This window comes from Triturus cristatus, chromosome 4_1, assembly GCF_964204655.1.
Source record: "Triturus cristatus chromosome 4_1, aTriCri1.1, whole genome shotgun sequence".
Taxonomy (NCBI): Eukaryota; Metazoa; Chordata; class Amphibia; order Caudata; family Salamandridae; genus Triturus; species Triturus cristatus.
Window position 1 is genome coordinate 132,468,785 of NC_140585.1, and position 288,358 is coordinate 132,757,142.

Sequence of the window (288,358 nt, forward strand, 5' to 3'; positions counted from 1 at the left end):
CGAATACAAATATGCATTACAACGAGTCCAGTACTGTATTATTTGCAGTAGAGGTAGAACATACCCACGAGCATTTGGCCGATCTTGTTCTGCCTGCTCCAGATAATGATAGGGTTATTACCCAGGAATCATCGGGTAACCTATTTTCATGGAATATTGCTGGGTTGACCTCCAAAATGGAATCAACAGAGTGGATGAGCTTTGTCAATAAATTTGACCTATGCATATTCCAGGAAACTTGGGCCTGTGAAGCATGTTTTATGCAGGGTTATTTGAATTATTTTGTCCCTGCGGTAAAAGGCCCTAGGGGCAGACCTATGGGGGGCCTAGTAGTATGGGTTCGTCAATCCTTAAAACTGGGCATTAAAGCTCTTGACACAAAAAACAAGGATATCCAACTAATTAGATTAGACTTAGATAAGCTGGGTAGTGTAGACATCTATAATGTATACGTCCGGAGGAAGAAGAAAGGGAGGTCCGAGGTACTAGAAGATCTTGATAGCCTCATTGACACACACTCGTCGACCAACAACATTATCATTGCGGGTGATTTTAATAGCACATTTGAACCCTTGATAAGCAATGATGATCTGTTTGGAGAGGAGGAAGATCGACTATGGGGCGTGCCTAAATTGGAGTTGCCTCCCATAGTGCGGTGGTCTGCTGATACCATTGGTTTAAATGCTTTATGTTATGGAAAAGGGTTAAGAGCACTGAATGGCAGGACTAGTGGAGATAGGAAAGGTGCAAGCACATTTGATAATGGCAGGCACAATAGCAGAATCGACTATGTGCTATGCAGCCTAAAGTTATGGCCATCAATTTGTGACATGTCTGTGGTTGGAAGGCTCGAGAGCGACCATAATCCCTTGTGCCTGTCACATAAGTGGTGGCCACACACTGGCTTGCCTGTGGGACTTCCTGTGCTCGTCCCACCCCGGACTGTTCCTACCAATAACATGAGGAGGCTACGATGGGAAAAGGTAGCAATCAATCAACAGGCTATTGTTAGTATTAATAGCCATGTTGATCAAGCCATATCGGACCTAGAGGACTGTAATATACTGAGCAATGGTCTAGATAGGGTTGAAGGAATTCATAATTCCCTTTTTGACATAATTAAGGGATATTTCCTTAAGCCTGTCAAGGTCAAAGGTGATAGGGTGCCAAAGCCAGCTAAATGGTACAATGATGAATGTAGGGAGTGTAGACTTGCACTGGGTAATGCTATCAAGGGAGGGCAAACAGCTTTAATCCAAGCTGCCAGGAAAAACTACAAAATTAGTATTGTCAAGGCTAAACAAGCTTGGGATGAGCAACACTGGATTGAGCTAAAGGCAGCTAGCGATAGTAGGGATTCTCGACAGTTCTGGCACATTGTTAGGTGGGGAAAATCAGGCGGTCCTGAATCCCCTCAAAACAATGTCCCTGAAACTGAATGGGTAAAGTTTTTTAAAAACCAATATGCTGTTTTTAGCACCAATGAACGGCATGAGACAACCCGTGTAGACCTCCCAAAAGAAAACCTTTTTTGTCCTAGTGAAATCATGATGGCCCTGGATGCAGTTGCCTGCGGACGTGCACCCGGCCTTGATGGTGTGCCAGCGGATCTATTTGTTAACGACAAAGAGCGCTGGTGTTCATATATCCACCATCTTATTAATGCCATTGCCTTGGGTGCATCAATACCAAAATCCTGGCAGGGTGCAGTAATTATTCCCATTTTCAAAAAAGGAGATCGATCATTGCCAGGAAATTACCGCCCTATAAGCCTTATAGATACCATCCAAAAGGTAGTGGGGCGTGTGATCGTCAATAGGCTCCTGGACTGGGCGGAAGAGACTAATGCCCTTTCAATCTTCCAGGCTGGCTTTCGACGATCTACAAGTACGGTGGATCAGGTCTTCCGTTTTACCATGATTCAATGGAGGACGGTGGTGCTCGGCAAAGGAAGCTTGTATGCGGCCTTTGTCGATCTACGGGCTGCTTTTGATCTGGTCCCTCGACTAAAGTTATGGTCGGTTCTACAGAAGCAGGGCATCCCAAACGATTTGTTATCCATGATAATGAGACTCCACGAATCAAATTATGCAAGAATCCAGTGGGGTGGCTTAGGCTCGGTTACCTCAGACTTCCCAGTAGAGAGGGGCGTTAGACAGGGATGTTCGATGGCCCCAGTCCTTTTTACACTCTATATCAATGATGTTGTAGCACGTATGACTTCCGCTCAAGTGGATGCTCCTTTTTTAGATGGTATTAAAATTCCTATTTTAATGTTTGCGGATGACACACTCATCCTAGCTAAAACGCCAAGTGGACTGCAGTGTGCTCTGTCAATCTTTGACCAATTTTGCAAAGAGTATGGCCTTGAAGTAAACATTACTAAGACTAAGCTGATGACTTTCAACCCCCATCGTAGTTTTAAGACAAAATTCACCTTAAACAATCGTCCGCTGGAGGTTGTGAACAATTTCACTTACTTGGGTATGCATATCTCCAATGCGAAGGCCTGGCGGCATCATATCGAAATTGCAACAATCAAACATAGGCAATTGGCAGGCGCAATCAGCTCAGAGCATAGAAAATCCTTCACTAAACCTGTGAAACCCGTTTTACAGGTTTATGAAGCTAAAGCTCTGGGTTCTGTACTCTATGGTGCTGAGCTGTGGGGGTTTGAAAAAATGCCGGCTCTTCAACTCTCAGAGAATACATTTTTAAGGGCCATTACAGGCGTTCCTAAAAGTACCCCGCTGCTGCCCCTTAAGTATGACTTGGGCAGAAGAGCCATTTTAGATATGGCGCGGCTCCGCCCAATATTGTACTGGCGCAGGTTATGGACAACGCCTGCGCTTTCTCACTATGCAGGGGGCTTTCTAGACATCATAAGAACTGACCTTCACCATAAAATAGGTTGGCTAAAAGCGCTTAGGGCATCCTTGCTTGAGCTTGGTTTGAGCACACTTTGGGAAGATCCTGTAGGTACAACCTTCCCTTCTAAAAGTATGCTCAAGAGCATTTATTGGGAGAGGGTTGCCCAGCGGAATTGGTGTAGCTCCAGCGCTGGTAATATGACTAGAGAGTTCCTAGAGGCCAAGATGTACCCCCATCTTGAACCTTACTGGGATATCATAACCAAGCCCAGAGATAGGAAGCTTCTCTTTCAACTAAGAGCTGGAGCACTTCCCCTTAGATCTTTAACAGCAAAATGGGAAGTGGGAACTAGTGCTGTCTGCCCTGCCTGTGGTACAAACAATGAAACTATTGGTCACTTTTTGTTTTCTTGTCAAATCTATGCTGCTCCACGGCGTATATGGCTTACTCCAATGTGCAAAAATTTAGGAACTACTAGTGGCACTGTTGCTCTACGCATTATATGCACCAGCACATTGCCTTGGATTTCAACTGCCACTGCAAAGTATCTAGGATGGGTGTGGATGATTAGATTGAGACTGCTAGTCATTTGACTATTCTCTTGAACAGGGTGAGACTGCTAGTCTTTTTACTATTCTCCCCCTTGCTAACGTTTAGCATTTTATCATATGTAACCTGTTTTAAAAAATTTTAATTAATTAAATGTCTTTGTTTTTAATAATTAGTATCCACTGTCATTATCGCGGAATGTTCAACCCAGGGCTTTAATTATGTCTACCCACATGTGATACGACCAACACTGTTGCTAAATGAAATAATGTCTCCCTTATGGATGTAATTTAATTAGAATTTGTTTAAAGTATGTAGTATCGAATCACATTGAATTTAATAGTTTTTTAACTTATTTAATGAATTGTTATTGTAAATTGTATCTTGCTTTTATGAATATTATTCGAATAAAGCATACTTTGACTGACTTGAATATCTAACTGCGATTATTCATGTCCTAACCACTGTTCCACTGTCCCAGTAAAAAGCAGCAGCAGATGGAAAGATGACTTTCCATGTAAATACCTCTTCAAAGTGGAGCAAAGTAAAAAGTAGTGCAGAGTAGAAATGTTGCCTTCTGTTTGCACTCCTTACAGTGTGTGTGTAAAACGCAGCAGAATGTGCACAGATTCTCATTTAATGAAGACCCGATGACTCGCTCACAGTGTAATTGGTGCAGTTCATAAACGTTTCCACAGTAAAATCCCCTGGTAGTGCGAATAAATAGCAGTGCATAGATATTCTCTACTCTAAACACTTCTCTTAGTGTGAGTAAACATCCGTGAACCTTTACAGATCGTGAAGTACCCCTTCTAATGTAGTAAAAAGCAGGGCTTTGTACACAGAAAGCCTGTTTTGTAAACACCCTTTAATGTGCAGTAAAAATGGCAGTGCAGTTTGCACCGTGTTCCTCTGTGAATGCCCCTCTTAGTGTAATAAAGAGCAGTACACTGTACATACATGTTTTCCTGTTCCTGCCCCTCATAGTATAGGTAAAAGCACTGCTTGTAAAGGCACCCGCATAGTGTCAGTAAACAGCAGTTGAGAGTGTGCAGCTTCTCTTTTTGCATACGCCCTTTATTCTGTTGTAAAATGTATTTCCTCCTGCAGCTGTAAACACCACTTTCAGTGCAGTTAGAAAATAGTGCGTGCACAGTTTTCCTCTTCTGCAAACGCCCCTCGGACTGTAGTAAAGAACAGTGCAATGCGCACAGATCATCTCTTCTGAAAATACCACACACAGTGCAGTAAAAGGCAGTGCAGTATGGACGGATGTTTCACAGTAAAGAGCAGTGCCCCCAGATGTTCCCTTTTTTTATACGCCCTCTCCTAGTGTTTGCAGACTACATATGTGCTCTTAGCTCCCTTGGCAGAATAGTCAAAGGCAAAGCAGCGTACACAGATTTCCCCTCACAGTGCAGTAAAGAGCAGTGCCCCCAGATTTTCTCACGCCCCCTCAAGTGTAGTAGAAAGTGATTCAGTTTGCAGATTACAGATATTCTCTAAACACCATTCGCAGAATAGTCAAAGAGAGGAGTTTACACAGATTTCCTCTTTTATTTTAAACCCCCCTCATAGTGTAGCAGAAAGCAGTGCAGTGTGCACACATATCCTTTCCTGTCAACAACCATCATAGAGAAGGAATAAGCAATGCAAAACACAGATTTTCTCTGAAAAACGGCCCACAAAGAGTAGTAAAAAGCCGTGCACAAATGTATCACAGTTCACATAAAATTAGTGACATTTTCACAGACATCCTCTTCTGTCAATGTCTCACAAAGTGCTCTTAAAAGAAGTGCCGTGCATTCAGATTCCTCATAGTGCAATGAGATGCAGTGAAATGCACACAGATTCCTCATAGTGCAGTAAGATGGAGTGCAGTTTGCAGAAATTCCTTATAGTGCAGTAAGATGCAGTGCAGCGTGCACAGATTCCTCATACTTCAGTAAGATGTACAGATTTCCAACACTGCAGTAAGATGCAGTACAGTGTGTGCAGATTCCTCAGTCCAGTAAGATGCAGTACAGTGTGTACAGATTCCTCAGTGCAGTAAAATGCAGTGCAGTGGGACAGATTCCTCTCAGTGCAGTAAGATGTAGTGCAGTGTGTACAGATTCCTCATAGTGCAGTAAGATGCAGTGCAGTGCATACGCATCACCTCTTTAACACAAATGATGATTACATACACCCTCAGGGCCAAAAGACTTCACCCCCACTCACCCCCCACCACCACTCCCCTTGCCCATCCATATCCCCCTCCCTGGGTGGAAAAGCCCAGCAGAGAGTTCCTCCAGGATTATTTAGTCTATTCAGGGCTTTAAGTGGGCCGGGTCTCACAGGGTCTGAGCACTGGCAGCTTTCTTAAGGAGGCCTCGAAACGGGCTCTGCTTTGCAAGGCTGTCCGGGGGGGTTGCGCAGCAACCCCCCAAAAGGGCGGCCGCCTTAGTGCCGCATGATGGCACTGGGGGTAGCCGGTCTAGTCCCTGGGGTTTGCCAGGGAAGACGTCCGGCAAAAGACCATTTCCGGTGGAGGGGGGAGGAGGCAGGGGTATTTAGGCTGGCCCCGCCCCTTCCTCGCCCTCTTGTCCCTCTCGTCTCGCCTTGGCGCCGGCACGTTGTCTGGTCAGTCGCCTCCGGGTTCGTGGGTTCGCTTGCGGTGAGTGCGACTGTATGCAGCAATATTTCTGCACCTACATATGTGTCGTGTGGTTAATTTATGTATTTATTTGTTATGTCCAACAGTTGCCGATATTGGCACTATGTGCACTGGCACAGGCGGCCCGTTTTTTTTCGAGCGTTATAGGGTAAGGGAAATCCTTTAAAGAGAGTCATTTTCTTTCTGGATTTCCCTTCTCTTTTTGAAACTCAGGAGCAGCAACATTGTCGTGGTATTACCAGAGCTTTAAGTGGAAGCTTTTTCAATATTTATACAAGTCATAGTTGCTGCTCATTTATCTTATGTAACTAACAACCATTGACAAAGCCAATAGTCCTGACTTGATGTAGGTATGTCGTTACTTGTTGTATCATATATCTGGATGCAGTAACAGAAACAGCAAATTACAAGTCGGGCGGCACACTATGCGAAACACCAATTTTTAGCTTACATGTTTTTAAGCCACGCCCTTATGTAAAGTGGCCACGCCCCCTTGAGAGACCCCCACAGTTTTTTCATCCCACTTAAAGCCATGAGTCTATTTCTACAAATACAGCAGAAGGTGGTGACCATCTCCTACCTGAGCAGAAACCTCTCCAGGCTCTCTCTCCTCCTGGGGCTGGGGCAGGTGCATATTTGGGGTCTGAGGGTTTCTGGAGATGAAGATAACTGAACAGACAGATACGGGGTCCTTCCTCCTCTGCAGCAAGCTGGGCACACAAAGAGAGACCGGAAATTATGTCAGGATCCGCTACCGCTGCTGCCCCTGCCACCACTGACTCGGAAGAGGAAACCCTCCACCCTTTCATACAATGTGCTTAGTAGATTTCAAGAGTAGGCGAGGTGCGCCCTCTGATGGCCACTGACATAACCGCCTCCTCCTGTCTCTTAGAGTGAACTGGAACTGACTGACGACTTGTGTTTCATTAAAAATATGACGATGTAGACAGCTGCTGTAAGTAAACTAAACTGGCCAGCAGTTTTCTAATTTTCCTGTTTCTGTGGCTAATTCTTTAATATAGCTGTGTTTCTTTAAACACCATTCCGAAGCTTTACCAAAAATTACGTTTTGCATTGCATTACCCGAAGGTGTCAGAGCACTGTACAATAGAGCCGGTTACGTTACAATAGAAAAGTGGTACAAAATAGAATATTACAAAGAAAAACAGAATAATAAAAATTAAGGTTACACAAACACAAAGTCCAACACAGCACGCAGGAGTGAGGAATGTACAGGAAAAAAGTACAAATTTACAATGAAGAGCGAACTTCCAGGAGGGGCCTGAGAATGAAAGTATTAGTTCTGAAAGTGTCTTTGGAAGAGAAGAGATTTGAGATCAGCTTTGAAGATCCGGGTAGAGGAGGTGGCACGGAATAATAGGGGGAAGAGAGTTCCAGATTCTCACCGCATTGCCTAAGAAGGATTGTGCCATCGATCTTTCCCTTTTGAAGACGGGGGCTCAAACAGAAGCTTTTCCGCATTTCGAGAGGGTCGAGAGCCTCCGGTCAATTTCAGTTTATTTGCCAGGTAAAGAGGGGAGGACGTGTGCAAGGCTTTGTGCCTGATGCAGGCAGTTTTGTAAATAGATTTTGTCTCGATCGGAAGAGAGGACAGGATAGGAGTGACGTGGTCGCTTCGTTTAGACCCTGAAATGAAGCGAGCTGCTGAATGGAGGATGGATTTGAGAGGTGGGATTTGGGTAGGCCCGTCAGAAGAGAATTGCAATAATCCAGTCTTGCGAGAACCAGTGATTGTACCAAGGTTTTTAAGTCTTTCTCCGGGAAGAACCGACAAATCCCCCACAGAAGGCGCAATTGGTATCGTGCGTTCTTGGCAATAGAGTTGATGTGGGAGATTAGGTTGAGTCTTTTGTCAAGAATGACACCAAGGGATTTAGCGCTGTCGACAATGATGGGTTTGTTGTTGAGTAAGTTCAGCTGATCCATCCACGATTGAACGGGAGGAGGTGAAAGAGAGGTAGAAAGGAGGAGGAATTCAGTTTTGGCGGGATTTAGAATGAGTTGGTAAGCTAACATCCAGTTGTGAATGGAGTTGAGAGTAGAGTTAAGTAGTGAGAGATCGTGTGCGGAAGACACCTTGAGGTAGATTTGAGTGTCATCTGCATAAAGATGGTAATGGATCCCAGATTTGCTAAGGAGGTTCCCTAATGGTTCCAGGTAGAGATTAAACAAAGTGGGTGCCAGGATAGAACCTTGAGCGACGCCTTGACCTACAGCCAATGGAGATGAAAGACTTATAAAACAAAGAAAGAAGTAGATTGTAGTTGCAATAAATTCATACGACAGAACAATCAGGTTTGACCCACACAGAGATTTCTGACTCGGAAGAAGATATCATGAAAATTAGTGAACTGTGCTGGGTCTGAAGAACGGAAGAGTTATTTCCCCACTAGGAAGTGTTGGACTCCTATCTACAGGTTCTTATCTGGGTTACTGCCTTTTGGTCCTCTTTTTAGGGCATGAAGGTTTAGAGGCCTAGCAGTTTTTAGGCACTTAAGTGTGCACGGCTCAGCCCTGCCAAGTACCACACATCAGGGGTTAGTTAGACTAATGCATTTTAGTGCTGGTATCCGCAGCACCGCACTATAATGCATTAGTCATGCATTATAGTGCCCCTCGGCTACCTCAAGGTGCGCGAGGAGGAGCTGCAGCTAGCGTACAGCTGGTAAAATGGATATGGAGATAGGGTTTCGGTGTTCAAGTTAGCAAAAATACACAATAAATTAACTCTGGCACCTCGGGAAAATTATTAAATCACCCACATCAGGCGAGTCCAGCTACCAACTACATGCTGTCATTTCGGCGCGCGTGGTGGTCATAAACAATAAAAGACAGGCTGCCCGAAGCCACTTTTGGATAAGTGTGGGCGTGCCGCCTTGCTCATTGGTCCAATAAACTCAGGCACTGTACAGGCAAACCAGTTCCCAACGTGGATCTAAGGGATGTTGCCTGTTGTTATTTTCTGACAAGGCACATGCCCCATTGCACTGACCATGCATACCCAGAGGCAGACAATGAGGTGGCAGCAGTATTACTTTTACTTGTCCGTGTCCCACGCCGCCTGAGTGGTGGCTTTTTGTTCATTCGCGATGAGGAGGTAACACTCACTGACTGGTAGGGTTGGTCCTGGCAATTGGTCAGAGTGGGCCATGCCGGAGGGCGCATATGCTATTTACCAGTGCCATGTGATTGCTTTCTACAGTCCCTGCCAGCATGCATTGAATCCATACATCTGCCGCAGAATGTATTATTTTATTATTCACATACTAGTGAAACTCACCTGAGTGATGAGACGAGAATAGAGCTGAAGCCTGTGACACGCTGTCGGGTAGGACACACGCTTATACTGCCGCCTGCTGCTGCAGGCTGTAGGCCCCTGAAGAACTTGAGCCCCTAGGTGTGTCTCAGCTGAAGATAAAGCTAGCAGGTGAAGGGCTCAAGCCGGAAGACGCAGCAGTCTGGTGAGTCACGTACCCTCGGTCTAATGACTGCTCTGTCTTCATCTGGTGTTTGCAGCATCTGCTTAAGCCTGCTAGGCCAAAATTCCTGTTAGCTTACACTGCACAGAGGCATGTTTTTCCAGTGACGGCTGAGAAAAGTGGTGGGGAGGAAGAAGGCATGGGGATAGCATGGGAGGGGGAACACAGGGAAGGGAGTTTAATAATTAGAATTTTTTTAAAAAAAAAGGAAAACTTACCTGCAGCTGCCAGCCGCCTGCCGCGTCGCGCCTCTGTCTTCCTGGTCCCAGCAGACACTGGGACTACATCACAGACGGATTGTGCAATCCCCGCGCTGCTCTGCTCCATGAGAGCAGTGCGGGGATTGGCCTCAGCGGGCTGGAAAGATGCTCCACTCAGGTCAGGGAGTCTGTGGAGTTTCTCCAGCCTGGCTGTTCATTGCAGCCGGGTTGGAGAAACCTAAGTGCGCATGTGTGTTTGGCCAGCCTGAGATGGCCGGCCAAACACACATGTGCGCTTAGAAGTGCGCATAGCACTGCTCCCAAGGCCCAGGCCCAACCCCTCCCTAATGCACCCTGGCTCAGCCAGGAACTGAAAAATAAATCGCCATTGTGGAGGAGCCGCCCCTGTGTTTTTCTTTATTTATATTTCAAGCTGGGAGCAGAGAAATGCCCAGGGATGAATGCGGGTGGGGGGGTATTTTTGTGTGGCACACAGAGAATGATTAGTATTTATGTATTAATTGCCAGAGCAATGTTTGGCAATTTCTAGCTCCTTTCAGCTGTAAAAGCGAAGCTGTCAGTATCATATGAAATATGCTGCTCGGATGCCATGCTCTGAAGCCAGGTTTAATCATCTGCTGAAATGTGATACTGAAACGGGGATAATGCATAAATGGGTCTGTCCTCTGACTGCTCCACCAACAATGTGGTCTAGGTCTCACAGCAAAACAGAATCTGGGGGAAAATATTCTTTAACTATTTTGTTCATCTTTCATTTTAGTGTACCTACATGCACAGTCACCACACATCTAAATGAAGGATGATAAGCCATACAAGTTAAAGAAATTATTGAGAAATGCATTCCTTTACATTAACTTTATGAAACCCCGATTGGTTAATGCAATCACTGAAGATGTTTTGCGTGTAACCAGAGAAAAACCTATTTTTTCCCCATGTTGGCACAGTGAGGGATAGTGACTTCTACATACACTATAAGATAGGCTGCCACAAAATATGCAGAGATTTAGTGTCAATTATAAAGCAGGTGTTAACCTTCCATTTCAGAGGTCTTGCAGCAGTTTCAAGAGGTTTTTAAATCTTCTCATTTCTCGACTTGCCACTCTTGAAGTTTTCATAACTGAGCGCGCGGTTGGACCCGCACAAGTTGGCCGGCTCATAACGCAGCTCCTGCTCTCCGGGCCGGTTTTCTTTCTCCGAATAGAGTTGCTGTCAGTCTCATGCTATTAAGGCATGGTATTAATAATGATGAGAGGGATCGGATGGGGAGTGACATTTCATGAGATGAGCGCCCATTCAACTATAAATTACATTCTACAGTCGGCTGAGCATATCTCGGCTTTCCTGCCGAACTCGCGCGGACTAGAAGTTCAGCGTTTCATTTCCTCATCATTCATATTGGAGCCTCAGCTCTTTTGGGCCTTTCTTTTAATGCTTTTTCTTTCTCTGCTTGGCATTAGTAGAGAATATTGTTACGTTTTTTTTTTTAACTCAGAGCCATTTCCATTTGTAAATATATACTTTGGACTGGTTTTTTCTTTCCTTAATTTTTGCCTCACGAATTTTACCTCAGGAGCACTCGGTCTCTCAGATTTATTGTTTTGTCTACGTTGTCCCTTGCCCTTTATCACCTCATTACCATGGCTGAGGGTGGTACTTCTTCCAAGAATGGTTCTCACAACAATGACTCTTCAGTCACTCGTAAGGAGACCATGGAGAGTGAAGAAAGACACTTAAGAAGGACCCTGCTTCTCCCAGGAAATCACCCCTTCCCATTTCAATGGAAGACTTAATGGAAAGAGAGGCAAGATGGCGGCCACGTAGAAGCGGCCGGTAGTAGCAGGTCGCAAGGAGGATGTGGACGAAGACGCAACTGGCAGAACACAGGGATCAAGGCTACCCACGTCCATTCATGGACTCACCTAAGATTTAAGTACCGATAATGACGCCATGATCCTCTCGTTTACCGGCCGTGGCTCAGGTGGCTCCTTCCTACGAGCTTTGGTTGCTGCGGCGGCTCGCGCTTCCCGCTGCTGGCGTTCAGCTGCTGTTTGTGGGCGGAGGCTGCGGAACGGAGCGGAGCTCCGTGTGGAACTGACGTGCAGAATCGGGGAGAGGAGTCGTATTCAGGTTCTGGATATTGGCAGTCTGTGCCCCCCTATGACCAGAAGAAGAGCCCGCTTGTCTAGATCAGCTGTTATGGCCCCAAAATCCATCAACTCCAAACCTGCCGCATTTAAAAAGAAAGGAGGAGTGGAAGGAGGAATGGTGGTGCAGGGGGATTCAGATCAGTCGGCGAGAACCCATTCACCCTCTGTCAGGAAACAGCAGTTGGCCGGTAAGACTCGCCAGGCTTCCGCCATAATTGCTGATATGTTTACGAAATATGGCAAGGAGAAAGGGGCAAAGGGGAGCTCACCGCTGGTGGTTTCTGGGGAAGCACAGGGGCCTGCCATTACTGAAGAGAGCAGGGAAGGTCAGGCGAACAGCAAGCTTCTGTTGTCCCCCAAGCTGATGGCGGGAGTGCGCAAGGGGGTATTCACGGAGGTTCTGGTGCTGGCCCTGCAGCAGGAAGAATATCTGAGGGCGGAGAAGCCGCGGATAATAAAGCAGGTGCCACCCCTAAAGCAGGTCAACACGCCAGCAGCATTCACCCCCCCGGATCTGGAGATAAGCAACGTGGAAAGAATGTATCCCAGGGCACAGACAACCGTGAGAACCAGGAGTCAGCTCCCAGCGAGATTATCCCAGAAGATGTGTTGCGGGGCCCGGCGGAAAAGGTTCCGAGCGAATGTTTCTTCTCGGTGTCTGAGGATGCAGAGTGGTCAGACGAGGACGATCATAGTTCCTTACAGGATGGCAGTATGCAGGTCACAGGAAGCGATCTGGAACAAGAGCTTCCTATTACAGTGGTATGGCCTGCGGCTGGCTCCAAGGGCCAGGTTAACCATGAGCTTAGATGGGATCACTCATCAGCCATGCCATTGCAAGGAAGCCCTAGCTCAGAGGCATCTCAGGTATCGCTACTGGAATCAATACATCAAGAAATCATCGCTCACCGGGAGGAGACTCGCCAAGATAGCAGGAAGTCACAAGCTGCCCTGAGGAAAATGCAAGGGGCCGTGAGGAAGCTGTCTAAGGCATGTACGACATTAGGTGACAGAGTTTCGAACCTGGAGGAGAGGGTCTTGTCAACAGAGGCCCAGGCTACCGAAGCAGTAATCAAAGTAGATGCCCACTGCTCGCAAATGTCAGATATTCAATGGAAACTTGAGGACATGGAGAATAGACTGAGACGGAACAATCTCATGGTCCTGGGGATCCCGGAGGGGGCCGAAGGTTTAGATATTAGAGCGTTCATTATCAAACTATTCGGCCAAGCGTTCCCTGAGCTCTCCAGTTGGAACTGGCCCTGCGAAATTCAGAGGGTACATCGCACTCCTTTCAAAGTTCGGAGCAATGCGAAAGAAGGGGACAAGCCAAGGGCTATTTTGATATTTTTTGGCAACTTTGTATTAAGGCAGTTAATTGCGGAGAAGGCGAGACCGGAGGCAAAGAGGACTAGTGAGGGGCTGTCTTTCTTTGTTCGCCCAGATTTCTGCCACGCCACGGTAGAAAGGAGATGGAGACTTCGCCAGCTTATCAAACCTTTCTAGGAAAAGAAACTGCAAGCCTATTTGATAAACCCTGCTCAGTTAAAGGTTATTAATGATGGGAAGACTAATTATTTTTCCTCTGAGATAAAGGCAAAGGAGTTCCTTGACTCTTTGGGCTAATTGATGTTGGGTTTTTTTTGTGACAAAGAGAAACAGTCTGACTTTCATGTTTGTTAGGGTTCACCTTGAAGGCTATAGCGCTTTACTCCATGTCTCTTCCTTTCATGGTTTATAGGTTTTCTTAGGTTTTCAGGCTGTTTCGTGTTATTTACTCCTCACTGGCGACCGGGCTTTCATCACATGCACAGACTAGGTCTGAGCGCCTCGTTTATGGGAATGCAGGGGAGGGGGTGGGGGGGGTTGGGGGGTAGGCGGAGGGTGGGGGGAGTGGGGCGGGAGTATCGGGAGTGGGTGGAAAAAAGTAAAAAAGAGATAATCTGGTGTTGCAGGGAGATAGGATGTTTTGAATGGTCTCGATTTGGTGTAGTTTTCTTGTCTAGGTGGTTTATGTCTCAGTTTTTGCTACAAAATATGATGATTTTAGGCGGGCTTCGAATGGTAAGAAAGGTTAGGAACTTAAATCATGTTGAACATTAATATCTGTACTGTTAACGTTAGCGGACTGAATGATTGGAAGAAGCGCCAAAAGTTGTCTCACTTTGCTAGATACAATAAGTTAGACATAATCTGTTTGCAAGAGACACATCTGCCATGGGCTAAACGTAATTTACTTTGTATAAGAGGGTTTGATTTGATAGCCTGTACAACACAGACCTCTACGATAAGGGGGGTCGCAATCTTGGGTAGAACTTCATTGGGGGGGCGAAGAGGGTTAAATGCGATAGTTTGGGTAGGTGGGTTATCGCAGAAATGAATATTGGATATACAATCTGTTCGATTTATGGGTCAAATTATGACGATCCAGATATATTTGATTTCCTTGAGGAAGAGTTCGCGGATTGGCCAACCCCAATGATAGTATGCGGCGACCTAAATATTTCAACTGACTGGCATAGTCCACTGAATTACACTGGACGAAAACCAAGGGTGTATCGGGCTTTTTCCTCTCTTATTAGTTCTCATGGGTTAAAAGATGTATGGGGTATAAAGGAACCACTGAACCCGGGTTATACATATTTTTCGAACCCGTTTCAAAAGTATTCTAAATTAGATTACTTCTTTATTTCAATGTCAGAATTGAATAAGGTCTGTATTAAGAAGATCCCAAGAATAATATCTGACCACAATCCTCTGATCCTATCCTGTAGTTTAGATATTGTAGGGAAAAGTCGCACTAACTGGACCTTTGAAAGAAGGCTATTATCGGATCAAAGATTTTTAGAACACATTAAAAAATGGACAGGGGAGTTTTTTGACGCAAATCGCTACAGCACATCTAGGAACGGTGTCTGGGAAGCTTTTAAGGCAGCTTTTAGGGGGGAAACCATCAGTTGCTCAGCGAGTTTAAGGAAGGCGGATATGTTAGAGCTAGATAGGCTTATGGTAGATCTAGCGAAGGCAGAGGAGTTCCATATCAGGGATATTGGTAGCGGTATGGATGGGTTGGAGAGTCTAAGAAGTCTCGCGATTATTAAAGCCGATCTACAAAAATTAGTCTCACAGAAGGCGGTAGGTGATTATCAGGCCTCAAGGGCTAAGCGGAATGAGACAGGGGAGCAAGCAGGTAGGGTTTTGGCACTTCGTATTAGACAGGATAGAACGAGGAATATTATTACAAGTATACAAGAGGATGGCAAGAACTATTCGGAGTCTAAAGATATTCTAAACGTTTTTAAAAATTTCTATAAAAAATTGTATGATTACGAGAATCATCAAGTTGATCAGCAAGACCAACAAATGGGGGAGAATGGTAATGGTGGCCAAGTCCTCGATGAATTACTTAGAGAAGAGCTAGACAGAGACTTCACTGGAAGTGAGATCAAGGATGCCTTACGTGAACTTGCTGCTGGGAAGGCTGCAGGCCCTGACGGAATCCCCTTAGAAGCTTACAAAAGTATTGAATCCGAGATTGTTCCTATTATGCTAGATCTTTTTAATGGTATTTTGTGAACAGGCGATATTCCAGACTCGTGGAAAGAGACCAATATAATCATCTTCCACAAGAAGGGCAAACCCAAGGAGAACCCAGGCTCTTATAGGCCTATATCACTTATTAACGCGGACACTAAATTATATTCAAAAATCTGGGCCAAAAGGCTGGGGAGGGTCATTGGCGGTCTTGTCTCCCCTTGGCAGCATGGGTTTGTGCCCGGGCGGGGCACTACGGATCATACTTGTCGAGCTATTGCTTTGTTTGATGCCCATGCCGCTAGGGGGGCAGAGATGGCCATGATTCTCCTCGATGCAGAGAAAGCGTTTGACCACGTAGTCTGGGAATATCTCTGGGGTATCCTTGTAGGAAGGGGTTTTGGCCCAAAGGTTATTAAAGCTCTTAGAGCCATGTATAAAGATCCGGTGGCTAGGGTGTTGGTAATGGGAGAGAGCTCGGACAAAATTATGATCAAGAGAGGAACGCGTCAGGGCTGCCCCTGTTCCCCGATACTCTTCTCGTTATATATAGATCCCCTGATTCATAGAATTATGGATTGTCCAAGGATTAGCCCAGTGATAGTTAATGGGTATATTAATAAACTGTTAGCGTATGCTGATGATCTGGCGATTCTTACGACCGATCCACAGCAGGCGATGTCTGCACTCGTAGAGTTGGCAAAGGACTTTGGTAGCAGGTCTGGGTATCTGCTAAATGAGGGGAAGACCCAGATTATTTGTACCAAGAATATTATCAAGTCAGATAGCAGATATGTGGACTCAGCAGTTTATTTAGGGGTAAGGATCAATGCAGCAGTGGATAAGATCAATACTGAAAATTATTGCCCCCTTATGGGATCGATTGAAGCAGAATTAAAAAGACTTGACGTTTTACATCTCTCTCTGGTAGGGAGGGTAAACGTCCTTAAAATGTCAATCTTTCCGAAGGTCCTTTATCTGTATCGTGCCATCCCCCTTTTGTTGGATGACAAAATTTAAAAAATCTGGAAGCAATCTTTAACAGGTTTATTTGGCAATTTGGGAAAACCAGGCATTCTATGAAGCTCATGTCACTCCCGTATGAAAGAGGGGGTATGGCCCTTCCAAACCTGCGTTTATATCATCTCTCATGGCTTCTGGCTCATATGTCAATACTTTTTCAACAGGACGCTAGTCTAACAGTGGCCCAGGGAGACAGTTGGGATCCCCCAACTATTTTTGAGCTCTTATTGGGGAAGAAGGCAGTAGGGTTACTTCTGAGGGAGGTAGATCGTAGATATTATAAGAAGGTTAGGTTTAAGATCATGGGCGGGGTTTGGGGGACGTGGAAAGCTATTCAAAAGCAGCTGGAGATTCCCAAGTTTAATGTGCATCTTCTTTTATGGAACTCTAACCTGTTCCCGTACTTGGGTATGGACATGAACAGCCCGCTCTGGAATGAACAAGGAATCAGGACTATAGGGGATATACTGGAGGGGGGGGGCGGTTATTGGGTTTGAAGCGATTCAGCTTAAATATGGGATTCCGTCTAACCACTGGCTTTTGTATGGTCAGTTAGTCCAAACGCTGATGGCTATTAGACCGAGAATCTCGGCATCAACTCGCTTCCCCTTGCTGGACTACTTAGGGAATGGGGGAAATAAAATAAAATATATTTATAATCACCTAATGGCGGGTACGCAAGACGACTTGGAGAAAACAGAATCCGCATTGGCAGCTAAATTAGGCGATCCCGACGTGGATTTAGATTTAGCTCTTACATTAAATAAGAAACTACTGCGCTCATCTAACCTACGGGCTCAGCATTACAAAACGTTGTTCAACTTGTATTTTACTCCGGCGAAGTTGTATGCGTGGGGAGTGGTGGAGAATGATAAGTGCCCTAGGTGTCAGACTGGCCCTGCGGATTTAATTCACATGTTTTATCAGTGCGATAAGTTATCCACGACACTAAGGGAAATTTCAAATTTTTTGACGGGGCTGTTAAAATGTAGAATTGTTCTATCCCCTACACTGTTGTTATTAGGTGTAGATAGGAAAATTGAACTGTGCAGCACTGCGGAAGCTTTGGTCTTTATTTCTGCTGCTGTGTTGCGTATCCTTATCTCTGCAGGATGGAAAGATCCTTCCCCCCCACCTTCCAAATGTGGATGGCAAGGCTGCTTGGGATACACAATATTGAATCTTGTTTATACGAATTATAAAACAATAAAGTAAGGGAAATGGGCAGAAATATATGGGCACCAATCGCTAGCTGGAGAAGCTCAAGTACATAATCCTCGCAGCTTTTATTTCCTGATCATGAATGATGTAATTCCACTGCTTTTGTTTATATTCAACCTGGTTTTGTATCATAGGTATGTGCTATGGCTTATCTTATTTTGTGCTTTCTTCATGATCTATAGGACTGATAAGACAATGTATTCGTATAAATCTATGTATGACACCAGTAAATTCTCAATAAAAAAAATAAAAAAAAGGAAGACTTAATGGACCATTCATTTTGGAAACCACCACTTCTCTTCAACACCTTGACGAGAAGTGGTCCTCTCTTGAAGCTAGAGTTTTTGATCTCGAGCACACTTCTATTGAATTTTACTGGGCTTGAGGCCACCCTTAAATCTTCCCAACCTCAAGCTTGACAGTGTTGTGTCATGTACACGAACAACCCACTAATTAGCTTGGGTACAGGAGATAGCAGATCCACCCGGTGTCACACAGCCATACGCCCATGAGGAAGGGAACTGCAAAGACCGCCAGCAGCAAACATGGTCCCGTGCCATCCCCTGAGACTTCGCTCTACCAGCTCCGGGAACCCACATGGGCAATGGTGCCCCATCAGCCCTCTCCACGGGCCACAGAACCACTGGAGTTGTGGCAACAGCAACCATGTTGTTATGATCAACCTCTGGCCGGAAGGAGATTCATCTTCAGGAGTCTTGTTGCGGTATTAGGGGGTGTCCGGGCCAATGCCAATTGCACTCACAAGTGCAGGAACATCTACCGTGGGCCGTTGGTCTTAAAGGCTCACGTTAGGAGCCTGACTGGCCAACAGTGTTACAAAAGGCTATTCATTCCGAAGATGAAGATCCTACACATTCATTTCAAGTATTCTCCATTGACACAAATAAGAAAATCACAGAACAGTTGACAGAATGCAAGTTAATTAATCAATCAAGATTTATTTGAGAATTTATTGTACATTAATGCAGATTTCATGAAAGTGTTACAAAAATAGTACAGATGAATACATCAATGACAAAAATGCAAATTAACATTAGTTAATCAATTCATAGTTCATTCATAGTAGTAGGAAAACAAGGAACTGCTGTACCAAAAGTATAACTTACATCTAATGTCTAAAAACTAACTTAAAGGATACATAGTTTAAAAGACCAATGGTTAAATTAAACTTGCAGAAAAATGTACCAGCAGTTCCCCCCAAACTATGGATGACATGATTTTTTAGGCTAATGACGTCAATTTATAACTTAAAACTTGCATACTTAAACAATTCCTCTCTAGTTTCAGTAGGTTTCATACTTTTAGCCAGTTATTACAGAACACTCAGGTCATGTGATATTAGGAGGAAAGTTATTACATATTTACAGCTTCTCACATTAGCTTTTTAAAAATTATTATTTTCACTTTAAGGGCAACAATACATTGATAAAAGCAGCTTGGCTAATTGAAATTCTGTTTTCCTTTTTTTGTTTCCTTGAAGTCACACAACTGGGTGCCATAGTGACTATGTGCACCTCCTTATTCTGCACGTCCGCACTGAAAGCTAGGGACAGATTTCTCAATCAACTAACCATTTAAATTAGTCAAACATCCCCAGTGCCCTCAGCTCAGGTGGAGAAGACAATTCTCAGTGAACACCGCCATGTCACACAGAGAAGTAGCCATGTGACTAGGAAGAAAAAAGCTAATTACCCATGGTAACTATCTTATCTGCCTGCAGATTACTCACCAGTAGAATAATCTCAGGTGCCAATCTGGATCCGGAAACTTCAAGGTTCTCACATAGTCTGTAGGAGGCGCTGGTTCGCATCAGCGCTGGAAGTGGCATCCAATGACTTCCCTAAAGCCATAAAGCGCCGATCCCAGCACAAGGACTTTAGGCTTCACCCATTTTTTCCCAGCCTTCAAGACCAGCTACTGATTGACATTGATAGAGTGGTGAAGTACCAACATGAATTTGGGATCTTATTAACTCTCCCTATAACACATCCATTAAACAAGGAGGAGGGCGGGTCAATGAGGAATCTACAGGTAGATAGAGTGTACACAGAAATTGTGTTACTGCAGGTAAGTAACTCTTTCTTTTGACGGACTTTGTGGAGGGTCAGGATGATGTCTAACACCTGCATTTTTGAAGAGGCAAAAAAAATCCACCTGAGGAGTATCCCACTGGTGAAGATGTCCTGGATTACATCCAGTGGTATACGCCACACATGATTGGCAGGATAAAGTTACCTGACGCTGTTGGCATTTTGAGATCCTCGTACGTGGCTGGTGGTGAGCCAAATCCCTTGTCAGTGTGTCCATGATAAGTCTCAATGCTTGCAGGCAAAGGAGATGAGACCCTGCTCTACCTTTCTTATTGACATACCACATCGCTGTTGAGTTGACCATCAAGATCTGGATTGACCGACCTTGGATGGAGGGAAGGAAAGCCTTGAGCACCAGCCAAAGTGCCTGCCGTTCCAACAAGTTGATATGTGGAACCTGTTCTTCCAGAGACCAGAGGCCTCTGATCCCCAGTTCTTCTTGGGGAGCTCTCCACCCTGAAATGGAAGAATCTATTACTACCATAACCACAGCTCAACGGGGAGCAAAAGCCATCCTGTAACTCAGGTTCACCTTGTTTCCCCACCAAACCACTTCTGCTGCAGAGCTGGGGGAGATTATGATGGGGAGTGACTGGTTTTCCACATCCTATAGCCACTGCCTGCAGAGGAACCACTGCAGGGCCCTCATGTGCCAAAGTGCATGTGGGACTAGGAGAAAGCAGAACCCAACAGACCAGGATTCATAGGCCCTTCAGAACTTGGACTCATGTGCTGAGTTGGAGAGAAGGAACACATTTCTGAATGTCGCATCCTACAGTCATATGACACCATCCAATCTCCATCTTCCAACACAGTAACACTTCAGCTAGGGTCTGCCTATTGAACTTTTTGAGGCAGAAGTTCAATTCTCTGAGGTCCAGGATCAGATGCAGAAAGCCATCCTTCCATCTCTTCCAACTCTGACACTAGCACCATAGCTCCTTTCTGTACGAGTACTGCATCCTCTTGCTGAGAATGGAAAAATACATCCAGATGGGGTGGGGAGGACAGACAGGTGACTAGGTGGTGTAGCCTGGAGGAATGGAAGGGCATAGCCTTGTTCTATGAGTTGGAGGACTTACTGATCCAAAGTAACAGCCTTCCGGGCCAGGCGAATGGAGGACACCCCCATTCCCTCATGCTGTGAGCGTTAGGATAAGTGAACTAGATCTGCTATCCTGCTGGTGTAGCAGAGGAGGAGGACTCTGACTCTGCCCCTATACTATTTGACCAGAGGATTTTGCTACTGCTGGGATTGGAGCTGGTTAGGGTTGACATGGAGAAAAGAGAAATTCCCTCAACAAGCCATGAAAATACTAAAATTGGTAATAATCTCTTGTAGGAGGTGGCAGTTGAAGTCCCAAGAAGTGGGCTGTAGCTTTGCTGGCTTTGAATGTCTCTAATGTCAAATCCGAACAGGCATACCCTGTCAAACGGGAGGTTCATGAGCTTGTCATAGACATAGGGTTCCAGCAACAGACTTCATCTTAAGATGCCGCAGAATGCTGCATCAGTGGCATTTGTGGTCTGAGGAAGTCTCATCTTCATCACAGACTTCCACTCTTTGTTCACGAGGCAGCACATACTTTATAAATCCATGAATTTACCAGCGGCGTTTATATAAAAGAGGGTTCCTTTATGCTCAGAAACAAACCTGAAATCATTCATGTTCCTTTTGTTATGTATCCAGATTTCTTTTCCATAACCAAGGTTCCAGAATGTGAAGCTGTGAGTCGATGAGTCTTAATTCTAGCTCCTAACAGCAGCAATTCTTAACTGCTCAAGATTCAATCTTTACTTAACCGTCAAGGCTTCAGAAACCTATTAAGAGCAAAACTTTTCAACATCTCTTTCTCATAGCAAGAATTTTGCCATCATGCACTAATTCTGTCCTTTCAACAGTTAGGATTTAATTGAATAATGCTCTGCAAATAAGAAATTCACGAAATATATTTACATATAATTAATCTAACTGTGACTCATACATAATTATTGATGAGCTACCAAATCTCCCAAAGATCCAGCTCGATGTCGGACACGCAGAGAAGTGCCACTATTGTGGCTTCATTTACAGAAACATGTGATGATGGAAAAGAGTATCACTTCTTCTGCATCAGGGCTTGTGTGGAAGGGAGAGGTGGGTGCCATGCACTGCAAACATTAACTCAGAGAGCGACAGCTCACCTTTTCCAACTTTCAATTCTACTTTCGGACACCGTTCTCTGGCTGATGTCACTGAGCCAGCAATGTTGCAGAAAACTACCAAACACCACAGTCAGCTGTGACTATTCACCAGTGTGAGATTGTTTAACTGTCTGGAGTGCATAGGGATTATAGGTTTTATCACTAATCCCTAAAGTTAGATAAAAACTCCTTACTGGTTCAAGCATTGTTCATAGAGTTGTTTTTACAGGTAGCAAGGTCAGATGTGCTTGGGTGTCTTTCTTTAGCAGTCTATTTCAGCAAATAAAAACCAACACTGTGTCTATTATTTTAGTCCGCACTGTCCTAAAAAGAAATGAGTAATCGCTGACAACAAATACTTTTATAATTCAAGAAATAGTTTTTTCTTCTTTTTTTGGAAGTTGGGTCTTAGATAATCAACTTTTCATCCTCCGGCATTAGAAAGTCCCACATAATTGTAATTTTATCATCTTCTGTAATTTGCTGATGGCTTTGTAGGCATGATAATCGACTACAGCTCTTCACATATTCACTGCTCCTGAATTGCATTTCCTCTGTGTGTGTTTGCTTATGTCTTTGGAGATCTGATAACTGACAAAAGCTTTTCACACATTCATTGCAATGGTATGGCTTTTCCCCTGTATGTGTTCGCTGATGTCTTTGGAGATGTGATAGCCTACTAAAGCTCTTTACACAGTCATTGCAATGGTATGGTTTTTCCCCTGTGTGTGTTCGCTGATGTACTTGGAGGTGAGATAACCGACTAAAGCTCTTCACACATTCATTGCAATGGTATGGTTTTTCCCCTGTGTGTGCTCGCTGATGTACTTGGAGGTGGGATAACCTACTAAAGCTCTTCACACATTCATTGCAATGGTATGGCTTTTCCCCTGTGTGTGCTCGCTGATGTCTTTGGAGGTGTGAGAATCGACTAAATTGCTTTGAACATTCACTACAATTGTATGGTTTTTCCCCTGTGTGTGTTTGATAATGTCTTTCAAGGTGTGTTAACCGACTAAAGCTCTTCCCACATTCACTACAATGATATGGTTTTTCCCCTGTGTGTGTTCGCTGATGACATTCTAGGTTTGATAACTGGCTAAAGCTCTTCATACATTCACTGCACTTAAATGGTTTTTCCCCTGTGTGTGTTAGCTGATGTCTTTGTAGGATAGATAACTGACAAAAACTCTTCACACATTCATTGCACTTGAATGGTTTTTCCCCTGTGTGAGTTCGTTGATGATTCCTTAATGTTGAAGACTGACTAAAACTATTTCCACAATCACTACAATGATATGGTTTTTCCCCTGTGTGGGTTCGCTGATGACTCCTTAAAGTTGAAGATTTGCGAAAACTACTTCCACATTCACTGCAAAGGTATAGTTTTTCTTCTGTATGCATTTGCTGATGTCTTTGGAGGTGTGATAACTGACTATAACTCTTTTCACATTCATTGCAGTGGTATGGTTTTTCACCTGTGTGTGTTCGCTGATGTCTTTGGAGGTGTGATAACAGACTAAAGCTCTTCACACATTCATTACAATGGTATGGTTTTTCCCCAGTGTGTGTTTGCTGATGTCTTTGGAGGTGCGATAACCGACTAAAGCTCTTCATACATTCAGTGCAATGGTATGGTTTTTCTCCAGTGTGTGTTCGCTGATGTAGCTGTAGGTGTGATAACCGACTAAAGCTCTTAACACATTCATTGCAAAAGTATGGTTTTTCCCCAGTGTGTGTTAGATGATGTCTTTGGAGGTGTGATAAACAGCTAAAGCTCTTCACACATTCATTGCAATGGTATGGTTTTTCCCCAGTATGTGTCCGCTGATGTAGCTGTAGGTTTGATAACCGACTAAAGCTCTTCACACATTCATTGCAATGGTATGGTTTTTCCCCAGTGTGTGTTTGCTGATGTCTTCGGAGGTGTGATAAAGAACTAAAGCTCTTCATACATTCAGTGCAATGGTATGGTTTTTCCCCTGTGTGTGTTTGCTGATGTCTTTGGAGGTGTGATAACAGATTAAAACTCTTTACACAGTCGCTGCATCTGAATGGCTTTTCCACTGTGTGTGTTTGCTGATGCTCTTTTAGGAGTGCTAAATGACTAAAACTTAGCACACATTCAGTGCAATAGAAAAATTCTTCTCTTGTATGAGTTGGCTGATGGTGCTTTAATACTGATGACAAACTAAAAATCTCACTGCATGTGTATGATTCTTCTTTCTTGGTTAGTACCTCTGGATTGGGGATATATGTGTTCACTTCCCATGAATGTGCTTCCTGAAGAGCCAACATGGTTGATAAAGCACTTGTGTTATTCTCACATTTCCTGTATGTGTTGGTATTTAGGATATTTGATTTCCAATTTAAAAGTAAAGTGCTTACTGGTAAGTAAAGTGGTTACTAATTATTTGGCACACTCATAAAAAGTGTCAGGCTTCTTCGCAAGAGATTGTGTCTTTAGATTGGATAACGGGTTTCTTAATGCTTAAACGTAAAGATTGATCTTCCTTCTGGTTGTTACAAATTAAGACTGTACTATATATTTTCGCTAGCAGAAATCCCCTTTCCTTTACCCTTCAAATGGTCGTCTCCACTCCATTGTGCTGTTCTCTGGTTGCTGTGGTATAGCCAGGAAGAGTATACAATACACTAAGAGCACTGAATGATGGTCTGTTATTATTTAGGTAAAAGAGCACTGCGGTAACCACATCATACTGATTCCATGATCAAAGCTGGTGTTTGATACCCGTTTATTCAGAAGGTGATTGGTCAGTGTTGTTGCCTTAATATTCTACAGGTCATTTCTTAGTCTTGTAGTGTGGAGGTGCACAGCTCAGATTCTTACATTCATTGAATTGCTCTTAACTGCTTCTTCGAGGTCTGTCAGCTCATGTTCAAATTCCTCTGTCGGTGACCGTACTTATCTTTTCCTGAATACTGGTGCTTGTTATTTTTGACAGTTGTTTTGCAGAGTTAAAGTATTAGCTTCATTATTGATGATCTTTGCGTGCATTCAAGTCTTTTTTCCTGTTGAATGTAAAGAGATTTAAAATTACTAAATACAATTGTAATGGAATATGAATACAGAATATTTATTTGGTTGTAAAATACATCTCTTCTTTATCATCTTTGAAACTGAGCAAGGTATATTTCACCACACACAAATATTTAACTAAGAGTTATGTTGAACTCATCACATCTTAATTCAGAAAAGGAGGCGATTTACCAGTGTTCACAGAGTAACTTAGTAAAGAAAGGGCGATCACAGAGCACCCAGGTGCTACAGGTACAGCTTTAGGAAAATGCATATGATCAAGATTTCGTTCAAGACCAGATTGTTGAAAAGAGCGATCAGGATGTACTACTGATTCCTCAGTTTCAAGAAGTATATAACAACGGTAACTCTTCAGGAAGAATATAACAAAGGTAATTACATTCACATGCATCAGTGCTTTCCCGTTTACTTTGTATAAGCTAAAGTGGCAACTCGGGTCTTTACCTTGCTGTTTGTTAAGTAATCTTTGCCACTTTCTCAGCCCCACTGGGGGTTGGTCCAAGCATTTCTGGTTCCTGCTAACCTAAAAGATAGCAGCATTATTGTGCGTTGAGGTCGATTTTTATTGTCGGGAATACTGTCCATCTCCTTAACTATATTGCAACTTGCAGGGCCTGGTTCTGGTAAGCACACATTATGCAGAAAAGAGATTCTTTAAACTCTCCCTTAGGATAAAGTTCAGACCTTGGTGCATTTCAAGATGCAGCTTTTTCCAGTGCAGGGGTTCTTTGTAAAACAGAGAGAGAGGTTTATGGTAATGTCCAGCTTTTACATTATGCGTAGAGATAGAGCAAACAAGCTTTGACTTGTAAAGTAATATTCAACGATATCAGTAATTTAGTCCTTATTTTAGAGAATCTATGACAACCAAGAATTTACTTGACAAATACAGACAGCCAACAGATGTATTCATATTAATCATTCGTTTTCCTTTTTCTAACTTTCCAGGTTATCTGACTTAATGTTGTTCATTTGGTGCCCAAGAAGCTGCTTTGTGACTGGATGGGGCTTTGCCAGAGTGGGAGGAGATGAACAGGTAGGTGCTTATGAGGTACAAACCGAGGAGGTGCACAGGTAGGTGCTTGTGAGGTACAAAGAGAGGAGGAGCACAAGCAGGTGCTTATGAGGTACAAACAGAGGAGGTGCACAGGTAGGTGCTTATGAGGAACAAACAGGTGAGGTGAACAGGCAGGTGCTTATGAGGTATAAACAAAGCCAGTACATATGTAGCTGCTTATGAGTTATAAACAGAAGAGGTGCACAGGTAGGTCCTTATGTGGTATAAACAAAGGAGGTGCACAGGTAGGTGGTTGTGAGTTATAAACAGAGAAGGGACAAAGGCAGGAGCTTGTGAGGCAAAAAGAGAGGAGGAGCACAAATAGGTGCTTGTGAGGCAAAAACAGAGGAGGTGCACAGGTAGGTGCTTATAAGATATTAAAAAAGGAGGAGTTTAGAAAGCAGGTGGATATGAAGTACAGAGGAGTGCACAGGAAGATGCCTGTGAGGAATAAACAGAGGAGATGTACATGTAGGTGTGTATGAGGTACCAACAAAGGAGGTGCACTGGTAGGTACAAACTGAGGAGATGCACAGGTAGGTGCTTATGGGGTACAAACAGGAGGTGCGCAGGTAGATGCATATGGGGTACAGACACAAGAGATGCACAGGTAGGTGCTTATGGGGTACAAACAGGAGGTGCGCAGGTAGATGCATATGGGGTACAGACAGGAGGTGCACAGGTAGGTGATTGTGAGGTACAAATAGAGGAAGTGCACAGGTAGGTGCTTATGAGGTACAAACAGTGGAGGTGCACAGGCAGGTGCTTATGAGGTACAAACAGAGAAGGTGTGGAAATGTGCTTTTTAGTGAGCACAACGGTGCAGGGTCACCCTTCTCTGTCCACGGGTCCGTAGACCAACAAAACGGAGATTAGCACTGAAGCTGGAATTCCAATAACAAGTTTATTAATCACCCATGAGTGGGACTACGTCCACACCGCACTCTCAAGTGCTGCCTGAGGTAGTACATTGAAGTCACAGACCATGGTGCTATATACAGAGTTTGTTGCAGAGTAAGCATGTAGTTACAAATAGAAGGTACAAGCATACACAGGAATAACTACCGACAAACATGGGCAGATGGGAGATCACTTAGTGAGCAAAGTGGGAGGGGGAACAGAACTGCTTACAATAGCAAAGCATAGTTGTCAGTTACATCTTTAACCAGGTGCATTTTAGCAGCTGCAGGCCTTTTCTCAGCACATATATTGCTTTACCTTAGAATAGAAAGAGTTAACTAAAGTAGATGATTCAAGCAGAATAGAAAGGCAAGCAACAGTGAAAACAGAAGAATTACATAGCTAACAAAATGGATGCCACAAACAAGATGGCTTCAGCTTATGCTAACGGAAATTATTTCAGATTTCCACAGACAACCCTTTTTGCATATGCTGAAGACATCTTCCTATGCTTTTGAGGGAGTACGGAAAACATCGTGCACATCTATCTGCATTAATTCAGTAGTTTCTTGGTCCATTGCCAAGTGAGCATTTACATTTCTGACATTTTGTTTAGTCGGTATACATGAGGTACAAGTAGAAATACAAAGGGAACAGAGCATTGGGCCACACTGAATACATATGCAACAAGTAAAAAGAATTGGCAAAATTATACATCGGGCTCACAATAATTTCCAGCCCCATACAGTAAACATGTTCCATAGCCATCCAGTCAAAGTCCAAGTTCCTGGATCCTGATGGATTTCAGTGGCTATTTTATGCATCTTAGAAATTGCATCAAAAACAGAATGGGCGTGATCAGGGATGTATACACAGCAACTGCTCCCGATGATGCGACATGCACCACCATGGTCGGCAAGGATGACGTTGAGTACCATCCTATTTTGAAGGGCCACAATTCTTGCAATTTGAAGTTCCTCTGTGATATTACCAAGAGCCATTGCTCTCTGATTGGTTACAGCCTCTACAACACGTGTCAAGCGCCTGATCTTTCTACTATTTAAGGCTGCACCAACAAAGAAGAAGAGCCCCAAATTAAAGTCAATATACTGCTGTAGTGCAGTATCAGTTTGATCCACCTCATCATTATTTATTGTCTCTTGAATCTATTTTTGGAAATAGACAACAGAATGTGAGAGCACACCGTTGACAGGCAAGGTTAGCCCCGGGCATTCTGGTAATGCAGTCTCTTGTAAATCGCTCCGATATTTTCGAGTGTTTCGCCAAGGTTGGCGCAGATAGTGCTGATCTCTAGACACGTGTTTCTGGTTTATTAACCGTCATCAGTAGAGAATACAGTCTTGTATTTTGGGGTTTGCTGAGCAAGCTGCCAAACATTATATCAGGTATGGTACCTTTCACTGACGCGCAGGTGCTTCATCCACGAGCTCGTCAGCTCAATGACTCACCCCTGTTCCTGTTTAAAAGTACTCCCGTGAGTCATTGAGCTGACGAGCTCGTGGAAGAAGCACCCGCGCGCCAGTGAGAGGTACCTGACCTGATGTGATGTTTGGCAGCCTACTCAGCAAACCCCAAATTTGAAGTCTGTAATCTCTACTGATGACAGTTAAAGAACCAGAAACACGTGTCTAGAGATCAGCACTATCTGCGTCAACTCTGGCGAAACACTCGGAAATATTTTAGCAAAGCAAGCAAAATGAGACTGCATTTACCATAATGCCAGGGGCGAACCTTGCTGGGAGGTGAAGCAGTGTGCTCCCACCCCTGTTCCTATTTTTGGAAATGTCATTATACAGTTTATAGTCTTCATGGTAAGATGCAGGTGCCAAAAACTCAGGTGGAAGTAAAAAGGACACATAGCAGCTAACTGACCACCCAATAGGTAGGTGGTAATAACCTTAACTTCCGCAAATGAAATAGGTGTTGTGTGAGGACACAAAGCTGCTATTGCTCATTCCAGTAATGTTCAACACTAAAGTACAGTCACTTTTTCCCACAGGGATATTGCCAATACTGCTCACGCAGAGATCCCCTCAAGCTCTAGTAACAGCGATAACAGGAGGCCTATTTCCCTTGGTTGTTCGAGTGTTGTGGAAAACATAGCGTGTGGAGGAATTTCCTCGGCGATACACCTCCATTTCCCATACAGTCCCTTTAGCTTGCAGATCTCCTTCCTCATCAGGATAGCAGGCTTTATTTAACTGGGCATTAAGTCCTTCTACATCAAACTCAGTGATGTTGGCAACATGAGTGGCCCACAACAGTGCAAACCAGGTTCTACAGGAGCCATTGTGCGAATATGGCAAGGGAATGAAAGGTGTTCCTTCCTTCTTTTGATGAGCTGGCATCATTCCACATACCCAACAGTTGGTAGTGTTCGTAGCATTATGTGTGTGATGCAACATTTGGATGAAAGTGTGATTGAGGTAGAATTTTCTATGCTTTTGCTCATGATAAGGAAGAGTGAACTAATGGTGTTCAATGGGGACAGGAGTAGTAGCAGTCAACAAAGTTCGAACAGGAGTTACTTCTTCTACAATCCAGGTTACTATAGCGGCAATAATAACAGTTGAAGTAAGTCCAATAATGAACATATTCTTTCGGTCACACACTAAATGTTTGTTTCTTTTCCTTAGGCATGTTCATGTCTGGAAGAGTTTCTCGAACCGGTTGATAAATAGAAGAGAAACTGTCAGTCAACTGAGACAAATACTCATTCATCAATACATAAGGTACATCATGTATAGGGCGTGGCTTAGGAATCCCCCAAATATTCATTGGCCTTCCAAAAACCACCTCATACGGTGTGAGGCCAGATCGTGTATGTGGTATCGATCTAATGAATAGCAATGCCAAAGGCAGTGCATCAGGCCATTTCAAAGATGTGGAAGCCTGTATCTTAGCCAATTTTAATTTAAGAGTGGAATTGTAACATTCCACTAGTACTGCTGATTGTGGGTGAAAAGCAAGATGAAACTTCTGCTCAATTCCCAACCCTTTCATGAGATACTCAACAACTTGCCCAATAAAATGGGGTCCGTTGTCACTCCACAAAACTCGGCAAATGACAAATCGGGGAAAGTACTCCTTTAGGAGCACCTTTCCTGTAGTTAGAGCTGTATTATCTTTCGTAGCGTATGCTTCCACCCATTTACTGAAGGCGCAAACCACTGCTAGGACATATTTCAGATTATTACAGCGCTCAAACTGGATATAATCCATTTGCAGGACTTCAAAGGGTGCAGTTGTTATAAAAAAACGCTCCTGCTGGAGTTCGTGTTCCCTTTCCAGGATTATACTGTAATCAGAGTCAGACTATTTTCTTAGCCGTACCGACAATCTCTGGATGATCCCAAACTTGCATAAGTTGCTTTGCTATTGAGGATGCTCCAACATGTGCTGGCCCATGTGCCATGTGAATCATAGGATGTAAGTAGGCTGCGGGTAACTTCCATTTCAGGGGTGGGGAATTTCTATCGCCCGACGCCCGGAACATATGGATTTTTGTCATAGACAAGAAGTTTTAAACTCTATTTTGTCCGAGGGACAAGCAGATATTCTTTCTACCCTCCTACACCTACTGTAACCTGACTGTCAATTACTTTTAGCGAGCCGCATAAAAATCCGTGTATGTAACTGTTTCCACCCGTAAATACGGTAAACAGAACCTGCATTGTGGCGACTGATCAAAATCGAGGAGAAACATGGATGCAAATCTCGCCAGTGGAAGGAAATGTTTTACAGGCTCTGATTGGCTGGAAGCCCGTCTGTTCTCTAGGCTGAGATCGGCTGTTGAGTTTAGTAAGCTTTTGGACATTTAGCCCCTCTTTTCGATGGTGAACTCAGTTAGGAAATTATTATGTTTTTTTCTTTGGTGTGCAGTTGTCCCATTTTGTTTAAAAATATTGCTCAATGTTAGCAAAAAGTGTCTGCGAGCCCAGGGCGCCACCGGCACACAAGATCAATGGAGAAACGCAAGGACGTTACACAGGAAACAGTCGACTCTTCTCAGATTCAAAGAACCAAATGCATCTGACAATTTTGTATTCCCATTGAGCCAGCGTAAAGCAGTTCTTTATTGCACACCTTCACCTCTGGTGGGTGGTCTGCGGTGTTGGAAGGCTGGAAGGCTTCTGAAGGCCGTGAAGTGCTTTGGCGCAAGAAATAACAATTGAAAAAATACAACATTGGTGCAGAAAAAAAATTACATTATTTGAGACCGCATAAAAGATTTGTTTATAGAATGACGAGAAAAACGGGATTGTTCTAGGGCTGAAAGGAACGGACTGTGTCAGTCATCAAGTGCCATTGTCACGGCTCAGTCACTAGCTAACCAAGTCTGCCATGGTAAACCCACATATCTGCTTTGCGATTGTTTGCTGCATTGCTGAGTGAGTTTCCATATGGACTACAGTCTCCCGACCCCCATATTGCCTTACACTGTAAACACATAGGGTATGCAAGAAGCAATGACTCGCAAAAGTATATGTGACACATCTTCACATGCAGGGTGAATTTCAGGTCGACCTGTGGAATCGCATCAAAAAAGGAAGTACCTTTTTTTACAGATCCATTTAAAAGAGTATGCCAATTTGTGTTACAATTAAATGTGCACGAAAAAAAATATAATGCACAGTTTCCAATTTCTAATCTGGCACATAGTGGAGTGTTCTTTCTCAGTGGTTAATCTAAATTAATGTATCATGACTGATGGCAGGGGTTGTGACTATCAGAAAATGTTATAGTCACATTACCTGAATGCCCTTTCCATTTCAAACTGCAGTCAGGATAACATGACCTTTATTTCGTTAGGAAAAGAAAATCCTGCACCTACAGCTTCATCCAAATTTTCGTTTGAACTGCATCAGCAACTACCATGGACCAATTTTCTCAACCCCATGTCGGAAAAAAATGAAGTACAGTCTGGTATATGATTATTAAATCCCAGACACCAAAGCACAGTCCCCTCAATTCCCACTTACTCTAGTGACAAAAAACAGAGCAACTTATATTTTTTAGCATTATCATGGTGGCTATTGCCACTTCAAATGACTGTTAAACTATTACTTTTTGTCGGACTTTCCAGTGCAATAATAGGTGGTTGGGTGCAAGTGTTTTCTCTTCTGACTGCATTTCCACTTTGTGAAGAAATCTCACCAGTGGGAAGCACATATCAATTTACATGTTGAAAAAGGAGTTGTAAGCACCTATAGTCTGCGAGTAGGTGACAAGGGAGTAGGAGCAGTTGTCACGAAACAAAAGGGGATTTCGAGCCAGTATGCTGGAAAATGAATAGGAACGGGCCTCTGCTGTGATGTGGAAATGAAATGGAGTCTGCAGTGACAGGGAGGAGGTGAAGTGGAATGGAGCATTTTGTTAAAAGAGTAGATGAAAGTGGAACACGTAGACTTGTAGAGTATGGTAAGAGAGTAGCTGTGCAGATAGAACAGCCTGCTTATGGTTAGAAATTTGAGGTAATATAGGTATGTAGCTAAAGGTGGGTGACTAATATAGCAAGAGTTCTGGAGCTGGCCTGTGTTGAAAGATTGGAGGGAATGGCATTGCTGGTGACAGAGTGGATACCATAAGGCAACATTGGACTTGAGATGAGAAAATGGCAATGAAAGGAATTGGGAAAATAGTGAAACAAAATGGAAGACTGCATTGTGAGAGAATATATGAAAGGTAACATGTAGGCTGTGAAGGGAGAGCAGGGGGGAAGCATGGAGAGTTGAAGAAATAGAGGATAAAGTAAATTTATGCTATACTGTAAGAGTTATAACTCATAGTAAGAGTTGGAACTCATAACTGTGTAATGTGTATGGGGATTATGCAAGCCTATGGTGTGTGAGAATAAAGGAACCAATAGGTTTAGCACCCATAGGCCAGCACATCCATTTAGGCAACAGCTGGGACAAGTTGATCTCTTTACAGGACAAGTAGATATCTTTTGCTTTTAGTCCTCGGACAAGTAGACTATTTAAAAAATTCCACACCCCTGCATTTTGTCATTTCTTTATTCCTCCAACAGCCCTCATCCTCCAATGCTCCCTCCTTGGACCATTGGTCTAATTCATCAAAGGAAGCAGATTGTTGCATGTCTAGCACCTCTTGCCTGGCATCATACTAACGTTCAGCCTGTGATTTAACTATATACATAGATGTGGTACTTTGCTGCATTACGGTCTCTCGAGCTGTGTAATCTGCAAAGACATTGCCTGCTCCTATTTTATCAGTCACTTTCTTGTGTGCGCTACATTTAACAATTGCTACTTTCTTAGGATACGTCAAAGCAGTAAGGAGATTATGTACAAATTCCCCATGCATTATCTGTGTCCCATGTGAAGTAAGAAAGCCTCTTTCCTTCGAGAGTTGGCCGAAGCTATTAGCCACGCCAAAGGCATACTGACTGTCGGTGTAAATGTTAACGAGCAAATCTGTACTAAGCTCACATGTTTTTGTCAGTGCCATCAACTCAGCTGCTTGAGCTGACTTCTGTGGGATGCGAGCTGTCTCAACTACTGTCTGAAGTGTTGTAATCGCATAAGCAGCAGATGTAGTGCCATCAGGCAACTTCAAGCAAGACCCATCAACCCATAGCTCACCATCAACATTAGAGAGAGGCGTATCTTGTAGGTCAAAACCACCCTTTGTTTATTCTTCAGTAAGGGATATACAATCATGTAACTCTTGTGACTTAAACTGAGTATCTGGAAATGGCAACAGTGTAGCATGATTCAGAGTCAAACATCTTTTCAACATGATATGAGGAGCTAAAAGTGTCAATTCATATCCTGTCAAGCGGGCACTAGTCAAATGCTGTGTTTTTGTCTGATTTAGCAAGGCATCAACATAATGGGGCACTAACACAAGCAATCTATGTGACAAGACTATTCCCTCACTCTGACGTATAGACACAGCAGTAGCTGCCACTGCTCAAAACAACCAGGCAGCGCGCGAGCTGCTGGATCAAGGACAGCTGAAAAATATGCACAAGGACGTTGCTTATCACCGTGTGTCTGTGTTAATACTGAGAGAGCACAACCTTCCCTCTAATGTACGTAGAGTGTGAAGGTCTTAGTGTAATCTGGAGTTCCTAATACAGGTGCAGAACAAAGAGTTTGACGTAACTGTTGGAAGGCATTCTGACATTCAGTATTCCTTGGGAGAGGCATTGGTGTGTCTTTAGTCAAAAGGGCCAACAAAGGTTTAATAATGTGTGAAAAACTAGGGAACCACTGTCTACAAAAAGAAGTGAGACCAATCAGTGAACGGACATCTTTCTGAGCACGTCGCACAGGAGTATCTAAAATGGTTTGAATGCGGTCTGGTGCGAGTGCACGTCCCTCCTTAGACAGGAGGTGACCTAAATAGGTACCCTGTCTACAATATTGCAATTTCTTCTGAGAGACTTGGGATGATGAGAGGCAAGAAAGGACAACAAGGACAATGTTCCTTCTTCACACTGGTCAGGGGTATCAGCAGCCAACAAGATGTCATCAACCTATTGAATTAGAGCCACCCCTTTTGGTACAGGAAAAGAATCAAGCTGCCTTTTCAATGCCTGACTATAAATGCTAGGACTCTCCGTATACCCTTGTGGAGCTCTACGGAACCGATATGATCTATTTTTGAGGGTGAAACCAAATAGATAGCGGCTGTCAGGGTGAATAGGTATGGAAAAGAAGGCATTTTTCAAATCTAATACACTAAATGTTGTGGCAGTAGGAGGGACCATAGTGAGGAGAGTCGTGATGTCAGATTCCACCGGATATTGGGGCACCACAATTTTGTTAACTTCCTGCAAATCAATGATGAACCTGTAAATTTTAGAGTCAGTGTCCTTCTTCAAAATAGGCAAAACAGGACTATTACAAGTGTTGTAAGGGACTTCTTCTACTACCCCCACCGTAATGAAATCTTGAACAATATGTGTTAATGCACTTCACCTTCCTGAGATATTTTATATTGGGGTAGTCGAGGCAACAAAGCACCTTCCTTTACTTGAATGTGTGCTGGTGGGATAACCATTTGACCCACATTGGTATCTGATTTTGCACACAAAGTACTAGGTAAAGATGCCAAAGCGGCATCCTCTCTAATGGGACAAGACCTCTCAATCAATGGATAGTTGTCATTTAAAATAACAACACGCACACCTTCTGGGGAACAACGTCTTGTAGTACGAAAATTTTTAAGCACATCGATACGCAAAATGTTATCCGGCGTGTTAGGGAAAAGCAAAAATGGACATAATGCAGGGAATTTATTGAGGCCAAATTCAAGCGGTTGTGACAGTGGGCTAGGTGTAGGTGTCCCATCGAATCCTATCACTGTTATCATTGTGCCAGACAGGGGAGCCCTAGGAACCAAGTTCTTAGATAGAGCACTACGAGTACCTCCTGTATCAACCAGAAACCGATCAGTAGAGCCCAAGATATTTGCATCAACATAATGACCTTTCTAATCAACTGGGACCTCAACCGGTTCCTTACCCCAACCTAGGCATTCCTATGAATAATCAGAATCTGCAAGACCAGCGGCCGAATAATCAGACATTTGATATTGATTTAGTCTATCAAAGGTATTAGAATAATTTGGTCTGTGTTCAATTGCCTCAAATCTGGTACGATTTCCTATTCCTCCCCAATTTCCTGAATTCCCTGGGCGTCCTTTCATACTTCCTCAACCCCGTTGATACTGCTGACCTCACAAAAGGAGGCACTCAGAAAGCCAATGTCCAATTTCCTTACAATGAGCGCATTGATCAGAGGACAAATTCGAGCGAAGAAGAGGGGGCACTCCAGGTATATATACTGCACGTCCGCATCTTCCACCTTCCCTATAGGGTGGACCATATACTTGAGCCAGCATAACTTTCGTTTTTAAATACTTAACCTTTTTATCCTCCGTGCCTTTTGCTTCTAATTCCTGACACTCGTAATACTGGCAACAAGAAGGGGAGGGGGGCAAAACGGGCTTTTTGTTAAGGTCCAGCTCAGTGTGCCCAATATATGCAAACAACAAGTAACAAAGCTGTTCCTAAGAGGGTAGGGGGAAGGGGTATCATGTATGAAGATATCTGTTATGGATATTGGAGCCCTCACACAGCCATCGGGATATTGTGAATCACATAACCCTCCGGATGTAATGTAACATCATCGGGCTGCTCCTACGTCGAGTCGGCTGGTGCAATACCCGACGGGCTCTTGTTTAGAGAGCACTCTTATGGAGATCTTCTATATCCACGATAGCCGATTGTTCAACTGTAACGAGTGTGGGGCTTGGTGAAAGTGTAGATGAATGTTAAAAAGGGGAGAGAGTACTATCTGAATAATTTTATTACGATGTCTCCTCGCCTGATTAAAAATATGAGGTAAAGTAATAGTAGCTCAGATCTATGTTCTGGGTTAACTATACTACCTCGTCTTGGTCAACATGTTTCTCACTATTGTAGAGCTGTACTCCAGTGATTCGTCAGGACCATGAGATTCTATCTACAAGTCTATCCAGGAGAATCAAGTGATAGACAACTGGCGTTAGTATAAAACTGGTGTTATTACCTGCTCCTCGGTCTACCCTATCTACTCCATAGAATAAACCTCAGCAGTTCCTGGTAGGCTTGCGCAAGGAGTTCCTTGCGTTTGACACGCCGAGTCCGTGTCGCTCATAGACCTACCCCGCTCTACCAGGACTGGGGGGTGTCCTGGTAGAGCGGGGTAGGTCTATGAGCGACACGGACTCGGCGTGTCAAACGCAAGGAACTCCTTGCGCAAGCCTACCAGGAACTGCTGAGGTTTATTCTATGGAGTAGATAGGGTAGACCGAGGAGCAGGTAATAACACCAGTTTTATACTAACGCCAGTTGTCTATCACTTGATTCTCCTGGATAGACTTGTAGATAGAATCTCATGGTCCTGACGAATCACTGGAGTACAGCTCTACAATAGTGAGAAACATGTTGACCAAGACGAGGTAGTATAGTTAACCCAGAACATAGATCTGAGCTACTATTACTTTACCTCATATTTTTAATCAGGCGAGGAGACATCGTAATAAAATTATTCAGATAGTACTCTCTCCCCTTTTTAACATTCATCTACACTTTCACCAAGCCCCACACTCGTTACAGTTGAACAATCGGCTATCGTGGATATAGAAGATCTCCATAAGAGTGCTCTCTAAACAAGAGCCCGTCGGGTATTGCACCAGCCGACTCGACGTAGGAGCAGCCCGATGATGTTACATTACATCCGGAGGGTTATGTGATTCACAATATCCCGATGGCTGTGTGAGGGCTCCAATATCCATAACAGATATCTTCATACATGATACCCCTTCCCCCTACCCTCTTAGGAACAGCTTTGTTACTTGTTGTTTACTCGTAATACTGGGCCATAGTCAAAAGGGAGACTGGGGAGGACGTAGTCCATGAACTCTCGCTGGCCTTTAGGCGACTAGCTATTCCTGGCAACATGTTAGCGACAAATTTGTCAACGAAAAGATGCTTACCCGTGTCCTCTGTCAAGGACTGGCCACTAAAAATCATGGAATGTCTCTTCAAATTGTGTAAAGAAATCTGAAACTAACTCATCCGGCTTCTGTTTACAAGACGCTAACATAGTACAATCTATGTTTTTAGGGGGTATGAGAGTTTTCAATTTTGTCACAATAGCCTTGAGAAGATCTAAAATCTCCTGCGGTGGTTTCTGCGCAGGCTCCCTGGCCGCATCTATTTCTTCTAAACGCACTTAAGTATCGCCGTATGTGACATTATCATCTACTTTCCGAATCGTTGTCCCCATATCAGGTGGCAAAATAAGTCTGAAAAAAATGTCGATATCTGGCAGAGTCATAGTACAGGAGCTAATGGATCCTTTTACTTCTTCATAGAGAGCGGCAGGATTTTTCTGTGGATCGGGCAAAGCAGCTTTAAGAGTCATGACATCCACTCTACTCCAACGAGTATAACCCCAATTATAAATAAAATACCCTTTTGCATCATCTGAAGTCTTGTCTTCATCTATTCCCGTACCCTTTGGAGGAACATACAAAGGCGCAGCTTCGCGCATTGGTCGTGTGCTAACCTCAGCACTACTAGATCCATTATCTATCTCTGGAGCTTCTACCATTTGTGCTGAAGTTTGGGCCACTGGTACAGTTTTAGTTTTACTAGCTTCTTTTTTCTCCGCTTTTAAACGAAATGTATAATCTCATAATTTAACCACTCGCCTAATTAAATCAGGTATTTTCGAACAAAGGAAAGTTCCATCACTCAATTGTTTATAATCAGAATTTATACCAGTGGGCTCTAAGCTTTTAGAAAGGTCTCTAAAATAAAGTATTACTTCCCAAGCAAATTTCTTTACAAAATATAACTGTTCTAATTCTTTCCACTGCTGGACCATTGCTACAAGATCTGAAGCAAGAGTTTTCCTACGGGCTTCTGAACGAACAGTGGATCCAATGGTGGCTTTTTCATCAGTAGTTAAAGTAGAGCGAGTCAGTCGCCCATCTTGCTTATCTGTATCTTTATCGTCTGAAGAATGATGTTCTTCATCGGAAGGATCCTCCTCAGGGGCAGAGGGATATTTATACAGGGGCGGAGGTCAATCTAATAAAATGGAATCATCTTGAAGTTTATTACGCATGAGATAAAGGGGGCGCCCAACAGGGTACTGGCCAGTTACCTCTAAACAACGCTCCCTCTCTTCTTTTTCTTTTATTTCCGTCATTTCCTTATTTTTTAATTCTAGCGCTTTTTGATATATGGTTTTTCGTTGTTCTTTCTGTGCTATTGCTTCTTCTTTCCTCACTCTCTCTTGCACTTGTTTCTCCTACATTCGTACACAATCAAACATATCTTGTCGACTTTTTTTCTTGAATAAACACCGCTCTAAATATTGAATCTTTTTAAAGTCAAATGACCCATTCACAGGCCATCGTAAATCAAGATCCTTTTTCGTATATTTGTTCCACAGTGTACTATACATTATGGAAGAAATACCATATTTAATGTACATATGCCCATTAGGTGTTCCCTCTAAGGGAGCCGGCGGACTTCTTTCTAAATCCATTTTTGTACCACCAAGACAGCAACAGAGCCTAGAGTGTGCTAGGAGCAGGCATGCTACCAAGTTTTTGTAAAATATTACTCCTCCAAAATATTCAAAAGTATAGAAAAATCTCCCCATGACCTGCCTTTATTTTTTTGCAAAAATAAATCAAACAAACAAAACCAGAATCTTGACCAAGCAAACAAGAGTGCCGCGTCAGCGACCTTACAGAATAAGAGTATCCAACCTCCAACTGCCAATCTCTTGGTCGACCTAATGGTCATTGCAAAAATAATGCCAAAGGATACCTCAGTCTGGACTGGCCAACACCTGGAGGGTCAAATCGAGAAAACCGGAAAAATCACTTCAGCTGCAAAGACAAGGGTCTCCTCAAGCAGGACGTCTCCTTAGCAAAATTCCAAGACCACTCCTTTGGATGGTCGCGTCTCCGATGAGGCCCCACTTATGGGCGCCAAACTGTGGAAATGTGCAGGGTCACCCTTCTCTGTCCACGGGTCTGTAGACCAACAAAATAGAGATTGGCACTGAAGCTGGAATTCGAATAACAAATTTATTAATCACTCATGGGTGGGACTACGTCCACACAGCGCACTTAAGTGCTGCCTTTGGTAGTACATGGAAGTAACAGACCATGGTGCTTATATACAGAGTTTGCTGCAGAGTAACCATGTAGTTACAAATAGAAGGTACAAGCATACACAGGAATAACTACCGACAAACATGGGCAGATGGGAGATCACTTAGTGAGCAAAGTGGGAGGGGGAACAGAACTGCTTACAATAGCAAAGCATAGTTGTCAGTTACATCTTTAACCAGGTGCATTTTAGCAGCTGCAGGCCTTTTCTCAGCACATACATTGCTTTAGCTTAGAATGGAAGGAGTTAACTAAAGTAGATGACTCAAGCAGAATAGAAAGGCAAGCAACAGTGAAGACAGAAGAATTACATAGCTAACAAAATGGATGCCACAAACAAGATGGCTTCAGCTTATGCCAACGGAAATTATTTCAGATTTCTACAAAGGTGCTCATGTAGGTGTTTATGAGGTATAATAGAGGAGGCGTATAGATAGGCACTTGTGAGGTATAAACAGATAAGTTGCACAGGTAGGTGTGTGTTCCTCTCTGCCTGCTCCCCCCACACACACCCTTTCCCTCCTTTAATGCTGGTTCTCTCTCCTACTACAATACTTGTTGTAGACTTTGGTCCAGCAGACATGCTGTTGCATCACAACTGTGGAAGATATCCTGCCCGCTTTATTACAATTACCACAAAATATAATGCACTTTTAATAAATTGGACAGGATAACCATTATGTTTGTGATGGAATAACACACGCGCGCTGAAATTTAAATCAGGTCCTTGGTGTACATTGTAGACAATGTCTTTTCTGTGTCAGAAAGTCTCAGTTTTATTAACTGCACAGTACTATGCCACCACTGCTGCTACTCGGAGTCATATTGCCACCCTTGCTGTTTTTCTTTTCTTTTCCCAGAACCCGTCACCGATAGTCATGAATTGACCCAAGTTGATTTTCTTTCCAATTCTCTTTACTGATTTTTCTCCAATTTGTTTTACAATGTGCATCGTCAGGAGAAGGGGTCTGGCTGCCTACATGGGAGGCTAAAATGAGATCTAAAACAACCATGATACTATACCCAGATTAGTCGTCTGCAGTCACATATTTTTGTTACTGCATTTTCATCGCTTCTGTATAGACAAAGCAAGCCAAGTAATGCATACTGCGTGCCTCTGTGTTTTAATTCAAATGAGAGTTTACAACAGTATTCATGCAAACTGTGCATGCTGGGACGAGAATATAATCAGATGGCAGAAAAAAAGAAGACGGTGGAGAAGAGAAAAGACGGGATGAAAAGCGGGAAAAACCCTGGCTCTCCAAGGGGGCCAGCCTTAAAAAACAGAACTTAGCTAAGAGACACTTTTTGGGTTTCATGGAGGGAGTGAAACTAATATGAACTGGTAGGGGTCCCAAATCCTCCAGGCTTTGGCAGTGGAGGGCTTTTTGAGGGTGGACCTCTTCGTCAAACGAGGGGACTTGAGGAAGTGATTCACTTCCAAGAGCTCTGTTCTTGCTGGATAGCTCAAGCTTTCATGAAGAGATGACGGTCAGATAAATTCTGATAGCCAGTGGGAGAAGCAATGAGCTGACGGCTCACTTTGAACAAGACATCTATGACCTGTGCAAGGATCTGGTTGGAGAAGGTTACCTGTGAGATTCCAAGAACGAAACCTGCAGTGAGTAGGCAAATGAAAAACATTCTAACCTGGAAAGCATGTTACAGGATGTATGTCGTGCTTTGTTTTTCCAATTTTTGTGGTCTGTATTTAACTTATTTATACATAATTCATAGATTAATTTTTTTATGAAGACGTTTTTATTTTTCATTCACAAGTATATTATGTATTATTGTGATACTACAACAAATAGTTCACATAATATATAATAGTGCTTTGATTTAAATATGTTAAGTTTAAGCAGGAAAGCAACATAATTCATATGCTAATTTTTGCATTTTACTTGACAAATCAAAATGTCTGCCTCCTAACGACATAATGAACAAAGTGTATTTAATCTCAAAAGTATAAGTATTTCACCAAAGAGGACTGTTGCAAAGTCATCCTGTGCCCTGGGCACCCCCGTTTTTGCTGACCAGTACAGTTGGTAACTGACTGACTGGTCCTGGGCTCTGCCTAACCAGACCCAAGGCCAGTGCTATGCTGAAAACACACTTTGAATACAGTGAAAGCACCTACATACACTAGGGTACACTATTGGATAGGGTACTCCCATGATTGGCATGACCTCCCCTATAAGGCCCTAGTACATAATAGGGCAGGGGGATAAAAACAATCTTTAAGTCCGTAGTATAGAATAGGACATGGCAGTTTAGAGGCCAGCAGCCCTTTCTACACTTACATGAGTGCACAGCTGAAGGTCAGCTGAAAAGCAGTCCTGTGTTGCAGGACTACTTTTAAAATGTACATCGTGCCCAAACTCGGCGTTTGGGGAACTTAAACATTCTTTAACTACAATATTGTGGCAAAATACATGCCACCAGGGTCTCCCCTAGGTGTCCCAGGGGTAGGGGTTCTGGTACTATTTAGTAGGAGGACCCTTATTAAAGCGGTTTTATATGCCTTGGTTATAGTGAAATTTCCAGTTTCACTTCCCACATTGTAGTAAAGTGCTTCTCAAAACCAACTTGTGCTAGGAGCACTGCGGAGTGAGAATTTGCATAGTTTTTGTATATTCAGAACCCCTAAAGTCTCCCCTAGGTGTTCCAGGGATGGGTTGGGGGGGGGGGGTCCTGTAGATATAAACAGGGCCCTTATAAAAGATGTTTTATAAGCCCTGATGTTGGAGAAATTGCCCAGTTTATTTTCCCCTTTCCAGATCGGCTTTTGTCTAAATTATCATGAAATGTACAGAAAATAAGTTATAGAACTTTCTTGTCTGTAAGCCAAAATTCACCCTTCGAGTGATCTATGCTGATTGGTCAGAGTTAAGTGGATTAGTCAGGCTGCTGTAATGAAGTGATAATTGGCACCTGGGGTGAAAAGCCATTCTGGGAGGAGAGGGTTCTGCTCCAAAGGAATGCCAGAGCAAAGGTGAGGGGTCGTAAACCATGCGCTTCAAAGGCCCAGTGGGACAGGCAGAGAAAGAATTTTGGAGAAATAATGCTTTCTGGGAGACCTTAGTGCTATACATTTGGAGAAAATTGTCATACACTGGGGTGTTGGCCTGCACCTCATTGGACAGGGGTGCCCTTCTGTTTGACCTCAGAGAACACTGAATAAGTATCTGAGAGGGGCAGTGCCTCCAGAGGATTTGTAAGGGTTTTGTCCAAGTGGATTGTGGGAATTGAAGTTCTCAACTTTCAAGGACAATGATGAAGATTCCAGTCACTCGGAGTAAGTTTTGGGCACTTTGGGAGCTTCAGGAAGAAGTTCCAGAAGTTTGGAAAACATTTGAGCAACTCTGAAAAAAAGCTCCATAAGTGGACCGACTTGACCTGGACAGCCAAGCCGGTGACCCTCAACTGCAAGCCGGCCTGACCTCCAGGTTCCGACTTTGAGTTTGACCGGGAGCTGGTCAAAATCCAAGCTGGCGAACCCTCACCAAATCCGGACTGGTGGAGAGCTTCGAGGGACCCAGGGAGAAAAAGCTCCAGAAAAGTTTCTAAGTCAGAAGGTAAAAACGTTGACCGAGACCTACTGCGAGGGCTCTATCGCCGTCTGCCTGTAACTTTGACTTTGTAATGGTCTAGCGCGACCAGATGTCCCAGTCGGCGCTATCCGTTTTTGTGTGTTATATAGTGCAAAAACGTTAAAAATGCGTATCTCCAGTTCCCTACAATGGATTATTTTTGGTTTGGTGTCATTTTAAAGATACAAATATTTCCTATTTGTATAAATTGGTGTAGAACTTTTATTGTGTGTTGTGTCTTAATTATTTACTAAAATTAGTGTTTTTAAATGGTTTACATACCTGTCTCTGTAGTTAAGCCTGCCTGCTCGCAGCCAAGCTACCAAGGGTTGAGATTGGGAATACCTTTCTGATACCTAGTCTGAGCCCTATATTGTGTCAGTGGTCTTATTGCCAATGGTAGATATATATTTACCACTACTAATAATCCACTGTCCAACAAGGACATCTTGTGATTTCCAGAAAGAATAAGGCTTATGATGCAGACATCTCGGCCCTGATGACCATGGACTTGTAGCTCAGCTCGATCACTGTTGTCTCAGAGTATGGAATACCAAAAACAGCCACAAAGCTCCATTGTCTATGAAGCCACGCACAGTAGCAGATTGAGAAAACATCTTGTAAAGTATGAGTGCCAGGGCCTTTTGAAAATCTCATGTAGACACTTTCCTTTCTGAATATGTTTAATTGAGCTACGACCTTGAAAGGGAGGGGTTCCATCATATAATGATTAAATAAAAAAAACATTAAACATGTTCCCCTTTTTTTTATTTACTATTTTTTTGCTCATATCTACATGCTTGTTCGGTTTATACTGATTACATGTATTCATAATATCTGGACTTGGAAAGGGCATTAAGTTTTATTAAGCCTTCTAAAATATACAGTGTGTATTTCTTCTATGTGGTCACTCATGTGGGTAAGAGACTCTGGAACTCACTTATAAATAACCCTGTGAGTCTTAAAGCACTGATCATTGTGCTGTCCAATAAACACTATCTTGGAGTATGAGTTGGGAGATGCGTGGGCTGCAATCCACTGGATTTCCTTCCTGATAACTTTAGTGTTGGCGAAACCTAGGATTTCTAAATCTGTGACATATTTGCTCTTAGATGTGCAAAAGCACACCACTGAGCCCACTGTGTCCCTAGGGGACACTCACTAGGCCCTACCCATTATTACTAATAGGGAGGTGTCCATTGTAAAACTGATTACATCCCTCTCAGATTAGGAGCTCCTTATTAGCTGTAGGAATTGTTAAACGTGTACTTATTAAAAGACGCGGCGTTTTGCGGCGGCCACACACCAAGCACTTGGGGTCAGGACTCGAAGCCCCAGGAGCCAGCGGGGGCCGTGGCAGGACCAGCAGCCCCTCCCCTCTCACTACCGGGGGCTATTTCAACTCCTTGCGCCTCCGGCTTCACAGGAGACGTGGCGTTTTGCGGCGGCCACACACCAAGCAGTTGGGGGCAGGACTCGAAGCCCCAGGAGCCAGCGGGGGCCGTGACAGGACCGGCAGCCCCTCCCCTCTCATCACCAGAGGTATTCAACCATCTGTCGATTCCCGCGTCGCGGGACGCGCACGGGCGGGCGCCGGTCGAAGCCCGGGCCCGTCCAATACCATCACAGCCAGGAAGAGCCAGGGCAGGGCCACCCCCTTTACGTCTTGTCCGCCATTAGCTATCGGGGGATCGAATCGAGGACTGCAACAAACAAACTGTGATTGTGTTTGAAGGATCTGCTACATTGTCTCTCTGAATGTATCTCTATGGGTAAATGGAAAGCCATGGAGGGGGCAGGGGGGGCCCAGGAACGAATATAATGCAGGGACCTAGGAAAGCAAAGAAAGTAAAGAAAAGTAGCAAGAAGATGCCTAAAACTGATGTGATGGACCGTATAGAAACTCTTGTTGAGGATTGTGAAAGTATACTGCTAGGAGATTCAGCTGCAGATTTGGAAACAAATATATCACAGAAGGATGAACAGTGTAAATCGTCCAAGTTAGCCCGTATACATATACCGGAGATGTTCCGCAAACTCCCTGGTCCAAGCAGTAAACAGAATATTCCTCCTCCAGAAATTACTTCACCCCCCCAGACACCAGCTCAGTCTTTGGTACAGCATAGGCCGAGCCACTTGGAGCCTACTGTTTTAGTGTGCTCCAATAGGTTTGCGGCCTTGGCCGATGAATCAGCTCCCCTAGACAATTTGACAACTTATGGCCCAGTGGAAGCCTCTAATGGTGTCCCAATAGAGGGTGGATTGGATATAAGTAGCGGGACTTCGGCTTTGATATCGACCATTAACTCATTAACAGCAGAGGTGAGGGATCTAAAAGCCTTAGTCATAGATTTAAAAGCCTCTCTGGAAATATCAGCATCGCACCATACTTCACAAAAACATTTAGCCGCCCTTCAGTCCCCAAATTTATTACCAAAAAACCCCAAACAAATTGGCAGGACACGCTCCGCATCTAATCAACCAGCGTGTATTATCCCAAACCATAAGGTAGGGCCGCCCAGCGAGTATGTGGTGATAACACAGTGTAGGAAGCAAGCTAGCGCTCTACCTGCTTTAGTTCTTCCTACACCCCAGGTAAACACATATAACAGATTAGCGCCAGGTGCACCCTCTGCTGGACGCTTTCCCTGCCCTATACCTTCAAAGCAGACAGTTTTTATGGTTAAGGTTCCTAAGGCGGTGGGTTGTGAACACGGGGATTCGTTAATTAACAAGGTTACACACTGGATTAGATATGTTATGGGCTGCTACTCATTGATAAGAGAGCATATTGTGAAGGCTAGTAGTCATTCACATCCAGCTCAACGATTAGACACATTTGAGCTTACCCTAATATCCCCCTCACTTAGCAGAGGGACTCTTGGCTTTAGAGTATAGGACCTGCCCTCCCGCTACCTCGGATATTCAACTTAGATGTTCTCCACTGGCAGGCAATGCAATTATGAGGGATGAAGCCATTGAGCTTTCTAGAGGGTCGCATCTTAATAACGATGGACTGACAGGAATCTCTCAACCATCAATCTCCTACATATGCGACCCTGCACCACCGCTCATGTATTGTGTCCCTATCACCACTACTGTTCCACAGAGCATACATAACCAGGTTAGATTACCTCAATCCGAACCATCCTAGACCCCCAAAAAAATCTGATCCCGGGCAGGTAGCAATAAGCCCCAGCATCATAACTTCCTCTCTGGAATTTAATTGTGCCCATACCCAACTACCTAGTGAGCAGGGTCCCCTAAAAGTGGATAGCGCAAGCTTGAAGATCCTCTCCTGGAATATAGCCGGCCTTTCGAGGAAATTACCTTTCCCAGATTGGAACAGGTTTATTGAAGGCTATAACATTTGCATATTCCAAGAGACGTGGAGCCAGATTGCTCATCATAAAGTAGGCTTTGTGTCTTACTATGTCCCAGCGGTACCGGCGCAAACAGGGAAGCGGCGTCCATCGGGTGGGCTACTGGTATGGATCAGCATATCCCTGGATTGCTCAATTAAACAGATCCAATGTATCTCTCCTGATCTCTTAAGATTAACTATCCGGGAGAACCAAGGAGGTAGAACTCTGAAAATTTTTAATATCTATGTCCGGGGAACAAAGGGAGGAGCAGAATCTCCCATAATCACATCCTTGGAAGCTGAGCTCTCCAATTGCCCCCATGACTCGCACATCCTGGTAGCGGGAGACTTCAATTGCACTTTTGAGCCTCTCGCTGCCGAGGATGTGCTAGGCATTGAAGAGGATGATGCAAAGCGGGGAATTCCCTTGCTGAGTATCCCGCCGATAAAAAGATGGACCGAGTTGGTTGTCCAGCTGAATTCTTTAGCCGTAGAACATGGGCTAAGGGCAACCAATGGCAGGTCACTATCTGATGTAAAAGGGGCACATACCTATAACAGGGTAGGTTCCTCCTCGCGAATCGATTACATCTTACTGAATTATAAATTGTGGCAGCACCTAATAGATATGGTGATAACATCGACAGTTGACAGCGACCACAATCCACTATCTCTAATTTTAAAATCTTCATGGTTGCCTAATTCTGGGTATTTTGGTCTAGAATATCCAATGCCAACAAGGGAAGTAACTCCCTCTAACTGTAATAGGTATTTGAAATGGCATAGAGTTCTTCTGGACAACAAGAAATTATGTGGTATTAGAGAAACTGTGGCAGAGGCTCTAGACGAACTGAGAGGGGTTTCTACGGACCCTGATGTTACTGAGAAAATCCCTAAAATGTATGAAAAAACAATTAGTACTCTTCGGAATTTCTTTTGTTCAACTACTAGAGCAGGTCACCGTCCAATGTGCGAGAAGCCCAATAGCAATAACACGTGGTACACGAAAACTTGTAGACGGAAAAAAAACGTCCTGGTTTTGGCAATTAAAAGTAAATCGCTCCCTACGATCCAGCTAGCAAGAAGGGATTATAAGGAGGCAGTGTCCAGTGCCAAAAGAGAGTGGGAAGAGCAGCACTGGCAAGATTTAAAAACAGCCAGTCTGGAGAAGGATGCTAGCCGGTTTTGGAATCTCATTACAATCAAGACACAGCCTGATAGCGAATCAATCACTTGTAACATCTCAAGTTGTATCTGGTACGACCACTTTCTGAAACTTTATTCTAATTCTGAGGATCTCTCATCGGAAGACACATCAACAGATCCCAGAATAGGCTTGGGGGATTTAAACAGCTATCCTTTTTCCGAACTGGAAGTGGAAACTGTCATTCGGCGTATATTCCCAGCTAAGGCAGCAGGCCCAGATGCCATTCCCGGAGATCTTCTTCGGGCAGATCCCGTTAAATGGGCGAAATTCATTACCATTCTTATTAATGCCATTGATACCGGCTCTCCGATACCAGATTCCTGGAAAGGAGCAGAGGTGGTCTCTATTTAAAAAAAGGGTGCTAGGGACGACCCTGCTAATTATCGCCCAATAAGCCTAATTGATTCAGTGCAAAAGGTTATTGGGAGGGTGGTGCTGGAGAGAATCTTGGAATGGGCAGATGAAAATAGGATCCTCTCCGACTACCAAGCAGGCTTTAGGGCAGGCACAGGGACAATTGAGCATGTGTTTAGGTTAATTCTTCTCTACTGGAAGGTGGTCAAGATAGGCAAAGGCAGTCTTTACCTTGCATTTATAGATCTAAAGACTGCCTTTGACCTAGTTCCTCGAGGGCGCCTGTGGAAGGTCCTAGCTGACCAGGGGGTTCCCAAGTATATTTTAAATCTCTTGGTGCGTCTCCACGAAGGTAACTACGCCCAGGTCAGATGGGGCTCCCAGGGGCAGAAGACGGACAGAATACCGGTGAACAGGGGTGTCCGCCAGGGCTGTGTTTTAGCTCCCACCCTATTCTCCTTGTACGTGAATGGGGTGGTGGAGCACCTGCAGCGAATACCATCTGACGTACCAGCCCTGGCGGACGAAAAAATCCCCACCCTCCTGTTGGCCGATGACACCCTTCTTATCTCCAAGACCCCGAGGGGCTTGCAGAGTTTGTTGGACAGCTTCCAGTCATTCTGCACCAATAGAGGGTTGATCATTAACTCTGAGAAAACCAAGTACTTGGTGCTGAATCCCACTAAGAATCTTACAACTTCACCTGTATTAAATTCGGTGCCGTTAGAGAGGGTCACCACGTTTGACTACCTGGGTATCCGCATCTCTGACTCCATGCTCTGGAGTACCCATATACAAAAAATGCTTTTGAACCACAAAAGTGTAGTGGGGGCAATACTCAAAGAGCATCGCACTTCAACAAGCAAACCTATTGCTCCCGCAATTGATATAATAAGGCCAGAGGAGTGAGTTCAGCCCTTTATGGTGCTGAACTTTGTGGTTTTGCTAACTTAGATCAATTTGTGAGGTCAGAAAATAAATTTGTAAAAGATCTTATGATGCTGCCCCTGAGGACCCCCACTAGGCCCCTACTGTAAGATCTAGGGTGCCACTCATTTAGAGATCTGGCCAGACTTCGCCCCCTTCTGTTGTGGGCCAGCTTGTGGCAGACCCCAGAATTAGTAAAGTATGCAGCGGGGTTAAGTGAAATAATGAAAATGGATGGCTGGCATAAAATCAAATGGCTTAAGGACCTGAAAAACATTGCTGTATGACCTTGACCTTAAAGAGGCGTGGATAAATAGAACTGCTCCACCAAAGGCAGAACTTAAGAAAGCTTATTGGTCCTGGGTCGGCAATAAGGGTTTTCTTGATCCTAAACTAGGCAGGTTATCAGAGGAGTTCATGCAACATAAACATATCACCTACTATGAACCATACCTAGATGTCATACAAAAACCTTATGACAGAGCTCGTTTTTTTTAGTTCAGGGTTGGTTCGCCCCTCATCCGTGAAATGACCGCTCGATGGAAGGCTCCCCATCAGACATCAGCCTCCTGCCCGAATTGCGAAGCCAATCTTGAGTCAATAGCTCATGTCATGTTCATGTGCCCAGCCTATAAAGCGCCAAGGGAACGATGGCTTAAACCACTCTGCAGGGAGTTGGGTACTCGTAGCCACTTAGTGGCGTTGCGCATCCTAAGATCTGATGCACGAGCCCTACATGCGTGTGGTTTGGCTAAATTCCTGAGTTGGGCATGGAACATCAGATCGAGAACCCTGAAAGTCAATCTCCACGTATTGTCGCTGCTATGAGCTACCTGCACCCTGTGAATTGTATTTTTTATATATTTTATCTTGTAAATACTATTTTTAATGTTACTGTCAATTATTCCATCACAAGGATTTTTTGATGAATTATGTTATTTAGTCACTTAGGGTACATTTATTACTTGATAAAATGTTTTGTACTTTTTATAATATAGCTTTTTAACTTGTGTCCCACAGCTTTTAAGATATGTTTTTATCGAAATAAAGCTAATATGACTGACTGACTTATTAAAAGATTTCTCCATTTTGATTTTTTCAGTTTAAATCACATTTTGAGAAATGGCTGTACAAAAAAAGGCAGATTTAAAGGGTTTGTTGATACAATACCTCAACGGGACAAGGGTACCCTGAGGCAGAGGGCATAGTAATCTGTGTAGTCTCAGCAAATGCAGCATATCCCTTTCAAATATTTCATTAATGGGTGGTTTGTGAACCTGTAGATCCTGGAACTAGACATTTCACAAGCATGTGCTATTTCTGCAAATTTTGAACAATATGTAACATTAGAAATCCCTATACTTTTCCAAGAATATGGCAACTCTCCTTTAAACCATGCTTAATGTTCGTGGAAGGCAATGGAAGACTGTCAGTGCTCGAGCAGTCACAAAAGACTTGAAGAGCCTAGTAGCAATAGAAGCAGTTCAAACTTTTCAAGCCCTGCTTCCACCGCTAAGGCTATTATTGATGCTATGTGTGCTCTGGAACTACGTCTACTGTTCCTGCACCTGTTTCTTCTGGAATGTGGTTGAGTGAGCATATAGTACGCCAGAAGCGAGCCTTAATTGTTAGGGTTTTGGATTAATTATTGGTGTGGTTTCACAGATTTTATGGGATACAGTGAGCACTAACTAATTTACCCAGAGGAGTATTTGATGATTACACTCTTATAAAGCTTCAGCTGGCCCAGCAGATGGGTCTCTCCTCTTTTGAGGGGTGAGATGTGGCACAGATTGCTGGGAGAGTGATGGCTTGACCGACATAAAAAGGACTCACAACATTTGTCAAAAAAGCCACCCAGGTCCTCAGCACCAGAGTGTCCAGGTAAAGGTTTGTATAGAGCTGTTGTACTTAAAGAGGCTAGAGTTCCTTCATGTAACAAGCTGAAGCGAATACAACGAGGAAAACTGTCTTAACAGTTAGACGACGCAATGAGTAGCTGTGCACTGGTTCAAAAGAGTTCACATAAAGAACATCAGGGTCAAGTTAAGGTCTCACTGTGGTTTAATCCAGGCCTGCCAGAGATATTTCATGATGCTGTGGGCAAATGCTGGGCTAGCTGCGGTGTCGTATGCTTAGGCTATCTCTATGACTATAGCGGCTTTGTTTTATTTTGAGAAATTGCAGATACAGCATAAACTACCAGATTATATGCTATTTAAATATTATCAGATCCGCAACTATTTTTTACAGCACTTAAATTTGACGAACATATCCTGCTCTAACATCTGGGATTGTTTACATGCTATAAATGAAAAATCATTGTACGAGACTAGCTGATCGCTGGAGCAAGGTTATGGGGACGTCGGTTTTGGCTTTCACTATATCACAAGCTTTTGGTACTACAGATAAGTTTGTGCATTCTACTAGTTTGCGATTGCAGCAGTATCGCACAATATGTCTATTATATTATATGCCAGAAAGAATAGCTAAGTGGTCATCTACTAACTAAGTCAGTGATCGGACAAAATGCCCAAGGTGTGATCTATATGCAGCTGACATAAAACATATGTTCGTAACATGCCCAGAATTGTCAACATTCTGGCAGAAGGTTGGCCAAGTATTGTCTCAGAAGTTGGGGATGAAAACACCTTTCACGACTATGGAAATTATGATGGGTGGCAGTAATTTGAGCTCTAAATTTAAAGGCTTGTTAACTATTTTACTGGTCACTGCAAGACTAACAATTGCCAGGTTTGGATCTCATCAAAACCTCCTTTGGTTACGGACTGGTGGTTGTTAGTAAGACAGACGTACCATATGGAACAAGCGCTGGCTAAATCTAGGGGCATTCGCTCTGTAGTCAAATGTAATGCAATCTGGGGATCATTGTTTTAATTTTTAATCAGTTTCACATGAGTAGTCAAATTTAATGCAATGTGGGGATCATTGTTTTAATTTTTAATCAGTTTCACATGAAGTTTATCTTGGTTTTACCATGCTCTCTGTTTCATGAATACATTTTCTTTTGTGTTTGGTGCTTTTCCTCCCCCTTTTTTTCATGTATGTAATCATTTTCTCTGATATCTATATGTAATGAATATGGTGTTCTTTTTATTATTACCGTCTTGTTGACAAATAATTTTTTTTTTCTTTTTTTAATTTAAAAAAGGAAAGTGCAGGGATAGACACCTGACACTTAATGAAAACGATGCTACATCCTATGACCTCATGACGGGTACCCTGATTGAGGGCTTTAGATTCAGCACGGAGGACTATAGGATCAGATTCAGGGAGGCTAAGAACACCCAAGGCCAACCCTGGGTAGATGTGGTAGATTGCTCAGTGAAAACACAAGGAGGTTGGTTAAATAGTAACAACTTACATGAGTATAATTTAATTATGAAGGAACACTTTTTAAGTAATTGCCACCAAAAGAAACTACATCAAGTCCTGGTAGACCTATGTCCACTTTCTACTCAAGAATTGGGGAAGAAGACAGACTACTGTGTGGTACTGAAAATTCTGGACCCGTATTATAAACATCGTCGTATCATGACGATTTTGGTATCAGCGAACCGCAAATGATGAGTGCGGTATGCATGAGTGTTTTCGTCATGTTACACCGATGGATTCACTGTGTATTTGGAGATTTCGTTCTGAACCATGGGTTCCATTTTGTGCATAGCAGCCATTTTGTGGTTGCCCTCACATAGGCTGATGACTTTAGCTGACTTTTGAATGACCTGAGTGAACTGACCCTGTTGCCTGAAGCTGACCTCGTTGAGCCAGTTCCTTGTTAGGCAGCTGGTCAGATAGAGATCAAAGAACAGGAGATTGTAAAGTTTGGTATGCACATACACACCCCTTATCCTGCCTCTCATCTGTTTCTGTTCCTGCTTTTATGGTCTATTTACGATGGGGAGGTGACCATTTTGATTATGGGTTTATCCAGCTTGTCTAAAGAAGAATGTTGGTTTTGTCCGGCTTTTTACCTTTGTCAACTGTAACCTTTCTGAAACCCTGTAATTATAATGTTGCCTCTCTAGCTTTTTCATTTGTTTAGGAATGTGACTGGTACAACTCCCTTGTATGCCTAGGGCATAATAAATGGTATAAAAGGTCTGAGCTAAGACCATTCTGGAGGCTGCCTCATTCAGTTGCTTTAGGTGCTCCTGGGCGACGTAGCCTCACTCATTTGAGTTTAATAAAGATGTCTTTTCATATTTCAGCTTCTTTGCCAAGTTCTTTGTTATATTACCCTGAGAATGACATTTTTAAATACCACAACTGGGTCAAGACAAGGGTCACCAAAACGAACACTGGTGGGGAAGACCAAAAGAAAGAGGCTAAAAAGCATCCCAAGGGAAAGAGAGTAACCCTAAAAATAATCAAGTGTCTTTTACAGGCCCCTCAAAACATGCTCAGGAAGGTGGGCCCAATGTCTCTACACAGTCTATGGGTGACTGCCAGGGAAGAACTGGGATCCCAACAAGGCTTGGTGTCATGATTGTCCTGCACTAGGACACCGAACTGGAGACCTAGCTGTGAAAATAAGGAAAATGCCTCTAATCCACCTGCAGTACCTGCAGTTGCTAACATCCAGATGGGATGTCAGGAGTGGCCTGACCATGTCACTAGCCCCACTTAGAGAAGGGTTTGGGAGATCCCCGAATCCCGAGGTGACTAGTAAGATTAGGACTATTATCTCGGACTACCAGGAAACAGCTGAACAAGAAAGCCTGTACCACGGAAAATACAGTAAAGCAAGGGAGTATGTTGAGGGAGAGAGACCGGGATGTGCATAGGCGGCCATTACATACCAGCTTTGAGACAATAATGCCATCCTTGAAAAACAAGACGAGGGATGTATGACGTTACAACGCACACTATTACAACGCATGCACTTACAACGCATTTTTTACAACGCATAATCCATTACAACGCATGACATTACAACGCATGACATTACAACGCATTTTTAAAAAATACCTTTACAACGCATTGCCATTACAACGCATACTACCTTTACAACGCATACCATTACAACACATTATATTAAATTACATTTAAGGTAAGTATTAGATAGTATAGGGGTAAAAATTACTATTCTAACTCCAGGGGGTGCAACAGTAGGGTAAGTGTTGGATAGTGTAGGGGTAAAAATTACTATTCTAACTCCAGGGGGTGCATCAGTAGGGTAAGTGTTGGATAGTGTAGGGGTAAAAATTACTATTCTAACTCCAGGGGGTGCATCAGTAGGGTAAGTGTTGGATAGTATAGGGGTAAAAATTACTATTCTAACTCCAGGGGGTGCATCAGTAGGGTAAGTGTTGGATAGTATAGGGGTAAAAATTACTATTCTAACTCCAGGGGGTGCATCAGTAGGGTAAGTGTTGGATAGTATAGGGGTAAAAATTACTATTCAAACTCCAGGGGGTGCATCAGTAGGGTAAGTGTTGGATAGTATAGGGGTAAAAATTACTATTCTAACTCCAGGGGGTGCAACAGTAGGGTAAGTGTTGGATAGTATAGGGGTAAAAATTACTATTCTAACTCCAGGGGGTGCATCAGTAGGGTAAGTGTTGGATAGTATAGGGGTAAAAATTACTATTCTAACTCCAGGGGGTGCATCAGTAGGGTAAGTGTTGGATAGTATAGGGGTAAAAATTACTATTCTAACTCCAGGGGGTGCATCAGTAGGGTAAGTGTTGGATAGTATAGGGGTAAAAATTACTATTCTAACTCCAGGGGGTGCATCAGTAGGGTAAGTGTTGGATAGTATAGGGGTAAAAATTACTATTCTAACTCCAGGGGGTGCAACAGTAGGGTAAGTGTTGGATAGTATAGGGGTAAAAATTACTATTCTAACTCCAGGGGGTGCAACAGTAGGGTAAGTGTTGGATAGTATAGGGGTAAAAATTACTATTCTAACTCCAGGGGGTGCAACAGTAGGGTAAGTGTTGGATACTGTAGTGTAATATAATGCGTTGTAATGGTATGCGTTGTAATGGTAGTATGCGTTGTAATGGAATGCGTTGTAAAGGTAGTTTTTAAAAATGCGTTGTAGTGTCATGCGTTGTAATGGATTATGCGTTGTAAAAAATGCGTTGTAAAGGTAGTGCGTTGTAAAAGTTGCGTTGTAAAGGTTGTTCCCCCAAGACGAGCTATTGAACATATAGCCTGCAACACTTCAGAAATTCTACAAGTATTCTCCAGGATCTATCAGCAACTATATGCTACTTGAAGGACCCGAACTGCGAACAGACAGCTATCTGGAAGATATCTCACAGGCATGACTGAGCAATGTGCACAGGGAATACCTTTCCGTTGATATTAAGGAAGATGAAATTAGGGCGGCCATCATGTAGTTACATTTGGGTATAGCTCCTGGCGGGCTGGCAGTAGATTTTTATAAAACGTACATTGCTACACTGGTACCAATTTTAAAATCGGTATATCGTGAAGCAAAGGAGACTGGTCTGCTATTACCCCCTATGAGGAAGGAGATGGTTATCACTTTACACAAGGCTGGTAAACCTGCGGAGCTTAGTGATTCTTACAGACCCCTTCTTCCTTATCAATTGTGATGTTACATTTTGTGCAAAGATTACATACTCACCCAGGGTTACATGGCCACCATCCCATCTACAGCATACCTGGGTACTAGCAGAAATTTACCCGGGATAGTGGACTCTGCGGTTGCGTGCACAATGGAAACATGGCTCCAATTGGCTAAACGACAAACCTATACTATATTCACCACTAATCCCATTACCGTATCACTATGCATTCCCTGTGATGCATGAAGCAGCTTGCAGAGCCAATTTGTGGGGAGACTTAAACTCTTATGGTATATTTAAAGACAGGACGTTTTTTCCTCTGGTGACATGCCGAGACCACTAGATATCTTTCATTATATAGGATTCCAACATAACGTTAAGGCAACCACTCCTGACTTTCCACGGGAAGCCTCCCACATTTAACACTACATACACTGCTCAACTCCACAGGTTCTAGGCATTTGGTATTAATACTTTCCCACTCGGCTCAGATTGAATCGCCCGAAAGTGCTAGTCACGCTCGGGATGGATGGGATATGGAGCTCGGAACCCCATCACAGATAAACAGTGGTTATACTGCTGTCAACAGACGAAGCATATCTCCTCCAGCAGTAGGTTACGAATCATACAATTTAAGTTCTTACACCGTGTGTACTACTCGCCAGCTAGACTACATCGTTGTAGCTGACAATCTGAGGATAGGTGCACCCGGTGTGGTGCAGAGGGGGCAGATGTTCTCCATTTGGCCTGGTCCTGTGGACTGATACAGGGGTATTGGAACAGAATTGAAGAAGCACAAGCCCCAATAATAGGTCATTCTCTTAACCTCACACCATTACTGGTACTACTGGGGCACACAGGGGAGATAGAATCAGGTTTCATAAAATATGTTGCAATTACGTCTAGCCAAACGCACGCTTGCGTCATTAAGTGGGGTAGATGGCATGCACCGAAATTTAAGGAGTGGCTACAAAATCGAACACATTGTGAAGACCAGCTAACCACGCATGCTGAGCTACTACCCCGTAGTTCTCGACCCTGAAAAATCTGGGACCCTCTACAAGCACATCTGATAACACAGACGCCTGTTGCTGTAGAGACACACACAACCCGACCTGCAGTGAATATTCCCCCGGAGGACGTTACTTAGCATCTTACCAACAACGGAAGCCTGCATATGTCACAGGGGTAGGCGATGTCTTGTTTACCTGAAGGGATACTGGAATGCAGGAAATGGAAATTTTAGTTGTGGTTACCCTGTATCAGCACTCAAGGTGCATTTAGAACATCGCCTAAGTAACTTTACATGTACAACACTGCTTCAGCCTGTTATTGTGTTACGATCGGAGTTACTTTGCCTAGACCGGATTGTTTCAGTCTGGAACTAATAAAAAAGGTGGAAGTGATTATTGTGAAGGTGCAAGATATTGGTTTTGATTCCTGTTTGACAGATATTGCATTTGCAATGTATAGCGTGTGTGAAAACCAATAAAGAAAGTTACAAAAATAATTATTTGTGCGACTATGGTCCATGATAGCGTGGTGAGTTATAGATTATGCAGTCTGGCTAGTGAAAGCATACAGGTTCAATGAAGGGGCAGGGGATGAGGATGGGTTATAGTTGGGAAATGTGATTTATTATTTCTACGTACTTGGAGTAGTGGTTTCCGCCCTGAACACAACTTTATATAATTTACGCACCTTAGGAGAACGTTATTTATTGTTTCTGTGCCAAGGGAGCATGAACTGCACAGACCTTGGGAGTAAAAGCCATATAGTTAATAATATTATATATATATATATATATATATATATATATCCACACTTGAAAAATCCTCAAGGAAGACGCACTCTCGAATTTCAACCCAAAATAGATTTATTTAGCAACCGTTACGCGTTTCGACAGACTAGCTGTCTTGTTCACACAGTGCATGAAAGTGCAACCAGGTCTTACATGGGAAAAGAAAGTGAAAACGGACTGTGTTTGGTAATGCAACAGCGGCGGCCATTACTTAATGGCTAAGAAACTTATGTGTATACGCTATAATAGTAGCATAAAATTATAATTCCTGGTTCATATGTCGCTGTATGCAAACAAAAGGATACAAGTGATCAACCACATACTTATTCAGCATTAATATGCACAGAGTAGTCAGAAAAATTCTAACATGTGTGAGACCAACAAGATAATCATACCATAATGGTGTCCAATTAATACAAAGTGCTGTTGCACGAAACCATAATAGCAGTGCAAAATAATGAACAGCATACATAATCATAAAAGTTCATATCAGCCTGTATAGTGGCTTAAAACATGGTTATACGATGAGCACATTCATATGTATAGTAGAAATCTAATACTGTGTAGTTTTTTTATGTTAGGTTGTTTTTCATACATAACCTAGAAATTATCGTGTCAAACGTATAGTACATAGGATGTATCAATTATACATGCATTTTTTGGTCAAAAAACCTTATTGTATCCAAATACAGCACCATGGTGGTGTCGAAATTCAGTCCGTTATTACCCAAACTAGACATAGTTTACTCAATAGTGTCCAAAGTGAAAAGAAAATCAAAAGAGTAAGAAAAGCACAGACTTAGCTGAAGTGGACCCACAGGCCAAGGAAGAAAAGGGTAGGGAGGCCGGAACGGATAAGACAGTCCGCAAACGGTACGACCCTTCCTTTCCTCCTGTGAATAAAGAAAAGAATGGAAAAAATCAAGTGATGATTAAAAGGATATGAAACTCACTCTTCACAGCACAGTGCTTTCATATGGTTAAAAAGACTTATCATATTATAACCTGTTACACAATACGGACATGGAATAGTCAATTATTCATTACGTAAATGTATACTTAATTCTTCGTCAAGATTGTGGCCCCTGGGATATTTTGTTTCTAGTTCAATTATCCATTTAGATTCACGTTTGCGAAGTTGCAATACCCGGTTACCCCCTCTGGGTCCCGAGTGAACTTGCTCAATCACAAAATAACCCAATAGAGAGCTGTTTGAAAGATGAAAAGATTCAAAATGTCTGGCAATGGGATAGTGGGTGTCTTTTTTGTTTATAGCCCGCATGTGCTCCAATACTCTTTTTTTGGCCATAAATGTGGTGCTGCCCACATACCACATGTTGCATGGACAGGTCAAGACATACACACAAAACGGAGTGCTGCAAGTTAGAAACTGAGAAATATTTTAAGGTAAGGTTTGTCCAGGAATCTTGAAATGTTTAGTCATATTACTATTGCGACACGCCTTGCAGTGTCCGCAAGGATAAAAACCTTTTAGATTATGTTCGCTGTTGGATTGTTTAGGAGTTATGTCATTTTGAGTAAGTATATCTCTCAAACTCCTGCCTTTTTTGTATGTGATTCTGGGTCTCTGGGAAAAGGTTTTCCCGATAATAGGATCACTGGTGAGTATGTCCCATTTGTCAGTCAGTATTTTTTGTATCTGAGATGAGTTGCCATTAAATGTGAGGATAATTCTACTTTCCTCTTCTTTATTGGTGATAGTAGTTTCTGTTTTTTCACTTAGCGTCTGTTTTCGATCAACTTGATTTACTCTATTCAAAGCTTTTTGCAAAACCCATGTAGGGTAACCTCTCTCTTTAAATCTTTTGATCATGACATCTGTTTCAAGGTCGAATGCTGCTGTAGTACTGCAGTTTCTCCTCGCTCTCAACAGCTCCCCATACGGGATACTCCACTTGAGTGTATCTGGGTGACTGCTGAGAGCGTGGAGAAGGGTGTTACCTGCTGTTGTTTTTCTGAAGAGGCTTGTATGTAAATCTCTGCCTTGAGGTGTTATTAATAGATCGAGAAATTCTATTTTTTCTTTACTCATACTACTAGTAAGAGAAATATTGAGATGGTTGCTATTGAGTTTTTCAATGAATTTTCTAGCTTCTTCCTCAGTGTCAGACCAAATGAGGAAAAGGTCATCAATATAGCGTAGCCAAAGTTTGACTTTGCTAAATGATGAAATTAAGGAGATGTCATTTCTTAAATCTTCTTCCCATTTGCCTAGAAAAAGATTCGCGAAATTTGGAGCAAAGCAAGTCCCCATAGAAGTACCGAGGACTTGCTTGTAAATAGTGCCATCAAACATAAAAATGTTATTTGTAAGACACAGATGTATCATCTCCAAAAGCATGTTGGTGTGTTCGAGAAATTCGATAGGTCTCTTTTTCAAGAAATGGTGACATGCTTGAATACCCTGACTATGATCAATGATCGTGTAAAGAGAACTAACATCTAAAGTGATCATAAGGTCGGTGTTTTCCCATCGTACACTTTCCAATTTTGTTAAAAAGTCTTTAGTGTCTCTTACATAGGATGGAAGTAATGTAACATAGTCTTGGAGAAAATGGTCCACATATTTAGAGACATTCTCTAGAACACTGCCAATAGAAGATACTATGGGTCTCCCGGGTGGTATAACGGGGTTTTTGTGGACTTTAGGTAAAAGATACAATATGGATAGCTTGGGGTAATCTCGTTTTAAGAAACAATACTCTTCCCAAGATATGTAGCATTTTTGTTCCCATTCCTTAAGTTTATCCCAAATTACAAGAATGCTTGCATTATACATATCAACATTGGCTTTCATATAGAATTTACGATCATTTAGTTGTTTAGATGCCTCAGTAATATACATCTGTTTGTCCCAAAGAACAATGTTTCCTCCTTTGTCAGCAGGACGGATAATGATGTCAGTGTCATCTGCTAGTGATTTCAACAATTTCTTTTGATCAAAAGTTAAATTAAAAATGACTCTTTTGTTTTTTTGATGTTTCATTTTGATCAATGCTTGTGTGACCACCTCATGGAATGTGTCTATATTGTCGTGGGGGAGATTAGGGTAGAAAACTGAGCGAGGTTTGAAGTTGGTAGCTGCGCTCGAATCCGTGGGAATATCAAGATCATATACTTCACTAGATGTTGTATTGTCAAAAACAAAAGAGTCATTTTTAATTTAACTTTTGATCAAAAGAAATTGTTGAAATCACTAGCAGATGACACTGACATCATTATCCGTCCTGCTGACAAAGGAGGAAACATTGTTCTTTGGGACAAACAGATGTATATTACTGAGGCATCTAAACAACTAAATGATCGTAAATTCTATATGAAAGCCAATGTTGATATGTATAATGCAAGCATTCTTGTAATTTGGGATAAACTTAAGGAATGGGAACAAAAATGCTACATATCTTGGGAAGAGTATTGTTTCTTAAAACGAGATTACCCCAAGCTATCCATATTGTATCTTTTACCTAAAGTCCACAAAAACCCCGTTATACCACCCGGGAGACCCATAGTATCTTCTATTGGCAGTGTTCTAGAGAATGTCTCTAAATATGTGGACCATTTTCTCCAAGACTATGTTACATTACTTCCATCCTATGTAAGAGACACTAAAGACTTTTTAACAAAATTGGAAAGTGTACGATGGGAAAACACCGACCTTATGATCACTTTAGATGTTAGTTCTCTTTACACGATCATTGATCATAGTCAGGGTATTCAAGCATGTCACCATTTCTTGAAAAAGAGACCTATCGAATTTCTCGAACACACCAACATGCTTTTGGAGATGATACATCTGTGTCTTACAAATAACATTTTTATGTTTGATGGCACTATTTACAAGCAAGTCCTCGGTACTTCTATGGGGACTTGCTTTGCTCCAAATTTCGCGAATCTTTTTCTAGGCAAATGGGAAGAAGATTTAAGAAATGACATCTCCTTAATTTCATCATTTAGCAAAGTCAAACTTTGGCTACGCTATATTGATGACCTTTTCCTCATTTGGTCTGACACTGAGGAAGAAGCTAGAAAATTCATTGAAAAACTCAATAGCAACCATCTCAATATTTCTCTTACTAGTAGTATGAGTAAAGAAAAAATAGAATTTCTCGATCTATTAATAACACCTCAAGGCAGAGATTTACATACAAGCCTCTTCAGAAAAACAACAGCAGGTAACACCCTTCTCCACGCTCTCAGCAGTCACCCAGATACACTCAAGTGGAGTATCCCGTATGGGGAGCTGTTGAGAGCGAGGAGAAACTGCAGTACTACAGCAGCATTCGACCTTGAAACAGATGTCATGATCAAAAGATTTAAAGAGAGAGGTTACCCTACATGGGTTTTGCAAAAAGCTTTGAATAGAGTAAATCAAGTTGATCGAAAACAGACGCTAAGTGAAAAAACAGAAACTACTATCACCAATAAAGAAGAGGAAAGTAGAATTATCCTCACATTTAATGGCAACTCATCTCAGATACAAAAAATACTGACTGACAAATGGGACATACTCACCAGTGATCCTATTATCGGGAAAACCTTTTCCCAGAGACCCAGAATCACATACACAAAAGGCAGGAGTTTGAGAGATATACTTACTCAAAATGACATAACTCCTAAACAATCCAACAGCGAACATAATCTAAAAGGTTTTTATCCTTGCGGACACTGCAAGGCGTGTCGCAATAGTAATATGACTAAACATTTCAAGATTCCTGGACAAACCTTACCTAAAAATATTTCTCAGTTTCTAACTTGCAGCACTCCGTTTTGTGTGTATGTCTTGACCTGTCCATGCAACATGTGGTATGTGGGCAGCACCACATTTATGGCCAAAAAAAGAGTATTGGAGCACATGCGGGCTATAAACAAAAAAGACACCCACTATCCCATTGCCAGACATTTTGAATCTTTTCATCTTTCAAACAGCTCTCTATTGGGTTATTTTGTGATTGAGCAAGTTCACTCGGGACCCAGAGGGGGTAACCGGGTATTACAACTTCGCAAACGTGAATCTAAATGGATAATTGAACTAGAAACAAAATATCCCAGGGGCCACAATCTTGACGAAGAATTAAGTATACATTTACGTAATGAATAATTGACTATTCCATGTCCGTATTGTGTAACAGGTTATAATATGATAAGTCTTTTTAACCATATGAAAGCACTGTGCTGTGAAGAGTGAGTTTCATATCCTTTTAATCATCACTTGATTTTTTCCATTCTTTTCTTTATTCACAGGAGGAAAGGAAGGGTCGTACCGTTTGCGGACTGTCTTATCCGTTCCGGCCTCCCTACCCTTTTCTTCCTTGGCCTGTGGGTCCACTTCAGCTAAGTCTGTGCTTTTCTTACTCTTTTGATTTTCTTTTCACTTTGGACACTATTGAGTAAACTATGTCTAGTTTGGGTAATAACGGACTGAATTTCGACACCACCATGGTGCTTTATTTGGATACAATAAGGTTTTTTGACCAAAAAATGCATGTATAATTGATACATCCTATGTACTATACGTTTGACACGATAATTTCTAGGTTATGTATGAAAAACAACCTAACATAAAAAAACTACACAGTATTAGATTTCTACTATACATATGAATGTGCTCATCGTATAACCATGTTTTAAGCCACTATACAGGCTGATATGAACTTTTATGATTATGTATGCTGTTCATTATTTTGCACTGCTATTATGGTTTCGTGCAACAGCACTTTGTATTAATTGCACACCATTATGGTATGATTATCTTGTTGGTCTCACACATGTTAGAATTTTTCTGACTACTCTGTGCATATTAATGCTGAATAAGTATGTGGTTGATCACTTGTATCCTTTTGTTTGCATACAGCGACATATGAACCAGGAATTATAATTTTATGCTACTATTATAGCGTATACACATAAGTTTCTTAGCCATTAAGTAATAGCCGCCGCTGTTGCATTACCAAACACAGTCCGTTTTCACTTTCTTTTCCCATGTAAGACCTGGTTGCACTTTCATGCACTGTGTGAACAAGACAGCTAGTCTGTCGAAACGCGTAACGGTTGCTAAATAAATCTATTTTGGGTTGAAATTCGAGAGTGCGTCTTCCTTGAGGATTTTTCAAGTGTGGATTATAATTCCGGGAGGCCTGCCCGGCGCGATGCACCACCTGTCTACGGGACAACAAACTCCAGCAAAAAGGTCGTTCTGGTGTGAATATATATATATATATATATATATATATATATATATATATATATATATTCACAGAAAAAACCATAGGTTTCAGGCACGTTATAGTTAGGAATTAGCATTTAAAAAACCTCAGAAATTCAGTGAAAAAACCATAGGTTTCAGGGGTGTTATAGTTAGCTGGACTTTTCGCTTGTACAAAACAATTGAAATTCCCCCGTTATAGTTAGTTCAGCTAACTATAACTCGCGCGCCCGCAATGCACTGCTGATGACGTCACATATTACATCACTCATGACATGGTCAGTGACATCACTCATGACATCACTGATGACATCTCAAATGACATCACTGATTACATCATCCAGTGAATGTCTGTTTTTCTGAAAATTAAATATGTTTTATATATGTATATCTCAAGGTCGATGGAAGAATAAATGGGTATATAAGTGTCTAAATGGATGATTTGTTTTTGAAAAATTGATTCTGTAACTGACTGATTAAGTGTATCATAGTGAATACATGGCTTAGTGAGTAATGTTTAAATATGTAAATATCTGTATTAGTCTCTCACTTTGTGTATAAGTGGCTGCATGGGTTGGTGAGTAGCTACATGGGTGTCTATATAGGTTATTAGTTGGTTTTTTGAGTATCAGTCTGAGTGTCTGCATGGTTCGGTGGGGGGTATTACGTAGTGCATAGGTGCATGAATGAGTGACTCACTGTTTGTATGTGTTGAAGACAGCATGTGTGCAGGACTGTATGGGTGGATGAGTGTGTGTATGGGTGTGTTAGTGAGTGAATGACTGTCTCAATAGTGTCTTTATGAGTAACTACATATGTTTTAAACTAGTATATGTGACTATTGGTGTATATAAGTGAGTATATGTGAGAGTGAGAGATTGAAAGAGTTCCTGTATGAATAAGTATGTGTTTCTATAAGTGATTGTTTAAAAGACTAAGTATGTGTAAGTTTCCGTAGAAGTAAGTGTGGTGGTGTGTGTATAACTGTGTATGCAAGTAAATGTATGTTTGATTCCTTATTAGCATGAGTGACTATGTGTGTGAGTAACTCTATGGATGAGTGGCATTGTGTAACAGGATGTATAGGTGTATGAGTACATATGATGAGTGAGTACATGTATGAGTGACTGTATAGGACTGTTAGTGAATGAGTGGATGTGTATGTGGATCTTAGAATTACTGAAGAGGTTGTTGTAACTGGTATTGGTATGTCCATTGTTTTGAAAATTTTAGTCTCTATTTTTGAATGTGTGTATCAAAGGTTATATTAGGGTGAGAGGAGGTCTGCCACTCTATCACAAGGATGATGTCATCAGTGATGTCATGAGTGATGTCACTGACCATGTCATGAGTGATGTAATATGTGACGTCATCAGCAGTGCATTGCGGGCGCGCGAGTTATAGTTAGCTGAACTAACTATAACGGGGGAATTTCAATGGTTTTGTACAAGTGAAAAGTCCAGCTAACTATAACACCCCTGAAACCTATGGTTTTTTCACTGAATTTCAGAGGTTTTTTAAATGCTAATTCCTAACTATAACGTGCCTGACACCTATGGTTTTTTCTGTGAATTTCAAAAGGTTTTTTAAATGCTAATTTCTAACTATGCCTACAGAGATAGGACATGTGAAGAAAGAAGGAAAAATGCACAGAAAGAAAAAAAAGAAGTGCAGAAAGAAGCAACAGAAGTCCTCAAAGACTAAGAAAAGTGCAGGAAGAAGGATAACGTGCAGAAAGAACAAAAAGAAGAGCAGAAAGAATCCTTGTTGCAAAATCATCCTGTACCCTCAACTTTTTCAGACAGATACTGGTGGTAACTGAGTCTGACTAACCAGTCCTAGAGCCAGTGCTATGATAAAAGACACTTAGAATACAGTGAAAACACCTACATACACTAGGGAACATTATGCGTTGGGGTCCCCCTGTGATTAGCATGACCTCCTCTGTAAGCTCCTAGTATATAATAGGGCAGGGGGATTAAAACTACCTCTTAAAACAGGCCACAGGGCGTTTTTGCACACGTTAACTCAGGCCCCGTCCCCTCCCTTCACCGCTGTGTAAACACGCCCTGTGTCCGTTTTTAGTTGGGAAATTAAGTTCATTTGAATCCTGAGGGTCCCTAGGGTCCAACTAGCCCACTAGGTACCTCCAGTAAGTGCCACAGAGCTGCGTTGCAGAGAGGTGTAAAAAGTGGCACAGCCTGGACCACCTCTCTGCAATGCAGCTCAGTGGTGCTTACTGGAAGCACTTGGTGGGCTAGTTAGCCCCCAGGGGCCCTCAGTATTGAAGGGAAATTATATCCCCAATTTAAAACGTGCCATAGTGCGTGTTTGCACACGTCACCTAAGGCCCCGTCCCCTCCCTTCACCACTGTATAAACGCGCCCTGTGGCTGTTCTAAGTTGAGAGATTAAGTCCCCTTGAATCCTAAGGGTCCCTAGGGTCAAACTAGACCACTAGGTACCTCCAGTAAGCGCCACAGAGCTGCGTTGCAGAAAGGTGTAAAAAGGGGCTTGGCCTCAGAACACCTGTCTGCAGCGCAGCTCCCTGGCGCATACTGGAGATGCCTGTTGGGCTAGTTGGCCCTCAGGGACCCTAAGTATTGAAGAGGAATTAATTCCCCAACTTACAACTCGCCAGGGGGCGCGTTTGCAGAGTGCTGCAAGGAGGGGGCGTGGCCTTCGGCACGGTGCCAGTCTTTTATTTATTTTAATTTTTTAAGAAGGGGGGCTGTGTGGTTCCCCTTCTTATTCTAATTTATTGGCCCTGATGACCCCATCCCCCAGGGCCTGTCTCCTAATTATATTTTTCTACCCCAATCCCCAGGGCCGGCCACTGTTTTTTATTATTTAAAAAAAATATATATTTATAGACACACCTAGGACATGCTGGACAAACCGTACGTACCTATCACCATGACAATTTGAGTGATATTCATTAAAAGGCGACTATGCATACAATGAATCCACGTGGAATGTATTTACACCACTAGTGAAGCTCTGACATGTCTGATGCCCTACCGTGCCTAATCCCGGTAGACACCCTTGTCGTTTATTTATACAAACATGGGTAGCTATTGACGGGCACATTTAATACACATGCACACCAAGCCATTCAAAGGGGATTCGACAAAAATTCAACCAAAACTATGTAAGAAACCCCCCTCACGGTTAATAAAACACACATCCACTGCCGGATGTGTAATACTTTTTATTTTACTCTCTGGAAAGGGGACGAACATCACTTGAGAGTTACAGCGCGCTCCTGGCAGAGCCCAATGCTGTGTTACACCCACCATTGCCTGCCGAGTGCCACACACCTCTGTGTTGTATTCCACCAGCTAGTGCATATGCTATGACACTCTCTAGTCCATGTGCACTGTAACACCACCCCGTGAATATGTCATGCCACACTTGTCTTCGCACGGGTTATATTGCCCCAGCTAACGTGCCTTCCTCGATGCCTGTTATAACGCACAGTGCTATGCCATACATATTACAATCTGGGATCCAAATCTTTGTCACAGTGCATATGCAACGTTACACTCCCCAGCACATATTTTATATTACAACTTTAGAGACTAGTTAGGTTACACAACACTGCCCTGTGCATATTACACTCCAAGGCGCACATCGCATAGCACGCGCTAGTGCCTGTGCTATCTCACGCTATCCAATGAATCTGTCATTGCGCACAATGTATTGCATATTATATTTCACGCCCGGTTCATCTTATATCACACTTTTTGGTGCATAGTTTATACCATACACTATATCTAGTTTTCATTTTCAATCGTGCTCTCAGGACTATGTTCTATATAACACTGTGTTCACCTACCCTTTTCACGGGCATTACATTTTGCGATAGGGGGTGGAGGGTCAGGGGGTGTTTCTGCCAAGTGAGCCCGGAGTCACAGTCACAAACGTCCTCTTCTTCCTGAATAAAAGTGAGATTATGCTGCATACTTGTTCATATTTTAAGTAGTTCGCACAGACACACGTTTTAAAAACAATAAAGTTCCTAATACCCGCCTTCTCTGAACAGTTAGCTTGCTGCCCCATCCCCCTCCTCCCTATCCTCTGTTGTGTGAATCCATGGACTAGCCTCCTCCCTCCTGCCATGCATGGTCTGATGTGCTGCCACTGCCCTCAATTTAGTATGATGTACCAGTCCCCTCCTCCTGCCCTCCATTGCCTAATTCTATGCCCCATCATTGACCTCCTGCTTAAACTCTGTGCTTAGCTTACTGCCCCTATTCTCCTTCCCCCTGCCCTCCGATGTCCTTGTGCATGCCCCTGCTCCATCCTTTTTGCCCACAATGTTCCATGGACCTGCCACTCCCTATCTACTCTGAGTGTTCTGTTGAGCTGCCACTCCCCTCCCACCTGCCTAGCATTGTCAGATGACTGTAACCTGTCCCTGCCACCTCCACCCTGCCTGTCCACATGCCATGCCCCTATCCTCTTCCTCCTGTCCTACATGGTCCATTGTACTGCCACACCCTTCTGCCCTCCCTGGTCTGTTGTGTGGCAACTGCTCCTCCTGCCTGCCCCATGCGGTCTGTTGTGAGGCCCCTTCCCCTGAACTTTCTTGTCTGTGCACAGGTCCTGACCCTCCCTTCTATCCTCCATCGTCCTTTGTGCATGCACCTGCACCCTCCTTCTTGCCCATCATAGCCATTGTGCTGCCACTAACCCTCCCACTGCCATGCATGGTCTTCTGTGCTGCCATGGCCCCTCCCACCTTCCCTGTGTGGTCAGTTAGCAGCCCCTGACCCCCTCCCACCTTCCCTCCATGGTCTGTGTGTATGCCATCACAGTCTCACTGTTGCTCTTCATGGTGTGTCTTGCTTCTAGTGCCCATCCTGCCTGACCTCCATGGCTATCTTGCTGCTCCTGCCCTGCCCCCTTGCCCCCAGCCCTCTGTTTACATGTGCAGACCCCTACTCTCTCCCTCCAGGCTTGTCTGTTCCATTGTAATGCCCCTGATCTGTCCCTCCTGCCCTTTACGGTCTGTTATGCTGCAGCTTTCTCTCCTGTCTGTCCATTATGGTCAGCTAGCTACCATTGCCTCTTGCCCCTCTGTTCTCTGTTGTCCATGTGCATGGTCCTGTCCCCTCCCTCTTGCTTTCTATGGATTGGTGTGCTGCACTCCCATCCCGCATGCCCTGTGTGGTGTATTGTGCTGCTGCAAACCCTGATGCCTGCCCTGCAGGGTCAGTTTGGTGCACCTCTCCATGTCCCTCCTGTCCTCTGTTATCCAAGTCCATGTCCCTACCCCATTTCCTTCCATGATCCAATGTACCATACTTGCGAACATTTTGAACTTGGTAAGAGGGAGATTTTGAAAAAAAACTGGGGTATTGATTTTCCCCTTTGAGTTACATTGAAAAAGAGGAGATTGTAGACAGGAGACAGATCAAATAAAGCCCATTTGAGCTTAAAAACATTGGGCGTTTCCTGGCTGAATCGGGTCTGTTGGCATGTATGGTTGTACTACCATTGCCTCTTCCTTCTACCCACAATGGTCTATTACATTGCCACAGCCTCTCTTGCAAGTCCTGTATTGTTGGTTTGTTGCCCCTGCCCCCCTTTCCACTGCCCTCCATAGTCTGTTGTGCTGCCACGGCCCTTCCTGCCTGCTCAGTGTGGTTAAATTGTTGCCTTTGCACCCTCCTACTTGCCTTCAATTTTCAGAGTCCGTGCCCCTGGCCTCTGCCTCTCAACAGTATCCTAATGAACAACTAGATTGCTAACATTCTATATTTATTACAAAAGTGTGGAACGCCTGACGTCATCTTGATGTAATCAAAACTGTAATACCTAGAGCATTTCCTTTAGAAATTACATATATGAGAGGGTCTTATTGGCATCAAAATTATGGTTAGTGCTCTAAAAGACTAAAATAAGGACATATTTTCTGAGTTTTCAAATAGCGACAAAGTACTTTTAAATTATTTGTTATCTTTATGTTTTTTTATCCAGTTGACCACTTGATTAAATGTTGCACTTAGGGGAGAGGATGTGGTGTTACTTCCAGAACTGCAGACTTTGCAACTGGGGAACCAGGTTGGAGTTTCTGCTTCAGCTCGACATTCTGTGATTCTGGTCAAATCACTTAGTCTCCCCATGTCTACAACCAAAATGAATTTGTTCTTGTGTGATGTAACCAATGCTCATGTAAAGCACTCCAATACCTGACAAGTCTGCACTATATAACACTGCAAAAACACAAAATAATAAGTGTTTTGCACACTTCTGTCATTGGGCTATATTTGGGCTACATCTGGGTGATTTTGGGCTACATTTGGGCTCTTTTGTCTCCGGTGGCCATCTTGGGAGATTTATTTGTTATGAAGTTTCCTAATTTCCTCATGTACTGCAGTCTCCTCAGTAGGAAATGCTTTCAGTTTTTTACTTTGATTCCATCATGAAGGTATTCAGATGTGTCACACATTTGCCATAAATTCAGAATGTTAGCACTCTTTTTGCTCATTAGATCACTGTAGTAATGCTACTGCTCAACAGGGAAAACTGCTGCTGGTATTGAAAGTGCATGTTTCAGTCTGCATGTCAGAATTTTTTAATGAAATAAAAGAGGATTTCAGAAGTCAAAATGTGCCCTAGTTTTTCTTTCTGCAGCACTAATCATACTTGTTATGGAAAAATGAACCCCCTCATTTTGTTCCTTTTTAAATTAAATGTTTTAAGAGTTACCACTTTAATCCAAGCAAGATGGCTTCAGGTGTGCCATACGTTTATCATAAGTAGGACTGTTAGCGCTCTAGTTGTTCTTTGGAACACTCTGGGAAGCTGCAGTAGAACACAAAGGAATCAACTGACAGTCTCTGCCCTTGTTGGATGTACATGTTTTATTGAGCATGTCAGACTTCATTCTCACATGACTGAGAAAGATAATGTGAATTTACAGAAAATAAGCTCTCAGTTTAGCTTATAGATCACCTTCCAAACCTCTGTGGGAAAAGCATGAGAAAATATTTTTCTCTCAATCATGATATCCCAGCAGAAGGCTTTTTCACATGGTGAAATCACCTTCGAACATACCACAATTCCTAAAATGAGTATGGTATCATCAACAAATGATTTATAATGTAACTAAAGTCTTAAAACCTTCTATTAACTGCAATGCTTTTTAATGAGGTGCTATCATGTATATTGGTCCCAAGATGGCTGCCAACACTTCTTGGATGAAGTGCTGACAGCCAATCAGATCTCAGGATGAGATGTGTGGTTAGGCTCCGCCCATATATATATATGATTTTACTTTTGATTTTCTCAGGAACTACTGAACAGATTGACACCAGACCTGCAAAAGGCACTTCCCTGAGCTGAGGACTACCTCTCTGCCAAATTTCGAGTAATTCTGTTCAGCCGTTCGGGCTGTACCTTGGACTAAAGGTCCCTATGGAAAATTGCATGGGGAAAATGCGTTTTGGGACCCCCCTTTTTTCTCAGCCCCCGCTTGACGAATCCCCCCGAGACTTTCAGGGTAGGAGCGGAGCGCCCCACCTATTTTGAAAATTTCGCGAGGATTCGTCAACCTGCGCCAAAGTTATTCCAAATAGAATGTTGCGGATTTCCTATGGAAACACGGTCGCCAGTAGAATATATATATATATATATATATATATATATATATATATATATATATATATATATATATATATATATATATCTATCTATATTTTTTTTTTAGATTTGGTGGTCTCTAGTTGGCAGAGGTAGGTACCTTTGTCCAAGTAGGGGCCCTTGCGTCTAGTCAGGGTAAAGGGGTACACTCCTAAAATAACCCCTGCTTACCCCCTTGGTAGCTTGGCACGAGCAGACAGGCTTATCTCAGAGGCAGTGTGTAAAGCATTTGTGAACACATACAGTAATCAAGTAACAACACTACAGATGGACACCACACAAGTTGTATATCAAAAATAAGTATTCTTTATATAGACTTATCACAAGACCACAAACGACAAAATTCCACAATACTATATTTGTTCAATGTACCTTAAGATGCGCGACACAATACAACGAAAGTGTTGCAGGGGAGGTGATGCATAGGGGATGCGTCTGTTCTTCTCTGCGAGGGGAGGTGATGCGTTGGTTCCTTACTGCGCTTCCGTGGCGATGCAGCAGGCAACGCCGTGATGCGATGAAGATCCGGTGCAATTAAACAATGATGGCGCCTTTTCCTTGATGCGACACGATGCGGACCGCGACAGGCCCTGCAACACGTTTCTCGGTGATGCGGCGGCGTCTGCTGCGACGTCGATCCTCTTCCCCGATGATGCGAGAGGCTGCGTCAACGATGCGAGCCGCAACAGGCCCTGCGACACGCTTCCCGGTGATGCGGCAGCGTCTGATGCGACGTCGATCCTCTTCCCCGATGATGCGAGACGCTTCGGCAATGATGCGAGCCACGACAGGCCCTGCAACACACTTCCGGTGATGCGGCGGCATCTGCTGCAACGTCGATCCTCTTCTCCGGCGATGCAAGGTGCTTCGGGGACACTGCGATGACTCAACGGTTCTTCTAGGCTGCGACAGGCCCTGCAACACCCTTCCCGGTGATGCGGTGGCATCTGATGCGACGTCGATCCTCTTCTCTGGCGATGCGAGGCGCTTTCTCGTTGTAAAGCGACAGCGGCAGTTCGGCGACATGCTTCTTGCTCAAGAGACGTGCTTCCAGCTCCTTGCAACACGCAGTCCCTCAGAAAGCCTCGCAAAAAAGCAGGCACTTCCAAAGAACTCTTGGTGAGCTGGTGGGTGAAGTCTGTTGTCCCTGAGACTTCAGCAGGAGGCAAGCTCTTCTCTCAAGCCCTTGGAGATCCTTCACAAGTTGAATAAAGTACACAAAGTTCCTTTTCTCCTCGCTTTGGCAATCAGGCAACCACTGCAGGCAAATCCCTCAAGCTTAGGGATAGTCTCTCTGGTCTCTCTCCTCAGCAAAGGTTTCTTCTTGTGATCTAAAGTTCTTGGGTTTGGGTCCCAATATTTATAATCAGTTTCTCTTTGTTCTCTGAAGGCAGAGAGGCCTTTGCCTAGTCCAAACCAGTTCTGGTCAGTCCTGGAGCACTCTGTTTACATGACTCCTTCTTTCCTTTGACAGTGTAGGCCAGGGCCATCAGACGCACCACAGGTGGTGGAGCCAGCATTGTGAAGGGAAGGCACAGCCCTATTCAGGTCCCAGGTGCAACTCCTCCCACCTATCTACATGCAGATCTCTCTTTTCAGCTCTGTGCTGACTCACCCTGTCTCCTGGAATCCCCCAGCCCCTGTCACTCAAACTCCAGACAAGGAATACACAACCTAGCAGAGGCAGGCTTGGATGGTTAGACAAGAAAATACCTACTTTCTAAAAGTGGTATTTTCAAAGACAGAAAGTTAAAACCAACTTCACTAAAAGATGTATTTTATCATTCTGAGTTCAGGCATACTAAACTCGAATTTCTACCTAGTTCCCTGAGTCAGTTAGGATTATAAGATGTAATAATCAAACTGCCCATTCTGGCCTATGGGGAACAGGTAGCCTTGCAATAGTAAAAAAACGAAAATGGCTGTAATTCACTATTAGGACAAGCCACCCACACCAGGGCATGTCCTACCTTTTGCCTACAATGCACCCTGCCCTTGGGCCTACCAAAGGGGTGACTAATATGCAGAAAAAGGGAAGGTTTAAGGACTGGCAAGTGGGTGCACTGGCCCAGTCAACATGGCAGTACTAGACTGCCCACAGGCTCTGCAATGGCAGACCTGAGACACTTTTACAGGCTGCTTCTGTGGGTGGCACAACCAGTGCTGCAAGCCCACTAGCAGCATTTGGATTACCAGCCCTGGGCACTCCTGGTGCACTGTACTAGGGTCTGACAAGTAAACCAAATCAGCCAATCATGGAATCACTAATCCATACATCAATTTACAATAGGGAGAGCATATGCACTTTAGCACTGATCAGCAGTGGTAAAGTGCCCAGAGTCATAAAACAGCCAACAGGTCAGAAAAAATACAGGAGGAAGGCAAAAAGGGCCAAGTCCAACATATCTTTATTGTTTTTTTGTAAATAATCATCACATATAAAGGAGCACTACAAATGCGGACTTACAATCCTTCAGTTTTCTTATGACTTTGCTAACCTCTTTAGTCATACAATTTTCGTCACAAGTTTGAGATGGGTGGTCTGCCAACCTCGGCCCGCACTCAAATATAACTCTCATAAGCAGTAGCCCAGTAACGTAAATTTCTCAGCACAACCCAAGAAAAATATAAACAGTAACAAGAACCAACGAAAAAAAATAAAATAAGATCTAGTGCAGTAGAGTGGTGTGGGTGGACTTTCGCAATATAACATTAAGCGAGCTTCAACCTAGCTGGTCTACTATTGCGGTTATGGTTGGGGTGGAGTCTCCTCCACAGAGACCACGCCCATTCTCCCACTCAACTCTCGACTACCTATGCCGACCCATTCCATTCAGTATTCGTGTTCACATCTCCAGGCTTTTCCCATGACGCCATCACCTCCCTCTATTGTCCGGCTTTTGGGCGTTGCCTCGCTCCTTTGGCCTCTTCCCAGTGTAACACTCTACCTTCTGCCCCAGCCCACAAAATTACATCTTTATTCCAATTTTCTAACGGAGGTCCTCTTACTGACTTCCATTCGATCACTATTCTACGTTAGCGAGGCCCAGAGCGTACGTTTATGTGGTCTAGGGAAGAGGCCCATCAAGCACACCTGTACCGTGAATGGCAAAACCCTGTCCCGCCCACTTTGAATTTTGTCCAAAACAGCCCCCCAGAATAGCCGTATAGTGTGACAATCCCAGACCATGTGCCCGAAGTCCGCATCAGGGTGATTACATCTGGGACAATGCCTAACCTCTCCTCCATATGTCACATCGAGACGGTGTGGCATTAAGTAAGACATTTGTATGTAGTTAAACTGGATATATTTTAAGCATGTGTTCCTAGAAATCTTTTTGGGGGACAGCAAGGTCTTATGCCACTCCACATCTGTGAGTTCTTTTCCGATAAGTCTTTCCCATTTCTCCTGAAGCCCACACAGGGGGTCAACAATGGACACTGCTATTCGCATAGCATAAAACCACTTTATGAGATGCCTTGCCATGCCTAGGGTAAATAAGGCATGTATCACCGGGTGTGTCTCCGAGTCCTCCCTCCGGTTGTCCCAAAGCAGTGCAAAAGTAGAGACAAGGCCTCATGTTGCAGGAACTGACCTGGGGTGAGCCCACAATCGTCCACCAGATCCTGAAACGGGACCAATGCCTTATCCGAGTAACTGTCCCCCACATTTTCCAGCCCTGCGGCCGCCCAATGTGCCAATTGTTCGCTTGTGATACAGATTGGGATCACCATGCAGCAATCCCACTAATTGTAGCACAGGCGTGTATTTAGCAGCGCAAGGATTCTTATTCTGACACCTTTTCCAGGTCTGTTAGGCGGTCCATTGTAATAATGAGCAGTATGGCGTGTTCGTTGTCGATATGAGCAGTTTGGCCATCAATACATTGGGGTGGGAGTCTGGGTCGGATAACCATGTGCCCTCCTCATTTACTCCCTCCACCCACAGTGACAACCACTGTAGTTGGCCCGCCAGCATATAGTACTCCAAATTCGGGACTCCCAGTCCCCCTTCCGCCATAGGATGCTGCTGTGTCTTCAGGGACACTTTCTGCCAATTATTTAACCCTGCATTCCCCAAAGTCTTCTGATAAAAATGGTACCTCACTGATGTGGGTAGGCCTAGTGCCCGCAATAGGAAATGGGCAAAAACCCAATGTGGACACACCACATTTTTACAGTGAAAAATGACCTTTTTTTCCAAAGTGCCTAGCTGTAGATTTTAAACCCTAGCTCTGTCGGCACCTAGGGAAACCTAGCAAACCTATACATTTTTGAAACCCCAGGGGAATCCAGGAGGGGGTGACTTGTGTGGCTCTCACCAGTTTCTGTTACCCAGAATCCCTTGTAAACCTCAAACTTTGTAAAAAAGAAAACACATTTTACCCAAATTTCTGTGATGGAAAGTTCTGGAATCTGAGTGGGTCCACAAACTTCCACCCACCCCGCATTCTCCAAAGTCTCCCGATAAAAAAAGTACCTCACTTTTGTGGGTGGGCCAAGTGCCCGCAGCAGGAAAGGGCCCAAAACGGATAGTGGAGACATCAAAATTACTTATCACAAAACAACCTGGTTTTGCAAAGGGGCTTACCTAGGTTTTTGGTCCTGGGGTCAGTGGCCATTTAGGGAAACCTACCAAACCAAGACATTTCTGAAAAAGAGACACCCTGGGGAGTCCAGGAGGTATGGCTTGTGTGGATCCCACAACGTTTTTGGCACTTTCATATCACTATTACCATAAACAGGGATGGTTAAAGCATCACAAGACCCTGGCATAACAAGGGCAGTACAATTGCCCAAGGGGACAGCTCCTATTCTGCTTCAGATCTCTATATAGTTATTGAGTCCCAAAAAGATTCTTCTCACTATAAACGCAATGCTACAATTAACAATGACACAGTCACATTCATCTGCTTAGGACTATTGCCAATCTGTGCAACCCTTAGTACCATGTTGATATCCCTGTGTAGGGTAGAGCTGTCTTTCAGACGGGGGTTAACCAACGAGGAACCTTGTTGAGTAATTGATCATGCCTTTCTGCTTCCTCAGGGCCCAGAGGAGAAACTACTTTCAAAATAATAGTATAGGGTGTGGCTGCAGGTGAAAAGTCCAAAACAAGCTGATTCTCTGCTCTCGGGGAGTAACTCTTCATATATTGCTGCTTTGTACAGGGACAGAGGGACAGTGCTGGATGAAAGTTCCTGCTTGGGGGGGGGGGGGGGGGGGGGCAAGCCTTTCTCTCTATGTTGATACTCAAAGGGGCAGACCAAGACGGAGCAGGCTCACATCCCATGTTGAAGTAGATAAATCCTTTCTAGGCAAGTAAAATCTGTGCCCCGCATGAGTGAAGTTTCATCAACAGATTTTCCATTACATAGACTTGACCCTTTTTTGGCACCTCCATTACTTTTCAATGCCATACCCTTTTTTTCTTGAAATGAACGATAAATCTGGACTTTTCTTAGGGCGGAGGACAGATTAAGTTCTGCTAGAAGTAATACCAGAAAGGGAGAGAGAAAATGTAGGTAATAGAGTGCCACTAAAAACTCAAAATAACACACAAAAACTCTATGCCTACTATGTAATAATCAACATGATTGTTGTTTATGTTCCATATTAGTAAATTTATATTGCACGATATGTAAATAATCAACACAACTCTGGTTACCTATGCAAGTACAATTATTTTTTTCTTTAATCAATGTCAAAACAATACACACCCATTGTAACGGGGAACGTCCAGGAAAGGCAATGCCCTGCACTCAGAGTGACAGATGAAAGACTTAAAAAGGCCAAGCTCTGCACCCAGTGTGATGGTAGAGAGATTTAAAGAGGACAGGCTCTGCACCCAGTGTGGTGGAGAGGAGACACAGATAGCGCGAATAAAAATCAGCGCGAACAAAAATCGGCGACTTGATCACGGGCACGTTCCAAATAACTAGAGGAACACGACAGGGGTGCCCTCTTTCCCCGATCCTTTAGGCGCTGGTAGCAGAAAAGTTGGCCTGCGCCATGCGCGACTACCATAGTTTCAGGGGAATACAATTTCCGGGATACGAATTGGTTATATTGACATATGCGGACGATACGTTATTATATATTAGAGACCCGGAAAGACACTTGTCTCACGTTCTCCGCGAAGTTGTGAAATTCAGAGCGATGTCAGGCCTCCAGGTTAACTGGACAAAGTCGACCATTTTCCCGCTTACACCGATCACAACCCCCTTTGTCTTGGACTTCCCGCTGCAATGGACCGATATGTTGCTCACTTTGCCACTGGATTCAAGCAAGCCTGGCTGAAGACGGCTGAAATGCCAGAAACCGGTCCTAGGAAGCTTGTTTCCGGTCCAGGGAAGACATGGCTTGGCAGTTCGGGCTGGACTGTTCCCATGAGGCACAGGGTCAGACTGATTTGCATATGGACATGTCTGAACTGGGGTGGCAAGGTGGGCTAAAGAACAGTGATGGATTAAACCCAGATCAGTTGACTGGGGGTGAGTGCTTGCAATGTTCAACACTCCGTCCATCATTTTCTTTGGTTTTAGCAATCTCATTATATAAGAGCTCCGGAATAGCCTCTCTGAATATGCCAGGGCTCCTTCCATAGTAGGGTTTGAATACTAGCAATTCCCTTATGTTGCCACGTTTCAGCAGATCTACATACTTGTGCCGCTCGTAGGCTTGGAACTTTGTTCGTGGCTGTTACTCGGACCTTTGAGGAGTCGCCAGGGGTATTTTGACATCGCGCAACCTGCTCTTGAAGCTGCTATCCTCGCCGGGACTGCGAGGCCCAGGGTGCCTTGCAACGCCCTGATACATCGCACCTGCTGCCTCTTCCCGGCTCCTCCCCCTCTTACGTCCCTGCTATAAGTACAACGCCTGCTATCGCGGTAGCGGGACGTGTGCGGGGCGCATTCCGGGGCGAAGACCGGGCCCTCTAAGGCCCTCCGAGGCCGATCGAGGCTGGGCTGGGCCTGGAGACTGTGATTTAGGATCTTGTAGTATTTCATTATTGTAATGGCTTCAAGTGAGAATGATATGCTAGGGGATAAACTGAGGGCCGTGGTAAATGGCCCCTTAGATAGTTATTTTAAGAAGAAACTTGTAACGGATGAGGATCAGGGTATTACAATGGCCGAGCGCAGATCTGAACGTCGTCGCTCTATTGAGAACATGAAACGTAGAGCCCCAGAGGCGTCTTCCTCTCAGGTTCCTGTTGTTGATTGTGGTAGTTGTGGTATTAGTGACGCCCCCTTTTCACAAGAGGGTGTCCCGCTATTATTACGTGATTGTTCCCCCACAAACTGTGTTCCCAGTGTTCATGTTATTAGCGACTCTCTCCCTTCAAATGTCAAAAAATATCCTAAAATCTCCAACACACGACTTTCAGGCCGGGGGACATATAAAGGAAAAAGGGCTAAGAACTTGACCAGGGGGATAATTCGTGGCCCTCCTCCCAGGAAAATAAGACGTAAGGAGGGGGTGGTCCCTATTCCTAGGATCCATCATTCAGAGTTTGGCCAACATACAAAGACTCTAAATGGAACTGCTCCTGGGCTGGCAACTGGGCCAGATTGCAGGCCGATCCCGGCCATTTGCACCCTTCCAGTGGCCCCGGACCCAGTTGTGACCACCCCAGAGCCCGTTTTGCCTGCTGTTATCTCTCCGCAGGCGTCTGTTATCCCTACTGCTCTTCTAGCTAAACTGGGGGACATGTTTAGTACTCTCATATTGCCCATTACTGATAACTTGAGGAGGCTGAAGCATAGGCTAGAGAACATTGAATCTACATTGAGAAATATGACTGCCGTAGGAAAAGCGCCAGCGAATGGCATTAGTATTCAAGCTGCAGTTCCCACCATCAATTTTCCTAAGGAAATTCCTGATTTCAGTAGGAATGTAACACAGGCCTTGGACCACTTAGTTCTTGACCATGTTAGAAAGGGACCTCTGACGCCCATGGAACATCTAGTTAGTAAGCCTGTTACTGACCCGGTGGAGGAGGTCAGCATTGCACCAGTGGGGATTACATGTCAGGCGCAGGGTAACTCCAGGCGGGTGGGGGGCTCTGGGATTCATGGTCCACATGTTGATTTACCCCCAGAAGCTGTGCCTTTGGTGGTGGTGTTGACAGGGGTCCCTGTATTGGCTGATAATAAGAGAGAAGATTTTTCTCAGCTGAAAAACAAAATTATACACTGGTTAAGAATATATAGACCTATAAATGAGAATGTAAATGGTGAGATACTGCATGTTAGACGTCTCCCTTGGCTTGGTGGTAGAAGCAAGGACGTCGATGGAGATATAGTTTTGATTAATTTTAGAGATCCAGAAGCGGTAGATTTTATATTGAATTGGCCTTTGGGTAATGGCAATAGCCAAATTAGCCCTCGAGCCCTGACCTATTTTTATCCTAGGTCCCTGGTGTTCCCCACAACCCATGCTAGGAAAAACCACATAGTTCATCCAATCGTTCCTACAGCATTACATGCTACGAATTTGCGATTCGACAATCAAGGTTGGAACATGATACCGTCTAGAGGCCCTAGGTACAACAACCGGAGATTGGAGCACCTGATGCCTTTTACACCTTTAGAGTTAGGGAATAGGTTTGATGTTTTTTCTGGCATGGATGATTGTGATTGAAGATTACAGTCCAGGCAGGGTAAGAGGGAGAGCAAAAGTGCAGGTAGAACAGAGGGAAACGCTATTGTGATATCTAATGAGGCTGATGATCCCCAAATTAGTGATGGGTTTCTTCTGGATCTGGAAACCAGGGCTGCTATTTGTTCCTTTCCCTCTACCCACTCTCCGTCTGCGGGAGTCAGTAGTAATGACAACCAGCTATTAAACCAGGTAGAGCATTTTGAAATACCCACTTCAGGGGTAGTGGATATGGAAATTGGAGTTATTCCAGCTCCGCTCACTAGTGGGAAAGACGTTATTCGTCTGTTATCCTGGAACATAGCAGGGTTAGAAAGAAAACTGACTATCCCGGATTGGAACAACTTTCTTGAAAAATTTGACATATGTATGTTCCAAGAAACTTGGAGTATATTACCAATTTATAAAACTGGATATGCTACTTTTTGTGTACCCGCCTACAGCAGTGGTAAGGGCAGACCCTCTGGGGGCTTACATATTTGGATAAAAGTAGATCTAAATTGGAATATCTCAGTTCATGATTCGGAGTGTAGGGATATTCAACATCTCTCATTACCAGGCCAGGTGCGGGGAAGCAAGATGGAGTTATTTAATATTTACGCTAGAGGGACCCAGGGAGGTAAAATGTCTTGTACTTTTACAATTTTGGATCAGGCACTAGCTAATTGCCCCTCAAATTCTAAAATACTTGTGGGGGGGGATTTTAATTGTACATTTGAACCCTTAAGTGAGGATGACCCCCTGGGTATAGAAGAGGACGACGCTAGCTGGTCTATTCCTGCATTGGTACTACCCCCGATTAAAAATTGGTCCGCAAAAGCACTACAGATTAACGCCCTTATTGTGGATTATAATTTAAGAGCAGTAAACGGTAGATCCCCTTCTGATCGGGACGGGGCAATGACGTTTAACAGACTCAATAGCCCGTCCAGAATTGATTATATTTTATTGGACGTCACTATGTGGCGTGACCTAGTCGACATGGAGGTGGTCCCTTCGCAGGATAGCGACCACAATCCCTTATGTATGTCGTTGAGGTGGAGGGATTTAAAAGGTGGCCCAAACCCAGTCCAATTGAAGACAACAAAGGAGGTGACCCCATATGACGGTAATCGAAGATTGAAATGGGATAAGGTAGGCTCTCACCCAGGTAAATTGGCAAAGATTAAGACGCACATTGATGGGCTGATTAGTGAGCTGGAGGCTATAACTATGGAGACAGGGGTGGTCCATGATTCGCTCTTCCCACGGATATATACTAATGCTATTGAAGAAGTTGGCAAATTATTTTTAACCCGGAGCTCTAAAATAAATGCTCCTAAACCCAGCAATCCCTGGTACTCTACTAAGTGCCGGGCAAAAAGACGTGAGCTAACTGTCGCCCTCCGTAATAAGAACCAATCGCTAGTGAGAATAGCTAGGAGGGAGTATGTGAACGAACAAGCTCGGGCTAAAAAAGAATGGGAGGAACAGTATTGGCAGGACCGTAAAAATGCATCTAGAATGAAAAATGGTTCACTGTTTTGGGATCTGATCAATAAGGCCAGAAATTTTAATAGGCCTTTGATGGCTAACCACATTACCAGCCAACAATGGTATTCCCATTTTTCAATAATTTACGGTGGCAAAGATGCACTCAAATCTCTTTTTCGTGATCCAGCCAATCGGGCCCCCCTTGTATCCTCGCTTGAGAACCCATATGTGCCTTCCGAGATTGTAGAGGCCATAAAACACCTAACCCCAAAGAAGGCAGCAGGCCAAGACGGTATTCCGGGGGATCTTCTCATGAAAGAACCCATCGCTTGGGCCACAGTCATTGCATTAATAATGAATTTAATATCCAAGGGACATCTTGTCCCAGATTCGTGGAAGGGGGTCGAAGTGATTACGGTTTACAAAAAGGGGGACAGGGATGACCCTGCCAACTACAGACCAATCAGTCTGATAGATGTGATTCAGAAAGTGGTCGGCAGGGTCATCATTCTGCGAGTCGGTGCATGGATGGATGAGGAGCAGGTTCTTTCTCATTTCCAGGCCGGGTTCCGGAAAAAAGTAGGTACAATGGACCAGGTCTTCCGCTTTTTTGCGATCTACTGGAAAACCGTGTCAATTAATCATGGTAGTCTCTACCTGGCCTTTATAGATCTCAGGATGGCGTTCGACCTGGTCCCCCGTGCTAGGCTATGGGAAGTTTTGGAGGAGATGGGCTTGCCAGGCTACCTTCTGGACCTTATAGTTAAGCTCCATGAAGGTAATTATGCAAGAATCAGATGGGGTACCCAAGGCCAACTGACCGAGAGGGTGCCCGTGAGGAGGGGAGTCCGCTAGGGTTGTGTCATGGCGCCGACTCTTTTTTCCCTATTTGTGAACGGTGTGGTGGACCATCTAAGGGATGAGTCGGCGGATGCACCATCCCTGGCTGGGGAAAAAATACCAACTCTCCTCTTCGCGGACGACACCATTCTGATTTCAAAAACCCCGGCAGGTCTCCAAAAGCTATTGCACCGCTTTAGTGATTTTTGTAATGATAGGGGCCTTACAATTAATACCTCGAAAACCAAACTTATGGCCATTTCCCCTTCCAGAAGAATTTGGAATAATTTTTCGCTCAATGGCGAGTCCTTGGAGATGGTGGAGTCCTTTGACTACCTGGGTGTTAGGGTGAATAGTCGGATGTGCTGGAATGACCATCTGGCTAAAATGTCATTAAACTTTAAAAGAGTTGCAGGGGCGGTAATGCGTGAGCATAGAGTGTCAGTGAGTAAACCTGTGGCCCCGGTCCTAGCTATTTAAGAAGGCCAAATATTGCCTAGTGCTCTGTACGGCTCCGAACTCTGGGGGTTCGAGAATATTCCGGATTTAATAACCTCTGAAAACAAATTCTTGAGAGATTTGGTTGCCTTACCAGCTTCCACCCCATTGATACCATTACGTTTAGATATGGGCAGGCGTCCCCTTAAGGAAATTGTGCGCCTGCGCCCTTTACTTTTTTGGGTCCGGCTGAGAAGAACTGAGGAGCTTAAGAACTACGCTGCTGCACTGGACGAACTTATCTTGTTGGATAAAGGTAACAGGATTAAGTGGTTGAGTAATCTGCGGCAGCTGGTGGGATCTATGGGTCTAAGTGATCTATGGAAGAGCCAATCACCCCCACCTAAACTAGTTATTAAGAAGCTTTATTGGGAGTGGGTCCAGCTGGAGACTTCTCGTAGAGGTGCCGGGGGCTCTCTTACTGAGCGGTTTTTAGATTATAAGGGGTCCCGGCTATTTGAACCATTCCTTGATTACATCGAGAAACCCCTCGACAGATCACTATATTTAAAAATTAGGTTTGGAACCCTCCCTGTAAATGCTTTTACTTCTGGGTGGAACCCTCAAGGTAGTTCAACAAAGGCGTGCCCGTGTTGTGCAGCCCCTATTGAGTCCATGGCGCACTTTATGTTTGCCTGCCCGGCTTATAAGGTACCTAGGAGGATATGGCTAAAACCATTATGCAGGGGCCTGGGCCTTCGCTGCCACGCAATGGCCTTGCGAGTCCTCTGTACCGATACATCCTCCTCTTCATTGGTGTGTGGTGTCGCTAAATTTATCGGAAGTGCTTGGGTGATTCGCATGAGGAGACTTAGGCTCCAACTTACCCTGTAGACCGGGGTGTCAAAATGAGGGATTGGCCATAGGGCCAGGCTATCGATGAGTTATTATGTTGTAAATGCAGAGTAAAATGATGAATTTTAACAAGTTTTTTGTAATGTGAAATTTTATGTGATTATGTGGTATAAATTTTAGCGATTATATTGCTTTTTTTAGCATGTGTTTATATAGGTCATGTTACTGTATACTTACTTTTATGATGAAAACTTTTTATCGAATAAAGTATTACTGACTGACTGACTGACATACTTGTGCTGAAGGTAAGCATCAGTTCCAGGGTTGGAATGCCCTTTTGAGTCTGTGCAAACCTACTAATTTGCATATTTTAAGGGTTTATACCAACTCTTCTCAAATCTTTTCCCATACTGAGAAAGGTTGGAAATGTACTCCTGACAACGCCAGACATAAAACTTCTTTCAGGGTTGGGGAGAAAATGGTTGGAGGGAAAGTGAACTTGCAAACACTCTGATTTTCGCATGAGCACATATACACCTGCATATTAGCTCATGCTAAAATGCAGTTCACCAATATTTTCTAGGAGTACTATTTCTTGGCCTACTTCTGTAAAGTCTTGTGACTTCATGAAAGTCGTATATATGCACTTAATGCAAGGTCATGAGTGCACTTTTGAGGCTTTATTTAATAATTGGGCCCCTGATTAGGTCTGGTGTTAACTATGACATTTTGTGTTTATTAAAATTCTGTTTCTCTCTCATTCGGCTAGCTTCACTGTGAGTGACAGCATTTTGTTATTTCACAAGGAGCATAATCAACACATAGTCGTTTTGTTCACTGCCAGGAACTACTGTTGCAAGATTTTACAAAAAACATGCCAAAACATGTCACGCATTGACAAAACCAAAAGGCTGACCAACAATTTCAGACCTATTGACTTTACCAATGCTTGTTTATTTTTGGTTCCCATAATCTTATTAAAGCTGGTTACACTGATGTTCCATTATGAATATTTTTGGGAAACACTGGCATACATCAACACATTTTACTAAATGATGCTGCAGGAAAATGGTACCTAAAATGTTACAGTAGTTTAGCGAAATGATTTAGCATTTTTTTTCTGAACATTTTATTTTGAAAGCAAAGAATAATCAATCTTGCTTTCATGCTTCTGCATATATTTGCATCTAATCAGAGAGCATGCTGGGAGCAGTATGCATAGCCTCATATTGCTAAATATTGAAAACGTGTGTACACATTTTTATACTGGACCCACTGTCAGTAGTACAGTCTGAACTTACAACATGTGCTTAGATCATTCACCCTAATAATAAAGGTTTTGCATTAATGAACCATAAATACAAGTTTGAACAGCATTAACACATGGACACAAATATTACCTTAACTGCAGGCAAAGCCTTTCCCTGATCCATAATGTGGTACTGTAAACTGGCAGTCAAAGGGTTTGTGATGTAGGGGGTTGGGCCTACTTGCCCCAAGGACAAAATACACATGGAAACTTGTTGCCCTTGACCCCAAACAATATGTCCCGGGCGCCGGGCTATAGGAATTCCACATCCCTGCTGCATATCATCTCTATGCAGAAAACACCCAACTCTACATGAAAATCTCCTCACCCACCCCCACAACAACCTACCTCAACTTTCTCAGACTGTATATCGTCCATCTGTGCTACTGTCTGTTATGAATTTATGCAATAAATTGCTATTTGTATGTAATTTACTCCACATGTAACTCATGCAATTGCTGCAGTGCTAACTTTGCAAAACCCTGTATATTTCCTACTGGTGGTCATCAGTAGGTAGTTATACTTAGCACCAAAGTTTCCATAGGAAAAGCAGTTTTTGTTTTCCCAATAACTTTGGCAACGCTTGACGAATCTCCTCGAAATTTTCACAAAACTTCCCCCTTTTGGTTCAGCTACTGTGTTGAGAGTTTTGGGGTGATCTGTCATGCCCCCAGGTAAGCCAAACCCTGGGGGCATGAAGAAGTGGGGCCCATGGGGCCCCCCTCATAGGCTTATAAAAAATCCCCAGGGACCGCCACCACCCCAGGGCTGCAATCGATGAAAATAGGAGGGGCTCGCTCTGCCCCCGCAGCCTTGGGGACAGCTTCCTCCCGAGGCACATATATATATTTTTTTTAATGCGGGAGAAGCACTACAGCTCCCCCCCACTTCCCCGGGAATCGCCACCGGGGTACAAACACAACAATGAAGGGGATCACTACATCCCTGGAGTCAAAGTTAACATAGGAGTGGGGTCGCGCAGGCCCCCTCCTGGAGCCCTAGGTGGTCCTGGGGACCGCCACCTCCCATGGACTGCTCCAGCAATATCCCTGTGTGCCCACCCCCTAAAACATTGCTCCCGCCAAGCTATAGCAAACAGGTGTCCTGCTTTCAAAATGAAAGAGCAGAAAATGCTCTTGTTTGCTGAAAGCAGAGCAAGTGTCTTTTTCTCTGCCCACTGTCAAGCGAGCAGGAAAGCAGACATTGCTTTGAGATCCAGGGAGCTGCATGTTAGCAGCTCCCTGGGTCTCAAAGCAATGCTGGCTCCCGCAGGAGTGGCCAGGCCAGGCCCCATGGGATGGGGTCCCCAGGGCGATATCGGTCTGGGGAGAGTGGCCGAGTGGGCCCCCCGCCCCATTTTAAAAAAAATATGAAGGCCTGGCCCCCAGGTAATTAGGTCCCAGGGGCCGAAATCAGCCTGGTGAGAGGGGCCGCGCGGCCTTCTCCCTTTTTTTTATAAAACATATATAAAGGCATGATGTCATCAGTGATGTCACTGACCATGTCATGAGAGATATGCTTTCACCTTGTATTATATTTATTATATTTATTTCAAATGTAACCCCTTGTAAATCGCTGCTATGGAAACTCTTTTAAGAGCTCCGATACCTTCGGGTCAAGTTTGCACTATACAAAACTCTATCAATAAATAAAATAAAATTAAATACAGCCTGACTGGAAGAGCAGGGTGCATCCTTCCCTCTGTAACTTAGAGCCCAGGATCTTGCAGACTAAATCATACCTCACTGGAAGCCTAGCCACCCTTCTCCCTAATCCTTTCATGAGGGAGTTCATACACCATAACACCATGGTGTCCCAATGGAGGAGGGGCGGATAAGCTGTGCGATAATAGTTCAGTATCGAGTTGACTCTTGGACAGAGGATAACTTCCCTACAACTGACCATGATGGGAAATGGAGAGGTGGTCCAGGACAAATAACAGCCCTAATTAACGTCATTCATTCACTAATACATAACATGAACAACCATTTCACTACTGAGTCTCTCATTTTCTATACCGTCTTCCATACCTAAAACACAGATCCACACAGTCTCTGAAGACCATTCATCCCTTCCCAGCCTATCAAGAATTTCAATCATACCAAGGGAGAAACAGAGACATTCCAAGGTGGACAGGTGAGCACCCCCACACCGCCGGAACCAGAAGACCTGATCAAAGGCTCCTCCAATAATCCTCACGGCCACTAAGCTGACAGGGCACACGCCGGTGCAACCAATATAATACCGATTGTGGCTATATTTATTCGTTGCTCTATCATTCTCGTCCCTAGGGACCACGGTTGTCTATAATATACGATTCCCAAGGTCCCTGACTTATTCAATTGGGTTCCCTTGTTGCTTGAATATATATTCAGGTTACTGTCAGCAGTCAAATTAAACAAGTTCAGGGACACAGTGGTAATCAAAATGATGTGTTTATCTTGCAGACAACACACTCAAACATTGCACTAAGAAATCGGGACTTCTAGTTTTAAAAGTATACTGTAACGGTCTTGATTTTGTGCAGATACAATGAAAGGAAACAACACAGAATGAGAATGTAATGGCAGTTAAAATCGTTACTATTAATGAGAACAATCAAAACATTTCAAGCATGTTTGCTTTGAGTTATCTGCACTTGTGCCTCGTTCTTGCCTCCTCCATACAGCTATGGCCCGTCACTGAGCCTACTTTGAGTTACCCACACCTGCGCCTCATTCTTGCCTCCTCCGTTAAGCTTTTGGAACTGTAGAAACAGACACTTTACTATAGCAGGAAGGAGAAGGGAGCTAGAGAGAATATAGCTCTTCACTATCAGAGGCTACTTATTTCAAACCCACATTATACGCGTATTGTGTTTAGTATTTAGTTTTGCTTTGAAATTAAATTACTTTTTTTTGCCATAAAAGATAAGCCCTAGGCTGGACATTATGATTGTGCCTGATGGATGACTGTTGACATCTGAGTCTCAGCCCCGCCACAAAACCTCCTTGAGAAGCCTGTGGCTACTCACTATTGCTGATGGGAGAATAAGGTGTGCTAAGGGTTGCCTATTTTCCAAAGCCTTCGTAGGAGGGATTCCAGTGGCAAACAACCACACCCACCACAATTGGGTCCCAGTAGCGCATCTGCGCTGTGGCCCCTGTAAGGGGTCTGAAAACAGGTAGCAAATGGTGGGATATCTGCAAGTCCAATCTCTGTCTTGAACAGAACAGTAAGTTCAACTTACACACAGCAATACCTGCACAGTACAGTGGCAGATACAAGCTTCGTGGGTGTAGACCTTGACATCCAGTCAGTTGAGGAATCCATGTTTAGAGGCAGGTCGGAGGACTCCCAGAAACGAGGATAGGCACATTCTTGTGAGTTTTATTAAGGACGAATTTGGGAAAACTGGTAGCTAGGGAGGAAACTGTGTTGCATTCAGAGGTAGGTACATGATAGGAACCCAAAGAGGGAGTGCTATGGTGTCAGTATATCTTAGTCGCTTACCACAGGTTTCCCCCAGACACACCCCAAAGGTTACCTAATATTATCTTTCCAAGGTTTCCTCAAGACATTCTGCCTCCCCTTGGATTTCAAGGGTACCACTATCACCAACTCCAGGAGTTATTTACTTCGGTGGGTTATGTCTGAATAAGACCCTGCTCCCTCCAGAAAACTGTGACTGAGGAAGAGGAGAAAACCAGAGAGTTGCGAGGGAAATGTTGAGATTAGAAACAAGAGGAGCAGAGGTGTAAGATAGGGGTGGAATGGGCTCAAGCAAAAAGAACAGGGTCTAACAAAGTATGAGACTACCAGATCCTGAGGTTCCTCTCTATAGAGAAAGAGGCTACTATATCAAAGTCCACTGGAATTATGACCTTCTCGAGCCACTGCTTTTGTTGCATGAAAATGGCTCTGTCACATAATCCATCATCTGCTGCATGATATGCCATCTCATCCTTCAACACCCTCTGCATGCTCTGAAAGATCTACAGGTGGATCCCCACAAACACGAGAAGAACGGTCACCAAGGCCCTCGTCAGCAGCAGGTTGGACTACGGAAACGCCCTCTACGCGGGAGCCCCGGCCCAACTACTGAAACGACTGCAACGCATACAGAACGCCTCGGCACGCCTGATCCTCGACATCCCTCGACACAGCCACATAACCCCCCACCTGAAAGACCTGCACTGGCTTCCCGTCAACAAGGGGATCACCTTCAAGCTCCTCACCCACGCACACAAGGCACTCCACAACACCGGACCAACATACCTAAACAGACGGTTCCCTTCTACACCCCGAATCGCCAGCTCCGCTCCGCCGACCTCGCCACCATCCCCCGCATCCGAAGAACGACCACCGGCGGCAGAACATTTTCCTACCTCGCCTGCAAGTCCTGGAACGCCCTACCTACACTCCTACGGCAGACCGAAGACCTTCTGACCTTCAGGAGGCTACTCAAGACCTGGCTGTTCGAGCAGTAGCAGCTCCCCCCTCCCCCCCAGCGCCTCGAGACCCTCACGGGTAAGTAGCGCGCTCAATAAATGCCTTGATTGATTGATTGATTTGGCAGATCTCTAACTCAAACAGATGAAACTTGCCACACATGTTCACGCTCAGTGGAAGGCCTTTTGCAAAGGTTAACTGGTCATCTTTCAATGCTTATTTCTGTATTTGGTTGTCAAACTGGTACTACTGAGGTGAAATATTTGCCTAGATAGTATTACTATATGTAAAAATTACAACATAATGAAGTAATACCAGCACAAATGTGATGCATAACGTGCCTTTACTTCCCACACAATTTAGACAACCCTGCCGCATAAATTGGTGGTCCCTGGTCACATAATTCCAGAGGCCCTGACTATGTCCTTAGTTGATTCTCTTGAGCCGGTCAATCAACAATAAATGTAGGTACTTCACTTAGAATGGGACAACTTTATTATCTTTGTGAACCCCATTCATTTCATGGCGTCTTGAACAGGAAAAAAATGTGTTGACACTGTGCTAGTTCATGCATGAGGGGGGGCCGTGTTAGAGAATTGAGACGCTTAGAATCTAAGCTGATAATACAATATCACACCATGACACCTACAGGACACAACGGGGATGAAGAACTGTTGGTTCATTTAGGGTAATATAATCATCCACTTTGAGAGTATATAATACACCACCATCAAAGGATCTATTGAAGTATTAGCTCTAATGTTGCTTTTAATGTAAGATGATAATATCAGAAATCTGGTTTTAATCTCACTGTTTAGCTTTTTAGTATTTTGTTGATGCACTTGGAATTTGGATTAACTGACTGTTAATCAGACTGTTTTTTGTATCTTGCAGACCAACAACAGATATGATGGCAAGTGGAAGGCTAGAGAGCTAAATAAATCTAATTGAACGAAGTATGCAGAAAAGTGAACTTAAATTACGAAATTATAGTTTTTGATGGAACAGATGAAAATTAATGCAGGTGAAATTTGGCCAGCAAGATGTAAGGGTAAGCCCAATGGGGCAGTATCTTAAGAAGTCATGAACAATTTGAATATAAAATATATATACCACGAGCAGACCAACATGGACGTGTTAAATGGCCCACTGGGGCATGACAGGATGTATACATGAGGTTATAAGGTTGTATAACATGTGCCCACAGGGGCAATAATTGACGAAATAATGATATCAACAGCAAGATCTGTTGGTGTCTTTTTGATCATGTCTGTTTTTTTTGCTCTTGCATTACAAGTGCATGGATGAGTAGATCGGAGCGGCGTGTGCCGATATGGAAACAATAGTTCTCAAGTCCGTGACCCAGACAGTGTCTGCTGTCCACTATATGAATAGTCAATAAAGGTGGCCCAAAACTTTATTTGTACTGAAATGTTCACAAAATCTGCATCACCCCGTAAATAGCAATGAACTATTATTTATTTTATCCCACTTGCCTTTTGATCATATAATATGCGAAACATTGGTTGGTTGGTTTGTTTATTTAAACTGCCGTTTTGAGTGAAGAAAATACAACTCAAATGTAAATTCTGTTCACAGTGTTCATGAAAACAGAAGGTCACATGGTTTATTTAAATTGTGAAGACCCACAACAATAGATACTCGTGAGCAAGGAGCTTGGGCTCCGAAACGCATAGAGTGTTGTGCCACCATTGAAATAAATTTACATTATTGCAAAATAACTGAGTCCACAGCATGCTGTTTCTGGGATTGCTTGCAACATTTTGAGGATTCATCGGGATTCGCCACCCCGCCGTCATTAAGAGGCTCGGTTAAGAGCGAACTGTATATATATATATATTCACTGAAAAAACCATAGGTTTCAGGGGTGTTATAGTTAGCTGGACTTTTCACTTGTACAAAACCATTGAAATTCCCCCGTTATAGTTAGTTCAGCTAACTATAACTCGCGCGCCCGCAATGCACTGCTGATGACGTCACATATTACATCACTCATGACATGGTCAGTGACATCACTCATGACATGACTGATGACATCTCAAATGACATCACTGATGACATCACTGATGACATCATCCAGTGAATGTGTGTTATTCTGAAAATTAAATATGTTTTATATATGTATATCTCAAGGTCGATGGAAGAATAAATGGGTATATAAGTGTCTAAATGGATGATTTGTTTTTGAAAAATTGATTGTGTAACTGACTGATTAAGTGTATCATAGTGAATACATGGCTTAGTGAGTAATGTTTAAATATGTAAATATCTGTATCAGTCTCTCACTTTGTGTATAAGTGGCTGCATGGGTTGGTGAGTAGCTACATGGGTGTCTATATAGGTTATTAGTTGGTTTTTTGAGTATCAGTCTGAGTGTCTGCATGGTTCGGTGGGGGTATTACGTAGTGCATAGGTGCATGAATGAGTGACTCACTGTTTGTATGTGTTGAACACAGTATGTGTGCAGGACTGTATGGGTGGATGAGTGTGTGTATGGGTGTGTTAGTGAGTGAATGACTGTCTCAATAGTGTCTTTATGAGTAACTACATATGTTTTAAACTAGTATATGTGACTATTGGTGTATATATGTGAGTATATGTGAGAGTGAGAGATTGAAAGAGTTCCTGTATGAATAAGTATGTGTTTCTATAAGTGATTGTTTAAAAGACTAAGTATGTGTAAGTTTCCGTAGAAGTAAGTGTGGTGGTGTGTGTATATTGTATATGCAAGTAAATATATGTTTGATTCTTTATTAGCATGAGTGACTATGTGTGTGAGTAACTATGGATGAGTGGCATTGTGTAACAGGATGTATAGGTGTATGAGTACATATGATGAGTGAGTACATGTATGGATGACTGTATTGGACTGTTGGTGAATGAGTGGATGTGTATGTGGATCTTAGAATTACTGAAGAGGTTGTTGTAACTGGTATTGGTATGTCCATTGTTTTGAAAATTTTAGTCTCTATTTTTGAATGTGTGTATCAAAGGTTATATTAGGGTGAGAGGAGGTCTGCCACTCTATCACAAGGATGATGTCATCAGTGATGTCATCAGTGATGTCATTTGAGATGTCATCAGTGATGTCATGAGTGATGTCACTGACCATGTAATGAGTGATGTAATATGTGACGTCATCAGCAGTGCATTGCGGGCGCGCGAGTTATAGTTAGCTGAACTAACTATAACGGGGGAATTTCAATGGTTTTGTACAAGTGAAAAGTCCAGCTAACTATAACACCCCTGAAACCTATGGTTTTTTCAGTGAATTTCTGAGGTTTTTTAAATGCTAATTCCTAACTATAACGTGCCTGAAACCTATGGTTTTTTCTGTTAATTTCAAAGGTTTTTTAAATGCTAATTTCTAACTATGCCTACAGAGATAGGACATGTGAAGAAAGAAGAAAAAATGCACAGAAAGAAACAAAAGAAGTGCAGAAAGAAGCAACAGAAGTCCTCAAATACGAAGATAAGTGCAGGAAGAAGGATAACGTGCAGAAAGAACAAAAAGAAGAGCAGAAAGAAGCCTTGTTGCAAAATCATCCTGTACCCTCAACTTTTTCAGACGGATACTGGTGGTAACTGAGTCTGACTAACCAGTCCTAGAGCCAGTGCTATGTTAAAAGACACTTAGAATACAGTGAAAACACCTACATACACTAGGGAACATTATGCGTTGGGGTCCCCCTGTGATTAGCCTTACCTCCTCTATAAGCCCCTAGTATATAATAGGGCATGGGGATTAAAACTACCTCTTAAAACAGGCCACAGGGCGTTTTTGCACACGTTAACTCAGGCCCCGTCCCCTCCTTTCACCATTGTGTAAACACGCCCTGTGTCCGTTTTTAGTTGGGAGATTAAGTTCATTTGAGTCCTGAGGGTCCCTAGGGTCCAACTAGCCCACTAGGTACCTCCAGTAAGTACCACAGAGCTGCGTTGCAGAGAGGTGTAAAAAGTGGCACGGCCTGGACCACCTCTCTGCAATGCAGCTCAGTGGCGCTTACTGGAAGCACTTGGTGGGCTAGTTAGCCCCCAGGGGCCCTCAGTATTGAAGGGAAATTATATCCCCAATTTAAAACGTGCCATGGTGCGTGTTTGCACACGTCACCTCAGGCCCCGTCCCCTCCCTTCACCACTGTGTAAACGCGCCCTGTGGCTGTTCTAAGTTGAGAGATTAAGTCCCCTTGAATCCTAAGGGTCCCTAGGGTCACACTAGACCACTAGGTACCTCCAGTAAGCGCCACAGAGCTGCGTTGCAGAGAGGTGTAAAAAGGGGCTTGGCCTCAGAACACCTGTCTGCAGCGCAGCTCCCTGGCGCATACTGGAGATGCCTGTTGGGGGCGCGTTTGCAGAGTGCTGCATGGAGGGGGCATGGCCCCCGGCACGATGCCAGTCTTTTATTTATTTTATTTTTTTAAGAAGGGGGGCTGTGTGGTTCCCCTTCTTATTCTAATTTATTGGCCCTGATGACCCCATCCCCCAGGGCCTGTCTCCTAATTATATTTTTTTGACCCCAATCCCCAGGGCCGGCCACTGTTTTTTATTATTTTTAAAAAATATATATTTATAGACACACCTAGGACATGCTGGACAAACCGTACGTACCTATCACCATGACGATTTGCGTGATATTCATTAAAAGGCGACTATGCATGCAATTAATCCACGTGGAATGTATTTACACCACTAGTGAAGCTCTGACATGTCTGATGCTCTACCGTGCCTAATCCCGGTAGACACCCTTATCGTTTATTTATACAAACATGGGTAGCTATTGACGGGCACATTTAATACACATGCACACCAAGCCATTCAAAGGGGATTCGACAAAAATTCGACCAAAACTATGCAAGAAACCCCCCTCACAGTTAATAAAACACACATCCACTGCCGGATGTGTAATACTTTTTATTTTACTCTCTGGAAAGGGGACGAACATCACTTGCGAGTCACAGCGCGCTCCTGACAGAGCCCAATGCTGTGTTACACCCACCATTGCCTGCCGAGTGCCACACACCTCTGTATTGTATTCCACTAGCTAGTGCATATGCTATGACACTCTCTAGCCCATGTTCACTGTAACACCACCCCGTGAAAATGTCATGCCACACTTGTCTTCGCACGGGTTATATTGCCCCATCTAACGTGCCTTCCTCAATGCCTATGTTATAACGCACAGTGCTATGCCATACATATTACAATTTGGGATCCATATCTTTGTCACAGTGCATATGCAACGTTACACTCCCCAGCACATATTTTATATTACAACTTTAGAGACTAGTTAGGTTACACAACACTGCCCTGTGCATATTACACTCCAAGGCGCATATCGCATAGCACACGCTAGTGCCTGTGCTATCTCGCGCTCTCCAATGAATCTGTCATTGCGCACAATGTATTGCATATTATATTTCACGCCTGGTTCATCTTATATCAAACTTTTTGGTGCATAGTTTATACCATACACTATATCTAGTTTTCATTTTCAATCGTGCTCTCAGGACTATGTTCTATATAACACTGTGTTCACCTACCCTTTTCACGGGCATTACATTTTGCGATAGGGGGTGGAGGGTCAGGGGGTGTTTTTGCCAAGTGAGCCCGGAGTCACAGTCACTAACGTCTTCTTCTTCCTGAATAAAAGTGAGATTATGCTGCATACTTGTTCATATTTTAAGTAGTTTGCACAGACAAAATGTTTTAAAAACAATAAAGTTTCTAATACCCGCCTTCTCTGAACAGTTAGCTTGCTGCCCCATCCCCCTCCTCCCTATCCTCTGTTGTGTGAATCCATGGACTAGCCTCCTCCCTCCTGCCATGCATGGTCTGATGTGCTGCCACTGCCCTCAATTTAGTATGATGTACCAGTCCACTCCTCCTGCCCTCCATTGCCCAATTCTATGCCCCATCATTGACCTCCTGCTTAAACTCTGTGCTTAGCTTGCTGCCCCTATTCTCCTTCCCCCTGCCCTCCGATGTCTTTGTGCATGCCCCTGCTCCATCCTTTTTGCCCACCATGTCCCATGGACCTGCCACTCCTATCTACTCTAAGTGTTCTGTTGAGCTGCCACTCCCCTCCCACCTGCCTAGCATTGTCAGATGACTGTAACCTGTCCCTGCCACCTCCACCCTGCCTGTCTACATGCCATGCCTCTATCCTCTTCCTCCTGTCCTACATGGTCCATTGTACTGCCACACCCTTCTGCCCTCCCTAGTCTGTTGTGCTGCAACTGCTCCTCCTGCCTGCCCCGTGTGGTCTGTTGTGAGGCCCCTTCCCCTGAACTTTCTTGTCTGTGCACAGGTCCTGACCCTCCCTTCTATCCTCCATCGTCCTTTGTGCATGCCCCTGCACCCTCCTTCTTGCCCATCATAGCCATTGTGCTGCCACTAACCCTCCCACTTGCCATGCATGGTCTTCTGTGCTGCCATGGCCCCTCCCACCTTCCCTGTGTGGTCAGTTAGCTGCCCCTGACCCCCTCCCACCTTCCCTCCATGGTCTGTGTGTATGCCATCACAGTCTCACTGTTGCTCTTCATGTTGTGTCTTGCTTCTAGTGCCCATCCTGCCTGACCTCCATGGCCATCTTGCTGCTCCTGCCCTGCCCCCTTGCCCCCAGCCCTCTGTTTACATGTGCAGACCCCTACTCCCTCCCTCCTGGCTCGTCTGTTCCATTGTAATGCCCCTGATCCGTCCCTCCTGCCCTTTATGGTCTGTTATGCTGCAGCCTTCTCTCCTGTCTGTCCATTATGGTCAGCTAGCTACCATTGCCTCTTGCCCCTCTGTTCTCTGTTGTCCATGTGTATGGTCCTGTCCCCTCCCTCTTGCTTTCTATGGATTGTTGTGCTGCACTCCCGTCCTGCATGCCCTGTGTGGTGTATTGTGCTGCTGCAAACCCTGATGCCTGCCCTGCAGGGTCAGTTTGGTGCACCTCTCCATGTCTCTCCTGTCCTCTGTTATCCAAGTCCATGTCCCTATCCCATTTCCTTCCATGATCCAATGTACCATACTTGCGAACATTTTGAACTTGGTAAGAGGGAGATTTTGAAAAAAAACTGGGGTATTGATTTTCCCCTTTGAGTTACATTGAAAAAGAGGATATTGTAGACAGGAGACAGATCAAATAAAGCCCATTTGAGCTTAAAAACATTGGACGTTTCCTGGCTGAATCGGGTCTGTTGGCATGTATGGTTGTACTACCATTGCCTCTTCCTTCTGCCCACAATGGTCTATTACATTGCCACAGCCTTGAAGGAGGGTAGATTTTGTATCACAGGGGGCCCCTGGCCCGTTCTGTCCACACCTGAAGTATGAGACCCTTGTCCTTGCCCTGCCAGCCGCATTTGTAGGCCGTATTAAATTGACCAGCGGGTCCTGTGTTGCTATATAATTATCCTGAGACATCCTTACCACTCAGCCAGCATAAAACCCCTGTGTAGGCCCTTCTGTTCAATATGTAGGCCTCTTTGTTAAATTGACCATAGCTCTGCAATTTTAGTGTATAGCAGTCTGAAGGCAGGTCTGCGAGGCCTTCTGCTCCAAACTAGTAGCCCCCACCCTACCCGAGTGCTCCGTGCTCGGTATCAAAGTTCAACATCCCCCTGAAGCTGTCGACATACAGTAGGCTGCATCCTGGACTGGTACTTGCTTCCTGGGCAGGTTTCCCGCTTTTAAGGAAGTGGCAACCGCAGTGCGTCAAGTTAGGAGAACTGAGGAGATTTTATACATGAATATATTGAATTCCTGTACAATACCCATTATTTTCTGCTTGCTCTATGGAACTTACGATAAGCGATTGGCCTGAGAGACTGACCTTTTCACCCAGTCCATTGTCAGCATTAAGTGGGTAAATGACGAAATGTCTGGCAAAATCTGCAGACGAAGCTTTTGGGTAGCATACGTAGGTAGATGTAGCGTGCAAAGGAGCCCACAAAATGATATAAAAAGGGAGCACCCACAGATATCGACGGACAACCTCGCCGTCTGTATGTAGGTTAACAGGCTGTGCAGGTTTTCCCCAAGAACTGGGAGCTCTTGTCTTCCTTTGCTTAAAATGTCTTGCTCGGCTTTGCTTGAAGTATCTTATTCTATTTTACCTATATGAAATGTCATGTTATGTTTAACCATTGTTCTCTTTACTTTTGCATTTAAAAGATGTTGTATTGTAATTGCAGGAATGCTTGCTCTAAGAGTAAATGTGAGTGTCCCTAGGTAACATTTTCCTTGGTGTAACTTGTTTCTCATGATGCATTTATAGATGTGTTTTCTCTCTCTCTCTGTCAGTCCATTAATTGAGATACAGAGAATATCATGACAGCTGTATGATTATCTGGATTCTGTATTTTGTACTTTAGGTCTCTATTCTGCGGTTTCTTTGAAGTTGCATCTTCTCATTAAACTGCCATTGTATTCTGCCTCCAATTCCATGTCTCATATGTCTGTTTTCTTCATTTTTGGAGCAAGCGTTCCTAGGCACCCCGGCTCAAATTAAGGTGCCCCTTTTGTCCCTGACTCACTCTCCTGCTCAGTTCTGTGGTGGCTCCCGGGGCTCTGGGGACCGCCCCTAGCTTCCTTGACCCGTAATAGATCTTCCCTCCAACAGCCTCTCTTGCAAGTCCTGTATTGTTGGTTTGTTGCCCCTGCCCCCCTTTCCACTGCCCTCCATAGTCTGTTGTGCTTCCACGGCCCTTCCTGCCTGCTCAGTGTGGTTAAATTGTTGCCTTTGCACCCTCCTACCTGCCTTCAATTTTCAGAGTCCGTGCCCCTGGCCTCTGCCTCTCAACAGTATCCTAATGAACAACTAGATTGCTAACATTCTATATTTATTACAAAAGTGTGGAGCGCCTGACATCATCTTGATGTAATCAAAACTGTAATACCTAGATCATTCCTTTAGAAATTACATATATGAGAGGGTCTTATTGGCATCAAAATTATGGTTAGTGCTCTAAAAGACTAAAATAAGGACATATTTTCTGAGTTTTCAAATAGCGACACAGCACTTTTAAATTTTTTGTTATCTTTATGTTTTTTTATCTAGTTGACAACTTGATTAAATGTTGCACTTAGGGGAGAGGATGTGGTGTTACTTCCAGAACTGCAGACTTTGCAACTGGGGAACCAGGTTGAAGTTTCTGCTTCAGCTCGACATTCTGTGATTCTGGTCAAATCACTTAGTCTCCCCATGTCTACAACCAAAATAAATTTGTTCTTGTGTGATGTAACCAATGCTCATGTAAAGCACTCCAATACCTGACAAGTCTGCACTATATAACACTGCAAAAACACAAAATAATAAGTGTTTTGCACACTTCTGTCATTGGGCTATATTTGGGCTATATCTGGGTGATTTTGGGCTACATTTGGGCTCTTTTGTCTCCGGTGGCCATCTTGGGAGATTTATTTGTTATGAAGTTTCCTAATTTCCTCATGTACTGCAGTCTCCTCAGTCGGAAATGCTTTCAGTTTTTTACTTTGATTCCATCATGAAGGTATTCAGATATGTCACACATTTGCCATGAATTCTGAATGTTAGCACTCTAGTTGCTCATTAGATCACTGTAGTAAAACTACTGCTCACCATGGAAGTCTGCTCCTGGTATTAAAAGTGCATGTTTCAGTCTGCATGTCAGAACTTTTTAATGAAATAGAAGAGGATTTGAGAAGTCACTCAAAATGTGCCCTCATTTTCTTTCTTCAGCATTAATCATAATTTCTATGGCAAAATGAACCCCCTCATTGTGTTCCTTTTTAAATTAAATGTTTTAAGTGTTACCAGTTTATTCCAATCAAGATGGCTTCAGGTGTGCCATACTTTTGTCATAATGAAGACAGTAAGTGCTCTAGTTGTTTTTAAGAACATTCTTGGACATTCTGTCATTGGGCTATACTTGGGCTACATCTGGGTGATATTTGGGCTACATTTGGGCTCTTTTGTCTCTGGTGGCCATCTTGGGAGACTTATTTGTTATGAAGTTTCCTAATTTCCTCATTTACTGCAGTCTCCTCAGTAGGAAATACTTTCAGTTTTTTACTTTGATTCCATCAAGAAGGCATTCAAATGTGTCACACATTTGCCATAAAATCAGAATGTTAGCACTCTTTTTGCTCATTAGATCACTGTAGTAAAGCTACTGCTCACCAGGGAAAACTGCTGCTGGTATTGAAAGTGCATGTTTCCGTCTGCATGCCAGGATTTGAGAAGTCACTCAAAATGTGCCCTAATTTTTCTTTATGCAGCACTAATCATACTTTTTATGGAAAAATGAACCACCTCATTTTGTTCCTTTTTAAATTAAATGTTTTAAGAGTTACCACTTTAATCCAAGCAAGATGGCTTCAGGTGTGCCATACATTTATCATAAGTAGGACGGTTAGCGCTCTAGTAGTTCTTTGGAACACTCTGGAAAGCTGCAGTAGAACACAAAGGAATCAACTGACAGTCTCTGCCCTTGTTGGATGTACATGTTTTACTGAGAATGTCAGACTTCATTCTCACATGACTGAGAAAGATAATGTGAATTTACAGAAAATAAGCTCTCAGTTTAGCTTATAGATCACCTTCCAAACCTCTGTGGTAAAAGCATGAGAAAATATTTTTCTCTCAATCATGATATCCCAGCAGAAGGCTTTTTCACATGGTGAAATCACCTTAGAACATACCACAATTCCTAAAATGAGTATGGTACCATCAACAAATGATTTATAATGTAACTAAAGTCTTAAAATCTTCTATTAACTGCAATGCTTTTTAATGAGGTGCTATCATGTATATTGGTCCCAAGATGGCTGCCAACACTTCTTGGATGAAGTGCTGACAGCCAATCAGATCTCAGGATGAGATGTGTGGTTAGGCTCCGCCCACATATATATATTGATTTAAATGCTATTTTCTCAGGAACTACTGAACAGATTTACACCAGACCTACAAAAGGCACTTCCTTGACCTGAGGACTACCTCTCTGCCAAATTTCAAGTAACTCTGTTCAGCCGTTCGGGCTGTAGCTGTGTCTAAAGGTCCTATGGAAAAATGCATGGGAAAAACGCGTTTTGGGACCCCCCTTTTTTCTCAGCCCCCGCTTGACGAATCCCCCCGAGACTTTCAGGGTAGGAGCGGAGCGTAGCGCCCCACCTATTTTGAAAATTTCGCGAGGATTCATCGACCGGCGCCAAAGTTATTCCAAATAGAATGTTGCGGATTTCCTATGGAAACAGGGTCCTAACTATAACTATCTACTGGCGACCGCCAGTAGATAATATATATATATATATATATATATATATATATATATATATATATATAATAGTTATAGTTAGGATCGTGTTTCCATAGGAAATCCGCAACATTCTATTTGGAATAACTTTGGCGCCGATTGACGAATCCTCGCGAAATTTTCAAAATAGGTGGGGCGCTCCGCTCCTTCCCTGAAAGTCTCGGGGGGATTCGTCAAGCGGGGGCTGAGAAAAAGGGGGGGTCCCAAAACACGTTTTCCCCATGCATTTTTCCATAGGACCTTTAGTCCAAGCTACAGCCCGAACGGCTGAACAGAATTACTTGAAATTTGTCAGAGAGGTAGTCCTCAGGTCAGGGATGTGCCTTTTGCAGGTCTGGTGTAAATCTGTTCAGTAGTTCCTGAGAAAATAGCATTTAAATCAATATATATATCTATAAGCGCGCACCGTGCGCGTACGGTAAAACTTACCGTACGCGCACGCTGGCGTGCGCGATTCTGATTGGTTGTTAGATCTTAGTAAACATTCAAATCGTCGAAACCAGGAAGTGTCGGCCGCCATTTTGTCTCTCGTAGTCTGAGGGGGTGAAAAACAAAGTTGGAGAACGTGAAAAGGGGGCAGGGTGGACAGTTCCTGACCCCCTAGCCTTTGTCAGGGGGTCCCAGAAGGACCCCCAAGGGCCAAAATTTCCTTTAATTTTTGTGCGAAAAATCGTATTTTTGTGAAATCCTCTTTATTTTAATATAAAGAGGATTTGACAAAAATACGATTAATAACCACCTACTCAACTGAAACCAGCGATCTGGTCCACATACTCAAAAAGCATTGGGGTATCCTGAAATTAGATACCACCATTTCAGACCTTATAGGGGACCACCCCAACGTTACATACAGGAGAGCGCCTAATCTGGGTGACAAATTAACTCGCAGTCACTTTAAGTTAAAACCACAGAAACCTTGGACTGCAAAGCCTGCAAGATCGCAATTTCAAAAAAGGAGGTAGAAGTCAGAAAAGGTGTAAAATGGAAGATCAAACAACATATCTCCTGCAAAAGCAAATATGTGGTTTATATAGTGGAGTGCCCATGCAACTTAAAGTACATAGGCAGCACGATTTGTGAAATAAAAAAACGCATCTTAGAACACATTAGAGCCACTGTTCATATGGATCGCTCTAATGCTATTGCTAAGCACATGGAAAGAATGCACGAGAGCAAATGGGAATTGCTGAGATTCTACGCAATTGAACAAGTACCTAACTTAGAACGAGGAGGTAATCGAGAAAAACTTCTTCGGCAAAAAGAATCAAAGCACATTGTTTCGTTCAGAACTTTGACCCCTTACGGTTTAAACCAGGATGAGGAACTTTTTGTACACTTATAAAACTTCAACACATATGATTCTTTGGACATTAACCTTGCCCCTGTTTTTATATAAAAATGTTCTGATGTATAAATTGTTAAAATGTCACTAACGATTATTCTAAATTGACATAAGGTTTAATAACATTGACAAAAATATAAAAACTAATAGTCTGTCAATAGGCAATAGATGTATTAACTAAACGCACAATGGCCAACACCCACTAGAGGGATGATAATGCTTATCTTTAGAAAACTTTTTTGCCAAAAGCCTTTGCGACATAAGCCTGTTCATACTATGACAAGCGGGACAGGTTAAAACAATGAACCGTAACTTTACGTAACATGAGGGTACTGAAATGAATGTATTGTCCCTCTCCCCCCTTTAACCCACGGGAGGGTAGCAAAGATGATCCATCGCAGAATCATTGTAATATGACGTTTGAGCTTCTGCACAATTATCAAATCAAGGTTTAAATTTATGATTTGGGATAGAGTGTTATACATAATTTTGTCAATGATCACCTTCCCTTTTTCTTCTTCATGAATTTTATTTCATTTAGAATTTCTTAACAACGTATACTAGTGTTAATTTAATGCACTACATTGACCAGAATGCTTTGCAACTACGGAAACAGGAAGTAATTGCAATATTAGAAATAAATGATGTCTGGTCATGCCCGGTTGTTACCCGTGATCAAGGTTCGAGTTGCGAACCGAAACGCGTTGGGCATAGCTTTGTTTTGCTTATGAACATGAATTAAAAGCAAACTTGAAAAGCATCTGATTCCGAGTGAGTGCGTGTTCATCTGGAGTCCTGGGCACAGAGGTCACCTGCTGACATATATATATATATATATATTTTATCTACTGGCGGTCGCCAGTAGATAGTTATAGTTAGGACCGTGTTTCCATAGGAAATCTGCAACATTCTATTTGGAATAACTTTGGCGCCGGTTGACGAATCCTCGCGAAACTCGCGCGGCCGCCACTCTATCACAAGGATGATGTCATCAGTGATGCCACTGACCATGTCATGAGTGATGTAATATGTGACGTCATCAGCAGTGGATTGCGGGCGCGCGAGTTATAGTTATCTGAACTAACTTTAACGGGGGAATTTCATTGGTTTTTTACGAGTGAAATATCCACCTAACTACAACATGTGTGAAACCTATGGTTTTTTAAGTGAATTTGCAAGGTTTTTTAAATGCTAATTCCTAACTATAATGTGTGTGAAACCTATGGTTTTTTCAGTGAATATACATATATATATATATATATATATATATATATATATATATATATATATATATATATATTTCTCCAAACGTTAGAGTGATTAGCAAAAACGTGGCGCACACATTTCAAAGATAATTATGTTTTTTTATTCCGCTCCAACGGCAGACAAACGCGTTTCGGCCATGCTGGCCTTCGTCAATGTCAATGCGTGCAATGTTTACAATGACTAAGTAAATGTTGTTGTAGACTTGTAAAGCGCACAGCTGCCCCAGCAACGGGGCGTCCCGGCGCTGTAGACCGCTGGGGAACCCGTCCTGGCTATCCCTGTGAGATGGTCCCTTTCTGGGTATCTCCAAGGTGAAACCAGGCATCCCCGGCGTCTGTGGGGGGCCGTTGTAGAGATGAGGCAAGCTTAATGCCCAGAGTTGCCGAGTGTGTTCCGGGTTAGAGTAGGTACAGAGGCGAGAATTATCGAGTCCGTTTTGACCCTGGTCCACGACCCTGCCGCGTCAGGAATTGAACCCTGGTCCCTGGCCGATTCTCTGCTTACGGGTCTGCCACCTCTAACCAGTGAGCCACACCTCTCCACATGACATATATACATGTCATTCCAGCCAGGGTCATCTTTGATTGAGATAAACAGAGGACTATACAGCCTAATCTCTTTCAAGTAATACAAATCTTCAAGGCAGCCTTTTTCGAACTGAACAAGAAAATAATCATTCTGTATCTCGTGGTCAGAAAATGTGCAAAGGACATGCAATACATTGTTTTACAGGGTTATTCTTAGTTGATTATTTAGAATTCCCTTTTCACCCTTGAATAAAAAAAAATAAAAAAATAAAGTTTTTTTAAATGCTAATTCCTAACTATATCAGGCCTGAAACCTATTGTTTTTTCTGTGAATTTCAAAGGTTTTTTAAATGCTAATTCCTAACTATATCAGGCCTGAAACCTATGTTTTTTTCAGGGAATTTCAAAGGTTTTGTAAATGACAATTTTTAATGTATTATTATACAGATTTTTTTTTTATACTGATTTACTACATTTTTAAACTATTTATTTTTAGATATTTTTTTTAATTACATTATAATTACATTATACATTACAATACAAAATATACTTTCTCAGAATGAATTACTTTAGTTTAAATACTTAGCAAATAGGCAATAGACTTTTAAGTACAGTAGTTACAGTTGTTGCAATAGGCAACACAATTTCAAACTCTCAATGTGAATTTCTAGTCAAATGCAATTAGTTACTTTATGGATTACTTTTCTAACCACAGGACTGGATCCTAGATTCAGTCCTTGGACATCTCCTGTAAACAGTTGAGTAAAAGCATTTCTGATGGTGTAGATGGACTCAGTCCCTACATTTTGATGTCCTGTTGTCCTAATACGCAGTCTATCTTTTCTAAGTGGGAGCCGTATAACATATTAGGCCTCTGCAACTTGGCCAACATACTTGTGCTGGGTCAGGATGGTATCCTTCAGCCAACACCCTTATCAGATCTCTGTATACAAATTTGTATCTACATATATGGAGCTAGAAAGGATGTTAGGAGAGGGACACCAAATGAGAGAGCCTATACCGAGGAGCAGCCTTCTTAGGAGGGTGAATAGCTATGAGCAGTATGTGTGGTACACTGATCTGACCTTATATAGTAACGGAAGTAAGTCTTGCTGAGCCTGACAGCTGAGAAGATTCATTGCTCTGACCTCTGCTACATGCCTAGGTACACGGTGTATGGGGAAAAGGTTGTAGTATTAAGGAGCTGACAATGAAAAACAATCACTTTACTCAGGGATACATATATGCATGCTTGGACGGACAGATCATACTTCATGTTTTTCTCATTAAATTAGGCTGAGATTGTTTCTGAGCAAGAATATCTGTGAATCTCCAAACTCTTGAAGTAAGACTCGTGCAGACGCACCTTGTCATGTACTTACACAACTGCACAGGAAGCTAAAGCTTCAGTTCACTAATCTGGACCAAGCCATCAGCAACTACAACAGCAAGTAAATGCATACACACATGAAGAGGAACAGCGGGATTTCTGCTATGGCGCACATGCAGCAAGCTACCTGTAAACCACCAGCAATCAGGATGAAATCTCATGAGGGATTAGTGTTTTCACCTATCATGAGACTTTGTGATAGCTGTTTTATAAAGTGCAAATGCCGGAACATGGTTTCGTTTCAACAGTAAACGCCCTGTTAGTGGGAGTACAAAGCGCTGTAGAGTGCACAGATCACCTCCACTCTAAACACCCTCTTGGTGTGAGCAATAATTAACCCCGGGTGGGCAACTCCGCTACGCCAGCGGAGTTTGCGGGGATTTTCCTACTCTGTGCTCCGCTGCGAACGCGGAGGTAGGCAAAACTCCGACTTTGTGGCTGAGCAAAGTTAGTCAGCCCCTCACGTGCAAGACGTGCAACCACGCCACGCAGGTAAGTGTCTTTTTAAAAAAAAAATAATAATAATTTAGGAGGAGGGAGGGAGTGGAGCGAAGCTGAGCGGAGCTAAGCAGTGCTTCACTGAGTGTTTTTTCAAACTCCGTGAAGCTCCGCGTAGAGGCACTACAGCAGCTGTGCCCACCCATAGTAATAATCAGTGTGCCTTACAGATCTGCAAATACCATTTATAATCCAGTAAAAAGCAGTGTGGTGTGCACAGATTTAAACCAATTTTATATTTCTCTCCGTGCAGTAAAAAGCACAGAAGTTTATACAGATCTAAATATAATCTTTAGTAAATACCCCTCATTGTGTTGTAAAACGGCAGTGCAGTGCAGTTTTCCTCTGTAAATGCCCCTCGTAGTGTAATGAAGAGCAATGCACTGTACACAGTCTCCTCCTGTTAATGCCCCTCACGGTCTAGGTAAAAGTAGTGCAGTGATTACAGATTTTCTCTGTAACAGAACCTCACAGTATCAGCAAACAGCAGTTCAGGGAGTACAGATTTACTCTTCTGCAACCATCCTTCATTCTGCTGTAAAATGGATTTCCTACTGTGCCTGTAAACGCCCCATCTAGTGCAGAGAATAAAAGCACAGTGTGCAAATTTCCTCTTCTGTAACTGCCCTTCGTACTATAGGAAAGGACAGACCTACGTGCACAGAATGACTCTTTAAACACTCCTCATAATGTAAGAAAAAGCAATGCAGTATGGACAGATTTCTAATAGTGTGAGCAAAGGGTCATGCATTATGCACAGATTATCTTCCCCGTGTAGTGCAGACTTACTACATGCTGTTAACACTCCTCTTAGTGTAGTAAAAAGCAGAGCACTGAGCATCAATTTCTGATTTCGTGGTAGAGTTAAAAGCAGTGCAGTGTGCCCAGATTGCCTCTTCTGTCAATCCCCCACAAAGTGCAGTAAAAAGGAGTGCTGTTTCCACAGATTCCTCACAGTGCAGTAAGGTACAGAGTAGCATACTCAGATTTCTCATAGTACAATAAGATAAAGTGCAGGGTGCACATATTGCTCACAGTGCAGTAAGATGCAGTGCAGTATGTTGAGATTCCTCTCTGCACAGTAAGATGCAGTGTAACGTGCAAAGATCCCTCAGTGCAATAAGATGCAGTGCACACAGATTACTCACAGTACAGTAAGACGCAGAGCAGCACGCACACATTCCTCATACTACAGCACAGTGCAGTGACATAGATTTCTCACAGGGTGGTAAGACACAGTGAACAAATTTCTCACAATGCAGTAAGATGCAATGTAGTGCACAAATTCCTTATTGTGCAGTAAGATGCATTGCAGTGCACAGGTTCCTTATAGTGCAGCATGAAGCAGTGCAGTGTGCACAGATTCCTCATAGTGTGGTAAGATGCAGTGCAGTACACAGATTCCTCATAGTGCAGTAAGATGCAGTGCAACAGCACATATTTCTCATAGTGCAGTAAGATTCAGTGTACAGATCCCCTCTTTAACACAAATGATGACCACAAACACGCCCATGGACTTAAGGAAAGCCCTCACAGTGGTCCCCGGACAGAAGAGCCTAGCTCAGCCCGGCTCCTGGCAGAGATTTCCGGTAATTATTCAGTCTATTTCAACACAGCAGAAGGTGCTGACAATCTCCTACCTGAGCTGACATTTCCAGGCGATCTCCTTCTCCTGGGGCTGAAGTGGGGCACGTGCAGATTTGAGATCTGGGGGCAGGGGGTTCTGCGAAGGTCAGAAAATGAAGAGAACTGCCCAGACAGACGGAGGATACTTCCTCCTCTGTAGAAGGCTGGCCATACAAAGAAAGACCGGAAGTGATGTCCGCAACCGCTGTTGCAGCTGTCTCTACCGCTGCTGACCCGGAAGAGGAAATCCTTCGTTCATTCATACAAAGTGCTCAGTGGATTTCATCATAGGACGACGAGCGCCCTCAGGTGGCCACTGACAGAACCTCAGGCTGTAGTCCCCAGTCCATCAGAAGCCCTCGTGCTGGCTCGCTTTGGTCTACATGAATCCTTGTCCTATTAGCTGAACAGTAGCGCTCTCGGCTCTGGTTGGTTTACCCTTGGAGAGGCTCCAACCCAACAGTCAACAGGCTGGAACGGTGACACCGGTAATAGCTGTCCTGACTTGGAGACAGATAGCATGGCGCTTAAGCCAATCACAGTGAGACTCTAGGGTTGGCGCCTTGGAGCCTATCCGAGATTTAGCCAATCAAAGCCTGCTATGCCCAAGAGCTCTACGGTTCAGCCAATGGGGGAAGAATTCACGGGGACCAAAGAGGGAACCCGAAGACTGAAGACGGAGGTTCTGTCAGCGGCCACCAGATGGCGCGACTCGCTTGCTGATGTAATCCACGGAGATCATTGTATGAAAGGGAGAAGGGTTTCTCTTAGGGTCACCGGAGCAGGGACAGCACGAGCAGCAGCCGGTAGTGACATCGCTCGTGGCCTATCTTTGTGTGTCCAGCCCGTTGCAGAGCAGGAAGGCTCTCTTGTCTGTCTGTGCAGTTATCAGTTCAGACCCTTACAGCCCTCCACCCCAAATCCCCCATCTGACAGTCTATGAGGAATCTGTGCCACTGCACCGAATCTTACTGCACTACGAGAAACCTGTGCACGCTGCAATGTATCATGTTGGAAAGTAGTTTTTAGGTCGAGCCTAGACAGTGCCCATGCGCTGTCTATCGACATGGAGTATCTCCTCCATAGGCACTTGACACACCCGTCAATATCCATAGGTTATTGCTTGTGCCATTCTGAATTACGGCCTTTTCACTGGTGTATTCGTTGTGTTTGTCACTCCTTAGTGTGCTAGCCCCCTCCCATGGCAACTGGCCCTATTACACTAACTCTGTACTACTGTTCGATTTATGCTGCTTGAAAGCACTACTGCAGGGCTGCCTCGGGCCCACGCAGGGGACCCTCCTAAGAGGGCGGCCCCCTTTAGTGCCACAGGATGGCACACGACGAGTCAGCCTCCCAGTGTTTGGACCCTCGTGGGTCCCCCATGCCCACGTCACTTCTGGGCAGGAGGGGGTGGGGGGGATAGGTACATATACCTCTCCCACCCACTGGTCGCCCTCTTTTCCCCGCTGCCCTGATGCCGTTTCGGACGTGTGTACTGCGGAGGCCGACCTTAAGAGCACGAGGTTAGGCCATCACCCAGCCCACCCTCGTGGCCCCGATATGCTGGCCAAGCCCGGGCGGGACCTTGTCCCATGTACAGATGCCCTGGCCTCCGCGAGGTCCGCTACTGCCGGCACCAGCATGGCGGGGGCCAGGGAGTGGGACGGGGGTTTGGGCAAACGGGGTGTTTGGCCTAGGAGCCAGCAGCCGGGCAGTCCTGCACGACATCCACTGTTAGTGATGCAGCGTGGAATGTCAAATCCTCCCTTCGTCACAGACCAAATATCATACTAACACATTCACACAATACATTCATTGGTGGGGCCCATAACACCAATGCTCACACTTCATTGATTTGCTCTTACGGGAAGGATAAGGTTTCCAAACGCTGACATGAAAGGAATTTCTTTTCACCTAAAACCTAATGTACATGAATATACATTGAATACCTTATTAATTTCAATCCTCGTGATATTCCTCTCATTTGGCGATGAATCAGTTAGTTGAATTTGGGTATTTGGTAATTAAATTCTTTTATTCTTAATTCAATCTTAATCTAATCTCTTAAAAAAAAACAACTCAACACATTTGTATATTAATCCAAACTTCGTTTATCTAATTAATTGCAAAATTTTAGAAAATCATCGACCAAACCACAGAACATCATATTTAACTAATCTGGCTATTAGTCGTCCGCTAAGTCAATCAAGTCGTGGAAAGGTCTTTAACACATCAAAGTCAGGCCGCAATTAAGTCTTGTCAAAGATTCAGGGAAACTGCTGTCCAGCAGTGTCACCGTCCTCTCCGTCAGCATAACGTCAGGAAATTAGCAGCAAGACAAATCAAACGAGCGAGCTCCCAACTCACTATTCTACCATCTTTTATAATGATTTTAATGTCAAAATGTATCAAGAATGAGTTTTAGAGAAATCCGATTGGTGGGTTTGGGGTCGTTCCGTAAAGTTCTCACAGAGTCTATTTGATTAGGTCACTACATTTGTTGGTTCCAGTTTTAAAGACAGTTCTTAGTTTGGTGATCCTGGCAATTCTCCCAGTGTGACCTTGGTTGGTACATCTTCGCCTGGGTCAGGACGAGGCCACTGTTGCTTGCTGTGGCGCAGGCGCACTTCACCCGAAACGTGTTGTGTCAAAGTTAGCCATCTTGACGAAGGCCCAATTGGTCAACTTAAGTAAAACAAACACAAAACGTAATTAAAACATGGAAATAACTAATAAAATGTTAAACCCTCACTAATTCCCCTATGTGTATGTAATTAGCATAATAGCAACATTCAAAGCATTTATATTCACCCAACGATGTCATCTGGTGTGACTTACAATTACGTCAAAAAAGCAACATATATCTTGCGATATTCTAGTTTTCTAGCATTAATATGCGTACATATATTAGTATACAAATTAGTTTAGCCATGCAAATGCAGATCCCACGTGTAATTCCTTCATTATACAATTGATTAAGTATCACTTCAAACAAATAATTATTATTACAATTAATAGATTATTCGGATTAATACGAATATGCAGAAATGGGGGGGTATACAAAATTTTGTATTACCCGCTCCATCATTAGCACGGCCCTTGACGCCACCTCACTCGCGGTAGTGGGCCCGGCTACAAGGCACCACGTGGCATCAGGCAATCAGGCGTGACTTTAGGTGCGGGGGAGGCCCCGGTGGGTAGCCCATCGGGGTAGAGAGCAGCCCTCCCTGGCATCAGCGCCGAGGATAAACATAACAGTTGGGGGTATTCTTATGAGAGCCAGGCCAGTGGGACACCCGACGCGTTGTGGGGGGGGGGGCGGAGTGTCGCATCGCGAGATGACGCATCTGTTCGGCGGTGAGCCCCCACGGTTTGCACAATGGTGAATGGGCAGCCGACTTCCGGCATCAGCGCCGAGGGTCGGGGATGTTAGAGCGGCGCCAGGCACACCAGGCGCGTTGTGGAGTGGGGGGGGTGGCGAGTCACGTAGCCCCCCCATGTTGTGTGCAGACGAGCCCCCGGCACCAGCGCAGTGGGGCGGGAAGTTAAAGGTGGAGCCAAGCTTGAGGACACCTGACGCATGCAGGGCGGGGGGAGCAGCGAGTCGCGTTGCATCTGTGCGGCAAAGCGCAGCTCTTCAACTTAAATGTCCTTCTTTATCACGCTGTGGTTTCTTCCGCTTCATTTGTAATAAAATATTTCGTGCCCCTCTCCTGCTTAAATGATGAAGCTTCTAACATGAGCCTCCCAGTGTTGAGGAGAGGATGTGGTCTGACGGCTAGAGCTGCCGCCTTTGGTGCTGGAAACCAAGGTTCATGCCTCGGGGTCCCGTCCACATCCTGTGATTCAGGGCACCATTTCAGAAATTTAAAAGATCTGTAGTTTGGCCCAACACTGGATTTACATGAAGGCAGGGTAGACTGGTCGTGTGAATCTGTGCCTGGATGCGGTCGACAGCAAATGCAGGTATTTATCGGGGCATTGCTGCGCGGTGTCTGGCCTTTGGGCGTAGGACAGAGTGGGTATGCGGATCGGCACACGGGGTGACCTGCGGTTGTATTGGGCGCTCACCTACCTCAATTGGGACCAGTATAGATATCGTCCGTAGGTTTGGGGACCAGCCCAAGGCTGGTAGGTTCCGCATTGCACGTGGGGTGGATGCGGTGGCCAGCGGGCCATCTCTGCCGCAGCTGTTCGGGCACCTGGGTCTTTCTCCACCGCAGGTGTTAGCGGGGTCATTTCAATGTGAGGGGGTTTCCGGCTGTTTGGTTTCCTTGTTTTAATGTGGTTAACTTTTCTGCGCATGAGTGAGGCGAATGAAAATAGCACAGGCATTATCTTCATTGGTGCGGAGGTCGGCTGATTACTCCACGCTAGCTCACAGACGTAAAGGAGCCAGTATAATGAGGTCACTGATAACACCTCCGTTTTCACCCGATCTTAGGGGTGACCGTTGGGCGCGGGGAGGGGCTCTATGCGGGCAGGCCAGTCCCCCCCCCTCACCAACGCGTGGCGAGACAGTATCCAGTAGATTTCCTGCACTCTGATCCACATTATTCTTAATTCTGAGAAGGTATATCACAATTGATGCTAATTGGAGAGCCTGAGGCCATTCTGATACATTAGTTGTGGTGCAAATGGCGGCACAAGAACTGGTGATTAGACATGGCGTCCTCTGCTTGGGAGGGCGAAGTCTAGCAACGCTCGACCCCCTCTGCGGAATTCCAGTCATGGAGCACCCCAATTATCTTCAGCCGAGGGCTGGAAATGTGGTTTGTGTCAAGCGAGTCTGTTAGAGGTCCGTGCAGTGCTATTCCAGCGGAGCACCCTCCATTGGAATGCCGATTGCAGCGGAGAAGGTGGGAAACCATAAGGGGGGGGGGGGTGTAAATTGCCTCGGAAGCCTCGAGGCGAGAGCCGCATGGCCTCATGTTTCATGTTGGTTAAGTCCTTAGGGGGTAGGGGAGGGGACAAGGGCCAGCCCACTGGAGCAATCCTGCTACTGTGGGGGCCACGTCTCTTGACGGGTCATGCACGCCCCTCTGATTTAGGACTAGACCAATTGTAAGGCTGCCCGGGGGGGGGGGTTGCGCAGCGGCCCGCCCCTTTGAGGGCGGCCGCCTTAGTGCCACAGGAAGGCACAGGGGTGGGAGGTCGTGTCCCTGGGTTTGACCAGGGGAGACCCCAGACAGGTAGCTGCTTCCGGCGGGGAGGAGCAAAGGGGGGTACATATGCTGTCCCCGCCCCCTCCTCGCCCTCTTGTCCGCTCGTTCGCCTTGCCCGCCCATCCGCTTACCCGGCATCCGGAGGGACAAAGGGGGGGGGCAGGTTTTTCTAACAATTTTCACTTTGTGTTGCAGGAGGAGTTACAGGGCGATCCAGGGTCTGCACATACCAAGGGGTATAGCATGCAGCAGCACCGTGTGGTGCTAAGCCAGGATACCCAGGGATCTTTAGCGTGTCCACTGGAAGACCTACGGCGCCCCGCTAACCGACAGGCGGTTGTGGGTCTGAGCAACTGGGGGCTGCCATGTATGCTCCGCCCACCCATCACGGGGGGGCGTGTGAAGCATGTGGACTGGAGGTCCACGGATGGGAGGGGGGGACCCTCCCAACATTTGGTATACACCAATTGGCGTTGCCATGGTGACTCTAGGCTTATCAGACGGGCAGGCGGCTTGGGGCTGGCCTGCCCTGGGATCGCCCGTAAGATAACCCACCGTGTTTGCATATTTATTATGCTAATAAACCTGCAGCAATATTTCTCCACTTACATTCAGTGTCGTGTGTTTTTATTTATGTACTTATGTGTGTTGTGATAACTGTTGCCGATATTGGCACTATTTTGCTTGCTGCTTTGGTGTGGGAAACAACACACCTGATCTTCTCCGCTGTCCTTGGCCCCAAGTAATGGCAGATTGTGCGCTTAGCAATTTTATTTGGCAAGAACAGTACTCTGCAATTGGCAAGTTTGTTTGTAAGGAGCATTGGGCAATGACCCTCGTGTATGGTGTGGGGGAATTTTTAGATGGCACAACCCCCTATGTGGGGTTTCATCACACCAGGTTGAACGTAGGGGAGGGGAAGCAACAGGATTCCTGATCTCACAGGAGACAGGTCAAGGGGCCGGAACTAGTTTGAATGAGTGACACGGTCCAAGTGCCGTCACCGGCTCGCAACTCACGTGGGGGGCCTGCGTCCTTGCTCCACGCACCTGGTTTGTGAACGGCATGATCTCGTGCCATCTGTTGGCTTCGCAGACACGAGAGGTTCTTGATCGCTTTGAGCGGCAGTGAGGGTGCTCTAGGATGGACTCGCCTTTGTCTTGTTTCCCAGAGCAAGGGAGGGGGACAAACAGTGTCATGCAAGACGTGTTTGTGATAGGTTTGCCGATCCTGGTAGCGCGTGTTTAGTGTGTAAGGTAGCGCTGGCGAATGCTGATTCTAGTGTCGCGCAATATGGGGGCGTTTCTATGTATGAGTCGCCGTGAACAGCTCCAGGTCGGAACTAGTGTTTTACACTGCCTTCAGTTGACGTTGCGGTGCGTCTGCCTTGGCTGTAACCGGGCAGGGTGCCCTGGGTGGGTCAAAACAGTATATCAGTTTGTGATTGAATATTGGTTGGGTTATACTAATATGTGCTGCCAGGGTGCCTTAAAGTGGGAAGGCCACTCGGTGGCAGTGTTTCTCACTGTGGCCGAACATGAAGGAATAATGTCTTCATTCACTATTACTGTCCATGGCTATTGCTCCATCCTTTTCAGCAAGGTAGTCCACAGCGGAATGTCCTTTTACTTTGAGCGATTCGTTCAATGCTTCTCTCATAGAACTATTTGCGCTAATTTGAATTCAGTAGTTTTGGATGGCGCCCATGTCTCAAATCCATCACTATTTCACTGACGGTCTGGTGACTTGTGTCAAGGAAAGGCCGCAGGGGTGCATTCACAGCGCAAGTTTGGAAACGCTTTTCGCATTGATGGGTAGAGTGATACTTGGTGGGGCTACGTGGGACGGGAGCCAGTTGGAAGGTATGGCATCATTGGTAGTACAGGGGCCGTTTTAGCGGGCGTGATATTGTATGCGAGAGTAACAACAGAAGGCGTGTGGCTGTTCGCCATGTGTGTTGACGGTGGCTTGTGCTGGGTGTGCGCTCTAGAGTACCGCGGTGATAAAGTTGTAGTTGTGTAGGCGGTTGTGACGGTGAGGTAACTTCAAGTGGCTGATTATGATCTTGCACAGCCTCATCATTTCAAACCAAGGCATGTACAAGACCAGACGTCGGAGCCATAGTCGCTGCTCATTTACTGATGCAACTATCCCCCAATAGTATGGTGTGGGTGTAGTGTCACTTTTGAAGTATGTAGAGCGGGCCAGGTCAGAGGCCGCAAATCACCAGTCGACGGCACGTGGAGCTATGCACAATTTTCAGCCTCCGGAGTCACAGTTGTGATTATTGACTTAGGCAATTATCACCCATTAAGGCTGGCTTGCAGGTGTGGTGTTTCTTTCTGTGGTTGGGTGTCAGGCGGGGAACTTTCACGTGGCATTACTGTACTGGGTCGGTGTAGTGGGTCCGGGGTGACAGATACGCAGGGTCAGGCTCAGGGATCTTAAGAGGGTTTTATTTCTGAACAGTATATACAGTACTCCGCTCCCACTGGGTGACTGCTGCCGGTAGTCGGTTTTACTTCGCCTGGACGTCCTCTTCAGCGAGCTGTTCCTTTCTCTCGGCGGTCACTCGATTAGGTGGTCCGACCTGGTCTCTCCGGCGTATATGCCCCAAAAGACAAAGGAAGCAGGTATCAGAGGTATGCTGTGTACCGTTTGAGCTAGGGCCGGGAGTGAGGGACACCGTGGTGGGGAACACTCGCTTCGTGCCTAGGTGCTCAGGGGGAAGTTATCCGATCTAACAGGGGATTTATCGGCTACATGCGGCTCTATTCAGTGGAATTTCCCCTTCCCCACCCACCCCGCAACTTTCCCTCGTACCTGCTCCAGCCACGCTCCTCCCCCGGGAACGTGGCAGGGCGCCTCACGGATACGTTGGCCTCCTGGCTTGTAGTTTTCTGCTCCCGTAGATGTCTCGTCGAGGTGGGTTCTTCCGCCTTCCGTCCGGTCCTCACGGTCAGCCTTCCTCCTCCCCTCCAGCACTCTCGTCTCCGCTCTCCTTTGCTCTGGCTCATGCTCCTCCGATATTCCCTGCTCCGACTCTCGCTCCTCCGCTCTCCTCCGCTCCGACTCTTGCTCCTCCAGTCTCCTCCGCTCCGACTCTCGCTCCTTCACTCTCCTCCGCTATCTCTCAACCTCCGGGGAAACGCCGTCCGCCGTCTCCCTTCTCTGACTCTCCTTTGAAGTCCCGCTGACTGAGACGTCATCCAGGGGAGGGGCTTCCACGCAGGGAAACTCCGTCTTAAAGGTATGGCGTCCTTCTTCTATCTTCCAATCGAGGCGATTGTACGGAGCCCAGTCGTCCAGCCGGGGTTGCCCCTCAGAAGCCTGTATGGTGACAGAAGGGTATTTAGGATAGTCTTGCACCCGATAGTGACAGGCAGGGGTGTCTATGTCTGCATTGTCCCCTACCCCGTCACAGTCGGTTATCCAACCATCGGTCATTATTGTGACGCCATATAACGCAAACCTCACCTGTGGGTGTCAGGCGCAGTGATATAAGACCAGTTACATTACATAGAATGCTGAGTACATGGGTCACACATAAGATTTGAGCACAACGGCTCTATTTCCAAGGACCAAGACAGAGCAGATGTTTGGGGTCAGAATCATCAGGCCACGAGGGGCATGTCAGGGTGATTTCTGGGGGTTCTTCCGCCCTTCAGCCCTCGTTAACCACACAAGTGAAGTTGCATGAGTACCGGAGGTAGAACATAGATATTCTGACTTTTGTGTACAGTTTCCCATCGGTTGCCTATACCCAGGAAAGATCTGTTGGGGGACCTTTTTCTAGGCTCCTATTTATACGTTTCCATGTGGGCCCGGCAACCACGTTATGTCATCAAATATATGGGCTTGGGGCAGCTACAGTGCACCAAGCTTTATGTCGGGCGCTATTTGAATTCATCAATCTAGGCCATCTATCAAATCCTGGGTGTGTAGATCTCCTGCGTATTCACCCTAGGCTAGACGTAGGGATTGCACTATGGATACGGGATTCACATAGGAGTGCTGGCCATCCAGCCGGGCCCCGGGAAATGGCTGCAGTACGCTAGTAACTAGTAATTGATTGTAGTACAGGCAGGCCGCCAACCTAGGTGGACTAGGTACCTAGATCACGTGCATCAGGCATAGGTGTCCAGTGGAATCACATAATTGGGGACTGCACCAGGACATGAAACTGCACAGGTTAGATTCCGACGTCAAGTTTCTGCACCACTGATTTTAACTGTGACAGGTTTTCCCTAAGGCCTCCTGTTAGATGCACCAGAAGTTGGGCAGGTGCGTACTTGGGGTAGGATGGTTTCATGGTATATTAGCCTGAAGTGACCAAGCTAGCAAGACAATTTTACACTCCGATCTGAACGGGACCCACTTTGGGGAAACAGTGGGTGGTGCTTGCTTTGTGCAGAGGACAGCAGGTTCAAAGAGCTTTCCAGGGTCCCCATTGGCTTTGCCAAATGATCAATGCATAGGAGGATGGAGGGTGATTACAATGGCATCGCTGTTGGCATAATTGAATATCTACAAGGTACTACAGATAGGGAGCATATCAGATACCCAGCGGAAGTAGCACAGAGAATCTGATACACGTGATTGTAAGGCCTTATTGATGATTGTCTGAACAGTCCAGAGCACTACACAGGAGGTGAAGATTAGGCCAAGTCCCTGTCTATTTAGGCTTCCTTTTAGTCACCCAGGAGTGGGGCTTGCAATATCTTCCTAATTTAGGATCCAGAATAGGGAAAGGCAAAGAAACACCTGTGACTGTGTGAGGGGCACTCGGCAGCGAAGTAAGCTGGTAAGTAAGTTAGCACATTCCTGGTACACCTTAAAAAAAAAAAAAAAACAGGGTTTTGGGCTACACACGAATAGGCACTATCCTGTCAGCAGTGCATGAGGGCCAGTCCCAATAGGGTGCTGTTACCGCTACAGGGTGAAATAGAGGGGTGGATCACATATACGGACAACTACCAGAGCACATTGGGCATGAATAGTTAGGAGGAGTCTGGACGATGTGGTACTCCCGGAGGGTATTCTGGTGCACCAACTGGAGGTTATGTTGTATGGCCCGGTGGGCCTGGTCGCCTCCTAGCGGGCCCTTCAACCTGCAGGTTGAACAGGTAATGCACATGGGATTAACAAGGGTTTCAAAGGTACAGCCGTGTGCAGCCACCCAGGGTAGTGGCCGTAAGACAGGTTAAGGTATCATGTGTAGGTAAACTGGGAGTATTCCTAAGGCACACTGTGAGGCACAAGAGGTTTGATTGGGTGCTGTGTTATTGTGCAACTATGTGCCAGCTGGAGTAGTTGTTTATACTGGTGTGCAGTTTTCAATAAAGGGTGTTAGCATCCTAGCATTCCTTTATTTTGCCAGGATAAAAGGTTTGTCCGTGCGGCCTGGGATTGACGCGATGGGCGAAGTTCTAGAAATGGAGGCATGGGTTTCCACCACTGACTTATTTGGTTGAGGGGCCCAGGCATGCGCTAGAACTGCTTGCTGGAGAAGCTGCGGCACACAACTGAGATAATTTGGTTGGGGGTCCCAAGCATGCGCTGGTACAGCTGGCTGTAGAAGCTGCGGCACGGACTGGGGGGGTGTCTCCCCTCCCAAAAGTTAGGTCGGACACCGGGGAGGCATGATTCCACTTTCCGGGATAGGAGGGCACTGCGGCCAGTAATGAAATACTCTGGGTGTAAGTTAGGCAACCTATGGTAGGCATGGGTATTATGATGGGCAGAGATATCCCCACTTGGAGTGTGGTGAGGGGCTCGGTCAGAGGTTGCCGGGGATTCCTCACGCAGCAGAGTTTACAGTGCCAGGCGCAGATTCGATGAACATGGGGGGTTTGGTCCATCAGACATTGGCATGCTGCATGCTAAATCCACTGGGAGTTTGAATGAGGAGGGGGCGCACCTCCCAGACTGGGCATAGACTAATTTTGCAGGACTTGGGAGAGTCCCTGGAATCAGCAAGAAGGAGGTGAAGAGGCCTACCTTGGTGGGGGGCCCTGGCTGTGACGGTGGCCACACCCAGAGCTGTGGCGGAGTTACAGGGCGCAGTGGTGTAACGAAACCTGAGGGGGCCCCCCTGCAAAGTACATGGAGGGGGGCCCCCTCCCAGCAGCCCAGCCCACCACCTACCTCTTTTCCCCACCACCCAAAAATCTGGTATATGTTTATTTGAAACCGCCAACATTTAATGAAATGCCTCTCATTCAAAGCTTTAATAAGAAAGTGGGAAATACTCTTAATATATAAACTACACCATTTGTAACATTTTTGTCAAGAGCAGATTATTTAACTGAGACAACAATCAGAACAATGCCAAGGAGTGGTCCTATTCGCTTAGGAACTGGCTAACGCTGAAGAACAAAGAACTATTTAGGGTCTGAATTAGAATTTATATTGATAGACAATAACATGAAACTTTGAAAGACAAACCCAAGTCTGCAATTTCACAGACTCGACTGACAATATACTTGAGGAGTACACAAGATATAACTCAGTATCCTGCCAGCCCCAAGAGAGATAAACTAGTGAATTATCTGCATGCCACACACTTGCGACTGTCAAGGGTGTACTTGATAATAGCGTGAACTGAGGAAGCAATTTTAATTTCTACCATCACGTCTTTATTAGTAAGCAGGACAAAAACAGGCAGGTAAACGAGGCTGATGATGAAAACTACTTGGATGCTTCAGAACATTGTTACAGATGTTTGTCTGTTTGAATTTATCATTTCTATAGTGTAAAGAATGCTAATTGCAAGATTTAAGGAGCACGTTTTACAGACAAGAGAAAGCAAAAGCATAAATAACACAGCATGTAGCATAAAAACAAACCATATCAGCAAGTACCTAATGACAGAATCTATAGAACTATAGTTGGTGAAGCAAAGGAAAAAGTGCAAATACTTTCAAAGTGCAAAATACAACATTCACCAGTCCAGCAATATACAGAAATCAAGCATGTTTTGTAAAATCAAGGAATGGATGCAAGAAGGCGAGTACTCAAGGGAAAGATACAAAAGAGGAAATAGCAGAAGGGATGGGATTAGGAGGTAATCACTCAACAGTTGGATGAGAATGATAAGAGCCAATAATGCAGGAGTTAAAGGGATAGATGCAAGAAGGGATGATCTAAATGTACGGCTGCAAGGAGGCAGGAGCTAAAAGGACAGACCCAAAAAGACCGGCGATAAGGGGCTGGAGCTGTCTTGAATGTATTGTATTGTTATATTTATCGACGGCTTACTACCCCTATATGGAGCACTGAAGCACTTGCCGCTTGCCTATATGAGTAGCAAGCTACATTATGTGTAGGGTGTGTGGTTGGAAGGGTGTTGTGTTGGTTTTGATGCTATGTGGGAAGTGTTTCCATGTTGTGTTTGGGGACCACTGACTGGGGTGTGTGCAGCTTATTGTGCAATGAGACACAGTAGTGCTAAGTAGTCTGATGGATTAGGAGGTGTGAAAGATATGCACGCTATTTTGGTTTTCATCGCTCTGCAGGTCCGTTTATGCTATTTCTTTTGTTAATAATCTCACCTTAGTGGTTACAGCACTGCGTGGTCCATTCTGAGATACTGTGTCTACTGTTTAAAGTTAATGGTCCTGAGCAGGCATAGATTAATGGGTAGGTGTTGTAAATGGCCCTTTTTGCAGGGTCATCCCTAAGCTTTTTGCCTTCCTCCTGGATTTGTTCTAACCTGTTTTTGTTGACTTTATGACTCTGGGCACTTTACAACTGCTGATCAGTGCTAAAGTGCAGCATGTGCTCTCTCTGTGTAAATATGACAGTGAATTGGTATATCCCTGATTGGCTTATTTGGTTTACCTGTTAGTCCCTAGTAGTGTGGCCTGTGTGTGCCCAGGGCTGGTAGACCAAATGCTGCTGGTGGGCCCTGGAGCTCTGGGCCCCCCGCACCGCGGGGCTGCTGGGGCCTTTGTTACGCCCCTGACAGGGCGATCCAGAGGCTGTAAGGTACAGAAGGGTACCCTCTGCACGAGCACAGTAAGGGTGCTAAAGCCAAATATCCCCAGGGAGGTCCTCGCGTTGGACCCCGGAGGAGCGACGGCGCCCGTTAGTCCTACGTTGTGGACCTGAGCAACCGGGGGTTGCCTCAACACTCCGCCCCTCTTAGGGGGGGGGCATGAGTAAGGGGGTGGACTGGTGGTCCACCGGTGGGAGGGGCTATCCCCTCCCCCAAGTCTAACAAACACCGGTTGGCTAGGGCCACGGTGTCATTTGGCTCATCAGGTGGGCAGGCGGCGAGGGGCTGCCTGCCCTGGGATCGCCCGTAAGATAACCCACCATGTTGGCATATTTGTTATGCAAATAAACCTGCAGCAATTTTCTCCACTAAGAATCTGTCTTGTCTGATTATTTCTCTAAGATATTGCTGTGGGAGGTATAGGGAATGTTGCTGATATTGGCACTATATGTTTTTGCACTTGCTTGTGTTACAGAGATCAGGTGTTGTCTGTGCTTGGCGATTTTCATCATGCCATCCCCTCTGCGGTCGCCCTCTGCACTTCTGCTCCTTTCACTCTGCTTTTAGTGCGGGCAGGCGCTGTCTGCTGTCATTCATCACTCCATACCTCCGATGCGGTACATGTTAGGCGCTGTTTTTTTTGCAGTATTATTATATATAGCACAAAGTCGACCCAAAGGTATTAGATCGCTTTACATGAGCACCAGTTGTTGTAGACGAACTCATTAATTATTTTTTATGCACAGGGAGATTAAGTGATTTGCCCAGAATCACAGGAAGTGGTGAAGGGTGCTGGGTCCCGGTTGGGACCTCCTTTTCAGCTCTACATGGCTCTGACACCACGCCCCTATCTTAAAGAATAATTGCTCTCCATGGGATTGAACGCCACCCTTATTCAAAAGAGAGTGCGGAGGCACAGATATCCATAAAAAAGGCAGCTGAGACACACATGCACAGCCACAACAGGTCATCCCGTAGGAGCTACACAATTCAGCTAAACATAATAGTTGTACATAACACATGACCTCTTACAAGGGCAGGGGTTCCCGTCGCTGTCTCTTGGGCACTGTTCAGTTTCAGGCTCCCAGAGTCTCAGGAAGAAGGTGCCTGTAATGTTGGGCCTCAGGCCCACATAGCAAGGAGTAACAGACACAGACGCCAGGGGTATAGTACAGTAACTGGCCACGAGCACGTGCACTCAGGCCCTTTTATTGGCGGGGCCACGTCACTCGTGGCATCCGTGATGGATGGGTGTGGGGGTGCAGTGTGTCCAGCCCTCGAGGGAGTGGCTGGGGTTACAGCTTCCTGTGAGACACTAGAACGTGTCTCGCAGGACACTACAGTGCCCAATGAGTGTCTCCCTGGCAGCTCCTGCGCCGTAGCCTCCCTGTTAATGTTTAAGAAGTTTCCGGAGGGGATTTGTTTTGCTCAAGCCCAAAGGCTGTAGAGACCACGCCCAGAGCCTCCTTGCTTCGCAGCTGTTGCCTAAAAGAAGCTTCCCTGCGAACGTTTTCTTCCTGGGGCCCGCCAGTCTTCTAGACGGACGTCTGCCACTTGAATGACAGGGTCCAACCCTAGCAGCTTTTAAAAGATGCAATAAAGCCCCCACACTGCCCTTTCAGTGAGGAATTCTGGTAAGTCACGGACCCTGCCCCAGTCCTACAGACAACAGTCTAACATTTAATACATTCCACCGAATCACTCTGTCTTTCAGAGATGAAGCTGAAGTGACTGACTCAGCAGCACCCTTCAGTGTCAAGACTGGTGCATTTAAATATCCTGGGGCAGATTTATGAGCCCCTTGCGCCACTTTTGCGTCACTTTTAACATGGGAAAAGTGACGCAAAAGTGGCGCAAGGGGCTCATAAATCTGCCCCCCTGTTTCTTACAAAGTGCTTGATACTGCACCAGAGCTATTTCTAAGCACTGTGAAAAACGGGTGGTATTCTTGCCCTGTTTAAGGGTATTTAATAACCCGGCTTCGTAAAGATGGAAAGCAGAAGTGGCCTTTTGAGGATTATCACAGGGAACTCCCAGAAGACTAGATGTCAGCGGCAAGCTTTAACTTGCTGAGCCATCTAGTCGAGACTTGTTCCAATCTCACCTCTGCAGCTACTGCTGTTGAAATGCAGTGGAGAGGCGGAGTTCTGAGGTGAGGGGGACACTTACGGGGCGGGGGAGCCAGGGCATAATATAGTGCCTTATGGAGGGAGGAGGGCTTGCAGGGTTTTAACCCCTCTCACCCGCTCCCAAGTCTGTTGGATTCAGACCCCCAAGAACACCCTGTCCGCAGGAGCAAGGTTTGAGGGGCAGTAATAATTGACTGCATATTCATGACTCCAGCTGCTAAACTGTCCTATGGGGCATTTATATGATTAAACGGACATTAAGAGACTCAAAAGGGGGGGCGTGGCTAGCGCGCCGAAGGAAATGGCGGACCCGATCTGAGCTCCGCTACGTCGCGGGACTCTGACCTTTCTCTCGAGCCTTGTATGCCTCTATTTTAGGTAACGAGTGCTGGATTTTGGATTGCAAGGAGGCGGTGAAATAAAATGACGCTTTCATGCGCTTCGGCATGTGTCTTTTCTTCAGTTTTGAGACAGCGGTAATTATACCCTCACGGAGACACGAGCGGCCGCCATTTTGGGTCGCTGAGCTTGCGTCGGTTTGTAATGCTGGAGGCTTTCCTGCTCATGTCTTCAATACTGTGAGATTGGCCACTTCTTCATTTTAATCCTCTTATTTTATGGAAAATATGAACGAGGGTACACTAACAAGGGCTTTATTTGTGACACTTTCAACCATGCCCTTCAAATTACCTCATGCAGGCAGTTTTTCATTCTAGAAACACCCACTACTGAGACATGACTAACTTTTCTTTTTCTTTTGGAATGGAAACCATCAGTTTTTAATCACTGTTTTAGTGTCTGCCACTACCCTTTTATCGCTACTCTCGCTCTTCTGCTAAGTTGAGTGTCAGATATCTATTTGGAAGTTATGACTGGTACGTAAGCAGACCTGAAAGTTCTGATGTGCTCTACATTGAGTCTTCGGGCGCCGACCTCCTTTTTGAGCCGGGTCAACACAGCTAATAAGTGACAAATGTCTGTCTCAGTTCATTTTAGCAAGCGATAATTTTTTCTGCTCAGAGTTGTGAACGGCCGCCATTTTAGGTCGTGGATCACGTCTTTCGGTACCTATTATTTTGCTTGCTGGTGACATTTTTCATATTCTGTTTTTATTTTGGAAGCCCTGCACATAAGATTTGGATATTTGTGGACTATCTTTGGCAGTTAGTGGCTTTATTTCCCCTTGGCTCCAATTTTTTGGTGACCCTTTCTGCTAAGCACAATGTCTACTGATTTTCATTCTGCCAAATCGTCTACTTCTGGTACAAAACCTAAGCGGCATAAAAATGATCCGCCTTCTCCTATCCATTCTTCTCAGAATCCTGTTTTGGACTCTATCCCCGATGAAGTTCGTGGTCTTCAACCTTTCATGTCCACTACTAATGAAAAACTAAAACAGATTGAGGAGAGATGGATTGTCCTGGAAAGTAAGGTTCTAGATTTGGAGCAACGTGTTAGTGATCTTCAGGATGCCTCCACAAAGATTCCACTGCTTGAACAGGAAATTCATCAACTTAAACTTCACACTGAGGACCTTGAAAATCGTAATCGCAGAAATAACTTACACCTTTATGGTCTTCCGGAAAATATTGAAGGTTCTAACATGGTGTCCTTCCTACAGAAGTTTATTCCAGAGCTCCTTGATCTACCTACTTCATCAGGTCCTCTTAACATACAAAGAGCACATCGTCTGGGTCGTTTAAATCCTGCAGCTAATAAACCGCGTGGAATTATCATGCTCTTCCTTGAATTCACTGAACTGATGCAGATTTTGAAAGCTGTTAGACTTAAAAGGCGTCTTATTTGGTCAGATCACACTCTCTTCATATCGCAAGATGTTTCCACTGCAACCAATGCCCGGCGCAAAGAATTCCTTGCTTTGCGCCCGCAGATGAGACGTCTCAACATCCAATATGGAATTCTACATCCATGTCTTTGCAAAATTACGCATGAGGGTCGATCATGTTCCTTTGATGATCCGGAAAAACTTAAACTCTTCCTTCAGAGCCTCCCGTCACATGGAATGGATACTAATCCTTGACTTCTTTTCATTTTCAGGATTGTTACTTTGAATCCAGCACATATGTTTAACTAATGTTTTCCTGTTGGTTGTATATGTACTATATTTATGAAGTTCCTTTTTCCTTGACTCCTCTTATATCTATTATTGTGGTCTGTGTCCTCTGGCGTCACTACGCTCCCCTTCCTCAGTTTTTCCTCGCTTTTTACAGATCTGGATGTTATTCCTTGATCTGTTTACGTATTTCTATCTCTTTCTTCTGTTTCTTTTTTATTTTTTTATTTTTGTTTCTCTTTTCAACTCTTCAGCCCATTCTGCCTCACTCTTAATTCTATTCTTCTATATCTACTTTATCTTTAGTATTAGGTTTTTCTTTCCACATATTGAACAATGTCTTTCCCTTTTTCTTGTTGATTCTGCAGTCACGTGTTCATATCTCCTCATGTTCCCCTCCATCCAGAGTCATGGTTAATGTGATTTCGTGGAATGTTCGTGGTCTTGGTCATCCCGTCAAGCGTCAAAAGGTATTGTCTCATATAGCTAAACTTAATACCCAGGTTGCTTTTTTACAAGAAACCCACTGTAATGATACAGAATCTCTGAAACTTAAACGCCAATGGGTTAATAAATAGTTTTTTCTCCTGCTATAGATCGTCATGGTGGTGTTGCTATATTATTTCATAAATCTATTAATGCACAGATTTTATCATCAGAGTGTGACCCAGATGGTCGGAGGGTAATGGCGGAGGTTATCATAAATAAAAGACAAATAACCTTTTTCAATATCTATGGGCCTGTTAAACCAGATTTGGAATTCTGGCAATCTATGAAGGTGAAATTACTGTCAATTTCCAATTCTGACATTGTGGTTGGTGGTGATTTTAACAACTGGTTAGACCCGTTTACTAACAGACAATCTAAATGCAAGTTCAAACCTAATAAATCCCACAAGTCATTTCAATCAGCCCTTTCCTCTCGCCCCCTATTTGATACATGGAAAACGTGTAATCCAGACACTTCAGAATTTACTTTTTTTCACCTGTTCACCATACTAGGTCTCGTATTGACTATATTTTAGTCTCCAAATCATTACTACCCTGCCTCCAGTCGTCTGACATTGGGTCTATTTTTATCTCTGACCATGCTCCTGTTTCCACCCTTATTGACCTATCTTTTACCACATGCAAACAAGGAAGATGGTGTTTTAATAATCACCTGTTATTAGATCAAACTTTTATTTTAGAAGCGACTTCTTTTATTAAGGAATTTTTTGCTTTTAATAATTCTTCAGATACTTCCTTACAAAATAATTGGGACGCATTCAAAGCATCTTTTAGAGCCTTCACTATTGCATACTCCTCAAAGAAGCAAAAGTTAATGCACACTATATATAAAGAGACCTTATCCCGTTTGAAAGCATTAGAACATAATTATTACTCTTCTAAATCTACATCATCACTACAAGAATTAATCAAAGCTAAATCCTCCCTGAATAAAATAGTCACGGGTGATGCCTGTAACATCCTCCTTAAGATTAAATCGAAATATCATGGAGGCCAAAACAAAGCAGGAAAAATGCTAGCAAATTATTTAAAAATCAAATCAGAACGTAAAGCTATCGGCCCCATTCATTCAGAATCTAACAATGCACTCCTCTCCTCTGACTCTGATATTAGTCTCACATTTCAATCATATTATAATCTCCTATATACAGAAACCACTATGCCCTCCGAAGAAGACTTTATTTCGTTCTTTCGAGATATTCCCAAGCCCATGACTGCACAGGATATTTTCAAACCCCTTGAAGAAGACATCTCTCTACAAGAATTAATTGATGCTCTTAAATCGTTGAAAAAAGCTAAGGCCCCTGGCCCTGATGGATTTTCAGTGGAACTACTTAGCTCTTTTTCCTCAATTTTTGCCCCTAAATTATTAGAACTGTTTAATTCGTTTATAGCTAACTCGCAAGCCTGTGGTTCTTTTCTGGAAGCCCTTATCATTGTAATCCCCAAACCAGATAAAGACCCCTCCTTTTGCAAATTTTTTTGTCCTATTTCACTAATCAATTATGATTGTAAAATGTTTGCAAAAATCTTAGCTTCTCGTTTAGAGAAAGTTATCCCTCTTCTCATCAACCCAGATCAAGTTGGCTTTGTTAAAGGTCGTCTGGCTTCTGATAATGCTAGAATGTTTTCCAATATTCTTGCTCTTAGTAAAAAATATCCATCTCCACTAGCTGCATTATCCTTGATGCAGAAAAAGCCTTCGACCGAATTAATTGGGACTTTTTGATTCACGCACTACAATGGTTCGGTTTTGGTCCAAAGTTTATTTCATATGTTAAATTACTATATAACAATCCAAAAGCATGTGTTTTTGTTAACGGTCTTTTTTCCCGTTATTTTTCCCTTCAAAGAGGTACGCGTCAGGGCTGCCCGCTATCCCCATTGCTTTTCTTGTTATGTCTAGAGCCCTTTTTGGAACGTATTAGAAGTAATCCTCTCATTACTGGTTTTAGTTTCAAAACCCAACAAATTAAATTGTCTGCGTATGCAGATGATGTTCTCATCTATATGTCCAATCCTGTGTCCTCCTTACCACCCTTTTTACAGGAAATCTCATCTTTTGCTAAGGTTTCAGGCTATAAATTAAATTTCTCTAAAGCAGAGATTTTACCCTTAAATTCTTCATGCCATAGGCATATGTTTGATTTGACCAACTTTACATGGTGTCCTCAAAAAATTAAATACCTTGGCACATGGTTCTCCTCAAATATTCGTGACACATTATCCCACAATTTTTCTGCTTTAAAGCTTAAAATTACGAATCTGTTAACCCTTTGGTCACCTTTATTCCTATCATGGTGGGGCAGACTTGATACAATTAAAATGATGATTGTCCCTCAGATTCTGTTTATTTTATCCATGTTACCTTTTAAAATTCCTAAATATTATTTTTCCCAGATTAATTCGATATGCACTAAATTTCTCTGGAATAACAAACATGCACGTATTGCTCTGTCTAAATTGATTCATCCTAAAAATGAGGGGGGGGGGTAAGATTCCCTGATTTCATTTTGTACCATAATGCCTTTCTGATTCGTCAATTTTATGCTCTGTCGAAAGATTATCAGGATTTGCCTACATCTTCATGGGTCACTGTTGAATGCTCACTGTTAAATGACTTTTCAATACGAGATATTGTTCACATGACTAATTGTACTTTTATTTCCAAATACCCTATTCTAAAGCATTCCCAATCCTTGTTGCATGCTCTTTTCTTTAAGAATTTTAATGATTATCAATCTTTTCTAGCGTCATCACTTTGGTTTAATAAATACATTAAGTTTCGTTTCAAATCATTCTACTACAAACAATGGAAAGAAAAGGGTATTTTTTATGTCAACCAACTGATTGTCAATAATGTGATTCTTTCTTTCCATCAACTACAAGAGACTTTTCATTTACCTGATTCTTGTTTTCAGCAGTATAATACGTTAGTCCCAATAGTGCAGAAGTGTTTACAGAATAAGAAAAAGTCTCAACCAGTTCCTACTGCCTTTAAAACCTGATACTCCACTATATCAAGTGTCTGCCGATACTAATCCAAGTGCCTCCTTTATTTATAAATCTTTATCTACCCCTGTTGGCACACGGAATAAATCTAAGGTGGAACTTGAGTGGGAACAGGATCTATCCCTGACACTCTCTATACTTCAATGGGATCAGTTTTGGCAAAAACTATTCAAGACTTCCAAAGCTGCTAATATCACACAGTCTCTCTATTTTATTTATAATAGAGTTGTCATTACTCCACTTTTGGTACATAAATTTAACCACTCTACTACAGCATCTTGTTGGTCATGTTTTACTGCTGAAGGTTCTTTATTACATTTATTGTTCTATTGTCCTAAAGTATATGCTTTTTGGAATGCTGTATGGTCAAAATGTATACTGATTTTTTCTTATAAGATCCAATTTAATATCCACAATATATTCCTAGGTACCATGTCGCCTGATTTTGCTCAAATTACCTCAAAATCAATTTTATTTGATTTATTTCTTGCTGTTGCTTTTAAAGTTATATTAACCTGCTGGAAAGATAACTCTAAATTGTCCTTTTTACTTTGGTGGAATTATATATGTGATGAACATAGAATTGCTTCTACTCCTCAGTCTTCCATCCACCTACAAATTAAATCTGATTTACTATGGCTACCCTTTACTAATTTTCTATCATCATCATTCTAGTCTCTCTTTATCCCTATTATTTATTTCTTATTCTCTCCTTCTCTTTCTTCTCTCTCCTTTCCTCTTTTCCTTTCTTTTTCTTCTATCTTCTTTTACTTCTTTTCCTTTTCTCTTTCCTCTAATAAAAAATTCTCTCCTTTTTCACATTGTGTTCATTCTAGCATTTACACAGGTTCTTTGTATTCCAATATAGTATAACATGTTATTCCCATCTTTCACTAGGTATCTTTGTTTTTTTTGTTTTTCTTTCTTCATTGTTACCATTTTAGGTATATTACTATATTGTGTTAAAATATTTTGACACCTTCTATGTATAATTCACCTATTCTGCAGTTACTATGTATCTATTCTTGTACTTGCACTCTTTGATTGATTTTGACTATGCTGCTATTTGTTTCCTTGTGTTCCTTTATCTTTAAATAAAAATGATTTAACTAAAAAAAAAAGAGACTCAAAAGGTGGAATTATCTAGATATCTTGCTATTTTAACAAAGCCTTATAAAAAGGGAGCCCCTTGCAATAGAACACACATAGCTCTGTTTAAAAAAATAAACTGTTGACATCCTTTATGTCAAGTGGGAAATGTTATTAAATAAAACCCATTATTCTGTCTTGAATTGCATCATTTCTAGCACAGCCCTTCCTAGTAGAACAGTTTGTGCAAAACCTGTGCAATTTCACTAAGCTTAAGAGCACAGCTGCCCCCTTCTTGTAAACAAATAGCAACATATGTGTCTGTTATCTTGCGTGTTTCACACTTCTGTTTCCAGACACGTCTCCAGGCCCAGTTTCATCCTGTGTTCACATGATGGTGTCCCTCGAAGTACCTCTTAGCACCAAAAAGCAGCCCCCCCAAACAGTGCTACATGTGTCAAAGGAGGTGTTTTTAGAATCCTAACATCAAACTGTACCTAAAGCATTGCACCAGTGACGTAACAAAACATTAAGAGCTTCCCCTGCTAGAAAAGGTGACGGGGGTCCTTGCACCTACGTATATCTACCTGTTTCAGTACACCTCTCTCCAGTCTCCTCTCATGAACCTACCTCTTGCCACCACTTTGGAGGCTTACCTTTTTATCATTTATACTCCTCTACACACTCTGAAACGTCTACTGTCTCTGCCAATCTCTAGTCTTAGCTTTACATCTTTTAAACCCCTCCAGGTGCTCTCTAAACCTCAACTCTCTCTTTCACTACTCTCTAGTCTTACCATTATATCTTTTATACCTCTCTAGACATTCTCCAAATCTGGACTGTCTCTCCATAGCACTCTAGCCTTAACTTTACATTTCTATACCTCTCTAGACACTCTAAACCTCCACTGTCTCTCCACCACACTCTAGTCTTACCTTTACACCTGTTATACCTCTCTAGACACTCTTTAAACCTCAACTCTCTCTCCACCACTCTCTAGTCTTACCTTTATATCTTATATATCTCTTCAGATTCTCTCTAAACCTCAGCTCTCTTGGCCCCTCTCTAGTCTTATCTTTACATCTTTTATACCTCTCTAGTCTTTCTCTAAACGTCAGCTCTGTCCATCACTCTCTTGTCTAACTTTTACAACTTTTATACCTCTGCAGATGTTCTATGAAACTCGACTCTCTCTCCACCACTCTTTAATCTTACCTTTACATCTTTAATACCTCTCTATACCTTGACTCTCACTTCACCACTCTAATCATACCTTTACATCTTTTATACTTCTCAGACGCTCTCTACACCTCAGCTCTCTCCCCGCCACTCTCTAGTCTTGCCTTTACATTGTTTATACTCCTCTAGATGCAATCTGAACCCCAACTCTCTCTCCACCACTCTCTAGTCCTACCTTTACATCTTTTATACCTCTCAAGACACTCTCAAAAACGTAACTCTCCCTGAACCTTACCCTCTCTGTGCACCTCGCTTACTGTTTCCACTTTCCATCCCAGCTCCCTGGATCTTTCCTCGGTCTGTTTCACTTCAACCATATATCTGATTTATTTACTCTTTACCAGATATATTATCTAAAATATCTCTTACCCTCATCCTCTCTACTTTTTCTAAACTAGCCTCATTTCTCATTCTCTACCTCACCCCCTTGTCTCTACTTCACCCCTTTTACTCTAGTCACCTCAACTGTCTTTCTACCCTTCACCCCTCTCTACTGTTCTCTCTGCCTTACCAATATCTCAAGAAGATGACTTGTCCTTCTATACATCTTCTGATGTTCTTGGTCTGTCTGCCTCACTGCTCTCTCTATACTTCTCTAAATATCTGATCTCTCTACCTGTGTCTGCCTCTAGCTGTTCCTAACTCACCTCTCATTCTAGGATGCCTCAATCAAGCTCTACCTCATCCACTGGTGCACAACACGCTTCTTCCCCTTTCTACACTTCCTTGACTCCATCTGTAGTTATCCACCTCTCTCATCAAACATACACATCTCTCTAGCTCTTTTTGACCTGCCTTTTTCTACCTGTTTGTACCTTTCAGTTCAACATCCTCATTTTTCTCTCCCTCTGTTACGTCTTGCCCAACCTCACCTTTCTACCTCATATCTAACTCCCTATACTTCACCCCTCTTGTTATATTGTTGTCTTGTGTGTTTCTTTTACCCCTCTGTTCTTCATTTTCCTCACACCCTCACCACTCCTTTTACTCAGAAAACTTAAGACACCATTGTCTAGCCAGAGAACCGATCCGGAGCTGCACCCCCCGCGCCTTGAGACCCTCACGGGTGAGTAGCACGCTTTATAAACCCCCTGATTGATTGACTTATTGATTGAACACATCAGCAGACAAGAGAAGGAACAAGGCAGGGGAGAAGAACGTAGGAGTATCCAGTCAGCTGGAGAATTCCGTTGTGAGACTCTTTTCACTGTCCTTAAAAAATAAACATACTTGAAGGACAAAAAGAGAGCAGTGCATTTGGGTTACTTTACTCTGACTATAGAACAAACACTGACCTGCTAACATAATAAAATTCGGATTTGATTATAACTCTCATACATTTCTGCATCCAGGAACAAAGGAATGAAGGCTAGCACTTCTCCGCAATCATCGCTTTTATAGTGTGAAACGCAAAAGTACGTTCTCACCATGGTGCACAACAGCTTTATCCATACTGAAATAACCCAGTCACTCTTTCACTACTACAGTTTTACACACTGCGGTACCAAGTTTCCAGAGCCGGCCAGCTTTAAGTCAGGCAAATGGTTCATTTGCCCACCATTTTCATAGTCCGCTTATGCTCAATGTTCACGCAGCATAATACCGGGGATCTAGGGTGTTTCTATTTCACCCAAAAACATAGATGCCATTTTAGAACAAAGTCCTAACATAAAATAGTAATACTCTAGTTGAGAACCATCACGAATGACACAAATTTAGATATCACAGTGTGAAATACATTTGTAATGTGTTATCAATAAAGCCTAGTGCAGAAGCATTAGTGTTGAGTTTTAGGAAAGATACTGTGAATCAATAAAAATATATAGTACAATTGAACAGTTAACACAAGAAGATGGTTTAATGAGCTGGGTGTTTTGCAGCTGCTATTGGAGGACCAAGATGGCCACCAAAGTAGCACTCACCTCCTTCTAACTCTCTTCTAACCTCTGCCACCTATTCCACACCTCTTCCTGTTGCAGCACTTCTCCGTAGCCCAAGCTCTGCCTCTGCCAGCCCAAGTCCCTCCTCCTGAAGGACTGGGCAATTTCTAAGACCCAGCGGTGCCAGGGGACAACACCTGAAACCTTCGGGGTTCACCTGTTTTGGCGTACTTAACAAACAGAGACACGGGGTTCTTCCTCTGGCATCAAAAGATCGTCTTTAATGACTGCAGTCAGGAACAGAAGTCACAGAAGTATCATACACAATAGATTCTAAGGAGACTGCTCGATTTGTACAAAGCAGGTCGCTCCTTAAATACTGAATATTCTGCTTTGGGCAAACATTCCTGCAAGTTTACAATTATTCCCGTTTCTGTATTCCAAACAATAAGATCACACAATATCACATTCCCATCTCCAGGTGTCTGGCCTTCAATCACATGTTTCTGACATCCCTCTATTGAAAGGCCGGACCGCCCCATAATAAAATTGGTCACCTCCTCATCATAAAAGGCTAAAGGGAAATGCAGGAACATATGCAGAAAATAGAAGAGTCAGATAAGACATATTCGTAGGCTAATAAAAGAAGCGTGGTCTATTGTGTCGGGGTCAGTAGCTTGGCTCAGGCAGGACAGGACAGAAAACCAGTACGGCAGGGTCCGCCTCAGGCGACAGGGTCAGCTTTCGCCAAGTCATGCAGAAGTCGGCAGAACGCGCACTAGGGACTACGTGCCCTCGAGGTTACCTAATCAGGGTCATTGTTCGGACATCGCTCCTTCACTGACTATGTGAGGGCAATGATACAAAATGGACGTCGTGCACGAAATGGAACCCGTAGGTTCGAGCACAAGAATCAGTAATACATGACGAATCCTTCAGTGCAGCGTTGCGAAAACGCTTGCTTTATATTAGACTCATTATTTGCAATTCGCTATTGCCAGGATCGTCACGGTACCATTAGCTCAGAAACATGGGTTCAGTTTTCACGGAACCTCAGACCCTCCTTTTGCCCTTACATAGGCAAGCACTAATCGATATCCGGGTCGATACCTATTTTCATCAAATCACTGAGATGTTGCTGAAGCATCATCCTTTCTATCAATACCTCTCTAGTAACAGGTGGCCTTCTTACACACGTTGTGGCGCAAAAACCACATAAGGCAGGACCACACTGGACACAGAGACAGCACGAAAACAGGAGAGCTAAAGCAGCCCCAATGACCATCAGAACCCTCCATCCCCACGCAGATAATATTTCCAAAACCATCCAGTTAGCGACCACTCCCCTTCATCCATATGTATAGAATCAGAGATCTTATGCAACTTGGAAATGGCCTCATAAACTGTCGGAGCATTATCCGGAATGAAAACACAGCAACTCGATCGGATCACTTTACACACTCCACCTCGATCTGCAAGTACCACATCTAGAACCATACGGTTCTGCAACGTCATAAGGCGATCCGATTGAAGCTCAGCCGTCAAGTTACCAAGGGCACCAGCCGTTACATTAACAGTGGATTCAACTACACGAGTCAGTTGTCTCAGGTTCCTACTATTAACCATAGGTCCCCAAAACAGCAGAAAACCCTTGAGGAAGTCTCCCACTTCCTGACCCGCAGTGTCTTCCTGACTAACAACGCCCCTCACAATTCTGGCCTTGTGATAATCAGAGGCAGCCGTAAATGTAGGCGGCAGTAAGTTAGCAGCATAACATGTTCCCGAAAAATCTGGGGGCAACCATGTGTATGCTCGGTCATAACAGACAAAGTATGTACCCTTGGCAGCCAAAAACGCAGGAGAAGACTGTGATGGAAAAACGTACGTTTCAGTACAGTCACTCTTCCCTAGCTGAGCTCTCGTATTCTGACCATTGCCTTTCAAACAAAAACGACCTAAGTGTGGTACGACCCAAATCGGAGACGAGCTCTTGCGCTGTTTCTCACCCAGACTAATGCTATACCCAGTCGCATTCCAACCCACATAAGCTCGCAACTCATCCTTAGGAATGGAAGAATATGCATCGATATCTCTACTCATATCGGCAACTCCTCTTACCAAGGCTTTATTGCTAGAGCTATATCTTGTGGAGCGTGGTGGTCGCGGGGGATAGGTCTCAAGCGCAAAGAGGAACATAGTCTGGAATGCCCACGATGACCCATTATAGCTAAAAGGCAGAACTAGATACGGGATACCTTTATCGACGGTATGCGGCATTAAACCACATACCCAGCAATTAGTCATATTCATCACTAGTTGGTGTTGGTGCAGGAGTTGAATAAATGAATTGTTCACGAACTCAGAACATCTCGCTTGTTCTTGTTCAGGTAAAAGGTGGAAAGAGTGCGAAGAAGCAGTCGTAACAGGAAAGGAAACGTGAGGAGGCACCGTAGACATAGTAGGTACAAAAATTAACTGGGCACCAAAGACAATTCCACCCATCAGAGTTACCAAGATAATCAAAAACATTAGGGCACACTGGATCAGGAAACATTTGTTGTGCAATATTTCATGCAATTTCACTTTACGCTCAATCATAGTATTAACACCTCGCAGCGCAGGAAGCTCCATCCTCTACTCGAGCCGTCCGTGGCGGTTGGTTTGTACCTGTTCGAAAATGCGTCCGTTAGCCTTGGGAGTTCCCAAAGACCAACCGGGGGAACCGACCTAGCGTCTGGTAACCTGCAAATCAAAACTAGGCACACGTCACGGCCCTACGGCGAACCCGGATGGCCGGTTCTAAATATAAAAAAAAAAAAAAACAACGCACACAGCAAACTTCCTGGCTGAGGAGAATACAATTGTCCAAAGATGAGTTGTCAGGGCAGAGGGGGCAAAGGAAAACACGAAAGGGTATTCACTTTATTAGTCCTTGGAATGGGAGCGTAAAGAGTAACGATGTCTTCCAGGTTGCGTCTGTTCTTCGAACAAGGGACCAGATGGCGAAACAGTGTTCAATTGTTCAGGTGAATGTTTGAACGGAGTAATGTTCGAATCCAGGGGCAAAGGCACAGTTCCAAGTGAAGCAGCAGTGTTCTTCAGGTTAGCAGACTCAAGACCTTTAAATTGTGCATCGCTGAACGGGACAAGCCTAGGAACACACTCTGTCTCAGAATTGCCAATTCCCTGTCTAATCCATTTGTCACACGGTAAAGGAAGCGGTACACGTTTCGTATGGGCAGCGTGTACCCAATTCTTTCTTCCAGCCAATCGAACAGCAGTTCGTGTTGACAACAGGACCTGGAACGGTCCGAAATATCTTGGCTCCAAGCTTCTTGATTTCCCAAAGTTCTTTACGACCACGAAATCGCCAGGCTGTAACTTGTGTCCTGGTCCCTCTGTTGGCTTTGGCAGAGCCTCAAAAACCTGTTGATGAATGGCACTTAGTTTAGCAGTCAAGTCATAAAGGTAATCGATCAACATGGGATATTCGAGCTGGGTGAATTCTTTAGGTCTAGGGACTCCCCAAACGTTCGCAGGACGACCAAACACAATTTCATACGTGCTAAGCCCTATTCGAGAGTGAACAGTCGCCCTAGTGGATAGAAGAGCCAGAGGCAATGCATCTGGCCATGACAACCCAGTGGTCGTTTGGATCTTGGCTAACTTCAATTTCAGAGTCCCGTTATAACCCTCAACAAAACCTGCGGACTGTGGGTGATTTGCACTATGGAACTTCTGTCTAATCCCCAAACCCACACACACGCTCTTCATGACCTTTCCCACAAACTTACTTCCGTTATCCGACCATACAATCCGTGGCATGCCAAACCTAGGGAAAAACTCTTTGAGAAGGACTTTGGCTGTGGACAGGGCTGTATTATCCTTCAAGGGGTAGGCTTCAATCCATCATGAAAATGCACAAACTACAACAAGGACATACTTAAGGTTGTTACACCTTTCCATATGAATGAAGTCTAATTGGATAACCTCAAAGGGACAAGTCGGGGGAGCAAAATGACCAGCTGGAGTTGGAGTTCCCTTGCCAGGATTATGCATCAGGCACACCATGCAATTCTTAACCACCCTCTCCGCACACTTAGAAATTCAATAATTCTTCCATACCGGGGCCAACAACTTGCAAATTCCTTTCGCACTAATGTGTGCCATTCCATGTGCCATTGTAACTACTGCAAGCACATACGCATCAGGTAACATCCATCTTTGATGTTCTGACAGATCGATCCAACAACCAGTCGAATCCAATTTACCCGTACTGTCTTTCCACACATTCTTCTCACTCTCAGTAGCCTCATTCTGAATTGACTTCACACTCTCAATCGTGTCTTCACACATTCCAGCATCCGTAACCCATCTTGCAGAACTTGCAACATACATTCGACTCGTCATGTTCTTTGCCGTCTTTTTCGCAATCTCATCTGCAAATGCATTACCATGACCAACATCATCCGTGACCTTCCGATGAGCACTACACTTCACAATCGCAACTTGCTTTGGCAAAGTAAGTGATTCCAGAAGCTCATTCACCAATTGTCCATGCTGTATTTTTGTCCTGTGGGACGTCAAAAATCCTCTCTCCATAATCGTCCAAAACTATGTGCAACACCAAACGCATACTGGCTATCGGTAAAGACGTTCACTCTCTTTCCCTCGGCCAAAACGCACGCTCTCGTCAGCGCAATTAACTCTGCCGCTTGTGCAGAATTCTGACTTACTCTCGCAGTCTCAACAATCGTACTCAATGTCGTCACAGCATACGTGGCAGTCACATCACCGTTCGACAACTTAAAGCACGAACCATCCACATACAAAGTACCATCCGGATCTGACAACGGGGTATCTTTCAATTCGATCCGACCCTTCGTTTCTTCTTCAGTTCGCAAACAACAATCATGTGGTTCTGAATCACTCGATTCTACAGTAGTCGGCAACAATGTGGCTGGGTTCAACACATTACATCTCTTAATCTGAATATGACTTGCCAAGAGTGTCAGCTCATAGCCTGACAACCTAGCACTCGTGAGATGTTGAGTTTTTGTTCTGTTCAATAAAGTATCTACTGCATGTGGAACCATTACCACTAACATATTATTCATGACCAGACCAGCAGACTGTCGAATAGACACAGCAGCTGCCGCTGTCGCTCTAAGGCAACTCGGCAATGCTCTTGCTACTGGATCTAAGGTTGAAGAAAAATACGCACACGGACGCTGTTTATCACCAAATTGTTGTGTCAACACGCTCAACGCGCAACCCTCTCGTTCATGAACGTATAGTGTAAATGGTTTACTGTAGTCGGGGGTACCCAACACAGGAGCTGAACACAACGCATCGCGTAGCTCAGAAAAACTCTTCTGGCAGTCATCAGACCATGGCAGAGGATTCGAAACATCTTTGCACGTGAGAGCTAACAAAGGCTTTGCTAACAACGAAAAATTTGGGATCCATTGTCTGCAGTATGATGTGATACCCAAAAAGGCACGTACTTCTCTTTGAGTGTTTGGCACAGTCATTTGAGCAATTGCTCTAATTCGTTCTGGGGTCAACCTTCTTCCCTCCTTTGACAAGAGATGAGCTAAATAGGTTACCTCTTGGCGACAATATTGCAGCTTAGAAGGTGACACCTTGTGATGTAAATTGGACAAATGCTGTAGCAAAAATATCGTAGCTGCTTTGCAAGTTGTCTTGTCATCAGCAGCCACTAAAAGATCATCTACGTACTGGATCAAAGCAGCCCCGACAGGCAATACAAAGGTATCAAGCTGGCTTTTCAGAGCCTGACTATATATCGAAGGACTTTCACAATAACCTTGAGGTGCGCGCTTGAATCTGAAGCTACGACCACCCAAGGAGAAACCAAAAATGTCCCTACTCTCTTCTGCTATCGGGATGCTAAAGAAGGCATTCTTCAAGTCAATCACCGAAAACCAGGTAGCTGAAGCAGGAATCAATGTCAATAAAGCTGTGATATCGGGAACCACAGGAAACTGCGGAACCACAATCTTGTTTACTTCTCTAAGATCAATTACGAAACGATACACAGGAGGTTGGGAAGAATCGGTACGTTTCAAAATCGGCAAAACAGGACTATTACACACGTTACCTCGTGTTTCTTCGATCACACCCTTCTGGATCAAATCGTGGATGATCGCTAAGAGTGCTCGTTCACCATCGCTCGAAATTCGATACTGCGGAATTTGCGGTAACCTGACATTCGGTCTGAGCTGAACAACATATGGGGGAATTTCCAGAAGACCCACATCATTAGGAACCGTAGCCCAAAGAGATTCGGGGAGCGAACGCAATTCTTGTGGAAGCCTATCTGTCGCCACACACATAGGAGAGATCACTTTCCTGCCCAATGTAAGTTGTACTCCCGATGGGGAACAATGCAATGTCGCATACAATCGTTTCAACAGGTCCAAACCCAGCAAGTTCTCACCACAACCAGTAGTCAAAATCAACGGTGCTTCTAACTTACATGGTCCAATTGAAAGGGACAAAGGACTAGAGACTGGATTACGAACAGGGGCGCCAGAGAATCCCACTGAGACATTAGTTAAGCCAGACAAGGGTGCGCCAGGGAGTTTAGAATGTTTGATTGAACTTTTTGCCGCACCAGTATCCAACAGAAAAGGCTCAACCACACTTGATAAAGCTACTGAAACGTAAGGCCCACTCTGATCAACTGGAACTGACACTACTCCCTCTCTTTGTCCATGGCTATCCTAGCAGTCATTATACGCAGTACTCTCGCCCTCGACATAGTAGTCATCTACATGGTACTGCGGAGATCTATCAGATTGCACCTTCGATTTGTCAAAACAATTAAGAGAACTTTGTGATGGAAGAGAACGCTCATTCTGAGAAGGCGTGACACCACGTCCTCTACCTCTAGAGATTTGTTGGAAACCGCGACCTCTCTGAACTGGCACACCATTCATACGCTGTCGCAGAGCAGGGCACTCGTTCTTATAATGACCCTCTTCCTTGCAGTATGCACATTGATCCAATCCTAACAATGGCCTAGAAATGAGGTACTCCGGTCTCAGTTGTACTCTCGGAAACGGTGTCTGTTGCTGAAATTGCGTACGTTGCTGTGAATCGTTCTGATTCGAGCGAGGCGGATACGCCTGCTGCAACAACACCTTAGTCTTCAGGTCCTTCGTTTTCCTCTCTACACGTTCTTTTTCTTCCTTATCTCTATTCTCGTAATATTGGGCTGTGTCTAGAATCTGAGCCGTGGAAGAGACAGCCCAAGCACTTTCTGAGTCAGGCAGCAAGTTAAACACAAACTTATTGTAGGAGAGTAGGGTCTGCAATCCTATGATCACCCAGATTTTTTTGCTTTTGCTTCATTGGTTTACGACTTTCTCCGGCTGTGGGCCTGCCAATCAGACCCACAGCCTAGCTGTTCTCTCTCGAAATTAACACGCATGTACATTAGGTGCATCCACTAATTGTAACTGGGCCGCCTTGTCAGTCCCTGTCTCACCATACCACAGGTATCCAGGGCATCGGTGTACCCAGGGCCTACCAGGGGCTGCAGCATGTATTATGCCACCCCTGGATGGCCGCCCAAATCTGACACAACTGGCTGCACGACAGCTGGGGCAGCGTGGTGTAATCACCCGTTGCTATAGGTGTAGTATTCCTACACCTAACCCTAAGATGGACACATGGATTCCTATCAGTCACTCCTATGGCAGGCCTTATCAACCCTGAAGGCAGAGTGCAGGGAATCATGTGGGACGGTGCTCTGGCGCGAGCTGAGCCCGTCGACGGCCTGCGGAACCAAGTCCTAATAGCCGTTCCATGGTGACGCGGGCCAACTACTTTTAATGCATTATAATCCTTGCGGTTATTTGCTAACTTTGGCATCGCATCACCTACACATGTCGAGTAAGGTGTCATACGAATGGGAATACGAACCCCTCGCCAGTCCTGGCGACGGGGTTAGCATTCCCCCCTTTTAGAGGGACACGACATGGAAGTAACCTTGAACCCCGGTTAAAGTTGACTCAAGCCTCAGCATCACAAAATGGATGCTGCCACCAGACACAAGTCTGACCTCCTGCTGCTGGGGGACCTTGGACAAAGGGTTTCCTGTCGAGGGCGGTGTTAGCACCATCCCAGACAGGGTTTGTGTATCCCAGGTAGGCAGGGCTGAAAGGAAGGTGATTGCAAGTGGCACCCCGGTGCTCACTGTGCATAGCCCGGCTCAAACCAGTTTCGGGGGCACACCAGCCCCTGAGCGGGGGCGAGGCCGGACAAAGGATAGGGGTGTAACCACCCCCCTCCTGGCCCCACCCATAGGTAGGACCTAGTCACGGGCCAGCCCCTTTTCTTAGAATAAAGGTAGGAGCGAGTCCCCTTCCCAAATTGGATAATCAGATAATCGATAACTCTGAATCTTGAACTACTTTCCACGAAAGGAACTCTTGACTATTTCTGAAGACTCTCCCTTGTGGCTAAGGAGTAGCCACCCTGCACCAGCAGGCACCACCTAAGTGCTTGCGGTTTGCTGTACGTCTCTCCTACGGATCAAGACTGCCCAGCTCGACGAGACCCGAGTTCCCTGCCATCTCTGACCTTTTACCTACATCATCAGCCCCGCTGAGAGTCGTAGGTGTGACGAGACCTGCGGGACCGGCTATCTTCAGAACCTGCACGACGCTTATCTAGCACGCCCACCGAGGGACCCTCGAGTGAGTGCACCTAGGGTTTGAGAAGCCCTAACCCTGAGCAGCTCCAGCACTGAAGTCTGCCTCCCCAGCATCTACGAGATCTGCGTGGGGGCCCTTCCGCTCCTTGCTGTTCACCGCGTTGTCCGACCACTTGCCGACCGGATTGTGGCCCTCTTCACGACGCACCAAGATTGTTCATCACTGGTCTGGTGTCAAGAATTCCTGTCATACGAGGGGAGGAAAACGGTAACCAGCGAAAACGGACTACATCTCCCAGGATGCTTAGCGGTTGAGAGGTTATGTAAACAGGAGAGCTGTTACATAACTCAAGGGAAACACGCCCTTATGTATACAGGAGAGCTGTTACATAACTCAAGGGAAACACGCCCTTATGTAAACAGGAGAGCTGTTACATAACTCAAGGGAAACACGCCCTTATGTAAACAGGAGAGCTGTTACATAACTCAAGGGAAACACGCCCTTATGTAAACAGGAGAGCTGTTACATAACTCAAGGAAAACACGCCCTATAAAGGGAGGAACCGGGAGGTACAAGGCTGTCGGATATTGTGTTTACACCGACGTACCTGCTTCGTGAAGAGCAGTGTTCCGGAGTGGTGCTCCAGTAAGGCAAGAACGGAGGTAGGTCGAGTCGTTACTCCCTGGGCCGTGTCTTGCCCCATCGTCACCTGTGAAGGACCCGGAAGCTCTACCGGTCAACCATTGAGCTTCGCTTTTTGACTCGGCTGAGTCCAAGCGCAGTGGCGCTTTTGCTGGTTGGAGTCGTAACTCCCAGCCCGACCAGAGACACAGGGACTGCCAGCTGTAACGCACACCAGGAGGTGTTTGCCGCGTTACAGACTCGGAAGTCCACAGGATCGATCGAGCGGCTGCTCTCGGTTCAGTCTTCTTGCTTGTGATTGGGGTATCGGTGACGCATCACCAGGAGGTGACTCCGCGTCCCGGTGCAGTCTGAGGAAGAGGTTGAGCGGCTGCTCCCTTCAGGTAGAGACCCCGGCTGGGTGTTTCCCTGACTCCTCGATTCTCCCCAACACTCTTCGTGCCCCTCACAGCCTACCGATTGGCATTGTCGGCCATTTCATTTCTGCCCTCTGTTGGCATACGCCGGGATCGGCGTATATGCAGAGGACGGTTAGGACCATCCGTGCTGTGGGCTGGTAACGTACTTAGCCTGGAGGATTCCAGTGACTATAACTTTTGTTTGTTCTTTGTATTTTATTTGCCTTCATTAAAAGAACTAACCCTTCACAAGTGGTTGCGTCCTCATTGTCGTGTCTGTTAAACGATCCTGAGACGTTCAGGGCGTTACATCTGGTTGCTCCAGACTGGCTCTTGCTCCCCTTCAACAGAGGAGTACCACGGACCCTCCTGGTCCACTCCAGATGCCATCTTGACTCCCCCGCTTGGGTTGCCACTGCCAAGATCCGCTGCCCCATTCCTGGGCCCAGCATCATCGACAGCAGACACCTTCGTGGGACAGCTCGCCCTCCATCCTGGTCGCCGCCGCGCCTCCTGGTCCGAGGAACAGCCGAGTCCGACGTCATCCACTCACCTGGTCGAGGTGACTTCAGCCGTTACCCTCCTGGTGCCCACACGATCGCTGGCTAGCGGTTGAGAACTGAGTCCCCTCTGCTTTCAGGTTTCCTTCATCACCGATCCAGGCTTGGATCTCGCTGAACATCGTCACTGGTCGCCTGCCAGCAACTTCTTCTTTCAGGCTCCTGAGACTACAACGAGGACTCCCGACATCTTGCCGAACTTCCCGCAGCCGCAGCCTCCGGGCTAGGTAACTCGAGCATTTCGGTGCTCCATCGCAGGTTCGCTCTACAAGTGTCCAGTTCCTTTTTCGTTTAGTCCCACTGATCGGAACACTCCGGAATCAGTACCTCCAGACTCTAACCATTCGCATTTCACTGTTAGTGTAGATGGTTTCTCGTGCCCCTCGGGCATTTGTGTAAATTGTGCAACTGAAGTATTTTCCTAAGAGTTTTGTAGTGTGCTTAGCTCCCTGACTCATAAAGAGCCAGGGTAGTCTTGTTATAAATAAATATCCTTTTATTTTCATAACAACTTGTGTGGTGTCCTTTCACTTGGTGTTCAAGGGGTATATGTGATGGTAAACAGCTGGCTTAACAGGCCCTCTAGAGTTTAGCCTAAGACTGCTCGTATCTACGCTACTAGGATAGCTGGTCTATAAGGTTGACTTACAACCAATCATCAATAAGGGTCGTTTGGAATGATACACAGTGATCACTAGAATAGTGAGCACTACATATCAGGCCAACTTCTCACATTGGTGAGCAGCGGTGGGATTTGAGCTTGCTGTTGTTTTACCACACACGTATCCTAAGAATATCGAAGTGAAAGATCACATAAGTACCCAGGTACATATAACTTAACTTAGAATACTCCGAGTTCTACTGAACCGGCTGTTGTAGTGTAACAGGGCTTAGCACACCCTGACTACAACTCCTAGCAAGGGATCAGTAGGTAAACCCATAGTGTAGGTAGGTGCATCACTTACACCTCACTAGAAAAGCATGTCGGTCCACGGAGAGTCTGCAGAGACTCCCTTAGTGGTCAGTGACCCTCCACAGGTCGTGTCACGATATGCAGCTCTTAGCTTCAAGGAGATGAGACAACTGTGTGCCTCCAGGATGCTAAACCAGGGTTCTAACCCTACCATCGCAATACTGATAGGTCTCTTAGAGGCGTACGATGCTAGGAGGTCCTCTAACACAGGTCCCCCCAGTGCTGATGGGAACATGCCTCCCTTAGAGGGAACCCTCGGTGACCCAGACCTCGACCTCCACACAGAGGAGGAGGACGAGGACGAGTTATCAGGAGACGAGGCAGACAAAGGTCCAGTGGTAGTCGGCAGGCTTACAAGGACCAACTTAAGCAGGCATGAGAATGGAACTGGGGGAGCCCCGGGCCCACGCTCAAGCCGGCCTAACCTTGGGAACGGACGAGCTAGGTCCCTCTCCAGAGGCTCTGGCAGATCGGTTCATACACATGTCTCTCAGGCATCTTCTCAGAGAGGAATGACGTCCCCTCAGAGAAGGGAGCATGAAGCGAAGATGAGGGAAGTCAATCTGAGGATCGAGCGGGAAGAACTTGCCCTCGCCAAAGAAAGACTTGCCCTGGCCCGAGAGCAGAAATTAAGTGGGTTAGATCCCACTGGTGGCAGCATTCTCAATAGAGAGAAAGACAGGGGTATAGACACTAGACACCTGAGTAAAATAGTGCCCCCCTTTAAACAAGGGGACGACATCCACAAGTGGATAACTGCCTTGGAGAGGGCCTGTACTGTCAAGTGCGTCCCCCCAAGTCAGTGGGCAGCTATACTGTGGCTTTCCTTTGAAGGTAAAGGAAGGGACAAGCTCCTCACTACGAGAGCTGAGGATGCTAACAACTACCAAGTCCTGAAGAACACACTGATTGATGGGTTCGGCTTAACCACGGAACAGTACCGGGTGCTGTTCCGGGACACCCAGAAAATTCAGTCTCAGGATTGGGCTGACTTTGTCGATTGTGCCACGAAGGCTTTGGAAGGCTGGTTGCTGGGTAGCAAGGTTACTGATTACACAGGATTGTACAATCTTATCATGCGAGAACAGATTTTAAACAACTGTCAGAACCAATTGTTGCATCAGCACCTTGTCGACTCGGATCTGACCTCTCCCCAAGAATTGGGAAAGAAGGCAGACAGATGGGTCAGAACAAGGGTCAAGCAGAACCAGAATCAGAACCAGGGTGGTCAGAAGAAAGCAGACCAAAAGGGTAGTAACAAGAACAAACAAAATGACCAGAAGTCTTCGACAGGTCCCCAACAATTCAAAGAGGGTGGGGGTCAGGCTTCACAGAAGAAGAAGACTCAAGAAGGCCAGTCAAAAAGGTGGTGCCAATACTGTAAAAGTAAGACTCACTGGTTTAGTGAGTGCACCAAGAAAGGAGGGCAAACTCCTGCCACTGCAGCCCCTAAGGCACCTGCACCCCCTAGTACAGTCAGCAGTGGTAGTGCGCCTCCCAAGGCATTAGTTGGGTTAACCTTGGGAACCGAGGGGAGTGACGACTTAGTTGGCACGCTCACTCAGGCCGTCCTTGTTTGTACAGGGGATATGGATATGTCCCCTGATGCCAGTCCCAATACTTTGGGCAAATACAGACAGACACCTTTGATTAATGGAAAAGTGGCTCAGGCCTACAGGGACACTTGTGCCAGTGTCACCATGGTGACGCCTAACTTTGTGGACCCTGGACAGATCATGCTAGGTACCAGTTACCTAGTGACCAATGCCAGCAACGTCACTACCAATCACAGTATGGCAGTTGTTGATTTCTCCTGGGGAGGGGTAGGTGGCCCGAAAAAGGTTGTGGTTAGTTCAGACTTCCCCGTAGAATGTCTGTTGGGCAATGATTTGGAAACGTCACAATGGTCAGAAGTGGAGCAGAGGACTCACATGGAAATGTTCGGCTTGCCAGCACATGTCCTTGCTGTGACCAGGTCACAGGCCAAAAGATGCCCCACTGAACAGGTGCTGGATCCTGGAAGAACGGACCAGGCACCTTCCAAGAAAAGGAGCAGTAAGGGTAAGGCTTCGCCTTCCCCCTTGCCCCAGGTCGTGGATCAAGTCTCCGAGGAGGCTGACCTTAAAGAACTGAGGGAAACTGAGCCGCAAGAGCTTGAACCTGGTCAGGTTGAGTTTCTGGGCTCAGGGGGAACCTCCAGGGAAGACCTGGGGAAGGCACAGTTAGACTGCCCCTCACTTGAACCCCTCAGACAGCAGGCTGCTGCTGAGGCTGCAGGGAACGCCACAGGTACCCACAAAGTGTACTGGGACGATGGACTCCTGTACTCCGTGGCAAGAGACCCCAAACCTGGCACGACCAGGCGGCTGGTCGTCCCCTTGTCTCTGAGAGGTTTCCTCCTTACCTTGGCCTACGAGATTCCCCTTGCAGGTCACTTAGGCCAGAATTAGACTTGGGACAGAATTGTTCCACACTTTCACTGGCCCCACATGTCCGAAGATACGAAGGAGTTTTGCCGCTCCTGTGTCACTTGCCAAGCCAGTGGTAAGTCAGGTGGCACGACAAAGGCCCCCCTCATACCACTACCGGTGGTGGGGGTACCCTTTGAACGAGTGGGGATCGACATTGTCGGACCAATGGAACCCCAGACAGCATCAGGGCACAAGTTTATACTGGTGGTGGTGGACCACGCCACCAGGTATCCTGAAGCTATTCCCCTTAGGACCACTACAGCACCTGCGGTGGCACGGGCCCTACTTGGAGTGTTCTCCAGAGTGGGCTTCCCTAAGGAGGTCGTCTCAGACAGAGGTGCAAACTTCATGTCGGGATATCTGACTGCTATGTGGAAGGAGTGTGGTGTCAACTACAAGTTCACCACACCCTATCACCCACAATGCAATGGGCTTGTTGAGAGATTCAACAGGACCCTAAAAGGGATGATTCACGGACTACCTGAAAAGCTTCGGCGGAGATGGGATGTCCTGATACCCTGCCTCTTGTTCGCCTACAGAGAAGTCCCGCAGAAGGGGGTTGGCTACAGCCCTTTTGAGCTTCTGTTCGGACATCCTGTAAGGGGACCCCTTTGTTTGGTAAAGGAAGGATGGGAGAGACCTCTCAGAAAGCCGGCATCAAACATTGTGGACTATGTGCTCGGTCTCCGCTCGCGGATGGCGGAGTACATGGAAAAGGCATCTAAAAACCTTGAGGCGAGCCAAGAATTACAAAAAGCTTGGCACGACCAAAAGGCTGTCCTGACTGTGTACCAGCCTGGACAGAAGGTGTGGGTGCTGGAGCCAGTGGCCCCAGCAGCACTCAAAGACAAATGGTCTGGGCCCCACACGATCATTGAGCAAAAGGGAGAGGTCACCTACCTGGTAGACCTGGGAACTCCCAGGAGCCCCCACCGGGTGCTCCATGTAAACAGGCTCAAGGCATATGTCGACAGGGAGGGCATGGGCTTGCTCATGGCCACAGATGAAGGACAGGAGGAGGAGAGTGACCCTCTCCCGGACCTGCTCTCTCAGAACCCTGACGATGGGTCAGTGTCAAGAATTCCTGTCATGCGAGGGGAGGAAAACGGTAACCAGCGAAAACGGACTACATCTCCCAGGATGCTTAGCGGTTGAGAGGTTATGTAAACAGGAGAGCTGTTACATAACTCAAGGAAAACACGCCCTTATGTAAAACAGGAGAGCTGTTACATAACTCAAGGAAAACACGCCCTTATGTAAACAGGAGAGCTGTTACATAACTCAATGAAAACACGCCCTTATGTAAACAGGAGAGCTGTTACATAACTCAAGGAAAACACGCCCTTATGTAAACAGGAGAGCTGTTACATAACTCAAAGAAAACAACGCCCTATAAAGGGAGGAACCGGGAGGTACAACGCTGTCGGATATTGTGTTCACAACCGACGTACCTGCTTAGTGAAGAGCAGTGTTCCGGAGTGGTGCTCCAGTAAGGCAAGAACGGAGGTAGGTCGAGTCGTTACTCCCTGGGCCGTGTCTTGCCCCATCGTCACCTGTGAAGGACCCGGAAGCTCTACCGGATAACCATTGAGCTTCGCTTTTTGACTCGGCTGAGTCAAAGCGCAGTGGCGCTTTTGCTGGTTGGAGTCGTAACTCCCAGCCCGACCAGAGATACAGGGACTGCCAGCTGTAACGCACACCAGGAGGTGTTTGCCGCGTTACAGACTCGGAAGTCCACAGGATCGATCGAGCGGCTGCTCTCGGTTCAGTCTTCTTTGCTTGTGATTGGGGTATCGGTGACGCATCACCAGGAGGTGACTCCGCGTCCCGGTGCAGTCTGAGGAAGAGGTTGAGCGGCTGCTCCCTTCGGGTAGAGACCCCGGCTGGGTGTTTCCCTGACTCCTCGATTCTCCCCAACACTCTTCGTGCCCCTCACAGCCTACCGATTGGCATTGTCGGCCATTTCATTTCTGCCCTCTGTTGGCATACGCCGGGATCGGCGTATATGCAGAGGACGGTTAGGACCATCCGTGCTGTGGGCTGGTAACGTACTTAGCCTGGAGGATTCCAGTGACTATAACCTTTGTTTATTCCTTGTATTATTTTTGCCTTCATTAAAATAACTAAACCTTCACAAGTGGTTGCGTTCTCATTATCGTGTCTGTTAAACGATCCTGAGACGTTCAGGGCGTTACAAAATATCCGACCTTAATAACACTAACTGTCTCCCGGTCGATAACAGACATGGCAACACTTGATGATGTGCTGGCTGCTTTAGCGACCGTGCAAATTGAATTGGCTGCCTCCAGGCAAGAAACAGCCGATGTAAAAGCCAGACTGGATGCTATCCAATTGGACCCGCTCACGCCCAGCACCTCCCTCACGAACCAGACCCCTGCGGTAGTAGTGGAAATGCCGGTAGCCGTCCCCTTGGCAACACCAGAGAGGTACAGTGGGGATCCTAACACAGTGCAGGTATTCCTCACACAAGTGGTGCTACATCTATCGTGCAAACCAAGGGCGTTCCCCACGAGTCAGGCTCGTGTGGCTTTCCTTATATCCTATTTGGCTGGAAACGCGGCACAATGGGCCGTACCTCTGGTGAGCAGGGACGACCCCATCTTATGTGATTGGGGTGCTTTTCGCAAGGAATTCCTGAAGGTCTTCGACAGAAGGGCTGACTCGTACACGGCGGACCGTGAAATGCTTGAGTTGAGACAGGGATCCAACGACCTGGTGCAGTATCTCAACGCGTTCCGAAGGCTGGTTGCGGAAACCAAGTGGCCTGTTGCTAAACAGACGGCGGTCTTCCATCACGGGCTGTGCGATGAGCTCAAGGACGCCGTGGCTCATATTGACCCACAACCCAAGACATGTGAGGGCCTTATCAACCTGGTATTACGGCTGGAACATAGGCTGAGTGAAAGAAAGGGGGATCATGGGAGAAAAGGAAAATCCCTTCCATCCTATGTGACAGTGGGAAGTCCTGAAACTTCCACCGCATCCAAGGGAGAACCCATGGACATCGGCGCAATACGAGCGAGCCTCACAGCCACGGAGAAAGAGTCACGCCGTAAACAAGGATTGTGCCTATATTGTGGCAAAAAAGGCCACTACGTACGTGAATGCCCTGCCAAACCGAAGGAGTCACGTTATCGGGCCAACCGGTCGGTAACAGCCGTGGTGGACGTACCGGCGGAAAACTAGAGGACTCCCAGACCAAAGAAGGGGCATCTCGGAGTCACTCATCCATCCCTTCACTTTCCAACTCGGTCACTAAGGGACAACGACACCTGTTTCTCACGGTGCACGTGGGAGTGCATGACCAGTGGATACCCGTTGTGGCCATGGTGGATTCAGGGGCCACTGGCATGTTTATGGACCACAACGAGGCATGCAGGCTAGGGCTAGTGCTTCTTCCCAAAGCTGTACCCGAAGACGTCTATGCTGTAGACGGAAGGCGATTGGTGACGGGGCCCATCGGGCAGCACACGGGGGTCCTTCCGATGAGATGTGGGAGGAACCATTTGGAACAAATCGATTTTAACATCATCCGAGCGCCCCAATATGGCGTCATATTGGGATTGCCGTGGCTACAGAAACACAACCCCTCTGTGGATTGGCCAACACATCGCATCGAACTGACGTCACCGTATTGCATCCTGCATTGTGGAATAGGAACGGAATCCCTTGACGCAGATGAGAGCGGGAGTCAGACGGTGGCTACAGCGGCAGAAAAAGATGTGGCTCTCCCCCAGGCTTATCACAGTTTTGAGGATGTATTTGATGAGGTGAAGGCGGAAGTACTACCACCACATAGACAGTTTGACTGCCAGATCGACCTGGTGCCAGGGGCCAGCGTTCCCAGCGGTAGGCTGTATGCCCTGACGGAGCCTGAAAACGTGCATCTCCGGGGGTACCTGGATAAACTCCTCAAGCTAGGATTCATCCGCCCATCCAAGTCTCCGGCCGCCTCACCACTCTTCTTCATCCCGAAGGCTAATGGGGAGCTGAGAGCCTGTGTGGACTTTAGGGTATTGAATGCGATAACCGTAAAGAATCGGTACCCCTTGCCTCTCATCAGTGTACTCCTGGAACAGGTCAAGAAAGCTCGTATCTACACCAAGTTGGATTTGAAAGGGGCATACCATCTGGTGCGCATGAGGGACGGAGACGAGTGGAAGACCGCCTTTAAGACCAGGTTCGGCCTTTTTGAGTACCTCGTCATGCCGTTCGGTCTGTGCAACGCCCCGGCAGCCTTTCAGTACTTTTTGAATGAGGTATTCAGAGAGGAGTTGGATATCTACGTGGTCGTATATATCGACGACATCCTCATCTATTCGTCCAGTGTGGAGGAGCACGTACACCACGTCAAAGCCGTGCTCCAAAAGCTGAGGGATAACATGCTGTTTTGTAAACTCAGCAAATGTGACTTCCACGTCACATCCATGGAATTCCTCGGAGTGATGCTGAGTCCAGAGGGACAGGAGATGGCAGAACGAAAGATCAAGGCGGTGAAAGAATGGCCGGTGCCCCAAAGCGTGAAGGACGTCCAAAGTTTCATTGGCTTCGCCAACTTTTACAGGCGGTTTATAGATGGATTTTCAGGATTGGTGGCCCCAATCACACAGCTACTGAGGAAGTCCAAGGAGTTTGTCTGGTCCCCTGAAGCGAACAAAGCCTTTGAGGCCCTGAAAAGCGCCTTTGGTAAGGCACCGGTGTTGGCTCACCCCGATCCGGATCTCCCCTACGTAGTGGAAGCGGACGCATCGGATGTGGCGCTGGGGGCTATCTTGTCCCAACGCAACCACGACACAGGGGTGCTTCATCCCGTTGCGTACATGTCCCGCAAACTCAACGACGCCGAACGCAACTACCATATTGCGGAGAAGGAGCTTCTCGCAATCAAGGACGCCTTCACCGAATGGAGGCATTGGTTGATGGGGGCATGACATGTGGTATCGGTGTACACGGACCATCGGAACCTACAGTTCATGACGGCCACAAGACACCTTTCTCCCAGACAGCTGCGGTGGATGATCTTCTTTGCGGGGTTCAACTTCCGCATCACATATCGGCCGGGGACGGAAAACCGGAAGGCGGACGCCCTGTCCCGTCAATCTGCAGTTAAGGAACCATTGCCTGCGACCGAGCATTCCATCATTTCCCCGAGGATGGTATTGGGGGTTATCCAACCGGATACTTTCCTGAGGGGAATAAAGAGAGGGATCAGGTCATTCGCATGGCGGAGGTGGCTCCTCAGTCACAGAGAATGGCAGCTGAAGGACGGGATACCCCTGAAGGGCAGGTGCCTATTGATACCCACGCCTAGGCTAAGGAAACAAGCATTCATCTGGTGCCATGACTCTCCATGCGCAGGTCATTTGGGCTTTGAAAAAACGGTGGCTAGCATGGGACGGCATTTCTGGTGGCCAACCATGAGAGTGGATGTCAGGAGGTGGGGACAGGAGTGTCCTACGTGTGCTACCATGAAGGCCGACCATGGCCGAACCCAAGGGCTCTTACATCCACTTCCGACCCCGGATAGACCATGGGATAGCATATCACTGGACTTCGTGGTGGGCCTACCGGTAGACCAGGGGATGACGGCAATACTGGTGGTGGTGGATTACTTGACGAAAATGGGGCACTTCATCCCCTGCAAGAGAGTCCCTACGGCCGGGGAATTGGCGTCACTACTCCTAAAGAATGTGGTACGACTGCATGGATTACCTGGGGTGATCGTGTCGGACCGGGGGTCGCAGTTTACTGCGCAATTCTGGAAGACTTGGTGCACTGCGCTGCATGTTAAGACCGCCCTGTCCACCAGCTACCACCCTCAAACGGACGGCCAAACCGAGCGCCTGAACCAAACGCTCAAACAGTATCTGCGATGTTTTGTGGACCAGGGCAGGGAAGAATGGGTCGACTTGCTATGGGTTGCAGAGATCGCCTATAACAACGCCACTCACAGCTCCACACAGTCATCTCCGTTCTATAGCAACTATGGCCAACATCCCAGGTTCTTGCCATTTCTACATCCGTTCAGAGAGGACAGGATTCCCGCCACAGCGGACAGGGTGGCACACATAAAAGACACGTTGACGCGCTCAAGGGCTGTCCTAATAGAGGCCAAGAGAAGATACAAGGCTGCGGCAGACAGGAAGAGAAGGCCCGGGCCACTGTACCGCACTGGAGACTACGTCTGGATATCCACAAGAAACATGAGGTTTCGAAAGAACAGTGTGTTCCATCCCAAGTACATGGGCCCCTATCGAATTACCAAGTGTATGGGTCCCGTGAACGTGAAGGTGTGCCTGCCCCAGTCATTGCGGATACACCCTGTCTTTCATGTATCATTGCTCAAACCAGCACCCTCCAAGCCGTCTGGGACACCTAGGCCGGTATGCGTGGAGTCGGAGGTGGAGTATGAGGTGTCGGGGCATACGGGCGTCCCAATGGCGCAGGGGGAAGCTGTGGTACCTGGTTGCGTGGAAAGGCTATGGCCCGGAGGAGCAGTCATGGGAACCGGCTGAAGGGGTTCATGCTCCGCGCTTGGTCTCCTTGTTCCATCGGCGTTTTCCTGCCAGCGCTGGACCCGTGGGGAGCCGCTGAGAGGGAGGATGTACTGTCAAGAATTCCTGTCATGCGAGGGGAGGAAAACGGTAACCAGCGAAAACGGACTACATCTCCCAGGATGCTTAGCGGTTGAGAGGTTATGTAAACAGGAGAGCTGTTACATAACTCAAGGAAAACACGCCCTTATGTAAAACAGGAGAGCTGTTACATAACTCAAGGAAAACACGCCCTTATGTAAACAGGAGAGCTGTTACATAACTCAATGAAAACACGCCCTTATGTAAACAGGAGAGCTGTTACATAACTCAAGGAAAACACGCCCTTATGTAAACAGGAGAGCTGTTACATAACTCAAAGAAAACAACGCCCTATAAAGGGAGGAACCGGGAGGTACAACGCTGTCGGATATTGTGTTCACAACCGACGTACCTGCTTAGTGAAGAGCAGTGTTCCGGAGTGGTGCTCCAGTAAGGCCAGAACGGAGGTAGGTCGAGTCGTTACTCCCTGGGCCGTGTCTTGCCCCATCGTCACCTGTGAAGGACCCGGAAGCTCTACCGGATAACCATTGAGCTTCGCTTTTTGACTCGGCTGAGTCAAAGCGCAGTGGCGCTTTTGCTGGTTGGAGTCGTAACTCCCAGCCCGACCAGAGATACAGGGACTGCCAGCTGTAACACACACCAGGAGGTGTTTGCCGCGTTACAGACTCGGAAGTCCACAGGATCGATCGAGCGGCTGCTCTCGGTTCAGTCTTCTTTGCTTGTGATTGGGGTATCGGTGACGCATCACCAGGAGGTGACTCCGCGTCCCGGTGCAGTCTGTGGAAGAGGTTGAGCGGCTGCTCCCTTCAGGTAGAGACCCCGGCTGGGTGTTTCCCTGACTCCTCAATTCTCCCCAACACTCTTCGTGCCCCTCACAGCCTACCGATTGGCATTGTCGGCCATTTCATTTCTGCCCTCTGTTGGCATACGCCGGGATCGGCGTATATGCAGAGGACGGTTAGGACCATCCGTGCTGTGGGCTGGTAACGTACTTAGCCTGGAGGATTCCAGTGACTATAACCTTTGTTTATTCCTTGTATTATTTTTGCCTTCATTAAAATAACTAAACCTTCACAAGTGGTTGCGTTCTCATTATCGTGTCTGTTAAACGATCCTGAGACGTTCAGGGCGTTACAGTCAGTAGATGGTGTTGTCTTTTGTGGCAGCCTCTCTGGACATCAACAAAAGGATTGTAAACAGGTTCTTCAATCCTTTCGACATATGTTCTCTCTGACACCCAGTCAGACCAAGTGGTGTACCCATGAGGTCGACACTGGGGACAGTCTGCCCGTAAAGAGTAAAATCTATCGGCAACCTGATCATGTCAGAGACTGCATCAAGACAGAGGTGCAGAAAATGTTGGAGCTGGGAGTCATTGAACCCTCGGACAGCCCCTGGGCTAGTCCCGTAGTGCTTGTGCCGAAACCTCACACCCAGGGCGGTAAGAAAGAGATGAGGTTTTGCGTGGACTACAGAGGTCTCAATGCAGTCACTAAGACTGACGCCCACCCGATACCAAGAGCAGACGAACTTATCGACCGGTTGGCCTCGGCCAACTACTTAAGTACGTTTGACCTGACAGCTGGGTATTGGAAAATCAGGTTAGCTGAGGAGGCCAAGCCCAAAACAGCATTTTCTACCCCGGGTGGGCATTATCAGTTCGTGGTAATGCCCTTTGGTTTGAAAAATGCATCTGCCACCTTCCAAAGGCTGGTGAATCGAGTTCTCACTGGGCTGGACGACTTCTGTGCGGCGTATCTGGACGATATCGCTGTCTTTAGCTCCACCTGGGAGGATCACCTGGTCCACCTGAGGAAAGTGTTAGAGGCCCTGCAAAAGGCAGGCCTCACTATCAAGGCCACTAAGTGCCAGATAGGGCAGACACAGGTTGTATACCTGGGCCACCTTGTAGGTGGAGGCCAGGTTCAGCCATTGGAGAGCAAAATACAGGCCATCCAGGACTGGGCTCCTCCAACCACCCAGACTCAGGTTCGAGCTTTCTTGGGCCTGACTGGTTATTACCGGAAATTTGTCAGAAATTATGGATCCATTGTGACCCCGCTAAACGACCTGACAAGTAAAAAGATGCCAAAAAAAGTTCAGTGGACAGCAAGCTGTCAGAAGGCATTCGATGACCTAAAGCAGGCCATGTGCACAGCACCTATCCTAAAGAGTCCAGACTACTCCAAACCATTCATTGTCCAAACAGACGCTTCGGAGCTGGGTGTGGGAGCTGTTCTATCTCAACTGAATTTTGATGGTCATGACCAGCCCATAGCTTTTATTAGCAGGAGGCTGACCCCTAGAGAGAAGAATTGGTCAGCCATTGAGAGGGAGGCCTTTGCTGTGGTTTGGGCCCTGAAGAAGTTGAGGCCATACTTGTTTGGCACTCACTTCAAGATTCAGACCGACCATAAGCCCCTCTTGTGGCTAAATCAAATGAAGGGTGAAAACCCCAAACTACTTAGGTGGTCCATTTCCCTACAGGGGATGGACTTCACAGTGGAGCATAGACCTGGCACTGATCATGGCAATGCAGATGGGCTCTCCAGGTATTTCCACTTAGAGCAAGAAGACTCACCTGGTCAAGGTTAGCTTATTGTCCCAAAGTTTGGGGGGGGGTCATGTAGGAGAGTAGGGTCTGCAATCCTATGATCACCCAGATTTTTTGCTTTTGCTTCATTGGTTTACGACTTTCTCCGGCTGTGGGCCTGCCAATCAGACCCACAGCCTAGCTGTTCTCTCTCGAAATTAACACGTATGTACATTAGGTGCATCCACTAATTGGAACTGGGCCGCCTTGTCAGTCCCTGTCTCAGCATACCACAGGTATCCAGGGCATCGGTGTACCCAGGGCCTACCAGGGGTGCAGCATGTATTATGCCACCCCTGGATGGCCGCCCAAATCTGATACAACTGGCTGCACGACAGCTGGGGCAGCGTGGTGTAATCACCCGTTGCTATAGGTGTAGTATTCCTACACCTAACCCTAAGATGGACACATGGATTCCTATCAGTCACTCCTATGGCAGGCCTTATCAATCCTGAAGGCAGAGTGCAGGGAATCATGTGGGACGGTGCTCTGGCGCGAGCTGAGCCCGTCGACGGCTTGCGGAACCAAGTCCTAATAGCCGTTCCATGGTGACGCGGGCCAACTACTTTTAATGCATTATAATCCTTGCGGTTATTTGCTAACTTTGGCATTGCATCACCTACACATGTCGAGTAAGGTGTCATACGAATGGGAATACGAACCCCTCGCCAGTCCTGGCGACGGGGTTAGCATTCCCCCCTTTTAGAGGGACACGACATGGAAGTAACCTTGAACCCCAGTTAAAGTTGACTCAAGCCTCAGCATCACAAAATGGATGCTGCCACCAGACACAAGTCTGACCTCCTGCTGCTGGGGGACCTTCCAGCGAGGGGAGCTTGGACAAAGGGTTTCCTGTCGAGGGCGGTGTTAGCACCATCCCAGACAGGGTTTGTGTATCCCAGGTAGGCAGGGCTGAAAGGAAGGTGATTGCAAGTGGCACCCCGGTGCTCACTGTGCATAGCCCGGCTCAAACCAGTTTCGGGGGCACACCAGCCCCTGAGCGGGGGCGAAGCCGGACAAAGGATAGGGGTGTAACCACCCCCCTCCTGGCCCCACCCATAGGTAGGACCTAGTCACGGGCCAGCCCCTTTTCTTAGAATAAAGGTAGGAGCGAGTCCCCTTCCCAAATTGGATGATCAGATAATCGGATAACTCTGAATCTTGAACTACTTTCCACGAAAGGAACTCTTGACTATTTCTCAAGACTCTCCCTTGTGGCTAAGGAGTAGCCACCCTGCACCAGCAGGCACCACCTAAGTGCTTGCGGTTTGCTGTACGTCTCTCCTACGGATCAAGACTGCCCAGCTCGACGAGACCCGAGTTCCCTGCCATCTCTGACCTTTTACCTACATCATCAGCCCCGCTGAGAGTCGTAGGTGTGACGAGACCTGCGGGACCGGCTATCTTCAGAACCTGCACGACGCTTATCTAGCACGCCCACCGAGGGACCCTCGAGTGAGTGCACCTAGGGTTTGAGAAGCCCTAACCCTGAGCAGCTCCAGCACCGAAGTCTGCCTCCCCAGCATCTACGAGATCTGCGTGGGGGCCCTTCCGCTCCTTGCTGTTCACCGCGTTGTCCGACCACTTGCCGACCGGCCTGTGGCCCTCTTCACGACGCACCAAGATTGTTCATCACTGGTCTGGTTGCTCCAGACTGGCTCTTGCTCCCCTTCAACAGAGGAGTACCACGGACCCTCCTGGTCCACTCCAGACGCCATCTTGACTCCCCCGCTTGGGTTGCCACTGCCAAGATCCGCTGCCCCATTCCTGGGCCCAGCATCATCGACAGCAGACACCTTCGTGGGACAGCTCGCCCTCCTTCCTGGTCGCCGCCGCGCCTCCTGGTCCGAGGAACAGCCGAGTCCGACGTCATCCACTCACCTGGTCGAGGTGACTTCAGCCGGTACCCTCCTGGTGCCCACACGATCGCTGGCTAGCGGTTGAGAACTGAGTCCCCTCTGCTTTCAGGTTTCCTTCATCACCGATCCAGGCTTGGATCTCGCTGAACATCGTCACTGGTCGCCTGCCAGCAACTTCTTCTTTCAGGCTCCTGAGACTACAACGAGGACTCCCAACATCTTGCCGAACTTCCCGCAGCCGCAGCCTCCGGGCTAGGTAACTCGAGCATTTCGGTGCTCCATCGCAGGTTCGCTCTACAAGTGTCCAGTTCCTTTTTCGTTTAGTCCCACTGATCGGAACACTCCGGAATCAGTACCTCCAGACTCTAACCATTCGCATTTCACTGTTAGTGTAGATGGTTTCTCGTGCCCCTCGGGCATTTGTGTAAATTGTGCAACTGAAGTATTTTCCTAAGAGTTTTGTAGTGTGCTTAGCTCCCTGACTCATAAAGAGCCAGGGTAGTCTTGTTATAAATAAATATCCTTTTATTTTCATAACAACTTGTGTGGTGTCCTTTCACTTGGTGTTCAAGGGGTATATGTGATGGTAAACAGCTGGCTTAACACGCCCTCTAGAGTTTAGCCTAAGACTGCTCGTATCCACGCTACTAGGATAGCTGGTCTATAAGGTTGACTTACAACCAATCATCAATAAGGGTCGTTTGGAATGATACACAGTGATCACTAGAATAGTGAGCACTACATATCAGGCCAACTTCTCACACTTATCAACAAATAGTCTCTGGCCTCCCTCTGAACTCATATCTTGGCCGCTGTGGTCCACAAAAGTTTCCTCAAATCACGTGAAAAAGTCGGACACACTTTCATCCTTCTTCTGCTTACAGGCCGACAATTTATCCCAGTTTACCCTCAACACTGGCATCAGCGTCTTCATTAGATTAACTATCCTACCTGATAACTCCGCTACTAGGGGTTCAGGTTTTGCACCTCCTACTTGGAGAGCATCCGCCGCTAAAATAGCAGTCCAGGTACCACCTAACTCGTTCGGATGATCCTCATGGCGGATTTTGGCCCATACCGGTTGTGGCACTACATTGCCAAACAACATCTCAATATCTGCAATGTTCATAATACAGGCGTCTACTGTCTGGGACAATTCTTTATAGTAACCAGCGGGATTCTTACGTGGGTCTGGCAAAGTCTGTTTTAATGCTAGTACTTCAGACCTTTTCCATGGGACATGTATCCAAACTCTCTGAAAATGTGCCGGAGCGGCCGCAATACCTCTCCCTGCATCAGCCTGTACTGCATCACGCCATACTGGCGGAACCTCTCTCATAGGATACTGTCCTAACGTCTTCTTTGCCGAGGAATCATTCGCAAACAAAACTCTAGACGGTAATACAGACCTATAGGCAAGAAGCCGTTCCAACGCATGTCTAGCTTTAGAGCCCACAATCATACCTTTCGCAAATTGACTCTGGAGTTCGAGCATTTCAGCAGGGGCTGAGTCTAATTTGTCGTTGTCCCATTTGTCTCGCAACACTTTACACATCTCCTCAAACACATATCTCTGAGTCGGTTCATTCCACTGGGAAAATGTATCGTAAACTATACGACAACTATACCTATCGGGTTTCAAAATCCATCTATGAGCCATCGAATCTAATAATGCTCGTTCCCTAGACTCAGGGAGCTGGCTACGTCTCTGCATGGAGTCAGAAACGACGGGCGCAATTAGCGACCCAAAAAGAGGAGACAGAAAACTAGGGACGGTGTCGGTTACTCGCCGACGAGCGGAAGGTGAAGTAGACATAAGGGCGGGAGAAACAGCATTCAGCGAAAGCAAAGGAGCAAAAGGGATAACAGAAACAGGAGTGACAGGCGTAGTAAGGTGAGGTGTAGCAGTTAAAGACGAAAAAGGCAACCCAGGAAGAGGGGGTGCCGGAGGAACATAACCTTGCTGAGGAACAGGAGGTAGGGGAGGAACTACCACGGGCTGACCAGCAGCCGGTTGTACAGCAGGGGGAACAAAAAGGGCTGTAGCGCTGTGTACATAAGGAGGTGGTGACTTCAGTAAATAAGACATCAGAGGATCATTTTCGGGGTCCTCTTTCGGCTTATCGGGACATGATGGCAAAACAGGGTAGCACTTATCAATTGCCATGCTATGTTGTCTAGTGAAAATCTCGGTCGCTTTCTCTTCTTCATCTTCCTTAAACTGCCTAGCAGCTTGCATAATCGAGACACCTTTTTCTCGCTTATCCTTTTTAGCCTGTTTGATTTCTTTCTGCTTGGCTTCTTTGCGCCATAGACGAAAGGAGTCAAACATCGCCGGCCGGGCTTTCTTCTTAAATAACTTCGCCTCCAAATTATCCAAAATTGCAGTTTCAAAACTACCATGTAATTGCCATCTGAGAACACCATCTTTCCTCGTATAGCGGACCCATACCTCGTTATACGTGATAGGGCCCACACCATGCTTCGAATAGAGCTCATAAGTCGGAGTTCCAACCGGAGGTATCGGACAAGAGTCCTCCAATCGGGAATCCTTGTTGCAACATCCAAGACAAGACAAGAAACCAAGACTACGGTTAGGCATTTTCGCTCACTAACCGAGTTTCAAACTTCAAGGGGCTATCTCTATCGATACACTCGTAAATGTACGAGACCCTCGGTTTTTGGGAACTGCAGCTACCAAATAATCCTAAGGACCAAACTAAACCAAATGCAATGGAACCATGCAAAACCAAAACTAAGGACCAAAGAACTCAAGTTAAACCTAAGGACTGGGAGCGACCCACGTATACTTAACTGAAAGATCAATGACGTCACCAGGAAGACCCGTCTATCGTCTCGCCATACTAAGGACTACGCCAGGCTCCAAAACAGGTCGACAGTCAGGGCGCCAGTCCTTTGCAGCCGTCTGGAAGCGGGAACCTTCGCGGAAAAAGACCTTCGGACCACTTATGCGACATACATGGATCGATGAAGTGGGGTGCACCTCCCTCGGAAATTTCACACGAAGCTCCTCACAATCTTCAGGCTAGGACCGGAACCGCTCGATGTCGCACCACGCTAGGGCGCCAACTGAAGGACTGGGCAATTTCTAAGACCCAGCGGTGCCAGGGGACAACACCTGAAACCTTCGGGGTTCACCTGTTTTGGCGTACTTAACAAACAGAGACACGGGGTTCTTCCTCTGGCGTCAAAAGATCGTCTTTAATGACTGCAGTCAGGAACAGAAGTCACAGAAGTATCATACAAGATAGATTCTAAGGAGACTGCTCGATTTGTACAAAGCAGGTCGCTCCTTAAATACTGAATATTCTGCTTCGGGCAAACATTCCTGCAAGTTTACAATTATTCCCGTTTCTGTATTCCAAACAATAAGATCACACAATATCACATTCCCATCTCCAGGTGTCTGGCCTTCAATCACATGTTTCTGACATCCCTCTATTGAAAGGCCGGACCGCCCCATAATAAAATTGGTCACCTCCTCATCATAAAAGGCTAAAGGGAAATGCAGGAACAGATGCAGAAAATAGAAGAGTCAGATAAGACATATTCGTAGGCTAATAAAAGAAGCGTGGTCTATTGTGTCGGGGTCAGTAGCTTGGCTCAGGCAGGACAGGACAGAAAACCAGTACGGCAGGGTCCGCCTCAGGCGACAGGGTCAGCTTTCGCCAAGTCATGCAGAAGTCGGCAGAACGCGCACTAGGGACTAGGTGCCCTCGAGGTTACCTAATCAGGGTCATTGTTCGGACATCGCTCATTCATTGACTATGTGAGGGCAATGATACAAAATGGACGTCGTGCACGAAATGGATCCCGTAGGTTTGAGCACAAGAATCAGTAATACGTGACGAATCCTTCAGTGCAGCGTTGCGAAAACGCTTGCTTTATATTAGACTCATTATTTGCAATTCGCTATTGCCAGGATCGTCACGGTACCATTAGCTCAGAAACATGGGTTCAGTTTTCACAGAACCTCACTCCCAGCGCTCCTACCCCATAGGCCACACCTCTACTGTCTCTCTTGGCTTACAGGTTTGTTCATAGTCTGTGGGTGATAGCTGTTTGTAGGCAATAAACAGGAATCTGAACCCCTCATTAGACTAGAAAGAACACAGACTGCGCCTGGGCGAAATCATTAAGGAAAGGCCCTTTCACATTATCCGATGTGAGTATCGGGATAGCATGAGTATACCTGAGAGTGGAAGGTGCACACAAATGATCCCCCATGAGCGAGGGCCACAGCATACTGTGCTTTTTGTTGGTGGCTTGACATGGAAGGTAAAATGTAAGTTGTGTGTGACCACCATGTAGCTCTCACATTGCATGAGCATAACTTGTAACACATACTTTTGATTGTTCGAAGTGTGCCACAAGCTCACTGCGTCCTTTAGTTTTTCTCCAGAAGGTAGTTGATGATTATCAGACTGTTTTCATTTAATTATTTTAGGTTTTATTACGCATTGTGTAGCCCAAAGTGTGCAGCAGGTGCAGTCCTTATGAGTGCTGTCCTCTTGTGGTACAGAACAGGGGTTCGACAGGGCAGTCCTTCTTCTCTTGATATTTCCAGTCAGAGATCTGAGTTGCTGGACAGATCTCCCATTTGTATGCAGATTTCTGGGCTGGCAGAAGGGGGGTACCCCTGACCAATGGGGTGCAGGGTGTCATCCTCTGTGATGACCACTTTCCGTGAAGTGTGGCATATTTTTTTCACAGTTCTACAAAAATCAAAATGGAAAAAATATCTGCTGGAGCTCCAGGTCTGGCTAAGCCCACCCACGGGTGTGGCTAACTTCCCCCTGCACTCCCCTTCCATCTACTCTCCTAATTCAATTAAAGGGGCTTCCACTTGGCTGGGGGTGTAGGAAGTGGGGGTGAACCTGGTTCCTGTCCTCGCTGTCTTTTTCCTTTTGAAGACCAGTTTGGCTACCCAGGCCCCTTCCTGTCCTGGCATCTGCAGGCAGCAGATCTCCCACCAGATGTCTCCTGTGTCTCAGGTCAGGCCACTTCACACTTCGGTTCAGCCTGTCAAAGGCTGACCAATCAGAAGAGGCTGCTACAGGACTGTAATGGATAACTTTAGGAAAGCAGTCCTATAACTTATTTCCTACAATAGTTATAATAAACCTAACCATGGCAGGTTGTTGGATTCAATGCAACTATTAATTTGACACTTAGAATTAATATTATTGGAGCTCACTAGTGTTAAAAGGCAGACTGTATTAATGTTAAATAAAGCCCTCCCATGTTAACCTATGGAGCTAATGTACAGTTTTTCCCTTAAAAGGGCATATACAACATCTTTTATGATGCCCCTGCTTATTTTAACATGGCACACCACCCTTGGGTCACCTAGGGGAGACCTTAGCTGTGATTTATATGTAAACATATGGTAGTTTAAAGACTTTTGCAGTACCTTTAATTCCAAAGTCAAATTTGGACCTAGTTTTACTTTAAAAGCAGCCTGTAAGGCAGGGCTGGCTTTAAACAGCAGGCACAGCAGCATTGCACACTTAAGTACATTAAATCTACTGGACCTCTTAACCTACGTATCCTACCATATACTAGGGACATACAGGCAGGTTGGCAGTAACAATTGTAATTACACCTTTTAAACAGAACACTGGGCCTGGTTATCGGGACCCAGGGCACAATTCGAGTCAGAAAACACCAGTATCTGTCAAAAATAGGGGCAAATGTGGTTTTACACCTACAAAGAGCCATGTTTTCTCATACTATGCACTATGAGAAATCTGTAATCACAGCAATGCATCTTACTGAACTATAAGGAATCTGTGCTCACTGTACTGCATCTTGCTGCACTGTGACAAAAAGGTGCCACTGCACTGTCTCTTACTGCACTGGGAGACATCTGTGCACGCTGCAGCGCATCTTATTGCACTATGAGGAATCTGTGTGCCCTGCACTACTTTTTCATCCTGGGTGCTGGAGCTGTAGAAATGCTTAATCTGTTGGTCATACTGTGACCACAGGTGTCCAAGGACAGACTCATGGACTTGAAACAGACATACAAAGCACAAGCCAACAAGACAGCGCATCCGCAGGATAACGACACTGTCGGATGGAAGCAACTCTGAACTTATAATGTGAAGGGTTGAGTCGAGGGGCCAAGTATAGCTTGTTCCACAGGCGATGACCAGCTCACTGAAGACTCTCCGCCTATATCTAGCCCTCTGGAAATGAGGAATATGACTTAGGGCCTGCTGGCTGGATCGCAGACGCCATGTAGGAGTGCGAGGCACCAATGTGTTTGACAAGGAGCTTGGACTACCTCTGTACTTAGTAAAAGGCCTGATGCATAAGACAGAGAGTTTTGAAGTGGATTTTGTGTATTTTCACCTGGGAGTGGGAACCAGTGAAATGACATGATGACATTCCTGCAGCTCTAGAGTCCACATGACTGATGTATTCTGAATCTGCTGCAGTCTTTGACCTCACAGCCTCCAGTAAGCCAAGATAGATAGCCTACTTGGTAGAGAATGAACGCTCTCACCTCTTCCACTCTTTTAGGAGTAGGGAAGTAGTGTCAGAATCATTCCAGGGTTCCACCATTGTAAAATGAACTTTGAACTTAAAGATGACATCACAGGTCATAGACAAATATGATGCCCAGGTTCTTAACTTCCATCAGTGACAAGCAGTGTAGGCAAAGGGCCTGGCTCCCTGTGCTCCACCAGTGAACACAACAGTTGTATTTCTGTTCATCTTTAAACTTTGAGCAGTCGCCAGGACGTGAATGGGTGTCAGGCAGCCCCCAGAAGACTGGTGCAATTGTCAAACTTCGGCTCCAGCCTAAGAAGCAGCTGTGTGTCACCAGCGGAGGGTGACACTGTCCAACTGAAGGAGAGGAATCACCCCTCAGCAGTGCGACATGCAGAGTGAAGAGCAGCGCTTTAAATGGGAAAAGATAAGTGCAGGTACTCATTAGAATAGGCGTGGCAAGTGGGCGGGGCGAAGAGCAATATATGATCGTACCTAATGACTTCTGTAGCAGTTGCAGCACATGTCAAAACCCACGAGAAATACGTTTATGGCACTAAAACAGATTAACCCATTACACATAATGACATGCTCCATTCGAAGGAAGCAGAGCGAAATCTGCCCTGGAGGAGAAACCTAACCTGCGCCTGCCGTGCCGTGGATCGGGGTACCGGTACTCTCCCTGGCTACAGAGAAGTGCCGGTACTGAGTGCAGAAAAAATCGAAAGTGCCGGTACTCAGTACCGGTGAGTACCGGCCCATTTAAAGCACTGGTGAAGAGAAAGAGTGAGACGTAACTCATGGGCTGCTCCGCATACTGCCGCCTACACTGCTGAGCAGAAGGGCAGAGGAGCAACAACCTGTGTGCACCCACACAAAGGAGTAGAAGCATTTGAAATACAGGCCGCCATACCTGTCGCCAAAGGATGGATGCTCAAGGGATGGAGCTGTGCTCAAAGCTGAGCTGAGCTCACGTGTTTGCATGTCGAGAGGCAGCCTCCTGCCTATGTAATCCATCCACGACTGGGTTTTTGTCCAACAGCACATTGCATGGTGGGATTTGTAGTCCCTTATTTATAATATGAACAGTAAACCTAAACAGCCTAGAGAACAAAGGGCCACATGTGCATAGCTCTTTTGAGCTTGCAAATGGCCTGATTCACAGAATCTATGTACAAACTCTGTTTTGCAATTTGGTAACTTATTACCGGATAGCAAAATAGGTTTGCGATTCCTTATTAGGAAGGGGCGTGGTAGGGCGTCCCTTCCTAATAGCGACTCGTCTTGGTATGTAAGAATGCTTTGCGACCAAAATGCGGTAGAAGAACATTCGCTTTTTACCACCAAATACAATTTGGTGGTAACTCATTTGCAAACGGAAAGGATCCCCAGGGCACACCTTCCCCTTTGTGAATGCATGCAAAACGTTTTTTAAGGGCGGGCAGTGGTCACATGGACCACTGCCTACTCTTAAAAAATGAAACTGAAATGTTTCATTTTTCTTTATGAGAAGCATCCACTTTTCCTTTAAGGAAAATGAGCTGCATTAAAAAGAAAAGCTGCTTTATTTAAAGGCAAACACAGACATGTGGTCTGCTGTCCACAGCAGGCCAGCATCCCTGTGTTTTTAGCGATTCCGAATGGGTTGCAAATTCGGCCTAACTCATGTATATTAATGAGGTAGGTCTATTTGCGACCTAGTGGGAATCGCAAATGAAACTCTAAAGAGTTTCATACATTTAAAATTGCGATTTCCCAATTGCAATTCATATGGATTCGCAATTAAGAACTCAATTTCAAATGTTCGTACATGTGGCTCAAAGTAAGGAAAACTAAAAATACTAGAATGGAAACTAAACATCCTGTAAATGTGAATTAAGTGTCATAAGTGGTGTTTACTCCCTAGTGCACAGGGATATACATGCTGATCAAAAGTTGGGTTATTGCTTATGGAGATCTTGTCTTAGTGTGATTGGTAGCGGTGGTATTGAAATAGCCTATAGTATACCAACATTATTTTTCGGTCGTAAGTTTGATTTCTTACAAATTTGTTTTGGTTAATTTATAATACAATTAGCTTTTTGTGTTGTTTGTCTGTTTTGTCTTGAATTACATTGTGTTTGGTTCTTTGTGAATCATGAGTTCAAATTATTTCAAGGTTGCAATGGATGCACATTTGAATAAATCTGAATAAATCTGGTGGGTCAGTGGATTAATACGTCCACTGCAGGGGCCTGTGTTCGACCTCATGGTAACAGGTTCAAATCTGGTGGGTCCACTCAGCGTTTAATCCTTCTGCAGCTGCTAAAATGAGTACTATTAAGTTGGGTAACAATAAACATCTGTTATTCAGCATCAAGATGCCTACGGGTGAACGTGCCCTTTACAGATACACGTTATGTTATATAATATTAAGAGGGAGAGGCTTTTCCCCCAGGTAGTACACCAGCCCACAAAATATTATTGAATCCAGGGCTATATACAGGTTTGACGCTTAAAACATGGAATAAGATCACTGTTGGTGATAAGCAGATGCAATTCCCTGTGCATGGTATGTTTAATGTGGGAAATATTGACAACCAAGACCTGTTCATTTTGAGACTTTGAATGAGTGGGATTATGTAGCGAATACGAAGAAACAAAAATGTTAAAAGGTTGGGTTAAAAAGGCCATTCGCCAATAGCTTACTACTGATGACTTAGACAAAACTAAAATAAAATCTTATCAGATTAACAACAAGTATGACAATAAGAAAAAGATGGAAGTGAAGGAGAAGGATTCTGAGGAAGATGAATTCATAAATAATTTGTTGATTGAGAGACTGCCACCATATAATGACGCTAGTGTAGAAGTGCAAATGTTAGAGAAAGGTGGGAGAAAGGAGTGTAAAGATAGATGAAGCAGGACCTAGCTCAGTTACCCCAGTTGCCTCAGCTGAAAAACAAAACAGATTGAGATTTTATGACGAAAAATGTAATTAGAAAAAAATATAAATTCTGCAATTGGCTCAGAGATAACAATGTTGTATAATGTCCCCTCAGGGGTTGTCACTGAGCCCAACCCTCTTCAATGTCTACATGGCCCAACATCGTATCCTACGCTGACGACAGCCAGCGAAATCCTCGCCCTCACCAAAGACCCCGCCAGCCACCGCGAGACTCAACTTTCAGAAAGGGATGCAAGAAGTAGCAATCTGGATGACCTACACCTGCCTTAAGCTCAACGCCGAGAAGACTGAAGTCCTCGTCCTTGGAACCACCCCCTCGGCATGGGACAACACTTGGTGGCCGTCTGCCCTCGGAAGCCCACCGGCCCCCTCAGACCATGCCAAAAACCTTGGCATCGTACGCGACTCATCCCTCACCATAAACCGACAGGTCAACGCCCTCACCTCCAGCTGCTTCAACACCCTCCAAATCCTCTGCAAGACTTTCAAGTGGATCCCCCCTGAGTCAAGAAAGACAGTCACTAACGCACTCATCACCAGCAGACTGGACAATGGAAACGCACTCTACGCCGGCATAAACAAGTCTCTACTCCACAAACTCCAGATGATACAGAACACCGACGCCAGACTCGACCTCGACATCCCCCGGCATGAACACATCAACCCACACCTACGTAGGCTCCACTGGCTCCCTGTGGAGAAAAGAGTCACCTTCAAAATCCTAACCCACGCCTACAAATGCCTGCACAACACTGGACCCGAATACCTCAACGACAGAATCAACAATCGCAATGTAAATACCTCAAATACTATTAACGTGCAGAATAAGAAATGCTCCTAGCCATGTTTGAAGGAAACTGGGAAATGGTTACATGAATTAGATGGTACAGAATGGGATGTCCCAGCCCAACTGGCCTCTGTGCCGAGCATGCAGAATTAACGGCAGTTAAATTGAAACATGCCTCCAGTCCCGATGGTCCCACAGCCCAATGCAGAATAGAGTACCAGAATATCAACAAATTTAAGATTTCAACAAAATCTTTCAGTGACTACAATGTTTTTTCACAATTTACACCTTCACTTGGGAGTTTCTACTGGACGGAATCAGAAACAATGATGATGCCTGAGACGGAAGAAGGATTGCATGCTTAGTGCCGTCCTAGAGGTAGACTAGAATGACCCTTTTGTGGAAGAAGAAGAAAATGTCCATCCCACGTCGCTTTTAATCTATAAAGGTGCTAGCCATTCCACAGTCAGACTGACGGAAGCTGCCAACCTACCCCTTTTGGGAAAAGAAATCCAAGTTGTAGGCATTTCTACTAAATAACTAACTAAAAAGCTGTCAGTAAACGTTGCTGCAAAAATGTTGTTGATAATGAATGGCCACATATTTATACTTAGTGAGAAAAGTCCAGTTATTTTGTTAGGGGGTAACTTTCTTTGTAAAATGAATTGTGTACTCTACTGTATACTGGATGGTGTTGGTATTCAGACAGACACAAACGAAAAACTCTATATTACATTCTGAAGACTCAAGAGTTAATTTGTTTCCAGGCTTTACAAAAGAGGATTTACCTCCAGATTAAATTTGCATTGTAAATTAATAGGCTTGGAATATTCCAAGGAAAGGAACTGGATTGATTGAGAGTGCAGAGTCAGAACAAATCACGTTGAAACCAATTGCATAGAAGGACACATTCCTCAGTACATTCTTACACATGAAGTAGAGGACGGAATTTTACCTGTCATTGATAAAATGATTGAGCAGGGCATTCTTAAAGAAGTGCTAGGGAGCCCATGTAACTCTCCAATCACGGGAATTTAAAAAACACAAGTGGAAAATGGAAGATAGTACAGGACCTCATAAAGATTTTTTTTTAACCTTTATTTATAATTGTTGGCATTCGTGTACATTGATACATAGCATTTTAAATGGCAAGGCAATTTCACAGTTGGCATCTCGTATATATTGACAATACCCTGTACAACATGAGTTTATCGACAAGGGACGTCCACTTTCTGGATCACGCAACCAAGGGGGGGCCTCATGGGTTGGTGATCGGTTCTCGTTGACACATAACTGATAGAGGGTTCCCAAATGTCACCTGGCCGAGATCTCAGAGGCATTAAGTCTTAGTAGTTAGACAGCTGTTCATGGCAATAAGCAATGTCTTTTATCCAGTCTCTTGTTTTGGGTGCCATCCCACCACATTGCAACCCTGCGTTCAGCGAGGAGTTATAGTAAGGTGGTGAGTTTGCGAGAGCTACTGGGTATCTCTGCCACATGCCCCAGCAGTCCAGTTAATGGAGAGGGCGACAACTGTAATTGTATAATTTCCCCTATCACCCGAAGACCTCCACCCAGTACGCTGCAACCGCAGGGCACTTCCAGGCAAGATAAATGAAATCCACTGAAACTGAATGGCATCGAGTACATTGAGAGTCTAAAGATATGCCCTTTCTATGTAGCAATACTGGAGTGCGGTAGGTGCGATGTAAAAAATGTAAATAAATGAGGCGCAGCCTTTAGTTCGGGGACACTACTTGAAGCTGGCTACAACAAAACAACAATTGTGCATCTGTGAGTGGGAGAGCGAGGTCTTCCCCCCAGGCTTCTCGAGCAGGTGTTTGCGTTGCGGGTGAGGTGTGTAGCATACTTTGGTACAGTGACGTGATAAGTTTCCGGGGTGAGGCGGTGGTGTAGGTATACTCAAGTGCGGGAAGGGTCACCAGGGGCACTTGGAACGTTGGGAAGAGTTCTTGGCAGGTCGCTCACATTGGTAATATAAAAAGGTGTCTAACAGTGCGTCAGATGCATGGTGCAAAGTGATCTCCTGGAAAAAGATCTGCGAAAGTGTGAATATTGAGCCTGTTCACTCGGCTACATGCTCCGCCATCTTGTAGAGAGGGTAATAATGGATGTTTCTTTATTGGGATTGATGGGGCGTAAACGAGGGTAACACCTGCACACTGCGCCAGCCCAATCCATGCCCTTCTCATGCATTGTGGGGTGTCTATTTGTGAAACCGGTCTTTTATATGGGGTAAACAGGGCTATTGAGCGAGGCCATGGTGAAACCGCGTCTATCTCCACTTCGACGTGCGATTGAAATGGTGTGGGATGTGTCCAGTAATGTAGGAAGTGTGCCTGGGCGCAGATTGTGTAAGCTGTAAATCTGGTGCACCTAGCCCTCCCTGAATTTGAGGCAAGGTCAGCAGTTCATATTTAACCCAGGGCTGTTGTCCTGCCCCTATCAGTGCGATAAGATTCGTTTGAAAAAGGCCTGTGTGATTGTGGTGGGAATGTTTATATATAGATAGAGACATTTTGGCAGAACCACCATCTTCGCTATGGCGACTCGGCCTGACAGGGATAACGGTAGCTAAGTCCATATGGGTATGCGCTCCTCAAACCATGATATCGCTCTGCCAAAATTGGCCTGCCACAGCTCGGTCAAATGTCTATTAATGTGTATTCCTGGATACTCAACTGGCCCTGTTGCCCACTGAAGAGGGTACTCTACGGGAAACAGGATTGTAGCTTCCGTTAGGGGAAAAAGTATTGATTTAGCCCAGTTAATCTGGACCCCAGACAGGCCTCTGAAACATATGAGTTCACGGATTAATGGGGATAGGTTGTGTTCCGGTTAAAGTACATAAAGAGTGATGTCAGCCGTATATAGAGAGACGGTAAGGCTTCAAGTTGTAAATCCCACCCCTCGGTTCGCATGATTTTGACGAACATGTGCGGCTAGGGGCTCCATTGCAATAGCGAAGAGCAGGGGCGGGAGGGGGCATCCCTGCCGCATGCCCCTGCTGACCGGGAAAGGCTCTGATATCTGCCCATTTAGGTATATCCGGGCGGTGGACGATGTATATAGGAGACGCATCTGTGCAAGGAAGATGGAGCCAAGGCCCATTCTAGCCAGGAGTGGGAACAGGAACCCCCATTCCAATGTATCAAACGCCTTAGTTACATCAAGCAAGGCTGACAGCGATGTTGTGTGGGGGGGTGTAGATAGTGCATTACCATGAACATGGTCCGGAGGTTGTGTGCTGTACAGCAGGCCTGTACGAAGCCGGACTGATCTGCCCTGATCATTACTGGCAGCAGTAGTTGCAATCTGTTTGCTAATACCTTTGTGAATATTTTGTTTGCAATATTGATGAGCGATAGGGGCCTGTAGGAATCGCACTGATCAGCAGGCTTGTCGGGCTTGAGGAGCGTGACGATTACGGCTTCCCGCATGGAAGGTGAGAGTGAGCCTACCTCTAGTGCATCACGGTAGACCTCCAGTAACTGGGGAGCTAGAATGTCAGAGTATTCTTTGTAATTGGATGCAGTCAGCCCATCCATGCCAGGGGCCTTGTCCGGGGAGAGACCAACAATTGTCTAGTGCACCGTCTCAATGGTAATGGGGGAATCTAGAAAGTCCCGGTGCGAGTTGGAGAGCCACACTAGTTCAATGGCATCAAAGTATGTTTGCAGGTCCAGGTGGGGAATCGCTTGAGAAGTAGAGTATAATTGAGTAAAGAAGTCTACCATGATGTGTATTAAATCGGGGGTATGAGAGTGGCATTGGCCCTCTGAGTCTACCAGGCCTGTAACGTAAGAGGACGCATGTTTTTTCTGAAGTAACCTGGCTAGTGTCCTGCCTGGGCGGTCACCCTCGTCATATGTGCGTGCTAGTGTTTCTTTGCCTAGAAATTTAACTTCCCTATTTGCTTCCTCCTGATATGTCGTTAATTTACTACGGATGTCGGCAAAAACCTTAGGGTCGGTAGAGTGGTGAAGTTGAGTTTCGAGTGTCGAGATCTCTGTTTCAAGTGTTGAGAGTGTTCCTCGTATGGCTTTAGGCACCCCCTGTTGCTTGGCTATGCAGACGCAGCGGATAACCACCTTAAAGACGTCCCAAAGTGTGGCGGGGTGCGGACCGACCCAGTATTCTGCGTAAAATATTCCTTGATGGCAATGCATACCTCATCTCTAGAAGCTTGATCTCTGAGCACATTCGGGAGTAATTGCTAGGAGAACGTGCTTGCTGGTGCATGTGGGGGCTGAGGGTCAATAGGATCGGTGCATGATCCCAGAGGGTGTGGGGTAGAAGAGATACTGTGGGGCACCAGAGGAGCATAGTTTTGGACGTTAACCAGTAGTCTATTCTTGACCATGCTTTGTGTTGTAGGGAAAGACAGGTACCTTCGCATGCAGCGGGGTGTGCATTGCGCCATATATCTAAGAGGTGGTTGTCTGTGATGATCGTCATGAGTGTGGCTGCTGCTTGTGGGTGAGGCCATCTGGAGATCCTTGCCCGATCCATATCATCTATCAGGGGGACGTTAAAATCTCCGCACCAGAGTACCGTTTGTGGGGTAGTGCTGGGGATACGTTGCCAGACATTTGTGAAAAATGCCAGATCATCTGTGTTTGGACCGTAAACAGTGGATAAAGTTACAGGATGGTTGTGGAGTATGCCTGTTAGAATGATGTAGCGTCTTTCAGTGTCACATATGTATTGATCTGTGGTGCAGGCCAGGTCCTTGCGTATTAAAATGCACACCCCCTTTGCATAGTTAGAATAAGAGGAGACGTATGTGGAGCCCAATCCATGAGCTAGGAGGGTTGGTAGTGTATCGCTTGAAAGGTGGGTTTCTTGGAGTAGGCAAATATCTATGGCGTGCCTATTTAGATAGGCATGCACAGGGCGTATCTTTCTGCCATTGTTAAGCCCTCTTATGTTCCATGAGAGTAGTTTGACTGTGGCCCTCTTATCCATCTACTCTCAAAGGAGTCATGGTGTCATGGTTATACTTGTGGTGTGTCAGTGTGGTTTTGCCAACCCTGTGTGAGAATGTATGAGAGTGCAGGTATTCCAACAGTTATTGTGCTAACAATGAACCTGAGGTAACAAACCCTCAACAACCCCTTGCAATTCACCCCACCCACTCCAACCCCCAATTAGATAGGTAATCCCCCTCATAAACACAACTTCTGGGAGTCATCCCAGGGGGTAATGGAGTCGCCTTGAGACTGGGTGGCTGAGCATAAATGTGGAGTGGAAGCCTTACCCACCCACCCACTGTTATGCTAAAACATACTCATAGTTAACTTAGCTGAGTCGACGGCTTCATAAAGGCTTGTTGGTATGGGTTGTAGCATCGGTTATTTGGTGCCCCCCTCCAAAAAAAAAGGGAAAGAGAGGAGACTTTTCTTAATTTCTTGTGGTCACCCATGGGTAGCGGTCAGTCGTTGTCGCTGAGCCACGCTCCTGCCGATGAGGAGCTTGTGTGGACTTCCCTGGAAGGTTCTCTTTGGGCCTGCTGCTTGGCGAATTTAAAGAGCCCGTTTCGGGTCCGTGAAGTGGGCTGCTTTACCGTCCAGGGTGATTTTGAGCTTAGCAGGATAGAGCATGTCGTATTTGATATTGGCTTTTTGCAAGAGTTGTTTTTTCTGCAAAAACTCATGGCAAGCGGCATATGCCGCTAAGGTGAAATCTGGGAAAAAGGATATGGCATCTCCTTTGTATTGGATGTGGTACCGCTCCCTGGCCTGTCGCAGGTTAGTGTTGCGGTCTTTCTAGTTCAACAGGCATGTCACGATGGGGTGTGGGGGAGCCCCCGGTGGAGGCCGTTGCCCCAGCGATCTGTGAGCTCTTTCGACAATGAAGACTGGCGACAGATCTGAACCAAAGAGATCTCACAGCATTGTTTCAACGAAGTCCTCCATCCTGGAGATGACTGTGGACTCAGGAATGCCCACCACGTGTGGATTGTTACATCTTGAGCAGGCTTCAAGATTTTCTTTTTTTTGTTTAATTCAACCCAGTACCCTGTCCATTTGTAACCCATGTTCAGTGGTAGCTGCTTGGTTGTTTTCAGCTTCAGAGACTCTGGTTTCCACGTGGTCGAGCAGGGTGTCATGTGCCTGTTTTTTACACTGTCCAGGCGGGAAGAGAGCATGTCTAGATTGGCATCAATATTCCTCAAGCTGGATTTTACGTCGAATAATATGGCTTTCAGGTCCTGGTCTTGGTCCTCTGGGGTGCTGTCTTCTGAGGGGGTGCGATGCAGCATTTTTCTCAGCTTCAGATTCAATTTGCTTAGCGCTGCGCATTTTTTCAAAGCTGATATTGGGCTACATGCCCTATGATTTCCCCATGTTCGTGGATGTGTAGGCCGACCGGTCGCCAGTTCCCAGGAGTTTGGGAGGGTGTATCTTGCTGTCCCGTCTCACCCTCAGTGCCCAGCGATCACCAGGCACCCGACCTACTTCTCAGCACCGCTCTGGTGTCCCAAGGTACGTAGCAATTGGCCTGTGGAGCAGAGTAGGGATTGCAGGTTGCACAGTGGGCTATAGGTCTAGTGTCTCGGTGTTCCTGGGCATGGGGCCCGAGAGTTCCGCAGCATGCGGCGGCTGGACCAGGCAGTAGATCCAAGCTGGCTCAGGACAAAGGCACAATCTGCACAACAGTTGTTGGTCAAGTGTCTTGCTGCAAATCCATGCACGGGGCCCAGATGGTTTGTGGCACGCAGCATCTGAGCCCTAGGATATGTTCTTAGGGTGGAGACATGGGCCTTATGTTGTGGTGGTTGAAGGTTAGAGGCTTTTTTTTAAACCTCAGTGGGAAGTAGCTGGGCCTCTCGCAGCTGTGGCATCCGGGCCTCTCGGGGCTCGCACGGACCGGTGTCAGGCACGCAATCGCGCAGCAACCACTGAGTCATAGGCCGCCGCGCACCCCAAATTTATGGAGTCACCGCCCCCCGGGCTCGAGGTTCAGTCTGATGTGACGCAGCTGGAGCCCCGCGGGCCCGTTAGGCGGCCGTGCGCCCACAGGTCAGAGCGCTGCCGCAGGAGTCCAGAGGGCCATGCCCCGGTGAGAGGGAAAGTAAGGCCGGCCCAACTTCGATCACAGTCAGGCCTGCGCAGTCCCCACTCACCTCTTCCTGCAGCCCATCTCCTTCGCATGCAACGCGGGCAGGCCCGGTCTCGATGCGGGACCCACAGTGACCAGGCCCAGGCAGCGTCTCGAGTCTCCGGTCCTCCGGCCCAATGTTGGGGCACTCTGGTCCAGTGGGCCCGTGTGTGTAGCGCAGCTGAACCCTTAGCACCACACAATCTCCAATCTGATTCCTCCACTCAGTGTGCGGGCCGCCAGTACAGGCCTCAGCTCACTTCCGGCCCTGCACAGTCAGCGGCCGTGCCCGATGGTGCTGGGTGATAGGATTGATACAGTTTCGCCGATGCCACTGGTGTTTGTGGAATGCCGTGGGTCAGTGGCAGGGATGGATGGCCCCTGTTACAGCTAGGTAATGTCGGTTGTTGGACTCAGACTGCAGAGCTCGCCTAGAATGTGGCCATCTTGCACTGCGGCGAAGCCACACCCCGAGGACCTGATAAAAATTAATTCTATTCTTGTCTCATGTTGATGTGTTGTATTGTAGAACATTAAAAGTCCAATGCCATTCATTTGCATTTAGGTAAAGAGTCCTAATTAAATATATTTATTTTGTATGTGTGTTTTATAAAATTACATTTTGTTGTGCCATGTTTTCATGAAAGTGTATTGGTTGTTGTCATTGTTACCTCATCTTAACCCCTTCGCTGCCAGGCCTTTTCCCCTCCTGTGCCACGCCCTTTTTTGGCTATTTGGGGTAGTGCGCGCTGAGGCCCCTGTAACTTTTTGACCACATAAGGTATCCATGCCAAATTTGCGCCCTTTTCTTCCAACATCATGGGGATTCTGAGGGTACTCAGGGTTTGTGGATTCCCCTGGAAGGGTCACAGAAATGAGGTAAAATACAGCAAAATTTAGGTTTTTTGGGTGAAAATGGGAAAAACGGGCTGCAAATGAAAGCATCTGGGTTTTTCCCTGCAAGTGTTATCAAAAAAGGGTTTGTGGGGCTGAAATCACCATTTTCCCAGCTTTTAGGGGATACCAGACTTTTGTCAGAAACCCAAAATGTTTTACACAGTTTTGGCATTTTTCTGGGACATAGCCTATTTTTGCTATTTTTTGTGCTTTTGACCTCCTTCCAGTTAATGGTAGAAATGGGTACAAAAGCAATAATGGATCCTGGAAAGCTATACATTTTAGAGAAGATGACAAAATTCTGAATTCAGCAAGGGGTCATTTGTGTAGATCTATCAAGGTTTCTTTATAGAAAATAACAGTTAAATATAGGATAAATTGAAAATTTGTTGAAAAAAAGTGCCTTTTGTGTCAACGTTTTCACGTGTAACTTCTTCTAATTATGACAGCTCTTTGAAAGCAATATACCGTTACATCCGCTGGACATTACTGGTTGTGGGGATATATAGGACTTGTAGGTTCACCAAGAACCCGACGAACCCAGAGCCAAAAACTGAGCAGCAACTTGCAATGGTTTTTTATTATGTACCGGGTATATAGCAATTATTGTGTAAAAATGTGTACATGGAAAAATCGGTATGAAAGACACCTATGTATTTCTGAAATGGGAACAAAATATAGAGTTTAGAAACAGTAGATATTTGCACATTTCCGAATTTGGGAATACTCATACTAGCATGAGAATTATCAGTCATTTTTTAGAATGACTTCTTTTTTACACAATGTCTTTCATTTGGAAGGCCGAAATGCATCGAAAGTCAATAGGTAATAACAGTTCCTTTACAAATCTGAATTACCCTAAGTCTCCTTATAAAAATGGTACCTCACTTGTAGGGGTAGGCATAGTGCCCACGACAGGAAATGGCTCAAAACCCAACGTGAACACAGCACATTTTCACAATGCAAAATTACCCTTTTTTAGCAAAGTGCCTAGCTGTAGTTTTTTAACCCTAGCTCTGCCGGCACTTAGGGAAACCTAGCAAACCTATACATTTTTGAAAACTAGACACCCAGGGGAATCCAGGATGGGGTGACTTGGCTGCCTCCCACCAGGTTCTGTTACCCAGAATCCCTTGCAAACCTAAAAAATTGCCCAAAAAAACACTTTTTCCCTACCTTTCTCTGGTGGAAAGTTCTGGAATCTGCATGGATCCACAAATTTCCACCCACCCCGGGTTCCCCAAAGTCTTCCAAGAAAAATGGTACCTCACTTGTGTGGGTCAGCCTAGTGCCCGCGACAGGAAAAGGCGCAAAACGCAACGTGGACACACCTCAATTTCGCTGTTGAAAAATTACCCTTTTTTGGCAAAGTGCCTAGCTGTAGTTTTTTAACCCTAGCTCTGCCGGCACCTAGGGAAACCTAGCAAACCTATACATTTTTGAAAACTAGACACCCAGGGAAATCCAGGATGGGGTGACTTGGCTGCCTCCCACCAGGTTCCGTTACCCAGAATCACTTGCAAACCTAAAAAATTGCCCAAAAAAACACTTTTTCCCCACATTTCTCTGGTGGAAAGTTCTGGAATCTGCATGGATCCACAAATTTCCACCCACCCCGGGTTCCCCAAAGTCTTCCGAGAAAAACTGTACCTCACTTGTGTGGGTCAGCCTAGTGCCCGCGACAGGAAACGGCGCAAAACGCAACGTGGACACACCTCAATTTCGCTGTGAAAAATGACCCTTTTTTGGCAAAGTGCCTAGCTGTAGTTTTGAACCATAGCTCTGCCAGCACCTAGGGAAACCTAGCAAACCTATACATTTTTGAAAACTAGACACCCAGGGGAATCCAGGATGGGGTGACTTGACGGCCTCCCACCAGGTTCCGTTCATCAGAATCCCTTGCAAACCTAAAAGATTGCCAAAAAAACGCATTTTCCCCACATTTCTCTGGTGGAAAGTACTGGAATCTGCGTGGATCCACAAATTTCCACCCACCCCGCGTTCCCCAAAGTCTTCCGAGAAAAATGGTACCTCACTTGTGTGGGTCAGCCTAGTGCCCATGACAGGAAACGGCGCAAAACGTAACGTGGACACACCTCAATTTTGTAGCGAAAAATGACCCTTTTTAGGCAAAGTGCCTAGCTGTAGTTTTTGAACCATAGCTCTGCCGGCACCTAGGGAAACCTAGCAAATCTATACATTTTTTAAAACTAGACACCCAGGGCAATCCAGGATGGGGTGACTTGACTGCCTCCCACCAGGTTCTGTTACCTAGAATCCCTTGCAAACCTAAAAAATTGCCTTAAAAAAACACATTTTCCCCACATTTCTCTGGTGGAAAGTACTGGAATCTGCGTGGATCCACAAATTTCCACCCACCCCGCATTCCCCAAAGTCTTCCGAGAAAAATGGTACCTCACTTGTGTGGGTTGGCCTAGTGCCCGCGACAGGAAACGGCGCAAAACATAACGTGGACACACCTTAATTTCACAGCGAAAAATGACTCTTTTTTGGCAAAGTGCCTAGCTGTAGTTTTTGAACCATAGCTCTGCCGTCACCTAGGGAAACCAAGTAAACCTATACATTTTTGAAAACTAGACACCCAGGGGAATCCAGGATGGGGTGACTTGGCTGCCTCCCACCAGGTTCTGTTACCCAGAATCCCTTGCAAACCTAAAAAATTGCCCAAAAAAACACTTTTTCCCTACCTTTCTCTGGTGGAAAGTTCTGGAATCTGCATGGATCCACAAATTTCCACCCACCCCGGGTTCCCCAAAGTCTTCCAAGAAAAATGGTACCTCACTTGTGTGGGTCAGCCTAGTGCCCGCGACAGGAAAAGGCGCAAAACGCAACGTGGACACACCTCAATTTCGCTGTTGAAAAATTACCCTTTTTTGGCAAAGTGCCTAGCTGTAGTTTTTTAACCCTAGCTCTGCCGGCACCTAGGGAAACCTAGCAAACCTATACATTTTTGAAAACTAGACACCCAGGGAAATCCAGGATGGGGTGACTTGGCTGCCTCCCACCAGGTTCCGTTACCCAGAATCACTTGCAAACCTAAAAAATTGCCCAAAAAAACACTTTTTCCCCACATTTCTCTGGTGGAAAGTTCTGGAATCTGCATGGATCCACAAATTTCCACCCACCCCGGGTTCCCCAAAGTCTTCCGAGAAAAACTGTACCTCACTTGTGTGGGTCAGCCTAGTGCCCGCGACAGGAAACGGCGCAAAACGCAACGTGGACACACCTCAATTTCGCTGTGAAAAATGACCCTTTTTTGGCAAAGTGCCTAGCTGTAGTTTTGAACCATAGCTCTGCCAGCACCTAGGGAACCCTAGCAAACCTATACATTTTTGAAAACTAGACACCCAGGGGAATCCAGGATGGGGTGACTTGACGGCCTCCCACCAGGTTCCGTTCATCAGAATCCCTTGCAAACCTAAAAGATTGCCAAAAAAACGCATTTTCCCCACATTTCTCTGGTGGAAAGTACTGGAATCTGCGTGGATCCACAAATTTCCACCCACCCCGCGTTCCCCAAAGTCTTCCGAGAAAAATGGTACCTCACTTGTGTGGGTCAGCCTAGTGCCCATGACAGGAAACGGCGCAAAACGTAACGTGGACACACCTCAATTTTGTAGCGAAAAATGACCCTTTTTAGGCAAAGTGCCTAGCTGTAGTTTTTGAACCATAGCTCTGCCGGCACCTAGGGAAACCTAGCAAATCTATACATTTTTTAAAACTAGACACCCAGGGCAATCCAGGATGGGGTGACTTGACTGCCTCCCACCAGGTTCTGTTACCCAGAATCCCTTGCAAACCTAAAAAATTGCCTTAAAAAAACACATTTTCCCCACATTTCTCTGGTGGAAAGTACTGGAATCTGCGTGGATCCACAAATTTCCACCCACCCCGCATTCCCCAAAGTCTTCCGAGAAAAATGGTACCTCACTTGTGTGGGTTGGCCTAGTGCCCGCGACAGGAAACGGCGCAAAACATAACGTGGACACACCTTAATTTCACAGCGAAAAATGACTCTTTTTTGGCAAAGTGCCTAGCTGTAGTTTTTGAACCATAGCTCTGCCGTCACCTAGGGAAACCAAGTAAACCTATACATTTTTGAAAACTAGACACCCAGGGGAATCCAGGATGGGGTGACTTGACTGCCTCCCACCAGGTTCTGTTACCCAGAATCCCTTGTAAACCTAAAAAATTGCCAAAAAAAACACATTTTCTCCACATTTCTCTGGTGGAAAGTTCTGGAATCTGTGTGGATCTAAAAATTTCCACCCACCCCGCGTTTCCCAAAGTCTTCCGAGAAAAGTGGTACCTCACTTGTGTGGGTCGGCCTAGTGCCCACGACAGGAAACGGCGCAAAACGCAACGTGGAAACACCTCAATTTCGCTGTGAAAAATGACCCTTTTTTGGCAAAGTGCCTAGCTGTAGTTTTTGAACCATAGCTCTGCCGGCACCTAGGGAAACCTAGCAAACCTATACATTTTTGAAAACTAGATACCCAGGGAAATCCAGGATGGGGTGACTTAACTGCCTCCCACCAGGTTCTGCTACCCAGAATCCCTTGCAAACCTAAAACATTGCCGGGGGATTCCAGGGCGGTATGGCTTGCGTGGATCCCCCAACGTTTCCTTACCCAGAATGCCCTGCAAACCTCAAGTTTAGCTGAAAAAAATCACATTTTTCACACATTTTTGTGTGTGAAAGTTGTGGCATCACCAAGCTGATACAAATTTACTACCACCCAGCGTTCCCCCGGGTCTCCGGATAAAAACGGTGCCTCACTCGTGTGGGAGGCCCAAGTACCCGCGACAGGCAAGGGCCCACAACGTAGTGAGGCGACATGATAATTGCCTACTTCAAAACGACTTGGTTTTGCAAGGGGGGTCACCTGGGTTTTTGGCCCGGTGCTCGGCGGCCACCTAGGGGAACCTACCAAACCCACACATTTCTGAAAACTAGACACCCGGGGGATTCCAGGGAGGTATGGCTTGCGTGGATCCCCCAACGTTTTCTTACCCAGAATGCCCTGCAAACCTCAAATTTAGCTAAAAATTCACCTTTTCACAAATTTTTGTGTGGGAAAGTTGTGGCATCAGCGGGCTGACACAAATTTCCTACCACCCAGCGTTCCCCTGGGTCTCCCGATAAAAACGGTGCCTCACTTGTGTGGGAGGCCCAAGTACCCGCGACAGGCAAGGGCCCAAAATGTAGTGAGGCGCACTACATTTAGGACCCTTGCCTGTTGAGGCACACTACATTTTGGACCCTTGCCTGTTGCGGGTACTTGGGCCTCCCACACGAGTGAGGCACCGTTTTTATCGGGAGACCCGGGGGAACGCTGGGTGGTAGGAAATTTGTGTCAGCCCGGCCACTGCCACCATCTGCTCTCCCGGGGGGGGGAAGAAAGACAGGAATTTCTCTGGGGGTTGGGTTGGGGTATTGTCATGCCCATTTTGGGGAGCCCCTACCCCATCACTAATAAAACAAAAAAATCCATGGTTTCTAGTGGGTATTCTGCGCCCCCAGGGGGGGCCAGATTGGGGGCTACAGCTCCCATCTGCCTCCTGGGGGGCAGCCCACACCCTAAAAACAATTGCGCAAAAAAAATCCCTGGTGTTTAGTGGGTTTTCTGCCCCCCCGAAGGGGCAGATTAGGGGCCAATGCCCCATCTGCCACCTGGGGGGGCAAAAAGACTGTGATAATTCCGGGGTGGGGTGGGGGCATGGGCCTGCCCGTTTTGGGCAACCCCCACCCCTATTGTTTTTTTTTTTTACAATTCCCTGGTGTCTAGTGGTATTTTTGCCCCCCGGGTGGGGGGGGGGGGCAAATTGGGGGCCAATGCCCCATCAGCCCCCCAGGGGGGCAGAAAGGCTGTAATGGTGGTGGGTGGGTGGGGGCATTGGCGTGCCCTTTTCGGGCAGCCCCCACCCTAAAAAATACTGAAAAGAAATCCCTGATGTATAGTGGGCTTTCTGCCCCCCCGAAGGGGCAGCTTAGGGGCCAATGCCCCATCTGCCCCCCAGGGGGGGGGGGGGCAGAAAGACTGTGATTATTGGGGGGTGGGGTGGGGGCATGGGCCTGCCCGTTTTGGGCAGCCCCCACCCCTATTGTTATTTTTTATCAAATTCCCTGATGTCTAGTGGGCTTTTTGACCCCCGGGGGGGCATATTGGGGGCTGCTGCCCCCATCTGCCCCCCAGGGGGGGGGCAAAAAGACTAAATAATGCCCAAATTATTTGGGGGGAGCAAAGGCCCTTGCCCAAGGGGCCGCTCCCCCCTCCCTGGTGTCTGGTGGGTGGATCCCTGCTTGGGGATCGCCCTCCTGTGGCGATCCCTAAGCAGGGATCCACTGGGGACGGGTACCATTGGAAAGGGGAGATTCTCCCCTTTCCAACGATACCTCTCACGTCTTTCTACGTGCTCAGGGGGCTGAGATAGCCCCCTGAGCACGTAGAAAGTGAAACTGAAATGAGCCTCTTGGCTCATTTCAGTTTCACTTTCACTGTAATGACGTTGGCGCGACGTGCGCGCCGATCATCATTACAGTGAAAGGTGGGGGGGCCTTGGGAGCTGGGGAAGCTCTTCCCCAGCTCCCGAGGCTATTTTGGCAGAAAGGGAATCCCTCTGGTTCCTGCACCAGAGGGATTCCCCAGGGAATGCCTAATGACGACCTGGACACGTCATGGGCACAGCGCGACTGTGCTCCTTGACATGTCCAGCACGTCATGGGCACACAAGGGGATAAAGCATGTCAATAATGTGTTCTCTCTGTCTGAAAACTTATAAAATGTACTGTTTTGGGGATATTTGCTGAAAGTTTTTGACCCTTTTCCAAAAGGCATACTACATGCCAGTCCTCTTACTGATTTTTTACTTAAGAGCTTTCCTTTGATTTGAACTAAGCAGACTCTGTCAGTTTGTTCTTTGATATTATTATTTCCCATTTCTTAGCATGCAGTTATTGTGTTGGTGAAGTGAAGATCGTTATCTACCTATGTACAACGCTAAGTTAGCATAACCGCGTTAAATGTCAGAAAGCCATCTTGCCGCTTTTGCTGCTTTTGCACACGACACTGTAGTCACATGTTATTAAATTGAGAAATGCTTACTCGACTTTGCTTCACATGAGAACTGTCCGTTGTTAACATCCCAAACAGTGAGCAGCGACCTTGGTCTGTACACAGTGTAAAAGAAACAGTCTGGGTCGCTAGACGGTGCATGTTGTTGAGTTCAGGTTGATCGGCCCACTAGTTTAGCCATAACACGCACGCAGCTAAAAAATACCTGAGAGTCGAGTGCTTTTAATATTGCAGTGTTACATGTTTTCATGACATTCGGAAGAAGAGCGTTCCTAGGAGCAGAGCATAGCTGATCCTGTGATGTGAACTCTCTGAGCTGATCTTTACGGTATGGGGTCCCCCATTCAAGCCTCGAGACCTTTTATTAGTCTAATAATACTATTAGTGTGTTAGAGAAAGGAAGGTGGCTTAGATCCACTGTCATTTTAGTATGATTGCTCCTTTCATTTTCTATGGTATTGTAACTATGCTGATGGTTTTGATTTTAATCGTTTGTCTGCTTATGTTAGCCAAACTGCTGCATCTTAGGACACGAGGTTTATAAAATAAACTCTTTAAACTTTTACCGTGTCTCTGTTTATTCTGTTGTGGACTGGTACGAGAATAATTACGAAAAGGTATTTCTGATTCCCACCATTCCTGAGAAATATACTAAGTCGCTTGTTCTGGGTTGTCTATACATGGGGACCGCCGAGTTAAACCTCGGATAACGAATGGGACACTGATGCTGGCCGGATGAGGCGTTCTGGGTTCTGAGGTGAGCTTTTGGTACACCGCAATTCACTGAGGGCCTGGGTTCCTGCGCATAGATCTGCGCATAAACAGAATCCCTGCAACATGGCGCACCTAACGTTTGGTCTATTGATTTGAGATGCCTTAATAGTGCTTGTATTAGTCCACAACACCCTCACTCTAGTTTCCGGATAACAGGAGTGATGGTTTAACCTACCTGTGTTTCGACTAAATAGGTTCCTTCAAGCTTGATCATTAAAAAGGTTATTTAATCTGAACCCTAGTGCTACTGATATATTGTAGATTTACTGTTTGTGTCCTAATGGCAGTCGATATTCCGGCTCATAGCCGGGCACCCCTGAAACGTCATTTGGCGCAGTATGGGGTGCCGGACGATGGTATGGCTGTGATTTTTGTGGTAAGTGCCGATGCGTTGTTTCCGTTTGAGTTGTTCTACTCTTGGGTTACTTTGCCGGCTGTGAGTGAAGACGATGATACGTTCGACACCTATACTGCCACGCAGCTACCAGCCAACTATACGCCATATAGGACTCAGGAAATTCCTATTTCTGCCTGGCAGCATAGCATTTGGTTTAATGGCGCCCTTCCCCATGTGGTTATACCGGCGAGAATGGGCCCTTTGTCAATTGCAGGGGCCACATGGCAGGTATTAGCCGGATATACGGCTCATCCCCGCTACCTACAGGTGACGGTGGCTGAGTTGCATGTATTGCACACTGCCCTTATTACAGTATATAGGGCTTTAGTGCAGTACGTGTCACGCAACGTGCAGGTGGTCGCTACTGCTGTTGCGGGACAACTGACAGACCACCACGCGGTGGTTATTAGTCCTGTTATGGTCAATTCGGTTGTAGGCAAGCGACCCCAAAATAGGGATGATTTCCCTTATTGGCTTGCTGAGAAATTTGATCAGATAGAAGCGGTTTATCCGCGTACGACTCCTGTGGAGAAACACAGGATCCTTACCATTGCTTTGCCGAAAGACTTAGTCCCAGATATGGCCGATTGTGAGAACTGGGGTAAGGTCTTTGCAGCAACATACTCGAAGTGCTTTGGCACTCCGTCTCTGTCGGTACTGCCCTCCGTTATAAAACGTGTTCAGGAGAATCACGGTGCGGAGGCTGCTATTGAATTGGGAATGCGGCTTGTCGGTGTGTTCGATGTGGTTGCTACCATGATACTGGGCAACCTCAAAGGAGATGCTATGCAATTCCAAGTGCTTAATAAATTAGAGACAGTGAACGAAGACGACAAGCCGAGGGAATTCGCGAAAATTATCGCAAACGCCTATAGACAAGTTGGTCGTAGCGCTTTAGGTGTTAAACCAACTGTGAAGAATCCTGATTTGATACAGCAGACGAAGGCAAACTCGTCTGGTAAGGACGAACGCCCTAATTTTCCAAAACAGAGTTGGAGGGCGAAAAAACAGGAGATGCAGCAACAGAAACAGGCGTCTCGTCCTGCCTCTCCAGTACAGTCAAGTAGTGAACGCACTTATGATCTGCGTGATCGTGCTACTATTAAGTCACCTGATCGATTTCAGGTTTCTGACCAACGTTCTCCTCGCTCTTCACAGGAAACATCGGCTTCACAGTCCGGTGGCGGAGGCGGTGGCAAAAGTCGGGGTGCACCACAACCACGTGAGCAATCCCGACAGACTGACGGCAAAGGCAAGCAAGAAGACTCTGCACGTCAAAGACCCACGTTTCAGAAGAAAAAAGTTCCTGCGCTGACAGCGAGGTATGCCTCAGATGGTACGGACGCAGCTTCAGAACCTGACATGGGCGCTAATGCTGCTAGACAGCGCGGCGGAAGTTACAGTAGTGCGACAAGCACTGCGTCCATATCTGGTGGCGACAGCAACTAATATATTTGTGAATATTGAAACTGCGGTCACTCGGGTGTCTCCCCCTGATAGACTGTATAATATAGTCATTCAGATTGAAGGTGACATACAACGTACAATTCAAGGGGTTTTTGGGGATAATCTGACCACTACCTATGATATTCTGTTGGCGGAGGCAGATTGGCCCCCGGCTTTCGTTTTAGATGCTCCTAGAGGGGAGGAAGTAATCCTCCCGTCCTTTGCGCACACAGTGCCTAAGGTCCTAGCTAAAAAGTACGCCGGGGAATGGGCTCAGGTGCAAGCGCCTGCGTTATATCGAAATCAGGTTGGCTGGGATAAACTGTCTCGTGGCCATGAGATTCCGTTGCGGACTACGCCCCAACCTCAACCCCAATACCCCATGCGTCGTGAAGCCAGACCTCATGTCGCGTCAATCCATGAACAATTGGAATATCCGGGAGTAATCGAAACATGTGTGTCACCTATGAATAATCCCTTGTTCACTGTGGCGAAGCCTGACGGGTCGTACCGCCTAGTTTTGGATTACCGGCACTTAAACTCTCATTACCGGACCTGTGCAGTACAGAACACCCAGAGTTCGTCTCTCGTCGATAGTCTCGTGAGAAAGAGGTTTAAAACCACACTTGACATTTCCAATGGCTTTTACAGCCATAACCTGTCCTCTCTTAGTAGTGAGTGGACGGCGATCACCTCCGGTGGCAAACAAAAACAATTCAAAAGATTGCCAATGGGCTATAAGAACAGCCCGGGAGTCTTTGCCGCTCGCGTGGTCTCCCTCTTGGAGGGTATAGACCCGGATGCGTACTCATATGTGGATGATATTTATCTCACAGATGACGAGTTGGACCCGCATCTCCGACGCGTTTTCGCATTATTGTTTTGTTTGCAGACTTCGGTTACAAATTCAACTTTGCGAAGTCACACATTGCGGAATATACAGTGTTGTTCTTGGGGTACGAACTCAACAATGAAGTTCGAGGATTGGCTCCGCACTTTCGAGAGAAGTGCGCATGCGTCCGTGCTCCTACTCCACTGAAGAAATTACAATCCCTGCTGGGTTTTTTGAATTTCGGTCGAACTTACATCCCGGATTATGCCCAGCGTATCAAGCTGCTTTACGCCTTGGTACAACCTACTTTTTCCAAATCTTGTTGGCTGCCAGAGCATTCAGCTATATTGCAGTTATTGCAAGCTGATCTTCTTGCTTCTAAGTACTTACTGACACGTGATAACCACACTAACCTGGTCATAAGAATAGTGCCCGGCGCAGTTGGTTTCACATACTTAACGTTCAATGAGGGCGACACCGTCCCCATTGCTTACAAATCTCACTTGTACACTTCAGCTGAACTGCGTTTTTCTGCTGTCGAGAAGGTTCTGACAGCAGTGCAGATGGAGATTCTGAAAGAACGAGCGCTGTCGCAAGGAAAACGCATGTTGGTGGTAACACCCTATCCTGCCCTTGAGGCGGTGACAAAAGCGAGTGTACCGAATTCTAAAGCTTTGCATCCAAGCTGGATACAATGGGTTACTTCCTTGACTTCGCCAGACTTCACTTTTATCTTTGACGCGGCACTTCAGACTCAGGAGTTTTTGCAGTATGAATTCGTTCATCCGGCTCCTCTGTCCTTGCGCCCGCTCGAGGATTACCATTGTGTCATATACACTGACGGGTCTGCGCAACCCGCAACTGGATCAAAGCACGCCTATTCAGCGGCTTGCGCAATTGTAGTCGGTACTTTCGTAAATGGAGTATTCCAGTCCGATGTCGTGCATACGCAGTCATTGGGTGATTACACCGCGCAGTTGGCGGAGCTTCGTGCTCTGGTGCTAGCGCTAGAGTTTGCTGATGCGTGAGTCACTACCCTTATAGTGAGTGACTCCTTTTATTGTGTTCAATCTTACGACGACAATCTACATTTTTGGTCTCAGAATGACTACCATGATTCCAAAGGTAGCACGATTAAGCATAAACTGCTTTGGGTTCGAGTGGCAGATCTTAAAGAACGTCTGCCTCTCGTGAATGTAATTCACACTCTTGGTCACCAACGAGTTGGTGTCCATACTATCGGCAACAGCTTAGCTGACGAGGCAGCAAAAACAGCAGTGGCGACATACTTGGTAGCAGCAGTTACAAGATCCAAAAGTAAGATCGATGATGACATCTTGGCAGCTATTGCTGCTACAGAGCAGGGAACAAAGCCACCGAGAGGTTTCCCTGCTCGTTACCATTATCGCTTAAGTCCTGATAAAGTCCCATTAGTGAGGATTAATGACGTTGGTGACAGATTGATTCCCAACGCGGACTGCAGACCTTCTTTGATATTAGCGGCTCACGAGGGCATGGCGTCCGCGCATGCCGGCGTTGCAGCTACTGTATCTCTGCTACAACAACGTTACTGGTGGTGCGGTTTGTACAAACAGGCCAGAGCTTATGTTCTTAATTGCGACATTTGTCAGCAGATTAAACCTTCAACTGCGGCGCGCCCACCACAAACTCAGTTGTACATATCTAATAAACCAATGGGCTGTGTTTATTTAGATCATTGCGGTTCTTTTACCTCTGATACTGCGTACAAATACATCTTGGTTGCAGTGGATTCGTGCACACGTTTTCTGTGGGTGTGGCCACAAAGGAGTGCTGATTCTCGCACTGTCATAAAAGATTTGCGTGTCTTTGTTGGGAGTTTTGCATGTGGTACCTTTCACTCTGATCAGGGCCCGGCGTTCGCCTCTAAGGCGTACAAAGAGGCCATGAGAAATTTGGGGGTCCAAGTCAAATTTTCGTCTCCATACCGGCCTGAGGGTAATAGTATAGTGGAGCGAATGATCCGTGACTTAAAGCAATCTTTGACAGCCAGAGTTTTGGGTACTGGCCAGAACTGGCTAGCCCACTTGTATGACGTGCAACGTGCAGTTAATAATCACCCTAGAAGGTCTCTGGGTGGGCGGACCCCATACATGATGCTCTTTGGTGTTCGGATGTTTGTTCCAGACCTTGATGATCTAGACATGGCGGCGTCAGCCGCACCCTTTGACGTAGATGAATACTGTGCTGTATTGCAGAATCTTCAAGAAGCCAGAAACAGTCTAGCGAAGGAACACGTACCCTCCTCATCTGAAGCTGAAATTCAGATTCCGGTAGTCGGCTGGCTACCTCGAGTTGGTGATCTGGTCCGTGAGAAGGTGGAGAACAAGAAGGAGTTCGGCCCCTCTAATCGTGCACCAGTTCCAGTGCTTGGGGTGCAGGGTACTGGAACAGTCATTTTACCTCCACTTCCTGGTCGTAAGGATAACAGGTACATTTCGATTGACAATGTCAAACTACAGCGAGTGGCCGATTCTTCTTAGTATGACTCCGGCGGTTTCCTGCCCTTCGATGCTGAGAAATTCTGTTGGTGCCCGAGCTTCTGACACAGTGCCTGATGTTGCCGTCGAGATGCATGCCGTTACTGGTCCCTTGTTGCCACAAAAACCTAGTGGTGTGCTTGAAGACGTTGAGTATGCTTATCCTGCGGATGTTACCTTGCCTGTTTTACAATCCACAACAGTTGCCCTCTCACAAGACTCTTTTGATTCTCATTCAATGACTTCCGTTGCCCCGTCCAAAGTTTCAATGTTTGTGGCCTGGTTCAAAAGACATTTTTTAATTCCCCCTTGGACTTACATTTGGCTGGTGCTCATATGTGTTTTTTGTTTATGTCCATTGGCTTTGTGGTAGTGTTTTTTAGACTTATCAATGGACACTACCTGAATGAAAGGTCTTCGATTCGACTAATTGATGGAACTTTGGCCCCCCACTCCTCATCACATGTTATGAAAAGGGACCAGACTTTTGTGAACATTACTGCCTGGCCTGTACGTGATGGGATCGCTTGGGATGCCGTTAAATTTCAAACTCATGGCCCCACTGAAGTGATTAATGTGCCAAATGTATTTTGTGTTTCTATGGGTGATGTCGTTAAGCAGAACATTCACTCAGATGATTGGGATGTTCAGGCCATAGAAGCACTGTTTTCTGATTTGAAATATTATGCTGCGTTTGATGCTGAGGATTTGTATTTAGATACTGCTAATTATGATGAGCAATTTTGTTATCAACATTATGGCACGCATTTCCTACACAAAGCAAATACGTTTAGAAATTTTGGAAATTATACACAGTGGGAACACTGCCCTGCCCCTAGGATGGGCAGCTCTGCCACGTTGGTAGAAAAGTACACTTATTTTTCTGATTTTAGTGTGTCCAACCCGGCCTCCTTTTATTTTAAAGTTGCGCCTGAGTCTGCTTCTAAAGTTAGGCTGACACACACCAAATTATTGTATTCCAAGTCCTTTATGGACGAGTTGGCAATTGGCGGGTATGATCTGTGGAAAGCTACAGTCGATCTTAAATCGGTTTGGGGCTCCAAACAATGGCAAGTACAGGGCACAGAAGCTTTGCATCGTGCCTGTCTTATCCCGAATCATATGTTATTTTTAAATTCCTCGATTTTTCAGACAACCTGTTTTGGATTGGCTACGTCTAAAAAATTGAATTCTCCCTCCGTTCCAGATCTGGGTGCTTATCTCAATTGGGGTAATCATACGGATCTATCTCTTGCTATGTTGCAGACACAGGTTTCCAACACGTCCTTCAATATTTCTAATTGAATCCGGATGGGTGGATGGTGTGGTAAGCGAGTCCGGACTCCTGTCAACAGAGGTTTCTGGATTTAAAGCAGGGGTATACACAGGTTCGTGTGGACCACCGTTTTGAATCTTCTCACACTGTAACTACCTACTCAGTAGGGAAGTTATGCCTGTCTTGGCTGCAACATTCCAATTTAGCGACTGTTAAACTTCATTTAGCACGATTAAATGACAAAATAGATTTGAATGATTTTGTTAAGGGTCCTGCTGTTGGCAGGCCCAAACGATGGGTGTATGCTGTTTATAACGAAGTTTGGAAGTTGTCACAAATTGAGGCTGCATCCAGATTACGTGCTATTGATCAAGCCAATATGGAAAAGGTGTTGGCTGTAATAGATAATAGTATTAACACCCTTTCTTCTAGAATTTATACCTTAGATAATATTGTATCATCTGTGGTAGAGATTGTGCAGGATGATTTGTCTGTATTGTATCATGGTCAAAATCAGTTGCGTTCTATTATGCAGTTTGCATGGACGTTGCAAACTTTAAAGGCAGGGAGAGTCCCTTGGGATTACATGAATACTTCATCTTTGTTCCTTCCTTTTAATTTAACTGCAAAACAGCAGTTCATGTCCATGAAAGATGCTACATATTCATTACTACACATTGAAAAGTTAGAACCTTTGCCTTTCTCTGTTGCTGAATTGAATTCTGCTGTGTGGCTTGTACATGGGTTGATCACGTTACCGTTAGTTCATGCATGAAACATTATGCGTTAGGCAGATATGAACAACTTGGTACCGCTTCCTGCACTAAGTTTGGTCACTCCCTTTCACATATAGATATGTGAGAGACGGCAAGGAGGTTTACTTGAAAGGTGAAGAGTGCACTTCCACTCCGGATCACTCTGTTGTGTGTAGGCACATTCAATTGCATGGTGCATGTAATGTGCACGCCCCTAATTTAGCTTGCGTCCTGAAAGGGATTCCTGTGCCAGTTATAACGCCGGCTTTTACGCTGCTTGCTAACGGTAGTTATTTGCTATTAAATAATGAAGCTTGCTGTGGGATGTTAGTGGGAATTCCCTACATTGTGACTGTCTCACAGAGGGTAGTTTGCTGTAATAACGTCCTATTCCCACCCCCACATGGCCGGCTCGATGTATCCATCTGGCCTTCCATTCCAACCTTGAAAGCAGAGTTCAACAAGATGAGCAGAATAAGGGCTCTATTGTCTCAGAAAGAAGTCGCGTTGACATTTGTCCTTCACTTAGCAAACACGCGCACTGAGGTGCAAGCTCTTTTAAATACTGATCTACCCCTTCATTTTGGGACTCTGATACAGACTATCTTTAATGCCTCATCCACAAGCGGCATAGCTCATTTTTTTAAAATTGTGGGCTCCGGCCTCGTGACCTCTTTTCAAACTATTTTTGGAGTGATCGCGGCCTTTTTTCATTCTATTTTTTCCAGCGTCTTCGGAGGTCTCCCTTTGCTTCTCGCCCTCATTGCTGGAGTACTTTTGTTGATCTGCGCCCTGCGCAATGGATGCACAACTTGCGTCACACAACAACATGTCCCGGCTGCTCCATCTTCGTAACCGGATGCTTGAGTTCTATGGCACTTTACCGCTGGCAACTCTGAGCGTGGCCTATGGATTGTCCTTCCGGTTTGCCTCCTTTACTTGTGTGCAGCCAGTCTTTCATTGCCTAGATTGTCCGTTCCAATGGGCTCTGGATTTGTGTCTGTCTAACTCGGTGTCTCCTGACCCGGATTATGATCGGCTAATGAGCCCCTTAGTGGCTCATGAGTTGGACTGTTCTGGTGTCGGGATTATGGCCTGTGCAGCAGCGCATGGAGTTCTTGGAAATTGGGACATCGGAACGGCTGCGATTGACTTCTTAGTAAGAAGTTATCTTGAAGAACACACCAGTTGTCCTCGTCTGGTGCTGGAAGCTCCGGTGGTTGAGGAGCATGTATGTTCCTTCCCCGTCCTGAACTGGATGGCAGATAATTTTGCGGAACGTTCCAATGATTTCCTCTTGGAAGCCGTTGCAACTTATTGTGGCTATACATTGATGGATTGACTTTTTTTACTTTCATTTCGTCCTACGTCCTTCAATGATGTTTTTTTATCCTCTACATGGTTTTTTTACTCCGTTTTAACTTTTTTCTTTGTTTTTTTTTCTCTTCGAACTTTTTCACTTACCTTCTATGGACTTACAGTTCATGCCCTTGGTTCCGTTCTATCAAACTTGAACTCTGCGTTCTGGCAGGTGCGCCCCTACTGGTTAGTGGTCTGATCAAGGGGGGGTGTAGTGAAGATCGTTATCTACCTATGTACAACGCTAAGTTAGCATAACCGCGTTAAATGTCAGAAAGCCATCTTGCCGCTTTTGCTGCTTTTGCACACGACACTGTAGTCACATGTTATTAAATTGAGAAATGCTTACTCGACTTTTGCTTCACATGAGAACTGTCTGTTGTTAACATCCCAAATAGTGAGCAGCGACCTTGGTCTGTACACAGTGTAAAAGAAACAGTCTGGGTCGCTAGACGGTGCATGTTGTTGAGTTCAGGTTGATCGGCCCACTAGTTTAGCGATAACACGCACGCAGCTGCAAATACCTGAAAGTCGAGTGCTTTTAATATTGCAGTGTTACATGTTTTCATGGCATTCGGAAGAAGAGCGTTCCTAGGAGCAGAGCATAGCTGATCCTGTGATGTGAACTCTCTGAGCTGATCTTTACGGTATGGGGTCCCCCATTCAAGCCTAGAGACCTTTTATTAGTCTAATAATACTATTTGTGTGTTAGAGAAAGGAAGGTGGCTTAGATCCACTGTCATTTTAGTATGATTGTTCCTTTCATTTTCTATGGTAGTGTAACTATGCTGATGGTTTTGATTTTAATCGTTTGTCTGCTTATGTTAGTCAAACTGCTGCATCTTAGGACACGAGGTGTATAAAATAAACTCTTTAAACTTTTACCATGTCTCTGTTTATTCTGTTGTGGACTGGTACGAGAATAATTACGAAAAGGTATTTCTGATTCCCACCATTCCTGAGAAATATACTAAGTCGCTTTTTCTGGGTTGTCTATACATTGGGACCGCCGAGCTAAACCTCGGATAACGAATGGGACACTGATGCTGGCCGGATGAGGGGTTCTGGGTTCTGAGGTGAGTTTTTGGTACACCGCAATTCAATGAGGGCCTGGGTTCCTGCGCATAGTTCTGCGCATAAGCAGAATCCCTGCAACATTGGTCTGTCTACTGACTTTACATTTAGAGTTATTTCTGATTCTGGCTTTTGATATACTTTAGAAGTTACCTTTATGTGACCCTCTTGCTAATTCTATAATGATTATTTCTCTGACAGAGTAATAATGTTTTATGTTTCCTGCAATTATTTTAAATCTTTACTATAGCCTTATAGCTCACTGTAGCTCCAGAACAAGGACCCTAAACCAGAGAGCGATCCTTTAATGGCTGGTGTAGCCTGCTACGGCAGACTATAAGATGATTACAACACTGACCCCACGAGGAGAGAATTTGTTAATTAATAAAACCAAAGGCATCCCAGAAACCAAGGGGGTTGAAACACCCCTGCAGCTCCGAAACCTTTGGTCCACATATGTTGCTGTGAATGTTCAACAGTTAACAGCCGCATGCAGGGTCACAACAGGTAATTGTTAAACATTCACAGCAATAGCTGTGAAAGGAAGGTGAAGTCCGCCCCTTCTTCTCCCTGGGCTCGGCTAAACTGCCTTTTGTCATTCAGGTGAGCCAGGAAGATGCAAATGCTGAGCAGAAATCCCACCCTCTCTTTCCGAGGCTCCAGTGACACTGCAAGCTACAGAAAGAATAAAGGGGGAAAGCTTCTGTGTGCCCAACTATCCTTTTCTTTCCCCTGCCCATCCATCTATTTTGGAGAGGCAGGGGAAAGAGCGAGGCAGAGGCTGTGTATTAGGAGAATGTAACATTGAGAGCAGTGGACCTCGATCAGGGTGTATAGGCTGCTGCGGTTGCTCCATTGGCCTCAATGGAGATGTCTGCTTTCAGGTCTTTGATTAGCGAACGTTTCATTCCAAATTCAAGTTCTTGGGTCGCTGTCTTTTGGGGCTCACATGATACTTACCCCCGCATCCTCCCTTCCGATAATTTGTAAATAAACACATTGAAGCATTGTTGCTTCCATTCCTCTGAATTCGCAGCCTGCATCAGCTTGAACTTGAATTGCTAATGCTCAGAGAGCATGGTTCCTATAAATCTAAGAGTGTGGTTGACTGATTTATGAAGGGTGGGCAGAATTATGTACAAGGACTTTAACATGTCGTTTATGAACCAGATTGTTTTGATTCGCAAGATGTAAATAGAAAGATGGGAGTTATGAAGAAGTGGACTGGGTTGTTTCGCGTCTGTTCTCTGAGACTGTGGGTGCACTCCATAGTAACAGAGACCTTTTCCAGCAAGGGATCATGGTTTTTGGTGAACCAAAAAGTCTATTTATTCATAACAATAGTTGCCTCACAGTGGCTTCCAAAGAACAAGAGTTTCTTTTGTGTTCTAAGTTCAGGTCGGTTATTTGGAAGAGTGTGACTGTTGTCTGATGCAAAAGCGTTTCTTTACTTCTTTTCAAGATATTCTGGATTACCAGGTGGGGCGGTGTGGCTTGGCTGCCACCCTTGGAGCAACAAAAAGAACTAAGGTAAGGAGACCTATAACCCTAAGTTTCTTTTTTTCCTCTGTTTCTTTTTTCTCTATTTCTTCTCTCCATCTGTTTTTTTTTATGTTTCTTCAACTTCAACATTTGACTCCCTCTGTACACTATTACTGTTGCTATCAAACTTCTGATAATAACCTGATGGAGCCACATTCCTCCTGGAACATGTTGGGGGCCTTGAGCAGGTCCATTTCCTTTTTAGGTCGGTTTAGCCCAGCAGTTCCTTATTGATCGGTGCATTTGTCTCCTCCTCTACACCACATTATTCTATCCTCCCTCTGTCTGTTTTTTCTGCATCTTTACTCTTTCGATCTGACTTCCACCTCTTTACGCCCTCCCATTCTGCCCTAGTCTGTCTCATCTGCCACTTCAGGGGCCGTGCTGGGTCCCTGTTGTGAGAGTGGAAGATAGCCTTTTTTTCTCTTTCTTCTATTTGTTTTGTTTTATCTGTACTCGTTTATGTTACACTCAGCATTAACTTCTAAAATACACTGCAGATGCTCTTTTTAACATCTGTATTTAACTAATTATAGTTTGTATCTGCAGATCATTTTCCTACCTTTAAAGGCAGCCTAAGAAATAGAGAAAAAAGAAACAGAGGAAAAAAAGTGTCTGGAATCAGATTCTGTCTTAAGATGGCATGTATCCAGGAACGAACCCAATAGGAGATATACACAACTTGAATAAAAGCAATGAATGTGAGAATAGCATTAGTTATCAATCCCACCTTATTAAACAAGAGAGAACTCACACTGGACAAAAACCTTATCAGTGTCCTGAATTCCAGAAAGGGTTCAGTCACACTAGCTATCTCATTCAGCATGTGAGAATCCACACTGGGCACAAACCTTATCAGTGCTCTGGATGCCAGAAAGACTTCCGCCACCAAACCTCTCTCATTATACATGTGAGAAGCCACATCGGGCAAAAACCTTATCAATGCAATGAATGCCAGAAAAGCTTCAGTTAGAAATCTGGTCTTGTTCGTCATGAGAGAACTCACACTGGGCTAAAACTATATCAGTGCTCTGGATGTCTAAGAAGCTTCAGTGTCAGATGCAAGTTAATTAAACATGAGAGAATCCATACTGGGCACAAACCTTATCAGTGCTTTGAATGCTGGAAAAGTGTCTGCCTAAGTACTTTTCTAGATCAACATGAGAGAACTCATACTGGACAAAAAACGTATAAGTGCTCTGTATGCCAAAAAAGCTTCAGCCAGAAAGCTCACTGCACATGGGAAATCCCACACTTGCCAGGAACCTTATCACTGCTCTGAATGGCAAAAAAGCATCAAGCACAAATGGCTTCTATCACTGCATGAGAGAATCCACTGTCGTGGAGTTCCTAATAATACATAGGATCTGAACGTTTAGACAACATAAACTAAGAGAGTGGAGTCCAGACTGATTCCAGACACCCCCAAAGGATATGTTAGCCTTTAGACCAGCTAGCTCACAGTGCCACTGTAAGTCCGCCTAACCTTACCAGGGATCATGGAAACAGTACAATACTTTTCGTTCAGTCACTCGTGCTCACTCCTCAGAGAGATATACAGAATAAACAATGGGGATGTTTTCATTAAGCATTTATTGAACCAGCGTCATTCTAGTATAAAATACAAGTGCTGTGACAATCATCAAATGTAGGTAAAAGATCGTGAAACTACCTAGGCTTATATTGGGGTACATTGGGGCTCATAGCACCACACTGGGTTAAAACCTTATCAGTTCTCTGAATGCCATAAAAGGTTCAGACGGAAAACCCATCTCTCTCAACAGGAGTTTATACACACTGGTCAAAAACCTTATCAGTGTTCTGAATGGCAGAAAAGATTCAGTCAGTAAGACCATCTCACTTAACATGAGAGAACCCAAACTGGACAAAAACTATATCAGTGCTCGGAGTGTCAAAAAGCTTCTGTTCTGGGGGCAGTCTCATTCTACACAAGAGAGCCCACACTGGGTAGAAACCTTATAAGTGTTCTGAATGCCGAAAATACTTTTGTCACCAAACCTCTTTCATTTTACATGTGAGAAGCCTCACCAGGAAGAAACCTTATCAATGCAATGAATGCCAGACAAGCTTCAAACAGAAAGCGTATTTAATTCAACATAAGAGAATCCATATTGGACACAAACCGTAAAACTATTCATGAGAGAACTCACAGTGGGCTAAAATCTTATCAGTGCTCTGAATGCTGGAAAGGCTGCAGTCAGACAGAAATCTGATCTTGTTCATTACAAGAGAACTCACACTGAATTGAAACCATATCAGGGCTTTCAATGCTGGAAAAACTTGAGCGATAGTGGCAGTTTAATTCAACTTGAGAGAATCCATACAGGACACAAACCTTATCAGTGCTCTGAATACTGGAAAAGCTTCAGTCAGAAATCTGGGTCTTGTTCATCATGAGAAAACTCACACTGGTTAAAAATCTTATTAGTGCACTGAATGCCAGAAAATATTCTGTCAGAAAGGCCATCTCATTCAACATGAGAGAACACACCAGAAATCTGGTCATGCTCAGCACGGGAGAACTCACACTGGAAAAAAACCTTGTCTTTTTTCTAAATGCCAGGGTAGCGTAAGCTGGAGATTCAGTCTGATTCAACATGAGAGAACCCACAACAAGAAATAACATTATCAGTGTTCTCAATGTGACAAAAGCTTCAGTTGTAAATGCAACCTATCTACATGAGAGAGACAATGTAGGAGAATAAAAGGTGCTCACAGTCAACCCTGGGGAGGAGGTTTCAGCATCGCTAAATCTGCACATGAGCCTGCCACCAAGACATCAATCCATTGATTGTCCTGTAACCAGTCTACAGAGAAAAGTACACGGTGAGGGATGGAAATACTTGCATTAACCTCATTCCTTTATAATTATTTGTGCCTGATTCCATTTAGTGTGTTTTGCTCCTTGTGTGTTAATAAGCCATGGCTCAAACCCACATGGTTGACTTGATCCTAAACTTTGAGGCCCTGCCCCTATGATCTAAAATGCAAGTAACTTCAAACTGTTTCCAGCCTTAATGAGCCTGACCAGTAACTGCAGCAGGAGTCCCTTTGTCGTAAGTCTCTATGGACCAACGTATGTTCTTGTCTGTGCCACTTAGGGCTGATTTTTGAGAAAAAGTAAAGGTGGTGGAAGGACTGGTAGTTAATCTTGGTAACATTCCACCCCATCATTCTATAGTCTTTGAATCACTAAATACAAGGCCAACCATATGCAAACCATTCTTGGCACCACCGTAGATAACCCTAAACACTTCTGTAACGAGGGGATGCAGCCTCTTATTACAAAGATCCACTTGTGTTACTGCTTACCATTTCCTTATTGCTACAAATGGAACCTGCTTCCCATCTGCTGAGGAGAGTTTCACCAGTTTTAGAATCACATCAGCTATACCTGAGAGTCTCACAAACAATTTGAGTTGTATATTTGCAGTACTACTAAAGTACTGCAAAATGCTATTCACAAAACTATGTGCGGATGTTCTGCCTCTCCTATCTATTTCTGTGTGGAGCTGTCTCCCACTACTGCAGAGTTTCTGCACACTTTAGTGTACATTTTAGAAGTAAATGTGGGAGGGACAGAGGGGAGTGGCTGTAAAATGGGAAATACTTATGAATAAAGGGGAGGGGCTACATGAGCAGAACGGAGGACATTAGGGAGCGGGCTTAGGGAATGACAGGCACCCACAAGTGTGTAAGCCCATTGCTATTTATGAACCACACTTCTAAAGTTGCTACAGTTGAAAAGTACCTAAAACAGTTCAGAGTTGGAGTAAGTTAACATAACACATGCCCATCCACTGGAATTGCAACACCCACTCCTAAACAATAATGGAGGTAGGAACGTATAAAAAAAACCATAGGAAATAATGTTAAAAATCTAGATAAATGTAATTTAATAGCAAAATAAATATGTATAATGAAAATATTTCATTATTTTACAGTGTTTTAATAATGGTTTTTAATTTAAACCCCAATATAACATTTATTTCTATTAAAGTATAATTACAATTGTTATAATTGATTCTTTACAAAATTGTACTTTAGGTGGAAAGCTTTTAATTTAAGCTTAAGAAAAAGTACAATTTTTAATATATTCAACTTGGGTGGAGTTCTCCATGTGTAAAAAAATATAGAATATGAAAAAAAGTTTATTAAAGTTTAAAAATAAATCTTTTTTTTTTTTTTTTTTTTTTTAAAAGACCTTTATTCAGAGATACACAGTACACAGCTGACAGCCTACAACCCTGCGGGCCTGCCGCGAAGGATATACGTTTATCTGTCGCCAAATCACACAGCCCTGTGCCGTCAACCCGGGGGTACGGCGGCGTTAATAAATGCGAGTGTACCAAGTTGTAGGAAAGGATATTGCAGGTCTCAGTTCCTCTGTGAACAACCATAAAGCAAAGGCGGGGTGCCTCAACAGGCGTAAAGGTACCGAACCATCAACTCCCTCTCCCCCCCCCCCAAAACCCGGTCAACACTATGCGTACCGTATGCATTCCTCGTCCCAGTGCAGCGATCTCCACCCCCCTCTCCTAGCACTCGGAGCAACAAGAGGGGTGGGATTCTACTCATCTCCGGGGTCTTCCTGAGCGACGGAAGGAGGCTCACAAATGCCTCCCCTAAAATCATTCCACTTGGACCCTCTCGCCACATATACAGTTTTTTCCTGCAGCATGCACCAATCCATATCACTATTCCAATCTGACAGTTTGGGAGGAATAGGACTGCCCCAGAGCCTGGCTATGTTCCTCTTCGCTATCCTTTGCCCGAGCGTCACCCAGAGCCTCCCTTTTGGTGGCAGGTCCGTTGGCTCCCATATATTGAGGAGGCACCGCTTAGCCTCCGGGCGAATCTCCACCTCCCACACCTCCTCCATACATCGCACCACTCTTCGCCAGTACCTCTGGATCTTCGGACAGCCCCATAACACATGAAAGAAGGTACCCGTGCCCCCACAACCCCTCCTACAGCGTGCTGTGTCCACCCTCCCCATCGTGTGGAGTCTCGTGCAGGAAATGTAGACTCTGTGTAGAATCTTCAGTTGGATAAGCCGCAGTCGGGCCGATATCGCGACCTCACGTGGGGAGGCCAAGGCATAGAGCCACTCCTCGTCATCTATCTCTAGCCCTTCGGCGACCCATTTTTGTTTAAGGGGTATAAGCATGTCTGGGGGTTATTGATGATAAGTTTCCTATAGGTGAGGGATATGGCGTGTTCCGTGAGGTGTCCATCCAGCAGCCTATCCTCCAGGGGGGAGGCTGGTGGCAGTTTGGTCTCCGGTGGGATATTCGCCTGTAAGGAGTGACGTACCTGCAAATATCTAAAATATTCGGTGTCCGCCAGCTCATATGCTTCTTGCATTTGGGCAAACGTGCGGATCCCAGTAGGGCCCCAGATGTCTTTAATTTGAGAGATCCCGATCAAGTCCCAGTTGCGGAACCCCTTGGTGCGTCCCAGATTACCCAAAGTTTCTGAGGCCCAAAGTGGCGTGGCCAGCGTTAGGACTGCGGACCAACCGAGCTTCTTTTGAGCGATGTGCCATATCTGCACCGAGTGGAGTGTAGGTCCGGTGAGTCGACGCGAACCTCGCCTCGAGTAAAGTGCTATTTCGTAGTTCCCCCCGGGAAGCAGCCATCTGTCCATACCGTAGGCTGGATCGTTCCCATCTCCGTACGTCCCCTGGTTGATTGCGGACAGGTGGGCCGCCCAGTAATATTTACGGATGTCGGGGAGAGCTATACCGCCATCGTACCACCCCAGTGTGAGTTTGGCCAGCGAGATTCGGGGTGACCCGGCCCAGAGGAGGTCGCGCAATGCGGTCTCGATAGCCAGGAAGTAGCTGTTCGGAACCAGGTCCGGGTAGTTTTGTAGCGCGTAGAGGAACCGTGGGAGCGCCAGCATCTTAAACAAGGCTGCGCGGCCCAGCAAGGACTGCGGCAAGTTCTGCCAGGATTTTGCATCCCTTTGGAGCCGGAGCAGCGGCGGCTTGAGGTTGTGCTCGTATAGCAGAGCCTTATTAGCAGTGATGTACACTCCCAGGTACTTAAACCCTTCCCCTGCCACCGCGATAGGACAGGTATCAGGGAGTCTTGGAGGGTCCCCACGTAGGACGTACAGATGTGATTTGGTCCAGTTGACCCGGAACCCAGAATTGCGACCAAAACTGGCCAGTATGTCGAGTGCCACAATTATCGACCCTCTCGGCTTAGACAGGTAAAGGAGTATGTCATCGGCATAGAGGGATATTCTGTCCTCTCACCCCTCTGCCCACGCTATGCCCTTCAAGGCGGCATCCTGCCTTATCCAGGCCGCGAGTGGCTCCAGGGAGAGGGCGAAAAGAAGGGGAGAGAGGGGGCAGCCCTGCCGAGTCCCTCGCGCCAGCGTGAAAACTTCAGACAGCTTGTTATTTACCAGCACCTGTGCCAGGGGTTCAGCATACATTAGGCGCACCCAAGCAATGAAATGAGGTCCAAAGCCGAGCTTACGCAGGACTGCGAACATATATGGCCACTCCAGGGTGTCGAAGGCCATGGTGGCGTCCAAAGAGACCACCACCGCGTCCTCCTGCAGTCTGTGGCGCTGCCCTAGTACACCGTTCAGTCTCCTGATGTTGAGGGCCGTGTTACGGTGGGGCATGAACCCCGACTGGTCGGGGTGGACCAATGAAGGAAGCGCCGATTGAAGCCTATTGGCCAGCGTCTTCGCCAGTATTTTGGGCTCCGCGTTTAGAAGCGAAATTGGTCTGTACGATGCACAGGAGTCTTTGGGTTTCCCCTCTTTCGGTATTGCCACTATGGTCGCTATACGCTGGTCACGGGGCAACAGCCCCACCTCCCTGCTGTGGTCAAACATGAGTTTTAGGTGCTTACTAGTGACTTCCGGTTGAAGCTTGTAAATCTCTATGGGAATGCCATTGGGCCCGAGCGCCTTACCCGGGCGGAGGTCTCCTATCGCTCGCTGCAGCTCAGCCTCCGTGATCGGGCAGTCCAGAGCTTCCCGGTCTGCCTCCGAGAGGGTGGGCAAGCGTATGTCGGTGAGGAGGTTCACGGAGTCCTCCTCCGGCCGGTCCGACTCTCTCCTGTAGAGCTGCTGGTAGTGACTAGCAAACTGTTGGACTATTTCCCGAGGCTCTGTAATCACTCTCCCCGACTCGGTGCGCAACTCCGGCACCACCCTGCTGGCTTGTTGTTTCCTCTCGAGCCAGGCAATAAGTTTCCCAGCTTTGTCGCCCTGGTCGTATATCCTACCGAGCTTGTGCCGAGCCACAGTTTGAGCTTCTTGGGTCGCCAGCGCTTTGTACTCAGCCGCTTTTAACTGCATTTTGTGTCTGACCTCCCGGTCGCCGCTAGCCGGCGCCTCCCTCTCCAGTTCCTCCAACTCTGCTTCCAGTGTCGTCACCTGCTGGCTTCGTTCCCGCCGTCTCGCCGCTATAGCCGACAGCGCCTCACCCCGTATCACGGGTTTAAATGGCTCCCACAGGGTGACAGGGGAGTTTACCGACCCCTCATTTTCCTCGAAGTAGCGCGAGATTGAGGTGGAGATGTGTTTCCTAGTGACCTCATGTTTTAGGTGCCAGGCGTTTATTGGTGCTATGCAGCCCTCCCGTCTACACCCAAATGTTATATGTGTAAGGACCGGTGAGTGGTCGGAGATGCCTCTAGGGAGGAACTCTGCGTCCAGTATCACCATATCTTGTTGCAGCAGGGTAAGGATGTAGTCCAATCGTGAAAAGGAGTGGTGCGCCCCCGAAAAGAAAGTAAATTGGCTGTCGGTGGGATGAAGCAGGCGCCAAACGTCCGTGAGGCCGAAGGCCTCTAGGAAGTCCGCCCACCACCTTTGTCCCTGGGGCAAGTCTCTGGGGGGATGCCTATCGCGGGATCCCGACGCCACTGCGTTAAAGTCCCCTCCCACCACCAGCTGACCCTCAGGGAGAGAAAGGAGAAATTTGCCCAGGTCTGCAAAGGCCCGGGCCTGGAGGCCTGGCGGAACATAGACCGAGAGTAGATTAAGCGCCCGGCCCTCCCAGCGCCCTGACACCGCCGTGAAACGGCCCTGTGGGTCGGTCTTGGTGAGGTCTATGTGGAGGGGCAGCGCGCGTCGCAGGAGTATCCCCACCCCCCTCGATCCGGAGGTGAATCCTGAGTGTGCTGCTAGAGTGTAGCCATATCTATTCAAGGCCTGATAGACATTCCCCATCAAGTGTGTTTCGTGCAGGAGCACCACATCTGGCTGGTGCCGTTTGAGAAATTGTAGGACTATAGTGCGTTTTAGTCTGTCCCCCAAACCATTGACATTCCAGCTAAGGATCTTCAAACTTTTTTCCCATCTCTTAGCCATATCTGTTCCTTATTAGGGTGCTTCGTCCCACCACCCCAGCTGCATACGTGATGACATAGTTCGTGTGACCGAAAAGAATTCCCAACTCCCACCCCTTCCCGGTTCCCACCCCACGATGGCATAGAGTGTAAAGGACAACAAACCTGGCAAACCGTTCAGGCCATTCCCTCCCCTTCAAGTCTGACCCCAGCATCCCAACCCCTTCCCGCAACAACAAACCCCCCCTCCCTGCCCCCTGCTCCGTGGGTTTTGAACTACCCACCACCCCAATTAGCAGAGCGCCTGTCGCCCAACCCAGCCCCCGGTGGAACCCACCGAGGAACTCTACTTGGGAAGTTCGTGGGCCAGCCCCCTCCTGACCGCCCGTCCGTGGTGCCCCAAGTCGTTCAGCCACTTAGGCCCATAGTGCCACATCTAAACTGGAACCAGCCCCAAAGGTGGGCAGGCAGTCAACTGCCTCAGGGGGCCAGCAAGTCTCATAGTCAAAGAAAACCCCCAGGTAGTATACTTTACTGTCCGACGTCTTCTCACCACCGCTCTAGTGTTCTCATCTCGGTGCATCGTCTCTGGGTGAGTCCCAACGGGGACTGTTCGACCTGGAACGCCAGGACCTCTGACTCAGCTCACCACCCTCCGCTCGTCCTGCCGCTGGCCCTAGGGCGCGGAGCCCCGAGCCCCTCCATCGATCGTCGTCCCACCTGGGAGCCTCCGCCGTCTCACCCGCATCCAGCCACTCCTGCACCGCCGCCGGCGAGGTGAAGAAGAGGGATCTACCACCAGCTATAACCTTCAATTTGGCGGGAAAGAACATCATGTATTTGATCCCACGGTCGCGCAGTGCCGCCTTGACCCCTTGAAAGGAGCGTCTTTCCTGCTGGACCTGGAGCGTGAAATCAGGAAAGAATCGGACCATGGCCCCTTCATACTGTAGATCCCCGTGCTGTCTTGCTGCTTGGAGAATGGCATCGCGGTCCCGGTAGTTCAGCACTTTCGCAATAATCGTCCGTGGCAGGGCCCCCGGTTTGGGTCGTGGGATCGGGGCCCTGTGCGCCCGCTCGATTGTGAAGAGCTTAGAGAGGCGCTTGGGCTTCAGGTGCCTGAGGATCAGGTCCTCTAGAAAGAGCTCCATACAGTCCCCTTCAAGTCCTTCCGCCACACCCACGACGCGGATGTTGCTCCTCCGGGCCCTGCCTTCCTGGTCGTCAAGCCGTTGGGCCATCAGCCGGTGTTGGTGGACAAGTTCATTAACCCTGCCCTCGAGCCGCTTCTCCGAGACCTGCAGGGCCTGTATGTCAACTTCATTGGACTTGGACCGGTCCGTGGTTTTCCCCAGGTCGGCTCGGAGCAGGTTCACCTCTATGGTGATCTTATCCATTTTTGTGTCCAAATTTGCACCCAGGGTGTTGATCGCTGCCATTATGGACGCCAAAGAGGGTTCCGCCGGGCCTGCAGCCTCTTTCGTTGCCCCTTCCGTCTGCGGCGGCGCCTTGGCTATCGTATACTGGTCCAGCTTGTTGGTCTGGGTCGCGGTGCCTCCTTTAGGCCGCATGGCGTCCCGGGCACCCCGTGGGCCGAGTGTGCCACCTCTCGCCGCAACACCCGAGTGCCCCCTGGTCCGCGCCAGCTCCAATCGTGCTCGTCCGGCGTGTCCGCGGCGCGTCTGTGGCTCCCCGGCGCTCTTCTGGGATCGGCTCAAGGAAGGAGGCCCCCGCCGCAAACAAGCAACCCGGGCACCGTGCGCGAGCCGCGCCGTCCCACACCGCCGGCTCTCAGGCAGCCCGTCTGTCCCCAGCCACGATCGCGGGCCCCCACCTGGCAAAATGATGGAGGGCACAGCAGCAGCCCCAGCCGACACTCCTCACACCTTCCGCCGCTCAGCACAAGATGACCGCCTCTCTTCCGACCAGGGAGTCCCTGGCCGCTGAGGAAATATGAATTTTTATGGTCAATTGTGTCCCCTATCTAGACCCCAACAGCTCCATGTACATGCTACAAGTACATGTATGTTCCCTCCACTTCAAGCTATGAAGACGCAAATACAATTGTGTCCAACGTTAATATGTCCTCTTTCAGATCTGCCATGAATGGATCAGATATTCCGTTCCTAAGTATGCCTTGCCACCGTCTCTTTTCACGTTTTCCAGCTCTGGCAAGGTAGGCCCTGAATTCTGCCATCGAGCTTTTCCTGCTTCTGCCTCCGAATGCTCCAGCCTGGACCTGTATCTGTATCCATGAACTTTGTCTTACTCCCTGCGCGGCTAACGGTGCCTAGCCCGGCCTGTTGCCTGCCAAAACTGTATTCAGCCTTCAAGTTATCTGCTCCGCTCCTCGAGAAATGCATTCCTGTCTAGTAGCTTAGGTAAACATCCCTCCAGCTGCAGAGCAAAGGGCCCGGCCTTACTGTCTCCGTGCAAGTAATTCATGACTTTCGTTACCATGGTAGGCCCATGCCCCCTCGCATCTCATGTAGACACTTAGACGCTTGTACACGCACTAGCAGTCAGTATAGAATAGGCTCTGTCCGAAAGACCTTTCCTTCCAGATAATATAGTTCCTTAAACACAAGATATTAGATATGATTTGGGATTAGGTTGTCCTGACATCCCAGACTTCTGTCTCCTCATGTAGGGCTAAATGTCAAGTTCCCTTCACCCTCTAGTTACACGTCAATCACACGTCATGCGGCTGCGCGCACATCTCTGCCATGTATTTCTGCTGACTTTGCGGGATTCTCTTATGGATCCACCCACTTGTGTCATCATCATAATGACGTTTCTAGTATACGCCTTTATGCACGCCTATTGTAACGCCTTTTTATTACGTATGTGTATTCTTATCTCTCTTCTCAGCTGTAACGCCTTCTGCATATGTCTTTACTGTAATGCATTTTACTATAAATATGATAACCTGTCAATAATGTATTGCTGATCCCTTCCTGAACCTTCGTGGTGACGGAACTCGATTGCCTGGTTCGAACCATCATTCCTTTGTAAGGAATAAATTCCCTTTTATAACCTCAAATACCACGGATTCTGCCTCTTATTTTTACTGAGTTATTCTTATTGAATTTTACCGCATAAATTAAGTCTAGGTAATTTAAATTTACCACATAATTGGCGCCCGAACAGGGACACCTCTCACACCCCACGCGCCGGAGGTGCGTTGCAGACCCGGTCTCCTGCCACAGCCGGACGGACAATTACGCGTACCCGCAGGATTTCCTGTATCTCCCTCAGGCCAACGGGGGCGACTGAGGCTGCGATCAACACCCAGACGAGGCGGTGAGGAGTGCGGAGAATCCCGACCAGAGCCTAGCTGAGAGAGCAAGATCCGAGGTATACAGAGGCCCACCAGATTGCGAAGTTCCGAAGTATCTAAGTCACGAGTCGAGTCCAGTCCAGTTTGGTCTAGTCCAGTCCAGACTTCCGAGGCCTTCCGTTCCGTGCTTCCCGGTGAGTACCGTTGCTGGGGACGCATCTAGACGTGCACATTAGTTTGTGCCGGTCAAGACGGGTTTGGGTACACAGACCTGGTCTGCACTGTTTCAGCAGTGTATCTGTACTGTTTAGCAGTACATCCAGTATATTTAGTATTATGCAGTTAACTAGTTTTATTCTAATTATTATTGTTCGTTTCTAAAAAAGTTTTTGATATGTTTTAAATGTCGTGGTATGAGTGATTGTTCGATCTTCATTATTGTGTTTATTGTAATTATTGTGTTCAAGACCGAGTAAGAATTAAGTAGCAAGGTTCAAGATGCCGTTATTTTCAAAATTAAGACAGATAAAAACTAGAAAAGGGATACTCGAGGAAGCTGTTCCCATTCCACCTAGGGACACTCCGGGGTACTTTATGTACCATAAACATGGCCTAGATGCCGTATTATATCTTGATCTATGGGTGGACTACACCAAGGATTTAGCAGAGAATCAGAGATGGCCCGTTGCTGGGACATGGGATGCAGATTGCATCATGAGAGTAGAAAAAGTATTATGGAAAAAGAAAGCCAGACAGTCACAGAAAGATGCCATTGAACTATGGCGTAAAGAATCGCATAGACGCACAGAGAAAGCGCTCAGAAAAGAAGAGAAAAGTAGGGAAGATTCAGAAAGAGCCCGAGAAAACATATTAATTGACGAAGGTATCCGAGTAAAAACAGAACAAGTAGACAGACAACGAAACACTCTTATGAATGGTATGTATCCTCTTCTGGCCGAGGGTTTGCCTAAGGCCACCCTGGAGGTACCAAAAGATCTGCCACCTCCATTACTCCCGATTAAAGTACATCCCAAGACCGCAAAGGACATTTTCCTTTCTTCCTATTTAGATGATGCAGCCCCCGAATATGCTAATGGTGCACAGCCACGCGCACCATCCGTTAACGACGCTCAACCCCAAGATCAGCTGCCCCCACCTCCGCAGCAACAAACTCCTCCTCACGTTCTAAACGTTCCACCTGTTTCTACAGTCCTTCCTGCATCTACACTCTCTATTCTACACCCAACAAATCCTTTTGGACTTGGCGCCTCAGGAGGTGCGACAGGAGGTGCGACAGGAGGTTTTTCCACGCCACCGCCAGCAACTAGATTGACTTATAGGGATTTAGCACATCAACGTACACCCCAAAGAGCTAATGACAATATATTAAATGAGCCTCTTACAGATTGTAGATATGATCCAGTGCCAGGTAAACACGACAGAATGTTGCTATCTTCAGTACGTTTACGACGAGTTGCAAACTATTTAATGACATTACCAGGAATGGTTGAACATCTAGACAAAATATATCGCTTTGTCCAAACAGGGCAAGGTCCTGAAAGTATTGGCGAGGCCATGGAATACCAGAAGGTGGACATGCAGAAATTATTGTTACGCTTTTTTATAAACTGCTTGATCAGAAACAGAGATAGGCCTGAGGTAGATCCAGAGGAAATGCAAGTACTTACCAGATGGGGTCAGAATATAGCAGACGGAAAACATGATAAACAGAAGTATATAGAAGTCATGTGCCGAAAGATCAGAAAAGAAGTAGAACGAATACATGAAAGAAGATTAGAAGCAGATAAAACTGAACAGTCAGAAATGAACACAGGACAATTAGAATTACCAGCTAGACAAACGATAGCTTATGTAGGAAAAGGAAGATCTTTTAACAATACAATGCGTCCGATGCGTCCAGAATGTAACAGAATTTTTCAAACAGCTATCTCAAATCCAAGGACCCCTGAACACTTATTCCAGGCTACTGATAAATTACTTCGAGAACGAAGGGGGTACCATGTGCACGATTCTATGGATGAACAAGAATTAGCCAGGTCAGCAGTACAATGGGCTGACAGCTCTGAAAAATACAGTGATGATGCGCTAGCACACACGTTTCTGAATCTCACCCCAGATGAGCAGCGTTTAGCTAGAATATACATGATACAACATCTCCTTATATTATATAAAGGCCAACACTCCGATCCTGGTCCCCTACCTGATATACTGATAGAACTACTCCTGAATAAATGGAGAGGTCTAGGTACCGATCTAATTAAAGTAATTCTAGAATACCGACATAGATATAGTGCCTTTTTGTGTCCAGAACATGATCCAGCTCCTTCCATGGAAAGAAAAACGTATTACATAGACAGACAGAATCCCTTACGCGAAGTACACCCAGTTAGAAATGATGATAATACGTTTAGACGCGTGTTCATGTACACGCCCATAACTAAAATAGAACTATTGGAAATGAAAAAATTAGTGCCCAGCCATGACAAAGATCCAGCAGGTTTTCACCGTGAACTAAAGGACATGTTACTCATGGGTGATTATACCTATCCTGACATTATGAAAATATTGAAAGTATTATTGCCTGCCGGTATTTACGAGAAACTCAAAGAAAAAGAGTGGGAAGTGGGAGACCAAAAGATTGATTGGACCGCATTAGAAACCGAAGAAAATGCCCGAACTGCAGGCGTAGGGCTTGGGGACAAAACTAAAGCATTACCAGGATTATTAGTACAAGTATTGCCACGTTTATTAACTACGAAAAAGGAAGACTGGGGAGCAATCTCAGCTTGTAAACAGAAACCCGATGAAGACACTAGTGATTTTTATTCCCGATTTGAAAAATGTTTTGGTATTAATAGCGGCCTGAAAGCAAGTAGCGATTCATATCCACATCTTTTTGTAACAAAATGAGTCGAGAATTCCCTGCCACAGGTTAAAAACAGAGTATTGAAAGTTGAGAGCACTTGGCAAGCTAACACTCCTTCACAAATGTTACAAATGTTACAGTATCACCAGAATAGAATTAGAGAAGAACAAGAACACGAACAAAGACGTATGAAAGACACGAAAATGAAAATGCTCGTCGCTCAGTCAGTTCCAGCTGACGGTCATAAAAAGGGTGCGACACAGTCCAGTAATTCAGCGGTTCCCGTAAAAGGGACATGCAACTATTGTAAACAGCCAGGTCATTATATAAACGATTGTGCAGTTCTGAAACATAATATCTCTATGGGTAAAACCAAGGAGAGACCACGTCCGCCTAGACAGGAGCAGATCCAACAACAAGCACCTCAACATGTACAGCCTATGCCGGTTCCACAACAGACCATAGTGGTACCACAGCCACAGCCTATTGCCGCAACACAAAATACGACACAACAGATGTACCAGTATGCACAAAATGACTATCCAGATTATCAGCGCTACACATGAAATAGCCTAGAGAGGGAAGTTGGCTTACCCCTTATTGAGGTTCCTGTAGATCAAGAGGGTCCTTATGTACAGAGTCAAGTATTAGGGAAAGACAGAAAGTTTTTACTTGATACAGGGGCAAGCAGAACAACTATAAGTCACGACGAAGTCCCAGGGGCACCCCTCTCAGGCTCACAAAATATTTCCCTTGGTTTTTCAGGAAAGCCTACTATTAACGAAGTATCGCAACCGCTTCCACTTACAGTTGGTCCATTGACACAGACTACAGATCTATTGCTTACAAAATCATGCCCAGAAAACTTGTTAGGTATAAAAACATTGAAAGCTCTAGGAGCTATAATATGTTGTTCTCCGGACGGAGTACGACTATTTTTGCGTGACTTTAAAGGTCACTACGTGTCAAGAGACATGGATCACCGGTTACAGAATCTACCTGCACATTTATGGGCAAAAGGCCCCACTGATGTAGGTTGTATGCACATTACACCATATCGAGTCACACTCAAAGCAGGAGTGGTATTACCACGAATGCGACAATACAAGTTACCTCCAGATGCTGTAGTGGCTTTACTGCAAATCATTGACGAGCTCATTGCACAAGGAGTGGTTGTAGAAACCGACTCCAATGTATGTAATTCTCCGATCATTCCGATTCTTAAACGAACTGATCCAAAAGCACCCCCAGTATATCGATTAGTTATTGATCTGCGCGAATTGAATAAATGCATTGTACCACAATATCCCGTGGTCCCAGATATCTCTTCATTACTGACAGCTATTGATTCAGAAGCAACGTTCTTTACTGTAATTGACCTCAAGAACGCCTTCTTTAGCGTCCCAATCGATCCGGAAAGCCAATATTTGTTCGGATTTAGTTTAAATGGACGAAGCTTTAAATTCGCACGCGCACCTCAAGGATTTACAGAAAGTCCTAGCATCTACAGCCAAGCACTGAAAAGACAACTTGACAGTATCCACATGCCAGTTAACACTGCACTGCTTCAGTATGTCGATGATCTGTTGATCACCGCCCGAAGCGAACCCGAATGTGAAAAAGCATCACTGACGGTTTTACATTTTCTGGCCGACAAGGGGCACAAGGTGTCCCCTTCGAAGCTGCAATTCTGTGCCCAGCAAGTTGTGTACCTTGGGCACTTGCTGTCCAAGGGGGGGAGACAGCTCACACCTGACCGCATCCAGTTGATTGTAAACATGCCACAACCCAAGACACAAAAGGAGGTACGGGCCTTCATAGGCCTCACTTCGTACTGTAGGCAGTGGATTCCCCAATATGCATTTCTAGCAAAACCACTCATTCAGTTGACAACCCAGGAGGCAGCGACATCGACTGTCCTCCCCTGGACTCCAGAACATACACAAGCTTTTGAAGACTTAAAGAAAGCCTTATGCCAAGCACCTGTTTTAGCGACACCATGTTACAGTAAGCCTTTTACACTCTTTGTTACAGAACGTGAAGGTACTGCCTTGTCAGTACTCACTCAGGAACAAGCAGGATCACACAAACCATGTGCTTACTTTTCTAGCACGTTAGATCCCGTAGCTCAAGCTCTTCCTGCGTGCCTGAAATCAGTCGCAGCGACAGCTCTAGCGATCAGACAAAGCGATTCCATAGTATTAGGACATCAATTGACAGTACAAGTACCACACGCAGTAGAGGTTCTCTTGAACCGGACACAAACACAACACTTGACTATAGCACGACTGACAGGTTACGAACTAACATTGTTTCAGCCACACATAGAAATCAGACGCTGTAGTACATTAAATCCTGCCACACTTTTGCCATTAAGTGGAACAGACCCACTGGCACATGATTGCATCGAAGTCATTACTATTACGACGAAACCCAGACAAGACTTGACAGATGTCCCATTACCAGACCCAGACCTGACATTTTATGTAGATGGTTCATGTATGAGAACAAGTACAGGAGAGTTAGTGGCCGCTTATGCAGTCACGACAGACACCGAAGTCATTGAAACAAATTGTATTGACACATTATCAGCTCAAGCAGCAGAGCTCATTGCTCTGACACAAGCCTGTATTCAAGCCAAGAATAGAAAAGTTAACATATACACAGATTCACGTTATGCATTCGGAGTTGTACACGACTTCGGAGTCCTTTGGCGAGAGAGAGGTTATTTGACTTCTCACGGTGCCAACATTCAACACGGTCCCCTCATTCAAGCTCTGTTAGATGCAATACATCTGCCTACTTCAATATCTATCATGAAGTGCAAAGCCCATACAAAAGTCACCGATATCATTTCCCAGGGTAACGACCTAGCAGACCGAACAGCTAAGCAAACAGCACAGAATAGGACTCACGCAACTGACTTGACAAAGACAATAGTTCCGACGCCGACACACTGCATGACAGTTAGGGATCCCGCCCTTGATGTAATTGACATACAGACACATGCTACACCAGAGGAAATAAAGAAATGGACTGAATTAGGAGGGATCCAAACAGATCAGGGATGGATGACGAAGGGAAAATCTATATGGTTTCTCCCCGACTCAATGGTTCAAGTTATCATTAACACAATACATAGTCCAGCACATCTAGGAGAAAAAGCTATGTTAGACAGTATTCAACACATTTGGTTCAACAAACACTTATGAGCTGCAGCCAAACAGAAAGTCCGAACTTGTATGATTTGTTGTCAGTTCAACCCAGGTAAAGGCGTACCTGTAGAGCAGGGTGGATTTCAACCTCCCGATCACCCTTTTGAAGTCCTCCAGATGGATTATATCCAGATGGAACGATGTCGAGGATTCAAATATGTCCTCGTAGTTGTATGCGCTCTTTCCCGTTGGACAGAGGCATATCCCGTCTCAGATTACACTGCCCCGACTACTGCCAAACAATTAGTTCGTGAATTCTTCCCACGGTATGGTTTACCCCGTATCGTGTACTCAGATAATGGCCAGCCGTTCTCATCCGAGCTAATGAAACACATTTCACTCTTGTTAGGCTATCAATGGAAATTCCACTGTGTCCGACATCCCGAGGCAGCAGGTCTCGTGGAACGTCATAATCAGACCCTGAAAATTCGACTTTCAAAAATCTGTAGAGAGAAAGGTGTCGACTGGATAGTAGCCTTACCAGTTGCACTCTTTTACATGAGAATGGTAGCACATTCTCGCACAGGGCTATCCCCGTACGAGGTGGTCTTCGGTAGGCCACCAAATATGTGGGGGACGCCTATACCTCGTAAAATCACTGATGTTGACTGTAATATGCTGACAGATTACCTGGCTTCCTTGATGTCTGCACTACAATCTTGCCGTTCACAGGTAGCTGCAGCCTTTCCCGACAACACCGAGGTGAAGCCCCATGAAGTGGTTCCTGGAAACTTTGTTTTCATCAGAAACTTCGACAGGAGGAGCCCGTTGGAGCCTCGCTGGCAAACGCCAAAGCTGGTACTTCTAACCACGAGGACAGCAGTGAAGGTCGAGGGTCGCAAGGGTTGGTTACACTCGAGCCATATCAAGAAATTTCATGGACTACCATCTGATTTGAACTCTCAGTCCTGCCCCCTTCCAGAGACTGATTCAAAACTCCCCCTGGTTGAAAAGACCGAATCTCAAAACTATAAACTGAAACTAAGGTCTAGCAAGTCAGACAATTCGATTGTTTAAGTCCTCTCCAAGGTGAATCGGTTGAATTAAGTCTCTGACATGTATCCTCTAGACCGAATTAGAGAGAGAAATAGACAGAAACAGCTCGAGAAACATGCATACTGTAAATCACTTCATAGTCACTGTATAGTGACATTGTTGATTATGTTTTTTCTAAGTCCTTTTATTATTGCTGCAAGTATACTGTTGCACATGTACTATCCTATTTTTAAGCGTGCTCATTCTGCTTACAATGTTACTGCCGAACATTCTTTTAGTGAACTACCTCCACATGAGTTGTCCTACAGATTTGCGCTGCGCAACAACACATTCATTAGTATGTTACATCATTTTCATCAGACCAGCAATGCTACAAATTGTTGGATATGTGGCCGACTCCCTCCCTATCAGAAATACAAAGGAGTTCTGCCTCTCTTTCCGTACCCGTTCACACACAATGGTTCCTGTGGAGCATGGTTTAGTTTGATTAACTCTTTAGATTCAAACACTGTAGTTTACCAAAGCAACTGGGTATGGGGAAACCTGAACTTAGTTTTGCTTAAAGCATGTTACCCTAACAAGGAGGGACTTCCCAAAAGAACAGGAACTGACCTAGAAAATGAAGTATATGGATTAGGTAATTTTACACTTAACCTCATGATTCTGAATGTTGAATCTGAAGCTGCACTAGTCTTGCCTGCTATGTCAGTATTACCAGTCAAAGGTGAATTATGTGTAAGAAAGAATGGTTCAGTACACCTGGGTCATAGTAAATGTACTACTGTGATCGAATTCAGTGATCAAGGCAAGTCTACATTTAGAGCTTACCGTCATTCCTACTTCATATGTGGTCATACGGCATATATACGTTTACCTCTAGATTGGGATGGTACCTGTTACATTGCATTCCTTCTGCCACCTGTTTTCCTAGCCCCTCCTGATTATCATAGAAATACCAATCTAGTACACCATAGACCCCAGAGAAATATCCCGATTGTTGACTACACTGAAACAGCATGGGAACAATATACAGACTTCAATAAAGGTCTCTTTCCTTACATAGGTGTTGTCTCAAACAGTAAACTGATACGTAGATTAACCAGAACCCTTGAAGCAGTAGTGAATGAAACTACCTCTGCCCTAGGCAACTTAACAGAGGAGCAGTCTGCGATGCGGATTGTTGTTCTCCAAAATCGTCTTGTCCTTGACGTCATCCTAGCCGATAGGGGCGGAGCCTGTAGGGTCATCGGATCAAGTTGCTGTGTTTTCATTCCAGAAAACGCGCCATCCGTATATAAGGCCATAACTCGTCTTCACAAGATTGCAAACCAGATACATCAGAATCCAGGCACCTGGACATGGTCCGGTTGGTTCTGGAGCGTGTTGTCAGCCTGGGGATGGAAAGTCCTATCCTTCCTAGGTATTGGCCTTCTCATAGTATTCAGTTGTTGCCTGTGTCTACAATGTGGACCAGCGATTTGCGGCCTGTGTGCCACATCGTGTATTCCACGTCCAAGTTTTCATTCAAAATCCCGGAAGAAGAAAGAAGAGCAAATGATGTTACATGAACAGATTGATGGATTCCTGAAGATCGATATTTCATGAAGGGTCCGTAGGGGACAAGGAGGGAATGAGGAAATATGAATTTTTATGGTCAATTGTGTCCCCTATCTAGACCCCAACAGCTCCATGTACATGCTACAAGTACATGTATGTTCCCTCCACTTCAAGCTATGAAGACGCAAATACAATTGTGTCCAACGTTAATATGTCCTCTTTCAGATCTGCCATGAATGGATCAGATATTCCGTTCCTAAGTATGCCCTGCCACCGTCTTTATATGGTATACTTTTCACGTTTTCCAGCTCTGGCAAGGTAAACCCTGAATTCTGCCATCGAGCTTTTCCTGCTTCTGCCTCCGAATGCTCCAGCCTGGACCTGTATCTGTATCCATGAACTTTGTCTTACTCCCTGCGCGGCTAACGGTGCCTAGCCCGGCCTGTTGCCTGCCAAAACTGTATTCAGCCTTCAAGTTATCTGCTCCGCTCCTCGAGAAATGCATTCCTGTCTAGTAGCTTAGGTAAACATCCCTCCAGCTGCAGAGCAAAGGGCCCGGCCTTACTGTCTCCGTGCAAGTAATTCATGACTTTCGTTACCATGGTAGGCCCATGCCCCCTCGCATCTCATGTAGACACTTAGACGCTTGTACACGCACTAGCAGTCAGTATAGAATAGGCTCTGTCCGAAAGACCTTTCCTTCCAGATAATATAGTTCCTTAAACACAAGATATTAGATATGATTTGGGATTAGGTTGTCCTGACATCCCAGACTTCTGTCTCCTCATGTAGGGCTAAATGTCAAGTTCCCTTCACCCTCTAGTTACACGTCAATCACACGTCATGCGGCTGCGCGCACATCTCTGCCATGTATTTCTACTGACTTTGCGGGATTCTCTTATGGATCCACCCACTTGTGTCATCATCATAATGACGTTTCTAGTATACGCCTTTATGCACGCCTATTGTAACGCCTTTTTATTACGTATGTGTATTCTTATCTCTCTTCTCAGCTGTAACGCCTTCTGCATATGTCTTTACTGTAATGCATTTTACTATAAATATGATAACCTGTCAATAATGTATTGCTGATCCCTTCCTGAACCTTCGTGGTGACGGAACTCGATTGCCTGGTTCGAACCATCATTCCTTTGTAAGGAATAAATTCCCTTTTATAACCTCAAATACCACGGATTCTGCCTCTTATTTTTACTGAGTTATTCTTATTGAATTTTACCGCATAAATTAAGTCTAGGTAATTTAAATTTACCACACCGCAGCCCCGGTCTTGGTAGCGCTCCTGCCCTCCAGACTTCTGTAGCGTGCCAGCAGCGTAGGCGGGCGCCCGAGTCCAGTAGAGGTTCGCCGCCGCAGGCGAGGCCGCATCCCCCGTCGCCGGCGCCTTCCCAAGCGCGCCGATGCACAGGCCGGAAGCCGGGGCCTCAAGTAGTGTTAGGAGCGGCCACGGAGCTCCAGGGGCGAGGCGCCCAGTTGCCGTCGCCCACTGCGGGCGCTCTCCTGCTCCGTTCAGCGATCGCCGCAGTTCGCCGTTCCGCAATTGTAGGGCACTGGGCCAGGGGGGAGCTGGGGGATCCCGAGGGCGCTAACCTCAGCGCGGATCAATGCCGGATTATGAGGGACACCAACGGCCCCGGCGGAGCTCCGGGATCAGGCGGCCATTTCTCACGGCGCCTGGCCACGCCCCCTAAATCAATATTTTTATGTTAAATATTAATGTACAATTGTATTTACTATAAATATAGAACAAAATTAAACATGCTACTACACAATTAACTTATATTTTAATTGCATATTTAAATAATTTGAAATATGTTAAAATGTTTTCTTAAGATCTGTTTAAAAAAATCCCACCTTGGTAAAAACATTGTATTTTCTTATTGTGAACTCACAATGTCTGAATTTCCCTATACACCACTGTTCAGAGGGGGCACAGCCTTCAAAAGTTATATATAGAATTGATTTAAATTATTTTCTTAATAGCTAAAATATTTTTTAATTAATAGGTTAACATATTTTATCATGAAATAACACATTTTAAAATATATGTAATTTTGTAACACTCTGATGAAGGTATATGTAGTCTTAAAAGGCAAAAGAATGTATTTTATTTTATCTTTATTTCCTGTGGGGTTCTATTTTTACGTCTCTGTCCCCATTATTATCTAAGTGAGGGTTATGCATTATCAGTGGTTGGCTATGTGTAGCACTGCATTTCTATTTCTCCATCTTGGCTACAGTAAGTTACCTTTGTAAATTTTGCTCCACCTCTGTTTAAAGGTGCGGAGACGTGCAAGTCCACACTTTTGATTAACTTTACCCTCATAATGGTGAATAGCGAAAAGCAGCAAAGTTACTCTAAGAGCATCCTTGCATGTATAGATTACTCACAGGTGTAAGATACCCTTGAAGTGTCCAACTCGACCAGAGTGTTTAATTTTGTAGTAAAGCTAAAGTGGACATGGGTACTCGGGCTGTTATTAGAGCAAATTGGATGATCCTGCTTGAACAACAGAGCACTTGTCCAATGTGTTTGTTTTACGGAGGAGTGGCAACAAATATCTTGAAGTAATTTTCCTGGATTTGCTACATCACTGGGCCTCCAGGGGGCCTCTTGTAGCAGCTACTTGATATTGCATTAGTAGGATCAGGTAATTTCTCCATGTTGTTAACCATGTTATCATGATTTGCTTTTATATTTTTCATTCTCCTCTTCCTTTTACCTGATGTTGTTGTGTTTACCACCACATTAGCGCTGAAATGTACTTTGCTGGTGACTGCTTCTGAGGTACTTCTTCATGTGCATTTTTATATGGTGAACAGTTCTTACCCTCGCTGTACGGCTACAATGTATGCACCGAGAGCCCAAACCCTGAGATTTCTGCACTTTGATTTGCCTTTATTGGTATTCTACCTTTCCACTTGGATAACTGAGATATGGGTTTGAATTGCTGATTGACCTTTGAGCCTGCTGTGCTTCACTTTGTAGGTTACAAATTTCATGGTCAAGTTGTCAGTATGAGCTCCAGTACGCTGCTTGTTCTCACACCACATTCCACACTTTGCCTCGGATCATCAATCTTTAAACATTTCAATGACTTGGAACCTCTGAAGCCTTCACAGCTGTTGTAACTGCCTGAAGTCTGACACATTTGGATGGCCATATATTCAGGTTCGACTTGATGACCCAACTCTACTTTGTGGTCATTTTGCACTTCACGTCATTTCTGTGCAGCTCGTCACCTTCTGATACTGATTCAACCCCAACCGTGCATCAAATTCCTATTTTGTATACAGCTTCAATATTTATTCAGCTTTTTTTTCTTTTTTTAATTAATTTACCACTTAGTGGTGTTGAATGCATGACTATGAGCATTGATTATTTTCTTTAGGACAGTTGTTTTTGCTAATAATCAATCCTTAAATGCGGACCTGCTTTTGATTTTGCTCCTGAGTAATTATTAAATATTCATGTTTATTTAAACTTGGTTTGAATCTTGATGGTCCTTGTCTCTTTTTACTACAGTGTTTTGAAATGTGTGACTTCCACTGTTTTCCTTTACCTTCGAGCGTGCTTTAGGCCTTACTGCTCAAGCCTCGTTACCAAAAGCGAGCTAAGGACACTTTAATGGAAGACCCATTTACCTTTGCTGAGCAACGTATGGGAAAAGCAAAGCAGGCTGATTCCTGAACCCAGACCACCTAGCTGAAAAGGTTACAGTCTTAGGTGGAATCTGCACTGACTGTAGCTCCAAAAAGTAAAAACCGTGAGGGGAGCTGTTGGTAGGTGTGCCGCCAGAATTTGAAACTGCCACCCTCCCTTAAACAGTTGAAAAAGCTAAAGATTCACCCTTCAGACATTCAGGTCTCAACAACTAAGACTGCCCACACATGTCATACAAAACTTGCACTGTTATCTGAATCACACTCCCTGTGCTGTGTACAAGCTTTTTGCATAAACAAGTTGTGTTGTGCTTTTTGAACAGGCTGTTACTCTCCTCTGTATGTAAATGAGCTTCTGTGACCCAACACCCTAGGCTCCCATCTCTTTGAGAGTGAAGGAAAATGTGAACACTGTAACGGAATCACAAAGAAAGGCTATATTGAGAAAGAATAGGCTTCCAAGTCACACAGCTGTGGTTATGTAGTTCTCTGTTAGTTTTCTAAACTTACTTTCATTTGAAGAAATGCTATAGGTTCCTTTTTTTGTTGGTGTATCACTTTATATTGCTCTCCCATCAGTTAAACATGTGAGTTTTGATATAGGATATGTTGTTAGTGTTCCAAGTCCATGTCACAATCCCTTTGTTCTCAATTTGTCAACATGTGTTTTTTCCTTACACTGTTCTAGGATGGGCCTTCTCAAGGCAGAACCTGATGTTCTAGGAATAATAAATTGCAGGTATATGAAATTGTCAAAGCTGCAAATTGAGACAGAAATGCACAACATTAAAGAATAACACATCATTACATATTAACAGTCCTCTTTCACTCTTAGAAACCATCTACCCCTCTAATCACACATTGACTGTCTTTGTCTTGGACCATGTACAAAGCTCTGATGCCTTTCAGCGATAGTCATGATATACTAATTGGACATATATATATATAAGGTGAAACATGTTCACACTCGAGTAGCACTCATCTCTCTTACAATGAGGGGTGGGAGCTTTGTTCTGTGTACTGGTTTCGTTCATTTGTGATTGAATGTTGTGACCAGATAAGTCAGACACATGAAAGCAGTCTCCTAAAAGGTATTCCTCTTACTCTGTATGTAGCTTGCAACCAGCTGGAGCTGTGGCTGGAAGAGCCTGTAGTATCTGCGGATTGGTATTTAAAGTGTTATAAGAGGACTGCGATAACACCAGACTCCACATGACCTGGTTCAATTGTCAGCAGCTATGGTTGACGCCAGAGGGCTGAGAACATTCTGTTAAACATAATGTATCGTGGTGTTTGGACTGAATACCAACAGGTTGCAGATTGATAGACTTTGGGTTTACTTAGTCACCTAGCTCATCTCACTGTTTAAAAGCTCCAGTGCATTGTCTGTAACCAGGTATAACCATGGTGACATCTCAGACATATGTAAAGCAGCACTAGGCTCCTACCCTCTACTCTGTGTAAACACACTAGAGTGCTTTTTCTTGCCAGGATTACAATGGGAAACGTCCATTAGGAAGAAGTCGGAATCACGCTGTGCCTTCACAGTGCCGACAAAGGAACAAACGCGTCTTTAGCACGCATTTGTTCAGCACGCAAGTCGTTACCTCGACTTGCTTCAGGGGGGTGCATTGTTGGAATGGTGTTGGATTTAAAGTCCAACACATTCCCTACTGTAGCGCAGACTGGAATTGGAATAGTAAACTAAACTATTCCAAAATCCAGCACCCCCTAAAGCAAGTCATTATAAAGAATTGCGTGCTGAACAAATGCATGCTAAAGACGCATTCGTTCAGATGATGGCGTTCGGAAGGCATGCGTATTAAACGCATGCGGAATACCATCATACCTCACTGAATGTGTTTTTGCATAAGCTCGATCATCATAACTTCATGAAGTATTTAGAGAACAGAAAATTATGCTAGAAACCTGCATTTGATGTAATCTGTCATGAGCGCACTACATGGACAGGGAGGAAGGGCAGGTACTACACCCACGCACAGTGTTTCCCTCCCTTGTGTGAAGGTACACCGGCCTGTTTGTGTTAGGCGCCCGAAACACTACCTCCCTGTAGTATGTGCTATATTTGGTAAGTGTATCTCTTTAATGCAATGTAGCCTTTTAAATATGTTTTCGTTCTATGTTCTATTTTGGAGTTGTAATGGCATGTAGTAGGCACTGCAGCGAGTCAGTTCCTCCTGACAGCTGATCTAGTTAGACGTGCTTTCATTTGGAATAAACTTACTTCTTCCAACTTACTCTTGAATATCTTCATTGAAGAATACTACATTTTATTGGCGACGTTTGGGATTTCTCCACATTTTTATCTTCATTTTGGAATTCATTTCAATATTTTAGTAAAGCTGGATTTTTTTTGTCTCCATAATCAAAGTGAGACCTTCATTTTCCTCAGGCTACAAACAACATCACAAAACTACTATCGCCAAGTGTAAAGCGGAATGTGAGTAGATTGAGCGTTTTTATTTCTAATTCAGTCTCTCTCTCACCTTCGCTTATTTGCCTTTTGAGTTTTTCGGAACAACTTTCAAAATACTACTACGAAGCTTCAAATTAAGAGCGGAAGTGAGTTATGTGAGTATCTTATCTATTTATGCTCATTTGTTAACTCACCATCGTTGTTTACTCTTGAACGTGTGTTTCCGGAACGTTTGTTCTTTCACCGTTGCAGACTGCACTTTCCCCGCGATCTTCCGCGCGGAACAATTAAACGTGCATAGCAACGTCTCCTTGGCAACCAGTGATTTCAGACGCAATTCAACGCGTTTACGGAGTTTTATTCATCGATCGTGATCCAAAAGGTCACGCAACGTAACCCGACACGGCAAACGTGCCAACATTTTGGATTTTTTTTCTCCGTCTTTCTTCAAAAGCCTTTATCATTTACTCACCGAGCACGTCTAGGTTTTAAGAACAGCATCATTTCTTCTTCTACTGCAAATGTCAATCGATTATTTACTATTTCACTTCAAGTAAGTCATAATTATTATTTATTGTGATATTTTATATCCATTTTTCTTCTGGATTATTATGAATACTAATACCTCCACAGATACTTCAGCTTCTACTTCTTCAAATATTTCAAATTCATCCTCATGTATTAACATTAATTTAAGCACTCCTAAAGAATTCTTAACTGCTCCAGGTGAACTAATCGTTAAATGGACAGAATGGAAGTAATATTTCTTATATTTTTTAGCTACTTTGGAAGACAATGTTGACACTTTGTTCCCAGAAAGAAAGAAAAGAATGATCTTACACAGTCTTGGCCCAGAAGGTTTAAGAGTATACAATCAAATGCAAAATCTTGAAAGATCGGGCGACATTTTTAAAACAGCCATTTCAGACTTAGCTGAACATTATTCCCCCACAGTATGTATAGGAGTAACAAGGCGTGCTTTTTTCAAAAGGAAACAACTTCAACACGAATCTGTAGAAGAATATGTCTTTCAATTAAAATTGTTAGCTGCACATTGCAAATTTGGAGTGTTACACGATGAACCTATTAGGGATCAAGTAGTCGTTTGTTCAAAAAATAAAAGCATTCAGGATAGACTTGGTGAATCCAGTCTAAAAGATGTTATCACGCTTGTTAAAAAAGCTGAACTTTTAGACAGTAGTTCCAAAGCATTATCTGATCAAACTGATTCTTCTCCTACAGTTAATAAAATCACAGATTACAAGAAAAGCAAAGAGTCTTCGAAAAAAGACACTAATAAGAAATTTCAATAATAAATCTTCTGCAAAGTCAAAATTTAACCAAAATTATCTATCAACTTTTGCTTGTTATCGTTGTGGTGACAAAAATCACAACGCAGGTTTTGAAAAATGTCCAGCAAGATCTACTAAATGTTCACAATGTGGAGTTTTAGGTCACTTTGCTAAAGTTTGCAAGAAAAAACCTATTCAGCGACCAAAAGTTACTTGTATTACAGATACAGACTTATCTGATTATGACTCTGACTCACACAATTCTGCTCCTAATCTCAAAGAAACCAAACAATGCAATATAGTTTTAAACATTGATGATAATGAAAGAAGCAAACCTTTGCGTATTGTAAAATTTGGTGGCATTCCTTTACAGGTTGCAGCAGACTCAGGTTCGCCTTTCACTATAATTGCTAAAAGTGTCTGGGAAAACGAATTAATTAATGATTTAGGCCCACATTTAGAACCTACTGATGTGTTTTCCCTGCATTACATTTCAATTGATGGACTGAGAGCCATAGGAAACTTCAATCAAGCAAATTCTGATCTTATCACCCAGAAATGTTTCTTTTTTCCACGTGATGAGAGTAATTGTTTGAATGATAACTAGTTCTGGATTTGCAAAAATGACATCTAGGATGTGTCCAGTGATGTTTGTGTACGATCAGTGCGTTTAGGCCAGTGTTGATTGTTTTTGGATGTGGCATATTTTGTTTGTTATTTATAGGTTGAAGTGTTTTGTTATCAGGTTTGAAACTGTGCCTAGAAGTGTGTCTGGGCAGGAAGCATCGCTAGGTGGAGGTCAGTAAAGGAGAAGAAAGTTACAGGAGGAAGATGGTGTAGGGTTGCTTCTGGTGAAGAGGGCTTCACAACCTTGTATGGAGATGTCGTCAGCTTTAGTGATATTCAATGTTTGCTTGAATACAACAGCTAGGCCACCTCCTCTTTTGTCTATACTATTTTGTGGGATAGTTCGACCTAGAGGAATGGCTTCATGCAACACTGGAGCCATGTCATCTCCCAACCATGATTCAGTTATGAAGAGTATGTCAGGTTGTGTGTCAGTGAGAAGGTAATGCTTGTTTTTGAGAGTGATTGAGCATTTATTAGTATGCAGTTTAGAGAATGTATTTTCGTGATGGTGTGACTTTGTTTTGTAGAAGAGCGAGCAGGTTTTGTGGACTTGTGGAAGGTGTGTCCTTAGCTCTGGCATGAGATATGTTTTGACTTTTTTAGGTGGCTGTTAAGTTATTTCCCTCCATAACACGAGGCCTGGGAAGAAACGTCCTCTGCTGTGTGTGAGGAAACCTTACTAGCTAGCAGCATTAGCTTACGCCTTGGCTTTAACATTAGCCGTGATAGGAAACCCCATTGCTTTGCGCTTTCTGCTTTTCCCCACATAATGGGCCAAATTAGTCTTTCTCATTAAATAATCACAGAATTCTCTATATTCTTAGTCACTTTGTCCATGGAGACTGCAACAGCCTGATTCACCGAAGTCTGAAAAAAGTCATTTGAATTATCCTTGAGAGAAACCTAATTCTTCCTCATTTTCATGTATTAAAGAAGAAATGTTAATCTCCATAATAAAATGTGAGGGAATGTGTGAGAAGTAATGGTCACCAAGGGGTTAATATAAGAGGGGCAGGAGAAAGAAACCTACTCCTACTTATGGGCATGAACCAGGTTAAGGGATCTTGAGGACATGGGGGCGGGAACCAAGCTGCGCCTCTGGAAGGGCTGAAAGTCCGTGTCGCGAACATATACTGACTGGAGCTGAAGCAGGACCAGCAAACTTGTATTTCAAAGAAAAAAAAGGCCCCAAATATCGGTGACACAAAGGCAAATGAAGCTGAGAGGAGACGCGTGTCTCGGATTGCGACCATGGTCTGATACATGCTAAATGCGAGGAAACATAGCGCTCCAGGACAGTGTAGCAATGTGCGAACGGGGAATAGAAAAACCAGAAAACAGTATGTAATAAATAAGTAAACACCAATAGATCACAACTAAATGAATCAATCGTAAACGATATGAAAGTTAATATATTTAATACGTATCTTGACTGTAAGCAGCTAGAAAAGAGGACTGTTCGCAGTCAAGCTAAATGTTATTGGTCATTGTATGTATTACATTTCTTTTTCCCATTGGCTGGTTGTTCCCAGGCCTGATGGGATTTGTAGCGTGGCCTCTGACATCAGTTTAGGTCTTTCCTCATTGTCTGTGGCCTCCTGCCTGTCTGTGCAGTTATTCTTCATACCCTCACAGACTCCCCTCCCCCTGCAGACCCCAGATCTGCACCCGTTTCACCCCAGCCCCACTAGGAGGAGAGAGCTTGGAAATGTCTGCACAGGTTTCTGCTCAGGTAGGATATTTTCAACACCTTCTGCTGTCTTTGTAGAAATAGACTCAATAATCTGGAGGAAATCTCTGCGAAGAGCTGTGCTGAACTGGGCTCTTCTATCTGGGGGCCTCTGGGTGGGCTTTCCTTCAGGCCCTCGGGTCATTGTATCTCTGTCTGAGGAATCTGTGCACACTGCACTGCAACTTACTGCAGTGCAGAATCTGTGCACTGCATCTTACTGCACTATGAGAAAACTGCACACTACACTGCATCTTACTGCACTGTGAGACATCTGTGCACACTGCACCACTTTTTACTGCACATTAGGAAACCTGTGCACTCCACTGCATCTTTCTGCACTATAGGAAACCTGTGCCAATTCACTGAATTTTACTGCACTGAGAGAAATTTGTGCCCACTGCACTCGATCTTACTGCAGTGAGGAATCTGTGCATCCTGCACTGCATCTTACTGCATTATGAGGAATCCGTGCACACTGCACTGCATCTTACTGCACTATGAGGAACCAGTGTCCCTGCACTGCATCTTACCGCACTGTGAGAAATCTGTGCACACTGCACTGCATCATACTGCACTATAAGGAATCTGTAGACTGCATCTTTCTGCACTGTGAGGGATATTTGCATGCTCCACTCCATTGCATTACCCTATGAAGAGGCTGTGCATAGAGCACTGCATCTTACTGCACTGTGAGGAATCTGTGCACACTGAACTATATTTTAATGCAGTATGGGTAGTCTGTGCATGCAGCACTGCATATTACTGCATGGAAGAGTCTGTGCACGGGGCACTGAGGAATCTGCACACTGAACTGGGGAATCTGTGCAAACTGCACCGCATCTTACTGCACTATAAGGAATCTGCACACAGCACTGCATCTTACTGCACTATGGGGAGTCTGTGCACACTGCACTGCATCTTAGTGCATTGTGGGAAGTCTGCACACCTACTGCACTATGAGCCTGTGCACACTATTACTGCAGTATGGTGAGTCTGTGCATACAGCACTGCATCTTACTGCACTGTGAGGAATCTGTGCACACTGCACTATATCTTACTGCAGTATGAGTAGTCTGTGCATCCAGCACTGCAATTTACTGCATGGAAGAATCTGTGCGCACTGCACTGGGGTATCTGTGAAAACTGCACTGCATCTTACTGCACTATGATAAATCTGTACACACTATACTGCATCTTAATGCACTATGAGGAATCTATGCACATAGCACTGCTTCTTAGTGCACTATGGGAAGTCCGTGCACATTGCACTACATCTTGCTGCACTGTGAGGATTCATTGCACACTACACTGCATCTTACTTCACTATGAGGAGTCTGTGCACACTACACTACATCTTACTTCACTATGAGGAGTCTGTGCACACTACACTACATCTTACTGCATGTTAGAAATAGGGGTTTCTTGTTGGCGGAGGTAGGTACCTTTGACCAAATAGGGACCCTTGCTTCTAGTCAGGGTAAGGGGGATACACACTTTAGATAACCTCTACGCACCCCCTTGGTAGCTTGGCACAAGCAGACAGGCTTATCCCAAAGGTAATGTATAAAGTATTTGTACCAACACTCACAGTAACACAGTGAAAACACCACAAATGGACACCATACCAGTTTAGAAAATAAAATAGCTTTATCTAATTTAAACAAGACCAAAACGACAAAAATTCAACATACAGGTACTTAGTAGAATGTCTTTAAAAAGGTTGTTGTAAAAATAAGCTTGTAGATGGTAAATACGACACTTTACTCTCAAAGTACCTTGAATGCGTAACGCAGAACAAACAAAAGGGGCGCAGAGAAGGCGATGCGTCGATTCTTCCTGCGCTCCAGTTACGATGCGACAAGATGGCGCCTCGATGCTTTGCGACGATCCGGTTCGATGTGACCAAATGGCGTCTTTGATGTGATGCGACAACGTGGAGGCGATGCGTGCACGCCCGGCTGTGCGGCAAAATCAGTGGTTTCCTGAACTGTGACAGTCCATGCGACATGCTTCTCCGGTGATGTGACGTCAACGGCACGCTTCCTCAGCGATGCGACGGGCCCTGCGACATGCTTCTCCGGTGATGCGGCGGAGAACAGCGGCAACACGTTTCCTCAGCGATGCGACGGCCCTGCGACACGCTTCTCCGGTGATGCGACTGCACCCTCTGTGGCAGCTGCACGCTTATCCGGTGATGCGACGGCGAGCAGCGGCGACACACTTCCTCGATGATGCGACAACGGCTGCTGCGGCGGCGTCCCGCTTCTCTCTCATTGCATTGCGCTTCCAGCTCCCAACAGCAAAAAGGCCTCACACACATCCACAGGCCCTCCTGGCAGACTGGAACTCCCAGCAAGGAAGTTCAGGGAAGCTGGGGGTGAAGTCCTTTTGTGCCTGGGACTTCAGAAACAGGAGGCAAGCTCTTCTCAGGCCCTTGGAGACTTTTCTTCAGATGGACACAGCACACAGTAAAGTCCGTCTTCAAGCAGGGGACACAGCACACAGCAAGGTCCCTTGGTAATCTCCTCAGTAGAAACAGCAAACTGCAGGCTAACCCCAGACACACAGCAATGGCAGTACTTCTCCTAAGTCTCTTCAGCTGATCTTCTTTGTCAGGGATTCCTCTTGATCACAAAGTAGTCTAAAGTTCAGGGGTTTCAGCTCTCATATTTATACCCCAAAAGTCTTTGTTCTCTATGTGTGAAGGGTCCTGGACCCAGTCTAAACCAGTTCTGGGTGCACTCTGCCAATGCACAACTTCTTTCTTTGTTAGTGTGGGCCAGGGTCATCAGACACACCGCAGGAGGTGGAGCCAGCATTGTGGAAGGCAGGCACAGCCCTATTCAGGCCCAGGTGTTACTTCTCCCACCACTCCAAATGCAGATCAACCTATTCAACCTAGTGCTGACTCACCCAGACTCTTGGAGCCACCCCAGCCCCTGTCACTCTCAAACCAGACAGTCAATCCACAAACAGGCAGAGGCACACAGAAAGGCTGAACACGAAAATAGCCACTTTCTAAAAGTGCTATTTTCAAACACAGAATTTAAAAAACATCTTTATTAAAAGATGTGTTATCAAATTCTGAGTTCAGGGATACCAGACTCCAATTTTCTATCTCACTCCTATGGGACGATATGCAGGTAAACATGTTACACAGCTTTCCCCATTCTGTCCTATAGGCAAGATAGCCTTTGAATAGTGAAAAATGAAATTGGCAGTATTTCACTATCAGGACATCTTACACACACTAGTACATGTCCTACCTTTCACATACACTGCACCCTGCCCAGGGGGGTACCTTGGGCCTACCATAGGGCTGTCCTAGGTGTAAGAAAAGGGAAGGGTAAGGCCTGGCAAGTGGGTACACTGGCCAGGTCAACATGGCAGTTAACAAACTGCGCACAGGCACTGCAGTGGCAGGCCTGAGACCTCTTTTCAGGGCTACTTATGTGGGTGGCACAATCAGTGCTGCAAGCCCACTAGTAGCATTTGAATTAGCAGCTCTGGCACACTTAGTGCACTTTACTAGGGACCTACTGGTAAAACAAATATGCCAATCATGGATACCCAATCACAATAACAATTTACACAGAGAGCACTTGCACTTTGGCACTGATCAACAGTGGCACAGTGCCCAAAGTCCTATAGCTAACAACCACAGGTCAGGAAAAACAAAGGAGGCAAAGCAAAAAGTTTGGGGATAACCCTGCAAAAAGGGCCATTTCCAACACTGCACTATAAGTAATGTGTGCACACTGCACTATGAGTAATCATTGCACTGCAGGTGACTGCATTATGAGGAATCTAAGCTTACTGCAGTGCATCTTACTGCACTTTGAGGAGTTTGTGCACACCACATCTTACTGCCTTATAAGGATTTTGTGCACATGGCATCTTACTGCACTATCTGTACACAGTGCACTGCATCTTACTGCTCTGTGAGAAATCTGTACACACTACACTGCATCTTACTGCACTATGGGAAGTCCGTGCACATTGCACTACATCTTAGTGCACTGTGAGAAATTGTTGCACACCGCACTGCATCTTACTGCACTATGAGAAATCTGTGCTCACTGCACTGCATCTCACTGCACTATGAGGAGTCTGTGCATATTTCACTGCATCTTACTGCACTGTGAGGAATCAGTGCACACTGCACTGAATCTTACTTCACTATGAGGAGGCTGTGCCCATTACAGTACATCTTTCTGCACTACAAGTAATTTGTGCACACTGCACTACACCTTACTGCACTATGAGGAATCAACACACTGCAGCTGACCCCACTGTGAGGAGTCTAAGCTTACTGCACTTTGAGGAGTCTGTGCACACTGCATCTTACTGCACTATGAGGATTCTGTGCACATGGCATCTTACTGCACTATCTGTGGCGACTGCACTGCATCTTACTGCACTATGACACATTTATGTGGACTGCACCACCCCCAGGGCAGGGATTGGCAAAACCCAGACCTATGGGGAAACCAGGATTGCATCTCAAAGGGCATGGCCTTCAAATGCTAAATTGCTAGCCATCCTGCTGGAGGAGGTGAGATCACCTTATGCCGAGCAGGAATTGTTCCTGGCCTCAGAGTGTGGGCTCTCCCTTGCGGGGGCCAGACACCCGTCCGTGGTGGCAGGCTGGAAGATATCAGTCTGCCAACACACTAAAAGACTGCTAGGACTACATAGGGCACCCCTACGGTGCCCTCTGTGTACATGTCCCAATAAATCTTATACTGGCAGAGTGCAGATTTATTAAGGCAAGGTGTTGGCTACCAAACACTGTTACTTTCAGTAAAGCCATCAAATAGCCGGGTGACTGGTCATGACCAGTATCCAGTACATGTCCTCAAATGGCTTCCTGAACATCTGCAATGACTAGCAATGGAACTGGGCATCACAGATTACCTTGCACAGACCCCTAAGGCTGCTCCTGAGCGGTCGCTTGCTAAAAAACGCTTCTTAAAAAACTTTTAAACTGCTCATTGCAATTGTTTTATTGAATTTCCCTTTGTGTCCGCTCCCCCCCCCTTTGAGCTACATTTTGCACATTTTAGGGGCTGATATTAATGCCCAGGACACGCTAGCACCTCATCACTCTTCCCCGCTTCCCAGGTGGGGCTTGGCCGTCCTCGAGGCTTAGTTCACCGGGTCCCGGGTTGCTGTAGTTGGCGGCCATCTTAGGTTGGCGCTATTGGACGAGCGCTCTAGTCGCTCTACATAAACGGTCAGCTATGCCTCCGCGCAGCGGACGCGGGCAGCGGACGCGCCGGACCTGCGCCGGAGGTTCACCAGAGGTAAGCCCGTTTGCGCCCGTTCGCGCTCGGTCGGGCTCAGGGACCAGAACCTCTGACCAATCTCCCAGCTGCTCACAGACATACTCCCGCCTGGCTCTCCTTGCATTGAGGAGTGTCTCGCTGCCCCCTTGCACTCATTCTATAAATCCTGCGACGGATCGTCCCTTCTGTCAACACTGCCCGTTTAGAACCACGGAAGCGGATATTAATACTACTAATCCAGAAGGCATCCTGAAAATGGCTCTGGTCAATTGCCGCTCATTACCCAAACATGCCACTGAAATCTTCTTGTTAATTCAAGATCTCGGACTTGACATTCTTTTCTTAACTGAAACGTGGTTGGGATCCACGTCCGGTCCAGATATTGTTCAGGCCCTTCCTCCTGGATATCTGATCCAATGTAGGGACAGACAACTCAAAGTTGGAGGAGGGATAGCCATAGTATACAGGGAGCACTTAATTTGTCGTATGATCGACAGCTCCATCCCTGACTGTGAAAGCGCACAATTTGCCATCACTTTATCCCCAGAAGTGTCATTTTCTGGACTTCTGATCTACCGTCCCCCTGGCGCTATTGGACAATTTCCGAAAGGAATCATTGAATCAACCATAGAGTTAGCTAGCAGGGTCTCAAATTTTATAGTACTAGGAGACCTGAATCTTCATTTCAATAATCCCTCAGACACCACCGCCACAGAATTAACTAAAGATCTTGCGGCATGGGAACTGAATTTGATAGTCTCACACCCTACCCACTCTAAAGGGAACCTTTTAGACCCCATATTTTCCAATATTGTGGACTTAACATCAGCAGAGCCATACCCCACCCCCTGGACAGATCATATGGTCATCCCCTTCATATGGAATACGCCCACACCCGGTCCAACAGAACCGCCCAGTAAAACTCTGAGTAGGCGGTGGACGAAATTAAAAATGAACGAATGGGCAGAGGCACTGAATACAAGTGAACCTCAGGTCGATCAGGACATTGACAGGGCTAATATGGACTTTAACCAATGGATTGAATCATCATTGGATAGGGTGCTTCCTAAAACAAACATCTCCAAAAAGAAAGCCTCCACTAAACAACCTTGGTTCACTTCTGAGCTAAGGTCCCTAAAACAAGAATGTAAACGGTTGGAGAGACAGTGGAGAAAACACTTTGTGGAAGAGAAAAAAACTAAATACAAACTCTCTCTAAAAAAATATAAATCTGCTCTTAACGTGGCCAAATCCATCTTTTATGCAGAAAAAATAGAGATCTCAGCTAACGCCCCAAGAGAGATGTTCAAGATAGCTAAATCCCTGTTAAAAGCCCCTGACCCGCCATCTTTACCACTCTGCACGGAGGAGGCTGATGCTCACTGCATTAATCTGGCGAATTTCTTTGCTGAAAAAATTCAAAAGATCCTCCTGTCCCTCCCCCCTCTACCTCTTGAAGAATCCATCCTCCCTTTGCCAGATGATACAGATATTATTCTGCCTTCCCTCCCTTCCTTTTCCCCCCTCAGTACTGAATTGTTGCCCACGCTTTTCAACTCTGTCAAAAGCGGCTCCCCGCTAGATCCTGTCCCTATGAATATTCTAAAGTTAGCCTTATCCAACATCAGTACATACATTATCCATCTAGTTAACACCTCACTTGAATTAGGAAGGGTACCCCAAGACTGGAAACTGGCAATGGTTAAGGCCCTGTTAAAAAAGCCTCATCTCGACCCCCAGGACTTTTCCAATTATCGTCCCATTTCCCTGCTCCCCGGCATCAGTAAACTCGCAGAGAAATGGGTAAATAAACAACTAGCATCCTTTCTGGAGACCCATAATCTGCTCCACCCAACCCAAACTGGGTTTCGGAAAGGACAGGGCACGGAGACGGCACTGCTGAGGGTGGTTGAGGATTCCAGGAGGATTCTGGACGCAGGTGGCAGCGCGGCCATTATCCTCCTGGACCTCAGTGCCGCCTTCGACACGGTGAACCACCGTGTCCTCCTGTCTCGTCTTAAAAAACTGGGCGTCAAAGACAGGGCACTCATGTGGTTGGAGTCCTTTCTTGGTGACAGATCCTTTAAGGTCTTTACAGAAAATAGCTGCTCTCCATCAATGCCATTACAGTGTGGGGTGCCACAGGGCTCCTCCCTCAGCCCCACACTGTTTAATGTTTATATGGCGCCCCTGGCAGAAGTAGTTGCCTCCTTTGGGATCCAACTGGTAAGCTATGCTGACGACACCCAGCTAGTTGTTTCTCTTAATCAGTTGGAATCCTCCCCCTCCAGGCTCTGTCACTGCCTGGAGGCAGTGGCAAACTGGATGGACCTGTCCCACCTGAAATTGAATGGAGGTAAAATGGAGCTGATGCTTCTAGGAAAACGAGCCACATTTGACAACTCGATACATTGGCCCTCCTGTATGGGTCCAGGACCCACTCCAAAGACCGAGATAAAGAGTCTCGGCTTCTGGTTGGATGCAGAGTTGTCATTTAAGATCCAGGCAAGGAAAACAGTAGCCACTTGTTTCGGACTGCTGAAAACAATCCGGAAAATCCTTCCTCAGTTACCCGAGGCAGCAAAGAAAACCATTGTCCAGTCCCTTGTTCTATCCAGGTTGGATTATGGAAATGCGCTCTATCTTGGAGCCCCCGTGTCGGTTATCCGGCAACTTCAGGTTGTCCAGAATTCCGCAGCACGGCTACTCACGGGCACTAGCCATCGTACATCAGCCAGGCCCGCACTTGGCACCTTGCATTGGCTCCCCATAAAGGAGCGAATCTATTTTAAGACCCTCTGCACGGTCCATAAAACACTCTATGGGAGTGGCCCCCCCATTCTAGATGATATGATCAGACCTTACAATCCTACCAGGAATCTTCGCTCGAATCAACAAAATCTGCTGACAGTTCCTAGGATCAGCAGATCCCGCACAGGAGGTCGCCTGTTCTCGCACAACGCGGCTGGGCTGTGGAATGCTCTTCCCCCACCTCTCCGCCAAGAGCCTAACCTCCTTGTCTTTCGAAAAAAGTTAAAAACTCTTCTGTTTCCAAAAAACTAGTTAAAATAACTCTTCATTTTTAACCCATCTCTGCTTGGTTAGTCTTAAGCGCTAGGATGCTCCCGAGTAGCCATGCGCTATATAAGAGCCTTTTAATAATAATAATAATAATCTGCTCATACAGATGTGCCTGCACATGTAATATACTGCAACTGGATTTAGGGCTCCAAAGGACTGCTTCAGGGGTGACTTACATACAGTAGTGCTGTGTATTTGGGGCATTACACATCGGGAGTGGGCAATGTCGTGTTTTTGAAATGGCTTGCACGAATACACGCATCCTGCAAGGACAGTCTGCCTGCAGTTTGATTGTGTGTCCCTATGGGTGGAATAATACGTGCTGCAGCCCTTAGGGACCCTCTCTAGTTCCCCTGCCCTGGGTCTTACAGGAGGGCTAAAGTCCCTGCTAATTGGGTTACAATTAACACTTGTATAGTTTTTAGGGGATGAGCATTGGCACTGGAGCCTGGTTAGCAGGGACCCAGTGTGCTTCCAATCAAGAGCATCATGTCAAGTGGGCAAAAGGTGGGGGTGACCATGTCCAAAAGAGGCACTTTCCTTCAGTGGGTATGCTGCTGGCTGCTTGTTTCCTTGGTAAGAGAAATTTCTTCTGACCACTTGCTCTTTATGGCTTGACCAGACAGGTTGTGATAAACAAGATGACCTAGACCAGTTCAGACTCTCATGAACTTTGACTGATCATTGGGGGAAGAAGCAGACCCTCCCTGGAAGACACAGCTATCAGAAGTCCTGCCTGGAGGTGACCACAAAGCATATGATCCCTCATGCCTGGTGTCACCTATCGGTTTCTCCTGTCGAGTCCTCGGGGTCGATTCGTGGCTCAAGTGGGTCCACTCCTTGATAGCCTCAATTCTGTTTGTTATAATAGCACAGAAGGTTAAGGTGATCAAGTGAGGGAAGGAAAGGAAGGGGACAGCAGGGAGGGAGATCTGAAACGAGAAACAACATCTTGAGCATGGATAACAATGACTAACATATAAAATGCGGAAACTAGCGTTGTCTTATTACCTGTAAAGAAAACCACACAGTCTTGCGCAAGAGCACAGAAGGAATGTCCTATTCCTATTTAGCCAATGACGGAAAGGTAGCTGAAATTACAGAACTAAGCAACGAGTACCTGCGCTAATGTTAGGCACTTCTCTCTGCATCCGTGCTGTTATCAATTGAACACACACACATATAATACCCACCAAAATAATAATGAAAACGGGCGTCACAGGGGCTGAATCCTAGTAAGACCTCATAACCCCCTGTTAGGAAACAATAATAAACAATTATATTCCAAGTGTCGCGAGTGTGAGGAATCTTGGTTGCACTCTTGTATTTGTGGTGACCGATAATAATTCTTATCCGGTCACACAATTGTTATAATGCTATCACGGCGTAAATGCTTCCTCATGATAATAGTTGCTGGTTAACATGTATTCCAAAACATGAATGGCAGTCCGTGATTTTTAGTGGTCAAAAAACAACAAGTTTCTCCATGAAGTTCAAGCCCAATTTCTACTATGAAAAGGTGAGTAGAGCCCAAGTAACATACAGGGTATTTTTTCTTAGGAATCCGCCACAGGTACCCTCCGCCACCTTACCGCACCAGAAGACGCTGTTCCCTCGCAGCGTGTTAGTTCAATCCCGAAGCAAAATAATCTGCTTTGTTCTCAACCCAGAAGCCCCTTTTGAGTGCTTCCGGGTTGACGTCCTCGCGCACGCTCCCTCCGCTGCGACGAGGAAGAGCGTAGGAGCCGCTCGCTTCCTGAACGCCGCACCACAGGTCACGTAGCCTCTGCCCATATCGCAGAGCGGAGGGTAGCCTGAGCCACGCAAATGGCAGCGTTGCTCGCGGCACCCCCCGCGGCTCCAAAGGGACTCGTAACACCTGGCTAGCCACAGTCACCAAAAAACAACAAGGTGCATCCAGGGTCATGGAGCTGTAGAAATGCTTTGTGTCATCTGATCTGCTCCGATCTTACTGTAGAAAAGCTTTATCTGTTGCATTTGAGCCGATCCTACTGTAGAAACGTGTTATCTATTGCCTCTAATCTGATCTCTCTGTTGCTGCAGGTGTCATGGTACCAGGGACCACAAATTGAAGGATAAAATTAAAACGGGCAGACAAAGCACAAGCCAATGGAACAGCCCATTTGCAGAATACTTACGTTGACAGAACATTGCTGAAGCAACTACGACTTTAGTGAGGGAAGAGATGAGTCAACCTTCAATAGGTGATGCCTCAGCTCACTGAAGGTCCTTCACCCACATCGACTCCTGTGGAAGGAGGTGATTACTGAACTCGTTGCTGGATCACAAAGGTCATGTGGGAGTGTGTGGCACCAACTCATCAGACAAGCCTGTGAATAAGTTTAAAGTAAATCTGTTTTTTGCTTAGGAGCGAGGGTTAGGACATGATGAAATGTATGCACCTCAAGGCTAGTATTACCAGCATATTCTGAATCTGTTGCAGTCTTTCCAATGCAGCCTCCAGCAAACAAGATAGATAGTCTAACCAGGAGACAACATTTTTTTTTCACCCCTCCACTGTTTTAGGAGTAGGAGGAATGCAACATCATTTCAGTGATCCACAAATTGAGTATGAAATCAGAAGTCAAATGTGGTGTTCTGGTTCTTAACTTCAGCACGACTGTCTTGGGCCAAAGGTCTAGCTTTCCATTTGAGGATGCCGATGTGCCACCAAAGAAAATAATTTCTGTTGTATCTCTGTTCATCTTTAATCATTTAGTAGTCACCAGGAAATAATGTGTATCAAGCAGATCCTCAGACGACTGATGGAATAGTCAGAATCCTGGTCCAGCCTAAGTAACAGCTGTGTGTCATTGGCACAGGATAATACTTTCAAACCAACAGAGCGGGCTACCCCTTCAGTGCTGCCACATCAAAGATTAAGAGAAAGGGTGAGCTATCACACAGATATCCATAAACCATTGCCTACATTGATGAGAAGAAGGCCGGGAGAACAACAACTTGAGCTGCGCAGCTGTACAACATGGCTAAAAGAAAATGACAAAACCAATAGCTCTCATATGGGCGAGACCGATTAGCTTAACCAATGCTTGTTGTACCTGTTGATGAATGTACCTATTGCCAATGCTTGTTGTACCTGTTGATTACCTGTTTTTGAAGTTGTAGGACTGTTTGGACATTGGTCTTAGTGTGTTTGTTTTATTAGGTTGTGCTGCAGCTGACTTCTCACTATTCACCAGAGCATGTCACGACTGCTTGTCTTTACTATCACTGCTCCTGGAGAATGAATAACTCAAATGAATAACTTGGAGCCAGATGTACAACCCTCTCCAAGAGGATCGTAATGCATTCGCAAATGGGACCCCTTCCCCTTTGCAAATGCAGGGTGTTGGAACTGGCCCTTTTTGCAGGGTTATCCCCAAACTTTTTGCTTCTTCCTCCTTTATTTTTTCTGACCTGTGGTTGTTGGCAATAAGACTCTGGGCACTTTACCACTGCTGATCAGTGCTAAAGTGCATATGCTCTCTGTATAAATTGTTATATTGATTGGTTATCCATGATTGGCATATTTGTTTCACCTGTTAGCCCCTAGTAAAGTGCACTGAGCGTGCCAGGGCTGGTGATTCAAATGCTACTAGTGGGCTGCAGCACTGATTGTGCCACCCACAGGAGTAGCGCTAAAATAATGTCTTAGGCCTGCTTGCAGTGCCTATGTGCAGTCCAGGACTGCCATGTCGACCTGGCCAGTGCACCCACTGACCAGGCCTTATCCTTCCCTTTCTGTACATGTCAGGCATCCCTATGGTGGCCCTAGGTACCCCCCTGGGCTGGGTGCAGTGTATCTGAAAGGTAGGGCATGTACTGAGGTGTGTAACATGCCCTGGTAGTGATATACAGCCATTTTCGTTTTTCACTGCTGAGAGGCTATCTTGCCCATAGGATAGAATGGGGGAGGCTGTTTACATGCCTATCTTCCCATAAGGGCAAGATAGAAAATCCAAGTTTGGTATCTTTGTGTTCAGAATTTAATTATACATCTTTTTAGCAAGATGGTTTTTAAATTCACTGTGTGAGAATAGCACTTTTTAGAAAGTAGCTATTCTCCTGTTTAACCTTCCTGTGTGCCTGTGTGCTGGTTGGCTGACTGGCGTCATGTGATGGGCTAGGTGGCTCCAGGAGCCTGGATGAGTCAGCAGCAGGGTGAATAGGGAGATCTGCTTTAGATGGGTGGGAGGAGTAGCCCCTGGGTCTGAATAGGGCTGCCCCTGCCAGCACAAAGCTGGCTCCACCCCCTGCTGGCCAGGCTGAGGACTCTGCCTCTGCTGGCACAAAGAAGGCTCCACCTCCTGCTGAGCGTCTAACGACCCTGCCCCTCACTCTGAAAGGAACCAGGTGCTCCAGAGCAGAGCACACCCAGGAACCGGTTTGAGCAGGGGAATCCCCCCACTGGAACAAACAGAGACAAAGACTTGGAGGGGTATAAGAAGAGGACCCCAGACACCTAAACTTTAGATCACTTTGGAACTAAGAAGAAACCTCTGCCAAGGAGAAAGCTGAAAAGAACGGAAGAGGAGAAGACTGCCTGCTTGCTGTTTTGCTTTGCTGCCAAGGAGAGGGGAAGGACTTTGCTGTGTCCCCTTCTTTTGATTCTGATCTCTAAGGGCCTGAGAAGAGCTGGCTCCCTGTTAAGAAGTCCCAGGAACAAAAGGACTTTACCACCAGCTCCCCTGGAACTCTGCTGAGAGAGTTCTGACCTGCCTTGGAGTGCTTGCCAGTCTTGGAGCCTCAGGAGGTCGTTTTGCTGTGTTTTGGGAGCTCGGAAGCAGAAGCGTGAAAAAGAGTAACTGGTACCCAACGCATCATCCGATTGCGTGTCGCAAGAACGAGAGTGCGTGGAAAATTTCATCGCGGCACCATCGCAACACGCAGGGTCCCCGCATCGCCGAGTGCGTCGAGCATCGTCCCGAAGCGTGAAGATTCCTGACCTTGCGAGGGTCGTCGCAGAACCAGTTTGCGAACCGCACCACTGCCGGTGCGTGAAAGTCTCCAGTCATCGTGTGCGTCGACGCAGAGTCCCGTTCCATGGCGCATCGAGAGTTGCGGCGCTGAAAGGCAACGCTGCGCCACGCATCGCACCACATCGAAGAGTGTCGCATCGAACCTGTGCGTGAAGCTTCCCCCTAAGAAACCTACGAAACGAAAGCAAAAGTCATCGCATCCTCCCCCTACAGATCGGAGCCGGCGCATCCACCTCTGCTGCGTGAAGCAGGGCTGCTGCAAAGCCTCCCCAGGATCTCAGGAGTATCGCATCGCCTTTGCCATCTTCCTTGTGATAGCTTTTGGGAACCTTATCGCAACTACAGGTACTGTTGGGCACGAGAGTGTCGCATTTTGTGCATTGAGAGTCGCATTGTGCAGGACACTGACTTTTACATCCTGGAGTACTTTCTGCAAACTCTTGAACTATCTTTGAAGTAACCTTTTGAATTATATGTTGGTTTGTCTGTAGTATTTGGTCTTGTGAAGTTTTTAGTAAAGATACCTTATTTTTCTAAAACTGGTGTGGAGTAAATCTGTGGTGTTTTCACTGTGTTACTGTGAGTGTTGGTACAAATACTTTACACATTGCCTTTGATAGCCTAGACTGCTCAGGCCAAGCTACCTAGAGGGTGAGCAGGGGTTATCTTAACAGTGTATCCCCCTTTCCCTGACTAGAAGCAAGGGTCCCTACTTGGACAGTGGTACCTACCCTGCCAACTAGAGACCCCCAGATCTAACATTGGTGGCAGCAGTGGGATTGAACTTGTATTTGTACTTGACCCACAGTAATTGGTGTACATCACTAGTTTAAGTGCAGACCACTACGCAACCACATACTGTGTTTTTGATTCTATATTTGGAGTAACACTTCAAGAGCATCATGTCTCAGGTGGCAACAAGTGAGAGGGCAGAAGTGGAGTTTTCCATTGCGGATTTGTATTCGTACAAAGTTGAGGAGCTCAAACAATTCTGCAAAGACCTTGGTTGCCCTGTGAAAAGCGGAGCTAGAAAGGATGTTCTACAAAGAATCTTGAAGGCCTGGTGGGAGGCTCAAGAGGAAGGTGGTGCAAATGAAGAGGATGGTTTTGTTCCCCAAGATCTGCCCGTGGGCAGAGCAGTCTCAAGGGCTGGCAGCTCCCATTCCAGTAGGGGGCTCACTCCAGAGGAGTTGGAGGAGAATCAAAGGGTGAGAAACCATGAATTAGAAATAATGAAAATGAAAGTGAAGCAATTGGAAGTAGAAAAGGCGTTGGAGGAGAAGAAATTGCTTCTGGCTCATGAGTTGAGGATGAGGGAGCTTGATTTGGAGCTCGAGAGGCTTGAGGCCATGAGTGTCTCAGCTGAAGAAGAAAAATGGGTAGCTCAAGAAGTAAGCTTTGCTGAGGTGGAGGTGGAGTCCAGCTCAGATGGTGGCAGCAGGATTGTAGTTTCTAGTGCTGAGAGAAAGGTACAAACACCCAGAGATGTTGCACCTGACTTGAAGGAGGGTGTTGACATACACCAGGGGGTTCAGGTTTATGATGTTGTTCCAGTGGAGTGCAGTGTCCCTGAAGTAGATTGGGGAACTGGCACAGGGGACCATATTCCTAGTGGTGGGAGGGACACTCTACTGACCCTAGATGAGAGGTACAGGGAGAGGGGTTCCCCCATGGTAGAAACCTTGGTGTGTGAGTGTGGAGACCGCCCAGAAGAGTGTGAGTTGTGTGACAGAGACAGTCAGATACTGTCTTGCCAATCTCAGGAGAGTGGTGTGGGGTACTTGTGTGAGGCACTGGAGGGTGAGGCAAACGGTAGCTTGGTTAACAACTGTGGGGGGCTGTGTGATTCATTTGTTGGAGAGCATATTTTAAGTCCCTGTTTTCCAGAGCTATGCCAACACCCGGTGGAGTGTGAGTTCTCTGGTCCCAGAGAGCTTGCAGTGGAGGCAGACCTTTGGTTGGATGCCAAAAGGTCTGGAGAGGCATTGGGGAGTGATCCCAAAAGGAGTGGCCCAGATATCTTCCAGACCTGTGAGGTGGAAGAGGTTCAGTGTAGCCCAGTTAGGTCCCAGTGTAGTGGGAGGGGTGTAGGGGCTCACGTCCTGTCTCAGTGGAGAAGGGGTGAGTGTGGGACTGTAGGTCCCAAGGTGCCCGAAACCCAGTCTCAGGGCCTGGAGGGTTCCTTAAGGGAACACCAGGTTGGGGGCCTAGACAGTGCTAGTAGGCCATTTGAGGAGGATCTCCTAGTGTCAGGAGAACCTGGAGCCTCTGTAAACAAAGCTCCAGTGGTTCTAGTGTCTGGCGGTACCGCTCCAGTTGGGAGGGTGCAGAAGTCCAGACTGAGGGGTGAGAGGGGGATGTGTTCCCCAGTGGGAGAACCAGTGGGTCAGGGACCAGCCAGAAGGGCTGAGTCCCCTAGGAGTGACCATGGTGACACCACTTCTGTCCTGGGGGATCTTCGTGCACTGTCAGGTGGACAGGGGCCGGGAGATCTGCGCCAGGCAGACTGTCACGAGACACATGAGTCATGTGTCACCCTCGGGGAGATACTGTGTGAGTCCCCAGAAGTCCTGGCATGCCAGGGAGGTATGCAACCGCAGGATTTAGTCCCTGGGTTGGGAGGCCAGGTTCAGGATCTGCCTGACCTGGAGGGAAGGACATCTGTAAGCTGTGTCCTGACCGGTTTGGCTTCCAGGGGTACCACTCCAGTGGGGAGGTTGCAGCACTCTGGAAGGGGGTGCAGAGGGAGGGAGTCCTCGCCTCTGATCCCGGTTCACCTGAAGGGTGTAGACCCTAGGTTGGAGGGCCAGGTCCGGGGTGTCCCCCCTGACCTGGGATCCCAGTTGCAGGATAGAACCCCTGAACTGGTGGGCGAATGGTGCAGGACACCTGCCACAGGTGCCCTGACTATTCTAGAAGGGGGTACCGCTCTAAGTGGGAGGGTACAGATCCCCAAGGAAGAGGAGGACCGGGTATGGAACAGCCCACCCCAGCCTCCTGTCCAGCCACCGGATACAGGCCCAGGGATGGTGGGTCAGTGCCAGGTCGTCAGACCAGACCTGACAGGAAAGGAAGTGGACAAAGGGTGCCCAGCACCTGGGGCTACTGCCCCCCACCTTCTGATGCCACAGGGGTTGGAGGGCCCTGAGAGGAATAAGGCCTGGGTCTCATCCCTGACCACTGCCACTGGTCACTGCGGCTTGCTGTCTGTCTGTTGGGACACACCTGTGAGCAAGTTAAGGCTAGGTGCTGCACAGGTGGTGCCCACAGGTGAGGAGAAGGGTTCCACATGGGTTGGCGTGGTGGACCCTGAGAGTATGGATGGAGAGATCCAACCGGGTTCAGGAAGGCGTAGAACAGGAATAGAGCCCTGCTGTTTGGGCCAGTTTCCGTGTTCTATCGCCCTAAGCAGGGAATCCCATCGAGGTATCGCTTGGTCTACCCTGGCTTTAGGCTGGAAGGGGGTTGTGTTGGAACTAACCCTGGGCGTAGTTCGCGAAGCTACGCAAAGTGAAGTTCGCACTACGCGAGCTACGCGTAGCACTTCGCGAACTGCGTAGTACCTTGTTCGCACTGTGCCAGATGTCGTTTTCAATGATTGCACAGTGCGGACAAGCAACCGGCACTGTGCAATCATTGAAAATGGCATCTTGCACAGTGCGAGCTGTAGTTTTCTGCTGCTCGAGTAGATTTTTACTCGAGCTTCAGCTTTCTCAACGCGAACTGGTAGTTTCTCATCGCGAGCGGTCGCGAGCATACGCGACCACTCGCAATGAGAAACCTGACCTCCTCGCATTGGGAATCTCGCCGGGAGGTTTATTTTCCATGCTCGCGATCGCCAACTTGAAGTTGCTGATCGCGAACAAGGAAAAAGTCTCGCCGGGATGTCATTTTGCTTGCTCGCGGTCGCCAACTTGACGTTGAGGACCGCGAGCAAGCAAAAAATGACCGCAGCACTACGCAACACTATGCTACGCGTGTTCGCACTGTGCTACGTGCAGTTCGCGTAGTGCGAAGTAGCGTGAACTTCGCAAACTACGCGAGCGTAGCATAGTGCTTCGCCCAGGCTTAGTTGGAACTGGCCCTTTTTGCAGGGTTATCCCCAAACTTTTTGCTTCTTCCTCCTTTATTTTTTCTGACCTGTGGTTGTTGGCAATAAGACTCTGGGCACTTTACCACTGCTGATCAGTGCTAAAGTGCATATGCTCTCTGTATAAATTGTTATATTGATTGGTTATCCATGATTGGCATATTTGTTTCACCTGTTAGCCCCTAGTAAAGTGCACTGAGCGTGCCAGGGCTGGTGATTCAAATGCTACTAGTGGGCTGCAGCACTGATTGTGCCACCCACAGGAGTAGCGCTAAAATAATGTCTTAGGCCTGCTTGCAGTGCCTATGTGCAGTCCAGGACTGCCATGTCGACCTGGCCAGTGCACCCACTGACCAGGCCTTATCCTTCCCTTTCTGTACATGTCAGGCATCCCTATGGTGGCCCTAGGTACCCCCCTGGGCTGGGTGCAGTGTATCTGAAAGGTAGGGCATGTACTGAGGTGTGTAACATGCCCTGGTAGTGAATTACAGCCATTTTCGTTTTTCACTGCTGAGAGGCTATCTTGCCCATAGGATAGAATGGGGGAGGCTGTTTACATGCCTATCTTCCCATAAGGGCAAGATAGAAAATCCAAGTTTGGTATCTTTGTGTTCAGAATTTAATTATACATCTTTTTAGCAAGATGGTTTTTAAATTCACTGTGTGAGAATAGCACTTTTTAGAAAGTAGCTATTCTCCTGTTTAACCTTCCTGTGTGCCTGTGTGCTGGTTGGCTGACTGGCGTCATGTGATGGGCTAGGTGGCTCCAGGAGCCTGGATGAGTCAGCAGCAGGGTGAATAGGGAGATCTGCTTTAGATGGGTGGGAGGAGTAGCCCCTGGGTCTGAATAGGGCTGCCCCTGCCAGCACAAAGCTGGCACCACCCCCTTCTGGCCAGGCTGAGGACTCTGCCTCTGCTGGCACAAAGAAGGCTCCACCTCCTGCTGAGCGTCTAACGACCCTGCCCCTCACTCTGAAAGGAACCAGGTGCTCCAGAGCAGAGCCCACCCAGGAACCGGTTTGAGCAGGGGAATCCCCCTACTGGAACAAAGAGAGACAAAGACTTGGAGGGGTATAAGAAGAGGACCCCAGACACCTAAACTTTAGATCACTTTGGAACTAAGAAGAAACCTCTGCCAAGGAGAAAGCTGAAAAGAACTGAAGAGGAGAAGACTGCCTGCTTGCTGTTTTGCTTTGCTGCCAAGGAGAGGGGAAGGACTTTGCTGTGTCCCCTTCTTTTGATTCTGATCTCCAAGGGCCTGAGAAGAGCTGGCTCCCTGTTAAGAAGACCCAGGAACAAAAGGACTTCACCACCAGCTCCCCTGGAACTCTGCTGAGAGAGTTCTGACCTGCCTTGGAGTGCTTGCCAGTCTTGGGGCCTCAGGAGGTCGTTTTGCCGTGTTTTGGGAGCTGGGAAACAGAAGCGTGAAAAAGAGTAACTGGTACCCAACGCATCATCCGATTGCGTGTCGCAAGAACGAGAGTGCGTGGAAAATTTCATCGCGGCGCCATCGCAACACGCAGGGTCCCCGCATCGCCGAGTGCGTCGAGCATCGTCCCGAAGCGTGAAGATTCCTGACCTTGCGAGGGTCGTCGCAGAACCAGTTTGCGAACCGCACCACTGCCGGTGCGTGAAAGTCTCCAGTCATCGTGTGCGTCAATGCAGAATCCTGTTCCGTGGCGCATCGAGAGTTGCGGCGCCGGAAGGCAACGCTGCGCCACGCATCGCACCACATCGAAGAGTGTCGCATCGAACCTGTGCGTGAAGCTTCCCCCTAAGAAACCTACGCAACGAAAGCCAAAGTCATCGCATCCTCCCCCTACAGATCGGAGCCGGCGCATCCACCTCTGCTGCGTGAAGCAGGGCTGCTGCAAAGCCTCCCCAGGATCTCAGGAGTATCGCATCCCCTTTGCCATCTTCCTTGTGATAGCTTTTGGGAACCTTATCGCAACTACAGGTACTGTTGGGCACGAGAGTGTCGCATTTTGTGCATTGAGAGTCGCATTGTGCAGGACACTGACTTTTACATCCTGGAGTACTTTCTGCAAACTCTTGAACTATCTTTGAAGTAACCTTTTGAATTATATGTTGGTTTGTCTGTAGTATTTGGTCTTGTGAAGTTTTTAGTAAAGATACCTTATTTTTCTAAAACTGGTGTGGAGTAAATCTGTGGTGTTTTCACTGTGTTACTGTGAGTGTTGGTACAAATACTTTACACATTGCCTTTGATAGCCTAGACTGCTCAGGCCAAGCTACCTAGAGGGTGAGCAGGGGTTATCTTAACAGTGTATCCCCCTTTCCCTGACTAGAAGCAAGGGTCCCTACTTGGACAGTGGTACCTACCCTGCCAACTAGAGACCCCCAGATCTAACACAGGGGAATTAAATTGTGTTTATTGAGAGGAAGTCAAGTTAAAAGTACACAGCTTACTGCCTACATCCAGTGGCCGGCAGAGCAAGTCATCAGCAGCCATACACAGCGATCATGCCACAACCAGGAGGCCGGCTGCGTGACAAGTCAAATTGCAGTAGAATACATTTGCCACTTCCTAATTTTCGATCAAGGAGCAAAGGAAGCCAAAAACAAATAGTAACAAAAGAGAAACAATACCCGAACAGAATCCCGCCCCCACCCCCACCCTACATCCCACCCCCACACCAGTTATTGACCTCAATCTATATTCTGTACCTCTAGACCTAGGACGTGCTAACCCGTCACCGTCAATGCACCGCTTTCAGATCAGTAGTCGTCTTCTCCAGAGGGAGCAGTTTAAGGATCTGTAGAAACTTAGGACAGGTAACTTCCCTCATATCTTTGGACAACAGTTGTATGAAAGGCTCCCAAAGTTTGGCATACTCCCCCCTTCCTTGCCCTCCACCACAAGAGACATGCGTTCCCTGGCTAAAAGAGACCAGAGGCGATGCACCCAGGAGAGCACCTCAGGCGTTACAGTTGTCCCCCAGTGCACCAAGAAAATCTGTCTGGCTGCAAGCAGTGCTAACGCTATTTGCCTACCACGTAGGGATCGTAACGGAAAAGTCTTAGGGTGTGAGAGGCCAAGGAGGGTGTACGAGGCAAGTGAATACCAAAAGCTTTGTCAATGTTGTCTAGGACTTCAGCCCAGTAGCGTTGGAGCTTTGGCAATGCCATAGCAGATGAGCTAGCGTGCCAGACATCCCACATCCTCTCCAGCAAAGGTCTGTTTTACTTTTGTTCCAGCTGTGGATTCGTGCAGGAGTGTAGTACCAATAGGAAAACACTTTAAAAGCGGACTCAGCCCTGGCAGTGTTGTGTGCAGTGTGATGTGTTCTGTAAAGTATATGTTCCCATTCCTTAGGGGTTAGCGGCCGGCCTAGTTCTGTTTCCAGCGAACCTACCCCTTTGTGCGCTGTTCAACGGAATGAGGGTCAGCATGATATATAATTCAGATATGAGACGACGATTGTCATTTTTGCGAAGCAGCCATTGCTCAAATTTGGTAAGAGGCCTGGACATGTGTGCATAATTGGATGGTGCCATGATCCAGTAATACAGTTGGCGGTAGGGATAAGCATCAGACACTAAGAGGCCATAGTCACGCTTAAGCAGAGCAAACGGATTTGTCCCTTCCGTATCAAAGAGGGACCCCACTCTCTTACATCCCTCCTCGCGCCAGCGCTGGAACACCACCGAGTCTTGACCCGGAGGAAAGTCCGGATTGTCTACTATGGGAGTCATAGGCAAAGAAAAGGAGGTCCACCCATTTTTAAGGGCCACCTTATCCCACACCTTAAGTGTCGGAGAGGTAACAGGGGAGGAGTAGAGCCCCCAGGCCCTGTGCTTACGGAGTAATCACAACTCCCTCCAGATATTGATTCCCGCCACAGCCTGGTCCATGAAGTTCCAGTGTTTGCTGGAGAGCGGCCTGTTCCATTCTACTAGATACCGGAGGCAGGTTGCCTGGTAGTAGCCACTGATCAGAGACAAGCCCACCCCACCCCTGAGCTTTCGGACGCGCAATTTGAGTGATTGAGAGACGCGGCAGTTTCCCCCCATAAAAACGTATTGATAAGTGTTTGTAATTGCTTAATCGCCCGCGATGGGGGAGCCATGGGAAGCATTTGGAAAATGTACAGGATGCACGGGAGAATTGTTATTTTCACTGCTGCGATACGGCCGAACCAAGCTAAGCGCAGCCGTGATCAGGCGTCCAGCGCCTTAGTCGTCTGTTCTAACAAGGTTGCATAATTAAGCGTAACCGTCCGGGTGATGGACGGGGCAAGTCTAATGCCTAAGTACAGTATGTCGCTCTGGGACCACTGGAATGGGAATTGTTGTCTCAAGGTATCGGTCAGGTCTGGGGGGAAGCGAGAGATTTAGAATATTAGATTTACTCAGATTAACCCTGAACCCAGACACGGCACCAAACGCCTTGAGTTTAGCAAGCAGGGCGGGCAGGAATGAGAGTGGCTGCGTAAGGGAGATAATCACTTCGTTCGCATAGAGACTTATTTTATGCACATCAGCACCGGGTTTCAGGTCTACAATGCGCTCATCTGCTTGTACATGCTGGGCCAGAGGCTCCATATAAAGCGTGAATAAAAGCGGGGATAGGGGGCACCCCTGTCGCATCCCACGAGAGATAGGGAAGGATTGTGATCTGCTACCATTAACCCTGACAAAGGCTGTGGGCGCACTGTAGATGTAGCGAATCCACTTATAAAAATTCTCCCCAAACCCGTAGCGCCACAGTGTTTCAAATAAATAAGCCCATCCCACCCTATCAAACGCCTTCTCGGCGTCAATAGACAGTAAGAAGGCTTGTCTACCCGACCGTTGTATGCTATCAACAAGATGGAAAAGTCGCTTCCTTTCTCCCCCCTGCCATGTGGGTATAAAACTAACCCTGGTGAACTTCGCAAGATACGCATAGCGCTACGCGATCTGCGTAGTATGCTCTTCGGGATGATTGCACAGTGCCGGATGCTTGTCCGCACCGTGCAATCATTGAAAACGGCATCTTTTTTCTGCCGCTCGAGTAGATTTTTACTCGAGCGGCAGCTTTCTCAACGTGGACTGGTAGTTTCTCATCGCGAGCGGTCAGGAGCATACGCAACCACTCGCAATGAGAAACCTGACCTCCCCGCGTTGAGAATCTCGCCGGGTGGTTTATTTTCCACGCTCGCGATCGCCAACTTGATGTTGCTGATCGCGAACAAGGAAAAAGTTTTGCCGGGATGTCATTTTGCTCGCTCGCGGTCGCCAACTTGACGTTGAGGACCGCGAGTGAGCAAAAAATGCCAACTACGCTACGTGTTTTTGCACTGTGCTACGTGCAATTCGCGTAGCGCGAAGTAGCAAAAACTACGCAAACTACGTGAGCGTAGCGTAGTTGGCCGCCCAGGGTTATATAAAACCTGATTGATCAGGATCAATGAGATCGGCCATGAGCGGGTTCAATCGAATATTTTTGCATCGACTTTAAGGAGAGAAATAGGTCCTTAGGAATCACACTCTTGGGGATTCTTCCCGGGCTTCAGGATTACAGAGATCGCCGCCTCAGACATGGAGGGCATCCCCTCTCTGGCTTCTAAAAAGGAGTTGAACAGTTTGGTTAAAAAGGGAGCCAGCTCCCTGCAGAAGGCCTTGTAGAACAAGGCGGAAAACCCATCAGTGCCCGGCAACTTAGCCAATTTCAATATAGAGATGGCTGTAATCACCTCCTCTATACGGATAGCGGAATCAAGCTCCTTTGCCACTGCCTTAGGAAGAGGGGAGAGCTCGCACATATCAAGATAATCACTCTGTGCCTGCGCCGGCGGGTCTTGCCCCGTGTAGAGTGCTGTAAAATGTGCAAAATGCTTCAACAATATGTGCATCCGCGCACTTCTCCTCCACAGTTTGGTCCCTGATCAACTGGATCAAAGTCGTTTGCGTCTTAGCACGCTACCTATGGACCAAAAGTTTACCGCACTTATCACTGCTAAGGTAGAATTTGTGGTGGAGGCGGAGAAGGGCGTATTCGGCCCTATCGATGTCAAGATGCTTCAGCAGACGACTAGGATTCTCCAACTCCCTCCACACCCTTAGAGCTCCCGTGCGCTTATGGATCAACTCGAGTTCCCCCACTTCTTTCTCGAGTTCGCTGCACATCTCCTTACGGAGTGTGTTATGCGCTGCTGAGATAACAATAAATTCCCCCCTACTTACTAATTTCAGGGCTTCCCATGCCGCCGATAACATCGTGGAACCCACATCGTTGAGCTCTAGATAGTTTTTTATTGTCTGCCTGATGCGTTGTGTCGTGTCCTCAGAGTGTAAGAGAGTCACTCGTAGGTGCCACCTGGGGAAAACCGCCCGCGAGAGCTGCGCGGGGATGCAAACTGTAATAAGGGCGTGATCCGAGAGGGAGCGAGGCTCTATCGTAGCCGTGTGCAGGTGAGGTAGCAGGGATGTAGAGGCCAGGAAGTGGTCAAGCCTAGCGTATGTTTTAGAGGCTGCTGAATAATAAGTGTAATCCCGTTCCGCCGGGTGCTGCGCACGCCAAACATTGTGTAGCCCATTGTCCCCTAACCAGTCCTTGCCCATGGATGAGAATGCTCCTGTGTGGTGTGTTCGGTGGCCTGACCGATCTAACTCTGTGTTCATTACTAAATTGAGGTCACCTCCTAACAATATCTCCACATCCAGAGACGAGAGGACCTCTGTGAGCGCTGTGTGGATGAAGGATTCCTGTTGTGTATTTGGAGCATATAGTAACGCTACAGTAAGGCGCGCGTCTCCCCACAGCACTCTAATCGCCAATAGGCACCCCATTATCTCTGCCACAGTGGCTATACCCTTCCCTGGAAAGTGCGCCCCTATCAGGATGGCTACGCCATTCTTTTTAGATGGGCCTGCCGACCAAAATTGTTGTGGCAAGCGCCTAGTACGCATACGTAGGGTATCTTTGGAAAGGAGGTGCGTCTCTTGAAGGAGACAGATATCCCCTTCAGCATTCTCAAGTAGGGATAGCACTGCCGCTCTCTTCACTGGGTTGTTGAGACCCGCACATTAAGGCTAACTACCTTAAGGTCCCTTCCCATCTGATAAGTGTAGTGAAGGGCTAAGTGGTGTGGATACCCACTGCTTACTAGGTCTGCATCTGGAGACGTGACCCCCCCTTTATCCTAGGGAGATAAGCTCTTAGTGTCAACTGGTGCGGTAGTCCCCAACAGAAAGCCCCATCAAATGCAACCCCTACAAATACGACAACAGTAACATGACCAAAGTTCGTCACATAAAAGGAAAGGATCCAAGGAGGCCAGGCTCGAGCAGCCGTCCGGACCATTACAGGCCCAGGTCGTGCCTACCCGCCCTCGGAGAGGTTGTCGAGTCTTTTCAGGGCCTCCCTCCCTACACCCCCGGCTCCCCTCTAAGTGTCCATCCCCTTGCTCTCCATTGAAGGCCTCAAGGAGAGGCCGAACGCTCCGACGGCTGTGAAAGTGAAGAGATCACTTCCTCCCTCTCCTTATCCATTGTGGCCTGATCAGGTTTCCGGACAGAAGTGGCCTTTCCAATGCGTTGCCATCTTGACAGGCGGTTGGCACCCCGGTCTCCAGGCCCTTTTGCTTGCTCCGTCGTGTGCTCAGCATTTAGACCGAGGACCTCCAACGCCTCCATCAGCGAGCGGATCTGGTACAACTTCCCTCGTAGCTTGAAAATGATTAGAAAGGGGTGTCCCCAAGAGTAAGGGATACCTTGATCATGCAGGTGTGTGGTGACTACCTTACATTCACGTCTCTTGAGGAGAGTGGAGGCTGCTAAGTCCTGAAAGATGGCTGGTGTCTGACCCCTGAACTGTATCGGATGAGCCTCTCTCGCCTTCCGTATAATGAAGCGCTCTTTTAATTGAAAATCGTGGACGCACACGAGAATGTTCGGTGGCAGAGCTTTGTTTCCATGGGGGAGGCCCACTCTATGCGCCTGGTCCATTCGGATGTCGATTGCCTCGTCCTCACCCAGAATCTTTTGAAACAGCGCCCCAACGTGGCCCGGAGATCATCCCCCTCTTCATGCCATGGCACGTCTCTAATCCGGACATTATTCCAATGGGAGCGGTTCTCTAAGTCTTCAGCATGTGCCTGAAGATCAATATGCTGTTCCTGGAGGCACAACATGTCATGCTGGAGCTGGTGGAGTTCTTCTTCCCGGCTAACGTCGTGCTCTTCAAGCGTGGCTACTCGCTCCCCAATTTCATCCATATCTCGTCGGACCTCACGGAGGTCCACAGTGAATTGGCCCTTAAGGTCCTGAATGTCCTCCTTGATGGCAGCAAAAAGCTCTAACATAAAAGCTTTGGTGGCCGGGGCCTCATCACCTTCCGCCGCTCCGGCGAGCTTCTCACCGGCCGATTGCGTTGTTCCGGATTGCTTCAGGAGGAGCTCCTTCAGCGTTATATCTTTTTTAACACGTGTTGAGGCCATGGCACACAAGTTCAATTCTAGGAGCCCACCTTGGTATTGGAGCACGGCTATCAGCCCGTTCAGTCCGCTCTCGTCGCTTTGGGGCCGAGCCCCCACCACCTCCTACCCGAGGCTCACAAATTCTGCAGGGGAGGACACCCAGCACGAGGACATCCCAAGAAGGCGCTCGCTTGACCACCGATTATCTGGCCCCTGATGGGGCAGGAGGGGAGCCGTCCTCTATGTCGTCTCCGATGCAGGCACACCCCAGCGAAGATCCTGGGCAACTTGCTCTCGGTGCTCTCAAGGGACCTCAGGGCCTGGTTAGTGCTATCTTGATCCTCCCCCTGGTAATGGCAGTGCAGACTCTGGCCGCCTCGTTACTCCCGGGACCTCCTCGCCTAGCCCCAGGGCAAGGCCCCTCATGCGCCACTGGGTCGACTCACCGATCTTCTGGCGTGACTCCCATCTGGGCCCACACGGTCCGCCAGGGCATCTGGGTGCAAGGTACACAAAACGGCAGGCCTGTCTGTGATCACGGGCAAAATACTGTTCCAGCAGCACGTAGGCAAACCTCCACGAGAATCCAGGCCCCAGACGTCGCCTCCACCGCCGCGCTCAGCGGGGCCAGTCAAGCGTAAGCAGAGGGGCAGATAGGGGGAAGGCCGCACTTACCGGTGAATTTCTAGGTGATGTGAAGTCCTCCTGAAGTTCCACTGTTGGAGCGTCAGCCCCCAGGTCTGGTGGGGCGGGCTATCAGGGCCACTTTCTTTTCAGGCCTCTTGTGGAGCGAGCCCCCAAACTCCCAGCGCTGCAATCCAGAGTACGCCAGCCCAGCCAGGTCACAGGAGAAGACAAAATGGCGGGCCAGGGACGCACCCACCACCAGACGATGTTAATGCACTATCAGTGCTCCAAATGCAGCATTAAGTACCGGCCAGCCAGAGAACACCACCGGGGGCGCCTTCCGATGCTGAGAGAAGTGCCCCCCCGACTCTCGCAGCCACCGCCGGCCGTGCGTGATCTCAAGCAGGTTAGAGGTGGCAGCAAATGGTAGGCGTATCGGCGGGCCGGCAGCAGGGCTGCCCTCGTACTACAGAAGCGGGAGGGCAGCAGCAGTCAGTCTAGGCAGCACCTCCAGCCGATTAGGTGCCTCACCGCTCCCCCACACCGCCCGGGGCACCGGGGCCACTACTCAGATGTTGCCGCACCCACCATCTTGTCCGCGGGAACTCCGCTGCAGGCCCAGCAGGAATCCGACATGGAGCGCCACCACCACCGTCAGAGGCTTTCAAAGTGGCGTCGAAGAAGGCGCAAGTCGATTCCGGTCAGGAATCCGCAAGCAGGTGACCGGGGAATGGGGCTCCAACAAAGCTAAGAATCGGCGGGGCCGGAGGGACGAGAATCCACATCATACCATGCCGCCATCTTGGCCACGCTGAAAATATTTTTAGGGGCAGGCAGTGGTCCCAGGGATCACTACCTGCCCTTAAAAAATGAAACGAAAACTTTTTTTTTTTTTTTTTAAATGCTGATGCAGGGATTCTGCTTATGCACAGAACTATGCGCAGGAAACCAGGACCTCAGAGAATTGTGGTGTACCAGAAACTCCCCTCAGAACCAAGAACCCCATATCCGACTAGCTTAGTGTCCCATTCGTTAGCCTAGATCTAGCTAGGCGGTCCCAATGTATAGACAACCCAGAACATGCGACTTAGATATTTCTCAGGAGTGGTGGGAATCCGAAATACCTGTTTGGACCTATTTAGCAGTCCACAACAGAATAATACAGACACGGTAAAGTTTAAAGAGTTTATTTTATAAACCTCGTGTCCTAAGATGCAGTACTTTGGCTAACACTGGTAAACAAATGGTTAAGATCAGAACCATCAGCATTGTTACAATACCATACACAATGAAAGGACCAATCATAATAAAAATGACAGTGGTAAACAGCCACACTCCTTTCTCTAGTAACTAATAAGTTTATTATACTAATAGAAGGTCTCTTAGGCTAACAGGGGGAACCCCATACCGTATAGATCAGCTTAGTAGAATCACATCACAGGATCAGCTAGCTTCTCTCATGCATCAGCTCTTCTGTTCAAATGAATCTAAAACATTCTGTCCGGCAATATCAAAAGCACTTGTCCTTCAGATATTGGCAGCTGCATGCATGATATGTCTAAAAAGTGGCACGATCAATCTGAACACAACACTCTGCACCGTCTAGTGTCCTAGACTTGTTCTTTACATGATGTACAGACGAAGGTCGCAGCACACTGTTAAGAATGTTAAACAACAAACTGTTATCCTGTAAGGCAAAGTCGAATAAGCATTTCTAAAATGAATAACATATAACAACAGTGTCGCGTGCAAAGCAGCAGAAAAGGCAAGCTGGCTTTCTAACAGTTGGCTCGGTTATGCCAACTTAGTGTTGTAAATAGGGAGTGGCTAACCCATCCTACACCCCTACACCCCCCCTTGATCGGACTACTGACCACTAGGGGCGCACTTATCAAGAACGCAGAGTTCAAGTGATATAGAACTGAACCAAGGGCATGAACTATAAGTCCATATAAGGTAAGTGTAAAGTTCGAGAAAAAAAGTAGAAGAAAAAATCGTGTAAAAAGTAAAAACGATGTCCAAGAGAAAAACCATTAAAAAATTTGATAAAAAAATAAAAGAAAACAATGACATCTATGGATGCACCCTGTCTTGACAATGTGAAACAGTCAATCCATCAAGGAATATATGCACCGTAAGTTGCAACCGCTTCCAAGAGGAAATCATTGGAACGTTCCGCAAAAGTATCTGCCATCCAATTTAGCAAGGGAAAGGAACACACGTGTTCTTCAATTATCGGAGCATCCAGCACCATAACAGGACAACTGTCAGTTTCTTCGAGGTAACTCCTTTCAAGGAATTCAATGGCGGCCTGTCCGATGTCCCAATTACCAAGGACTCCATGCGCAGCACCCAAGGCCATAAACCCGACACCAGAACAGGTAAACTCATGAGCCACTAAGGGGCACATCAAGCCATCAAAATCCGGGTCAAGCGACACCAAGTTTGACAAGCACAAATCCAGAGCCCACTGGAAGGGACAATCTAGGCAGTGAAAGACAGGTTGTACACAGGTAAAAAAGGGAAAACGGATGGATAATCCATACTTGACGCTCAAAGTCGCCAGAGGCAAAATGCCGTAGTATTCAAGCATCCGGTTACGAAGATGGATCAGGCGGGGCATGTTGTCTTGCAATACTAGGCGTGCAGCCATATCGTAGCGCGCAGATCAACAAGAGGATCCCAGCTGCAAAAGCGAGGAGCAAGGGAAACCCTCCGAAGACACTTGAAAAAATAGAATGTAAAAACGCGGGGATCACACCAAAAATAGTTTGAAAAGATGTCACGAGGCCTGAGCCGACAATTTTAAAAAAATGTACAAGGCCAGTCGTAGACGAAGCATTAAAGATAGTCTGTATCAACGTTCCAAAATGTAGGGGGAGGTCAGTATTTAAAAGAGCTTGTACTTGTAACGCCCTGAACGTCTCAGGATCGTTTAACAGACACGACAATGAGGACGCAACCACTTGTGAAGGGTTAGTTCTTTTAATGAAGGCAAATAAAATACAAAGAACAAACAAAAGTTATAGTCACTGGAATCCTCCAGGCTAAGTACGTTACCAGCCCACAGCACGGATGGTCCTAACCGTCCTCTGCATATACGCCGATCCCGGCGTATGCCAACAGAGGGCAGAAATGAAATGGCCGACAATGCCAATCGGTAGGCTGTGAGGGGCACGAAGAGTGTTGGGGAGAATCGAGGAGTCAGGGAAACACCCAGCCGGGGTCTCTACCTGAAGGGAGCAGCCGCTCAACCTCTTCCTCAGACTGCACCGGGACGCGGAGTCACCTCCTGGTGATGCGTCACCGATACCCCAATCACAAGCAAGAAGACTGAACCGAGAGCAGCCGCTCGATCGATCCTGTGGACTTCCGAGTCTGTAACGCGGCAAACACCTCCTGGTGTGCGTTACAGCTGGCAGTCCCTGTGTCTCTGGTCGGGCTGGGAGTTACGACTCCAACCAGCAAAAGCGCCACTGCGCTTGGACTCAGCCGAGTCAAAAAGCGAAGCTCAATGGTTGACCGGTAGAGCTTCCGGGTCCTTCACAGGTGACGATGGGGCAAGACACGGCCCAGGGAGTAACGACTCGACCTACCTCCGTTCTTGCCTTACTGGAGCACCACTCCGGAACACTGCTCTTCACGAAGCAGGTAGGTCGGTGTAAACACAATATCCGACAGCCTTGTACCTCCCGGTTCCTCCCTTTATAGGGCGTGTTTTCCTTGAGTTATGTAACAGCTCTCCTGTTTACATAAGGGCGTGTTTCCCTTGAGTTATGTAACAGCTCTCCTGTTTACATAAGGGCGTGTTTCCCTTGAGTTATGTAACAGCTCTCCTGTTTACATAAGGGCGTGTTTCCCTTGAGTTATGTAACAGCTCTCCTGTTTACATAAGGGCGTGTTTCCCTTGTATGACAGGAATTCTTGACAGTACATCCTCCCTCTCAGCGGCTCCCCACGGGTCCAGCGCTGGCAGGAAAACGCCGATGGAACAAGGAGACCAAGCGCGGAGCATGAACCCCTTCAGCCGGTTCCCATGAATGCTCCTCCGGGCCATAGCCTTTCCACGCAACCAGGTACCACAGCTTCCCCCTGCGCCATTTGGACGCCCGTATGCCCGACACTTCATACTCCACCTCCGACTCCACGCATACCGGCCTAGGTGTCCCAGACGGCTTGGAGGGTGCTGGTTTGAGCAATGATACATGAAAGACAGGGTGTATCCGCAATGACTGGGGCAAGCACACCTTCACGTTCACGGGACCCATACACTTGGTAATTCGATAGGGGCCCATGTACTTGGGATGGAACACACTGTTCTTTCGAAACCTCATGTTTCTTGTGGATATCCAGACGTAGTCTCCAGTGCGGTACAGTGGCCCGGGCCTTCTCTTCCTATCTGCCGCAGCCTTGTATCTTCTCTTGGCCTCTATTAGGACAGCCCTTGAGCGCATCAACGTGTCTTTTATGTGTGCCACCCTGTCCGCTGTGGCGGGAATCCTGTCCTCTCTGAACGGATGTAGAAATGGCAAGAACCTGGGATGTTGGCCATAGTTGCTATAGAACGGAGATGACTGTGTGGAGCTGTGAGTGGCGTTGTTATAGGCTATCTCTGCAACCCATAGCAAGTCGACCCATTCTTCCCTGCCCTGGTCCACAAAACATCGCAGATACTGTTTGAGCGTTTGGTTCAGGCGCTCGGTTTGGCCGTCCGTTTGAGGGTGGTAGCTGGTGGACAGGGCGGTCTTAACATGCAGCGCAGTGCACCAAGTCTTCCAGAATTGCGCAGTAAACTGCGACCCCCGGTCCGACACGATCACCCCAGGTAATCCATGCAGTCGTACCACATTCTTTAGGAGTAGTGACGCCAATTCCCCGGCCGTAGGGACTCTCTTGCAGGGGATGAAGTGCCCCATTTTCGTCAAGTAATCCACCACCACCAGTATTGCCGTCATCCCCTGGTCTACCGGTAGGCCCACCACGAAGTCCAGTGATATGCTATCCCATGGTCTATCCGGGGTCGGAAGTGGATGTAAGAGCCCTTGGGTTCGGCCATGGTCGGCCTTCATGGTAGCACACGTAGGACACTCCTGTCCCCACCTCCTGACATCCACTCTCATGGTTGGCCACCAGAAATGCCGTCCCATGCTAGCCACCGTTTTTTCAAAGCCCAAATGACCTGCGCATGGAGAGTCATGGCACCAGATGAATGCTTGTTTCCTTAGCCTAGGCGTGGGTATCAATAGGCACCTGCCCTTCAGGGGTATCCCGTCCTTCAGCTGCCATTCTCTGTGACTGAGGAGCCACCTCCGCCATGCGAATGACCTGATCCCTCTCTTTATTCCCCTCAGGAAAGTATCCGGTTGGATAACCCCCAATACCATCCTCGGGGAAATGATGGAACGCTCGGTTGCAGGCAATGGTTCCTTAACTGCAGATTGACGGGACAGGGCGTCCGCCTTCCGGTTTTCCGTCCCCGGCCGATATGTGATGCGGAAGTTGAACCCCGCAAAGAAGATCATCCACCGCAGCTGCCTGGGAGAAAGGTGTCTAGTGGCCGTCATGAACTGTAGGTTCCGATGGTCCGTGTACACCGATACCACATGTCTTGCCCCCATCAACCAATGCCTCCATTCGGTGAAGGCGTCCTTGATTGCGAGAAGCTCCTTCTCCGCAATATGGTAGTTGCGTTCGGCGTCGTTGAGTTTGCGGGACATGTACGCAACGGGATGAAGCACCCCTGTGTCGTGGTTGCGTTGGGACAAGATAGCCCCCAGCGCCACATCCGACGCGTCCGCTTCCACCACGTAGGGGAGATCCGGATCGGGGTGAGCCAACACCGGCGCCTTACCAAAGGCGCTTTTCAGGGCCTCAAAGGCTTTGTTCGCTTCAGGGGACCAGACAAACTCCTTGGACTTCCTCAGTAGCTGTGTGATTGGGGCCACCACTCCTGAAAATCCATCTATAAACCGCCTGTAAAAGTTGGCGAAGCCAATGAAACTTTGGACGTCCTTCACGCTTTGGGGCACCGGCCATTCTTTCACCGCCTTGATCTTTCGTTCTGCCATCTCCTGTCCCTCTGGACTCAGCATCACTCCGAGGAATTCCACGGATGTGACGTGGAAGTCACACTTGCTGAGTTTACAAAACAGCATGTTTTCCCTCAGCTTTTGGAGCACAGCTTTGACGTGGTGTACGTGCTCCTCCACACTGGACGAATAGATGAGGATGTCGTCGATATATACGACCACGTAGATATCCAACTCCTCTCTGAATACCTCATTCAAAAAGTACTGAAAGGCTGCCGGGGCGTTGCACAGACCGAACGGCATGACGAGGTACTCAAAAAGGCCGAACCTGGTCTTAAAGGCGGTCTTCCACTCGTCTCCGTCCCTCATGCGCACCAGATGGTATGCCCCTTTCAAATCCAACTTGGTGTAGATACGAGCTTTCTTGACCTGTTCCAGAAGGGGAACAACCTTTACAACGCAACTTTTACAACGCACTACCTTTACAACGCATTTTTTACAACGCATAATCCATTACAACGCATGACATTACAACGCATGACACTACAACGCATTTTTAAAAACTACCTTTACAACGCATTCCATTACAACGCATACTACCATTACAACGCATACCATTACAACGCATAATATTACACTACACTATCCAACACTTACCCTACTGTTGCACCCCCTGGAGTTAGAATAGTAATTTTTACCCCTATACTATCCAACACTTACCCTACTGTTGTACCCCCTGGAGTTAGAATAGTAATTTTTACCCCTATACTATCCAACACTTACCCTACTGTTGCACCCCCTGGAGTTAGAATAGTAATTTTTACCCCTATACTATCCAACACTTACCCTACTGTTGCACCCCCTGGAGTTAGAATAGTAATTTTTACCCCTATACTATCCAACACTTACCCTACTGTTGCACCCCCTGGAGTTAGAATAGTAATTTTTACCCCTATACTATCCAACACTTACCCTACTGTTGCACCCCCTGGAGTTAGAATAGTAATTTTTACCCCTATACTATCCAACACTTACCCTACTGTTGCACCCCCTGGGGTTAGAATAGTAATTTTTACCCCTATACTATCCAACACTTACCCTACTGTTGCACCCCCTGGAGTTAGAAAAGTAACTTTTACCCCTATACTATCTAATACTTACCTTAAATGCAATTTAATATTATGCGTTGTAATGGTATGCGTTGTAAAGGTAGTATGCGTTGTAATGGAAATGCGTTGTAAAGGTAGTTTTTAAAAATGCGTTGTAGTGTCATGCGTTGTAATGTCATGCGTTGTAATGGATTATGCGTTGTAAAAAATGCGTTGTAAGTGCATGCGTTGTAAAAGTGTGCGTTGTAACGACATACATCCGTTCCAGAAGTACACTGATGAGAGGCAAGGGGTACCGATTTTTTATGGTTATCGCATTCAATGCCCTAAAGTCCACACAGGCTCTCAGCTCCCCATTAGCCTTCGGGATGAAGAAGAGTGGCGAGGCGGCCGGAGACTTGGACGGGCGGATGAATCCTAGCTTGAGGAGTTTATCCAGGTACCCCCGGAGATGCACGTTTTCAGGCTCCGTCAGGGCATACAGCCTGCCGCTGGGAACGCTGGCCCCTGGCACCAGGTCGATCTGGCAGTCAAACTGTCTATGTGGTGGTAGCACTTCCGCCTTCACCTCATCAAATACATCCTCAAAACTGTGATAAGCCTGGGGGAGAGCCACATCTTTTTCTGCCGCTGTAGCCACCGTCTGACTCCCGCTCTCATCTGCGTCAAGGGATTCCGTTCTTATTCCACAATGCAGGATGCAATACGGTGACGTCATTTCGATGCGATGTGTTGGCCAATCCACAAAGGGGTTGTGTTTCTGTAGCCACGGCAATCCCAATATGACGCCATATTGGGGCGCTCGGATGATGTTAAAATCGATTTGTTCCAAATGGTTCCTCCCATATCTCATCGGAAGGACCCCCGTGTGCTGTCCGATGGGCCCCGTCACCAATCGCCTTCCGTCTACCGCATAGACGTCTTCGGGTACTGCTTTGGGAAGAAGCACTAGCCCTAGCCTGCATGCCTCGTTGTGGTCCATAAAGATGCCAGTGGCCCCTGAATCCACCATGGCCACAACGGGTATCCACTGGTCATGCACTCCCACGTGCACCGTGATAAACAGGTGTCGTTGTCCCTTAGTGACCGAGTTGGAAAGTGAAGGGATGGATGAGTGACTCCGAGATGCCCCTTCTCTGGTCTTGGAGTCCTCTAGTTTTCCGCCGGTATGTCCACCACGGCTGTTACCGACCGGTTGGCCCGATAACGTGACGTCTTCGGTTTGGCAGGGCATTCACGTACGTAGTGGCCTTTTTTGCCACAATATAGGCACAATCCTTGTTTACGGCGTGACTCTTTCTCCGTGGCTGTGAGGCTCGCTCGTATTGCGCTGATGTCCATGGGTTCTCCCTTGGATGCGGTGGAAGTTTCAGGACTTCCCACCGTCACATAGGATGGAAGGGATTTTCCTTTTCTCCCATGATCCCCCTTTCTTTCACTTAGCCTATGTTCCAGCCGTAATACCAGGTTGATAAGGCCCTCACATGTCTTGGGTTGAGGGTCAATATGAGCCACGGCGTCCTTGAGCTCATCGCACAGCCCTTGATGGAAGAGCGCCGTCTGTTTAGCAACAGGCCACTTGGTTTCCGCAACCAGCCTTCGGAACGCGTTGAGATACTGCACCAGGTCGTTGGATCCCTGTCTCAACTCAAGCATTTCACGGTCCGCCGTGTACGAGTCAGCCCTTCTGTCGAATACCTTCAGGAATTCCTCGCGAAAAGCACCCCAATCATATAAGAGGGGGTCGTCCCTGCTCACCAGAGGTACGGCCCATTGTGCCGCGTTTCCAGCCAAATAGGATATAAGGAAAGCCACATGAGCCTGACTCGTGGGGAACGCCTTTGGTTTGCACGATAAATGTAGCGCCACTTGTGTGAGGAATACCTGCACTGTGTTAGGATCCCCACTGTACCTCTCTGGTGTTGCCAAGGGGATGGCTACCGGCATTTCCACTACTACCGCAGGGGTCTGGTTCGTGAGGGAGGTGCTGGGCGTGAGCGGGTCCAAGTGGATAGCATCCAGTCTGGCTTTTACATCGGCTGTTTCTTGCCTAGAGGCAGCCACTTCAACTTGCATGGCCGCTAAAGCAGCCAGCACATCATCAAGTGTTGCCATGTCTGTTATCGACCGGGAGACAGTTAGTGTTATTAAGGTCGGATATTTTGTAACGCCCTGAACGTCTCAGGATCGTTTAACAGACACGACAATGAGGACGCAACCACTTGTGAAGGGTTAGTTCTTTTAATGAAGGCAAATAAAATACAAAGAACAAACAAAAGTTATAGTCACTGGAATCCTCCAGGCTAAGTACGTTACCAGCCCACAGCACGGATGGTCCTAACCGTCCTCTGCATATACGCCGATCCCGGCGTATGCCAACAGAGGGCAGAAATGAAATGGCCGACAATGCCAATCGGTAGGCTGTGAGGGGCACGAAGAGTGTTGGGGAGAATCGAGGAGTCAGGGAAACACCCAGCCGGGGTCTCTACCTGAAGGGAGCAGCCGCTCAACCTCTTCCTCAGACTGCACCGGGACGCGGAGTCACCTCCTGGTGATGCGTCACCGATACCCCAATCACAAGCAAGAAGACTGAACCGAGAGCAGCCGCTCGATCGATCCTGTGGACTTCCGAGTCTGTAACGCGGCAAACACCTCCTGGTGTGCGTTACAGCTGGCAGTCCCTGTGTCTCTGGTCGGGCTGGGAGTTACGACTCCAACCAGCAAAAGCGCCACTGCGCTTGGACTCAGCCGAGTCAAAAAGCGAAGCTCAATGGTTGACCGGTAGAGCTTCCGGGTCCTTCACAGGTGACGATGGGGCAAGACACGGCCCAGGGAGTAACGACTCGACCTACCTCCGTTCTTGCCTTACTGGAGCACCACTCCGGAACACTGCTCTTCACGAAGCAGGTACGTCGGTGTAAACACAATATCCGACAGCCTTGTACCTCCCGGTTCCTCCCTTTATAGGGCGTGTTTTCCTTGAGTTATGTAACAGCTCTCCTGTTTACATAAGGGCGTGTTTCCCTTGAGTTATGTAACAGCTCTCCTGTTTACATAAGGGCGTGTTTCCCTTGAGTTATGTAACAGCTCTCCTGTTTACATAAGGGCGTGTTTCCCTTGAGTTATGTAACAGCTCTCCTGTTTACATAAGGGCGTGTTTCCTTTGTATGACAGGAATTCTTGACAGTACTTCAGTGCGTGTGTTTGCTATGTGAAGAAGAAATGTTTCATGGGACGAAGTCAAAGAAACTTCTTTCTGAGACAAAAGAGCTCTTATTCTACTCATCCTGTTGAACTCTGCGTTCAAGGTTGGAATCGCCGGCCAGATGGATATATCGAGCCTGCCGTGCGGGGGTGGGAAAAGGACGTTATTACAGCATATCACCCTTTGTGAAACGGTGACTATGTAAGGAATACCCACTAGCATCCCACAGCAAGCTTCATTATTTAAAAGCAAATAACTACCGTTGGCAAGCAGCTTAAAAGAAGACGTTATAACTGGCATTGGAATACCTTTTAGGACACAAGCTAAATTAGGAGTGTGTATATTGCAAGCGCCATGTAATTGTATATGTCTACAAACCACAGAATGATCAGGAGCAGAAGTGCATTCTTCACCTTTTAAGTAAACTTCCTTGCCATCCCTCACGCATCTATATGTGAAAGGAAGCGACCAAACTTCGTGCAGGAAGGCATCACCAAGCTGTTCATATCTGCCTATGGCATAATGCTTCATGCACGAACTGAACTTAAACTGAGAAAAAGGCAACGTGATCAATCCGTGTACAAGCCACACAGCCGAATTCACCTCAGCAATAGAAACAGGTAAAGGTTCTAGTTTTTCAATGTGCAGTAATGCGTAAGTTGCGTCTTTCATGGACATGAACTGCTGTTTATCGATCAAATTAAAAGGAAGGAACAACGAAGACGTATTCATGTAATCCCAAGGGACTTTCCCAGCTTTTAACGTTTGCAAGGTCCACGCAAATTGCATAATTGAACGCAACTGATTTTGACCATGATATAACACAGACACATCATCTTGTACAATGTCTACGACAGAAGAAACAATATTATCTAATGTATAAATTCTAGAAGACTAAGGGCCTCATGTAGGTAGCCAAATACCGGTCGGTAACGGCCGATTTTCGGTAATTATACCGTTACCGACCGGTATTTTGGCTTTTGAGATGTAGGGGGAGAATTTCTGTATTCGGAATTTACCGAATCGGTAAAATTACCGAATCGGTAAAATTACCGATTCGGTAAATTCCGAATACAGAAATGAGATGTAGGGGGACTGTGTGGTGTGTGTGGGAATTCGTTATTTACCACCAACTAATAGTTGGTGGTAAATGACGAATATGTGTGTAAATGCAATATTTTGCCTGTAGATGTGTGCAATGTGGCAGACACACATGCCCTCAGGGCATGTATGTGTGCCACATGTGCACACATGGCCGAATCAGGGGTGCAACAGGGTGTCAATGTGACACCCTGTCACCCTTGCATGTGCTCCCCCATTACCGAATCGGTATTTACCGAATCGGTAATGAGGCATACCTTTCCATCAATGGGAAGGTATGCCTCATTAACGAATCGGTAAATACCGATTCGGTAATTACCGAATTTTTCCGAATCGGTAATATTTACCGACCAATTACCTACATAGCATTTACCACTTCATAAATACCGAATCGGTATGATTCGGTATTTATGAAGCGGTAAATGCCAGCCCACCTACATAAGGCCCAAGGTGTTAATACTATTATCTATAACAGCCAATACTTTCTCCATATTGGCCTGGTCAATAGCACGTAGCCTGAAAGCAGCTTCAATTTGCGATAACTTCCAAACTTCATTGTAAATAGCATAAACCCATCTCTTCGACCTGCCAGTCGCAGGACCCTTAATAAAATCATTAAAATCTATTTTGTCATTTAACCGTGATAAATGAAGCTTAACTGAAGCTAATGTGGAATGTTGCAACCCTGACTGGCACAACTTACCTACCGAGTAGGTAGTTACCGTGTGTGACGATGTAAAACGAGGGTCTACTCTAAGTTGTGTATACCCTGGTGTCAAATCCAGAAACCGACGTTGACAGGAATCTGAACCCGTCTGCCATACCAACCACCCTTCGGGATCTATTGCCGAAATATTGAAGGTGGTGTTGGAGACGAGGGACTGCAACATAGTAAGGGACAGATCTGTGTGATTCGCCCAATTAGGATAAGCACCCAGATCCGGGATTGTGGGGGAATTCAATTTTTTAGATATAGCCAATCCAAAACAGGTGGTCTGAAAAATAGTTCAATTCAAAAATAACATATGATTTGGGATAAGACAGGCACGATGCAAAGCTTCTGTTCCTTGTACCTGCCACGGTCTAGTTCCCCAAACCGATTTAAGATCGACAGTAGCTTTCCAGAGGTCATAACCTCCAAAAGCCAATTCATCCATAAAGGATTTGGAATATAATAATTTGGTGTGTGTAAGTCGAACTTTAGAAGCTGGTTCTACCATCACCTTAAAATAAAAAGAGTCAGGGTGAGACACACTAAAATTCGAAAAGTATGTGAATTTTTTCACCAAAGTGGCAGAACTGCCAGGCATAGGGACAGGACAATGTTCCCACTGAGTGAAATTAACAAAATTCCGAAAAGTATTTGCCCTGTGAAGGAAATGTGTGCCATAATGTTGATAGCAAAATTGTTCATCGTAATTTGCATTATTTAAATATAAATCTTCAGCATCAAATGCAGCATAATATTTCAAATCAGAAAACAGTGCTTCTATCGCTTGCACATCCCAATCATCTGATCGGATGTTCTGTTTAACTACATCACCCATAGAAACACGAAAGACAGTTGGTACATTTATCACTTCGGTAGGACTATGAATTTGAAAGTTCACAGCATCCCAAGCAATTCCATCACGTACAGGCCAGGCGGTGATGTTCACAAAAGTCTGGTCCCTTTTCATGATGTGTGATGAAGAATGGGGGGCTAAAGTTCCATCAATTAATCGAACTGTAGATCGTTCATTCAGGTAGTGTCCATTGATCAATTTAAAAAACACTACCACAAAGCCAATGGTCATGAACAAAAAAATACTTATTAGCACCAGCCAGATGTAAGTCCAAGGTGCAACCAAAAAATGTCTCTTGAACCAGGCAAAAAATTTAGAAATTTTGGAAGGGGCAGTGGAAGTCAATGATTCAGTTTCAAAGGAAGAATGTGACTGGGCAATTGTTGTTGAATGTAATAGAGGCAAAGGTACTTCTGTTGGATAAGCATACTCAGGATCATCAGGTAAACCACCAGCATTAGATGGCATAGAAGGACCAGGAACTGCAAGCATCTCAATGGAAACTTCAGGCAAGATGTTAGAGGGTGGCACTACAACAGAGTTTCTCAGCATTGAAGGGCAAGAAACTGAAGGTGTCATACTATGGAGAATCGGCCACCCGCTGTAGCTTGACATTGTCAATCGAGATGTACCTGTTATCCTTGCGACCAGGAAGTGGAGGTAAAACAACTGTACGCGTACCCAGGACTCCAAGCACCGGGACCGGTGCACGATAAGAGGGGCCGAACTCCTTCTTGTTCTCCACCTTCTCACGGACCAGGTCACCAACTCGAGGTAGCCAGCCGACTACCGGAATCTGCAGCGCAGCTTCGGATGTAGAGGGTACGTGTCCTTTCGCTAGAGTGTCTCTGGCTTCTTGTAGATTCTGCAATACAGCACAGTGGTCATCTAGGTCAAAAGGGGCGGCTGCTGCCGCCATGTCTAGACCATCAAGGTCCGGGACAAACATTCTCACTCCAAAGAGCATCATGTACGGGGTCCTCCCACCCAGAGACCTTCTAGGGAGATTATTAATTGAACGTTGTACGTCATACAAGTGGGAGAGCCAGTTCCGGCCTGTACCTAACACCCTCGCTGTCAAAGATTGCTTTAGGTCACGGTTCATCCGCTCCACAACACTGTTGCCCTCAGGCCGGTATGGAGACGAAAATTCGACTTGGACCCCCAGTTCCCTCATGGCCTCCTTGTACGCCCTTGAGGCGAACGCAGCACCCTGATCAGAATGAAGGGTACCACATGCAAAATCCCTATAAAGACACGCAAATCCTTGATGACAGTTCTGGCATCAGCACTCCTTTGTGGCCATACCCACAGGAAACGTGTGCACGAATCAACTGCAACCAAGATATATTTGTACGCAGTATCAGAGGTAATAGGACCGCAGTGATCTAAATAAACGCACGCAAGTGGTTGATTAGATATATGCAACTGCGTTTGTGGTGGACGCGCTGCAGAGGAAGGTTTAATCTGTTGGCAAATGTCACAATTAAGAACGTATGCCCGCGCTTGTTTGTACAAACCGTACCACCAGTAACGTTGTTGCAAAAGAGATATAATTGCCGACACTCCGGCATGCGCAGACGCAACACCCTCGTGGGCAGCTGATATCAAAGATGGTCTGCAGTCCGCGTTGGGAATCAATCTGTCACCAACGTCGTTAATCCTCACTAACGGGACGTTATCAGGACTTAAGCGATAATGGTAGCGAGAAGGGAAACCCTTCGGAAAGTTTTTCCCGGTCTCGGAAGCAGCAATGGCCGCCAAGATTTCATCATAGATCTTACTTTTTGATCTTGTAACTGCTGCTACTAGACATGTCACCACTGCTGTTTTTGCTGCCTCGTCAGCCAGACTGTTACCGACAGCATGGACGCCAACTCGTTGGTGACCAAGAGTGTGAATTACATTCACGAGTGGCAGCAGTTCTTTAAGTGCTGCCACTCGAACCCAAAGCGTTTTATGCTTTATTGTGCTACCTTTGGAATCATGAAAATCATTCTGAATCCAAAAATGTAGATTGTCATTGTAAGATTGAACACAATAGAACGAGTCACACACCACAAGAGTGGGGACTCGAAGATCAGCGAACTCCAGTGCAAGCACCAGAGCACGAACTTCAGCCAACTGCGCGGTACAATCACCCAATGTCTGTGTATGCACAGCCTCAGATTGGAACTCTCCATTCACGAAAGTACCCACAACAATTGCGCAGGCAGCTGAATAGGCGTGCTTCGATCCAGTAGCGGGTTGCGCAGACCCATCAGTGTAAATGACACAACGGTACTCCTCAAGTGGGCGCAATGTCGAAGGAGTTGGATGAACGAATTCATAATCCAAGAACTCCTGAGACTGCAACGCCGCGTCAAAGATATATGTGACGTCTTGCGAAGCTAAGGAAGTTGCCCATTGTATCCACCTTGGATGCAAAGCCTTAGAATTTGGTACACTAGCTTTAGTGACTGCCTCCAGGGCAGGGTATGGTGTTACCACCAGCATGTGCTTTCCTTGTGATAGCGCTCGTTCTTTCAGGATCGCCATCTGAACTGCTGTCAGTACTTTTTCGACAGCGGAAAAGCGCAGCTCAGCTGAAGTGTACAGATGAGATTTGTAAGCAATGGGAACGGTGTCGCCCTCATTGAACGTTAAGTACGTGAAACCCACTGCGCCTGGTACAATTCTAATGACCAGGTTAATGTGGTTATCACGAGTTTGTAAGTATTTTGAAGCAAGAAGATCAGACTGCAAAGTTTGCAATGCAGCTGTATGCTCTGGCATCCAGCATGATTTGGTAAAAGTAGGTTGTACCAAGGCATATAGCGTCTTGATACGCTGGGCATAATCAGGAATGTAGGTACAACCGAAATTCAGAAAACCCAGCAATGATTGCAATTTTTTCAGCGTTGTAGGAGTACAAAGGCGTGCGCACTTCTCAAGGAAGTGCGGAGCCAAGCCGCGACCCTCACTGTTGAGTTCGTACTCCAAGAACAACACTGTGAACTCGGCAATGTGGCACTTTCGCAAAATTGAATTTGTAACCGAAGTCTGCAAACATAGTTATTATGTTATCCACGCGAGCAAGGTGTGGAAGAAACTCGTCGTCTGTTAGATAGATGTCATCAACATACGAGTATGCATCCGGGTCCATATACTCTAGGAGCGAGACCACTCGAGCAGCCAAGACCCCAGGGCTGTTCTTAAAGCCCATAGGTAGCCTTTTAAACTTTCTTTTTTTACCGCCCGAGGTAAAAGCCGTCCACTCACTGCTCTGAGGGGACAGGTTATGGCTGTAAAAGCCATTGGAAATGTCAAGTGTGGTTTTAAACCGTTTTCTCACAAGACTATCGACGAGAGCCGAACTGTGAGTATTCTGTACCGCGCACGTCCGGCAGTGAGAGTTTAAGTGCCGGGAATCCAAAACTAGGCGGTACGACCCGTCAGGCTTCGTCACAGTGAATAAAGGGTTATTCATAGGTGACACACAAGTTTCAATTACTCCCTGATATTCCAATTGTTCAAGGATAGTCGCGACGTGAGATCTAGCCTCGCGACGCATGGGATATTGGGGTTGAGGCTGGGGATCAGACCGCAATGGAATCGTATGGTCGGGAGAAATTTTATCCCAGCCCACTTGATTGCGATACAATGCAGGCGCTTGCACCTGCGCCCACTCCCCGGCCAACCTGTTAGAATGTTCCATAGGCACTGTGTGCCCAAAGGAGGGGAGGATCACCACCTCCCCTCTAGGAGCATCTAAAATGAAAGCCGGAGGCCAATCCTCCTCCGCTAACAGAATGTCATACGTGGAGGATAAATTATCCCAAAAAACTACTCTAATTCTACGATGTATGTCACCCTCTATTTTAAGGATAATGTCAAACATCTGTTCAGGGGGAGCTACGCGAGTATCAGCAGTTTCAACACTCACATATGTATCAGTTGCTGTCACCTCCAGATACGGACGCAGTGCTTGCCGCACTACTGTAACTTCCGCCGCGCTGTCTAACACCGTTAGAGCCCATGTCCGGTTCTGAAGCAGTGTCCGTACCATCTGAGGCATACTTCGCTGTTAGAGCAGCAACCTTCTTTTTCTGAAACTGAGGTCTTTGATGCGCAGCGTCGTCCTGCTTGCCTTTTACGTCAGTCTGGCGGGGTTGCTCACAACCTTGTGCACCCCTTCCTCTTCCACGGTCTCCGCCACCGGAATGTGAAGCCGATGTTTCCTGTGAAGAACGAGGAGAGCGTTCAGAAATCTGAAATCTATCAGGTGACCTAATATTAGAACGATCGCGCAAATCATATTTACGTTCAGTAGACGACTGAACTGGCGAAGCAGAACGCGACCTACGTTTCTGTTGCTGTTTCCCCTGTTTTTTGGTTCGCCAACTTTCCTTCGGAAACTTGGGCTTCTCGTCTTTTGTAGACGAACTCACCTTAGTCTGCTGTACTACATCAGGAATCTTAACGGTGGGTTTCACGCCTAGGGCGCTACGTCCCACCATTCTCTAGGCTTTTGCAATAATTTTTGCAAATTCCCTGGGCCTGTCGGCAGGATCCACAAGTTCCAGCATATTGCCTACTTGGAACTGCATGGCATCTCCTTTTAGGTTCCCCGTCACCATGGAACAAACCACATCGAAGCTGTCGACAAGCCTCATTCCCAATTCAATGGCCGCCTCTGCACCATGATTTTCCTGAACTTTCTTGATGACAGAGGGTAGTACAGACATAGACGGAGTGCCATAGCACTTCGAATAGGTTGCAGCAAAGACCTTGCCCCAATTGTTACAATCGACAATATCAGGTACTAGATCTTTCGGCAAAGTAATGGTAAGTATCCTGTGCGTATCCATAGGAGAAGTGTTTGGAAACACGGCTTCCAGTTGATCAAACTTTTCAGCAAGCCAGTAAGGAAATTCATCCTTACTTTGGGGGCGCTTGCCTACAACCGCATTAACCATCACGGGACTAATGACCACAGCTCGGTGTTCATTCGTGTGACCCGCAACAGCAGGTACCCACACCTGCACGTTGCGAGACACGTACTGCACTAAAGCCCTATGGACCGTAATCAGGGCAGTGTGTAGTACCCGTAAGTCTGCCACCCCAACCGTCAAGTAGTTGGGATGGGGTGTAAAACCGGCCAGCACCGGCCAATCAGCCCCTGCAATTGACAAAGGGCCCAGTCTTGGCGGTGCTACCGTATGGGGAAGGGCGCCATTAAACCAAATGATATGCTGCCAGGCTGAAATAGGTATTTCTAGTGTCCTATACGGAGCATAAGCTGCAGGTACTTGTGTGGCAGTGTAGGTGTGGAACGTATCATCGTCCGCATTCACCTCTGGAAAAGTCACACAAGAGTAAAACAACTCATAAGGGTGTGCTGCGTCAGCAGCTACCACAAAGACCACAGCCAGCCCGTCATCAGGCACTCCATACGTCCTCAAATGCTGACGTAGAGGAACCCGACTATGCGCGGCTATGTCGACCGCCATTAGGACACACTAAAGAATAACGACTAATTCTACAGTAGCACTTGGGTTCAGTAAAAACTAATCTTTTTAATTATCTAGCTTGAATGAACCTTTAGTCGAAACCTAGGTAGATTATGCCGTCACTCCCGTTATCCGGAAACCAGAGTGAGGGCGTTGTGGACTAATAAAAGTACTTTTAAGGCGTATCAGATCATAACCACGTTGGGCGCCATGTTGCAGGGATTCTGCTTATGCACAGAACTATGCGCAGGAAACCAGGACCTCAGAGAATTGTGGTGTACCAGAAACTCCCCTCAAAACCAAGAACCCCATATCCCACTAGCTTAGTGTCCCATTCGTTAGCCTAGATCTAGCTAGGCGGTCCCAATGTATAGACAACCCAGAACACGCGACGTAGATATTTCTCAGGAGTGGTGGGAATCCGAAATACCTGTTTGTACTTATTTAGCAGTCCACAACAGAATAATACGTGTCCTAAGATGCAGTACTTTGGCTAACACTAGTAAACAAATGGTTAAGATCAGAACCATCAGCATTGTTACAATACCATACACAATGAAAGGAGCAATCATAATAATAATGACAGTGGTAAACAGCCACACTCCTTTCTCTAGTAACTAATAAGATTATTATACTAATAGAAGGTCTCTTAGGCTAACAGGGGGAACCCCATACCGTATAGATCAGCTTAGTAGAATCACATCACAGGATCAGCTAGCTTCTCTCATGCATCAGCTCTTCTGTTCGAAGGAATCTAAAACATTCTGTCCGGCAATATCAAAAGCACTTGTCCTTCAGATATTGGCAGCTGCATGCATGATATGTCTAAAAAGTGGTACGATCAATCTGAACACAACACTCTGCACCGTCTAGTGTCCTAGACTTGTTCTTTACATGATGTACAGACGAAGGTCGCAGCACACTGTTAAGAATGTTAAACAACAAACTGTTATCCTGTAAGGCAAAGTCGAGTAAGCATTTCTAAAATGAATAACATATAACAACAGTGTTGCGTGCAAAGCAGCAGAAACGGCAAGCTGGCTTTCTAACAGTTGGCTCGGTTATGCCAACTTAGTGTTGTAAATAGGGAGTGGCTAACCCATCCTACAATGCATCACGTTTTGCTTTAAGGAAAACGGGATGCATTTTTAAAAAAAACTGCTTTATTGAAAAGCAGTCTAAGACATCGAGGTCTGCTGAGCCCAGCAGGCCACCATCCCTGGGAGGGCCAGCCGTTCCCAATGGGGTCGCAAATTGCGAGTTCCTCTTTAATATTCATGAGGCTCACATTTTGCGATCCCATTGGGAATCGCAATCAGTGTCTCTGACACTGTTGTGCATTGTAAATTGTGACTCACAATCGAGTCGCAATTTACACTGGTCGTACATCTGGACTTTGATGATTAATTTGCAGTGTATTAGACACCAAGAAAAGGCCTCACCAGCTCTAGTATCTGACAGCTCCTGACTTAGAGTGCCCAGGTGGAGTGTCCTGCTGGGTGTGTCCAGCTCATCCGGTCAGCATTCTGCCTACACCTGACTGGTCCTGACTGAGAGTGCCTAAGTGGACTACCCTGGAGAGTGTGTTCAGCTGTTCTGGTCGGTACTTCTTCCTGCTTTTGTACCAAACAGATCGTGCCTGAGAGTACCTAGGTGGAGTGTCCTGGAGAGTCTTTTCAGCTGTTCTAGTCCGCACTTCTCCAGGCTCCAGGATACCGCCAAGGATACTGGGTATGTTCAGCTGCTATGGTCAGCACTTCTTCCATTTCCCGTTCATTGCACTGTACATGGATCCCTTCCAGGTTCATTTTCACATGGATGAGCTCTCTGATTCCAGCAGGCCACAGGACTGCCCTTTCTCACCGGTCTGTAGCCTCTTGTCTCTTCTGCTTCTTGTGCTGTACTTGCTAAAGCATTATTGTGGTGTGTATCTTTTCAAGTCTCCAGGCTCACTGGCTCAGTTATTCTTTTCATGTGGTCGTTGGTATTCAGAGTACAGCTGTGTTATGCACCTACTGTATTTTGATCGTTTCCTGAAGTCTCAATATTGGGAAATATCCTTTACAACGCAGTCATTACATTGCACTTCCTTTAGAACGCAGTTATTACAACGCAACATCCTTTACATCGCATGCCATTACAACGTAGCCACTACATCGCATGTCACTCCAACGCATGTCATTACAACGCATGTCACTACAGTGCATACCATTACAACGCATAGTTTTTACCCCAACACTATCCAACACTTACCCTACTGCTGTACTCACTAGAGTGGGAATAGTAATTTTTACCCCTACACTATCCAACACTTACCCTACTGTTGTACTCACTGGAGTGGGAATAGTAATTTTTACCCTTACACTATCCAACACTTACCTAATATGCAATGTAATGGTATGCGTTGAAATGGTATAATGCGATGTAATGGAATGCGTTGTAAATGTAGTTTCTAAAAATGCATTGTGATGGCATGCGATGTAAAATCATGCATTGTAATGGATGTTGCGATGTAAAAACTGTGTTGTAAAGGCATGCGTTGTAAATGTATGCTTTGTAATGTCATACATTCCTCAATATTTCAACTCTCACCAAATGTCTCAGTAACTGAAATCTTTCCACATCTGGTATGTTTCACTGTTGTCAGTTCTTTACTCCAGCTGCTGCAGATCCAAAGTCACTGCAGAGACACTGGTCTAACTCTAGAAAAGCACACGGCGTGAGCAGGATATATTGCTAGACCTGCCTCCTGCTAAACTGTCGCTTGCAAAGCCATATCCAATCATTCATGCTTTAGTTTTGTAGCTATTCCTGAAGAGTCACTGCCACAAAGTTTCGCAAGAGGTTTATCCTCTTGAGAAATATCTGGCTCCTCACAAGATTTCCTCCCTGTGGCGAGTGGTCAACCACACATGTCCGTCCATTACTGCATGTGCCCAATGACAGCAATCCAGCTGTTCCTCTTCTGGTGTTGAGGTCTTTCTTTGTTTTAATTTAATGAAGTATGATCTGTCCGTCAACGCATGTGTTTATCTATCCCTCAATTAACTGGTTGTGTTTCTTTTACAGCTGCAGAACACCACAGCCTTTTTACCACACACCACCTGCGCAGTCATATGCCAGAGGTTCAATCAGTGAATCTTATGGGCTGCCCGACCCAGCAGGTCTTACATCTGGTAAGTCAAATTAGTATATCACTGGGAATAACTCTTAAAATCAAGGGAAAGACAAGATTAAATTGGTCTGTCACACTTCCTCCTAAGTCATAAGTGTACCCAACACGGTGTGGTGTTCAGAAAAAAAACATTAATTTCTAGGGCTACAATTATCAATATATTGATATATCTCATTAGGTTCAGGGATTATCCTTTTCAGATACTCAGACCCTCACCCACGAGGAAGCCTGCTTCATCACCGGGTCGCGCTCCACGTTGGTTGGGGTGGACAGAACCTAATGGGCTCCATCCATGTTTTTAGAGATCATTTCTATTGTTTATGTGCAGTGGTCGAAAGGCCGATGCTTTCACTCCCTTGATAAATTTCAGGAGTGAAAATGTTTCGATTGGGTGATATATAGCTAGAATGACCTATAAATAACCTGTAGACTATTTTATTGTTAATTGGTTGTATATTAATGTTAAGACTAGAAAGGAAGAAGGTTGTGGACTGGCGGGACCTAATCACCCCACAAATCTAACACAAATTGCTGTTCTTCAGGCTGAACACTCACCACCTGCTTATTCTTGAATACCCGCCCACTCCCTTCGTGGAGAGGTGTCAACAAGCATTAACCACTTGGGACTGGCAACTGCCCTACAAGGGAGGGTGGATTGGGATGAAAAGAGAAAACCAGGCTTCTCTTAGGGTGTTGAGGTTTAAGTGTATTGCACACTTATCCTCGGGGTGCACGTTAATCGGCAGTGCAAGGCAAACGCATTCATTAAAGCAAACTCAGTAACTTTGCAGTTCTACAGCATTGTCAAAACATTAATACCTGGGGGCGTGGCTTGGCTCCCGAGTGAATGGCGGCGCCCGGGTGAAGCTCTGTGGTCCGCCGGGAAGACTCGGCGCTTCGAGGCCAGCTGCTACTCTTCCGGAATAACCAACAGCCTTCTGAAGATTTCGGGCATGCTTTGTAGCCCTTGTGAACTCCTGTGACGGCATTCGGACCCCTTTTATTTCTGATGTGAGTTCTCTGGCGGCTCCGTAACAAGCGCGGCCCCCATTTTGAATTATTCGCGCGAGCGCGAATCTCCTCACAATGTCGTCAACGTATCCTTTTGGTTTACCAGAAATGCATTATTCATTGCCAGAATCCTGCCCATGCTGACTGGCAGCTTTATCTTGAAGGTATTTGTGGCGCTTTACTGTGGCAGTTCCCTTTCTTCTGGCATCTATCCCAACTCCTTCACCTCCTCTGATGTGTGACTCCATACAGTGTGGTCAGAATGTTATTTTTATTTGCCAAGAGCTCCTGCCAAGGTGGACTATCAGCTTTTTTATGAAGGAAATGTCCCCACTTCTTACTTTCTTGTGAACAGCACGCAGCAGTCAATTTGGTGGCACTTTCATCTCTTCATATAACAAAGCCCTCAGGTTACAGCACCTTTCTACCACGGTGATATCTTATTCTGATGTCTCAAAATTCAGATAATATAATGGAGCCTCCATCTACAGCTTCAGGGAAATCCAACACTAAACGCCTAAAAAAAGATCCCCCGTCGCCGCCTAAATCATCATCGCCGGTGTCGATGGAGTTGTTGTTGGAGGAAATTAGAGCTTTGCGTCCTTTTATGGAAGAGACAAACACCAAGTTGCAAGTACTAACAGACAACTGGTCTCAACTTGAAGCAAGGGTCTCGTCAGTTGAACATTCTGTTTCCTCCTTCAAAGAGACTTGTGTTACTGTTTCTCATCTTCATTCTCAAGTCTCTACATTACAGAAACAAGTCGAGGATTTGGAAAACCGCAGTAGACGTAATAACCTACGCACTTATGGCCTGGGGGAAGGTCTTGAAGGTACAGACTCTCTTACTTTTTTCAAATCATTCATCCCTAAATTGCTTCATATGCCGGAGGGAACGATGCTTAATATTCAGCGAGCACATCGACTTGGCCGTCTTCAAGCTCACACTACGCCTTCATCAAGACCACGTGGAGTCATCTTATACTTTCTCGAGTATACTGACTTGTTAAAGGTTCTTTCAGCGGTCAGAGCTTCTCCGAAAATCACTTGGTCAGGCTCCTTCTTGTACTTTGCACAGGACTATGCTAAAGCCACAGCCAACCGTCGCAAAGCCTTTCTGAATATGCGAGCTGAATTACGCTCAATAGGTGCCAGATATGGACTTTTTCATCCGTGCCTCTTCAAAGTCACATACAATAACAGAACAACAACATACGAAGATCCTATACGTCTGCAAAGCTTCATTAACTCATGCAAGCCAACTGTCATGGATTCTTCTGGTCCAGCACCTTCTTCTTAATGTTCGCCATGACTCCCCTGCATAATGTCGCTTGAGTGTTTTATCTCTTATTTCGTTGCTTAGCAGTTTAATTGTTATTTTTCCTCACATTGCCATTTCTGAAGGTGTTGTCTCCTATGTTTTTCTTCATTAAGATTTTATTCCTCTGTGTTCTCAATTCTTACTGTTTGAGTTTGTTCCAAACAGTTCGGTCTGACTTTTCCTTTGCTTTATTGCCACAGATTCCTTATCTTTGTTTTTCTGATGTCTTCCCGGCCCCCCGCCTTGACGACCCCAGGATGTTTTGTCCATTCCATATGGTTCCACCCCCTCCCCGTCTTCGCCTGGTTGCCTCGCCCCTCCCCTTTGTTCCTTTGGATCTTCTTCATGTAAGTATGTTTCTTGTTCACACTTTCTTTTTGTGTCTTTCTTGTTGTTTTTTATTACTTTTCCTCTCTTCCTCTCTTTTCTTCTCCCTTTTTTTCCTTCTTTTCTTCCCCCTTGCACTTCCCTTATCCTATTCTCCTTTTTCTCTCTCCTTTTTATCTGACCATTCGCAAATTTATACTCCTTGTTCACTGTTCTCTCCCCTATTGAGCTCTTTAACATTCTTGTCTTTAACTTTTTCCTCTTTTATCTTCTTCTTAGTACGTTCCTGAATTCCCATTTATTTATTCTTCTTAATTTTATAACTGTTTATTGCATTGTATGTTCATGGTTTAATGATTTTACTATTATTCAGTCAAGTTCAGAGTTACCACATGGAACATTAAGGGATTGAATAATCCTATTAAAAGACAACGAGTTTTATCCCATTTAGCTAGACTAAAAACTGATGTTGCTTTTCTTCAAGAAACCCACCTATCTGATGCTGAAGCGTCCAAATTAAAGAAATGTTGGGTGGGCAATGTGTGTTCTTCCCCAGCTTTGGGTAAGAAGAATGGGGTTCTTATTCTTTCTCATAAAAAGTTTAGTGTCTCGGTGACTTCTCAAGAAACTGATTCTGAGGGTCGTTGGGTCATTTTTAAATTACTTATTTATAAAGTACCGTTGGTTTTCTTTAATATTTATGTTCCGGTTTCAGTTGATAATGTTTTTTGGTTGCAAATTTCTGATAAGTTACTCTCATTTGAGGACGATTATATTGTTTTTGGCGGTGACTGTAATCAAATCTGTGACCCCATTTTGGATAGGAATTCCCCAGTCAAATTTGTAAATAGCAAAATGCACTCACAATTTACTACTTCCATTCGTCAAAAATCTTTATTTGACATTTGGAGATTGTGTCATCCTGATCTTCGAGAATACAGTTTTTTTTCCCCCCACACAAATCACAATCTCGTATTGACTATCTCTTTTTAAGTAAGTCTCTAACGCAACATGTACTCCACTTTGAAATTGGGTCCATTTTAATTTCGGATCATGCCCCGGTTTCTGTTGATTTTGACCTACTCCCTCATAGCCCGTCTGCTGGACGTTGATGTTTTAACAATTTATTGCTGGTTGATCCTAATTTTTCTAGCCAATTCAGTTCTTTCGCTTTGGAATTCTTCACCGTAAATACAACTCATGACTCCTCTCCCGCTATGATTTGGGATTCTTTCAAGGCAGCTGCCAGAGGCTTCATTATAAATTTTGTCTCTCAAAAGAAAAAATGTTTTGAGAAACACTCGGCTCACTTGCTTGCCCAAATTAAAAAAACTAGAATATGCTTATTATCATTCTTGTTCTGAAACTTACTTAAAAGAACTTATTGCTGCTAAGATCACTCTTAATAAATTATCTACGGAAGCTGCTTCTTCTTATCTTCTGAAGAGTAGTGCTCGTTACTACGGAGGTCAGAATAAAATGGGGAAATTATTGGCTAATTATCTAAAAACTCGTCGGGATAGAGTCAGGATAGACTAACTCTAATGGTGACGTTCTTCTCAGAGATGAGGATATTTTAACTGAATTTGTCTCCTTTTATAAAAATCTTTACACTCCTGAGACTCAACCACTTCACTCTGACCTATCTTCTTATTTCCAATCCATCAATCCCCCCCCTCACAACACATTGATTTTGACGCGCTACAGGTAGATATTACATTGACAGAAATTTCCCATGCTGTATCGGTCTTAAAACGAGGTAAGACCCCTGGCCCCGACGGTTTCACCATTGAATTTTATGAGCACTTTTCGAAACTTCTTCTCCCGCAACTTCTTCTTTTATTCACCTCCTTTATTAAAAATGGAGCGTCTCAAGGTACCTTTCAAGACGCTATGATTTGCTTAATCACTAAAGAAGGCAAGGACCCTTCTTTTTGTAAAAACTATCGCCCCATTTCTTTAGTTAATACAGATTAAAAAATGTTTGCTAAAATTCTTGCCTTACGTATCGATCCTGTCTTGCCTGAACTTCTTGGACCGGAGAAATCGGGCTATGTAAAAGGTCGTTTATCTTCTGATAATTCTAGAGTCTTTTTCAATGTTCTCAGTAAGGCCTCTTCCTTAGATTATCCGCTTGCTGCCATAGCTTTAGACGCGGAAAAAGCATTTGATAGGATTGGCTGGGACTTTATGTTCCATGCTCTCAAATGGATAGGGTTCCCTTCTAAATTAATTTCCTTGATTTCTCTCTTGTATTCTGGTCCCAAAGCATCTATTTTTGCCAATGGTAAAGTCTCCGACTATTTTTCTCTTTCTAGAGGGGTACGTCAGGGCTGCCCCCTATCCCCCCTATTATTTGTAGTTGCATTAGAACCTTTCCTCACCAAAATTATGCAGGATACTCAAATTACAGGGTTCCATTTGGGCTCTCACCAAGTTAAAATGTCTGTTTATGCAGATGATATTCTTTTATATTGTTCCAATCCAGACACTTCTCTTCCCCCTTTCCTCTCTCAGGTGGAAGCGTTTTCAAAACTATCAGGGTATCGCCTAACTCGAGATAAGTGTGAAGTTCTGCCCCTTAATGTCTTATGTCTCAAACACTATTTTGTTCACTCCGGTTTTTCCTGGCAATCTTCAAAATTAAAATATTTAGGATTATGGTTTTCCCCAACTATTTCGGAAACTTTAAAACAGAATTTTGATTACATTATGAAGAAACTAAATGATTCAATTACTAAATGGCACCCTCTTTTCCTCTCTTGGTGGGGTAGACTAGACTCTATTAAGATGATGCTTGCACCCATCATTTTATACTCTCTTTCAATGATCCCTGTACATATCCCAGGCTATTATTTTAAAAGATTAGATCGCATTTTATTAAAATTTCTCTGGAAAGGCAAACCCCCTCGAATAGCTTTCTCTACTCTTAAAAAAGATAAATCAAATGGCGGGCTTAAGTTTCCCGACTTTAAATCTTATCATTATGCGTTTTCTCTAAAACAAGCCTCTTGCTGGCTCTCTTCTGACTCTCCTACCTACCCTCCGACTTGGCTACGCATAGAGAAGTTCTTCACTTCTCCCTTTGGCTTTTCAGAATCCCTTGCTTTCTCTGCTAATACCTCTTCTTTACGTCATTCTGTCATTTCTTATACACATAAACTCTTAACTCCTCTTCTGCCATCTTCCTATCCTTCGCTTAATTCACTTTCTCAACAACCTATCTGGCACAATAAATTACTATGCATTAAAAATCGTGCTTTCTATTGGAAAGCATGGCATTCCAAGGGGCTGGTATGGATTTCTCAACTCTTGTCTGATAATAAACCTTTATCCTTTTCAGTCCTCAAATCTAGCTTTGCTCTTCCTAATTCTTTCAAGAAACAATATGATCTTCTACTCCCTTCTCTTCACCAATATCTTTCATCCCTTCCACTATTTCCTGATCTCCCTACAACATGTTCTACATTCTTTCCATTATTAAACGCCTCCCCTTCTGCATCATCCCTTTACAAATGTCTATTATCTTCTTCGGCAAGGTGCAAGACGAAGACTGAATTGGCATGGGAAAAGGATTTATTGCAATCATGGTCTGTCTGTGTGTGGGATAAATTATGGTTAAAGATCCACAAAACTTCACGGGCGGCCTACACTACTCAAACTCTTTATTTTGTGTATCAACGCTCATTATACTCACCTGCAAATTTAGCTTCCTTCTCCTCTAACATCTCCTCACAATGCTGGTGCTGTCCATGTTTAAGGGCTGATTTAAAACACATGTTATTTGAATGCCCCAATATTGATAAATTTTGGAATTTAATTTGGTCTCAAATTAACAAAATATTTAACACTAACGTTTCCTTTTCCCTCCCAAATATTTTCCTAGGTTCCTTATCCCCCTCTTGGCCTCAATCCCCATCACATTTTCAGCTAATTGACTTGTTACTTGCTATAGCCTTACACTTAATCACCTCAAATTGGAAACATGCGGATAAAGTTACTTACAGAGCTTGGTGGAACGCCCTCTGCTTTCATCATAGGCTTGATACCAATTAAGTTCCCCCTGTACCATTAGCAATTAAAAGAGATTTGCTATGGCTCCCTCTCACTACATATTTATCTGCTTCCGCTTCTTCAAATGCGTCAATTAATACTATTGTGAGAACGTCAGATGATGTTCGTAAACCGCCCTGATTTTGTTTTGTTGTCTTTTTGTCGAACAATCTACTGCTGTTTTACATATTATATTTGTACAATTATATAATTATATCTTTTTTAGAATTTCAATTACATACAATGCTCCCTGTTATTGTTTCGTTTTATTTCGAACTCTTCCCAATGACATTTATATTGCTTCCCCCCCCCCCCATTTTTCCTCTTTTTCTTTTTTATTCTAGGATACAGTGCTTATTGTAGCCAGTATGCTTTTTATCCTTTATTGTATATATTATGGTTACTTGTGTTTTTCTTAATGGTTTTCGACTGCGTATTGTAATGTCTTTATGGTCACAATAAACTCAAACTTAAAAAAAATAATAATAATTAATACCTGTTAATACAGTACATTGCCAGTTCACCGTGAGATTCTTCTAGGCATTCATGAAGGATTAAGAACATCTGCGCAATATGTGGTTAAAATTCATAATTTAGTTCCGCGTGCGCTCTTTCTAAAACCTTCAATTAGCAATTACGGGTTTCTTACCCTGGGGGTTGGTTAGGATGAGCACAACTGACGGGCCAGTGTTCGCATCAAGGCGTAGTCCGAAGGTTCATGCACTAACCTGTTGCAGCGCTGTTAATCTTGTCTTGCTTTCTTGTTTCCAGGTTGGTTGTCAGAATCCAAGATCAAGGAGGAAAGCGGGTCCAGAAGGATGCAGGTTCTCAGAGGCAGGAGCCTTCTGAGCCGGATTCTAACAGGTAAGTCCCAACGCTGCAAGCGGGAGGCTCCACCACTCACAGCTACCTGAAGCGTAGCATCGACCTTGTGACTGGGCCTGGTATTTAAACCCGCCCCAGTCAAAATGGCCTGGGTCACATGTTTGTGATGAAATCTCGCAGACTCTGTGAGAGTTCACAGGATTTCAGTTTGAAAGAAACTCACATTGTGGGCTTTTGGGGGAAGGGGACAAGGGAATGGGCTTTGTTCTTTACCGTGACTTCTGGGATTTCGAGGCCTTGAACCTGAGGAGACTGTCTTGTGGAATACATCATGACACCTTTGGTGGTGACATGGAAATACTCAGTGCAGGGAATACAGGGGGTAACACTGTTTCCTCTGGGACGCCACACCTTGTGTTTTCTGCTGGGAATACCCCCAGTTGATCTCCCTCCTAGGAAGGCTGATCCTCACTGCTCCCTCTTCCCAGCTCTCTCTGCGTAGATAGATATATGCACTGGTCTGAGCCAGGTGATGTGACTCAAGGTATTGTTGTTCCCCAGTATGTTGTTCTAACTAAAGAGGCTTAACTTACTTACCCAATCAAATTGGTGGTGGACTTCAGGGCATTAAAAAAATTGTATAAGAGAACTCCCTTCCCTTCTAGTCAAGTGTACGCACCCACCTCGGAATCCCAGATTTATTGACATGGGATGTCTAAGCTTCTGTTCAACCCTCCCTTATGAGACTCATTTCCCTTTGTATCATTGAGCTGGATGGCCCTACAGAGGAACTCGATGTCTGGGGTCCACTAGTTGTTAAAGATGACTGCCCCAGATACGCTAAGGGTCACCTTTGTACTTCAAATGGCGGCAGGAGCGGAAGTGTTTGTGCATTGAGTCACTGAGTTGAGGGTTTCTCTACTTCCAAGAATCTCATCTCTGGGCAGTCTAGAGACCGAACCGTATCCTCCCCCATGGTGTCCTTTCTGTGCATCCTGTCTGGCTCAGTTCAGATATCGGTAGGCTCGGCGAAACGGTATAGAGCCGTTGGATTGGTCTGGTATCGGGTCAGATTCACTACCACTCTGTGGGGCTCTACCTTGTTGGGCTAGATTTCGGCCCTGATTCTGCATAGTTATAGGTGGAGCAGGCATTTTGCTTTTTCTAGGGCTACCTCTTGGGACAAGTAAAGTCGGTCTGCGCCTACTACATGCAGTGTCAGTGAACAGATGTAACATGACCTGGCTGATGTCATAGAGTCCACTGCGGTCATGTGCTGATATCACATGTTGTGCTAGAGGGCACAATGTCGTTCATGTGGGATGCTAGTGTTTGGGTTGGTGTAACTGTAAGTGACATGGTAGAGATCCCTACGCACGCACTGTGATCGTTTCTGAACAGACTCCATTTTGCCAGGCGGTTCTTTAACATTGAATAGGTGCAGCAGCACCCAACATAGACAGAGGGTACATACAACTGCAGTAATACATAACTTGTTATTGAACTTTGCAGGTCTAGTTATGGATCTAGGGGAGGTGTCTGTGTCTGGTGATTTGGGTTTCTCGTTTAACAGTTGAAAACAAGTTCGAGGTGCAGTTTGTAATCTTGATTTGCATACTTTAGAGTGTTGATGTGGCAGCTGAAAGGTAGTGCTCTTGGAGGTTTGATTGCAGACCTGTTGGATAAGCTTTTATTATTTGTTAATTCACAAAAAATTGCATGTGCGCCATCGTTGATGATTTTTCCTTCGAGGTTCCTCTATTTCCCTCAGGGATGTGATGTCCACACTCTATTGACTCAGTTTTTAGTGGGGTACCAAAATCTTGCCACAGTAGTGGTATATTTTTGTCAGTTACGCTTATTGGTCACCAGACAAATGATTCTCTCTTGTGAGTCGTTGAGTGCCCCCCCCCTTTTTTTTCTTTGTACCTAACTAGGTGCTTGGCTTAGTGCAAAACAAATGTTTAAGGAGTGGTCTGGTGATCATAGGGATGGATCGCATCAGTTTTTATCCAAGGAAATGTCTCTTCTGGTTTTGCATGGGGGTACCATTGGTGTAGGCTGCATTTTCTAACTTACACGTGTGCGGGACTGTGCAATCTGCTACTTTTTTTTCTTTCTATCCTGAGGGGGGGAACGGGGGTAGGAAAGTTGTTCCGTGGCCTCCATGTACCCCTTATTATGTAGTCTTGTGGTGTCCGAGTTCCAGGCCTACTATTTGTTTTTTTTCCAGATGATACATGGGAGGCTTGGTGTGCTGGTTAGCTGTAAGGCCTTATACGGGGGTAAGTGCATTCTGCGCTCTACTCTCGCCTGGAGCTGTGATGGACTTGGCGGACTCCCCTCTCCCTCTGTCCACATCTTTTCTGTCCATTTGGAATTGCTGTTCTTTGCTTGTGACTAGGGACTTCTACCTAGCTGGCTTGCTACTGTTGCTATCTTGGAGGGGTATGGCATGGCGACTAGACTATGGATGTTTGAAAAACCCTAAGGAAAGAAAGGGAAACACCACCGGGATCATAAGAACGTGGGGATCCAGGAGCCAAAGCCAAGAGTCCTTACCAAACTTTGCCTAGGGACGATGGCTGGACCGGGACTGCCTCACAATTCTGGGATGTCTGGCTAACCTCGCGAACCTCCTGACACATTCAACACCATGCGGGCGCATCGCAACTTATTGGCTCTTGTGTGTGTACTGTGATGGGATCCTCACTATCCCAGGTGTAAGGGAATCCAGGTTTCCAGCACTTGAGGACAGCTTCGTTTTAGAACTGCAAAGGGGCCTTCATTTGGCCGGACACTTTTAGTTTTTGGGGGCTATGTTGGAAGCACATGCCATGAAGGAAACATTTGTCCTGGACGCATGCCCGGGAATGGGGACCTTTCGACCTCTTAATAGGAACCCATCCCCATTGACTTTGGACATGGGGACCTGGGTGCCTGCTTTTTAAGTACTTGCCCTGGGAGCCTCCCTGCCACCTCATCAGACTGCCCTCCCCCTGGTGTTTGGCCAGTCAACCCCACCCTGGGGACTCAGCAGCAGAGTGGGGCATTGGCTTCTGTAGGAGCCCTTAATGACAAACTTTAGTGAGGATACCCGTTCGACATAGCACATCCGGCAGCCCTGATTCACTATATGCAAGTAAAAGTTTGTATTCCCAACATTATCTCATATGTCCTTCTTTTGGTTTGGTACAATTTTTCAGGGATGTGGGTGAGTGGGTAATATTTATTCTGGAGCTTTATCTTACTGCATATTTAGACTTTGTGTTCGTGTGAAGGCATTACCTCCCCAGACAGTCATCCCTCCCAGCCGAGATTGTGGCCCGGTCCCTGTTGAGTTTTCTGTCTGTGGTTGCTGTTGCCATGTGTTTGTCTAACCACCTGATCTCTGCTGTGGGGGTGTGGCAGCTGATTGAAATTCCTGTGGCTGAATTTAAGGCTCACTTGGGTTTCCCCTGTGCCTGGCTTTGTGGATGAACGTTCGTGGGGTCTTGTGGTGCTTTGCCCTGGCTCATCAATCTCTGTTTGTGGTATGCCTTTAACCGGGATCTGTCTGCCAAGTTGGACTATCCTGTGGCAATAGTAACTTTCTTTCTAGTTGCTGCCAACCTCCCTGGCCTCTGATGCCATAACTAGGTTGAAACCCTCTGGGGTTTTGGGGTGGAGTTCCTTTTAAGACTAGTGCCAGTTGCACGCTTGCGGCCAACGCGGCCCCCTCAAGAGCGGTCTTTTTCAATTTGTTTTGGACCAATTCAGCAGTGTCTCTCTTGGCTTGCTCCTGCTGGGGATTCATCCTTGTGGGTCACAGAGTGGAGTGTGTGTGTGTGTGTCTGCTCACCTGTCCCATGCTCAGCCTTCCCTTCCCTGCGGTCAGTAGGGACATTTCCTCATGGTGGGCTTCTGCCTTCCTTAAGTGCTGCATTCTTTACAATAGCTACGTGTTCAGGTATCATATGTTGCAGTGGAAAGGAGTCCTTAGGCAGGGCTAATGCACCCCATCGCACCAGGCAGCCTTGTCTTCCCTGCTCTCCGTTGCCTGGAGGTGCCATGGTTATGGCATAGCTTGAGCTCAGTGTTTCAAAAGGCGCATGGAATCTAGCTGTTATGGCCATTGCCCCACATGCCTTGCCCCAGTTTCTTGCCTTGTCCTAGGGGACCCAGTGGACATGTGTGGCAGTGGTAATTGTGACTCTCTTCCTCCTTAACTACCCTACTAGCTATCAAAATGTTTGTCCTTTTAGGTGTCTCAGCTAGGATGCTGTGCATGCAACTTGCCCACTTTGTTCACTGCTACCCAAGAGTCCTCCCATGAATGCCAAGACCCCCTCAGTAAAGGTGGTCCGGTTGGTAGATGGAATCTTTACAAATATACATTTGATGAGGAGGTGTTTAAATGATACGGATCCAAGGGTTGGAGCCCCTGGGGAAGAGCAGGCCATGTTCCCATCCTCAGTAAACTGGATGGTAATTTTTTGTTTGGCTAGCAGATCTCGTCCTAATAGATTAGTTGGGGGATGAAGGGGAATATAATAATAGGCCTCTCACTCATTTCCCTCCTGTCTTTAGTTTGAAGGGTTTTGTGAAGGGGATCCTTGACAACGGACTCGAGAACCCCTTCTTAACTGTGGTGTCTTTCGATAAGGGAACTATCCCTTCCCTTAGACATAACCTTGCCAACCTTGTGCCTATTACCAAATTGTATGGTGTATTGTTCAAAAGTACCATGACTACTGGTTCTTCCTCTGATCAACTGGTGGTTGACAGTACGAGGCGTGTGCGATTGTGTACCTCTTCTGCCTCGAGTGCCTTCTCTCGTCTTTCTCCCTTGGTTGACTGGGCAAGTTCCGTAGTCTTACCCACGTCATCGGTTCCTGGGGGACTGGGGCCCCTTTTCTCACTCCAGCTAGCAGTATCACTGTCTAGAACTGCCACACATCTTCCTATCAATTGTTTGTGTTCACCTAACCCAGTGGGAGTGCCTGTGCTACATGCTGTTGTTTTTTTTTGTGTTGGGCACGACGGAAGGAGGGTACGAGCTTCTGGAAGCCCTCGCACCGGAATGGGGTTGTGCTGGGACTGCCCGGGCCTGCCAGCCTATGAGCCTCTCATGCCTGGGCCTAACCATTCATTGTTTGCGAGGGGGCCCGCCGGCTTCTTCAACTGGCGGGTTAGTGTATCCTAAAGTGGGGAGAACGGGCAAGAGCAATGAATATTGTGGGGGAAGTGCTGACACCTTGCTTTCAATCTGTAGTGCTGGACTGTCAATCTAGGCTTCCTCTAAGATGGCTCATGGTGCCAATAATGCCTCTCTCCTGTCTTTCTTTTGAAAAGTGTATTTGGTTTGTATGTGTGTTCTCACGTGTTTAATTGTGTTAGTGTCAAAGGTTCCCTCCTTTGGCCAGGGAAATGTGTGTACCTTCCTGTGTGCGTGCCATTATTGGCAAAACTTATTACGTTTTTTTAGCCAGTGTGGGGAACCTGGTTTGCAAGTGTTTTAATGGTGACTCCATGATAAGTTTGGTAGTTTGAGAGGACAAGCTATACCTTCGCTTCTTTTTAGGGAATCTTTGGTTTTGATCTAAACGTGGGGAAAATATACATGGTGGTTATTGCTTATAATTTTGTTACTACAAGCTCAACGCTATCGACGAATCATCAACAATTCAACTTACGCATTTCATAAAAACAAATAACAATGCATATGAAGGGTTGTAACATAGGAAAAGTGCAATTGTCAATAAAAACAGTATCTTAGCTAAATTGAATTTTGGCATCGAATACAGTTTGTGAGAAATAGTAGCACCCTCATATGAAACATTGGGTAAAAAAATGGAATAACACGAGAACCAGAGGTCTTCTCTTGGCCAAGCACAAGTTGAATCTAATCTACCAGGTTCAAATCTTTTTCCCTAATATCCGAATCGCACCTGTATCACACCCAGGGGCTAAGCGTAACATCTGTGTCACGTCCAGTGGTTTAAGCAACCAAGATCTCGCACTCCTTTCAGGTACCGGCAGTGTTAAGACACCAGTGACACTAAGAAATCCTTTTAGACTAAAAAATAAGATTGAGGTGTCAACTCCACCCAATCAGGATGGCATAATACAAAAATAGTGTCCTGGAAAAATAAAGGTCTATTTAAATAAATAAATATTCACCTTTCCTAGCATGCTGACTGTCGAAAAAAGGTGACTTCCGCTGGATCGCTTTCAAGGCCACCTTACGACAACTCAGTTAGGACAAATAAATTAGGTAATATGCCAGAATTATGGTAGTGGCAGGGTGCTCAGTTTATCTTTTTACGCTTCTCCCTAGTTTGCCATACACCAAATTGTTAACCAAGGTTCTGATGTAGTCTCTTCCCCTGTGTGTGCTGCTCAGCACAGACATCCGATCCACGGATTCAGTAGAACTTCCAATCAATTGCGGTATCTGCTCACCTTCCTTTGCTGCGCAAATGTGAATATATCTCGGCATGGCCCCCTTCCTTTGGCTGCAGTCGGGTTCGAGGTACCAATCCTCTCCAATGGTGGCTCGCCAAAATATTTCTTAAACATGAAATACCTTGAAAAAACAAGAGGCGTTGGCAAAACAGTAACAGCTTGTTGATTTAAACAATGCATCTGGGTGCACAGTCACAGCCACAGGGTCTCAATTTACAGTCGATCTGACATAGGTTTTTATACAATTAATTAAATGCCATTAAACAGTTCTGGCGATAATTTTTTGGTAAGAAATGTAAACCGCTGTCTTTAGAGCTCTAAATTAATGATTCCGATAAGGAATCCAGGTGGCCCTCGACCTTGTGTGGACACAATGCGGCCAGCAGGTAAATGTCCAGATGTCCAGCATGGGGAGCGCATTATCACTGTGTGTGCTGTGTCCTGATTGGCTATGTGTTCCTAACTTCATAGGGCATCTGACTTTATGGTGTTTTGAGAATGCGCCTACCCCTCCAGCCATGTGCGCTTTACTGAGGCCAATGTCCTTGGACCATTGTGGTGTCGCTGAGCCTATCTGAAGGACTGATCTAGAGTTTCCCGTTTGAGCGTTTGTCTGCCGGCTACATGGCACCACACCTGTGACCTGTCAATTAGTGATCTGACTTGAGTCTCAGTGCCTGCCTGACTACGTATTTCTGAGTTGGGTTGACTTGAAGTTCACAACAGGCAGATTCGTTAATAAAGATGCGATTTATACATTAATGTAGCATTATTAATATTGACATTGACTTTTTCCATATTAACAGCGTCTTTTCCTCCTTTTTTAAATTTAAGTGCGCTACCTTCCTTTTTGCACCATGGAGATGGAGCCAGGCAGCTTTGACATCCTTAGCAGGGCTGAGCTGCTGAAACTTTGCAAGCAGAACGGACTGAAATCAAAGAAGAAGGCTACCAAACTAGATCTCCAGATAGCCATCTGGGCCTTTCAGGAGGTGCAGAGGTGGGAGGCCAGCTCAGAAGGGGATGAGGTGGATGACAATGAGGAAAAATTAACACATACAGAGGAGGAGGAAAGAGAGGTTCAGGCCCAGGGTCCTTAGCTGCTAGGACAGCCCAACACAACACCAGCAGAGGACCTGAATGCACCGGATGCCCAGGATTAAGTAGGGAGCAGTGTGTCTGCTAGGGACCTAACCCTACAGGAGCTGGAGCACAGGAAGGAGGAGAGGAAACTCAACCTGGAGCTGGCCCAGATAAGGAGGCAGGAAACTGGAGGAGAATAGGCTGAACTATGAGCTCAGTCTCAGTGAGCTGGACATAAAAGCCAAGCAGACGGAGTCCAGCAGTATTGGTGGCAGCATACCAGCAGTCCCCAATGGAGAGGTGAGGGCCCACCTACCCAAGAACCTGGTGCCCAGTTATGTGGCAGGAGAAAATATAGATAAATGGTTCTCAGCATATGAGGTAGCTCTGAGGTTATACAAGGTCCCA

The 288,358-nt window shown here is 45.8% G+C and overlaps 2 protein-coding genes across 2 annotated transcripts; one reads left to right on the forward strand and one right to left on the reverse strand.

Annotated features, from left to right (window-relative positions):
* Nucleotides 1–5,988: 5,988 nt before the first annotated feature.
* LOC146847660 (uncharacterized) lies at nucleotides 5,989–235,411 on the forward strand. Its single transcript, XM_085651791.1, has 5 exons — nucleotides 5,989–6,076; nucleotides 26,027–26,114; nucleotides 125,143–125,244; nucleotides 194,570–194,637; nucleotides 235,132–235,411. The coding sequence occupies exons 2-5, from the start codon at nucleotides 26,040–26,042 to the stop codon at nucleotides 235,229–235,231; spliced, it is 345 nt and encodes a 114-aa protein (XP_085507917.1). The 5' UTR covers nucleotides 5,989–6,076; nucleotides 26,027–26,039; the 3' UTR covers nucleotides 235,232–235,411.
* LOC146847661 (uncharacterized) lies at nucleotides 18,662–107,619 on the reverse strand. Its single transcript, XM_085651783.1, has 2 exons — nucleotides 107,419–107,619; nucleotides 18,662–25,050 (listed from the first exon to the last, which is right to left on the reverse strand). Exon 2 carries the CDS (start codon nucleotides 24,313–24,315, stop codon nucleotides 22,426–22,428), a length of 1,890 nt encoding a protein of 629 aa, XP_085507909.1. The 5' UTR covers nucleotides 24,316–25,050; nucleotides 107,419–107,619; the 3' UTR covers nucleotides 18,662–22,425.
* Nucleotides 235,412–288,358: the final 52,947 nt, after the last annotated feature.

Bases quoted from the DNA above. Each gene is read 5' to 3' on its own strand.
- LOC146847661 (XM_085651783.1), bottom strand. From the start codon at position 24,315: ATGTTGGCTCTTCAGGAAGCACATTCATGGGAAGTGAACACATATATC.
- LOC146847660 (XM_085651791.1), top strand. From the start codon at position 26,040: ATGTTGTTCATTTGGTGCCCAAGAAGCTGCTTTGTGACTGGATGGGGC. The intron at 26,115-125,142 runs GTAGGTGCTTAT...TTGATTCTGCAG, and splicing joins GAGTGGGAGGAGATGAACAG to TCACGTGTTCATATCTCCTC. The intron at 194,638-235,131 runs GTAAGGAGACCT...CTGTTGCTGCAG, and splicing joins GAGCAACAAAAAGAACTAAG to GTGTCATGGTACCAGGGACC.